The sequence below is a fragment of the Lytechinus pictus genome, unplaced genomic scaffold (genome assembly GCF_037042905.1).
Source record: "Lytechinus pictus isolate F3 Inbred unplaced genomic scaffold, Lp3.0 scaffold_27, whole genome shotgun sequence".
NCBI lineage: Eukaryota > Metazoa > Echinodermata > Echinoidea > Temnopleuroida > Toxopneustidae > Lytechinus > Lytechinus pictus.
The window spans coordinates 785180-1073537 of NW_026974147.1; the positions used below are offsets into that span (position 1 = coordinate 785180).

Consider the following 288358-nt stretch of genomic DNA (forward strand, 5'->3'; position numbering starts at 1 on the left):
TAAGCCTCTGTAAAGCCTCATGATTTCACATCTGGTCAGAATGCACTTTCTGTCAATTTCAAATCAATGGAAGATTTATTAGCATTTAAAATATACATAGCAAAGCAATCTTTATTTGCTCAGAAAAGATACATTTTTTGGTGCTATTAATATTAAGGGTACATCAATTACTCACCAACGGCATAAAATCGTAGAACTGTCAAAACCTGTAGACTGACTGGTAGAGGATTGTTCCTCTCCGTGTTCCTCGTCAAGTCTGCTTCAAGCATGTCGATGATGTAGATGACGCTCTCCTTGGAAAAACGATATCGTATCCGGAATGCTTCTTCATCGTACAATTCAAAAGGGTCCTTCAGGTCCCGGGGACCTCTTTGTGGCCTCCCTTCTGGATTCTGTGTACATATAGGGGACAGTTGCATGTTTTAGCAATATCTTTAAATTTGTTCAAATAATGTAAATATATGAGTTCATAGATCTAGTTTGCCAATGAATTCCAAACTTGGACCAGAATAGATCACTCAGGGTATCGGGAGTCTTAAAGAAAATTACTTGCAGGTGAGACAAAAACAAAATAGTGAGTGAGGGACATCTCGACTGTCTCATGTCACTGAGTTGTGCATATCACTATTTGTGAAAAATAAGCGAAACTTTAAAAGGACATACTGTAGCTTACTTAATCTTATTTTACATCCAATTTTGATGAATTTTAAGCATTATGCTAATTTGATTTTTCTCCATTTATTCAAATCAACATTTTTCTGGGGTGGACTTGACCTTTATTTAATGTTCATTTATAAAAAAATAATAATTGTCTCCACATCTTTTCATTGCAACCAAGGGATGCAATGGTTTGATAGGATCAGGATTGTTAACACTAACTGCCCTTCACATGGTTAAAAAATCGTAATTTGAATTATTCCAGTGAAAAACAAGGCTAATGACGAATATTTAGCACGTGTGAAACCAAACTAGAACATGATTAGAATCATGAACGCTAATAACAATTACAATAGCAATCATTACAATGAATCAAGATTCACATGTGAAAAGGCCCTTGGTAGTACAGAACACAAATCTAATTTGACCAATGAAATAAAACCTCTTTTGACTTGTATATTCATACCTCTCTCAATCTTCGGATACGACGAACGTGATGAAGATAGGCCATATTTACGATGTTTGCAACTCTGTGACACAATAGAAAATTGATACTGTATTAATTCATGCAAGACGATAGGCATAAATAAAAACAATTTATATAAAGCATCTCATCATTCATGCAAAAAACCCGGGGGGGCCAGTTCCATTCACGAGTGGATACCATGCGCGACCATGGGGTCTCGAAAAGCACCCTAAACACGTAATTTCCATATTCTGAAAATGCACCCCTTAACAAGTATTGGCGTGTGAAACCCTACCCTTAACAAGTATTGGAAACAAAACGATACTCTTGGCAAATATTCCCTGAAACGAACCCCTAAACAAGTACAGGAATGTTTTATTGTTACGGGTCTTTCGGTCGTCGGCTTTACCTATTTTGGTTTAGTACGACCCCATCTTCTACATCTCGCGAAAATTGGACTCTAAACACGAAGTGTTGGGGCAAAAAGGACATCCTTTATAAAACATTTTAATTTTGTTTTATCATCCCCGCAAATTCGACCCTAAACACGTAATTGTCCTATAGCGAAATAGATACCCTTTTTTCATTATTTTTGTGTTTTTGACACCCTTATCACGTTACGTACGTAACGTGCCCTATCGTGAAAAGGACATCCTTTTTACGTGTTTTTTTGGTCGCGCATGGTATCCACCCGTCAATGTAAGTGGCCCCCCCGGGCAAAAAAAATAAAAAAAACAAGACAGCTAACATTAATCATTGTCAAGGAAAAATGTAAAATGTATTAAGATCCCAATCCCCATAATAATAGGTTATGATCACAGTGACATAACCCCCCCCCCCCGGGTGACCAGACGTCCCGTCCCGACATACCCTTCCCGGGACGCCTATTTGTCCCGTATTTCAGAATATTGAAAAAAGTATAATTAATACATAGAAATGTGAAGAATATTCATCAAATAACCAACAGATGACAAAGCAGACGTAACATTAAAATTGATAACTGTTAACTTGCAAGTTCTACGGTGATTTTCTTGCTACCCAATACATTGATAACGAACTGGCCTCCTGCCTGTGTGTGGCAGGCTATTAATATAGCTAGGCATGTTGGATCGGAGAAGATTTTTCGTTAAAATGATTGGATTTTTTGTTTGCTTTAAGTTTGAACTTTTTCCTCTTTTTTTTCATTTTTCTTTCTTTTCTATCCTTCCTGCTTGCCTTTTTTCTCAATCTAACTTCATTTCCAATCTTTCCTATTTATGTTCATTTGTCTTTCCTTCTTTCTCTTACTTTCCTTCTTTTTTAAAGTTCCTTGTTTTTATTTCCTTCCTTCTTTCTTTCCTCAAACTTTTCTTTGCTTTCTTCTCCACCTTTCTCCCCTTTTTCTTTTTGTTCTTTCTCTCCTTCCATTATTGTTTTTCTTTCATTTTCTTATCTCTTCATTCTTTCCTCCCTCGCTTTAATTCATCCATCCTTTTTCATTCTTTATTTTATTTTACCCTTCCAATTCTTTTCCCTTTAATTTCTTTCCTCCCCTCCTGATTTTTTCTTTCTTTCAGTTTCTTTCAAAGAATGAAAGAAACATTTTTCTTTCCTTCATTGTTTAATTCGTTCTTCCTCCTTTTTTCCCATACTTTCATTTTGCAAAATGTGCATAAATTAACATATTTAATGAGTAAAAAAATTTGTGTAGAAGTTTAGAATCCCCCACCAGTATCGTTTTGTTTCCAATACTTGTTAAGGGTAGGATTTCACACGCCAATACTTGTTAAGGGGTGCATTTTCAGAATATGGAAATTACGTGTTTAGGGTGCTTTTCGAGACCCCATGGTCGCGCATGGTATCCACTCGTCAATGGAAGTGGCCCCCCCGGGCCCCCACCTAGTGCTATGATATAGCAAACAGAACTGAAATCGGACTTGAAATGACGAAGTCGAAGAAGCTTTTTTTCTTTTTTAATTGTGGACGGATGACAGGATCTCAGGGGGGAGGGAGGGGGGGTGGGTCAAAAGTTTCAATTTCGCCCGTCCTCTATGCTACGGCTACGCACACGATTATCCTACTAACTAGATTTTATTATTATTTAGCCTAAGTTAGTAAGTAATTTGTTAGGACAGTTCGGGCCAGGGGCAGGAGGACCACTCAGTTACGTTAGCCTAGGGCTAGGCTATAAACTTAACTAAGGCTTAACGTTAGAAGAGCTCAGTCAGACTCACCCAAAAAGGCAAAGCCCAAACTAACTTAAGGGTTCATTACATGCCGCCGCGCACAGAAAAATCAACCATTAGTATTAGTAACTTAGTCGTGTTGTGCACACCAGAAGTGAGATCCCAGCACGCGCGACCCACTAGTTAGAAATCCACTGCCAAACGCGGTTCATGGGCATGGTGCGAGGTTACTAACCTCGCAATACGTGTGTGTGAGTAAGGCTCTCTCAGTCTCACTCAGTCTCACTCAGTCAGACTCAGTTGATATAGATTATAGCTCGCTTCAGTACAGCCTCATAACATAAGATAGTCATAAGTCATAATCATATTCAGGATATTCATATCATTCATATCATAGGCTAAAATAATGCCATGGCATGGAATGCAAATCATCATATTCCAAGGTTTCTTTATTTAATTCGTTTGAAATTCGCTTTGTCCACGTTACATTGAGATCTAATCAATGTCCACCCTTGTGCGAGGCGAGATCGCGATGATTGAAGGATCGGGCGAAACTCGTGTATAACTTCCAACACAAAAGTGAACAAATGGGACTAGCATTAAAACACTGCTGCGATAACGTAAAAAACAACAATGTCATGGTCTTTTCGAATGACAATTTATTGATTTAAAATAAATACGAGGTATGCATATAATGTTAATACGAAATTGAATGAAAATAGGCATCGGAAATATAACGATATACTTACGATTTGTGCTTGAACTTGGCCACTATCACACACGATACGGCGGATTTGGACTGAATCGTCTGCAAATTTGTCTTCAAAATTTCGGCGCCAAGATGGACAAGTCGATTTTGCGCACGCGCGTTTAGGAATTAAACCACCCCTATGAGCAGTCTAAATTAAAACCAAATTATGACGTAGTTAAACCCCCCGGCGGTTTAAACTTCTTTTGTGAATAGCAAAATCGAGACCGTGGTCTAAATTTAAACCTTAGAGGGGGTTTAAACCTCGACCATGGTTTAAACTTCTTTTGTGAATTCGGGCCATGGGGCCTAAACTGTTAACAGAAATGAATCGTAGTGATTTAAAAGATGAATTTTGGAACTAGTTGTAACTATTGTTATCCATATTACCCCGTTTATGTAATAATTATGGTTTTTTTAATAAATATTTTGATTGATTTGATTTTGGGATAGTACCTATGGTGAATTGCCAATTCGTCCACTCACGTACCACATGGTCTACCTTCATTATTTGTCTAATGCCATTCCGTCCATCAACATTTCGTCTAACAATAGGTTCAATGACCATTTGGTCCAATCATCACTTCGTCTAATCACCAGTTCGTCTATGACCATTTCGTCTAATATAATAACCAGTTGGTCTATTAGATTCTAATACCCATTTTTTCATTCATTTCGCCCAATTAACACTTTTCCAATGCATTATTAGACCAAATGGTTACTTTATGGACTAAATGGTTATTGGACCAACTGCATGGTATAGCCGAAATGGTGAAGTAAACCTGCGCCACAATGAAAACGCCGAAACACGCCCTTATAAAAATAAACCATGGTTTTACAACCGTAATCATGGTATAACCATGGTTAGGGGCGGTTTTACAATGGATCGATGGTAGTCCATGGTTTTAAATTCATAACCAAGGTAAATGTGTGGCAGAAGTGTGGTAATACCATTGTTAAAATACCATAGTTATAATAACATGATAAAAATGTCATTTTATGACGATTTTAAAACCATGGTTATAAAAACCATCATTATACCACAGTTTTAAGAAAGTTAAAAAACAATAGTTATAAAACCATGACAAAATCATCTTTCTACTTTGGTGAAAAAAACCATAGTAATTTAACCATGGTTGTAACCATGGTTTCACAGTAGTATAAAAACAATGGTTAGGAAACCTTGGTTTAACTCCCGTTCTACTAAGGTTGGAAATCAATGTTATAAAACCATGATTTAAACCATGGTTTTATGATAGCATAAAAACAGTATTTATAATACCATGGTTAAAATTCCGTTTTACCAAGGTTGAAAACGACGGTTATACACCATGATTTTAACCATGGTTTTAAGATAGTTTGAAAATGATGGTTATATAACCATGGTTTTAACCGTGGTTTAATGAAAGTGTAAAAACAGTGGTTACAAAACCATGGTTAAATTTCCGTTTTACCATGGTTGAAAACGACGGTTATACACCATGATTTTAACCATGGTTTTATGATAGTTTGAAAATGATGGTTATATAACCATGGTTTTAACCATGGTTTAATGAAAGTGTAAAAACAGTGGTTACAATACCATGGTTAAATTTCCGTTTTACCATGGTTGAAAACGACGGTTATACACCATGATTTTAACCATGGTTTTATGATAGTTTGAAAATGATGGTTATATAACCATGGTTTTAACCGTGGTTTAATGAAAGTGTAAAAACAGTGGTTACAAAACCATGGTTAAACATTCGTCTTAGCAAGGTTGAAAACGACGGTTATAAACCATGATTTTAACCATGGTTTTAAGATAGTTTGAAAATGATGGTTATATATAACCATGGTTTTAACCATGGTTTAATGAAAGTGTAAAAACAGTGGTTACAATACCATGGTTAAATTTCCGTTTTACCATGGTTGAAAACGACGGTTATACACCATGATTTTAACCATGGTTTTATGATAGTTTGAAAATGATGGTTATATAACCATGGTTTTAACCGTGGTTTAATGAAAGTGTAAAAACAGTGGTTACAAAACCATGGTTAAACATTCGTCTTAGCAAGGTTGAAAACGACGGTTATAACCATGATTTTAACCATGGTTTTAAGATAGTTTGAAAATGATGGTTATATAACCATGGTTTAATGAAAGTGTAAAAACAGTGGTTAAAAGACCATGGTTAAAATGAATTTCCGTTTTACCATGGTTGAAAACGACGGTTATACACCATGATTTTAACCATGGTTTTATGATAGTTTGAAAATGATGGTTATATAACCATGGTTTTAACCGTGGTTTAATGAAAGTGTAAAAACAGTGGTTACAATACCATGGTTAAATTTCTGTTTTACCATGGTTGAAAACGACGGTTATACACCATGATTTTAACCATGGTTTTATGATAGTTTGAAAATGATGGTTATATAACCATGGTTTTAACCGTGGTTTAATGAAAGTGTAAAAACAGTGGTTACAAAACCATGGTTAAACATTCGTCTTAGCAAGGTTGAAAACGACGGTTATAAACCATGATTTTAACCATGGTTTTAAGATAGTTTGAAAATGATGGTTATATAACCATGGTTTTAACCGTGGTTTAATGAAAGTGTAAAAACAGTGGTTACAAGACCATGGTTAAACATTCGTCTTAGCAAGCTTGAAAACGACGGTTATAAACCATGATTTTAACCATGGTTTTAAGATAGTTTGAAAACGATGGTTATATAACCATGATTTTAACCGTGGTTTAATGAAAGTGTAAAAACAGTGGTTACAAAACCATGGTTAAATTTCCGTTTTACCATGGTTGAAAACGACGGTTATACACCATGATTTTAACCATGGTTTTATGATAGTTTGAAAATGATGGTTATATAACCATGGTTTTAACCATGGTTTAATGAAAGTGTAAAAACAGTGGTTACAATACCATGGTTAAATTTCCGTTTTACCAAGGTTGTAAACGACGGTTATACACCATGATTTTAACCATGGTTTTATGATAGTTTGAAAATGATGGTTATATAACCATGGTTTTAACCGTGGTTTAATGAAAGTGTAAAAAAAGTGGTTACAATACCATGGTTAAATTTCCGTTTTACCATGGTTGAAAACGACGGTTATACACCATGATTTTATGATAGTTTGAAAATGATGGTTATATAACCATGGTTTTAACCGTGGTTTAATGAAAGTGTAAAAACAGTGGTTACAAGACCATGGTTAAACATTCGTCTTAGCAAGGTTGAAAACGACAGTTATAAACCATGATTTTAACCATGGTTTTAAGATAGTTTGAAAACGATGGTTATATAACCATGGTTTTAACCGTGGTTTAATGAAAGTGTAAAAACAGTGGTTACAATACCATGGTTAAATTTCCGTTTTACCATGGTTGTAAACGACGGTTATACACCAAGGATTTAACCATGGTTTTATGATAGTTTGAAAATGATGGTTACATAACCATGGTTTTAACCGTGGTTTAATGAAAGTGTTAAAACATTGGTTACAAAACCATGATTAAATTCCCGTTTTACCAAGGTACTAACTTTGTTAGTCTGGGCCTATAAAGCTTGTCACGACTAACTCGGCTGTGGACTAACGAATGTTTTTCATTACTCGTATTTCGTATACTGCATGGGTCCATTGATATTTTGTATTTTTATTAATGACATGTGTAATTTGAAATTGCATGTACATTTTAAAATGTCTCTTTATGCTGATGATACCGCCATTTTTAATCACGGTGAATCAATTAAGGAGGTACAAAAGTATTTGCAAGATGATTTTGATTCAATAAGTAAATGGCTAGACTTAAATAATATGCATTTACACCCGCAAAAAACAAAAGCCATGGTATTTGGTCAAAAGAAAAAGTTGAGGGATGCTCATTTGTCAGTACGTGAAATTCAGGAACAAACAATTAGAAAATGTAAAAAAGATTAAATACTTAGGTGTCATGCTCGATCCGGGCTTGACTTGGTGCGAACATATCGTTTGTAAAATATCTCGGGCAATAGGTTGTGTAAGGCGGATTAAGCACTTACTGTCCTTTGATATCATGAAGAAGCTGTACTTTTCTATGATTTTACCTTACATTGATTACTGTATTACATCTTGGGGAAGCAGTGCAAAAATACATTTAGATAAGATACAAAAACTTCAAAATAAATATGCTAGAATGCTTTTGATAAAAGATTATCACAAATTTCTTTGTTGCAGTCACCGTGAAGTGGCAATCAGTAGATCAGCGTATAAAATATCAGTATTGTGTTCTTGTATATAAAATAATGAATGATTTAGTTCCAAATTATTTAAAACCTTTAGTATGTAAACGGCCCGTGAAATACAGGACACGGTATTCTTTACGATGCCCCCTTCAGCTTCCCAAAGCTAGAATTGAACATAAAAGAAAATCTTTCGCATATATATGTCGGACCCAAATTATTTAATGCACTTCCTTCAAATTTACAAGTTTGTACCTCCTTGTTAGTTTTTAAAAAAATATGCAAAGCCTTTCATACGAATTGATATAGAGCGAAATGATATTCCATTGACAATGCTATGTATGTTTAAATTGTCACTTCCCACTCTATATTTTGGTGTTAATTGTTTCTGATGTTAGATATTTTGTATTTTTGATGTTGTTTGTTGTTGTTGTTGTTGTTCATAGTTATCTTGACATGTATTTTAAACTGCAGTCCGCCTTTGTAAAGCAGTTTTAAGAACTGAACAGGCCTACCCTGCAGTATAAAATAAATAAAACAAAATAAATAAATAAATAAATAAATACTTTATAATTGTGTTCAACACGGATTTCGCGCATTCCCCGCCTGCATGCCCCCCCCCTTCCCGCTCATTTTCGCGCCTTTTTTTTATGCGCATCGATGTACTAGTGTGTAACGTAACGCACAACCCGCACATGATATGCTTAGCGCATATACACACCATAGAAAAATGCACACACAGTACACACGTAGTACGTACGCGCGTACGCCGTGCAGATACAATCAGCTTAAAGGAGAATGAAACCCTTGAAACTAGCTGAATCCATATCAAAGAGAAAAATCAAAGAAACATATTGTTGAAAGTTTGAGGAAGATTGAATGAATAATAAGAAAGTTATGAGCATTTGAATATTGAGATCACTAGTGCCATGTAGATCCTCCCATCGGCAATGCGACCAAGATCTGTGATATCACACACGTACAACTCCCTCATTACTTTAGTACTTATTTCACTTATATTCTCACTTTTATAGAGTCTATCACAAGGTTAGGTGTTTTCTTTATGAGATGACAAGTACAGAGGTTTCACAACATTATATCATTGATGAATCGTTTGTCATATGATTAGAATGAGCAAAAAGAGATGTTTTGGGGTATATTTTCAGTGTCCGAATGGGAGAGTTGTACGTGTGTGACATCACAGATCTTGGTCGCATTGCCAATGGGAGGATCTCCATAGCATTAGTGATCTCGACATTCAAATGCTCATAACTCTTTTATTGCTAGTCCTATTTTACTCAAAGTTTTGTTGATCTTATTATTTGATTTTTCTGCTTTCACAAAAGCTAACTTGCTCCAAGAGTTTCATTCTCCTTTAATGCTTCGAAGGCCAAGGCCAGGGCTAAGCTTCAAGTCCATGAAATTCAGGCAATTAACTGCATTTTGAACTGAAACTATAGGAGAACAGACAAATTATAGAACTGTCAGGAGAACTGTCAGGAGTTAACGGTAAGTAAGCTAATCTAATCAGTAATCTGTTGGGCATTCTCGTGAATTAGTCCACTCCTGGCACCTCCTAGACCTTGCATGACTCGGAAATTGAACACTCAGCGGATTGTGCGTGTACCGTACGGTATGTACCGTACCAAGCCCGAGTAGTACCGTGCGGTACTGCACTCTGCAGCAGGCAGTGTCACTGTCAGTGGATTATTTCAAGAGTTTGCCTTAATCTGTAATGTTGCTGCATTTATTTTGATTAGGAGTGTTGCATGGGTCTAGAAATGTATTCTGACTTCAACTTGAAGTTGAAGCCAGGCATTGGGGCTGGCTACATGTAGGGCCTAAAAGTTATGGCTATAATAGGCTTGAGCTTGCCTTGGACTTTGTCTTTGCCTTGCTTTGGACTAGATCTATTTAGTATTATTATGGTGGAACACGTCGTACTCGTAGCCTAGTCCCGGCCCTAGCCTAGGCGGCCTAACTTAGGCTAGCGCTTGGCCTACCTGAAAAAAAAAACTTGTTGGCTGCCATCGAGTATGAAGAAAAATTTTGTACTAGATCTACTGGCTTAATTAACTTTAGACTATCGACTAGGGTCTAGATCTAGATCTATACTTTAACTTTTTAAAGTTTAAGTTAGAGTACGGTGTCGGTGGTCCTAATTAATGTTATACTTTTGAACGGCAGCAGCATTCAGTCCACTGATCTGTATTTTGTTGTTGTTGATAGGTCTAGACTCTAGGCCTAGGCTACAGACTCTGCTACTGCGGGTTAATTAGTCCTCATTTAATTAGTAATACTTGATCAATGGATCAGCTAGCTGCAAAGTAGTATGTTTTAATAAATCCTTTATTTTTAAGCGGGAGTACAGTTCATATGTCTGTAGGTATATGTTTTTCCATGTGAATTTTTTTTTTCTTTTGGTAAGTTCATACAATTCATACGTCTGTAAATGTTTTTCCATGTGAAAATCTGTTTTTTTTTTTGTAAGTTCAGAGTGTGGTTGTGCGAGCGTGGCTGGCTCCTTGTTTCGACAATTTCTACAGCATGCATGCACATTACGATAGTAGATCTACACGGTTGTACACAAGTCACAACTGAAAGATATGCGCATTTCCCTAGCCATAGCGGCGATGATTGTTACCAAAAGAAAAGTAATGCCAATAAGTGTTTACTTTCGAGTCTCCTTGGTATCTTCATATATAGGCCCTACAACTATTCATGAAAAATCTGAGGCCAAACCACGTAATGTGGAATTTCGTCACAAATGGGTTAAGTTATTAATTTAGGAAGTGTTGTTCCATATGTGTCACTAATAGTGGAATTGTCTGAAATTTGTATGAATTTTAAGTATGGTTGGTCATTATGAAATGAATGAAATTTCATGTGATGAAAAATGGAAATACCATCGCTGGACCGTTGTGTCGTAATAGTACTGTATCTTAATTTCAAATCAAAATTTTTAATAGACTACAATACAATTTTCTTTCCTGGTAGCGGGAAGTTAAAGGGATGGTCCAGGCTGAAAATATTTTTATCTAAAAGTATATAAATGGAGTAAAATTCACAGAGTAAAATGCTGAAAATTTCATCAAAATTGGATATCAAATAACAAAGTTATTGATTTTCAAAGTTTATCAATATTTTTTGGAATATGCACATCATCATGAATATTCATTAGGTGGGCTGATGATGTCACATCTCCAATTTTTCTTATGTTATTACATGACATCGTAAATTTTTCATTTTTTCATACATGTGTAAATGATGTGTCTCCATTATGATGAAATAAGTTGAGGCAATAAATAACTAGTCCACTTAATCAGTTGTCAATCCAATTGTTTTAGTTCTTGGTAGCAATTTTTTTTATTAAACCCAATTTCACATAATAAAACACAAAAGAACAAGTGGGGATATGACATCACCAGCCAACCTAATGAATATTCATAAAGACATGCCTAGAACTGTTTCACCGGAATAATATCATTTGAAATTCAAAAACTTTATTTGTTATTCGATTTTGATTAAATTTGTAGCATCTTGCTCTGTAAATTTTCTTCTATTTATTGAGATATAAATATTTCCAGCCTGGACCATCCCTTCAATTTTACTAATATTCCAAGACAGGAAACTAATACTAGAAAAAAAGATAAATGAATGGAATATGTATCACCAAACCCAGACAAACATTGGAATATGTCTGTTTGCCTCTTGCATCAAGGCAAAAACTGAATATTTGTGTCCATGTACATGCAATATCTTTTGATTACACACATTTATCCTGAAAGCTCTTTGCATACATTATTTGTTCAAAATTCAGGTTTAGTAAGAAAATCTATTACTTTTCATTCCAGGTACAAATTTGTATTGATATATGGCCAAAATCAAAGAAGGGTGTTGGTAACCAACAAGTCAGAGGAGACCTCAAAACGGGAGCTGCTTAGGGTGGTGTGCACAACATTTGGAGTGAAAGAAGAAGATATTTTTCCTGCAGACATGGCAAGACAAATTCAACGATTTTGCAGACATGGAAGAGGACGAACTTGTGACAGGGCCATTGAGAGTAAGAATTACAAACTACCTGTGGTCATAGGTGCACAGCAACTGGTGAATGGTGGAGAGTAAGTATCTGGTACCAAACAGAAACCCCAATTAACTCTTTTTTACCCTAGAATCATGATCTGAATCATGATTCAAATCATGATTCTGCAGAATCACGATTGCGTTTAGTCGAAATGGAATATAATCATGATTAGAATCACAAACATGAAACACGAAAAAAGGGGCGTTTGGAAAGACGTTTCTGCAGAATCACGTACGAAAATGTTCGAATAAACGATATCGTGATTACAATCATGATTCTATGACGTCATTGTGTCGGGCTACTTTAGGTTTGACTCTTGCCAAGCTCAAGACGCGCTATATGCTCCGTGCATTTATACATAATATGATATGCATGCTTTCTGTGTTGGGCATCGCATCGTCCACTTCTTTTCATCCTTTTTTTGGTCATGTCTTCAACTTCAAGTGAACTAGTAAATGAACTAACTGAACAGACAATCATATCAATTGTTGTTGAGTTAACAAGTGTCAATATAAAATTGGATCTACGCTAAAATTTACATCCGAACACAATTTTCGATAAACCGACAAGAAGAATAATAGGTAAACAAATTGTGGTATTATAGACTGAATTCGGAAGGTACAGGATTGATTTTTCGGGAGCCAAAACACGTGCGAAAAAAGTTAACCTAACTTCCTCTGTCAAACTGCGCACTGTGATGCGCACTGGATCGGTCCGAATCCGAGGAAAAACAGCTTTAAAATGAAGGTCGTCTGAACGCTGATTCTGTGGTATTGTGATTCATGTTTGTGTTTTGAATAATGATTCAAATCATGATTCGAATCACGATTCTGGCTTGAGGTCGCATAAACGCAGCCATAGTCTTGCCCAAGTGCATGCCATTTAATTTCTTTGGCAATTGATTCATCCTTCTAGATAAATATATTACTTGATAATGGCCAAACCTAAAGGCATTTCTCTTTTTCACATGACATAGTTATATATGAGACTCAACCAGAAGGATTATTAAAGAGGATTAGAACTTGGCCAGTGAAAACGCTTTAAACGTGTATGGGGCACCTTAAGAGTTGATGAATTAAGTAAATGTGAGTAAATGCATAAAATATGAGAATATTTCTTGCATTATAACTTACTAATGTTTGAGTATCACTATTGATGCAGGAATCTTACAGTGGCTACATTGTTGTGACATTTTGTAATGCATTTCTCTGTTATTAGATTTTACCTAAAGTTTATTTTTTAGTCTAATTCGCATGTACATTGGTTCTGCTATGGTCTTTCACCAAATGTTAACTGGTACAATGTGTTTGTGACAGATAGTCGCAAAGTGTGACCAAGTGGAGCTTTTCTGTTCTTGTCTTTGGCAACAAGACTGGCGTGTCGTTGCATAAAACTTGCTATTATAGTAAAATTTGCTGTAAATATCTATTAAGGACTCGGATGAAAAGTGATTTGACAGAAACTAAATGAATGAGGATTCTAAATCTATTTGTTTTTTCTTTTTTAAGTATAATTTTTTATTCTTTGTTTTTTCTTTTTCAAGTATAATTTTTTATTCTTTCCAAATCTGACACTGTTGCAAGGCACATAGAGTGGATGAGCACTGAAAAAAAGGCAGCCAGACTTCAAGAGAGTTGAGTTCTGCATGCAGAAGACACTGGCAGACAGAAGGGCATGGATCATAAATTCTGTCCCTCGGCCAAGGATCACTGATGACCGACTGAAGTATCATTGGCTCTTTGATGAGGATCAGGTAATCTATGCAGAGTTTTCTCACCAGATTTTGAAATATACTGAATATCCCGAGATTGATTGAATGCTGACGGACGTTGATAGAGTTGCTTACTCAATGTTTCCCTATTACAGTGATTTACAGAATTTATTGGAAACTTCTAACTCCACATGGATTATCCAAACTTGCTCATAAACTTAATTTATTCAAGACTGCGTAAGGTATGAACTTCATATGTGGTCCTTGTATGTAAAATTCAGGTTATTTTCTTGTCAAAGCAATATCACCTAAACAGCTTGAGGTATGGATGTAAAAACTTGGTGTTTAACATGTACCATCATAGGAAGACGATTTGAATGGATTTTGGAATATGTAGGTCAAAGGTCAATTTGTGAAATTTATTTGTTTAAACACATTGTCACCTTAACAGTTTGAAATATAGATGTGAAACTTGGTGCTAACATGTACCACTATAGGAGATGATCTGGATATATTTTGGAATATGTAGCTCGAAAGTAAATTTGTGAAATTCAGGTAATATCTTTGTTAATGCAATGTCACCTTAACAGTATGAAATATGGATGTAAAACCTGCTAGCATGTATCACTGGGAAGAGGATGCATTGAGTAGTGTATGTTTCATTGACTGTTTTTGAAAATTTGACTCAATGTCTCTAATCTTCAAATTAAAGGTCTAGTCCACCCCAGGAAAATGCTGATTTGAATAAATAGAGAAAAATCAAACTAGCATGAAATTTTAAAGTTTCGCTTATTTTCAACAAAACAGTGATATGCACAACTAGGTGAGCCAATGATGTCACTCACTATTTCTTTTGTTTTTTATTGTTTGAATTATACAATATTTCAATTTTTACGAATTTGATGATTAGGACCTCCTTGCCTGAAGCACAAAATGTTAAAATAATGGAATTCCACGTGTTCAGGGACGAATGAAACTTCATTTCACATGACAATGACGAGAAAATCAAAATATTTCATACTTCATATAATAAAATACAAAAGAAATAGTGAGTGAGTGATGTCATCAGTTCCCTCATTTGCATACCGACTGAGGTGTGCATATAACTGTTTTGTGAAATGAAGCAAAACTGTAAAATGTCATAACTTTCTTATTTTACATCCGATTTTGATGAAATTTTCAGTGTTATGGGCAATTCCACAGGTTGGTGGACATGAGCTTAAAAATTCAAATTCAATATTTTCTTGATTTTTTTAATACTTTAAGTCCTTCATACATGATAGTTTTAGGAACAAAAAATAAAAAGTTTATTTTCATATCTATACTTTGGAAAAAATGGTCAAAAGTTGTGTCTTCCATTCTGTACCAAAATACAAGAAAATAGTGAAAAATGAAATATGCTTTATTACCATTTTGTTATTGCAACAACATACCACTTTATATATTTCTGAGTCAAATTACCTAAAATACACAACAGCTTTTCAAGTAAATTTGTAGTACTCATTCAAAAATGAATATTGCAACCTGGTCAGGTGATGTAACGTGAGTAACCAAAAAAACTGACTTTGTTTTCTGAGAGAAAAATTCTTCACAGTTAATTGGTGGGATTTTAAATTCTCTTCCTTCAAACAATCTTTGACACAGTGATGACTATCAAAGTCATTAAAAAGTACAATTTTTTATAAAAATGATGAAGAAAAACTGTAACGTGAGTAACTTTGTAACGTGAGTAACCATTATGTAATGTGAGTAACCAGTAAAAATTATGCAGTTAGGTAATATTTTCTGTGGGATGTCAAGTTTTAAGTCTCATGGTGATTTGTGAAGTTATTTTTGATTAATTAAAAGCAAAATGAGGGTACACCTCTTTGATGTGACTCTTTGTTCATCAAAATATCAGTGGCCATACAATCACACAAAAAATTGAATATTAGTAGAAGTATTCACAATGCGAGAGTGCATTAGTAAGACTTGGTTTCGATTAACCAAACTTTAAAGAGTGTTCGAACAACACATTGAATGTCCTTACCTGTAACCCTATCTAGGCTGGGGTATTTTGGGAGTTAATATGGCCCGGGGGGGGGGGGGGTGGTGGATGGGGCCTCCCAGGCCCCCCTTGAGATCTCGGCCATTGGCTGCACGATCACGCCGAAAATTTGCACGCAGGTTGTCTTGGACATAATCTACAATACTATACAGTAATTTACTTCATGCAAATTGGTATTAAGCAATTATGCTAATTTATGCATAATTAGTAAGCAAAATCATACTTTCCCTCTTACTTTCTAATAAAGCTCCAATTGTTCCAATTTTTTTTGTATAAAATCTCTTTTTGATGTTCCTAGCAATGAATTTTACACACATTGAATTTTTAATGACATTTGTGTTGTTAACTATACATGGACAAAATGTAACGTGAGTAACCGTAACGTGCGTAACCATATTATCTGCACCCCAAGTAAAAACCATGTGTTCTTTATTTTTTTAATTATGTACAAAGTTTGTCTCCCTAATATACTTCTTTGAAATGGATATAATCAACTTTCATAAAAGCCTTGTATGAGGAGACTTTTCACTTATGTCGACTTTTCATTTTATGCATGTCCAAATCATGTAACGTGAGTAACCGACACATTCCAAAGATTTGCCAGGAGCATAATAAAATTTCCCAAGTTTTGTTTTTATACAAAGGATAGTCAGACTGTGTACTTTGTTGTGATAAGGAGATGTTTAGTTCCTATCAATAATAATGGAGTTACAGCTCCAAGTATGAGTCAAAGTGTCTCCAAATGTAACGTGAGTAACCGTGGAATAGCCCTTATGCTTGTTGAATTTTTCTCTTTTTTTTGGGGGGGGGGGTGGACTTGTCCTTTAATCTTGCCATATCTGTGCTACGTCTGTGTGTGAAAAGTACATTAATTTATTTAGTTTATTCAGGGATTTTTTTTTTGTATATACATATAGTCTTTCTACCTTGTCTTCTCAGTCAAACCAAATCTTATAAGATCAACAGCAAAAAAAAAACAGTTTTCAGGAGTATGTGACATCATTCTGCATTCCATACTTAATTAAGCTTGACATATCTGTGCTAACTCTTAATTTATTTAGAATATTTATGATTTTTTATGCCTCCGCCAACGAAGTGGCCGGAGGCATTACGTTTTTGGGTCGTCCGTACGTCCGTCCCGTTTTGTTTTGTCGAAATCTCAAGAACCGTGGAGTGGTTTTACATCAAACTTGGTATGAGGGTATATCCTGGGGGGGATGATACTTTGTTTTGATTTTATGGTCACAGGTGAAAGGTCACAGAGGTCGTTATATACCTTAAAATGTCCTGTTCTTGTGATAACTTAACCATTGGAGCTAATAACTTCAAACTTGGTACAGTCTTTATATACAAAATAGAGGGAGAATGATCTGATTGGATTTTGGGGTCACATGGTCAAAGGTCACAGAGGTCAGTATGCCTTAAAATATTTTGTTCTTGTGTAACTAAAGAACTGTTAGAGGAAGTAACTCCAAACTTGGTACATATATGCTTGATATAGGGGGGGGTAATTTGGGGGGTTGCAGGGCCAAAGTTCAAAGGTCTTAAAGGTCATATACTTACAACTTTTTTTATGAATACTAAAAATTATTTTCATGTATCAAGTTTGATTGTAGGTCAGTGTATGCATGAAATTGTTCTTGTGATAAACCAAAGACTTCGATAGATCAATTTCAAATATGGACAATGCATACATTATGACATTGACTTGAGAAGTTCAAAGGTCTAAGAATTCATGTCTCTTGTCACAATTGCTTGTAGATTCAATATTAATGGTTCTTGGATGCATATGAGAGTGATCAATATGATAATAGAAAATATCAATCAAGGTTTTCCGTTGGGTAGATTTAATTTTATTGAATAATTTTTGCCTTATCCAAATATAAGTGAACACCAAATGTTCAGGCCAGCTATGGTAGGAATCGAACTCACGATCTCCTGGTTACTAGACAGGCGTCATACCACTAGACCACCGGGAATTAAGCCCGATGGCTATTGGCTGCTGTTATGTGATATATCAACACAGTACCTGCTGCTATTATGTGAATCAAACCAGCCACTAGCCATCGGGCTTCTCGGTGGTCAAGTGGTATGATGCCTGTCTAGTACCAAGGAGGTCGTGGGTTCGATTCCTACCCGAGCCGGCCTGTGACATTTTTTTTATAGCTGCTCAAACATGCACTGAACATTCAGTATTTATTTCTGTTGGGATAAGGCATAAATTATTTAATATAAAAAGAATAGAACTATTTTAAAGATTTATGGGAAATTGCCTGTGCAACATGTTTCTGATCTGGCAATGGCGGAGGCATACATTTCGACTGTGTGCAGTCGAGAATCCATCTAGTTATTTTCTTTTGTTTTTTGTATAAAGTCTTTCTAACATGCCTTCTTGGCCAAATCAGTTATATGAAATCAGCAGTAATAAAACAGTTTTCAGGAGTACATGTATACATTCCTTACTTAGTTTAGCTTGCCATATCTGTGCTAACTGTTTGTGTGAAAAGTACAAAATTTATAAAGAATGTATTAAAATTTATGTGGGTTCTTTTATAGATATGTATTCAAACCTGCCATGTATAAAGACTTGCCTCTTTTGTCAGCTAACTTGGGTAATGTTTCCAGAGCTGTACATGTAGTACTGTATTAGATGTGTTTGACTTTATTTTTATTAAAAGTTTTCATTGCGTTGTTCTTAACACTGATTTGCATTTTGTCCCTTTTTAGGTCATTGTGTGATCACTCACTGATTGATACAATAAGTGGCGATGTGTAGTGTGGAATATGACCTCTGTCATATTATCTGTCTGACTTACCTACAATTTCAAATGTAATTTCTTATTATACCATCACCAATGTGGCTCTTTGATGATGTAGCCGAATGTGTACATTGTAACTGTATTTTAATTGACTCTTTTCTTTCGCTGATACACTAGAAATTCAATATACAGAGATCCCCAATATAACAGTCAAATTTGCTGGTCCAAGGTCCTTTTGTTTTTGTGCCCTGGTGAAGTTAGATTCCAGGTATAATAACAAGGTTCATGATCCCAAGGTCCTCCTTATACTGAGTTTCCACTTTATCTCATTTCAGCAGATAATATGATAGAGGTAAAAAGCAGACAGGTTGGATGACGTGTATGCTGTGTATGACCATACGACCATGGTTATACTCTGGTTTGGGTGGTATAGCAGTTGATGGTTATACCAGAGGTCGGTTGTAAAACCATGGCTCTACTGTGGTTTGGTTTGTAGAACCAGGGATTTATCATCGTTTCTGGCTGTGAAACTACAGTTAAACTTTGGTTTGAGCTTGAGAACCACGGTTTTATTGTCTCACTTGCATAGCAGAAGTGAGACATAGGCGCCGCTTTTCCGGCGGCGGCGTCAACACCAAATCTTAACCTTGGTTAAGTTTTCGAAATGGTATAATAACTTTGGAAGAATTTGGTCCTATTTCATGAAACTTGGGTATAAGGGTAACCAAGTATCACTGATCGATCTGCTATACATTTCAGGTCACATGATCAAGGTCAAAGGTCATCTGGGGTTACTGAACTTAGGCCATGTTTAGGTGTCAATATAAAAAACTCAAAGATTTTGAAATATCATAACTTTGATCGTTTTTAAAATCGGTGTTTGATCGATGTCATCGAGCGCCGGTGCAGATTTTGCGAAATCGGTGCATCGAAAAGAAAAAAAAAATATGTCGACCGGCCGATTTGCTTGGTTAACACAATCATCAAAATAAACAGTAATGTCCAACTTGACTACTACTTACTTGATCTACATTGCCCCCAAAATAACACCTATTGTGTAATTATGATGCCTATTCACCACTAATTCGAAGTTTATTTCGATCATAGTTCGAGTCTAAGTCGTCTGCTCGTGCCGAGATAATTTATGCACGATGAATTCATGAATGGAAATGGTAATACTGTTGTAAATCCTTTCAAATTTACCATAGTTAAATCACAGTAACTGTAGTACGATCACGGTTGAAGGATGTCCAAACCATGGGCAGACCAAGGTGCACCATGGTTTAACCATCATCAGATCATCATGCACCATGGTTAAACCATGGTTATGTCGCACAATGGATCCAATATTAACCATGCTTTTACCATGATTTTGAGGATGCAAGACCATGGTAATTCTATGATTGGTTTGTAGTGAAACCATGGTTATACTTTGGATTTCATTGCATAACCATGTTATTATCGCTGTTTCTGTTTTAAAATCATTGTTTCACCTTTTCTTAACCATAGTAAAGACACTTTGAAACGATGGATTTACCACAATAAAAACAAGGTTGTAACCACGGTTAAACCATGGTAGCCATGGTTTATCTACAATGAAACCATCGATTAACTGTGGCACATTATGGTTAAACCGTGGTATACAATGGTTAAACCATGGTTAGACAGTACTTTGACATGGTTTAACCATCATCACACAATATTGCACTTATGGTTAAAAGGTGGTTTTACCATATGATTGATCATGGTTTTACCGTGATTTGGGTTGTAATTATGTGGTTTGGCTGCTGTAAAACAATGGTTTCACCGTTTTCTAACCATGGTTTCACCTTCGCTTTACCATGGTTTTACCTACCCTTTACCATGGTTTTATACTTTCTTAACCATAGTTTCACCTTTTCTTAACCGTGGTTATAGTACGGTAAAAACACAGTTGTGACCATGGTTATGCCATGGTAATGTCATGGTAAGTGCGTTCCAATTTAACACCTTTTAACCATGGTTACCATGGTTTACCCATGCTAAACCTATAGTTTAACCGTGGTACACCATAGTTAAACCATGGCTAGACAGTACTTTGACATGGTTCAACCATCATCATACAATATTGCACTATGGTTAAAAGGTGGGTTTACCATACAATTGATTATGGTTTTACCGTGATTCGGGTTGTAATTATGTGGTTTGGCAGCTGTAAAACAATGGTTTCACCTTTTTCTAACCATGGTTTCACCTTCTCTTTACCATGGTTTTATACTTTCTTAACCATGGTTAAACTATGGTAAAAACATAATTGTGACCATGGTTATGCCATAGTAATGTCATGGTAAGTGCGTTCCAATTTAACACCTTTTAACCATGGTTACCATGGTTTACCCATGCTAAACCTATAGTTTAACCGTGGTAAACCATGGTTAAACCATGGCTAGACAGTACTTTGACATGGTTTAACCATCATCATACAATATTGCACTATGGTCAAAAGGTGGGTCTACCATACAATTGATTATGGTTTTACCGTGATTCGGGTTGTAATTATGTGGTTTGGCAGCTGTAAAACAATGGTTTCACCTTTTTCTAACCATGGTTTCACCTTCTCTTTACCATGGTTTTATACTTTCTTAACCATTGTTAAAATATGGTAAAAACACAGTTGTGACCATGGTTATGCCATAGTAATGTCATGGTAAGTGCGTTCCAATTTAACACCATTTAACCATGGTTACCATGGTTTACCCATGCTAAAGCTATAGTTTAACTATGGTTAAACACTAGTGCACCATGATTTCACCATAATTAAACCATATCTTACTATGGTTAAACTGTGAAATTACTGTACGATGGATCCAATGCAAAACCATGGTTTTACCTTAACATCAAACCATGGTTTTTTTTTACAAGGGCGGTGCCAAGGAAAACGGATGCCAACCAAAGTCATGCCCGGAATAACAACGAGCCTCGGAAGGCGACCCTCGGTCTTCTCTTGTTTAATAGGACCAGTTACCCTGATGTGGCAGGGGTGGATCCAGCTTTCACCAATAGGGGGGGGGGGGGGAAGGCGGCGGCGAAAAACTTTGCACCCATATTTTCCCCGATCGGCCCCTCAAAGTTGATGTTTATTTGAAGGGTTAGTCCAAACAGTCACTTCTTAGCTTTATTTTTATGAATTATAAAAATCTCATAAGCCCTATCTAACTTATTTAATAGTGCGAGCGAGAAGCGCAAGCTATTTTTTTGGAACATTTTATGTATTTTGCCTTGAAAAATTCAGAAATCTGGGCAAAGTTTGTGATCATAAAAAAGATGCGTATGAAACTGAATAATCACTGCAAGCGCGCAGCGCGAGCAAAATTTTCTAATCTACATTCTGGCCTAATCGAAAAGTGACCTGCTAAGCTAGGACTGTATGCAGTTAGCTATGAAGACGATAAATATTTCTAATAATGCGACCGTCAATCGCGAGCTGAATTTTTGGCAATCACGGCCTAAAAAAAAATTACATTCAAAGTACTTTTTTAAATTATGAACAGGATAGGTGGTATAAAAAACAATGCGAGCGCGAAGCGCAAGTGGAAAAAATTGAGATTTATAGACTAAGAAAGTGATACTCTATTCATGTTTTGTAAATCATGAAAATGATGGATATAATTGGTTATCTTTTTACAATATTAATGCAGGAGTGAAGCGCGAGCAGAATTTTTTTTATATTCTGATCTAAAATTCGATAATTTACGCACGTTTTGAATAAAGAACCAGCTGCATGCGTATCTAAAAAAAAACATGCGCGTGTTTTATATTTAGACCTAGTAATATAGGCTTTCTGAATACGTTTTTTCATCATGAAAAATAATAATGCGAGCGTGGGATGAAAATATTTGACATTCCTAACTAAAAAAGGGGTAATTTAGGCAGTATTTTAAGCACCGCGTAGGAATAATAATTATATAGTTAATATGGATCGCAGCTAATAAATGAAGGCGAGCGCGAAACACGAGCTAATATTTTTTTGCCATCATTTTGACCAAGGACCCGAACAATCTAAGGACATTTTGTCGTCATGACTGTCTTCCTATTCCTCTTCCTAAGCGTGAGATGAAACTTGTCCATATTCCATTCTGAAAAAGGGACGATTTATACGGAATTCATGAAAAAATCATTTTATCTATAGCTCTAATAAGCCTAATGAGATCAAGCGCCAAATTTGCTGATATTGAGGTCTAAAAAATGGACATTCTAAGAAATTTGTAATCGTGAATAGGATGCTTGGGTTAATATATTTCTAACAATTAATGCGAGCGCAAATCGCGAGCCGAATGTCATGAAAAGGAGATTTTGAGTACAATTTATAAAATTAATACAGAGGTATACATGTACATATATCTCACCATTTTGAATGTGAGCGCGCAGCCGCTATAGCTGATATGTTTTGACAATCAGACCTGAAAATGGAAAGGCATTTTGGGAACTTTATGGAATACACTTAAAGAATAGCTTCTTGACTAACCAAATAATATGAGCTATAGGGTTAGTTGACAATCAGACTATAACGGACAAAGTAATTTTTAAAATCAATTCATAAATCAAACAGAATAGTGAAAGCTCGATATCCAAGCTGAAATATGTTGTACATTCACTGCAAAAAATAATGAGCCCCATATCAGCCTATTGAGCAACATAATATGTATCTCATCACATTCAATGTGAACGCAAAACCGTGCAAGGAATAATTTTACATATTTTTAAACATTTAATCAATTTTCCAAGGCTTCCACTCACATTATTTATTCACTCGTTTTCCTCCTCTTTTTCGCCTCTTCCTTTCTTTCTCCTCTCTTTTTCATTTATGTTTTTTCGTTCTTTTCCCACAATTTTTGTTGCTCTGCCACACCTGGATATCCGCCTATAATTGCAACCCTGATCTACTATTATGACTGGCGAACCCTTTCTACTATCATGAATAGCGACCCTCATCCACTATTATGACTGGCGAACCCATCTACTATTAGGAATAGCGACCCTCATCTACCATTATGACTGGCGAATGCCTTCTACTATTATGACTAGCGACCCTCATCTACCATTATGACTGGCGAACGCCTTCTACTATATTATGACGGCGACCCTCATCCACTATTATGACTAGCAAACCCCTTCTACTATTATGACTGGCGACCCTCATCGACGATTATTACTGGCGAACCCCTTCTACTATTATGACTAGCGCCCTCATCTACTATTATGACTGGCGAACCCTTTCTTCTATTATGACTAGCGACCCTCATCTACCATTATGACTGGCGAACGCCTTCTACTATTATGACTGGCGACCCTCATCCACTATTATGACTAGCAAACCCCTTCTACTATTATGACTGGCGACCCTCATCGACGATTATTACTGGCGAACCCCTTCTACTATTATGACTAGCGCCCTCATCTACTATTATGACTGGCGAACCCTTTCTTCTATTATGACTGGCGACCCTCATCTTTTATTATGACTTGCGAACCCTTTCTTCTATTATGACTGGCGACCCTCATATATTATTATGACTGGCGAACCCCATCCGGCGACCCTCATCCACTATAATGACTGGCGAACCCTTTCTACTATATTATGACTGGCGAACCCTTTCTACTTTCATGACTGGCAAACCCTTTCTACTATTATGAATAGCGACCCTCATCCACTATTATGACTGGCGAACCCCATCTACTATTATGACTAGCGACCCCCATCTACTATTATGACTGGCGAACCCCTTCTACTACTCATCCACTGGCGACCCTCATCCACTATTATGACTGGCGAACCTACTATTATGACTAGCGACCCTCATCTACTATGACTGGCGAACCCTTTCTACTACTCATCCACTGGCGACCCTCATCCACTATTATGACTGGCGAACCTACTATTATGACTAGCGACCCTCATCTACTATGACTGGCGAACCCTTTTTTCTATTATGACTGGCGAACCCTCATCTTCTATTATGACTGGCGACCCTCATCTATTATAATGACTGGCGACCCTCGTCCACTATTATGACTGTAATGAGATGAGTTGTATCTATTTGTACTGCGCGTATGTACACCCCTTTGCATGCGGGGTAAGGCGCGGCACTGTCCGAAGTAATAAATAAAGGATTAGTCAACTTGTATTATGGAACCTTAACAAATTGCCTTCGAGTCCTTATTTGTAAGGGAATACAAATCACAACATGGTGGCAGCGGTGCAGAACTTTTATCATAGAAATGACTGGATCGATTTGATTCGATATATCTACCCTAAAGATCAGATGAGAAACGTTTTATATTGTGCCGTGTGATTGACGGAATTGACTGAACCGGCCTGGTCGTTTGAGCGAAAGCCCAGTGAGACACCGTGCCGAAGTCTTCCCGTTGTGTGCCGAAGGAATCCACTACGGCGCTTGGGGTGATACGTTATGGTACACACACCCATGAACTTTTCAAGCGCAGGTTGCCATGACATCGACGCGGACTGATATTGATTGGTCAAGCATCGCGACATAAATTATGTTGATGAGGATCGTCGACGTCACAATACGACCGGACGGGACCCTTTTGTGATAACGTCTACATCTAGCTCTTTATTGGGAACGACAAGTAGACCAAGACTTGCTGAACTGGATCCCGGTGAAATTGAGATGTAACAGAGGGCCTGCAGTTCCATCATAAGAGAGACTTTCCATAAGTTTCCACGGGCTGCCTAACTGAGTATCAGAATGTTCAATGATTATGAATCTTAGAAGTTAGATTCCAGTTGAGACAATGAGAGACAAATTGGGTGGTTGACTTAGACTGGATCTGCCAGAAGATAATTTTCACAGATGACAAACTAAGACTAAGTGACCGCGTCAGTGAGTATGTGAAAGGACATGTCAAAATCAGAGCCTATCTATTTCAAATGAGGAACTGAGACTAGGACCTATGAATGTATATTGAGCATTGAGGACACTTTCTATTGAATTTGATGTTCTTACTCTTTCTATTGAAATTGATATTCCTTGATGTGTTAGACTTAAGGCAATTCCCTGAAATTATTTATGTATGAATGATGAATTATTACATGTTTCTCTATTTTGTATGTAGACTATATTTGATGTATAGATTCTAGATTTAGATCTAAGGTGTAACACAAGGTTTTACCAAACAGATCTGTACACAAATCTTCATCTGCACAAAAGAGAAAATTAAGCAAATTTATCACACACAAATAGTGACGAGTTAATAATTTCAAAATGGGGGAAATGACCGGTATTATACCACCTTGTATGGACTGGAAGTCCCAAGATCCTCCGTCATCTTTTCAGAATTTTAGACAATATTGTGAAGTAATTTTCAAAGGTCCATTGTCAAAGAAATCAGATGAAGAGAAATGCAATTATACTCTCCTGTGGCTAGGACAAGAAGGGATACAGGTATATAAGTCCTGGGCTAAGGAATTCAAAACGCCTGATGAGATTTTTGAAGCTTTCTCCAAGCATTTTGAGCCTAAATCAAACTTCCGTGTGAGTAGATTCAACCTCCAGAAGTTCAGACAAGATCAACATGAGACAGTTGATGATTTTGTGGCCAGGTGTAAACTTCAAGCAAGGAAGTGCAAGTTTACAGATGCTGAAATGGAAGAACGTCTCATCGAACAACTCATCATTGGTACCAAGCATGTCAAGGTTCAAGAGAGACTCTTAGGAAAAGACGAGACACTCAAGCTGGATGCAGCACTTGACACGGCCAGGACACATGAAGCAACAGAAAGCCACATGAGCATGATGAAGGCTGTTGGGAACCCCAAGATGAACATGGACGCAGTTCGAAAGAAAACACACACCGAAAGTAAGTGGCAGAAGAAATGCCAAAACTGTGGTAGATCTCATCCGAGTAAGCAGTGCCCAGCATATGGTACCCAATGTCGCGGATGTGGAGGACAGAACCACTGGCAGAAGTGTTGCAGGAAATCTTCCCAAGGAAAGAAAACCACCTCGGGAAAATCATATCAGAAGAAGCAACAGGGTGAGAAGTATGAGATGGGACCAAAGAAATACCAAGGTCGCCATTCATCAAAGCAAGTCCATGAAATGCAAGAGGATGATTATCCAGAGGACGAGATTGAAGTATGCAGATTTGAGACAATTACTATCGATTACATTGAGAAGGATGAAGCTTTTGCAGACATCGATATCATGCTTAAGCCAAATAAACCAGCAGTCCTAAAGGTTAAAGTGGATACAGGAGCCCAAGGAAACCTCCTACCTTTACGTCTGTATAAGCTAATGTACACAGACCGAGTGGGCAAAGATGGCCGACCACTACCTGGGATGCTCAAGAAGTCAAGGACAATTGTTACAGGATATGGCCAGAAGGTTATACCATTGTTCGGAATCCACACAATCACATGCATGCGAGGCAACAAGAAGATTGACGCGAGATTCTATGTGGTGAATGCTGATGGACCAGCCCTAGGAGGATTGCCATTATCGCTGAAGTTGGGTCTTGTGAAAATGAACTGTGAGGTGAAGGAGTCCTCAGACTGCACTATCACAGACAAGGAGCAGTTGAGAAAACTCTACCCTGATCGATTTGAAGGCATAGGACAGTTCAGTGGAGAATATCACATAGTCATTGATAAAGATGTACAGCCTGTCATACACCCTGCAAGGAGATGTCCAATACATATCAAAGATGAGATAAAACAAGAATTGGACGAGATGGAAAAACTAGATGTGATAGAGCCTGTTTTCGATCCAACAGATTGGGTATCAAGTTTGGTTTATGCCCAGAAACCAAATGGACGTTGGCGTGTATGTCTGGATCCCAAAGACCTCAACAAGGCAATCAAGCGAGCGCATACCACAATTCCTAACCTAGAGGAGATAAAACACAAGTTTGCAGGAGCTCAGGTATTTTCAACGCTCGATGCCAAGCACGGATACTGGTCAATAAAGCTGGATGATGAATCAAGTACCCTTACTACCTTTAACAGTCCATTCGGCAGGTACAAATTCAAAAGACTTCCGTTTGGATTGTCTGTATCCCAGGATATATTCCAGCAGAAGATGGACCAGATACTAGAGAAATGTCCGGGGGTAATAGGCCTAGCTGATGACGTCGCCGTCATTGGAGCAAACTCAGAAGAGCACGACCAGAATCTACACCATCTCATGCAAGTAGCAAGGGAACATGGTCTAGTATTCAACATAGAGAAGTGTAGAATCAAGAAGGACCAGATCCGATTCTTTGGATTGATTTTTGACAAGGATGGTGTTCACCCAGACCCTCGGAAGACTGCAGCCATTGATGCCATCAAGGCACCAGCAAGCACGAAGCAGTTACAAGAGTTCCTCGGAATAGTAACCTACATGTCTCCATTTATCCCCAACCTTGCAACACAAACAGCTCCACTTAGAGAGTTGATGAAGAAGGATGCAATCTTTGCATGGACAGCATCGCATCAACAGGCATTCGAGTCCATCAAGAAGCTGATCAGTGATGAAGTTACCCTAGCGTACTTCAATCCTGAGGAAGATGTGGTGATCGAAGTTGACGCTTCATCTAGAGGACTCGGGGCTGCCTTGACACAGAAAGGCAGACCTATAGCCTTTGCATCAAAGTCACTGACTGACACAGAGAGAAGGTACGCCAACATCGAGAGGGAAATGCTCGCTGTGATATTCGCTTGCGAGAAATTCCATACATTCGTGTATGGCAAGCCATTCAAGATTCTTTCTGACCACAAGCCACTTGAGATGATTCATCTAAAGAACCTCGGAGCAGCTCCCCCAAGGTTACAGAGGATGCTTCTACGCCTTCAAGGTTACGATGTAGTCATCAAATACAAGCCTGGACGTGAGATGTTGTTATCAGACGCAATGTCCAGACTCAATCCCCTACCAGGTCCGACTATAGAAACACCAGTGCGCATCAATCATGTCATGTTTTCTGAAGAGAAAATTCAGCAAGTTCGAAATGCAACTGCCCAAGATGATGAGTTATGCGCATTGAGAGATGTCATCCTTCAAGGTTGGCCTGGAGATCGACGTGATGTAGCACAACCACTGAGAAAGTACTGGGCATACCGAGATGAATTGTCCATTGAAGATGGTGTGTTGCTCAAGGGGTCAAGAGTGTTCATTCCAAAAGCCATAACACAAGAGTTTCTAGACAAACTACACGATGCACATCAAGGAGTGATAAAAAGCCAGCTACTAGCCAAAAATTCCATCTACTGGCATGGCATAAATTCACACATTGAAGAAAGAGTGAAGTCATGTCCAATATGCCAGGAATATGGAAAGTCACAAACACCAGAACCACTGCATCCTCATGACATCCCGACAAGACCTTGGCAAGTCATCGCAACCGATCTATTTCACCTGGATGGGAAGGAGTATCTGTTGGTTGCGGACGTCTACTCCAAGTTTCCGATCGTGAAGAAACTCCAGCATACAACAAGTGCCAATATCATCAGTTTGATCAAAGAAATATTTTCAGAACAAGGCACACCTGAAAAGTTATTGAGTGACAATGGCCCACAATACAGTAGCGCACAGTTCAAGACCTTCGCTGAAGAATGGAGGTTCACTCACATAACCTCAAGTCCAAGATACCCCCAGTCCAACGGTTACATTGAACGACAGGTCAAGACCATCAAGACAACAATGATGAAAGCAAAGCAAGCCAAGCAGGACATCAACAAAGCCTTGCAATACTTGCGAGCCACTCCCATTGACCATCACCTACCATCACCAGCAGAAATACTGTTAGGCAGGAAGATACAATCAGATCTTTCAACTAGGATCAGAAACCACGATCCTAACAGAGACGCTATCAAAGAACGCCTCCAAGCAAGACAAGATCAGCAGAAGACCTACTATGACAGGAACACACGTTCCCTTCCACCACTACATCAGGGACAACAGGTTCGAGTGCAGAATCAGGAGAGCGGAAAATGGGAAAAAGGAACAATCCTTAACAAGAGACCTGAACCTAAATCTTATGAAGTACGAACACCTAGTGGTCAAACTCTACGCCGCACCCGTAGGCATATCCGGGAAACCGGAGAAAAACATGAAACCCAACATGAAACAGAACAGGTCATTCCACAGCCTGATCATGACAGTACTGATGCAAGTAGTGATACACTCAAATCACAAAAGTTCAGTGACAAACAAACTCAAGACACACATGTCAGAAAAAATGGCAGACAATCCCAAAACACATATATCACTAGATCAGGTCGTCATGTGCACAGACCTGAACGTTTTGACCCTTAAGTGTATTATATGTAAATATGTTTAGGCACGCAAAGTTAAAAGTGCTAAAAGCTTGTTAAATATTATTAATATGTACGATGATTCAGATAACTAAGAACTGAAAAAAAATTTGCAAACAATTTACGTTAAAATTTATATGTGGATTGATGCACTACAAAGCAAAACAAGTGTGTTTTAAAGAGTTCAAACCTTTAACTGTTCATATTTTATAGTGAAAAATAATTGCCGAAATCATTGGCATTGTCTGGAAATTTTTTTGGTTAACATTGATGAAAAGAGAGATTTTCAATAGTTGAAGGATTGAGCATATGTACAGTTTTTTTTTGGGGGGAGGGATAAGTTTTGTGAAAATGTATGACATATGATATTGCAAATGAATAGGAAATGTGCATGCCTAAAAGCTTTTGCAAGTGAGAAGAAATTAAGTAACCAAAAGAAATCATTCCAAAATGTTATGGAAACTGTTCAAATTGTTTTAAGGATAAACACGATGTTGTTAAAAGAAGGGAGATGTAATGAGATGAGTTGTATCTATTTGTACTGCGCGTATGTACACCCCTTTGCATGCGGGGTAAGGCGTGGCACTGTCCGAAGTAATAAATAAAGGATTAGTCAACTTGTATTATGGAACCTTAACAAATTGCCTTCGAGTCCTTATTTGTAAGGGAATACAAATCACAACAATGACTAGCGACCCTCATCTACCATTATGTCTGGCGAACCCTTTTTTTTTTCAATTCATTTATTTTCTCTTTCAATCTTTTTACATTTACAATGATAGTTCAACATACATATTTACAAAATATAACATTTTAATCATTTTTTATAATACAATAAAACCATGAAATCGAAAGGGAAGGAGACCAACTAAAAAGCAGAGCTTGTAGGGTGAAGGCCCCCTTTTATAAGTAAATTTTATGAATAAAAAAAATAAGATAAAATAAAGAAATTAACAATATATATATATATTTATATAATGAATAACAAAATAAACAAATAAAAATAAATAAATATTAATAAAAATAAATGATTCAGTATACACTGTATACAGAAATCATAAAACGATTAAACTTGTATACAAAGAGAAATTAAAAAACACATTTACATATTAAGTTCTGAATTACATTACTTTGGGAAAAAACGATAACCTAATATGAATTCAGAAGATATTTTTTAAGTTTTCCTTTGAAATTTTGTATTGAATTACATTGTATAATATCCTTTGAAAAAGAATTCCATAATTTTGGACCAGTAAAAACAAATGTCTTCTGTGCAAACGATGTTCTATTCAGAGGTAAATGAAAGGAACTCGCCTGGCGAGTGAAGTGCTTATGAATTGTATCATTTTTTACAAACATAATTATAATTAAAAGGTAACGGTAATTGTTTATTGATAAACTTGTACATTAACTGTCCGAGTTGAAAAGAATATAAATCGTTAACCTTCAAGACTTTATTTCTCAAAAACAGAATATTTGTATGTGCCCTGAATTCTGCATGACTAATAATACGAATCACTCTTTTTTGTAAAATAAAAAGTCTATTAATTTGAGAATTCGCTGCGTTACCCCACGCAACAACTCCGTAATTCAAGTAAGGTAGAATTAACGTTGAATACAATGATAACAAAATATAATGGGGTAAGAAGTAACTTAATTTTCTAATGACACCAATGTTGCGAGCAATGATTTTACAAATATTATCAATATGTGCTTTTTAAGAAAGTGTTTCGTCAATGATCAGTCCCAAAAATTTAATAGATCGCACTCTTTGAATGACAGTATAATTTAAAATACCATCTTTTGGTACAGTCGTAATATTGTTGCTAAATAGCATGTAACTAGTTTTTTCTAGGTTAAGAGAGAGTTTGTATTCAATATTCAATGACGAACTAAAAATGTTTCTTATTGGATAACAATCCAATAAGAAACATTTTTTAGTTCGTCATTGAATATTTGCGCCAATTGCTCTGGGTCGGGGTGCGACAGAAATATATTAGAGTCATCAGCGAAAAGTATAAATTGAAGCAATCTAGATGACATATCAATATCATTTATATAAGTAATGAACAAAAGTGGAACTCCACAAAGGACAGGTTTACGTTCAGAAATATTACAATCAAGTGAAACGAACTGTGAACGCCCGGTTAGATAATTCTTGAACCACTTTAGTGGTTCCCCTCTAATTCCATAATGAGAAAGTTTATAAAGGAGAATGTTATGATCAACTGTATCGAATGCTTTTGAAAAATCTAAAAACAAACCAATCGTATTCGAAGACTTGTCATAAGCTTTGGCAACTGTTTGAACTAAAGAAAGTATTGCGTGGGAAGTGCTACTCTTTTCCCGGAAACCAAATTGAGTATCGGATAGGATGTTGTGCTTTAAAAAAAAAACATATGGTTCGTATGTGAACCAATTTTTCACGAATTTTAGATAAGTTTGTAAGCAATGAAATAGGTCTGTAGTTACTTGCTAAAGAACTATCACCTTTTTTGAAGACTGGTATTATCTTAGAAATTTTCATTGATTTTGGAATATTTCCCGATGATAATGACAAATTGAATATATAAATAAGAGGGTCAATTATATAGTTCATAGTTATCTGTAAAATGTTGTTATCAATGTTATCAAATCCTGCACTTTTATTTGATTTTATAGGCTAGATATAATTTTAATTATCTCCTGCATGTGCGTTCGTAGGAGAGAAAAGCATAGAACTTTGATTTCTATCCCCCAGATATTGATGAAATGAATGGGAGTTTGTTGGTATACTTCTAGAGAGCTTAAATCCAACTTGTGAAAAGTAATTGTTGAAAATATTTGCCATCTGAACTTTATCTTCAATAATAGAATCATTATGCATAAGCTTAGTTATCTTTGAAAACTTTGGTCCATTATTGATGGTAGAATTGATCAATTTCCATGTTTTTTTAAGATCATTCTTGTATTGATTAAATTGATCATGGTAATATGCCTTTTTAGCAGTACGGCTGACCCATGTTAGTATATTCTTATAATTAGTATATTTGCTCCGAGTATTCTCAGTTAATCTTGATATATATTTATAGTATAATCGATTTTTTCTATGTATCGAACGAAGAATTGAATTCGTTATCCAAGGTAGTCTGGGTGATCTTTTATAATATTTGGACTTGGGCCTTGCAAAAGGAATATTTTCATTAACATGACTCATGAAGGTATCAATAAATGTTTCGTAGGACTCGTCAACACATTCTGTACTAAATACATCATCCCAAGATTCTTCTTCTAAACTCTGTTTCAAACGAGATATATTTATATCACTAAAGCTGTGTGCGCTATGAACGCCTAGCTTAGCCGGGTAATATAGGAGCGCCTTGAGCACCTAACAAGGTGGATATGTGCGCAATATAAATACCCTATATTATTATTATTATTATTATACACACGCCTCTTAGATACGTAATCAGGAAGTTTGTTTGGCTGATATTGATTAGAACAATACATGAAAATTGGGAAATGATCAGACATGTCTGAAATAATTATACCAGCTTTAAATTCTGAACGTTTATTGGAGAAAAAATTGTCAATCAGAGTTGCGGAAGTATTAGTGATTCTAGTGGGTCTAGAAATAAGTGGCAAAAAGGAGGCAGAAAGGAATGTCTCTAAAAAGTCATTTGCAAATATATTAGTATCACTCGCTAACAGGTTATAGTTAAAGTCTCCCATTATGATACATCTTTTGATTTGAACATAATGATAATGTAGTAAATTATTTAAAGTGTCTAGAAAATCAGCACTATTGCTGCGAGGAGGCTTATAAACAACTCCCAATACAGTTTTTCTGTTATCACGATCACTAATTTCAATAAATAAAGTTTCTGCAGTTTCATTCATTAAATTCGTGTCTTTAATAATAACATACTCAAATTGACTCGGCACAAAAATTGCAACACCACCACCAATTTTATCAACACGATTATTTGTAAGTATATCATAACCTGGGAGTGCATTTATATTAATATATTTATCTGACAGCCATGTCTCAGTTAATCCTATTACTGTATTTTGGGGAACACCTGAGTTATCTACAAATAAACGAAATTGTTCAAAATTCTTGTTAAGGCTTCTGATATTTAGATGCAAAATAGACAAGCAGGAAGAAGGTAAACCTTTGAAAATGTTTTTGGCTGAAGCCTGAGTGTAGTAGTTTGAGGATATGACACTCGAAGCACCATAATTTGGATCTAAATCAATTTTAAGTTCATCATTATTAGCACCAATATCATTAATAACTTCATTGGAATCATTGGAAATGTTCGTAATCATATCAAAGTCAATCATTATTTACATAAAACACCAGTAATATAAACATATATGCGTAAGAGAGTTTTACTTAATTTTGTTCAGATCCTCTTCTCGATGAATAGCAACCGGTGGAACATTCGGGCTCTTCCTCACCAGAATGGTGCAATTCATTGTCCATAAGAACTTGTATGAACCCTTTCTGCTATTATGACTGGCGAACCCTCATCCACTATTATGACTGGCGATCCCTTTTTACTATTATGAATAGCGACCCTCATCCACTATTATGACTGGCGATTCCTTTTTACTATTATGACTAGCGACCCTCATCCACTATTATGACTGGCGAACCCCTTCTCCTATTATGACTGGCGACCCTCATCTACTTTATGACTGGCGAACCCTTTCTTCTATTATGACTGGCGACCCTCATATATTGTGACTGGCGAACCCCTTCTACTAATATGACTGGTGACCCTCATCCACTATTATGACTGGCGAACCCCTTCTACTATTATGACTAGCAACCCTCATCTATCATTATGACTGGCAACCCTCTTCCTTGATTATGACTAGCGCCCCTCTCGTTTGATTATGAATGGCGACCCCCATCGTTGATTATGACTAGCAACCTCTATGAACAAAGACCTTTATGAATAGCGACCCTTATGGCTATTATGACTAGCGGGTATTATGACCAGTGGTCCTTATGACTGGCCGGTGGACCCCATTTAAAGTAATATCGAAAGCTAATTCATTATCTCAGATTCACGCAAGCACACGCATAAATTATTATAATATATTATTATTATTATATTTTATTATTATATAATATTTTATTATTATATTTTATTATTATTATATATTATTATTGGTTACTGTTGTACGTAGTTAAAAAATTGTATTATGTCCTTTTTCCACGATCATTTCATATTATGTTGGTCAATGTTGTACGTAGTTATAAAATTGTATTAGTCCTTTTTCAAGATCATTTGATATTATGTCAATATGGGTCAATTTTGTACATATTTATAAAATTGTATTATGTCCTTTTTCAAGATCATTTGATATTATGTTGGCAAGCAAATATCACAAGGGCTTCTCTTTTGTAGTCCTGGGCCCCGTCTTACAAAGAGTTACGATTGATCCAATCAATGGCAACTATGGATGGCCAGCAACATCAACATGTATTATGCATGTTTGTTCAAAAGTTTTTCTAACTATACATATATGTATATTCATGCATTCATTGTTTTCTTGAAAATTCAGTATGCTTCTCCTTGTTTACAAAGGACATTGTGCAAATTTCCTGTAGAAATTTTTTTGACAATGATGGTGTAACTCTAACCATAGAGTTACGATTGATTGAATCAATTGTAACTCTTTGTTAGACGGGGCCCTGGTTGGTGTTTCATAAAGACTTTACACATGACTGGAACATTTTCTTAGCTCATAACTCAATTATATAGAGATATGACATAGCACAAGAAAGGATCACCAGTCGTGCGTTAAGCCATTCGTATCTTATGAAACACCCACCAGAACTTTAAAAAAGTAAATACTGATATTTCCGAAGGGTTAAAACGCGCGTGCACGCCTAATGGAATATCAAACCCCCGTGGAATGCTTTGTCAGTGATTGAGATGCTTTGTATTATTTTCGAATGTATTGTGCTCGAGTTTTCTACCCTTCGTAAACCTCCCTAGTTAAAATTGACTACATACACACACAAAATTCTAGATTGTCAGTGATAAAAATAAAGAAACCCTGAGGCGGATTCAGGATTTCATTGACGAGGGAGGGGGTGGTAAAGAAGGTTCGTTGATTTATGAAAAAGGAAAATTAAGAGAAAAAGTTTATCCCAAAAGAAACCCAATGCCTAGCCCCAAAAATCTTGCACACACACACGCACACACACATACATCCCCCACACAAATTAATATTAAAGGTAAGAAGCTGGCTTCAAAACGTCTGCATACAACAGGGGGAAATATCACTTCGACAGAATTATATATTCTACTATTCACACATGAACTCAATATGTATTTATGCAATCTACCACTGTGTAATATTTTATTTCAGATATCAAAAATGAAGAAAGAGAGTTATATAAATATGAAGACATCTCCCACTGGAAAATTCTGGGTATTGATAAAGAAATAAAAAACATAATTGTTTAATATAATTAACACATGCATTCACCTTTAGAACAACAGTATAAATATGAAGCTCCAGCTCCCACTGGAAAATTCTGGGTATTTATTGTTATCGATAATAACATTATATAATCAAAGATATAAAAAGATAATTGTATAATTATAATTAACACATGCATTCACCTTTTGAACAGTCAAATACGGCTCCAGTAGTGTTAACACGTAACTTCCCTAATGTCTTAATTAATCACTTATCATATCGTTCTTCAAATCAGCAACAAATGTTAATTTCAACTATTAGTATAATTAGTTTTTCTTTACTTGTTAACCTTCAACAAAATTTCATAGTTTAGATATAACATGTGCCAAAGTAAATGATACTAACAAAGTTTTAATAAAGAGATGTCAGTTTACAGTCACTTGCTGATTTGGAAACTGTAGTGATAGGCCTTTAACAAAAAGATACTGCACTAGAAAACACATCATTTGTTAAAACACATATCTTTCCAATCATGTGTGATTCCTGGTATTCAGAACAAAGAAATAACTGCAAAAGAGACAGTACTATTTTAAAGACATAATAACCATAGTACTTTACAAAACAATTATTGGATTACTGTGTATGTCATAGGTAATAATACTTCCAAACAGAAATCTACAAATTATGAGTAATATGAAATAGTAATATGCTTTAGTACCTAGCCTAAAATTATAATGAATATGATAGCAAGAAAGACTAGAGATTTCATCAAAAGTCAAAAGTAACATATTGAGGTATGGGAAGTAGAGTTTTTTTGTTATTTCTGTGTAACACATCACACATGTATTCACTTTGAATGTGCAATAAGAGAGGTAATGATTTGGATATCTAGAGCTATTCTTGTGTATTTTGTGATCTAAAATCATTGTCATTTTACATTTGAATACATGTGCTTGTGTACACAAAATATGCCCCTTGTTACAGAATGAATTACAAATATGGGATCCTTAACATAAAAACAGTAAATCAATCATATTTTCATATTCTTTGAGCAGAAATTCCAATTATTGTACAATGAGGAGATGACTCCATTGCACATTCTTCTAAATACATTTATGCCTACGGTTGTTTTACTGAACTATCTTATCTATAGTCATCCAGTTTTAATGGAATTCCAGTATTTTAACCATTCCAGTATTTTAACCATAAAATGTACCCCATTTACTCTTTTTAGGCCAAAGGAGCCCCTAAAATTTGAATTGACTAATAGATTTATGAAAAAGGGATTTCATTCATTTAAGACCATATTATTATCATATAAAGTGGGCATCCATATAAAGTAACAGTGGAAAACGGAAAGTGATAAATTTACAAACCTTGATTAACTCAAATACACTAACATGTAGTACATTATCTCCATTAAAAAAAACCACAACTATATATCATTCATTAATCAATAAAAAGACTCATAGGCCCGAATTCTGAAGTCGGGTTTAACTTAAACTCAGGTTTCAAGTTGTGTTTTAAGTATGGATAGCCAATTGTTATATAAATCACTAACAGTAGAGATATAATGTTTTAGATAATTTGGCTCTCAAATAATTCATAATTGTCTAGGAAGTGTAAATAGATGATTGTCTTCACCATCGATGAATCAGTAAAGAGCACAGTAAACATAAGAAACATACAACTTAATAAAAATTTTGACACTTTTGGCTTCCCATAATTTTAGCACAGAGTTAAACCTGACTTCAGAATACGCGCCATATTGTTTTTTCTTTTTACAAAAATGAATATTTAAAAAAATTGCATAGTACTGAATGTAAAAAAATAGTAAATATTGTGACAGAATGTAGACAAATCTATGTAATGATTAAAAAATGTTCCTTCAAATAGATAAATAGGTAGATAGGTGTTGTACGTTGTATAATATATATGCCATGAAAAAGGGAGAAACAGACATCAGATGTAAAACAAATAGGTTATAAAAAGGAGAAATAAACATTTAAATGAGTCATTATATAAACCAAATGAAAAAAAAGAATGAAAATGATTGATGTTCTTAACTACAATACTCGAAATAAAAAGAACATTATTCTGTAAAACATAGATATATAGCTCTATGTCCAGTTGTCATGTTGGTTCTCTGTTAGAAAGTTAACTTTGCATCAATTAAAAGTAGACAGGATTTCGCTCCACTCCGTTTTCCTGTTATAGAAAAAAAAATTAAATCAAAAAAAGAAAATCAATATCATGTGTTTACTTTTTATGTAAATGATGGAAATATTTTATTCTATACATCATCAATTTATAAAGGATTTAGTTTCTTTTCTGATTACCATTGGTAATTTAATTTCTGCATCATATTATAACCCAATATAACCATTATGATTACTTGGTTTTCCAATGATAACTATCATGTTTCGTTAACATGACAGTTCAACAGCCAATCAGAATCAAGGATTCAATGCAACCATGCTATTGCATTGATTGATTTTATTCGTCAAGAATATCACAGGAGATTACAATAAAATTGAAGAATACCTTGACAGGATAGCCCATGAAAGCCGAAAGGCTTATTTCCAATGGGGTCCTATAGTTAGTATACATGTAAAACATTAATATATATATTGTAACAAAAAGTATAAACTACGACAAGTACTGGAATATGGTATGAAAAAAAATACATATCCATCAGTCAAATGGTAAAATTATCAAGCTTTTATTGAACAGGGCTCTAATAGTCGTAAAGGACCTGATATTTGTATAATAATAAATCTAATCTCTTCCATAAAAAACCTGTGTATTTCCATGGCTAGACGAAACAATGGGTAATACAAACAGCCATTTAAAAAGGCAATTAATGCAATGAGTTTACTGCTAAGAGACATTGTAAAGTGCCCTGGGCATTGCCATTAGTGTAATAAGGTAAATATTTTTGGGAAACACTTTCAGAGGTGGAGTTCAAATATCATAAATAGTAGATATTGTTTACATGTATGTGAAAAAAAACCATAAACTACATTTTGACAATTTTTTTAAAAGTTAATTTTTCCTAATGAGGAATGGCAAGGCGTTCATCATACATATTATAGAAATATTTTTAGAAGAATTATAATGATGATACTACTAAATCTTCTAATACTCACACTAATACCATGGTCTCATCTGCCACATTGGTGATAGATTTATATAGAACATAATTTAATACAATTACCCCAGTCCATCACAGTTCTACACAGAAAATGCACCATCTTCACTCCCTGGGGTACTCCACAGGGAACTCTTTGTTTTATACTTTCTATTTATTAACATTGCCAATGTAATAAAATGGAAGTTTACATCTTACTGGTACTAGAGAGTGACAAATATGAATAAGTTTCTTCCTAACAGACATTAGCACCAGGTGGGATTGAACCCTCAACCTCTGGTTGAGAGTCACATGATTGAATCACTATGCCATGGCAATCAAAGACTCGACAGGTTATAACTGTAAAACCATTATTACTGTAAACATACAATGAATAAACTACATACCGTATCTCTATCGCCGACAACGTATGGCGTCCTGAAATTGCGGCCTTCCTCAGGCTGTTATCAAGAAGAAGAAAGAAAATATATTTGTTAAACATAACACTTGCCATAAACATCATCAACTCAGGGTCGCACAAAACTCACTTTTATGGTAACTTTGCCATCCAATGGTAACAGCCAATCACAATCAGGATTCTATTGAAGTATATATTGGAAACCATAAATACCATAAAAGTTACATTTATGTAATGGGCAGGGGCGGATCCAGGATTTTCAAACAGAGAAAGAGGGGGCACATTTTCCTGTAAAAAAATTTGACAAGCCCCCCCCCCAAAAAAAAAAAATGTTTTCAACCAAAAATTAGATAAGTACATATTGTCCACAGAAATATTTGACAAGCAAAAAAAAAAGTCCTCACTTTCAAAAGGGGGGGGGGGCACAATTGTGTTTTAACGGCATTTTTACATTACAAATTTTAATTGTGCCTCTCAAATTACCATTATCTAGAGAGGGGCACAGTTGATCCCCCCTCTGGATAGTGGTAATGGGGTGCTCCTCTTTTGAGAGGCACAATTAAAATTGATGAGGAGAGCGACGTTGTGCATTAAAAGACGTGGAGGATTAAGGAGGGACTTGAGTTTGGACAGAAAGACTTTCTCAAAATCGAACTGAAACTCTGATAATCATTTTATTTGCCTCAAATGCACTTTCAGATAATTTCATTCCTTTTCCTGTTTAATATCAATATTTGCATATATGTATCATTTATTTATGTTGAAAAATTTATTTATCTGAAATAACAAAAAGAACATTACGCTACATGACAGAGTCATGAAAATGAGAAAAAAACACTTCTATTCATAATGAAAGTGTCTTGTCGTTTTTTTAACCTCCAGTGTCAGAGAGTGCACAAGTCAAGTTTTACACAATCCACAAAAGTTGCTCAGGCTCAGTCATGCATGAAATAATCATACCACTGGTGATACAATCTCATCAAATAGACCTTAAACATTAACAAAAGTGAAAAAATTTGAGTGCCTGCTTTTTTTAAAAATATAAGCACGGTATACAAGATAGCCATTCTTCATGAACAGAGAAAGTGTTTATACCGATCTTCCATTGCCATTATACATTGCTCCATTTCCACGAAGGCGATCCAAAGCTTGACCCACAGCCATACGACGTCCTTCAAAAGAATCATACTCTTCAGAACCATCATAGGAGCCATTCATATTGAAAGATGGATAGTCATAACGTCCATCCCTGAGGGTAAAAGATAAAATGTCACTTAATCTATTCTTCTTGGTCTACACCTTATTCTACTTCATTCCACATGGAGTACACCTTACTCTGCTTGATCTACACCATACACTACTTGGCCTACACCTTATTCCACTTGGTGTATACCTATAATACCATACACTACTTGGTCTACACCTTATTCCACTTGGTGTATACCTATAATACCATACACTACTTGGTCTACACCTTATTCCACTTGGTCTACACCTTACTCCACTTGGTCTACACCTTATTCTACTTTAGTCTGCACCTTATTCTACGTAGTCTACACTTATTCCACTTGGTCTCATTCTGCATGGTTTAACTTTTTCATGAACAATCAGTTTTCCTACTAACCATTTGGCCTTTTCGCACGTTTTTCTTATTACCAGTAAGGCTATACACATTTTAGTTTTTTCAAATATTTACTCAGTTAAATACCATCTAGTCTTTATGAGTATATTCCCTTTGTGAACCAGTATTCATTTGATAAAAGCAAAGACTGACTAGACATGATAAGTCAGATCACATGTTTTTCCTCAACTCTTCTCTAACACCCTTCCACTCCAAATTGCCTTGTCTTGAGATGATTTGCCAGTATGTCAATAGTAATGGGCGTAATAAAACTTTTATTCATCATTCAACTGATATTACAAAAACATCTTGCACTCAGTCAATATAGTCATTGATGTTTTATTCTCTGCTATATACAAGCACATGTGAGCTTACTCATAATGTATGTTATTGCTAATAATCATTATTGACATTACACCTGCCATATAGAATAAGACAAAAATTGAAACTGTAGCCCCCCCTTTTCCAATCAAGTTATTCATATTTGAAGCTCATAACACCATAGGGTTTGTGTGCCCAATCCCTCTCCCACAATTTTTTAGGGGGGGGATAAAGGTTTCCATCTCTTTAACCCCCCATTCTCCAAACTAATTTGGCTGGTATTTTCAAAGGCAGTGGCACATTTTTTCTTGTCCTGATCAGTGCATGTTAATGTGCGCTATGTTTATTGCTATAAAAAGCTAAAAAATGTTCTGTCTAGCCTTAAAAAGACAACAACAAAAGACAGTCACATGCAGAAAGCTTAGACATTATCATAAATAACTCATAAAATGATTATTATTGATATCATTAATAATTTAATCATTTAATGATCATCATTATTACTATTATTATTATTACATAATTGTAAAATATTTTTTGGCACTATGAAATATTTTATTCGTATTATTATCAATATCATCGTGAAGATTATTATTTCTATGTTTATCAGTGTCATCAAGAGAATTAGTATTATTATCATCATAATAATTATTAAATCTGTTTCTAACTAACAATAACTTTCATCACTATTATTAATACTATTATCATTAAAATGTGGAATACTCACGAGAGCATGGCTTTTGTTGCTTGATTTTGTCTGAAGCTTTGGAGGAACATACAGCAGACACAGCCAACTATTATGATAACAAATCCAAATACTCCCAGTGCAATACCAATTATGGCTCCAACAGACAGCCCTGAATTGCCGGTATCTAATATAAAATAGAAAAAAATGATTAATTTATTTCTTTCAACAAAAAGATAAAAGGAAGAAAATTGCCATCCAGCTGTACATTTGATATATATGAAATACCAAAAATTAAACAACATATAAAAATATATCAAATCTCTAATTCCTGTTAGTGGGTATGTGTTTTCCCCCTATTTACTTGAAATAAACCTTTCATGATAATGTGTGGTGCACTATTGGCATACTGCAATTGATGCATTATCTTGCAAATGTGTAGAATTAATTGTACTGTAACATCTGTTTCAATGCTGTGTAAAAGGCAAACTTTGTGAAGCAAATTAAGCAAATATCTGCCTCTGGGGCGCATTTCACAAAGACTTGTTATGATAACACATGCACAGGTTCAATAACAATTTTAAGATCATCCAATAAAATTAAGTGATTTCATTAGCTTATAACTGTTATTATAACAAGTTTTATGAAATATATATTTTCATACTGGTGATCACATATAGGAGCTGGTGATCACATGCTAAGAAAAAAAATTGAAATTGAAGATACCAACATGGACATTTTAAATCATAGAAAATGTGTATCATTTACCGCAATAGTACACCAACATCAATGTTATAAAATTGAAATTTGTATTAAAAATATGAATAATTATAATATATAGTATATTCAATTTTGTTTTTTATATAATTGTTTATCTTTTGGAAAAAAATACATGTTTTTTGTATTTTGTAGTTATTCTGAAAATTAAATCCATATTTTACTCCAAAATGCTAGGTTTCATCTCACATTTTCACTTTTCAAAAATAAAGACAAATCTCCAAATAATGCATCTTATCAGATCATTTCATATTAACAAAATTAATTTTAAGGAATACTTTTTGCCAATGCCCAGCAAAATTTGTACTTGGTGTAGCAAATTTGTCATTACAATGGTCACTCCATAAAAATGTGATCTAAGTTAACCTAGATTAAACCCAGAATGAATCTAGGATTGACCTTGAACTCATTCCTATAAGTTCATAAAACATACCATTTTGGCATAGATCCCCATTGAAACCAGCCAGGCAATCACATGGGTCTCCTGCAGTAATACAAGATCCTCCATTCTGACAATTCGTCTGATCACATTGAACTGCTCAGGTCAAAAATAGAAAACAAATCAATTTATGCCTGTCACAAATCTATCAAATCATTTATTTTCAGAAGATAATGGCTGTAAAATTTCAAATTCTTCTATCATCAACCCTGTTTTGTTTTAACATCTGGTCTAAGGTTGTGGTTTAAGCCGGTCTAGATCTAGATAGCCAAACATGATATCTATATTCTAAAATTGGAGATTTAATTCATCAGCACATAACACACTTAAGCATAATTATCCTTGAATAAGAAATGAATAATACTCAGCATCACTTTTTATCATGCAGGAAAAGAGCAGAGTAAAGATGATAAATGTAAAACATAAGCAAAAATTTCAACAGTTTATGCTATCCCTTACCTTAGCACAGGCACAATGTAGACCATATACATTAACAAGGCAAAATCGATTTTGTGTCTGGCCCACTTATGAAAATAACCAGACATATCGTGATTTGCGAGGGCACGCACCAGAATTGTATCTAAACTTCATTGTGAAATGACTGGGATGGAATAACACTTGTCATAAGAGCCTTGCACGTAAAAATTAATGTTGACCTAAAAATGACCTTTGATCTTATGTGACCTCCAAATGCAGCATCACATGCAGGTCCCCCAAGTCCATCTACCATCCAAGTTTGGTTGAAAAGTGACTTACGGTTGCGGAGTTAGGTGTCATAAGAGAGTCTTGCATGTAAACTTTAACGTTGACCTGCATGTAAACTTTAACGTTGACCTGAAAATGACCTTTGACCTTACCATGTGACCTCTGACTGCAGCATAACATGCAGATCCCCCAAGTCCATCTACCATCCAAGTTTGGTTGAAAAGCGACTTACGGTTGTGGAGTTATGTGTCATTAGGTTTGTGACGGACGGACAACATTTGGATCCCTAAGTCTCGCCTTCACCTCTGGTGGGCGAGACAAAAAATAAGAACACCTCAATATTAAATGATCGAAAATGGAGGTGTATCAAATGCAGGTGGAACAGGAAAAAGATCAATAAGCATAGAGGGTTGAGTTTTGTAGCTAAATCATGTCACTATTTTTTAATGACCTTTTATAAAATGATATAACCTTGAAAAAGATAATCAAAACCACCCCTACACAATCAATGTAAATGATCTACCAAAATCAGAACATCATTCATCTACATTACAGAGGAAATAATTGATCACATTAAGAGTGTATTGTTTATATGCAAGGAAGGACCATCTGCAAGAATCTTCAACCCTGAAGGAGGCAGATGTAACGTGAAGAAGAAGTTGTAATATTTGCACCATCCACAAAGATTTGCTTAATAAAATCCTACTGTATCATATAACTGCAACTTCAGGGTAACACTTTTTATTTTTTTCTAGGGACAATTTGGCAAACATAGCTGTATTACACAGCACCATAAGCATTATTAAGAGGAAGCAAGATACTGACCCCATTCACATACAAAACCATAATATCCATCAAATAGGCACAATATTTTTGTCTATTTTCCCCCATAGCTGGTGTGTGAACAGGTAGTTTTAAAACTGTCTTATGCCGTTTTCATACTGAAGACGAAGTGGAGTTACTCCGGAGTAACTAAGGATTGAGTTGATACACTAATACTGCGGACCAACATTATACACCCCCTTTCAATCTGGCAAGCTCCGTAGTGGTGTATCCGCAGTCGTTTCCGTGGTTTCCAAGCAAGTTCGCGCCATATGTGTGATGCCCGAAATCTCCCCCATGCAGAAACGAAGTTATGCGCGAGATAGCTGATACCGCACTTTCGGTGCGGACTAACTCTGTATGTAAACCTCTTCTCGAAGTGGGCTGAGTACTCCGCTTTGAATCCGAATCGAAATAATCCCAAAATGTTCATACTGCCCTCCAAAGTGGAGTAATTCCTTCTGGACTCTGGAGTAACTTCCACTTCTCTTGTCAGTATGAAAGTGGCTTTATGGACATGTATCAAAAGTGTAATTTCACTGCAATCCACATCAAGGAGTAAAACTATTTTTACTCCATGCTATCACTACAAAATTATCATCATTCAATACGTGTCGTACGGGACATTTTGACAACAATTTCTTCTCTCTTAGCTGAATGCTTGAGCAATAAAATTTTCTTTTTTGTCAATGATAAAGTTATAGTGGGCAGTCATGTGACAAACTACCCAGTAGTTCTTTATTATTACAACAAAAGAAATTAAAATTCCAAGTTCGTTTGGACAGCAGGTTGAAAAATGTTGTGAAAATCACTGATTGTTCAAGCATTGAAACGCCCAAAATGATTAGTATCTGTATTAGGCAGACCTTAAAAGAACAAAAATTTGCAAGTTTTTTACGGAAAATAGCTCATAACAACCACCAATTTCATAACTACCACCAAAAGAATGAGTAACCCAATTAAAAAATATATTTTAAAGAAGGATAAATTCAATAATTATCACTGAAAGGATTTGTATCTCAGTTTGTTACTTTAGAAATTTTGTTACAATTTATATCAATATCATATTTTTTTTCAAAATATGGAAATAAAGAGAAATACAATGATTGTAATTTTTAATTTGAGGAGCAAAATAAAGAGTAAATTTGACCTTGTGAAAGCTGTATGGCTTAAAGAGGACACATCTACACTTACCATTAGCATTAAAGGATCCCACTAGAGTAATACCATTAAATGATGCTTGTAGAGAGTTGGTAGACAGTGTTGTTACTTCCAGCGCAAGATCATCAGCTAAGGTCTGGGTTGCAGCGGCAATTGTAAGGTCAAGGACACCAATAACACTACCCTGGCTGAATCTAACCACTTCACAACTTGGAGGGCCAATTGCCAATGATGCACTTACATAGTTTGTGAACTGACAAATAAACACAATAAAGGAAATAAGCATCTGAGTATGTTTAAAACAAAACAGATAGTTGCATTGTGGAATTATTTTTTTATACTGTAGAAATATTCTTTCAAATCAAAGTCAATTGCCACAATATCATTAAATTATAGATACCGAGTTATATAGATCTAGTACGTCCTGACATCACACATTGTGAAATAATGAAAATGGAATTTGAGTATTCTTAACAATGCTGAGTCAACAGATAATGTGTGTTTATCACTGCTGTGAAGTCAATAATTCATAGTCCCTATTCTAATCTCTAACTTAGTACATGCGCTAAAGCTGTTGTTTGACTATGTATGGTCAGTGCTAAATGTTACAGTAGATGATTTATAGAGCATATTTGACACTCAATCCATTGAAAATGATCTGAAGATGATAGCTGCAATTGTATTCTTCACCCTTGCAGCATAAAAAGCAATGCAGTAGGCATATGAAATACAAATAAGCTTAGAAGAGCAGGGCTTTCATAAATTTAACAAAAACATGGCTTTTTAAAAGATATCAGCCAAAATCTCTAAAAGCTAATTGTGCAGGAGATTAAGTAATATGGCTGCCGAAACACTGTGAAATATGTTGCTCTTCCATGTCATGCAACATTTTACTCTTTATTCTAAAAGCTGATATTTGACAATTGTAGTCAATGTATCAATATTTCAAAAATTTGACAAACTTGAAACAAGTGGAATGTCTCGCGCAGTCTCGCCTGCATTATGCAATTTGATATTGCAGCAGTGCTGACTTTGAAAACTACTATTGAAAAATTATTTTAAAACACACCATTCAAATAATAACACTATATTCATTTTAAAACACTATAGTCATGGTCATCAAGGACCTATGACCTTGATCATATGACCTACGACTTGTGCAAAACAGTAAATGATATTTGATTACCATTATGTCCTTGTTTCATGAACTAGATCATTAAACTTTCGAAGTTATGATGGCAATTCAACAATACCCGCGACATGGCTAAAGTTCACGGACTTAGAATGAACTTTGATCTATGTCATGTGACCTGAAATTCACACATGATATTCAATGACACTTGATTACTCTTATTGTATCAAGTTTTATGAACTAGATCTATAACCTTTCAAGGTTATAATAGCAATTTAACAAATACTCCCAACATTGCCTAAGTTTGTTGACCCTATTTGACATTTGACCTTTGTCATGTGACCTGAAACTCGCACAGGATAGTGATACCTGATAACCATTCATCCTTGTTTCACGAGGTAGATCCATAAACATTCAAAGTGATGGCAATTCAACAAATACCCCAACATCTTTTAATAAATCTTTCAACAATCATCCAAGCTAGCAACAGTAAATCGATTAAAGAATAGTTCACTGATTCGACACTAAACAAACCCTGGTTTACCACTGTATTTCCGAGTGTTAACATCAACCATTATGAACTCTACATGACTTGGTCTTTTACCTTGGAACTTAGATAACTCAGTTTTTTAATGCTACTACATGGCCAAAGTTCGTTGTCCCTTAATGACCTTTGACCTTTATCATGTGACCCAAAATTCAGGCAGGATGTTCAGTGAAGTACCATTACCATGATGTCCAAGTTTAATGAACTAGGTCCACTTCCTTCTTAGTTATGATGTCATTTCAAAAACTTAACCTTTGTTAAGAAAAAAACTACATGTAATCAAATCCAAATTCAATATTCTCAACAAAAATTGTGGAGACTAACAATATGACTTTACAATCATTTAAAATATTAGCAAAATGGCTTGTGAACCACAAGCCTCGTGTGATTTTACAATTAATAAAATATGCAATAATTAAGATCTGTTGACCAATGGATAACCTTTGAACTTATCATCCTCATAAACACACACGTGTTTGTTAAGGCATTCAAATGATCGCAACACTTAATACCTTCGGAACAATCCGAATCTGTTAGGACTGTGCCACAAGTACATGTACATAAAATACCCTCAAATGGTATGTATTATTTACTAGAAATTTGACGTGTCCAAAGGAAACAGATGCCCCCGCTTAACGTGATCAGAAATTCATTCAATATGATTGACCTTAATATCGTACAGAAACCAATATAAGCATATATATAATGAGCTGTGACCTTTGATCTGCGGACTCCTAATTTGAACTAAGCCTGTATTTTGGTGTCAAACTACCTACAAACTCCAATTAAAAAAAAATCTGTTGAACATTTCATATTCATGTGAAAAACAACTCGCTATTCAATGGTATGTATTATATATAAAATACCCTCAATGGTATGTATTATAATAAAATACCCTCAATGGAATGTATTATATATGAAATACCCTTAATTGTATGTATTATTTATAAAATACCCATAATGGTATGTATTATTTATAAAATACCCTCAATGGTACAGTATGTATTATATATGAAATACCCTCAATAGGATGTATTATTCATAAAATACCCTCAATGTACTGTATGTATAATATATAAAACACCCTTACTGGTATGTATTACTTATATACTATGTCTTACTTGTAGATACTTACAATGAAGCAGTAAGAAGTATCATATTCCATGAATAAGGCTGATAATCTATTTGTTAAGTCAGCAGTGAATGTAAGAGGAACACCATTCAGACTTACTCCCGTTAGCCGAATCCTTATTGAACTTGAAGCAAGGGATGATGAGATAGCTAGAGACACAGGAAGGAAGAAAAATATTGATACCAATTTGAGATATTGTTTTAACATATATGGTAGAGCAATATATATATATATTTTGGTTTTCAATTATACTATATATAGCATTAACAAAGGTGTCCCGATCACACAAGCGTTAACACATACCACATAAATACATCAAATTATTTGGCGAAGTATAGTCACCATTTGACTTACTCATGTATTTATCATCATCATCATCAAGTTATCATCTTTAATAAATATATATGAACTCTGCATCTTGCTTTGATTCATCTCATTTAAGTTTGGTTGAAAGTTAAAGTGCAATATCGATCCCAAGACAACATAGTGGGGAACCCATTTTTCAACCGACGACAACACAGCAATATATTGATCCAACAAGTTGACTACCAAATATATATATATATATTTGAGAGGATGCTGTAAATACAGTGAGAATAAGCAATGAGACGTAGCCGGGGTTCAGTCCATCAAGTTTAATCACAAGCTTTCTGCCATAATTGGGCCTTCTTCAGTTATCTGAAGTACAAGAGAAACAAGTGGCCATAATGTAAAAACAAATTTGCGGAATATGTATACGCAGAAGGTGTATACATATTCCGCAAATGTGTTTGTACATTAGGAGGGCCACTTGTTTCTCTTGTACTTCTGATATCTGAAGAAGGCCCAAGTATGGCAGAAAGCTTGTGATTAAACTTGAACTGAACCCCGGTTTGTCTCATTGCTTATTCTCACTGTATTTACAGCATCCTCTCAAATATATACTAGAAAGCACCCGCACAATGTTTAGGTCCCGCTCCTCACAATTATATATATATATATATATATATATATATATACATACATCTAGCATCTAAAACAAAATGAAAATAAGAAATATCAGTGATTTACCATAACATTATCACAAATACTATATAATTACCATCACTGTAAAGCTCAGAGCCTCCACCTTCATTTGGTATAACTCAGATTTGTCATTCATTCATTCATGCATGAGCAAGCTCAAACTATTAATGAGACAGATCTCTTTTATTTCTTCATCATTTTCTGTGATAGAGGTATGTGATTTTATATTTGAAATTCACATACTACCACAAAAAGTGACTTTTTGGTGTCATTCATTCAAATTGTAATTGCTCACTCTTGCAGAATTGGATAATCATCTCAAACCATACAAGAAGTTTTACAATGATTATTATGACTTATGTTTATGATTAATTTACAATTAATCACAGAAAATTCACGATTTCATTTTTTGTGGTACACACTACTATTTTACTCAAAATCAAATAAAAAAAATCTGTAATCAAATAATTTAGAGTTTTTGTATGGGGCTGACTCCCAGTAGACCAATATCTACTTTGTTACAATGAAAGATTTCATGATTTTCAATCCAAATCAATGCAACTTGGCAAATTCTTTGATAGTTCTTTGATTACTCCAGGCATTATTACTTTAATGATATATAAGCATGGTAAACATTATCATTCTCATATATAATATAAAGACATACCCGTGCAAGAATCTGTATTTGTCAATGTAAAACCGCTATTGCATACACATGTGTAGGAGCCAGCAAGATTAACACATCTGCCATTGGTACAGAGACTTGAATCAACACACTCGTCAACATCTGGGGAAAGTCAATGTGTTGAAATATATGTTATGATACTAAAACTTATTATGCTAATAGTATTTTATCATGTACACAGAACAGTAAATGTATAGTAACAATCATAATAAGCTTTTATGAACACTCATAGTATTCATTGGACAGTTATCTTTTCCTTCTTCCCTTTAAGGGCATTTTTTTTCAGAAATAATTTTGTCATATAAAACAACATATATGCATATAATCATGAATACATACATAAAAACATAAACAAAGTATTTTCCATAAATACTCTCTGTTTGAGTCTAATTTAATACAGTGAGTATGACAAATGTATAAATTGTGTATATTTTTGTTTATGGTACTACTACAACGTTAAAGGGGGAAATCATGGGGTCTAATCTTTTCAGGATTAAAAGACAGGGCATGATTTCCCATGTACCAAGGCTGTGATTCTCCAACAAAAAAGGCAATATCACATTGTCCGGTTCTGCATGAGCATATAAGAAATATGCTAGGATTTAATTGACTGGGAAAAAGTTATATAACCCTTGCAAAAAATGACTGTTAAAAAAGCAAAAATTAATGATATACCTTTACCTGTTTGACACGTAATTCCAGTAAATGCAGTAGGACAGGAACATGTGAAGGAATTGAGACCATCAGTACAAGATCCTCCATTTTCACAGGGGTTAGGAGAACAATCATCAATATCTGGGAAACATTTCATAACACAAATCATAAGTAAATTTAACTGAGAGACGGCTGCTACATTGGCGGCGGAAGCCATCAAATTTAGGGGGGACCACCAAAAATTTTTGACAAGCAAAAAAAAAAAGGTTATGAACCAAAATTTTAGGGGGGGGGGACTGTTACACCCACAAATGTAATAATCGCCCACAAATGTAATAACGCCCACAAATGTAATAACACTTTACCCACAAATGTAATAATTTCGCCCACAAATGTAATAATTTTTGATCGCCCACAAATGTAATAATGACTTTACCCACAAATGTAATAAATTTGAAGGGATTTTTGGCGAATCCGTTCTAAACTAAAATCCTGTAGTAATGCGTTCATATAGCGATGGACCTATCGTAATAGGTCCATGATATAGCACAAAAGTCCAAAGTCTTTTTTCCAGACCCGGTTGTTTCAAAAATTATAATATAAGTCCAAAGTCTTTTTTCCAGACCCGGTTGTTTAAAAAATGATGATAAAAGTCCAATGTCTTTTTTCCAGACCTGGTTGTTAAAAAAATTATAATATAAGTCCAAAGTCTTTTTTCCAGACTCGGTTGTTTAAAAAATTATAATATAAGTCCAAAGTCTTTTTTCCAGACCCGGTTGTTTAAAAAATTATGATAAAAGTCCAAAGTATTTTTTCCTGACCCGGTTGTTAAAAAAATTATGATAAAAGTCCAAAGTCTTTTTTCCAGAGCCGGTTGTTTAAAAAATTATAATATAAGTCCAAAGTCTTTTTTCCAGACCCGGTTGTTTAAAAAATTCTAATATTCGTCCAAAGTCTTTTTTCCAGACCTGGTTGTTTCCAAAATTATAATATAAGTCCAAAGTCTTTTTTCCAGACACGGTTGTTTCAAAAATTATAATATAAGTCCAAAGTCTTTTTTCTAGACCCGGTTGTTTCAAAAATTATAATATAAGTCCAAAGTCTTTTTTCCAGACCCAGTTATTTCAAAAATTATAATATAAGTCCAAACTAAGATACGATAATGATATTCCAGTAGAATGGAAATGAGAATAGAGCTCAGTCTTTTCTCCAGACCCAGTTAATCAAAACTGGTGGAATTAATGTCTTTGTTGTTGTTTTAACTTATACAGCGCTTATTGTGAATATATGCGCTAAGAGTAAATTGAGAATCAAGCGTAGTGTTTTCTCCAGACACAGTTACTTAAAACTAAAACCCTTTACCCACAAATGTAATAATTTCACCCCACAAATGTAATAATGCACTTTACCCACATATGGAATAATTTTTGATCGCCCACAAATGTAATAATGACTTTACCCACATATGATACAAAATTTGAGGGGATTTTTGGCAAATCTGTTCTAAAATAAAACCCTATAGTAATGCGTTCATATAGTGCAAAGTCACAGTCTTTTTTCTCTAGACCCGGTTATATAAAACATTTAAACAATCTTCCAAATAAAGATACCAAAATTAATTCTTCTTCTTGTTGAATAACATAGAAGTTTAGTGTAGTCTTTGCTCCAGACCCAAATATTTCAAATAGCAAATAATAAATAGTAATAAAAAAAACAAAGACCCCACGATTTTATTAATGTTGAACAAAATGTAAATATAGCATAGTCTTTCCTCCAGACCCAGTTATAAAAAAAAATCATTCAAAAACAAAAGAACAACAACAACAACCAAAAACAGATCCGCAATATTTTCAACATTGAATAGCGTGTGTGTATTTGAGTTTTGTCAGACGTGTATCAATCAGATATGATTATTTACGTCTGGGACCGACCTTTAACGTCACCATCTGAAACACGTGACCAGGGCTCGAACCTCGAAACTCTGCATCAATTTGTAACTTCCCCACATAGCTTGGATTACAGGCACACGCCACAACGCCCAGTTAGTATCGAAATATGGTGTAGTCTTTGTTCCAGCCCCGGTTATTTCACAATTGCATATCATAAAGAACACTATTAACAAAGACCCCACTATCTCATTGATGTTGAATAACTTGAAAATATAAAGTAGTCTTTTTTCAAGACCCAGTTATTTTAAAATAACAAATCATAGAAAAGATGTATAATAATAATAAAACAAAGGCCCCACAGTCTTACTGATGTTGAATAACATGGAAATATAGCGTAGTCTTTCCTCCAGACCCACTTATTTCAAAATTACAAATCATTTTTTAAAGAGTCAACAAGAAACAAAGACCCCCACTATCTTATTAATATTAAATAACATAGGAATATAGCGTAGTCTTTCATCCAGACCCAGATCTTTCAAATAACAAATGAATAATAATAATAATAAATTAATAATAATAATAAAAAACAACGACCCACGATCCTATTCATGTTGAATAATATGGAAATATAGCGTGGTCTTTTCTCAAGACCCAGTAATAAAAATCATTAAAAAACACAACAACAACAACAAAACAAAGACCCTGCAATCTTATCAACATTGGATAGCATGGAAATATGGTGTAGTCTTTGCTCCAGACCCAGTTATTTCAAAATAGGAAATTATAAGAAACAATAAAAACAAACAAACAGTATCCGTAAAGACCCCACAATATCATTGATGTAAAAAAACATTGTTGTTGTTATCTTGGATTTTAAGGCGCGTATCATATGAATATTTACGCCTATGATTAATTTGTCGTCTTTGTGGTATGCGTTATCACATGATTTTTATAGTTTGGCTTAATTTGTATTTTTAAGAGAACTAGGTGTGGGGTAAAGCCTAGATTTTTTTCAATGATTGTTTATCTTTTAGATAACCGGGTCTAGAAGAAAGACTAATCATAATACTCGGGTTATTCCACAGGAATAAGAATATGACAAAGTTTTATGTTTTTAAGATTGTTTAAATCATTTTTTAAATGACTGTGTCTGGAATAAAGACAACGCTCTAAACATGTGCTTTTTTACATGGTCTTAATTTGGAGGATTGATGGTTCTTAGATTCGTTGTTGGGGGTTGGGTTTTTTATTGCTTTTTTATTCTTGAAATAACTGTGTCTGGAGGAAATTCTACAATCGATCTTCATGTTATTCGACAGTAATTAGATTATTGGGTATTCGTTTTAGAATATTTGTAAAAACTATTTTATTTTTTCAAATAATAACCAAGTCTCGAGAAAAGATAATTGCTTTACCCATGCATTATTACAATGTTTTGTAGGGATCTTAGTATTATTTAAAAAAAATGGATGTGGGGTAAAGACATTTTTTTTCTGGGTGTAATTTTTGAAAATTGGTCTTAGATTTGAAGTATTTTCTAACTTCATTTTTTAAATAACTGGGTCTGGAGGAAAGAGTACGTTTTGAATCTCGTCTTATTCCACAAGAATAAGAATATGATAGGGTCTTACGTTAGAAGATTTTTTTTGGGTAATATTTTCAATGATTAGGTCTGGAATAAAGACAACGTTCTTAACCTCTTTTTAAAACAGGTTTTTAGGTTGAAGGATTGCTTGGTCTTAGATTTGTAGTTTTTTATTATTACTATTTGCAATATTTTGAAAAAAAATAACTGGGTCTGGCTGAAAGACTACTCTATATGTCCATGTTATCCATCATTAACAAGATTATGGAGTCTTTATACTGTTTTTGTTGTTGAATTGTTATTTATAATTTTGGAATAACAGGGTTTAGAGAAAAGACTAAGCTCAATTTTCATTTTTATTCCACTGGAATATCATTATGGTATCTTAGTTTGGACTTATATTATGATTTTTGAAATAACCGGGTCTGGAAAAAAGACTTTGGACTTATAGTATAATTTTTTTGACAACCGGGTCTGGAAAAAAGGCTTTGGACTTATATTATATTTTTTTACTCAAACAGGTCTCGAAAAAAGACTGACTTTTGTGCTATATGAACGCATTACTATAGGGTTTTAGTTTTTAGTTTTAAGTAACCGGGTCTGGAGAAAAGACTACGCTTGGTTCTGAAATTACTCTTAGTGCATATTTATTCCACCAGCTTTAATTAACTGGGTCTGGAGAAAAGACTAAGCACGATTCTCATTTTTATTCCACTGGAATAGCATTATTGTATCTTAGTTTGGACTTATATTATAATTTTTGAAACGACCGGGTCTGGAAAAAAGATTTTGGACCTATTTTATAATTTTTGAATTAACCGGGTCTGCAAAAAAGACTTAACACTTTTGTGCTATATAAACGCATTACTATAGGGTTTAAGTTTTTAATTTTAAGTAACTGGGTCTGGAGAAAAGACTACACTTGATTCTCAATTTACTCTTTGCGCATATTTTCACGATACGCGCTGTATAAGTTAAAACCACAACAAGACATTTATTCCACAAGTTATATTATAATTTTTGAAACAACCGGGTCTGGAAAAAAGACTTTGGACTTATATTATAATTTTTGAAACAACCTGGTCTGGAAAAAGACTGGACTTTTATCATTATTTTTTAAACAACCGGGTCAGGAAAAAAGACTTTGGACTTTTATCATAATTTTTGAAACAACCGGGTCTGGAAAAAAGACTTTGGACTTATATTATAATTTTTGAAACAACCGGGTCTGGAAAAAAGACTTTGGACTTATATTATAATTTTTGAAACAACCGGGTCTGGAAAAAAGACTTTGGACGAATATTATAATTTTTGGAACAACCGGGTCTGGAAAAAAGACTTTGGACTTTTATCATAATTTTTTTAACAACTGGGTCAGGAAAAAAGACTTTGGACTTTTATCATATATAATTTTTGAAACAAGCGGGTCTGGAAAAAAAGACTTTGGACTTATATTATAATTTTTGAAACAACCGGGTCTGGAAAAAAGACTTTGGACTTATATTATAATTTTTGAAATAACCAGGTCTGGAAAAAAATACTTTGGACTTACATTATAATTTTTTAATTAACCGGGTCTGGAAAAAAGACTTTGCACTTTTGTGCTATATCATGGACCTATTACAATAGGTCCATCGCTTTATGAACGCATTACTACAGGATTTTAGTTTAGAACGGATTCGCCAACAATCCATTCAAATTTATTACATTTGTGGGTAAAGTCATTATTACATTTGTGGGCGATCAAAAATTATTACATTTGTGGGTAAAGTGCATTATTACATTTGTGGGTGAAATTATTAAATTTGTGGGTAAAGTGTTATTACATTTGTGGGTAAAGTGTTATTACATTTGTGGGCGTTATTACATTTGTGGGCGTTATTACATTTGTGGGTGCAACAGGGACCGACAATTTTTTTTTTTGGCAACCAAGCAAAAATAAAAAAGAATAAAGGTGATCAGCTAAAAAAATTTGAGGGATCATCCCCCACCTTAAATTTAGGGGGGGGGGGGCAGGTCCCCCCCATTCCCCTGCTTTCGCCGCCTATGGGCTGTTATGAGCTACCAAAATCCTATAACTTCATTGGTTCATAGCAAATTTGTCATTGAAAATCACTGACATAATGCTCCATAAAAAACTCTCCAGTTGGATAGATCTTTGATTAAAAGAATGAATTTCAAAGTAAATACATGGATGGATGAGTTGATAAATGGATGGAAGGAAGAATAAATGAATACATATATGATTAAATGTGCACCAGACAAATTTTCATTCCATCAAATTTTAAGAAAGAAGGCGAGATACCCAAAACTTTTGGTGATTGCCCATATGACTTCTAGATTATGGTGTTATTGGTTTTCCGAATTGTTTAATCACAACTATTTGTAATTCATTGCCCAGATATTGATCGTGAAGCTATGGTCAACATTTGGATTGAGAAGGTTACCCAATCATGACACAAACAAAAAGAAACTCTATGATGTAATGTTTAGGAATGTATCAGTTAATACTGAATTTTAATATCGAATTAATTTCAATTTGTTGTAGTCCAATCAAAGTGTTAATATGATTTCATATTTTGCTTCCCTTTCTTGTTTTAAGAGGGAAAGATAGTTGTACTTACTTATCTCACACATATTACCAGTGTAACCAGTAACACATGAACATTGGCCAGTATTTGCATTTGCACATGTTCCGCCATTCTGACATGCATTGGAACCACATAGCTCTGAAGAGAGACAAAAATATTGATTAATTAGGATGAGAATGCACTAATTAAAAGACATACCAGATTTGAAAGCTAGATACATGCAGATGAAATGAACATCAATAAAAAGCTTTTAAATGATCATAACACCATTTACAATACTGATAAAATGGTTCAATTACTCAAAGTGCCAGGACAGCTTTAAGCCATAAAGACCACAACTTTAATCTTGAGACTAGAGCTCACAGCACAGGAGGGGGTGGGAGAGAGGACTGCATCCCACCTAAGATATTGGCCATTCATTTAACATTAGTAAAGCTTAAAGTCAAAGTAATGCTTTTATTGGTATTCAAGATCTCTGGGGGGGGGGGGGGGTCAACATTGACCAACCTGTTTGACATGTGTCTCCAGTAAAACCAGTAGTACAGTTACATGAGAAGGAATTCACACCATCAACGCAAACCCCATTCAAACATGGATCAGGAGAACAGTCATCAATATCTGTAAAGATTTTATGGGATTCACAAAAATATAAAAAAAGGTGACATATGACACAAAATACAGAACCTGATTTTCAAAAAGCTCCACATAATTCATGATACATTTTGTTGTGCAAAGTATTTCTATTTCTATTTCCTTTCTCTTAACTGCTTAGAGGCACTTTGCGAATTTGCGGTATATAAAATTGTTATTATTATTACTTAAATAGAGAGGGACATACTTCATAACAATTTACTTACTGGACTTTTTTATTTAAGGTTTAATGACAGGAGCAAATTCTAACAATTATTTTAACAAACTTGAAAACACACATATTTTCCTTCATAAATCTGGTTCTTCCTTTATGCATACCTGCATTCTAATTCATGTATGTTGTCTATTGTATTATCCGCGCACCAACAATATACATCATAAAAAAAAGACAACGCTGGATCCGGGTGCTTACAAGTAGATTATAATGGTAAAGCACAGAGCCTAGACCAGGGGTTCTCAATAGGTGGCGCGCGCGCCACTTGTGGCGCACCGAGCCTTGCGGAGTGGCGCTTGGGAACCGGTATAAAAAATAAAGGAAAAATAAGGGAGAAAAAATGTATCTACCAGTAACCTGGCAATAAGGTTTTGGTGATCATTTTAATACAAAGAGAAAACAAAAACTCTTTACTTGACACTTAATTGCTAATTGATTTCCTCAAATTTTGTCAAATTTAGCACTCGATAACCCCTATTATGGAGGATCGATGGTGTTCTCCTTTTTATTTATTCTACGCTGTACAAAGTTTTTGTGCCGCACAAGTGATTTGAAAACCCCGTTTGTAGGATTTCTATTTCAACGGCGAGAAATTTTGCATTTCCAGAGTATACGTTTTGGTTAAGAGTTAAACATCAAATGATATGATATTCAAAGAACATCCTGATCATAAAAGATTATGAATTTGGGACATAACAAGCAGAAACTTTGTTTCTGAAGCCGATTAAAATCCGATGTTGTAAAAGTGAAATAAATGTATGCTAAGATGTATTGTCTGCCGTGATTGCCTGCATGCACTCTTGCTTAACATGAACTGAATGAATGATACTGCACGTGAGTTATAGAGAGAGAGGGGCAGTTGGGGCGTTAGTGCAGTGCAACGCCTAATTTTCAGCCCTTGCAAAATCGGGGAACGTAGCTTCAACCACTGGCGTACAGATGGGGGTGGCGATTGGGGGGCCCAAGTGTTTCATGGCCAAGAAAAAAAAAAGGAGAAAGGGAAAGAAAAGGAAAGGGAAAGAGTGGAATATTGTATTATTTTCTTAATATTATGTCAAAATATAGATATTTGTATTGCAAAGTTCAATATTTTTGCTTCAGCTGCCATATCTAGCCCCCTCATTTTTTTTTTACTCATTACGCCACTTGCTTCAGCCAATATATCTGGGGCAGAACAGTCTGAACTAGTGGTATCATTGGTATGTTGTGAAAAAGTCACTGGTCATTTTTCTTTTAATATTGATATTGTGTAGTTTGTTGGCATTTGTATTTCTTCTGTTGATATTAATTAGAGCCCCTCTGGGCAATTTGAAAGGCCTCATATTCCAAAACGTCTGGGGGCTCTGCCCCCTCGACCCCCACCAGGGGCCTCTGAACCCCCTCCGCTGATACATTGCTGGTTTGCGCAATGGACAGTGGAGCATTACAGATTCTCAACATGAAATGTGGCGCTTCAAAAAAAGTAATTGAGAATGGCTGGCCTAGACACTTATATCAACATGACACAAAAGAACTCTATTCTTAATATCACCATTATCATGATTTTTGCTCATTTGGATAATAATAAAAAATATTGAATGGCAATTCTTTTGGGGAGCATCAAATATATTGCCCTTTAAAGACCCATATTTTCCATGTCTAAAAGCTTGGTCCAATATGATACTTTTGCTCGCAATATATTTAATGTTTGCTTCAAGGCCAGTAAATATCATATACATATTCAAAATGTTGCATAAGTGTAGTGTCCATTAACCCATCTATTGTTTCTTTCTGAAATTATGAACTTTGCATTTCAAAAAAATATGATTGGATCCTTTTTGTCCCTCTAACTCCATAGGTAGAGGGACTTACACATTCAGACCATAAAATATGAACAAAATTTGACGTTTCTAACTTTTCAAAAGTACACTATAAAACTATTTACTCTAATATTTACTCACTAATTTTTTTAAAGACAAGTAATAAAAGGAGAGGGTACTTACTATTCTCACACATAGTACCATTGAAACCAGCAACACAATCACACTGTTCAGGGGTTGTACATGTTCCACCGTTCTGACAACTAATTGTGCCACAGGTCACTGGAAACAAAAAAATAGATAAGAAAATGATCTGTGATTTGGATTAAAAGTATAGAAAACAGTGTCATTGGCAATAACTTAAAAGCATTTAAACATAGGACCACCATTCACCAGGACCTTTCTTTTTATCTGACCTCATCCTATTCACTTTGATGGTCTCTCTGCTATTAAACTATACATTGTTCTGAAATTTGAATTTGAAATTCATACTTAAATCACATTGATTAAATTATTGCAATAAAAAGTACCAGGGATTATTCCATGTCTTTATGTAATTCAATTATCATCATTACAGTAAATATCCTGTTACAATAAATGAAGTGATTCGAGATAGTGGAACACCCTCGCTTCTGTTTACCGATTATATCAACTATGAGCAGCTTACCTAATTCTTAGAAAGACCATGGCAACTAAACCAACTAGGTATATCAATGTAGTCTCATTATATTTGGTCCCAATATCATTTGCTTTAATTTTCAGTGATGTAGTCAATGCCAGCCTTGAGGCCACATTTTGGCTGCTTTGGCCTTGGTGTCATCCTGAGTCGCATGTACCAAATCTATACATGTAGGAGGTTTTCTGAAGCGGCCTTGACGGCATCCATGCTATTAAATTTCAGTTTAATTGCCTAATGGTCTTAACTGAATGAAGATGAACTAGAACTTGGCTTAGACTAATAGTAGGATAAGACAAAGCTGATATAGATCAAGTGGCAATATTCTGATCTTTCTTACCATCTGTACAGTTATCCCCACTGAACCCTGAAGCACAGGAACAAGTGAAACTATTCAATCCATCAGTACAGGTACCTCCATTGGCACAAGGAGTAGTAGAACAATCATCTATGTCTGATATGAGTGAAACAAAGTTTAACAATTTCTAGTAATCCTGACAGAGTGATAACTTTTTTTCTTAATTAAGTAGAGACTCTAAAACTTTGTTTTTCATCATCCTGTGCATATTTTGAGATTTTTTTAAGAGGTTTAACTTTTGTGTAGAGTGATTCACGGATCATTAGCAGTTCCTCTTATCAGAATATAGGGGAAGGGTGTTTAATGGATCATTAGCAGTAAGTACCTCTGATCAGAATATAGGGGAAGGGTGTTTAATGGATCATTAACAGTACCTCTGATCAGAATATAGGAAAGGGTGTTTAATGGAACATTAACAGTACCTCTGATCAGAATATAGGGGAAGGGTGTTTAATGGATCATTAACAGTACCTCTGATCAGAATTAGGGGAAGGGTGCTTAATGGATCATTAGCGTTACCTCTGATCAGAATGAGGGGAAGGGTGTTTAATGGATCATTAACAGTACCTCTGATCAGAATATAGGGGAAGGGTGTTTAATGGATCATTAACAGTACCTCTGATCAGAATATAGGAAAGGGTGCTTAATGGATCATTAGCGGTACCCCTGATCAGAATATAGGGGAAGGGTGTTTAATGGATCATTAACAGTACCTCTGATCAGAATATAGGGGGTGTTTTATGGATCATTAACAGTACCTCTGATCAGAATATAGGGGGTGTTTAATGGATCATTAACAGTACCTCTGATCAGAATAAGGGGAAGGGTGCTTAATGGATCATTAGCGGTACCTCTGATCAGAATGAGGGGAAGGGTGCTTAATGGATCATTAACAGTACCTCTGATCAGAATATAGAGGAAGGGTGTTTAATGGATCATTAACAGTACCTCTGATCAGAATTAGGGGAAGGGTGCTTAATGGATCATTAGCGTTACCTCTGATCAGAATGAGGGGAAGGGTGTTTAATGGATCATTAGCAGTACCTCTGATCAGAATATAGGGGAAGGGTGTTTAATGGGTCATTAACAGTACCTCTGATCAGAATATAGGGGAAGGGTGCTTAATGGATCATTAACAGTACCTCTGATCAGAATATAGGGGAAGGGTGTTTAATGGATCATTAACAGTACCTCTGATCAGAATATAGGGGGTGTTTTATGGATCATTAACAGTACCTCTGATCAGAATATAGGGGAAGGGTGTTTAATGGATCATTAACAGTACCTCTGATCAGAATATAGGGGAAGGGTGTTTAATGGATCATTAACAGTATCTCTGATCAGAATATAGGGGAAGGGTTTTTAATGGATCATTAGCAGTACCTCTGATCAGAATATAGGGGAAGGGTGTTTAATGGATCATTAACAGTACCTCTGATCAGAATATAGGGGAAGGGTGTTTAATGGATCATTAGCAGTACCTCTGATCAGAATATAGGGGAAGGGTGTTTAATGGATCATTAACAGTACCTCTGATCAGAATATAGAGGAAGGGTGTTTAATGGATCACTAACAGTACCTCTGATCAGAATATAGGAAAGGGTGCTTAATGGATCATTAACAGTACCTCTGATCAGAATATAGGGGAAGGGTGTTTAATGGATCATTAGCAGTACCTCTGATCAGAATATAGGGGAAGGGTGTTTAATGGATCATTAGCAGTACCTCTGATCAGAATATAGGGGAAGGGTGTTTAATGGATCATTAACAGTACCTCTGATCAGAATATAGAGGAAGGGTGTTTAATGGATCATTAACAGTACCTCTGATCAGAATATAGGAAAGGGTGCTTAATGGATCATTAACAGTACCTCTGATCAGAATATAGGGGAAGGGTGTTTAATGGATCATTAGCAGTACCTCTGATCAGAATATAGAGGAAGGGTGTTTAATGGATCATTAACAGTACCTCTGATCAGAATATAGGAAAGGGTGCTTAATGGATCATTAACAGTACCTCTGATCAGAATATAGGGGAAGGGTGTTTAATGGATCATTAGCAGTACCTCTGATCAGAATATAGGGGAAGGTGTTTAATGGATCATTAACAGTACCTCTGATCAGAATATAGGGGAAGGGTGTTTAATGGATCATTAACAGTACCTCTGATCAGAATATAGGGGAAGGGTGTTTAATGGATCATTAACAGTACCTCTGATCATAATTAGGGGAAGGGTGCTTAATGGATCATTAACAGTACCTCTGATCAGAATATAGGGGAAGGGTGTTTAATGGATCATTAACAGTACCTCTGATCAGAATATAGGGGAAGGGTGTTTAATGGATCATTAGCAGTACCTCTGATCAGAATATAGAGGAAGGGTGTTTAATGGATCATTAACAGTACCTCTGATCAGAATATAGGGGAAGGGTGTTTAATGGATCATTAGCAGTACCTCTGATCAGAATATAGGGGAAGGGTGTTTAATGGATCATTAGCAGTACCTCTGATCAGAATATAGGGGAAGGGTGTTTAATGGATCATTAACAGTACCTCTGATCAGAATATAGGAAAGGGTGCTTAATGGATCATTAACAGTACCTCTGATCAGAATATAGGGGAAGGGTGTTTAATGGATCATTAACAGTACCTCTGGTCAGAATATAGGGAAGGGTGTTTAATGGATGAATAACAGTATCTCTGATCAGAATATAAAGGACTTAGTATTTCATGGATCATCTTGTTAGTGATTTTCAATAACAAATTTGTGGTGATTTGATCTGATGCATGGATTTCAGTTTCTTATCAAATTCAAATCAATCTTTTAATGAAATGTTACCCGGACTTCTGAAACCATTAAATACATGACACAAACAATTTGAGTACATAAATGTAAGAAATCAAAATCAAGATGAAATGTGACAAAGGCTGCTTTTGTAAGCCTATATACATGTAATCAATCCAAAAAGTGGACCAAAATGCATTGGAAAGTAATGAACATCAATCATATCATTATATCTCATCACAGAGAAATAATCTAAATACAATGTTTGTTGGATTAGATTTTAGAAATCCTTTTTTTTTCAATTTTGACTCAGATTTTCACTATTGAAAAAACCTATTGTTTTACAATATAACTATCATCATTACATAATTCAAGAACAGCAAGGTTCTATTCTCGGCCCACTATTGTTTCTAATTTACATCAATGATCTCATATATTCCTCAAATAAATTTGAATATATTATGTATGCCGATGATACAACTTTAATATACAACCAACCTTATAATCTTAATATACAAAATGATATCAATGTTGAATTAGATAAAGTTACAAAATGGTTCAAATCAAACAGGTTGTTAATAAATCCTAGTAAAACTAATTATATTACTTTTTCCATAGGCAGTCTTGCATTTCTAATTTACTCAATGATTTATTGCTTGAAATATACAAAGTTCCAATTAAAAAGGTAAAAAGTGTTAATTTTCTAGGTGTTTATATAGACTATAATATGCAATGGGATACTCATGTTCAAAAAGTCACCCAAAAAGTATCTAAATGTGTTGGTATCCTATATAGGTTAAAAGACTCCCTTCCAACTTCTGCATTATTACTCTTATACAATTCTTTCATGTTGTCATATCTTAATTATTGTGTTGTTGTTTGGGGCAATTGCAGTCGAACGAAATTAGAAAAATTATTTAAATTGCAGAAAAAAGCCCTTCGTATATGTATGGGATGTCATTATCAAGCCCATTCTGCCCCACTCTTTCGAAAAATAAAGTCTCTTAATATTTATGATATGTATTATTTTTCTATTGCATTAATTGGTTTCTTTTATTTCCAGAATAAACTACCTCTTAATATCCATAAAATGTTTACCCTTAATCACCGGATACATAATCACAATATTCGTTTTAAAGATTCATTCCACCTAGGGCCAGTTAAAACAAATAGCGTAATGAAATGTGTAAGACATCATTTCCCTGTAATTTGGAACTCCTCCCCTAGAGATGTAATTGAAAGTCTGTTAGGTCATTCAAAAAAAGATTGAAGCAGTTACTTTATCTTAAATATGTATAGTTATTTTTGTCTTGTAGATTGACACCTTTTTATGTTTTTTTTCTTGTTTATACGTCATGATTAATTGTTTATTTTATTGTTTCTCTATACCATGTTATGTTATTAATGTTTTGGGAACTGCGCTTACACAAGGCCACTTGGCTTTATTTATGTAGTTCCCCATTTCATTTTCATTTTTACTCTTGCTTGTAAATATATTGTTTCTCATACCTTGCTTTATAATTGTTTTTATCGAGAATGAAATAAATGCATATTGAATTGAATTGAATTGAATTGAATTGAATCAATTTCATTGATCTGGAGTTTCCTTTGACCATGACCAAGTGATATTTTGTTCTTATTCACCTAGTTCTCAACACAAGATCAAGTTGCATAGAATAGGGAAATAAATTTTTAAAAATCATCTTGCAAATTACAAAAACTGAAGACAAATTACTGTAATAAACATTTTCACGGATAAATCATAACTGAAACCAGAGTTAAAACACACAATTACATACCATTGCATGTACTGCCATTAAACACAAAACCACTATCACAGCTACATGTATAGGATCCATTGTTATTAGTACAGCTTCCATTTACACAAGGATTATTTCCGGCACATTCATCAATATCTAGAACAAAAACATGAAAATAGAAATAAGCATTTAATTTTTTTTTTACCCTTATTAAACTGGGGGTCAATCTGACCCCCCTCAACAAATTTCATCACTACGCCGTTGCACAAAGTTTTTTTAATCACGCCGCTCACTGACTTTTTACTGTCAAGTCTTGCGCATCTTTTGAGACCAAAATTGCGATGCCTGGGAACGCAGTTCTGAAATTACGCAACATTTTTAAGTGCATGTCAGACCCGAAATTGCTCAAAAACGTGATTCCGTGTTCAAAGTCAATGCAAATTGTGTTTTTCAACCAAAAATCATAGATGTATGATTATTTTAACTTTTGTTGGTTTAAAAAGATTTATTCTATGCTATTTATAATTGCAGAAGGGTCCCCGACAAAGTTCATTGGAAAAAGCAATAAAAAACATAGGTTTGAAAAAAAAGAAATACATAAGAATTTAAAAAACAATAAAATGCATAAGAGATTAATTATATTTTTGCATTTTTTTTGTAGATATTTGTTAGAAATGTAATAATTGATACACTAATATAAAATTAGCATTCTACTAGCTATATAAATTGAGTTAAAGGCAAAAACATACACAAAAAAAAATTAGGGCAAATTTCATACGCTTATTTGCATAATTAATTAAAAAATATAAAGAATTAATTAAAAAAAAAATTACCATACCATCTTGTAGTTTACATCCGGCTCTACGCACGTGCAAATTTTTGCGGCGATCGCGCCATTAGCAGCCGAGATCTGAGGGGGGTCATATTGACCCCACAAGTATATACTGGTCTGAAATAGCCGAGTTAAGATAGGGTTAAACCCCCAACATATTTCTTGTCACTACATTCAGTAACCCAACGTTGAAATCTATTTTAGGTAGCATTGAAATGGGGAGGGGGTAGATTCAACTAAATATAATTATGGTTTATTAAATAGACATGTCTTGCATTAAATAATGAATTGCACATGTTTTCACAATGTATCAATTTCAATATCCATGGTACAAAATACATTTACAATTAAATCATTCTTACAAAAAATTGTATAGAAAATTTGATAAATACAATCATGAATATAATCATCGGATATATTTAATCACATCAATCATCGGAAAAGTTCATATTTGTTCTTGAAACAATACGTCAAGCAGGGAAAAGAAAACCTGGGAAAACAAAGTTCTGTTTTAGACTAAACTTGTAATTTAATGATTTCCTAAGATCAATTAATTTCACTGGTTGCATGCCATAGTAATGCAATAGTTAATAAGAATTAATGTATAAGTTAGCAGTAAATAACATGACTAGAAGCCAGCTTCTTTATTCAATAAAATAATAAAAATCCTGTTTCTAAGAAAGAGAAAAGTAATAAACGATTGTCTCTGATTGGGATATCATAGTTAACACCAGAGGCCACAAAGACCTACAACCATGGTAACCCTGTCATTATACCATGGTTGGCAGCTATGCAATGTTACCATGGTAATTGTCATAATGGCAAAATTACAATTTATAGCTGTGAGTCTTGTGAAATGGACAGAGACATGGAATTTTGAAGGAATTTGATTACTTCTTTGATTTAAGATACTGTCAGTGAAATAACTTTTTATTGCCTTTCTTCAATTAATTTCACTCCTTTACGTATAAAGTAGGCATCATGAGTTGCACACAAAAATCTGTCTCTAAGCTCTAAGGATAATGTGTCATAAAATATTATATTCATTTTTAAAACAGTAAATTATGTTTAATAATGATGAACTTGACATACATACCATTGCATGTACTGGCGTCAAGGCTCAACTCAAAACCACTGTTACAGCTGCATGTATAGGATCCATTGTTATTACTACATACCCCATTTACACATGGATTATTTACTGCACATTCATCAATGTCTAGAAGAGAGAAACATGGAAATTAAAACAAATTTGAAGTAACCCAATATGTTTGTTATCGCATGTATATTACAAATTTCATTCTTGAGAAATCAATCAGCAAAAATATTTGTTAAACAAATAAGTTTCAGAAAACTGATGCCTGTACTGTAAAGAACTATATTTCACTGACTTCCTGCCATAACAATACATGTAGAAAACAAAGAACTGATTTTAAAAAAAATGAAGTAGCAAAAAAAAAAGGATCCAGTGAAAATGATCTGTTTTATTATTCATCAATTCATCATTATTTCAACAAAACAGAACTCGGTTAATCTACTTTCTTTTATCGACATGTTAATGAAGTTTGAAATGAACAATGATAATGAAGAAGAAAGACTTATGATATGACATTCACAAAGTAGTTTGTGGTAGTATATAAATGATGCACCGATGTGAGTGCATCAGTAGGTTTTGTGAGCATAAGGTAACTATGGAACCATTAAGACTTGTTTCATAGTTACCGCATGCTCCGTAGTCCTACTGTTGCACAAACAAATCTGGATTTTTTTTTTTTACAACCATACGTAAGTAATTACAGACGCATTACCCATGTCTGGTAAATTTGCCAGGCATAAGTAATTACCAGAGCACGCATGACAAATTCATCAGATGCATGAAAATTCTGATGATGACCTTTGGACTACATCAACATATATGCCTAACTTGATAATATGCTAACACATACCAGTACTATACTTAAAATGCCAGATACAGCTTTGCATTGGCTAATGTAGGCAGCGTACTAACAAACCTTGGACCTCCAGTAGCTGTGTGTATGCCCGGGCCAAGCGGGACCAGGGCTTACAGCTGGCTGCCTGGGACTGCAGTGTCTAGCTTGTTAAGACCTTGCACCAGGGCAGTAGATTGTATGGACTCCTCAAAGAGTAGGACAATGATATCGCTGGCATTTAACAAGCAAAAAATATAAATTCCTTTGAAAATTATTTGTAGGCCTACTTGCAGATCCTTTACTTGATTACAGTAGACTGAGGTCTACTTCAAAATTTTTTGTTAACAAGTGCAACATTAACACGGGCAACGAGATCACAACCAACCTGTATGCACGATAGGTTGTTTACAATAGATATGGTTTTAATTATCGGCTTTGTTCACGATAGGTTGTTTACAATAGATATGGTTTTAATTATCGGCTTTGTTCACGATAGGTTGTTTACAATAGATATGGTTTTAATTATCGGCTTTGTTCACGATAGGTTGTTTACAATAGATATGGTTTTAATTATCGGCTTTGTTCATGATAGGTTGTTTACAATAGATATGGTTTTAATTATCGGCTTTGTTCATGATAGGTTGTTTACAATAGATATGGTTTTAATTATCGGCTTTGTTCACGATAGGTTGTTTACAATAGATATGGTTTTAATTATCGGCTTTGTTCATGATAGGTTGTTTACAATAGATATGGTTTTAATTATCGGCTTTGTTCATGATAGGTTGTTTACAATAGATATGGTTTTTATTATCGGCTTTGTTCATGATAGGTTGTTTACAATAGATATGGTTTTAATTATCAGCTTTGTTCATGATAGGTTGTTTACAATAGATATGGTTTTAATTATCGGCTTTGTTCATGATAGGTTGTTTACAATAGATATGGTTTTAATTATCGGCTTTGTTCATGATAGGTTGCTTACAATAGATATGGTTTTAATTATCGGCTTTGTTCATGATAGGTTGTTTACAATAGATATGGTTTTAATTATCGGCTTTGTTCACGATAGGTTGCTTACAATAGATATGGTTTTGATTATCGGTATTGTTCACGATAGGTTGTTTACAATAGATATGGTTTTAATTATCGGCTTTGTTCATGATAGGTTGTTTACAATAGATATGGTTTTGATTATCGGTATTGTTCATGATAGGTTGTTTACAATAGATATGGTTTTAATTATCGGCTTTGTTCACGATAGGTTGTTTACAATAGATATGGTTTTAATTATCGGCTTTGTTCACGATAGGTTGCGTACAATAGATATTGTTTTAATTATCGGCTTTGTTCACGATAGGTTGTTTACAATAGATATGGTTTTAATTATCGGTATTGTTCACGATAGGTTGTTTACAATAGATATGGTTTTAATTATCGGCTTTGTTCACGATAGGTTGTTTACAATAGATATGGTTTTGATTATCGGTATTGTTCACGATAGGTTGCGTACAATAGATATGGTTTTGATTATCGGTATCGTTCATGATAGGTTGCTTACAATGGATATCGTTTTGATTATCGGTATCGTTCATGATAGTTTGTTTACAATGGATATCGTTTTGATTATCGGTATCGGTCACAATAGGTTGTTTCAAATGGATATTGTTTTGATTATCGGTATCGTTCACGATAGCTTGTTTCCAATGGATATCATTTTGATTATCGGTATTGTTCACTATAGGTTGTTTACAATGGATATCGTTTTGATTATCGGTATTGTTCATGCAACCCAGTTGAAATTTGTGCATAACTCTCAACCAATCAGAATGCAGAATGTTCTTCATCCACTCTATAATAATCTATGATAAAAAATAATAATTCTGTTATATGGGATTCACTTTGTATACATACCAATGCATGTGCTGGCATCAAGGCTTAACTCAAAACCATTGTTACAGCTACATGTATAAGATCCAATGCTATTACTACATGATCCATTTCCACAAGGATTAGTTCCAGCACACTCATCAATATCTAAAACAAAAAAAATAATTTTCAATTTGTTATTGCACATAAATCTTTATACACTACAAAAAAAGAATATCCGCCACAAGCCTTTGAGTCTTAAGCTTTCTAAGGTAAAAATAACTTTTTTACTGATTTTTGTATGAATTTATGTTTACAATAGTGTAGAATTTGTGAAATAGAAATAGGAAAAGGGTATAATTTCCTCTTCATTTGAGCTGAATCAGAGAAAAGCTTACTCAATCTTTCAAATAATGCATGAATTTCATTGAATTCCTTTAACAAGAAAATGACTATAACTTATTAAAATACATGTATATATTGTATGCAGACATATTTCTTTCAACTGAAAAATAAGAAATTTAAAATATACATATAAAATCAAAGAAGTTTTTTAAATATTCAACAAGACTAGTTTATTGTTTATCCTGATGGAACGATACACATCCAACTTCATTAAATTCTTTCAATTTATGTATTACATATGTGTGACCAGCAACACCCAAACCAACAATAAATTGCCAGGGAAGGGTTTTTTGTAAAAAGCTTAAACATTTGTAATTAAAAGTAAGAATTACATAAGTAGCTTATCTGAAAGAGCAATTTATTTTCATACTATCAAAATTTGAAGCTGTGAAATCATACAAAGGGTAAAATATTCAAGTTCTTTTTAACACATTTTTCCGGACAACTTGGAAAAGTCAATAAGATTGCATGGTGTGGACATGTTGAGTGAACCCAAACTTCAAACCCTGTTTTCTAAGCTGTCACATAGTTTCTACTGAATCCAATCAAATACTTGAGTGGGTTATTTTTGACATATTCAGACTAGTGGTATATCATTAAATCTTATGATTTACTGTCACCATTTGTATTAATAATGAGCATAGCACAAGCACAGTCGAATTCAATACATTGACGCAATCTCCCTCCTTTGCCACACCTCCTGGCAATTACTACGCAATGCAATTTCATTGTGACGTAACAATAGCTTCATGCGCACAATTATTTATTAACCAATGATAATCTTGTGGGCGGGGCAATATATTCATTTCATCCAATATGGAAAATATTGGATGGTTTTCATAGACATACATTTTTAATATTCTGTCTCTTTGAAGCAACTTCGCAAGATGTCAAAAAATATCTGCGCCTCCCTAGACCCTACATCTCAATAATGATAATAACAATAATAATAATGAAATAAAAAATGAAAATCTGTATCTTATTGTTGAAATAAACATGAAATGATATATTCAGAAAATTTCTTTGTCCAATTGATCATGGGCCCAGTAGCTGCTGTGCAGCGCCAGATCAACGAGGCTCTATCCCTTTAATCATTGAATGCTAAACAGGGTAGCAGCTACTCCCATCTTTCACTTGACAATGAGGAGAAAATTAGAATATTTCATATAATAAAATACAAAATAGTGAGTGGATGACGTCATCAGTCTCCTCATTCGCATACCAACCAGGATGTGCATATAACTGTTTTGTGAAATCAAGCGAAACTTTAAAATGTCATAACTTTCTTATTTTACATCGATTTTGATGAAATTTTCAGCATTATGCTTGTTGGATTTTCTCTTTTTAATCAAATCAATTTTTTGTTGGTGTGGACTTGTCCTTTAATGTCTTTTGGTCTGACGCAGCCAGGGTTTTAATTCCTGACCTTCCAGTTGATCCAACACAACGGTAATAATGATATTATTTTAGTTTTTATAGAGTGCATTTTAGACTTGTAATGACTCTCAATGTGCTTTACAATTGTACAGTTTACTTTTCTTTTAATTATACATTTTAAATTACTAGAACAGAGGAAATTACTTGTAATTACAAATGAAAAAAAATTTACATATGGTTAAAATAAAAGGAATGTATTGTTGGTTTGAGGGTGTCAGGTTAGATATTCATGTTATCATTGATTTTTTTAAGTTTCAGAAATTATACATTTGTTATTCAGGAAGTCTATTCTTTATTTTGAGAATAAGTGGATAATTTATATTTCCCCCAGATTGTCTGAACTTTGGGGGTAATGACAGAATATTAAATAAAGAATTGATCTGCACCAAAATGTCATGTCACACATTAATTATAAATGTGATAAACACAGATAATTATGAATAAAAAATGATATTTTTTGTGGAATGAACCACTAAACATACCGTTGCATGTACTGCCATTAAACATAAAACCAGTGTCACAGCTACATGTATAGGATCCATCATTATTAATACATGTACCATTTACACAAGGATTAGAACCAGTACACTCATCGATATCTAGAAAAAAACATGAAAATAAGAATAACCAATTTAGAATTAAAACATACTGTTCATTCACAAGACCATATTTACAAATTAAATATAAAATTGTTGAAACATTATTTTCTTCTCAATATGAAAACTCAATTATTAAGAATGACCAAGGAAAAATAAAGCCATGTAGACACCTAGGAACAAAGTTATTCATTCTTAAAATAATGCTTACATGATCACAAGTTTTACTGCTTTCCAGCCAAGAGAATATCAAATTTAACAACCCCCAACACTCTATGCATGGCTCATCTTCAACACAACAAAATAGTGAGTTAAAACATTTTTCTTTCAATTCTTTCAAAAATACAGAATTCAATGACATAGATATTTCATTCTGATTGATTTACATATATGTTAAGTGTTATTGAGCAGTTGTTGATACCATGCAGGGACCTGTCTATAAATTATTTTCACTCATCAGACATGAAGTAGATAATATCTCAGTAACATTAAAAACAGGGCATCAAGTCTCACCTGCATGTACTTGTGAAAATATTCACATATCACTGTTGCCACTCAATAGAATGTTATCCACAACCCATTGTGATACATGTATGTACTTTGGAATATACCACCCTATGAAATTTGAAGCTTTAATGACATGCTACTCTCTTGCATGTTTCCCCATTCCCTCCCAATCGAAGGTCATACAAAATTTACATATTTGTTGTTGCACACTAGCCCTTATAATTCTAACAAACAAAATATAAGCTTATCATTTTGAAAAAAAGGTTTGTTTGGCAAATTCAATACTGCATACAACAGTAGCAAAACAAAATATATTGTTCATGTAGACACTTTGAATTGAGTATTCATAAATTTCAAGTTCAAAATGTTACAAGGCATCCATGACATGGTTGCAGGTCACAAATCTTATCATTCACAGCAGTTCTTTCGTTCTGCTTATAACAAGAATTCACAATCTATAATCCTTATTTGTGTGAGAGTAATTTTTCAAGAGACAGTCTTGCAGCTAAAATTTAAGGTTTGAACTGGAATGATCTCCCAGGGGCCTACTTCTATTGATGAGTGGATACCATGCATGACCATGGGGTTTTGAAAAGTTAACAAGTATTTTCCATGTTCTGAAAATGCACGTCTTAACAAGTATTGGTGTGTGAAACACTACACTTAAGAAGTATTGGAAACAAAACAGTACCCATGACAATGAGCATTCCCTAAAAACAAGTATAATGACATCATAATTGTAATGTCACAGACTTCGGCTTTACCATTACTTTCATTTGGATTTAGTACCACTGCACACACCTTGCTCAAATCAGACCCTAAACAAATACTGTTGGGGCAAAAAGTACATATACATCCTTTATAAAGTATTTTAGTCTTTTTATACCCTCACAATTTTGACCAAAAACACATAATTTTCCTAGCGAAATGTATATCCTTTTTTCATTATTTTAGGGTTTTTGACACCCTTATTACGTTACGTACCTAACATGCCCTACCTTGAATAAGATCCACTCATCAATGAAAGTGCCCCCCCCCCCCCGATCTTCAGTCTAACAATGTAACCTCTGAAGTCATCATAACATTAAATACTCCATTTTGCATCTATCCCTCAAGTTTGGTTGCCATTGACACACCATGTGACAAGTTATGTACTACAAGACAGTCATGAGGGTTAACTTTCACAGATGACCACAAATCATATGACCTCTAACAGCACTACAACCTGAATATATTTTCAATGCATATAAATGCAATAACTCTTCCTTTAATAGTTCATTATTTCTTTCATGGGTGTCGATCGGTATTCTTGGTTGGGGGGGATGATTGACACAAAAGTTCTTGTGGATGGGGATCTTTCAACATTACCCCCACTAAAATCACAAGTTAGGACATTTTGGAGTAATTGATATGCATGGTGTTCTGGGAAATTCCGTCATTGTTGTAGTGTACTGTACTTACATAATTTTTTTTTGAAAATTCAATTTGTGTTACAAGTAAGCCTATTCTTAACTCATACGAAAGAAAAAATGACAAAAATTGTCTGGACCATGTACAGAGTGATCTGTTTATTGAGCATGATGTATACACAGGGGCGTCGATCCATTTTTCAGATTGGGGGGGGGGCAAAATAATGAATCAAGGTTCCAAAGGCGCTCGATCATATAAAACAAACAAACTCACCCACACACCCCTACACCCCCACACACATAGGCCTATATTATATATATATATGCATACATATATATATTTATGTATATTGTATATATATATATATATATATATATATATATATATATATATATATTTATTTATATATATGAGAAAGAGACACATCTCTCACCCTCACCAACAATGCGAGCGCGAAGTGCGAGCTGATTTTTTTAGTATGACATGAAAAGAGGAAAAATGTACCTGTTTAGGTTTGTTTGTAGTAACTCATGAGGAGCATAAATACATGTATCTCACTAGAGAGCGAGCTAAAATTTCTTTATATTCTGACGTGAAAGCTTGATATTCCAAGCATTTTCGGTACCAATGATGAAGATGGGTATCTAGAAGAACAATATATGCGAGCGCAAGGCGCCAGCTGAAAATTTTGATATTTCGATCTGGAAAAAAAGACAGTTTAATGGACGCTTTTAATAAAGAACAAGATATATATAAAAAAAAAAAATTATTGCAAATCGAAGCGGGAGTTCTTTTGAGGTATAGAACTGAAAACGGGACATTCTATTCACCTATTTAATCATGAAGAGTATGGGGTTTTGGTACAGAAATGATGCGAGCGCGAAGCGCGAGCTGAAAATTTTTATATTCCAATCTGAAAAGCAGACATTTTGAGCACGATTTTAAATCAAAATCGAGTTGGAATCTCAATCTCGCTTGCTGGTTTCAGTGTAGCATTACAATCTTATTTTATTTTTTAGTTGCACATGCGGAATTATTGGGAGGGGGCAAAACGATATGTTCCCCCCCAAATATTTTCATTGGTGGGGCGATCGCCCCCCCCCCCCGGATCGACGCCTCCGTGTATACAACTTCTCTCTTAAATCTTACCCGACTGGCAATATCTTTTTTCTTAATGCATGATGATAACATGCAGATTCGGACCAATTAAGACTAGCACAAATTACAAACTGTGTGGCTTCTCGTGCGCCATCGGGCTTACCGTCATTCCATAAAGCTATTACTGTAATAGCTGTATGGTCATTCCTTAGAGGATTTATCTTGCCACCCTTTTACTCCCGTTTATTGTCCACCCTTTTGAATTAATTGATGTATTGAAATTAATTTATTCACCACTGGTGGGATGGAACACCCTATCAACAAAAGTTGTTTTTCGTTGGGGTCCTTTTATGTCATGTGTTAAAAAATATCATATACAAAAACATTCACTCTTTTTCATCTTGAACCTCCACCCATCTGTTTAATAGTCCTTAAAAAAGAATGTTTCTATTTAATAACAATATACACAAATTGCGAGGGAAACAAACTAATTGATGGCATAATCATCACTATAATCATCATGATCAAACTTTTCATTTTTTCATCATCATTATAATTTTTCTACCCTAAATTATTGGGGGGGGGATGATAATACAGGCCATCCCCCCCACTTGAAATATTGGGGGGGATATATCCCCCCCATCCCCCCCGTGATCGACACCCATGATTTCTTTGTTAATTTATATACATACCATTGCATGTACTGCCATTGAACATAAAACCAATGTCACAGCTACATGTATAGGATCCATCATTATTACTACATGTACCATTTACACAAGGATTAGATCCAGAGCACTCATCGATATCTAGAAATAAAACATGAAAACAAGAATAACCAAAAGGAACACCTGCTTTATACATTCACAATCTAAAGATTTGATGCCTTAAATATAAACAATTGCATCCTTGTTCTTCATTCTCATATTCCAGTCGCGAAAAAATAGGAACTAGGAAAAACAAGATCTGTTTCTTTCAATAATGCTTGCAGTTTCATCATTTAGTTTATTTCACTATTTGCCTTTGATAACCAAAACATATTCAGGAATTCAGTAAAATGTTTTCATATTCAATAATATAATCAAAGCATTATTTTAAAGAGACTGGATTCTATCATTCCTAATTCATATTACCTGAATGAAGTTTCATCTTAACAAGTAGACACTGAAATTTAAAGTTATTTGTCTCTTTGAAATTCAGAATCTATCAATGAAATTACTTTTTAGTGTTAACTTTCTTTAGATTGTAGCTCACTCAAATATTGTGCACTGCAATCCACAAACTCTGAATGACATTTGGCATTTCTTTTCCTTCATTCTAGTATTGTATGAGTAACAACAGAATGGAGTACACACTCTTAAATGATGTGTTGTATATTACATGTATATCAAACTTTTGGTAAATATTCATAAACTTTCAGATTTTATCTTTGACATAATACATATACATACCGTTGCATGTACTGCCATTGAACATAAAACCAGAGTCACAGCTACATGTATAGGATCCATCATTATTATTACATGCACCATTTACACAAGGATTAGATCCAGTACACTCATTGATATCTAGAAAAAAATGAAAATAAGAATAAACAAGTTAAAATTAAAATATACTGTTTATTCACAAGACTATTTTTACAAACTAAATATCAAATTTTTGAAATATTAGTGAGAGAAGCAGTTCCTTATTTTCTTCCTAATATGAAAACTCAAATATTAAGAATGACCTAGGAAAAAAAAAGCCATAAAATCATACCGAATCATATATTTTCACTGGTTTCCAGCCAGGAGAATATCATATTTAACAACAAAAAACCCCAACACTTTATACATGGCTCATCTTCAACAGAACAAAATAGTGAGTTAAAACATTATTTTTCCAATTATTTCAAAAACACAAAATTCTATGACAAAGATATTTTATTCTGATTGAGTTACATGTATGTTAAGTGTTATTGGGCAGATACCATGCAGTGATCTTTCTACAAATTATTTTCACTTATCAGACATGAAGTAGATAACATATCAGTAACATTAAAAACAGGGTATTGACGAGTTGATACCATGCATGACCATGGGGTCTTGAAAAGCACCCTAAACACAAATATTTTCCATGTTCTGAAAATGTACCCCTTAACAAGGATTGGCGTGTGAAACCCTATCCATAAGAAGTATTGGAACCAAAACGCTACCCTTGACAAGTATTCCCTATTAACTTACCCCCTAAACAAGTACAGTGATATCTTAATTGATATGTCACGGATGTGATCACGGACGTCGGCTTTACCTTTACTTTCATTTGGGTTTAGTACCACCTTGCTCAAATCAGACCCTAAACAAATAGTGTTAGGGCAAAAAGTACATCCTTTATAAAGTATTTTAGTTTTTTACATCCTCGCAAATTGGACCGTAAACACAGTTGTCCTAGGGCTGTTCCATAAAATAGTAAACCTTTTGGTCAAAATTTCAAAATCCTACAAACAGAACAAATTAGGTATCACTTGAAAGCTAAGACACTGAAATGTATGAATCTGAAAGAAATCATTTCAAATAATGTATCGTTTCATTTTGGCAAGGCATTGAAGTTACCATAGCAACAAATTGCAATTTTACTTATTTTAAAAGGTCAAGTTTGCAACATATTTTAAACTTTATATAAGCTTTGAAATAATTAAAGTTGGATGTTGTCCAAGTTGTTATTATGTTAGGTTTCTAAAAAACAAGTTAGGTTTTTTTTTACTTTTCTTATATTTTTTAAATAAAAAATATTAGAAGCAGGCACTTTCAAATGTACGTCCGACCCCTTTTCACATACACTTTTTTTCTTACAAGCAAAGCAAAAGCAAATAAATTTTTCCGAAGTCAGATGCAAAGCAAGTTTGGTTTGTTTAATATATACACCAGAAGGCAGCTCACCACTAGTCACCACTTTCAAGTTAAATGGGGGTCGGACGTACAACTTTTTTGTACGTCCGACCCCCTGTACGTCCGACCCCATTGCAACTTCTTTTATGAAGTTATCTTGCACTGCTTAGATGCAAAGTTTAAATATCATAACATCTTTTACTCATATAAGTCTTTCAATATCATATACAAATTTCAATTTTAACATAGCTTAACAATGACCTTTTGTATTTTTTTTACCCAACAAATACTGGGGGCAAAAATTACCTTCCATCTTTAACATTTTGCATGATATACCTTAACATAGGTGATATTGCTGTGTAGTTTTATCTTTTTTTTTTCTTTGAAGTCTTGCACAAGTTTTGAGACCAATTTCACAAAAAATACCACTCATTTTTGACAATATGTAGATTTTCATATGATATCATATTCAAGAAATGATGATTTATTTGTGTTTTGTGTACACATTCAATGGAAACTGTCTTTTTTCATCTCAAATTATCATTCAATTTAGTGGTAATTATGATTGAACAATAGCCTGCAGGAAATTAAAAAAATCGAAATAAAAACATACAAATACATGAGAAATTTATTAAACAAAGAAGTTCCATACATATAAAATAAGAAATTGCCTATTCCCCTCAATCTCAGATACAGCACTCGCCCCTCTATGGGAAATAGATCTGCCCATTGCTATAATGATACATGGGTGTCAAGACTATTCCACTTTTGCCAACAGGGGTGTAAGTTATGAAAATGTGAAGGGTTATTCATTTAATTCTGACTTATTCTCATTTCTTTATTTCTGCATCAACCATGTTCACACTTGGTACAAATGATCCTTATACCATGTTTGTGTTGATGAGGTCAAAGGTCATCTAGGAGTCAAAAGACAAGAGGCTATTCAGTCATTTTTTGACAGTTTTTGTATAAATCAAATTTCTTTTTTTGTGCATCAATATTGTTCAAACTTGTAACAAATGATATGATAAGTGGTTATGATTGTTTGGTTAGTTGTCTTTCAGATAAGATAGAATTAACAAATGAATCTGATGCTGGTGAAGAGTTATGCTTGATTATAGTTGACATGCATTCAGACAGTGTACGTCCGACCCCCATACTGATTTTCTTACAGTCAATCAAATTGCTCCACATATTACAAATGACTCAGGGGGTTACACTGTTGCTAAAGGTAAAGGTTTTTGTGCATCAATTGTTTTCAAACTTGGATCAAATTATCCATGGGTAAAGAGAATGGAGAGGTCAAAGGTCATCTGGGGCTAAAAATGTCAAATGTTGTATTTCTGCATTAATTTTGCTCAAACTTGGAACAAAACGATCAGTGGGAAAAACCACATATGTTCTTGAGGAAGTTGAGGATGGAAAGATCAAAGGTCATCTAGGGGTCAAAAGGTCATAATGCATACAATTGATTGCAACATCAGGGAAGACTCATTATTCGAAACCCACCTTGTTTAAACAAAGTTTGTAACAGGATAAGTTTTTTAATGTTGAAGAAATTCTTTGTCAGGTCTTTTGCAAACCATTAAAAAAGATACATTTTACTTGAAGTTTAATATTAAAAATATCCTGCATTGTGTGAATAGTTGTGTTGTTTTGTTATTGATGTGGTCTAAAAATGTAGATATCAAAATGGAAACAGTTTAACCCCTCTGACTCATTTATAACAGATATGAGGAGTATTTTGCTTGATTGTAAGAAAATCAGTATTGGGGTCGGACGTACATTGTCTGGATGCATGTCAACTATAATCAAGCAAAACTCTTCACCAGCATCAGATTAATTTGTTAATTCTGTCTTATGTGAAAGACAACTATCCAAGCAGTATGTATAACAAAAAAATTCCAGTTTAGAATTTCTACGTTTTGTGTAACTGATCTTCAAAGGGGGTCGGACGTACAGTGTGCAAATATTTTGCACAATGTACATCCGACCCCTCAAAGTGTACGTCCGACCCCAAATAGATCAGCCTGTAACTAAAACAAGGCAATGTCTATCAATTTCTTCACTTCAGTTCTTTAAAGATTCATCCTTTAGCTAACAGCCAATACTAGAATTTCAGTAACTGCATCACACAAATCACAGAGATTTTGACATGAACTTTAAAAGCATAAAACCTGCTTTTGTCTGATGTACGTCCGACCCCTCACATTTTTGCCCATATTTTCTATTCTTTATATAGCAGCCTGGTCCTGTCATGGTGTAATGATAGCCTAGGTCACATGTTATAATATACTGGAAAAATTAAAACGCTGCTATTAAATCAAAGGAGATTCAGCTCTTAAATGTGTCCGAATGTACGTCCGACCTTTATGGAATGACCCCCTAGTGAAATAATTATACTCTTTTTTCATTATTTTAGGATTTTTGACCCCCTTAATTTGTTAGGTACGTAACATGCCCTATTTTGAAAAAGAGACCTATCTTTGGTCATGCATGGTATCCACTCTTCAATGGAAGTGCCCCCCCCGGATGATCTTCAGTCTAACAATGTAACCTATGAAGGCATCATAACATTAAATACTCTAATTGCATCTATCCCTAAAGTTTGGTTTCCATTCAAGCAACATGTGACAAGTTATGTATTAGAAGACAGTCATGAGGGTAAACTTTCACAAATGACCTCAAATCATATGACCTCTAACAGCACTACAACCTGAATATATTTTCAATACATAAGATAAACGCAAATAACTCTTCCTTTAATAGTTCATTATTTCTTTGTTAATGTATATACATACCATTGCATGTACTGCCATTGAACATAAAACCAGAGTCACAGATACATGTATAGGATCCATCATTATTATTACATGCACCATTTACACAAGGATTAGTTCCGGAGCATTCATCAATATCTAGAAAAAAAAATGACAAGAATAACCAAAGGAACACCTGCTTTATACATTCACAATCTAAAGATTTGATGCCTTAAATATAAACAATTGCATCCTTGTTCTTCATTCTCATATTCCAGTCGTGAAAAAATAGGAACTAGGAAAAACAAGATCTGTTTCTTTCAAATAATGCTTGCAGTTTCATGATTTAGTTTATTTCACTATTTGCCTTTGATAGCCAAAACATATTCAGGAATTCAGTAATCTAATTAAAGCATTATTTTAAAGAGATTGGATTCTATCATTCCTAATTCATATTACCAGAATGAAGTTTCATCTTAACAAGTAGATACTGAAATTTAAAGTTATTTGTCTCTTTGAAATTCAGAATCTATCAATGAAATTACCTTTTAGTGTTAACTTTCTTTAGATTGTAGCTCACTCAAATATTGTGCACTGCAATCCACAAACTCTGAATGACATTTGACAATGTGAGATGTTCTACAAAATTCATCACAATTATGTTTACATCAACATGCCACATCAGATTAAGTTAAGCAGCAGTTCTCGTCCACAACGTTCACAACACACTGGACATCAGCTCAAGTACACCCAGCCTTTTTGTAGAGTGAACTGCTACATGTACAGTATGTTCTCAAGAACCATCCGTATTTGGAATACTCTCCCAAATGCTGCTGTAACTTCGACCTCTATAGCTGGCTTCCGGGGAGCAACATTGCCTATCATTCAGCAAATGTTGCCTCCCCCTCCCCTTAAGATGCTGTAAGAGGGACACACACGCACCACCCTCACACTGCACCTAGCACACTGTATATAGTGCACCAAGAATACCACCACAGGATCACCACATCACCTGAAGCACTGGCAGCACCTGACACAGCACAACCCTCTCCAGGACAGCGTGTACGCTTTTGGGAGAGTACTTCTTCAAGATTCAAGATTCAAGATTCAAGACATTTCTTTTCCTTCATTCTAGTATTGTATGAGTAACAACAGAATGGAGTACACACTCTTAAATGATGTGTTGTATATTACATGTATATCAAACTTTTGGTAAATATTCATAAACTTTCAGATTTTATCTTTGACATAATACATATACATACCATTGCATGTACTGCCATTGAACTTAAAACCAGAGTCACAGCTACATGTATAGGATCCATCATTATTATTACATGTACCATTTACACAAGGATCAGTTCCGGAGCACTCATCAATATCTAGAAAAAAAATAACCAAATGAATAAAAACACATGTATGTTTTGTTATAAAATATCTGAGCAGCTGAATATTGTATATCCATTTTTCCCAGTTGACCTGAGATGGTCTAATTGATTTTGGAATGCATTTATTTAAATCTCTTTTCCTCATTACCAACTCCTTTTTCAGAACTCTATGCAAATCATCTTAAAAACCCCAAAGTGATTCACGAACGAGTCTCACCAGGGGGGCGTTTCATGAAAGGACTTGTCGGACGTTTTATCCGACAAGTCCCATTTTATCCGACAGTTACTATAGCAACAGTACCTCTCAGCCAATCTACATCAGAGAAAGATGTCAGATCTGACAACTTGTCAGATGAAAATGTTGATGAAACACTCCCCTGATATCATGATCAATAAAATATGCAATATGATCCTTTTATCTTATACACATGTGGTATTACCCAATGGTTATTTGTACCATGTATAAACACAATTGATGCAAAAATAAAGATATGAGAGCAATATGAATAAAAACTTGACCTTTGACTCACCCTCATGGACACACATGCGGTATAACACAAGGATGTCAACATAATTGATGTGGAAATAAAGAAATGAGAGCAAGTTGAACAAAAACTAGACCTTTTGATCCATAAATGACCTTTGAACTCATCACCCTCATGGACACATGTGGTATTACCCAAGGATCATATGAACCAAGTGTCAACATAATTGAGAAAAGATAAGAGCAAGTTGAACAAAAACTTTAACATTATCATTTGACCTTCTGACCCCTATGTGACATTGACCCCCATCAACTTCATGAACATACATGTGGTTTTACCCTAGGATCATATGAACCAAGTAAGAACATAAAATGGGAGCAAGTAGAACAAAAAATAATTTTCAAACAGACTAACAGACCAACAGGAAAGGTGACTACTAGGTCTCTACCTAAATTTGTTCAGGTGAGACAAAAACACAATCCTTGCAAACTCCTCAAAAGCACACGAAGTGGACACAATATGAATTGCATAAAAAATGAAGGGACTCTAAGTTTTATAATTATGTGTCATGCGTTATTTGTGGTAAACACCACTAATCATAATGAAAAGAATTGATTCTTTGGTTCCTTTTTTGTGAAATGTGTGGTTATACATACCATTGCATGTACTGCCATTGAACATAAAACCAGAGTCACAGCTACATGTATAGGATCCATCATTATTATTACATGTACCATTTACACAAGGATTAGATCCAGTACACTCATCGATATCTAGAACAAAAACATAACAAGAAGAATAACTAATAACAACTTAGTAATAAGAGCTAATAATGTTAACATGTCATAGCATTACGTTTTAAAAGTAAATTTCTAATTCTTAAAATATTCAAGTGAAAATCCTTGTTTCATTTGATAGCTGAATTTACATAAAAGATCTAATGCACACGTAAAATATCAAAGACAGGTTTCTTTCCAAAAAACAAATGGAAATGCTTCTATTTTAAAGATTTCTTAATAAGCTGATATTAAAAGTACTAGTAAATAAGTATCCATAAATCTGGTATCGAAGCGAAGCAAGTATGACTTTATTCTGTTAATCACAGTCCCCAAATACATTGCAGCGTCTTTTCTAAGCCTGAAAACCAGTAAAAATAACTGGTTTGACACACGACATTAAATCCTCAAGTCACAGTTCCTAAGAAAATTATAAACATGGCTCAAAGAATTGTCAATATTATAATGGTTTATTTGGTGAGTGCATACATCCTATAGAAATGGTCATTGCTATTTTTGTGCAGCGGTTTTTGTTTTCATGAAGGTGAATATGAAGTTCACCACATACAGGTATGTTATTTACTAATTATTACAACCAGAGGGACACATTCATTTACTCTGGTTACCTGACATAGCAAAATCATGGTTATCATAAAACCACAGAGTGGTGAGTAAAATCAATAGGAACACAGTAAAAATGTATTTGTTGAATAAAATAATGTAATCATTATTTCATAGAAATAACCTCCATTATTCTGATTAGGGTATCATATCCCTGAGCAGATGTTCATATATGAGAAGTTTGCTTTTCTATTTGACATAATAACTTGTTGGCCACAATTCTTACTCATGTAGTAGGTATCAATATACTGTAAGCTAGGGTAAGAAGGGACTCTTACCTTTACATCAATCACCTATGAGGTACACACTCTTAGTTACAATTGACATTTATATATCACCATTTATGTGGATATAATCCATGGCATGGCTTTATAATAATAATAATAATAATAATAATAATAATAATAATAATAATAATAATAATAATAATAATAATAATAATAATAATAATAATAATAATAATAATAGGGCGCAAATCCTTACTGAACGGACGTGTTAAAAAGTTGCTCCCGTATTTTGCCATCATTTTACTGTTTATCTTACGACTTGTGGAAGGAAATTTATATCAGCAGATGCAATACAACACCAGGAACCCGATGGAGTACCGTGATTATCATTTGGAGAATAATTAGGACATATATCAGGTAACGCCAACTCTTTTCCCCGAGCCAGGGATACGGCACAATCACTCATGCAAATGATGAATACAAATTTGAATACAAACGTTAACGGCGAAAACGAGAGAACTAGCCTGCATAGTTCGCTCGCGCCCGGTATGGATTCTGTGGAGGCTCAGGCAGGATCCAGCCGTCAATCTACTACTGGACCAAAAACTTCAAAAAGAAGAGAATGGAGCAGAAGAGACAATATGAATGTCATGGAATGTTATTATGAGAGCAGACCTGACCAGGAAAGAGGCTACATCAAGAGAATGTACAAGATCTGGCAAGAGAAGGGTCTTTTCCCAACATCAGAGCAAAGACTTGCAGATCAGGTACGTGTGATCAAAAGGAATGAGTTACTGACTGAAGTTGAGAGGGAAGGGATCAGACGAAATGTGTATGAACCTGTGAGAGATGAGCAGGAGGAAGTACTCAGACCAGGAAGAGAAGAGCAGACAGAAGCAACAGCTCAATTTCAATCAGAATTGGATCCAACCACTAACAGATTGGATGAAGAGCAGGAAGAGATAAAGATGATATTATTGGAGATAAAAGAGGGGTTAACACAAGGAGAGCGCCCCACCCCTCCTAATCTGAAGAGAATACCAAGAGAGAAACTGCTGATAGAAACTCAGAAAGTCAACGATGTTATGAAGTTTATCAGCTCAGACAGTATTGAGGATACCAATGATCTCATATATGCTGGAGCAGTTCTGGTAACAGAGAGGTTAGGTGTAAGAAAACAGGAGAACACAAGGAAGCACTGCCTACCACCATGGAAAAGGAGACTTGATAATCAGATAAAGGGATGGAGGACAGACCTATCAAGAATGACAGAGATAAACCTTGGCAAAGCAGATATCAATGATTTTAAGTACCTTGAGGAGAAGTACAGTATTAGAAGGAAAGGAAGGAAGATCGTCGTGAAGGAACTAAAACAAAGAATAACAAGCACTGCAGCAAAAGTAAAGAGGTACACTGATCGAGTGTCACAGTATAGACAGAATTCCTTGTTTGAGAACAACCAGAAGAGGTTCTACCAAGAAATAAATGGAAAGATGAAAGACGAAGTTCCACCACCAGATCCAGCTGCAGCAATTGCCTTCTGGAGCAACATTTGAAGCCAACCACACAATCACAACCAAGAAGCTATGTGGTTGAAAACAACGAAAGAGGAATGTGCAACTATAGTTGCACAGGATGATCTGACGATCAACAAAAGCAAGCTAGAAAAGATCATTCGAAAAATGACGCCATGGAAAGCTGCCGGTCCAGACGGTGTGCAAGCTTTCTGGGTTAAAAGGTTCACAAATCTTCATGAAAGGCTGAGCATGCAAATGAACGAGATTGTCGTGAATGGTAACCCCCCTGATTGGATGACAAAAGGAAGAACGGTTCTCATCCCAAAGGATCCTACCAAAGGCAACATTCCGTCAAACTACCGTCCAATTACCTGCTTGCCGATTCTCTGGAAGTTACTGACTGGCATAATATCAGAAGAAATATATCAACACCTGGACGATCAAGACATACTACCATGGGAACAGAAGGGATGTAGAAAAGGAAGTAGAGGAACAAAAGAACAACTATGCATCGACAAAGGAATTATGAAAGACAGCAAGAAAAGAAAAACGAACCTCGCAATGGCATGGATTGACTACAAGAAAGCATACGACATGGTTCCGCACTCTTGGATCATCGAGTCTATGGAAATGTTAGGGGTAGCAGACAATATCAGAAGGTTCCTCATTACAAGTATGACGAGATGGAGAACTAAGTTGGAAAGTAATGGTGAAGTGCTTGAAGAAGTTGGTATCAAGAGAGGAATCTTTCAGGGAGATAGTCTATCTCCATTGCTGTTTGTGATGGCAATGACACCATTAACTAAGGTACTCAGAAGATCCAGGCTAGGATATGAGTTCAAGAGCAAGGCAAAAATCAACCATCTATTATACATGGACGATTTGAAGCTGTTTGGTAAGACACAAAGTGACTTGGAGTCTCTCATCAACACTGTGCGGATCTTCAGCGAAGGCATCGGTATGCAGTTTGGGTTAGATAAATGTGCAATGATTACTCTCATGAGAGGTAAGCCAGCCAGTGACAACAACTTCCAGATGCCGAACGGAGAAGAGATCAGATCAATCGAAGACGGTGGTAGCTATAAATATCTCGGAATATTAGAGGCAGATCAGTTGAAACATCAAGAAATGAAGAAGAAGATTGAGGCAGAGTATATCAGGAGAATACGGAAGGTGCTCAAATCCAAACTAAATGCTGGAAACATGGTGAAGGCTGTTAACACTTGGGCAGTAGCCCTAGTGAGATATGCTGCTGGCATAGTCGAATGGAACAAGCTTGAACTCGAAACCCTGGACAGGAAGACAAGGAAGTTGCTAACTATGCATGGGATGTTTCACCCAAAGTCTGATGTAGATAGACTTTATGTGTCAAGAGAGAAGGGAGGACGTGGTCTGGCTGGAATAGAGGAGACTGTAAGATATGAGGAACAAAGCCTATACTGCTATATTGAAGGCCAGATGGATACCATCATGACGGCAGTCAAAGAGTCGATGAGGAAAGGAAAGGATGTGACAGCGAAACAGCTGAAGGCTGATCAAAGGAAAATGAGACTGGGAGGATGGAAAGAGAAGGTGATGCACGGGCAGCATTTAAGACAGACAGAGGAGTTTGCTGGACCAGAGAGTTGGCAGTGGCTGAAACGAGGAAGTTTAAAGAAGGAGACGGAAAGTATGCTAGTTGCTGCTCAGGACCAAGCAATTAGAACAAATTACCGAAGAGCCAAAGTTGAAAAGGAGCATACATCTCCCTCATGTAGAATGTGTCATGACAAAGACGAAACGGTGTCTCATCTGGTGAGTGAATGCAGCAAAATGGCACAGACTGAATACAAAGGAAGGCACGACAGAGTAGCAGCTGCAGTTCATTGGGGTCTGGCCAAGAAGTACCATTTACCCCATGCGGAAAAATGGTACGAACATCGGGCAGAGCCTGTAGTAGAGAACGACGATGTAAAACTTTTATGGGATTTTAATATCCAGACAGACAAGGTCATTGAAGCTAGACGACCAGACATCGTTCTCTTAAAGAAGAAGGATAAGGAATGTCTCATCATAGATATTGCGATTCCGGGAGACTGCAGAGCTTGGCGTAAAGAGGAGGAAAAGATACAGAAGTATAATGATCTGGCATGGGAGCTGAGAAGGATATGGAAGGTGAAGACGAAGGTGGTACCAATAGTCATCGGAGCCCTAGGAACAGTGACAACAAGACACAGAAGCTTTCTGGCTGTTCTAGGAGTCGAGGTGTCCTTTGAAACGATACAGAAGGCAAGCTTGCTTGGAACAGCTCATATCTTACGGAAGGTCTTGAATTAGAAAGAGAAGTAAACAATGAGAAGAGGACCCATTTGATAGAATATAGAACAATAACCCTAGATTTCTGGAAGAAGTTCGGTTGTTGTTTAATATACCAACAGAACATCAAGTTGTGGACAATGGAAATAATAATAATAACAATAATAATAATAATAATAATAATAAGACAGACAGAGGAGTTTGCTGGACCAGAGAGTTGGCAGTGGCTGAAACGAGGAAGTTTAAAGATGGAGACGGAAAGCATGCTAGTTGCTACTCAGGACCAAGCAATTAGAACAAATTACCGAAGAGCCAAAGTTGAAAAGGAGCATACATCTCCCTCATGTAGAATGTGTCATGACAAAGACGAAACAGTGTCTCATCTGGTGAGTGAATGCAGCAAAATGGCACAAACAGAGTACAAAGGAAGGCACGACAGAGTAGCAGCTGCAAGAAGTACCATTTACCCCATGCGGAAAAATGGTACAAACATCGGGCAGAGCCTGTAGTAGAGAACGACGATGTAAAACTTTTATGGGATTTTAATATCCAGACAGACAAGGTCATTGAAGCTAGACGACCAGACATCGTTCTCTTAAAGAAGAAGGAAAAGGAATGTCTCATCATAGATATTGCGATTCCGGGAGACTGCAGAGCTTGGCGTAAAGAGGAGGAAAAGATACAGAAGTATAACGATTTCAAGGGGAGATTGACCCCAGCAGTAACAGAACAGTAAAACAAGGCCAGGCCTGGTAGGGGAAATCTGATCTCAGATGACTTTTGGGGAGGATAATCTTCCTGATTATTAGAATATAAGAATAACCCAAATCTAGGATAGCTCATTTTGAGTAAAAAAAAACAAAAGAAAAAATGAAATGATTCTTGTACATGTATAAGTTCAAAGAGGATTTTGTTCAATTTTCTTTTAATTTGGCACTTAAAGATGGAATTCCATGTTATTAATTATACATACACTGTAAGAGGTATAAGCAACAATATTCCAACTTTACTTAGAGATGGACTTGGTTTAGTTTATAAATACTCAATTGGTTTTACTCATCCACAAATGAAATATCCATCATATGAGTTCACCTTGTATGAAAAAGGAAAGGATTCATTTACAATGATATGTCATACATTATATGCATCTATGGCAAACACAGATAATTAATTTTTGCTTTTTTTTTTTTTCTGGGATGCACTCTTATATCCCTTCAATATGTTCCAATCCAATCCAATAGACAAATGTTATAGAGCCTTTTTTTTCATTAAACAAAGCACTGCACACACTACCACTCCATGTTTGGGCCACAACTACTCAGAATGATCAACTTAAGACCATGTAATCTATTGTCCTCTTTAAAGATGGAATTTAATGACTTTCTTTAACCTAGAGAAGACTGTCTTCACTGCCGCAGGTAGATGATTCCATAAATTTCCAGGGACCACATAGGACATTTCACCAGAACGTTTATTGCATCTACTGCACCATGAGCATCTTCTGGGCAATTCCATGAGATGGGTGCCATGGGGTGAAAAAATAAATTCATATTTTGGAACTTGTCACCCAACTAATTTTGTTCATTATACTTCTTGGCATAAGAAACAGCAATTTTTTTCCAAGAATTCCATCAAGAATTGAGAATATTGAACTTTGAACTCAACTTACAATTTTGTTGAGAAAAACAGTAAAAATTTACCTAAAGATTTCATTTGAATTAAAAAATAATTAAAGAATGGTCAGCTCTTGTTAAGTTGATTTTTAGAATGTATGGAGCATTAGTTTTGAGTTGCCAAATACAAAAAAATGTCTTTCAATCCCATGAGTGGGTAAAGAGCATGCCACCCCATCACTTAAACCAATGTAACGTGAGTAACGAAAAAACTGAAAAAGTTAGATTTTTTAAATATTCCCTTCCATTCAAATGTGCCAATGGAAATTATCTTCATACTCCTTGTACCTGATAAGAAAAATAAAGTAGGAGCTGTATACGTGTCATGGTATTACAATAAATGAGGCCCCAAAAATGTAACGTGAGTAACAATGTAACGTGAGTAACGATGGTGTAACGTGAGTAACGACATAAAATTGTGATATTGATATGATTTTCACAGGCTATGGTACAGTACCCTTTTACTGTATGACTGAGGGGTAAAAACAAAGAGTTTGGTCCATTAATGACCTTTAATGACCCTTTTGAAGTGGTCATTACTGTCATTAAAGAGAAATTTGCCAGATTTGGGATTAATGAGCACAAAATTAGTTCGATCAGAATCAAATGAAATGACCTCCCAGGTGTTTGTATAAAATTTTAAAAAATGTGCCAAATGGCTCTTGAAAAAAATGTGTAATTGCTGAGAAATAAGCAAAATAAATTCTATCAAATATCAGGCATTTTTCCAAGCAATATTGATTCACTGTCCCACATATGCTTTTCTGTGTTAGTGATCAATTGTGTTGTAAGTTTTCAGCTAAGATTTCATGATTTCACAAAGATAAGTTTATGTTATTGTAGCATATCTAGATCTATGATAATAGAATGACAATCAACCTTGAGTTTATAAAGACTTTCTCGTGAAATAATTGTTTGCTGCAACTACATTTACATTCTTTTACCATTAACATAGATAAACCGGATGTAGCTAATAACTGTTGCCCTTTCAAGTTTACTGTTCAGTTTTAAGCCTTTCTCACGACTTTTCATCAATAAAGATGAATAAATTTGTATCTTTGGTTATAAGAGTCTGCATGATTTGCATATTTATAGCCTAATGTTTAAATACCAACACTTAACTTTGGTGCATTGCTTTCATGTACTAGAAATAAGTAAGAAGAATAAATTATTAGCCTGAATAACAAATAAATACACTTCTTCATTTCATTTTAGTGTGTGAAAGGTGGCAATTTCTGTTTTCACATGCAATTTGCATTTTTTTGAAGGGGGAAGTGATATTGATAAATCAATATGATGATTTCTTAACCTTGTAATGCAATAGATAGAAAGTATTGGTCAGAGTTACTCTATTATCTGTTTAACACATAATTCTACTCCCTTAATCTTTAAGCAAGCACATTTACTTTATCAGATATGTTTGCTTGATATTGTTTACAGTACAGTTAATTCATTCATGGGATTTCATGAAAGAGAAACATAGGCCTACACTGTTTAGAGTATATAAGTTCATGTGTTAGGTTGGATCAGATTGCATACAAATGTGGTGTGGAATCTAGGGAAATATTTTTTGAATACTCATGTTGCACTGTATGTTACTTCACGATTATTAAAATCTTCAAACGACTTCAATTCAAGTGTCTCCTGACTCAGTGATTCAGAGAAACTTGAAAGGAATTTCATTTTAAGAGAATAGAATTAAAGAAGAATATTTTTCACTCCACATCACTTACAAAATGCATGTATTATAATTAAAACTGACATCGTACGTGTATGTGAGGTAATTTTGCTTAATTGTTTCTCAAGAATTACTTTATAGCCCATTTTATATGGCCTATAAAGTAATTCTTGAGAAAAGAGGTTAACAAAACTGTTCCATTTCATGCCTAAAATAATTGTAATAGTTAATTACATCTAAATATTCACTTTCAAGCAAATATTCATGGTCAGGAGCATGGCAATAAATAATGTTAAATATGTAACGTGAGTAACGTGTAACGTGAGTAACGCTAATTTTGGTAAATTTGTCAAAGATGTGAAATGTTTCAAAAATTCTGAGCATCTACATTTGTGAACCTCTATGCCAGTTATAAAAATCATAAACCCACTACTTGTTATTCCACCCAGTATGAGGACACTTTTTGAACAAAGTCTTGTTCTTGATTTATGTGGTCCAAAAATGTAACGTGAGTAACGAGAATTTGCTTGCCTATATCTTCTGGATAGAATTGTCAAACTAAATTATGATAATACACCGAGGTGTATTAAGATATCATAAACCTTGTACAGAAAAGAGAGATTGTCAAACCCTACAGTAAGCAAAATATGGCAATTACAATATGCTAAGGTGCCTAAATTGTGTTACGTGAGTAACGTGGAATTGCCCTTCTCATGAAAAATGTTGAAGCATCACAAATTAGTATCATTGTTATCATGATCAATATTACTACATGTATTATAGTTATTATTATCATTATCATCATAATCATCATCATTATACACATACCAATGCATGTACTTTCATCTTGGCTTAGCATAAAACCATTGTAGCAGCTGCATGTATATGATCCATTGGTATTAGTGCAATTGCCCTGGTCACAAGGATTAGTTCCTGAGCATTCATCGATATCTACAAACAAAGAAAAAAATTTATCAAAGTTTGAAAACCTGTAAACAAACATTTGCAATAATGAGTGCATTTTCACGAAGTACATGTACTTTATTTTAGATGTTCAGCAAAGATAGACAAATTAGGAAAAATCACTGTCCAACTATTAATAACTAATAATATCCAAGTCCTTTGGAAGCGCATAGAGACGTTATTCATAATTGTGATATGCGCTATACAAGAACGGTTTATTATTATTATTACACGATGAAGGCAAATTTTCAGAGTTGTTGGACCTGCAAACATGTTTCCCCCTTACTATGTGAAACTCTATACTCCCTTTTTCTACAGTCACATTGGATCAAGTACTCATTATACTGGGTGTAGACTGAAACCCAACTTTCATGATCCAGAGCTGCCAACCTGAACACGAACATCTCAGTATTTTAAATGCTGAAAATCAGTATTTTGGTGAGGAAATCAGTATTTTCAAAGAAATACCATAGCACAACACATAAGACTGAAACTTCAGAAATCAGTATTTTGCACGAAACCATCAGTATTCTTCTCATTTTCAGTACTAAATACTGAAAATCAGTACTGGTTAGCAACTCTGCATTATCAATGTGAGAAATCAATAATCATAAAAGATATATAAGTATGATTAATTAACATTCCAAAGATACTCAAATTAGGTTTCTATGTACAAGCTTTACTAACAAAGTGGTGCAAATTAGCAGGAGATTCACTTTATGTAAAATAGGCTAATTGTAAGCAAATTATCAATTTGCAACATCAACATCACTTCCAAAATGGGTCATATTTAAGTGTTTGAATTGAAATTACTCTATATGACCAAAGCTGCATGTTATCAAACAAACACAAAAACAGATGAGACACAAAGTGTTAAGGTTTTTATATGATATTATTCTTTTAATTTTTCATTGCGTCCTCTGTAGTGAGCATAAAAGTTAACAAAGTTGATTTTTTTTTCACGCTATTTTCCTCAAAATAGTGTTAAGTAAACCATGAATTTTAAAAAGATTTAAAAAGATATGATTTTGGTTGTAACTGATTTCACATTTTTTTTCTCAGGAATTAAATATTAAACATAAAACAATTAACTTATTTACACCCACTAGTTATGAAAAAAAGAAACCCTCCAATTTAAAGTTTATTCCTCCTTACACTTCATTGGGATATTATGATGGAAAAATGTTGAGTAAGCTGATACTTCAAAAAGTCGGAATGATGTTCATCAAACTTTAAATTATCTATAGTTATGAAGTCTACAAATATATAACTGATGTTTAGCTATTACAGCCATGCAAGAGTGAGGAGTAATATCACTTTACATTTTACTCAATGTGAAGTGATAAATATTAATACCACTGACAGATAACTTTGGATTACATACCTTCTTCACACATAGTTCCATTGTAACCATCTGGACAAGTGCAGGTGAAGTAGTTAACCCCGTCCGTGCAATTCCCTCCATTCACACAGGGATCCGGTAAACAATCATCAATATCTAAGTTAAAAAAAAAGAGAACTCACAATAGAGTTTGTATGATGAAATAAAAAAAAAACTATTAAATATATTTTCAAATGCTTGAAGTATAAATTACTAACAAACTTGTACATGTACCTTGGCAAACCCAAAGAAAGGTTAAAAAAAGGTTGAATTAACAAATTTTGGTTGGTGAGGATATCACACAATACTCAATGTAGTGTACATGTCAAATATTTAGATCATAAAAGAAATGGAAGACAATTTTATTTATACAAAGACCTCTTACATGTATCTCTGAACTAAATCATCATGATTATCAAATAATGCATGATGTCTGTGACTTTTGAATGCCCATCAAACTTTCATCCATTCACCTATATTATCATTTAGGCGTCAAAGTAGAAGCTCTAAATATCATGGTTATCTAATTATGAGGAAAAGCAATTTTTTAATAGATTTATATATAAGCACAAATTTCTTTTTATTTTGCTCTATGGTGAACAAAGTTCAAATTCATTTCTATTACATTAATTCTTTTTTTTTTACAAAACACTGAATAAGATTATGCAATTCAAGATGAAAATAAGAGAATGATATAAAATTCACATATGTATAAAAAAAACACTGCAATAGCATTAGGTATAAAACCACATATGTCATGTCAAGACAACTCACATTTTAATATAAGATTTAATATAATGAGAAAAGTGTATAATGAATTCGGTCATTAATATATTTCATTAAAATGAAATGACTAAATAGGCCTATGGATACTCACTGTTTTCACACATAGTTCCATTGAATCCCGCCACACAAGAACAGTTACCGTCTATACATATTCCACCATTCTCACAAACTGAATTACCACACTCAACTAGAATGACAGAAAAGAATAACGTTTTTATCATAAAATATAGATTTTAGATATAGATGACTAATCACATCAACATTGTATAAGGATCCATCACAAATAAAACAAAAATCACAACTCTTGTATACTCTGGGTAGCCACATCAGTTATAGCTGATCTTCAAGTGGACCTATCATTACCCGTCTTCATTCTGATACATTAAGCACCTGATAAGAAGGCACCATAGAATCAGCCAGGTATCAAACCTTCCATTCATGAGGCAGGAGCTCTATCGTTGAGCTATCATGTCCAGCAGGCAATCCTTGAAAAAGACTAATTTGGTTGCATTTACTTTTTTTCAAAAGAAAACAAACGTTAATAATATAATATTTATGATGGCCAAAATAGTCAAATTGACTGGTTGCCAAATAAAAATAAGACCCCCCCCCCCCCGTTGTCCAATCAGTTTGTTAATAGTTGGTGAAGAAATCAGCTTTGGGAAGAAATGAGTACACAAACTTGGGACATGATATCGTTAAAGGAAAATATGAATATTGATAAAATTATATATATATAAAAAGCATGGCATGTATACATATAACAATATACATGTACACATAAAACTTCAATAGAAGAAACACATAAATCCATAATTTATCCATAATTTATTGTTCGAAATAGACATGAAATGAAATACATAAAACTTTAACAGAAGAAACACTCATTTTTCCTTATGTTTTTTGGCTGTGTTTCATTAAGACTTTTTATAACAACAAATGCACAATTCCTATAACAAGAACAATCAAATTGAAGGATTTCCGTTGTTTTAAACTGTTATCACACATTTGTTATTATAATAAGTTTTAAGAAAGGGGCCCCTGCAGTCAGGTAATTCAACTACAAGAGACGTCACACATTAATTTGAAATGCTATTTGGAATGACAAGCTATCATATACAAAAATTGCTATAATCTAAGGTATGTTTTTTTCTTCATATTAGTCAGCTGAGACCGTAATAATTTCATTTTGGAGATATTATCATAATTGGTATAGGATATGAAAAGTAGAGTTATGTAATACATACCATCACATGTACTGTTATCAGAACTTAGCTGAAAGCCAACAGTACAGTTGCAAGTGTAAGATCCATTAGTATTATCACATGTTCCATTGACGCAGGGGTTGTCCCCAAGGCATTCATCAATATCTAAAACAAAAAATAGGAATAAAGCACAAGAGAGAGAGAGAGAGCATTCTACATTGTGTTCATACTGTAAAACACACAGGGATATCACCTTCAAACTGATAAAAATAAGTATGGAAACAGTGTGAATCATATCCCTCAACAAAACCCTCCAACTCTTCCACACCACTTTTTTTTTCCATGTCTTCTTTGCCCGCCCCCTGAATGTGGGTTATTAATTCATAATTATGCAAAGTGTTTTGTGAGGGTTAATGTAGAGCAATTTGAATGAAATATACCACTGGAAAGCTAGGAATTCTCTACTTCAGATGGGCTATTTAAGAGAATAATGAAATTTGGGGAGTTCTGGAAACAGCAGGCTACATATGGAACTTTCAAGAGATAGAATTGCTGTTTGACATTCAGTACCATTAGCAAAATACATTTTGGTCACTTTCTTTATTTTTAAATGATTTTGACATAAAGAGGGCATCAAATTGATTTAATAGATTAAATAAAAGAGAGTTTAAGCATCACACTGATATGTCACATATTCAGTGGTTAGGCATGTAAAGACAATATCCCTGTAGAGTGAGCACTATATATACATACCAATGCATGTACTTCCATCAGGACTTAGCATATATCCGTTGTAACAGTTGCATGTATATGATCCCATGTTATTCATGCAATTTCCATTTACACAAGGATTACTTGCTTGACACTCGTCAATATCTAGATGAAAAATAATTAAAATAATTCATTCTTGAAAAACAAAAACAATGGTTATGTCATTTCATGTTTACTGTCACGAACCATTTCAATTGAAACATTTTATTCAGCAAAGACAGAATGAGAATGAAATTCTAAAAACAATTGGGAGTGAAAATCAAAATACAGATTTAGGGCTTGCAAAACTTGTTTTCTCTCTCTTTCTCTGTTCAAAAATATACATTGAATCAAAATCAAATTTTTTATATGTAATATCATAAAAGTATAAAGCTTGTGATCAACTTTCCAAACTCCATAAAAAATCCATACCACTTCAGCCAACTTATTAATGACACTAAATGCACTCTGCAGAGTGCCCAAGGTGCAACAAAAAGAAGGAAGAGAGAGAGAAAAAAATCTGTCATGATAAAAAAATGAAGAATAGGAAGCATTGAAAAGATGTGTTAATTACATGTTTATTCCTCCCAGTTTTACATATTATATACAATCATATATCCTAAGAATTAATGTTCCTCTGTTATTATATTTCTTAAAATAAAGCAACTATGTAAGTAGAGAAGGAGTTTAAAGTATATGGAATGTAAAGAATTAAATATGTATATCAGTAAATAAGGAAATGCATTGTTATGAAAAGTAAATGAAGGTTGTGGAACAAGAATACATCCTGCTGTTGCTCAAAAAAGTTGTCAGATCCATCAACTTAAGTCATATTTTGATATTACAAAAGATGCAATCACATATTTCAGTTCTTACATCAAAGTTGCTAACCTGTACAGGAACATTTCAGTATTTAAAAGCATAAAAACAATGTCTGATTTAAAAATCAGTATATTCAAAGAAATAACACAGGAAAGTACACAAAGCTGAAAATTCAGAAATCAGTATTTTGCATGAAACCATCAATATATTTCTCATTTTTCAGTAGGTAATACTGAAAATCAGTACTAGTTGGCAGCTCTGTTCAATGAAGATATTTAGATTTTAAAACTCTTAAAGAGCAAAGAGCATTACACCTTTTAATCTTTCTCTCTATGAAGCAAAACATACATATCTAGTTTTATTGATTTCTCCACATTTTTTGCCACATGTCAATCAAATACAAAACTTATTATAAAGAAGTAAAATAATGACAATTAAATGAAACACAAAATACAAAATATAAGTTAAAGGAACTTAAAGTAAGGCATATTGATTGCAGTAAATAGGCTCTAAACAAATAAGTGACACAAAATAGATAGGCATGTAATAAGGAGACATTCTGTAAAGGAAATATCTGACCCCTTATATGTGGGATCTCTGATTGTATGATTTGTCTCTCTTTCTTATTCATATTTCAATAAATGTAGTTTTCTAACAGTTCAAAAAGTGAAGTAAACCTGGAGAAAATGAACAAATTGATTGTTTAATGGAATTGCATATCAGTGGAAGAAAAACTTAGCTTGGGAAATTATAAAAACTGAAAAGTGACCAGAAGAAAGAGCGTTACAAAAATAAATAGGTTGCCAAAGATGACAAGGTAAAATAAAAGGGCACAGAAGACCTCATAGTAATTAGTATTCTAATTCCCCAATAGTTGAGTTTGACAAAAATATAACTGTTTACTTTATAATGGATCATTGAATTATAAATATAAGATAGAAATTCATTGCACACTGAAATACAGATTATTGACCTGACTGATATATAACTCTGGATTAAATACCTGTTTCACACATAGTTCCATTGTAACCATCTGGACAAGTACAGTTGAAGTAGTCAACCCCATCCGTGCAATTCCCTCCATTCATGCAAGGATCTGACAGGCATTCATTGATATCTGTGTAATATCAATTCAAACAACAAAATATTGTACAGAAATTACAAGTTATTTTTGTATCCTGAAAACGATGCATACAGATTCTTATTGACTCAACCTCTTTCCATACCTGAACTTTCTGTAAAGAAATTCACATTCGTGTTGAATTCACAAAACTACCCGCAGTGATCTTTGAGGTATTTGTACATTAAATCTCAAATATCAATATGAAAATCTGGAGAGACAAATAAAAATACAGTCTTACAATAAGCCGCAATTGATCCGATCAATCGCGACTACGGAAAGCCAGCAAAGTCAACATATGAAATGTATGTTTGTTCAATTTTTTTTCTAGATATGAATGTATATCCATTAAGTCATTGATTTCTTGACAATTTTGTGTTTTCCTTTGTTTAAAAAGCACATTTTGCAAATTTCCTGCAGAAAAAATTATGACATTGATGGATTTCCATAGAGTTACGATTGATTGGATCAATCATAAGTCTTTGAAAGACGGGGCCCAGATATGCTTATTGGCAGAAAGGTAAACTTGCTAAACCATTATTCTTAATTTTCATGAGAAACCACAATGTAGCAATATGCTTAAGAAGTACAGGGGAAAAGAGGACCTAATAAGAACCCAGGTCTTGCGTAACACTAGTTCCTCATAGGATTAAATACATGTACATCTTGTAATTTTTCAACAAAAGTAAAACAGACTGATATAGCAATTAACTTCTAAAAAAATATAAGAAGGCAAAGTGAATAAAACAGCAAGGAAGATAATGAACATAGTAAACCTACATCCCAAAACCTGGATGGATAAAAGGACATTTCATCTTTTTGAGGGGGCACATCTGATTGTGCAGACATTGATTCTAATCAAGAACTGCTTTGAGTGTTATATAGATTGGGACCAACAAGAGAACCAAGTAACGGTGATTTAATCAAACAAATATGAATAAACAAATGAGGGTCGTTTATTTGAATCCCCACCACGGCCTAGCATCCTTTGTCAAGGCATCAATCCACACTTCACCTACGTGTTAAATGGGTACCCGGTAGAATGCAAAAGCCTATGAAGTATGATTAGCAATTGATTCTCGGTACTCTTGTTGGAATGCTCCCCAGGGAGTGGAGAAAGTGCATACATGTGTACAGGCATGTCAGGATGCGATGACTGTAGTAATAATAATTACAATGTAAAGTGCTTAGAAACAAAGAGTAATAAGCGCTATATAAATGTAACTATTATCATTAAAACATTGTACTAGTTGTTAGGTGAATAAAAGTAATGAACAAAAGTAGTAATAGATACATCAATTAATTCACAATATATCAATAAACACATAAACATGAACCATTAATTCTAACCATGGCTAATACAAAAAGACAAACAAAAATAATTAATAGACAAATAAATCAACAAACAAACAAATAATGCACATTAAATATCAATAAAAAAACATACCATTTTGGCATAGATCCCCATTGAAACCAGCCAGGCAATCACATGGGTCTCCTGAAGTAGTACAAGATCCTCCATTCTGACAATTCGTCTGATCACATTGAACTATTCATGTCAAAAATAGAAAAGATTCCCTGTACTTAAATCATTCAGCCGATATTAAACTTGACTCCCAGAGTCCTACTTTTACCCAGGAATGATAAGGGTCTGGGAAAATCTATCAAGCACTACCGTACTTTATGAATAATGCCCCTTTACCTGCCATTAGAGTGATACAGACTTCTGTTGTCTCCCACATGATTTTAAGAAGTGTAAACTAACAATAAGCTAGTTTAATAGAAAATATGAAAAATCAGAGCAAAATACAGATAACTTTTAGATGACAATCTGTCAAATAGCAGAGTTATGAAGTCTTAAAGTTTTGATTCTGTAATGTCACAGATGTGCAGCTCCCCCGTACCTCGTGTGATATGATTTCCCCTAGATAACCTTTGACCTAACCACCTTCATCACCACTAATGTGGTATTACCCAAGGATCATTTGTACGAAATACGAACGCAATTGATGCAGAAATTTAAAAAAATGAGAGCAAGTCAAAAAAAAAAACTTGGAACATTTTTGTAACAGACCAACAGACGTGAAGGAAAACTGATTACTAGGTCTCTGCCGAATTTGGATCAGGCATGACAAAATATTACATGAAAGGGAAATTTCATAAACTGATCAACCTTTTTGCACGTGCTACCTCCATATTTCTCTATTCTTATTTCACTTCATAATCTGCTGTATATAGTCATAACTTGAGAGAAATACCTCATTTAATTTGAACTAGAAAAAAGAGACAACAAATAATTCATGAAGTTCCACTTATATGGGTCACACATAGATAGGACTATTACATGTATATGGAATTGTGCCAATTAAGCAAATGATAAATCACTAGAGACATCTCTTTTCTTAAATTATATTAATTTTGGCAGAAATTATTATCAAATTGTTCTGGATTAGCTGTGTTTGATCTTACCATTTATTGCTATATTTGCATCAAGGGTTTGTCCATCAGCTGATAAAGATCCACTAAAGTTGTTGGCCATTTCAGTTAAAGTTAGTGCAAGTCCGTCTGCAGTATCTTGGGTGCCAGCACCCAGTTCCATTTCTATATCAGCAACCACACTGCCTTGGCTAAATGCTATCACAATGCAATTAGACGCTTCCAGCTGTTGACCCAAGAGGTTCCTCACATATTCCCTAAACTGATGTGAGAGATGAGAGAGCATATACAAAATGTTATCTCCTGTATACCTGGACCCATCTCCTGAAATCCAGTTAAACTTTAATCCCCCCCCCCTAGACGGAACAGTTTGAGTTAAAATCTCTCTATCATTTTTTCAAGTAATTGTGGGAAATTTTGTTTAGACAGAGAAAGGAACTATTCATTCCCCCTTTATTCTGTTTTTAATTCCAGGAAGGCTTTAAAGCAATCATGAATGACATGAGTTACCAAAGATTTTTTTTCAATCATTTGTATTGGTGAAATGAAGAAATAAATTTTAAATACTTACCACAAAACAGACTTTAATTTCTAATTCCACGAATATGGCCGATGACCTATTAGTCAAGTCTGTAGTGTATACTAATGGTTCTCCATTTAGTGTAGTTCCTGTAATATTCACCCTCACTTTACTCGTTGCAAGGTCATTTGTGATAGCTAGATAAACAAAAAAAAGTAGTTGAAAAAACATCTTGCATTCTTTACTTAACTAAAAAACAAAATAAATGATTTAAATTCTTTAACTTGTCGGCAAAACCCCCTTAGATAAGCAGATAAACAAAGAAAACTGACTGGCAATTTACTGATACAAAACAGCATTTTATATTCTTTAAAAGTATTTCAGTCATGAAAAGGAAAGCAAAGGAAATAATCATTGTTTTTTGTTAAATTTGCATCAATATTACTTGGAGGAGCTGGATAATCAAAGACAAATAATGGATGAAATAATGAAAAGGGCCAACATTCTTTATTCAAATCCACTCATATTCATTCATTTTAAATGATACTTAATTCGTCAACTTGTTAGCAGGATTGTTTGGGACAAACATATAATAATAACTGGAAAACACGTATACAATTCTAAAATCTTTTTAATCCATTTTCTAAACAACACAAAGGGAATAATCGTCAATTCATTCACTTGTCAGAGATCATGTTTCGAATAACTGGATAGACAAATAAAAATAATTGAGTAAATACTGATACAAAGGCAGTATCATTTTTTTATTCCATTTATTCATCCATTATGAAACAACAAGTACATCACATTACCTCTACGATGTGTGCTCTGCAACCAAATTGGTGACAATATAATTCTGATCTATTAACCCTAATAAGACTGGGGGGCTTGACGTTTTTCGCAATAAATCTGCCGCACAATTTTTTTTACTGCGTTGCTCCCCGACTTTTTACTTTCAGGTCTCGCAAAACTTTGGAGACCAAAATTGCGACCCCCGGGTACATGGTTCAGAAATTGCGCAAGATTCAGTAAGTGTATGCAGTCCCAGAATTGCTCAAAAACATGAATTTGTGTATGAATCCAATGCAAATAGTGTTATTAGCAATATATGTATCATTATTTCTCCTTTACTCATTAAACTCAATTAATTTCATCTCATTAATGGTAAAAATAAAGTTCCAAACAATTTCCATTGAAAATCCAATAAAAAACAAAATGTCTATACTAATCAAAGAAATAAATAAACAATTTAGAGAACAATTGATTGTAATATTGAAATTTTTTAAAAGTACATTTGATCAGAATCTTATAGAGTCTGTAAACAAAACAATAGCATTTTAGGGGCCTTATATAGTTGATTAGAACACACTAGATTTTACACATAAATTAGCATAATTAATGAGATTTTACGAAGAATTTGATTTCACAGTTTTGTAGATTATGCCATGGGAAACGCATGTGCAAATTTTCAGCCTCCCCCCAGTCTTTTTAAGTGTTGAAATAGCCCAGTCTTTTTACGGTTAAGCTTCCCTCTCTTTATGGTCATGGCCATGCCATATACAGGAATGCTTTTTTGCAAAAATCAAAACATTAAATCATTCCACGCCATCCCTTCATACTGCTCGTAACTGTTCTATTTATTATGAAAGAGGTGATATATGATTTAGATTTACCAGTGCAGGCACTTCCATTCGTCAATGTGAAATTAGCGTTGCATATGCAGGTGAAAGTTCCATTGAGATTGAAACATCTTCCATTGGTACAAAGAGTTGAATCCTCAGTACATTCATCAATATCTAGAGAGAATCAGGGACACAATCATACTTTGAAGGGATTGCATCATTTTATTGAGGCTTGAATGAACAGTTTGATACATTAATGTCATGCAATGTTGGATTGGATAAATCAAAAATATTTAAATGGAACAAGGGTGCCGTAGTGTTTCACTGTTTGAAAGTTGCACACAAATTTATAATATCATATTACATTATAATCAGATCAAGTAGAAATCTGGAATTCTCTTCAGTACCTTTGACAACCCACCATATGTGACCTAGCACCACAAAACCCACAAAAAGGTTGCAATTAATGTATGATTTTCAATTGGAGGCAATTAGGAGTATTTTTGGTCAGAATATTCAAATTTCAGATTTTGGTGCTTTCTGAAAGAGTATACTATCCCCTATTACTGTAAAAATTTGTTTGTACCAATTGAACCTAAAGTGTAATTTTTAAGTGTTTTTTATTAGACCTATTTTTGTCTTTTTGAGTTAATTGTAATCATGATTTGATTTTAAGAAAACCTGAAGATTCATCTCTCTTTGAACTCCTATGATATGAAAACAGGATAGCTTCTAACATAGATACTTGTTCAAACTATTAAGGATGTACGTAATTAAAAAGTGAATTTTGAGGGAAAGCTGATAACTCTTTCTATTGAAATTCTATTGATTTTTAATCTTCCTTTTGTCCACAATACACAATAGTGGAAGAGTATAAAGTGCTCTTCAATAGACTAGTAATTTTTAATCCCCCTTTTCTCAAAAGGAGTGTTCTGTGGTAATGAACATTATCCTCTTACTTAAGTGGGCTAGGATCAATCATTGTTCATGAGTTACATATAAAGCTTAGAATCTCCTCTTTTAGAAGAGCTATCTAACTAAAATTTCGTTTCTAGCAAATTTTTGTGGGTTTTGTGGTGCCTGGTCACATATTGTTTTCTTTATATTAAAACATCAGTATTGGTTAAGAAAGGACAGTGTTTGGCATTCCTGAAGAAAGACATAGCTCATGCTATAAAAGTAAATACATAAACAAAACGATAGACGTTCAACCACGATAAATATGTTCACAACCCACATCACATGGCAAGACTGTCTTATCTGTTTGACATAAGTTTCTAGTATAACCAGACACGCACGACTTACCTGTTTGAGATAAGGTTTCCAGTATAACCAGACACGCACGACTTACCCGTTTGACATAGGTTTCTAGTATAACCAGACACGCACAACTTACCTGTTTGACATAGGTTTCCAGTATAACCAGACACGCACGACTTACCTGTTTGACATAGGTGTCCAGTATAATCAGACACGCACGACTTACCCGTTTGACATAGGTTTCTAGTATAACCAGAAACGCACGACTTACCTGTTTGACATAGGTGTCCAGTATAATCAGACACGCACGACTTACCCGTTTGACATAGGTTTCCAGTATAACCAGACACGCACGACTTACCTGTTTGACATAAGTTTCCAGTATAACCAGACACGCACGACTTACCTGTTTGACATAGGTTTCCAGTATAACCAGACACGCACGACTTACCTGTTTGACATATGTTTCTAGTATAACCAGACACGCACGACTTACCTGTTTGACATAGGTGTCCAGTATAACCAGACACGCATGACTTACCTGTTTGACACAGGTGTCCAGTATAATCAGACACGCACGACTTACCTGTTTGACATAGGTTTCCAGTATAACCAGACACGCACGACTTACCTGTTTAACACAGGTGTCTAGTATAACCGGACATGCAGGACTTATCCGTTTGACATAGGTTTCCAGCATAACCAGACACTCACAACTTATCTGTTTGACATAGGTTTCCAGTATAACCAGACACGCACGACTTACCTGTTTGACATAGGTGTCCAGTATAATCAGACACGCAAGACTTACCTGTTTGACATAGGTATCCAGTATAACCAGACACGCACGATTTACCCGTTTGACATAGGTTTCCAGTATAACCAGACATGCACGACTTACCTGTTTGACACAGGTGTCCAGTATAATCAGACACGCACGACTTACCTGTTTGACATAGGTTTCTGGTATAACCAGTCACACACGACTTACCTGTTTGACATAGGTTTCCAGTATAACCAGACACACAGGAACAGTTGAAACTGTCAACACCATCAATACAAGTTGCTCCATTCATGCAAGGATCAGGGGAACATAGGTTTCCAGTATAACCAGACATGCACGACTTACCTGTTTGACACAGGTGTCCAGTATAATCAGACACGCACGACTTACCTGTTTGACATAGGTTTCTGGTATAACCAGTCACACACGACTTACCTGTTTGACATAGGTTTCCAGTATAACCAGACACACAGGAACAGTTGAAACTGTCAACACCATCAATACAAGTTGCTCCATTCATGCAAGGATCAGGGGAACAATCATCTATATCTGATGGTTTAATAAAAATTACATAAAATAGGCATGTCGTATTAGTACTGAAAAACAAATGAACAAGAAATGAAAATAGGTATTTATATATATATAAGATAAATACAATATTATCATGAATGATGTTTTATTTGATTCTATGTTTTATTATGATATGTATTAGTTTCTATTGGAAAGTGCATAGAGAAACATCAGTTTATTATATGCTACATGTAAATACAAAATTTAAAACCATTATACAATTCTTTTATTTTCTCTGCATTCAGAATTCTGATCTTAAATATCTAATGCTGTTCATACAATAGGTTTACTGATTCAGTATCACAAAAAAAACTCATCATCTTTGATTAGATCACATATTTATTACCAGTTCAATTTAGATTCAATTTCAAAGAAGTTTATAAAAAAATTGATACCCTAGTAATTGATAGTAGAGATAGTGTTAGATTAAATGCCAGTAACTTTGGAATTTCTAATTTATAAAATATGTGCAGCAAAAAATATTTAAATACCTATAAAAAAAAACTTTTGGTTCAAAAGTAGAGCATATAAAATATTTATTTGTAGTTATTATCAAGATATTGATCTTGAGTTTTAACCTTTTTTCTCATCTTTTTTTTTTGAGAGGACCATATACTTACTATTCTCACACACAGACCCATTGAATCCAGTAATACAGGAACATACATTGGGACCTGTGCATGTCCCACCATTTTGACACACAGAAGAACCACATGAAACTAAAACAAAACGAAAATCAAATAGTACAAAATTTAATCATTAAAGGTCAAGTACACCCTAGAAAAATTGTTTATTTGAATTAATAGAGGAATTCAAGCAAGCACAAGACTGAAAATTTCATCAAATTCGAATGTAAAATAAGAAATTTATGATATTTTAAAGTTTTGCTTACTTTTCACAAAACAGTGATATGCACAACTCAGTGACATGCAGATGATGTCCCTCACTTACTACTCCTTTTGTATTTCATTGTTTGCATTATACAATATTTAATTTTTTACAGATTTGGCTATAATGACCAACTTGACTGAATCACATAATGTTAAAACAATGTTCAGGGAGGAATACATTTTTTCTTCACATGACAATGAGGAAGAAATTGAAGTATTTAATATAATGAAATACAAAAGAAAAAGTGAGTGGGTGACGTCATTGGTTACCTCAATTGCATACTGACTAGGATGTGCATACATTGTTGTAATTGTAAAATTAAGGAAATCTTTCTTATTCTACATCCAATTTTGATGAAATTTTCAGTGTATATGCTTATTGGATTTTTATCCTTTTAGTCAAGCCATTTTTTTTAATATAGTAAATATATATGAAATTATAACCTTTGTATACTGTGCATTAGAATTATCAAATTTTCTATATTTCTTATTTTCCTAAACTTCTAATCTTTTACAAGTTTCAGGTTTCAAATAATGGGAGACATGACTTTGCCCATGCAGGGTCAACCCTGCGGAATTCTCTTCCACAAGGGATGAAAACCCAGACATCAATGACCACCTTTAGGGGCAACCTGAATATGTACCTGTATAATGATGCATTTTGACAGACAACTCTCTATGTAATAAAGGCTATCCTCGTATAGTTCAAACTTGCAATGTATTTTTTTTCCGCTATCTGTAATTTCCTCTGAAGAGCCTTTTGAATCTAATTAAGATGGAAAGTGTGCTTTAGAACCCTATGTATTCTTTTCATTGTCGTTAATACAGAAATTCACAACAGGCTTTATACATATGTTATAAAGTGCAGTTCAGAAAAGGAAAAGATAGAAGTATGAGTAGAACAGACATTTTGGGAATATATAGCAAACAACAAAGGATATGAATGTCAAAACATCATTACTACAACTAAATAATATAGATAAAGATATTTACAAAGATATTTTGATACAGTTAATTTTCATGTTCATGTGTTCAAACGTACAGATGGGGAGCGAATCGACCAATATTGTGCATTGCCCTCTCATTGATTTAATAGCTAGTCTTAATATGATTATATTTCTATAGAGAAACTTATTATAGATATATCAAATAGTGAATTAGTGTTATCATTCAAGTGGGTCTTTATTAAAAGACTACATATATAGGTTAGGAACCTGACCAGATTTGAGTAGTTTAGGGTTTATGGTGGTCTTATACTTGGCTGTTGGTTCATATTTGTTACAAAATAATGGTTCCTTATCAATGAGTACCCCCACATGTACTGCTATCATTACTCAAAGTAAATCCAATAATGGTGCCTTATCAATACGTACCCCCACATGTACTGCTATCATTACTCAAAGTAAATCCAATAATGGTTCCTTATCAATGAGTACCCCCACATGTACTGCTATCATTACTCAAAGTAAATACAATAATGGTTCCTTATCAATGAGTACCCCCACATGTACTGCTATCATTACTCAAAGTAAATACAATAATGGTTCCTTATCAATGAGTACCCCCACATGTACTGCTATCATTACTCAAAGTAAATACAATAATGGTTCCTTATCAATGAGTACCCCCACATGTACTGCTATCATTACTCAAAGTAAATACAATAATGGTTCCTTATCAATGAGTACCCCCACATGTACTGCTATCATTACTCAAAGTAAATACAATAATGGTTCCTTATCAATGAGTACCCCCACATGTACTGCTATCATTACTCAAAGTAAATACAATAATGGTTCCTTATCAATGAGTACCCCCACATGTACTGCTATCATTACTCAAAGTAAATACAATAATGGTTCCTTATCAATGAGTACCCCCACATGTACTGCTATCATTACTCAAAGTAAATACAATAATGGTGCCTTATCAATACGTACCCCCACATGTACTGCTATCATTACTCAAAGTAAATCCAGTGCTGCAGTTGCATGTATATGATCCGATGGTATTGGTACAGGTTCCATTGAAACAGGGATTAACATTTCCAGCACATTCATCAATATCTAAAACATATAAATTTACATAGAAACATTACACTTATAACACATGTAACATATAAAAATACTTAAAAACATATTAAATGTTATATATAACAAAGATATATATATAAATAAATATAAAGATATACATAAGAACGTAACCATACATCGATGCTAGAATCCATTTTTGAATGAAATTGATAGTCATATCTATACATTAACTAACACACAGGGGGGGGGGGGGCTTGGGAGTATACATTAAAACATATTAAAATGTTATATATAACAAAGATGACTATATAAATATATACATCAAAACATAACCATACATCAATGTTAGAATCCATTTTTGAATGAAATTGATAGTCATATCTATACATAATAATAATAATAATAATAATAGGCATTTATATAGCGCCATCTATCTAGAAATATTATATTCCGAGGCGCACAAGAAACGAAAGAAAGAAAGTTTGGATGAGTGTCAAAGTGCCAATAACTAATACTGTTAGAAAAGATAAGACTTCAGTTTAGATTTGAAGGTCTCCAGTGATGGTATCATTCTTAAATATAACGACAAATTATTCCAGAGAGAAGGTGCTGAGGCAGAGAAAGCTCGCACACCATATGCTACACGTGTCTTGGGAGTCTTAAGAAGTTGCTGATGTGATGATCTTAGGCTACGAGCTGGTGTATAAGGCATGACAAGGTCTCGTAGATATGTTGGTGCCAAACCATTTAACACTTTCCAAGTGAGAAGAAGTATTTTAAATTCTATACGCTTCCGGATTGGCAACCAATGTAACTTTTGGAGAATTGGTGAAATGTGTTCATATTTTGATGTACCGGTTAAAACCCTGGCAGCTGTATTCTGAGCATACTGATGTTATTGACATTGAGGTTATGTTAAATTACATCAACTAACACACAGGTTGGGGGGGGGGGCTGGGAGCATACCCCTACAGGCGTTTTTAAACAAATATCTTGTCAGGGGTGAACTTCCCCTTAATAGTGCTGAGCACCCAGGTGAAGGTGAAAAACATATAATACACCTTTCATAAAATAAAACATAATTTCACCGTTGTAAGGTTAATACCTGAACATGTACTGCCATTAATACTCAATTCAAAACCTTCAATACAGGCACATGTGTAAGATCCATTGTTATTGGTGCAGGTCCCATTACCGCAAGGGCTTTCCAGACACTCGTCTATGTCTAGTAGAAAAAAAGGAAAATATAAATATTACAAGGGCTTCCCACACACTTATCTATGTCCTGAACAAAGAAAGGAAAATTATAAACAAGGGCTTTCCATACACTCATATATGTCTAGAACAAAGAAAGGAAAAATACAAATATTACAAAAGATTTCTCTTTCTGTGCATGCATCTATGTGAGAAAAAGAAAAAAATATAAGAATAGCACTCACAAAAAGCCTTGTAGATTCAATAGCCCTACCAAAATGTAAATCTGTACGGTAAATTGAACTGTATGGTAAATTGAATGGTATGCTTATAGTATTGTTTACAATATTATTATTTCTCATAACAGTTTAATAAACATGTAATTATGAATTACAAATTATAATAATGATATAACTCTAATAAAGTGGATAGAGGACCATACTAGATCTGAAGTGTATTTCATGAAACAAAGTGTAATTTTTCACCGAAAATTGTTATAACCTATTAAATTCCTTGTATCTGAGCTGTTTAGAACAAATCAGTGAAAATCACTGTTCCATGCAATACTCCATTGTGCACATACGACTAAAAAGAAGAAAAAAAATCAGTTATGGAATAGGAATATAGACTGTATTAAAAGGAATAGCTGTGACTGAAATTATCTGAGTTTCGCAATCAATAATAATAATAATCAAATTGTATGTTACTCAAGCTTGCACAAATTGATTTATTTTATACTAAAACGAATGTGAATTGGACGATGGTTGTTAATACCCGAGGTAACACGCTCAGTTCAATAATGCTTTGCAGGCAATTACTCTTAGTTTGAAAGACTGATTGCAAACTTTGTTTGATTTTATGGGCCATGTCTGCAGATGTTACTAAAATATTATGAAGGTCTTATTATAAATACAAATCTGGAACTTGATTTGTGTTATATGGATTAAACAACACACAAAAATTAAATTTATGCAGACACCTTCAAGATATTTGTGACTGGAAAATCTTCATTAAATTCATCTTCCATAGAGATTAATTGCAAAACATCATAGTAAAGGGCAAATGCCTTTAATATATGAAAGCATTTAACTGACTACATAAAAACCAATCTAAGCATAACTTACCATCACAAGCTCGTCCATTGCTAGATTCTACAAATCCTTCATTACACATGCAGATATATGATGACTGTGTATTGACACATATTCCATTAGCACAGAGTGAAGGATCATTAGAACACTCATTAATATCTAAACAAATAAAAAGTACATAAAATATTGTTCAAGATATTGTATTTTTAGTGGGAGATGGAACAGTTTTAACATTTAAGTACTTTCTTATGCTACTAGATTACTCTTATGTCCACGTTTTATGAACTAGATCAATATACTTTCAAAGTTATGATGGTAATTCAACAAATACCCCCAATTTGGCCAAAGTTCATTGACCCTAAATGACCTTTGACCTTGGTCATGTGACGTGAAACTCAAGCAGGATGTTCAGTAATACTTGATTACCTTTATGTCTAAGTTTCATGAACTAGGTCCATATATTTTCTAAGTTATGCTGTCATTTCAAAAACTGAACCTTCGGTTAAGATTTGGTGTTGACGCCGCTGCCGCCGTCGGAAAAGCGGCGCCTATAGTCTCACTCTGCTATGCAGGTGAGACAAAAACAGGGCATTGGGAATTTTGAGTCTCACCTGCATGTACTTGTGAAAATATTCACATATCACTGTTCCCACTCAATAGAATGTTATCCACAACCCATTGCGATATATGCGCTTTGGAATATACCACCCTATGAAATTTGAAGCTTTTAATGACATGCTACTCTCTTGCATGTTTTCACATTCCCTCCCAATTTTATATAAGTGAAGGTCATACAAAATTTACATCTTTGTAGTTGCAGACTAGTCTGTATAAATCTAACAAAAAAAAAGAAGGTTTGTTTGGCAGATTCAATACTGCATACAACAGTAGCAAAACATAAAATATATTGTTCGTGTAGACACTTTGTATTGAGTATTCATGTATTTCAAGTTCAAAATGTTGCAAGGCATCCATGACATGGTTGCAGGTCACAAATCTTATCATTCACAGCAGTTCTTTCTTCCTGTTTAAAACAAGACTTCACAATCCTTATTTGTGTGAAAGTAATTTTTCAAAAGACAGTCTTGTAGCTAAAACTTAAGATTTGACCTGGAATGATCTCCAAGGGGCCACTTCCATTCGCGAGTGGATACCATGCGTGACCATGGGGTTTCGAAAAGCACCCTAAACACAAGTATTTTCCATTTTCTGACAATGCACCCCTTAACAAGTATTGGCGTGTGAAACCCTACCCTTAAGAAGTATTGGAAACAAAACGGTACCCTTGACAAGTATTCCCTATAAATTGACCCCCTAAACAAGTACACTGATATCTTAATTGTAATGTCAGTCACGGACGACGGCTTTACCTTTACTTTCATTTGGGTTTAGTACCACTGTACTGCACACACCTCACTCAAATCGGACCCTAAACACGTAGTGTTAGGGCAAAAAGTACATCCTTTATAAAGTATTTTAATCTTTTTATACCCTCGCAAATTTGACCGTGAATACATAATTTTCCTAGCGAAATGTAACCCTTTTAAAATTATTTTAGTGTTTTTGACACCCTTATTACGTTAGGTACGTATAAACGCGCCCTATCATGAAAAAGAGATCCTTTTTACATTATTTTTGGTCATGCATGGTATCCACTTGTCAATGGAAGTGCCCCCCCCCCCCCCCGGGGAATGATCTTCAGTCTAACAATGTAACCTCTGAAGACATCATAACATTAAATACTCTATTTGCATCTATCTCTCAAGTTTGGTTGCTATTCAAGCAACATGTGACAAGTTAAGTACTAGAATACAGTCATGAGGGTAAACTTTCGCAGATGACCTCAAATCATATGACCTCTAACAGCACTACAACCTGAATATATTTTCAATGCATAAGATAAATGCAAATAACTCTCCCTTTAATAGTTCATTATTTCTTTGTTAATGTATATACATACCATTGCATGTACTGCCATTAAACATAAAACCAGAGTCACAGCTACATGTATAGGATCCATCATTATTAATACATGTACCATTTACACAAGGATTAGATCCAGAACACTCATCAATATCTAGAAAAAAAAATAATCACAAGAATAACCAAAGGAAAACCTGCTTTATACATTCATATTATAAAAATTTGATGCCTTAAATATAAACAATTGCATCCTTGTTCTTCATTCTCATATTCCAGTCACGAAAAAATAGGAACTAGGATCTGTTTCTCTCAAATAATGCTTGCAGTTTAATGATTTAGTTTATTTCACTATTTGCCCTTAATAGCCAAAAAACATTCAATAATCTAATCAAAGCATTATTTCAAAGAAATTGGATTCTATCATTCTTAATTCATATTACCTGAATGAAGTTTCATTTTAACAAGTAGACACTGGAATTTAGAGTTATTTGTCTCTTTGAAATTCAGAATCTATCAATGAAATTACCTTTTAGTGTTAACTTTGTTTAATTGTAGCTCACTCAAATATCTGAATGACATTTGGCATTACTTTTCCTTATATTCATTCGAGTATTGTATGAGTAACATAGAAACAAAAGACTTGAGTACACACTCTTAAATGGTGTGTTGTATATTACATGTATATCAAATTTGTGGTAATTATTCATAAACTTTCAGATTTTTTCTTTGACATAATACATATACATACCATTGCATGTACTGCCATTAAACATAAAACCAATGTTACAGCTACATGTATAGGATCCATCATTATTACTACAGCTTCCATTTCCACAAGGATTAGATCCAGTACACTCATCAATATCTAGAACAAAAATAACCAAATAAAAAAATATGTATTTGTTATGAAATATCGGAGCAGCTGAATATTTTACATCAATTTTTCACAGTTGACCTGAGATGGTCTGATTGATTTTGGAATGCATTAATTTAAATCTCTTTTCCTCATTACCAACTCCATGTCCTTCTTCAAAACACTATGCCAATCATTTATTAAAAAAACAAGGTGGTTCATGAACCACGAGTCTCACCTGATATTGCGATCAATATAATATGCAATATGATATTTTTATCTTATACACATGTGGTATTACCCAATGGTTATTTGTACTATGTATAAACACAATTGATGCAAAATTAAAGAAATGAGAGCAATATGAACAAAAACTTGTTCTTTGAACCCATCACTCTCATGGACACACATGTGGTATTACACAAGGATCATATGTACCAAGTGTCAACATAATTGATGCAGAAATAAAGAAATGAGAGCAAGTTGAACAAAAACTTGACCTTTTTGACCCATAGATGACATTTGAACTCGTCACCCTCATGAACACATGAGGTATTACCCAAGGATCATATGAACCAAGTGTCAACATAATTGAAAAAAGATAAGAGCAAGTTGAAAAAAAACTTTAATGTTATCACGTGACCTTCTTACCCCTATATGACCTTTGACCCCATCATCTTCATGAACATGTGGTTTTACCCTAGGATCATATGTACCAAGTAAAAACTTAAAATGGGAGCAAGTAGAACAAAAACATTTTCAAACAGACTTACAGACCAACAGAAAAAGTGACTACTAGGTCTCTACCAAACTTTGTTCAGGTGAGACAAAAACACAATCCTTGCAAACTCCTCAAAAGCACATGAAGTGGACACAATATGAATTGCATAAAAAATGAAGGGACTCTAAGTTTTATAATTATGTGTCATGCGTTATTTGTGGTAAACACCACTAATCATAATGAAAAGAATTGATTCTTTGGTTCCTTTTTTGTGAAATGTGTGGTTATACATACCATTGCATGTACTGCCATTGAACATAAAACCAGAGTCACAGCTACATGTATAGGATCCATCATTATTATTACATGTACCATTTACACAAGGATTAGAACCAGTACACTCATCCATATCTAGAAAAAAAACATTACAAGAATAACTAATAATAACTTAGTAATAAGAGCTAAACATGTTAACATGTCTTAGCATTATGTATTAAAAGTAAAATTCTAATTCTTAAAATATTCAAGTGAAAATCCTTGTTTCGTATGATAGCTGAATTACATAAAAGATCTAATGTACACATAAGAATATCAAAGACAGGTTTCTTTCCAAAAAACAAACAGAAATGCTTCTATTTTAAAAATTCCTTAATAAGCTGATATCAGAAGTACTAGTAAATAAGTATCCATAAATTTGGTATCTAAGTGAAGCAAGTGTGACTTTATTCTGTTAATAACACATTAATCTTCTAATGTCCCAAAATACATTGCAGCGTCTTTTCTGAGCCTGAAAACCAGAAAAAATAACTAGTTTGACACACGACATTACGTCTTCAAGTCAAAATTCCTAAGAAAATGATATACATGGCTCAAAGAATTGTCAATGTTATAATGGTTTATTTGGTGAGTGCATACATCCTATAGAAATGGTCATTGCTATTTTTGTGCAGCGGTTTTTGTTTTCATGAAGGTGAATATGAAGTTCACCACATACATCTATGTTATTTACTAATTATTACAACCAGAGGGACACATTCATTTACTCTGGTTACCTGACATAGCAAAATCATGGTTATCATAAAACCACAGAGTGGTGAGTAAAAGCTATAGGAACCCAGTAAAATTGTATTTGTTGAATAAAATAATGTAATCATTATTTCACAGAAATAACCTCCATTATTCTGATTGGGGTATCACATCCAAGAGCACAGTATGTTAACATGTTTGAGAAGCTTGTTTTTCAAGTTGACATAATAACTTGTTGGCCACATTTCCTTAATATTAATTCTTACTCATGTAGTAGGTATCAATATACTGTAAGCTAGGGTAAGAAGGGACTCTTACCTTTACATCAATCACCTATGAGGTACACACTGTTAGTTACAGCAGTAAATAAAAACAATTGACAATTATGTGGATATAATCCATGGCATTGCTTTATAATAATAACAATATAGGATTTGTTTAGCGCACGTATCCGCCTTGCTAGGTGCTCAAGGCACTCCTATATTACCTTGGCTAAGCTAGTCTACCGATTCTGGTGCACACAGCTTTTTGAGGAATTACCCGGTACTTCCTGCCGATACCCATTTACCTCACCTGGGTTGAGTGCAGCACAATGTGGGTAAATTTATTGCTGAAGGAAAACACACCATGGCTTGGAATCGAACCCACATCATTCAGATTGAAAGATGATAGTCTTAACCACTAGACCATGACAGCCCGTGGTCATTTAGTTGCCATTCCAACTCCTCAATGAATTTAAGGAAACAATCCTACCGGGTTCTTCACCTGGTTTCATGACAGTACACTCTGCATATTTTTTTCAGAAAGAAAAAAAGCCATGGCTGGGATTCAATCCCACAACCCTCTGATTAAAAAAACAATAGTCAGAACCACTAGACCATGATGTTTCAAAATTATTATTCATTTTTATTTTATTCATTTATTTATCTTTATTTTTAAATCCTTTTCTATTATGTATAATATATATGTATACATACCATTGCATGTACTGGCATCAATGCTTAACTCATAACCATTATCACAGCTACATGTATAAGATCCATTGTTATTACTACATGTACCATTTCCACAAGGATTAGTTTCCAAGCACTCATCAATATCTAGAACAAAAACAAGAATGAAAAGATTGAGGTACAAAGCAAAGATCACATGTGGAATCTAATAGAAAGTTAATTGTATTCTGAAAAAAAGAAAGAAATTGTTCACCTATTTTCAGATTGTTCTGTTGCATGAAAACATAAATGGATTTTCTACTGCCCGATATAAATTTCATCTATATCACACAATTATATTGTAAAGTTTTCTACAAATTAAAAATCTAATGTGATGCCTTCATGAAACAAGCTCATTCACGTATTAGATCTAAAAGCTATTTTGACAATGAACCATGACCTGTCTGATATTGAACTACATGTCATAGTCTGGAGACAATAGCAGAGTGGGGATTTGGACTAACAACTTGCGATTATGATTCCATTGCTCTAACCACTGGACCACACAACCTATAATGATGCAAGACATTTGACCCTTGCACCATGTGACCATGAAAACTAATCAAAACATTCTCACTCCCATATATATATATATATACTCCAAACCATGGATGCAGTTCCCCAAACATTTCTTTTGTTATCGTGTAAACAAGATATTTTTAGGCCTATAATGACCTTGTTCCCCCCAAAATTCTCAGATTATGAGCACCATCTATGATGTGAGAATCATACAAAGAGACTCCAAATTTACAAGGATGTGTCATGCATTGATTACAGGTAAACAACAATAATCATAATAAACACCAATAATAATGTATTTTTATTCACATACCAATGCATGTACTGTTATCAATACTTAACATGAATCCATCATCACAGGTGCAAGTATAATATCCAGATTCATTGTCGCATGTGCCATTTATACACAGATTATTTCCTGCACACTCGTCAATATCTGGAAAAAAAATAATAGTGATAACCAATTTGTAAAACCCCTATACAAGATGTTTTTTTAGCACATGTGTATTTTCAAAAACTACAAATCTAGTCCTTTATATACATGCATCAATTGGAGAAAAAAAAATAGAAATGAAAATGAAGGTCTATTTCTTTCAGCTTTTTTTCCCTTTTAATATTTTCTGGCTGCCTGCTATAGGAATAGATGATAGAAAGCAAATTAAAGACTTTAGGTATGGCTGATTGTCAACTGAATATTTCCCCCCATTGAAATATAATATTTCAGACTTGGAACTTGTATCAAATAGGATAGATTTTTAACGGGGGGGGGGGGGGGGGGTTAGAATTAACACCCTCCCAACTTTTTTCACAACTATTCTGCTGCACAAATCTTTGGGCTGTTTAACTTTGAGTCTTACACATCTTTTGAATTTTTATGCCTGAGTATGCGATTTCCAAGTTAATATGACATTTTGTAAGAGCATGTCAGACCCAAAATTACTAAAAAATGTGATTCTGACATCAATGCAAAAGAAGTTTTTTTATCAAATTCATTAAGATAAATGATTATTTTTAAATTTATCAGCTTAAATTCATTGATATTTTAGCATAATTACATGTATGCTTCTAAATGGTTTTGCACAGATCTGGTAAAAACAAAATAATGAAAAACACAGAAATACATTGGAAATTCACAAACAATAAAGGACATAAGCAATTGATTTCCATAACATTTTTTAACACAATATTTTTACAAAAAATAGAATATTAGGAGTTTATTGAGTTATTTAGAGCAAATAGTATAATTTATGCATAAATTAGCATCCATACAAATCAAAATGGTATTATTTTGGGAAAAATCACCCATACAGTCTAGTAGATTATCATCATCTAAATTTTTGCGGAACTTAAACAAGTGGCAACAAAGATTTCAAGGGGAAATTGATTCAACCCCAGCAGTCACAGAACAGTAAAAAAGGTCAGGCCTGGTAGGGGAAATCTTCAGATAATCTCAGAAGACTTTTTGGGGAGGATAATCTTTCTTTGAAGTGATTATAATATTATAAGAATATAAGAATGACCCAAATCTAGGATAGCTCATTTTGAGTAAAAAAATAAAAAATAAAAATAAATAAATGATTCTTGTACATGTATATGTTCAATGTATAAGCAACAATATCCCATGTGTAATTCAACTTTGCTAAGAGATGGACTTGGGTTAGTTTATATATACTGATTATATTATATTACATATTGATTTTACTCATCCACACATGACATATCCATCATATGAGTTCACTTTGTATAAAAAAGGAAGGGATTCATTTACAATGATATGTCATACATTATATGTATCTATGGTAAACACAGATAATTACACTGATAATTCTTGGTTTCATTTTTTCTTGGATGCACGTTTATATCCCTTTAATATGTTACAATCCAATAGACAAATGATATAGAGCCTTTTCTTTTTATTAACCAAAGCACTGCACACACAACCACTCCATGTTTGGGCCGCTAAAACAACACCTCAGCTTAGACCATGTAATCCACTGTCCTCTTTAAAGATGGAATTTAATGACTTTCTTTAACCCTCTCAGTACTAGACCTTCTAAACTCCATTGACTTATTACACATCTACATGCCTATGGTCATGAGAGGGTTACCTGGTCAACAGAGAAGACTGTCTTCACTGCAGCAGGTAGATGATTCCATAAATTTCCAGTGACCACATACATGTAGGACATTTCACCAGAATGTTAATTGTATTTACTGCACCATGCGCATCGTCTCATGTAAAATGTTGAACAATCCCAAATTAGTATCATTGTTATCATTATCAATATTACTATAATAGTTATTATCATTATCGTCATAATCATTATAGACATACCAATGCATGTACTGTCATCTGGGCTTAGCATAAAACCACTGTAGCAACTGCATGTATATGATCCATTGGTATTAGTGCAATTGCCCTGGTCACAAGGATTAGTTCCTGAGCACTCATCGATATCTACAAACAAAGAAAAAAAAATATCAAAGTTTGAAAACGTGTAAACAAATATTTGCTATCATGAGTGCATTTTCACGAAGTACATGTACTTTATTTTAGATGTTCAGCAAAGATAGACAAATTAGGAAAAATTATTATCAAACTATTACAAGATGAAGGCAAAATTTCAGAGTTGTTGGGCCTGCAAACATGTTTTCCCCTTACTCTGTGAAACTCTATACCCCCTTTCTCTACAGTCACATTGGATCAAGTCAGTGTACTGATTATACTGGGTGTATCAATAAGACTGAAACCCAACTTTCATGATCAATGTGAGGAATTGATAATCATAAAAGATATATAAGTATGACTAATTAACATTCCAAAGATGCTCAAGTTAGGTTTCTATGTACAAGCTTTACTGATGACCAAACAAAGTAAACTAGCTAGTGATTCACTTCCACTTCATGTAAAATAGGCTAATTGTAAGGAAATTATCAATTTGCAACGTCAACATCACTTCCAAAAAGGGTTATATTTAAGTGTTTGAATTGAAATTACTCTATATGACCAAAGCTGCATGTTATTAAACAAACACAAAAACAGATGAGACACAAAGAAGTGTTAAAGTTTTTATTTATTATTATTCTTTTTTGATTTTTCATCGTGTCCTCTGTACTGAGCATAAAAGTTAACAAGGTTGATTTTTCTTCACATTATTTTCCTCAAAATAGTGTTAAGTGAACCATGTATTTTGAAAAGATTTAAAAAGATATGATTTTGGTTGTAACTGATTTTACAATTGTTTTCTTAGGAATAAAATATTAAACAGAAAACAATTAACTTATTTACACCCTCCAATTTAAAGTTTATTCCTCCTTACACTTCATTGGGATATTATGATGGAAACATTTATGTTGGGTAAGCTGATACTTCAAACAGTCGGAATGATGTTCACCAAACTTTAAATTATCTATAGTTATTAAGTTTACAAATACATAACTGATTTTTAGCTATTACAGCCGTGCAAGAGTGAGGAGTAATATTCCTTTACATCTTACTCAATGTGAAGGAATAAATATTGATACCACTGACAGATAACTTTGGATTAAATACCTGTTTCACACATAGTTCCATTGTAACCATCTGGACAAGTGCAGGTGAAGTAGTCAACCCCATCCGTGCAATTCCCTCCATTCACACAGGGATCCGGTAAACAATCATCAATATCTGAGTAAGTTAATAAAAAAGAGAACTTACAATAGAGTTTGTATGATGAAATAAATAAAAACAACCTATTACATATTTTTCAAATGCTTGAAGTAAAAATTACTAACAAACTTGTACCTTGGCAAACCAAAGGAAGGTACAAAAAAATCAGGTTGCATAAAAAAAATGTTATTGGTGAAGATATCACACAATACTCAGTGAAGATATACATGTCAAATATTTAGATCATAAAAGAAAGGGAAGACACAATTTTATTTTTACAATGACCTCTTACATGTATCTCTGAACTAAATCATCACAATGATCAAATGTCTGTGACTTCTGAATGGCCATCATATCTAATCAAACTTTCATCCATTCACCCATTTCATCATTTAGGCATCAATGTAGAAGCCCTAAATATCATGGTTATCTAATTATGAGAAGCAATTTTCAGATTTATAAGCACAAATTCCTTTTGAATTTTTATTTTGCTCTATGGTGAACAAAGTTCAAATTCATTTCTATTACATTAATTCTTTTTTTTAACAAAACATTGAATAAGATTATGCAAGTCAAGATGAAAATAAAAGAATGATATAAAATTCACATATGTATAAAATAACATTGCAATAGCATTAGGTATAAAACCACAGATGTCATGTCAAGACAACTCCCATTTTAATATAAGATTTAATTTAATGAGAAAAGTGTATAATGAATTTGGTCATTAATATATTTTATTAAAATGAAATGACTAAATAGGCCTATCGATACTCACTGTTTTCACACATAGTTCCATTGAATCCCGCCACACAAGAACAGTTACCGTCTATACATGATCCACCATTCTCACAAACTAAATTACCACACTCAACTAGAATGACAGAAAAGAATAACGTTTTTATCATAAAATATAGATGATGTAAAATTATCACTAATCACATCAACTTTGTATAAGGATCCATCACAAATAAAACAAAAATTACAACTCTTGTGTACTGTGGGTAGCCACTTCAGCTATAGCTGATCTTCAAGTGGGCCTTGAACTATCATTACCCTTCTTCATTCTGATACATTAAGCACCTGATAAGAAGACAGAAGGTACCATAGTTTGGTATGAATCAGCCAGGTATCAAAACTTCCGTTCATGAGGCAGGAGCTCTATCATTGAGCCACAATAACTACTTTGTAAATATTGGTCCGAATCTAGCAGATACTTTGCCAAATGAAAATGTGTCACATAGACGTTACTTAGGGGCAAGAGTTAACAATTCTTTATTTTGGAAACCTGTGACTGAGGATGAGGTTTTTAATCATCTTGTAACTCTAGATGAAAAGAAAGCTTGTGGTCATGATAATTTACCAGCACGATTGTTAAGAGATAGTGCTGTTTACATTTCAGGTGTCCTGGCATATATCTTTAATTTATCTTTAGAATGTGGGAGGGTACCAGATGAAATGAAAATAGCAAAAGTTACGCCTATCCACAAAAAGGGACCAAAAGATGAACCTGGAAACTATAGACCAATATCTGTTTTGCCAGTGCTCGGAAAGGTTTTCGAAAAAGTAGCAAACGGGCGATTAGTACAGTTTTTAGAAACAAACAATGCTTTTTACCACCACCAGTATGGTTTTCGTAAGACGTACAGTACTAAGTTGTCATTAATAAATTTGTCCAACACTCTCTTAAAAGCAATTGATGAGAGTAAAGCTACACTTGGGATATTCATTGACTTCAAAAAAGCATTTGATACGATCAATCATAATGTCTTAATCAACAAACTCTCTCACTATGGAATACGCGGTCTCCCGCTTAAATGGTTTGAAGACTATCTTAGAGGAAGATATCAGTTTGTTCAATATGAAGAGACAGTCTCTAAGAAAATGGAAATCACATGCGGTGTTCCTCAAGGTTCGGTTCTAGGACCAACATTATTTTTACTGTATATAAACGATCTACCATCTGTTTCTAATTATTTCAATTTCAGATTATTTGCAGACGATTCTAATCTATTTCATACCTTCCCAGCTGGACAAGATGAAATTGATGTAAATGAAGTCAATATTAACATAAATAAAATACAAGAATGGTGTGTTGCAAACAAGCTTACTATCAACTCTATGAAAACGAAATTCATGTTGATTGGTAGCAGAAGGAAAAATATTAGACTAGCTGGTAAATTGGAAATAGCCGGAGAGGAGATTGAAGAGGTTAATGAAGCAACTTTTGTAGGTATAACAATAGATAAACATCTAACTTGGAAGAACCATATTAGAATAGTTAATTCATGTATACTTAAAAGAGTAGGAATTATATTTCGGTTGCGACATTTTGTACCAAAATATACATTAGTATTATTATACAAGGCATTCATAGAGCCACACATAACTTATGGAATCGAGGTGTGGGGGAGTACTTACAAGAGTAGCTTAAATTGTATATTTTACACCCAAAAAATGGCAGTACGTGCCATCACATTCAGTGAGTGGCGAGCTCATACACGTGTATTATTTCAGAATTTAAAGATCCTAAATGTATTTGAAATGCACAATTTATCTATATGTACCTTCATGTATGACCTGGGTAATAATAACTTACCTCACTCTTTAGTAGATTATTGCGATGTAATAGAGCATAGATACCCAACAAGACAAAAAGAAGGTCGACAAGTACATTTATCAAAATTACGGACTACTCAAGGACAATTCTCTCTATCTTTCTTAGGAAGTGATTACTGGAATAATGTACCATTAGCCATCAAACTAAAAGTATCCAAAAACGATTTCAGGAATTCATTACAAAATCATTTATTAAATCAATAACTTATCATATTGCTCTGTATATAACATAAAATGTTACACTCATAATTTTATTTTGTTTTTTTGTAGTTGTGTTTTAAAAAAAAACATACTTTAAAGTTCAATATTCGCCTATATTACTAATATGTGTAGGGGCCAGGCTCGACTAGCACTTGTGCTATTTTCTGGTCCCTTTTATCAGCTCTTAACATATACATGTATGTTTCATTTCTGTAATATTTATATGCATGACATAATAATGTAATATGTAAACATCTGTAAATATGTTGTTATCGTTGGTGAATAAAATAAAATCAAATCAAATCAAATCAAACCATGTCCAGCAGGCAATCCTTGAAAAATGCTAATTCGGTTGTAATTGTTGTCCAATCAGAGTTTGTTTATAGTTGGTGCAAATCAGCTTTGGGAAGAAATGAGTACACAAACTTGGGACATGAAAATATGAATATTGATAAATTTATATATATATATATATATATACAAGTGGAACGCCTCTGGCAGTCTCGCCTGCATTACGCAATTTAATATAGCAGCAGTGCTAACTTTGAACTACTATAAAATAATCATTCACAAAAATATCATTCATATAATGACATAATACCACGTTCATTGACCATAAATGACATTTGAACGGAGACTTAAGACAGTCAACTACACCCATGTCCACATTTCATTCACTCTATCCATAAACTTTCAAAGTTATGATGGTAATTCAACAAATACCCCCAACTTGGCCAAAGTTTATTGACCTTAACTGACCTTTGACTTGGTTTTGTGACCTGAAACTCAAGCAGGATGTTCACTTATACTTGATTAACTTTATGCCCAAGTTTCATGAACTAGGTCCATATACTTTCTAAGTTATGATGTCATTTCAAAAACTTAACCTTCAGTTAAGATTTTGAAAATAATTTTCCCAACATGGTCTAAGTTCATTGACCCTAAATGACCTTTGACCTTGGTCATGTGACCTGAAACTCATGCAGGACGTTCAGTAATACTTGATTAACCTTATGTCCAAGTTTTATGAACTAGGTCCATATACTTTCTAAGTTACGATGTCATTTCAAAAACTTAACCTTAGGTTAAGATTTGATGTTGACGCCGCCGCCGCCGTCGGAAAAGCGGCGCCTATAGTCTCGCTCTGCTATGCAGGCGAGACAAAAAGCATGACACGCATACAAATAACAATATACATTGTATGTTCATATACTTGAACACTGTCTAAAGGAACTTCGTAGATGGATGTTGAGCAGTAAGTTGAAACTCAATGATAGCAAAACTGAGTTTCTTATCATTGGAACACCTAGACAAGTGTCTAAACTAAATAAAGATTGCATAACAGTTGGAAATACTGTAGTCAAGCAGACCATGGTTGCAAAAAACCTTGGTGTCTGGTTTGACTCGCAGCTAAACATGGAAACCCACATATCCAAAACATGCAAAACTGCCTTCTATCATCTCTACAACTTACGTCATATCCAAAAATATTTAAGCAGCACATGTACTAATACACTGGTCCATGCATTTGTAACAAGCAAATTGGATTATTGTAATGGACTACCTTTTGGCTTACCAGATTCTCAGATCACAAAATAACCCTGGACTTTTCAAATCACAACTTAAAACATTTCTTTTTAATGAAGCATTCAACTAGGCCTTTCCAAATACTTATGTCATACATGTATGTAACTGATTAATGTTGCTGTTGCCAATTGTTATTCTAAGTAATTCATTATATTGTATAATTTTTATTTTTGTAAAGTGCATTGAGAGTCCTTTCAGGTCTGAAATGCGCTATATAAGAACCACATTATTATTATTATTATTATAAACAAATTACAGTGTGTTCAAAATGCATGTGCCAGACTCATTTGTAATTCCCCTAAATTTTCCCATGTAAGGCCCCTACTCCACGATCTACATTGGCTTCCAGTACGTCAGCGAATCAAATTCAAAACAATGCTCCTAACATAAAAGATACTACATGACATGCAGTCAGGTAATTCAACTACAAGAGACGTCACACATTAATTTGAAATGCTATTTGGAATGACAAGCTATCCTATACAAACATTGCTATAATCTAAGGTATGTTTTTTTTCATATTAATCAGCTGAGACCGTAACAATTTCATTTTGGAGATATTATCATAATTGGTATAGGATATAAAAAGTAGAGTTATGTAATACATACCATCACATGTACTGTTATTAGAACTTAGCTGAAAGCCAACAGTACAGTTGCAAGTGTAAGATCCATTAGTATTATCACATGTTCCATTGACGCAGGGGTTGTCCCCAAGGCATTCATCAATATCTAAAACAAAAAATAGGAATAAAGCACAAGAGAGAGAGAGAGAGAGAGCATTCTACATTGTGTTCATACTGTAAAACACACAGGGATATCACCTTCAAACTGATAAAAATAAGTATGGAAACAGTGTGAATCATATCCCTCAACAAAACCCTCCAACTCTTCCACACCACTTTTTTTTTTCCATGTCTTCTTTGCCCGCCACCTGAATGTGGGTTATTAATTCATAATTATGCAAAGTGTTTTGTGAGGGTTAATGTAGAGCAATTTGAATGAATTATACCACTGGAAAGCTAGGAATTCTCTACTTCAGATGGGCTATTTAAGAGAATAATGAAATTTGGGGAGTTCTGGAAACAGCAGGCTACATATGGAACTTTCAAGAGATAGAATTGCTGTTTGACATTCAGTACCATTAGCAAAATACATTTTGGTCACTTTCTTTATTTTTAAATGATTTTGACATAAAGAGGGCATCAAATTGATTTAATAGATTAAATAAAAGAGAGTTTAAGCATCACACTGATATGTCACATATTCAGTGGTTAGGCATGTAAAGACAATATCCCTGTAGAGTGAGCACTATATATACATACCAATGCATGTACTTCCATCAGGACTTAGCATATATCCGTTGTAACAGTTGCATGTATATGATCCCATGTTATTCATGCAATTTCCATTTACACAAGGATTACTTGCTTGACACTCGTCAATATCTAGATGAAAAATAATTAAAATAATTCATTCTTGAAAAACAAAAACAATGGTTATGTCATTTCATGTTTACTGTCACGAACCATTTCAATTGAAACATTTTATTCAGCAAAGACAGAATGAGAATGAAATTCTAAAAACAATTGGGAGTGAAAATCAAAATACAGATTTAGGGCTTGCAAAACTTGTTTTCTCTCTCTTTCTCTGTTCAAAAATATACATTGAATCAAAATCAAATTTTTGATATGTAATATTATAAAAGTATAAAGCTTGTGATCAACTTTCCAAACTCCATAAAAAATCCATACCACTTCAGCCAACTTATTAATGACACTAAATGCACTCTGCAGAGTGCCCAAGGTGCAAAAAAAGAAGAGAGAGAGACAAAAAAAAAATCTGTCATGATAAAAAAATGAAGAATAGGAAGCATTGAAAAGATGTGTTAATTACATGTTCATTCCTCCCAGTTTTACATATTATATACAATCATATATCCTAAGAATTAATGTTCCTCTGTTATTATATTTCTTAAAATAAAGCAACTATGTAAGTAAAGAATGAGTTTAAAGTATATGGAATATAAAGAATAAAATATGTATATCAGTAAATAAGGAAATGCATTGTTATGAAAAGTAGATGAAGGTTGTTGTGGAACAAGAATACATCCTGTTGGTGCTCAAAAAAGTTGTCAGATCAATCAACTTAAGTCATATTTTGATATTACAAAAGATGCAATCACATATTTCAGTTCTTACATCAAAGTTGCTAACCTGTACAGGAACATTTCAGTATTTAAAAGCATAAAAACAATGTCTGGTTTAAAAATCAGTATATTCAAAGAAATAACACAGGAAAGTACACAAAGCTGAAAATTCAGAAATCAGTATTTTGCATGAAACCATCAGTATATTTCTCATTTTTCAGTAGGTAATACTAAAAATCAGTACTAGTTGGCAGCTCTGTTCAATGAAGATATTTAGATTTTAAAACTCTTAAAGAGCAAAGAGCATTACACCTTTTCATCTTTCTCTCTATGAAGCAAAACATACATATCTAGTTTTATTGATTTGTCCATATTTTTTGCCACATGTCAATCAAATACAAAACTTATTATAAAGAAGTAAAATAATGACAATTAAATGAAACACAAAATACAAAATATAAGTTAAAGGAACTTAAAGTAAGGCATATTGATTGCAGTAAATAGGCTCTAAACAAATAAGTGACACAAAATAGATAGGCAGGTAATAAGGAGACATTCTGTAAAGGAAATATCTGACCCCTTATATGTGGGATCTCTGATTGTATGATTTGTCTCTCTTTCTTATTCATATTTCAATAAATGTAGTTTTCTAACAGTTCAAAAAGTGAAGTAAACCTGGAGAAAATGAACAAATTGATTGTTTAATGGAATTGCATATCAGTGGAAGAAAAACTTAGCTTGGGAAATTATAAAAACTGAAAAGTGACCAGAAGAAAGAGCATTACAAAAATAAATAGGTTGCCAAAGATGACAAGGTAAAATAAAAGGGCACAGAAGACCTCATAGTAATTAGTATTCTAATTCCCCAATAGTTGAGTTTGACAAAAATATAACTGTTTACTTTATAATGGATCATTGAATTATAAATATAAGATAGAAATTCATTGCACACTGAAATACAGATTATTGACCTGACTGATATATAACTCTGGATTAAATACCTGTTTCACACATAGTTCCATTGTAACCATCTGGACAAGTACAGTTGAAGTAGTCAACCCCATCCGTGCAATTCCCTCCATTCATGCAAGGATCTGACAGGCATTCATTGATATCTGTGTAATATCAATTCAAACAACAAAATATTGTACAGAAATTACAAGTTATTTTTGTATCCTGAAAACGATGCATACAGATTCTTATTGACTCAACCTCTTTCCATACCTGAACTTTCTGTAAAGAAATTCACATTCGTGTTGAATTCACAAAACTACCCGCAGTGATCTTTGAGGTATTTGTACATTAAATCTCAAATATCAATATGAAAATCTGGAGAGACAAATAAAAATACAGTCTTACAATAAGCCGCAATTGATCCGATCAATCGCGACTACGGAAAGCCAGCAAAGTCAACATATGAAATGTATGTTTGTTCAAATTTTTTTCTAGATATGAATGTATATCCATTAAGTCATTGATTTCTTGACAATTTTGTGTTTTCCTTTGTTTAAAAAGCACATTTTGCAAATTTCCTGCAGAAAAAAATTATGACATTGATGGATTTCCATAGAGTTACGATTGATTGGATCAATCATAAGTCTTTGAAAGACGGGGCCCAGATATGCTTATTGGCAGAAAGGTAAACTTGCTAAACCATTATTCTTAATTTTCATGAGAAACCACAATGTAGCAATATGCTTAAGAAGTACAGGGGAAAAGAGGACCTAATAAGAACCCAGGTCTTGCGTAACACTAGTTCCTCATAGGATTAAATACATGTACATCTTGTAATTTTTCAACAAAAGTAAAACAGACTGATATAGCAATTAACTTCTAAAAAAATATAAGAAGGCAAAGTGAATAAAACAGCAAGGAAGATAATGAACATAGTAAACCTACATCCCAAAACCTGGATGGATAAAAGGACATTTCATCTTTTTGAGGGGGCACATCTGATTGTGCAGACATTGATTCTAATCAAGAACTGCTTTGAGTGTTATATAGATTGGGACCAACAAGAGAACCAAGTAACGGTGATTTAATCAAACAAATATGAATAAACAAATGAGGGTCGTTTATTTGAATCCCCACCACGGCCTAGCATCCTTTGTCAAGGCATCAATCCACACTTCACCTATGTGTTAAATGGGTACCCGGTAGAATGCAAAAGCCTATGAAGTATGATTAGCAATTGATTCTCGGTACTCTTGTTGGAATGCTCCCCAGGGAGTGGAGAAAGTGCATACATTGTGTACAGGCATGTCAGGATGCGATGACTGTAGTAATAATAATTACAATGTAAAGTGCTTAGAAACAAAGAGTAATAAGCGCTATATAAATGTAACTATTATCATTAAAACATTGTACTAGTTGTTAGGTGAATAAAAGTAATGAACAAAAGTAGTAATAGATACATCAATTAATTCACAATATATCAATAAACACATAAACATGAACCATTAATTCTAACCATGGCTAATACAAAAAGACAAACAAAAATAATTAATAGACAAATAAATCAACAAACAAACAAATAATGCACATTAAATATCAATAAAAAAAACATACCATTTTGGCATAGATCCCCATTGAAACCAGCCAGGCAATCACATGGGTCTCCTGAAGTAGTACAAGATCCTCCATTCTGACAATTCGTCTGATCACATTGAACTATTCATGTCAAAAATAGAAAAGATTCCCTGTACTTAAATCATTCAGCCGATATTAAACTTGACTCCCAGAGTCCTACTTTTACCCAGGAATGATAAGGGTCTGGGAAAATCTATCAAGCACTACCGTACTTTATGAATAATGCCCCTTTACCTGCCATTAGAGTGATACAGACTTCTGTTGTCTCCCACTTGATTTTAAGAAGTGTAAACTAACAATAAGCTAGTTTAATAGAAAATATGAAAAATCAGAGCAAAATACAGATAACTTTTAGATGACAATCTGTCAAATAGCAGAGTTATGAAGTCTTAAAGTTTTGATTCTGTAATGTCACAGATGTGCAGCTCCCCCGTACCTCGTGTGATATGATTTCCCCTAGATAACCTTTGACCTAACCACCTTCATCACCACTAATGTGGTATTACCCAAGGATCATTTGTACCAAATACGAACGCAATTGATGCAGAAATTTAAAAAAATGAGAGCAAGTCAAAAAAAAAACTTGGAACATTTTTGTAACAGACCAACAGACGTGAAGGAAAACTGATTACTAGGTCTCTGCCGAATTTGGATCAGGCATGACAAAATATTACATGAAAGGGAAATTTCATAAACTGATCAACCTTTTTGCACGTGCTACCTCCATATTTCTCTATTCTTATTTCACTTCATAATCTGCTGTATATAGTCATAACTTGAGAGAAATACCTCATTTAATTTGAACTAGAAAAAAGAGACAACAAATAATTCATGAAGTTCCACTTATATGGGTCACACATAGATAGGACTATTACATGTATATGGAATTGTGCCAATTAAGCAAATGATAAATCACTAGAGACATCTCTTTTCTTAAATTATATTAATTTTGGCAGAAATTATTATCAAATTGTTCTGGATTAGCTGTGTTTGATCTTACCATTTATTGCTATATTTGCATCAAGGGTTTGTCCATCAGCTGATAAAGATCCACTAAAGTTGTTGGCCATTTCAGTTAAAGTTAGTGCAAGTCCGTCTGCAGTATCTTGGGTGCCAGCACCCAGTTCCATTTCTATATCAGCAACCACACTGCCTTGGCTAAATGCTATCACAATGCAATTAGACGCTTCCAGCTGTTGACCCAAGAGGTTCCTCACATATTCCCTAAACTGATGTGAGAGATGAGAGAGCATATACAAAATGTTATCTCCTGTATACCTGGACCCATCTCCTGAAATCCAGTTAAACTTTAATCCCCCCCCCCCTAGACGGAACAGTTTGAGTTAAAATCTCTCTATCATTTTTTCAAGTAATTGTGGGAAATTTTGTTTAGACAGAGAAAGGAACTATTCATTCCCCCTTTATTCTGTTTTTAATTCCAGGAAGGCTTTAAAGCAATCATGAATGACATGAGTTACCAAAGATTTTTTTTCAATCATTTGTATTGGTGAAATGAAGAAATAAATTTTAAATACTTACCACAAAACAGAATTTAATTTCTAATTCCACGAATATGGCCGATGACCTATTAGTCAAGTCTGTAGTGTATACTAATGGTTCTCCATTTAGTGTAGTTCCTGTAATATTCACCCTCACTTTACTCGTTGCAAGGTCATTTGTGATAGCTAGATAAACAAAAAAAAGTAGTTGAAAAAACATCTTGCATTCTTTACTTAACTAAAAAACAAAATAAATGATTTAAATTCTTTAACTTGTCGGCAAAACCCCCTTAGATAAGCAGATAAACAAAGAAAACTGACTGGCAATTTACTGATACAAAACAGCATTTTATATTCTTTAAAAGTATTTCAGTCATGAAAAGGAAAGCAAAGGAAATAATCATTGTTTTTTGTTAAATTTGCATCAATATTACTTGGAGGAGCTGGATAATCAAAGACAAATAATGGATGAAATAATGAAAAGGGCCAACATTCTTTATTAAAATCCACTCATATTCATTCATTTTAAATGATACTTAATTCGTCAACTTGTTAGCAGGATTGTTTGGGACAAACATATAATAATAACTGGAAAACACGTATACAATTCTAAAATCTTTTTAATCCATTTTCTAAACAACACAAAGGGAATAATCGTCAATTCATTCACTTGTCAGAGATCATGTTTCGAATAACTGGATAGACAAATAAAAATAATTGAGTAAATACTGATACAAAGGCAGTATCATTTTTTTATTCCATTTATTCATCCATTATGAAACAACAAGTACATCACATTACCTCTACGATGTGTGCTCTGCAACCAAATTGGTGACAATATAATTCTGATCTATTAACCCTAATAAGACTGGGGGGCTTGACGTTTTTCGCAATAAATCTGCCGCACAATTTTTTTTACTGCGTTGCTCCCCGACTTTTTACTTTCAGGTCTCGCAAAACTTTGGAGACCAAAATTGCGACCCCCGGGTACATGGTTCAGAAATTGCGCAAGATTCAGTAAGTGTATGCAGTCCCAGAATTGCTCAAAAACATGAATTTGTGTATGAATCCAATGCAAATAGTGTTATTAGCAATATATGTATCATTATTTCTCCTTTACTCATTAAACTCAATTAATTTCATCTCATTAATGGTAAAAATAAAGTTCCAAACAATTTCCATTGAAAATCCAATAAAAAACAAAATGTCTATACTAATCAAAGAAATAAATAAACAATTTAGAGAACAATTGATTGTAATATTGAAATTTTTTAAAAGTACATTTGATCAGAATCTTATAGAGTCTGTAAACAAAACAATAGCATTTTAGGGGCCTTATATAGTTGATTAGAACACACTAGATTTTACACATAAATTAGCATAATTAATGAGATTTTACGAAGAATTTGATTTCACAGTTTTGTAGATTATGCCATGGGAAACGCATGTGCAAATTTTCAGCCTCCCCCCAGTCTTTTTAAGTGTTGAAATAGCCCAGTCTTTTTACGGTTAAGCTTCCCTCTCTTTATGGTCATGGCCATGCCATATACAGGAATGCTTTTTTGCAAAAATCAAAACATTAAATCATTCCACGCCATCCCTTCATACTGCTCGTAACTGTTCTATTTATTATGAAAGAGGTGATATATGATTTAGATTTACCAGTGCAGGCACTTCCATTCGTCAATGTGAAATTAGCGTTGCATATGCAGGTGAAAGTTCCATTGAGATTGAAACATCTTCCATTGGTACAAAGAGTTGAATCCTCAGTACATTCATCAATATCTAGAGAGAATCAGGGACACAATCATACTTTGAAGGGATTGCATCATTTTATTGAGGCTTGAATGAACAGTTTGATACATTAATGTCATGCAATGTTGGATTGGATAAATCAAAAATATTTAAATGGAACAAGGGTGCCGTAGTGTTTCACTGTTTGAAAGTTGCACACAAATTTATAATATCATATTACATTATAATCAGATCAAGTAGAAATCTGGAATTCTCTTCAGTACCTTTGACAACCCACCATATGTGACCTAGCACCACAAAACCCACAAAAAGGTTGCAATTAATGTATGATTTTCAATTGGAGGCAATTAGGAGTATTTTTGGTCAGAATATTCAAATTTCAGATTTTGGTGCTTTCTGAAAGAGTATACTATCCCCTATTACTGTAAAAATTTGTTTGTACCAATTGAACCTAAAGTGTAATTTTTAAGTGTTTTTTATTAGACCTATTTTTGTCTTTTTGAGTTAATTGTAATCATGATTTGATTTTAAGAAAACCTGAAGATTCATCTCTCTTTGAACTCCTATGATATTAAAACAGGATAGCTTCTAACATAGATACTTGTTCAAACTATTAAGGATGTACGTAATTAAAAAGTGAATTTTGAGGGAAAGCTGATAACTCTTTCTATTGAAATTCTATTGATTTTTAATCTTCCTTTTGTCCACAATACACAATAGTGGAAGAGTATAAAGTGCTCTTCAATAGACTAGTAATTTTTAATCCCCCTTTTCTCAAAAGGAGTGTTCTGTGGTAATGAACATTATCCTCTTACTTAAGTGGGCTAGGATCAATCATTGTTCATGAGTTACATATAAAGCTTAGAATCTCCTCTTTTAGAAGAGCTATCTAACTAAAATTTCGTTTCTAGCAAATTTTTGTGGGTTTTGTGGTGCCTGGTCACATATTGTTTTCTTTATATTAAAACATCAGTATTGGTTAAGAAAGGACAGTGTTTGGCATTCCTGAAGAAAGACATAGCTCATGCTATAAAAGTAAATACATAAACAAAACGATAGACGTTCAACCACATAACAAACGATAAATATGTTCACAACCCACATCACATGGCAAGACTGTCTTATCTGTTTGACATAAGTTTCTAGTATAACCAGACACGCACGACTTACCTGTTTGAGATAAGGTTTCCAGTATAACCAGACACGCACGACTTACCCGTTTGACATAGGTTTCTAGTATAACCAGACACGCACAACTTACCTGTTTGACATAGGTTTCCAGTATAACCAGACACGCACGACTTACCTGTTTGACATAGGTGTCCAGTATAATCAGACACGCACGACTTACCCGTTTGACATAGGTTTCTAGTATAACCAGACACGCACGACTTACCTGTTTGACATAGGTGTCCAGTATAATCAGACACGCACGACTTACCCGTTTGACATAGGTTTCCAGTATAACCAGACACGCACGACTTACCCGTTTGACATAGGTTTCTAGTATAACCAGACACGCACGACTTACCTGTTTGACATATGTTTCTAGTATAACCAGACACGCATGACTTACCTGTTTGACACAGGTGTCCAGTATAATCAGACACGCACGATCGACTTACCTGTTTGACATAGGTTTCCAGTATAACCAGACACGCACGACTTACCTGTTTAACACAGGTGTCTAGTATAACCGGACATGCAGGACTTATCCGTTTGACATAGGTTTCCAGCATAACCAGACACTCACAACTTATCTGTTTGACATAGGTTTCCAGTATAACCAGACACGCACGACTTACCTGTTTGACATAGGTGTCCAGTATAATCAGACACGCAAGACTTACCTGTTTGACATAGGTATCCAGTATAACCAGACACGCACGACTTACCCGTTTGACATAGGTTTCCAGTATAACCAGACACGCACGACTTACCTGTTTGACACAGGTGTCCAGTATAATCAGACACGCACGACTTACCCGTTTGACATAGGTTTCTGGTATAACCAGTCACACACGACTTACCTGTTTGACATAGGTTTCCAGTATAACCAGACACACAGGAACAGTTGAAACTGTCAACACCATCAATACAAGTTGCTCCATTCATGCAAGGATCAGGGGAACAATCATCTATATCTGATGGTTTAATAAAAATTACATAAAATAGGCATGTCGTATTAGTACTGAAAAACAAAATGAACAAGAAATGAAAATAGGTATTTATATATATATATATAAGATAAATACAATATTATCATGAATGATGTTTTATTTGATTCTATGTTTTATTATGATATGTATTAGTTTCTATTGGAAAGTGCATAGAGAAACATCAGTTTATTATATGCTACATGTAAATACAAAATTTAAAACCATTATACAATTCTTTTATTTTCTCTGCATTCAGAATTCTGATCTTAAATATCTAATGCTGTTCATACAATAGGTTTACTGATTCAGTATCACAAAAAAAACTCATCATCTTTTATTAGATCACATATTTATTACCAGTTCAATTTAGATTCAATTTCAAAGAAGTTTATAAAAAAATTGATACCCTAGTAATTGATAGTAGAGATAGTGTTAGATTAAATGCCAGTAACTCTGGAATTTCTAATTTATAAAATATGTGCAGCAAAAAATATTTAAATACCTATAAAAAAAAACTTTTGGTTCAAAAGTAGAGCATATAAAATATTTATTTGTAGTTATTATCAAGATATTGATCTTGAGTTTTAACCTTTTTTCTCATCTTTTTTTTTTTGAGAGGACCATATACTTACTATTCTCACACACAGACCCATTGAATCCAGTAATACAGGAACATACATTGGGACCTGTGCATGTCCCACCATTTTGACACACAGAAGAACCACATGAAACTAAAACAAAACGAAAATCAAATAGTACAAAATTTAATCATTAAAGGTCAAGTACACCCTAGAAAAATTGTTTATTTGAATTAATAGAGGAATTCAAGCAAGCACAAGACTGAAAATTTCATCAAATTCGGATGTAAAATAAGAAATTTATGATATTTTAAAGTTTCGCTTACTTTTCACAAAACAGTGATATGCACAACTCAGTGACATGCAAATGAGACAGACGATGATGTCCCTCACTTACTACTCCTTTTGTATTTCATTGTTTGCATTATACAATATTTAATTTTTTACAGATTTGGCAATAATGACCAACTTGACTGAATCACATAATGTTAAAACAATGTTCAGGGAGGAATAAATTTTTTCTTCACATGACAATGAGGAAGAAATTGAAGTATTTAATATAATGAAATACAAAAGAAAAAGTGAGTGGGTGACGTCATTGGTTACCTCAATTGCATACTGACTAGGATGTGCATACATTGTTGTAATTGTAAAATTAAGGAAATCTTTCTTATTCTACATCCAATTTTGATGAAATTTTCAGTGTATATGCTTATTGGATTTTTATCCTTTTAGTCAAGCCATTTTTTTTAATATAGTAAATATATATGAAATTATAACCTTTGTATACTGTGCATTAGAATTATCAAATTTTCTATATTTCTTATTTTCCTAAACTTCTAATCTTTTACAAGTTTCAGGTTTCAAATAATGGGAGACATGACTTTGCCCATGCAGGGTCAACCCTGCGGAATTCTCTTCCACAAGGGATGAAAACCCAGACATCAGTGACCACCTTTAGGGGCAACCTGAATATGTACCTGTATAATGATGCATTTTGACAGACAACTCTCTATGTAATAAAGGCTATCCTCGTATAGTTCAAACTTGCAATGTATTTTTTTTCCGCTATCTGTAATTTCCTCTGAAGAGCCTTTTGAATCTAATTAAGATGGAAAGTGTGCTTTAGAACCCTATGTATTCTTTTCATTGTCGTTAATACAGAAATTCACAACAGGCTTTATACATATGTTATAAAGTGCAGTTCAGAAAAGGAAAAGATAGAAGTATGAGTAGAACAGACATTTTGGGAATATATAGCAAACAACAAAAGATATGAATGTCAAAACATCATTACTACAACTAAATAATATAGATAATGATATTTACAAAGATATTTTGATACAGTTAATTTTCATGTTCATGTGTTCAAACGTACAGATGGGGAGCGAATCGACCAATATTGTGCATTGCCCTCTCATTGATTTAATAGCTAGTCTTAATATGATTATATTTCTATAGAGAAACTTATTATAGATATATCAAATAGTGAATTAGTGTTATCATTCAAGTTGGTCTTTATTAAAAGACTACATATATAGGTTAGGAACCTGACCAGATTTGAGTATTTTAGGGTTTATGGTGGTCTTATACTTGGCTGCCGGTTCATATTTGTTACAAAATAATGGTTCCTTATCAATGAGTACCCCCACATGTACTGCTATCATTACTCAAAGTAAATAAAATAATGGTGCCTTATCAATGAGTACCCCCACATGTACTGCTATCATTACTCAAAGTAAATACAATAATGGTTCCTTATCAATGAGTACCCCCACATGTACTGCTATCATTACTCAAAGTAAATACAATAATGGTTCCTTATCAATGAGTACCCCCACATGTACTGCTATCATTACTCAAAGTAAATACAATAATGGTTCCTTATCAATGAGTACCCCCACATGTACTGCTATCATTACTCAAAGTAAATAAAATAATGGTGCCTTATCAATGAGTACCCCCACATGTACTGCTATCATTACTCAAAGTAAATACAATAATGGTTCCTTATCAATGAGTACCCCCACATGTACTGCTATCATTACTCAAAGTAAATCCAATAATGGTTCCTTATCAATGAGTACCCCCACATGTACTGCTATCATTACTCAAAGTAAATCCAATAATGGTTCCTTATCAATACGTACCCCCACATGTACTGCTATCATTACTCAAAGTAAATACAATAATGGTTCCTTATCAATGAGTACACCCACATGTACTGCTATCATTACTCAAAGTAAATACAATAATGGTTCCTTATCAATGAGTACCCCCACATGTACTGCTATCATTACTCAAAGTAAATACAATAATGGTGCCTTATCAATACGTACCCCCACATGTACTGCTATCATTACTCAAAGTAAATCCAGTGCTGCAGTTGCATGTATATGATCCGATGGTATTGGTACAGGTTCCATTGAAACAGGGATTAACATTTCCAGCACATTCATCAATATCTAAAACATATAAATTTACATAGAAACATTACACTTATAACACATGTAACATATAAAAATACATAAAAACATATTAAATGTTATATATAACAAAGATATATATATATATAAATATAAAGATATACATAAGAACGTAACCATACATCAATGCTAGAATCCATTTTTGAATGAAATTGATAGTCATATCTATACATTAACTAACACACAGGGGGGGGGGGGGGCTTGGGAGTATACATTAAAACATATTAAAATGTTATATATAACAAAGATGTATATATAAATACATACATCAAAACATAACCATACATCAATGTTAGAATCCATTTTTGAATGAAATTGATAGTCATATCTATACATAATAATAATAATAGGCATTTATATAGCGCCATCTATTTAGAAATATTATATTCCGAGGCGCACAAGAAACGAAAGAAAGAAAGTTTGGATGAGTGTCAAAGTGCCAATAACTAATACTGTTAGAAAAGATAAGACTTCAGTTTAGATTTGAAGGTCTCCAGTGATGGTATCATTCTTAAATATAACGGCAAATTATTCCAGAGAGAAGGTGCTGAGGCAGAGAAAGCTCGCGAACCATATGCTACACGTGTCTTGGGAGTCTTAAGAAGTTGCTGATGTGATGATCTTAGGCTACGAGCTGGTGTATAAGGCATGACAAGGTCTCGTAGATATGTTGGTGCCAAACCATTTAACACTTTCCAAGTGAGAAGAAGTATTTTAAATTCTATACGCTTCCGGATTGGCAACCAATGTAACTTTTGGAGAATTGGTGAAATGTGTTCATATTTTGATGTACCGGTTAAAACCCTGGCAGCTGTATTCTGAGCATACTGATGTTTATTGACATTGAGGTTATGTTAAATTACATCAACTAACACACAGGTTGGGGGGGGGGGGCTGGGAGCATACCCCTAAAGGCGTTTTTAAACAAATATCTTGTCAGGGGTGAACTTCCCCTTAATAGTGCTGAGCACCCAGGTGAAGGTGAAAAACATATAATACACCTTTCATAAAATAAAACATAATTTCACCGTTGTAAGGTTAATACCTGAACATGTACTGCCATTAATACTCAATTCAAAACCTTCATTACAGGCACATGTGTAAGATCCATTGTTATTGGTGCAGGTCCCATTACCGCAAGGGCTTTCCAGACACTCGTCTATGTCTAGTAGAAAAAAAGGAAAATATAAATATTACAAGGGCTTCCCATACACTTATCTATGTCCTGAACAAAGAAAGGAAAATTATAAACAAGGGCTTTCCATACACTCATATATGTCTAGAACAAAGAAAGGAAAAATACAAATATTACAAAAGATTTCTCTTTCTGTGCATGCATCTATGTGAGAAAAAGAAAAAAATATAAGAATAGCACTCACAAATAGCCTTGTAGATTCAATAGCCCTACCAAAAAGTAAATCTGTATGGTAAATTGAACTGTATGGTAAATTGAATGGTATGCTTATAGTATTGTTTACAATATTATTATTTCTCATAACAGTTTAATAAACATGTAATTATGAATTACAAATTATAATAATGATATAACTCTAATAAAGTGGATACAGGACCATACTAGATCTGAAGTGTATTTCATGAAACAAAGTGTAATTTTTCACTGAAAATTGTTATAACCTATTAAATTCCTTGCATCTGAGCTGTTTAGAACAAATCAGTGAAAATCACTGTTCCATGCAATACTCCATTGTGCACATACGACTAAAAAGAAGAAAAAAATCAGTTATGGAATAGGAATATAGACTGTATTAAAAGGTATAGCTGTGACTGAAATTATCTGAGTTTTGCAATCAATAATAATAATAATCAAATTGTATGTTACTCAAGCTTGCACAAATTGATTTATTTTATACTAAAACGAATGTGAATTGGATGATGGTTGTTTATACCCGAGGTAACACGCTCAGTTCAATAATGCTTTGCAGGCAATTACTCTTAGTTTGAAAGACTGATTGTAAACTTTGTTTGATTTTATGGGCCATGTCTGCAGATGTTACTAAAATATTATGAAGGTCTTATTATAAATACAAATCTGGAACTTGATTTGTGTTATATGGATTAAACAACACACAAAAATTAAATTTATGCAGACACCTTCAAGATATTTGTGACTGGAAAATCTTCATTAAATTCATCTTCCATAGAGATTAATTGCAAAACATCATAGTAAAGGGCAAATGCCTTTAATATATGAAAGCATTTAACTGACTACATACAAACCAAACTAAGCATAACTTACCATCACAAGCTCGTCCATTGCTAGACTCTACAAATCCTTCATTACACATGCAGATATATGATGACTGTGTATTGACACATATTCCATTAGCACAGAGTGAAGGATCATTAGAACACTCATTAATATCTAAACAAATAAAAAGTACATAAAATATTGTTCAAGATATTGTATTTTTAGTGGGAGATGGAACAGTTTTAACATTTAAGTACTTTCTTATGCTCAAATGAAAATCAGTTCATTAATGTTAGATTATAAAGTACAAACATATGTAACATTTGTTTGAGCATGTAAGAAATAAAGATTTGTTAAAACTTTCTTTCAGAAGAGATCTTTCAAGCATCATTAATCAAACTTTTCATCATGTACAAAAACAATTTCGGAAGCAGCTGTAAAAGTACCAGTCTTTTGTTGAGGTTAAATAATTTTTCTACATCCTCGATTCAAGGGTGAAAATGACTATTTTACTTTTTTTTTAAGAACTCATCAGAACTAATTCTAATTTGATCAAAAGCTTCATTACTATTGAAACTAGATAATTTGATTTTTTTAATGCTAACAGCCAGGGTCAAATGATAGCTTATTAAAAAACATGCCTCCTTTTTGGTCAAGACTCAACATTTCCATGAATATTTGTTTATCTTCAACAGGAAAACAGAAGACAAGGGGCTTTTAATCTCATAAAATATTAAAGAGCCCTCTAGCGATTTTTCACAATTGCCAATCGAAATAACCGGACGGTTAAACACAAACAGGAAATAATCTGAGAGGCACCTTTTAACCCCTAGGGGCTGATTCACCCCCCTAGGATCACTCGCGGACTTTTTACTTTTAAGTCTCGCACAACTTTTGAGACCAAAATTGCAACCCCCGATGACACGGTTCTGAAATTAGGCAACATTTTGTAAGTGCATGCAGACCCAAAATTGCTCAAAAATTTGAATTCGTGTACAAATCCAATGCAAATAGTGTTTTTAGCCAAAATTCATAGATGTATCATTATTTTTCCTTTTACTGATTAAAATTAATTAATTTCATCTTGTTTATGATCAAAATAAAGTCCCCGACAATATCCATTGAAAGACAAAAAAAGTCGAAAAACAAAAAAATACATTAGAAATTTAGAAAACAATAAAATACATGAGAATATAAATGTGATGTTGAATTTTTTTAAAAGTACATTTGATCAGATTCCTATTTAAGAGTTTGTGAACCAGGAGGCTGCACTCTACAAGCTCCGCTTTTTAGCAGCCTCTTCCATTTCCAACCTGATATGTAATAATCTTGAATATAATTTTTGTACACGGATACTTCAAATACATGTATGTTTTGTTTTTTGTACTTCAAAATGTACAAAGCAAACTGTAATTGTTGGAAATGGAAATAAACAAAATGAAACCAAAAATTAGCATTTTAGGGGCATAATTTAGTTATAATTAGGGCAAACTTTTGATTTCATGCACAAATTAGCAATGGGATTTTTCACAGAATTTTACCTTATAGTTCTGTAGATTATACTATTGGTAACGCGCATGCCTATTTTTGTTGCGATCAACGGCCGAGATCTCAGCCCCCCCCCAAATCTTCTTAGGCATCAAAATGATTGTCAATGATTTTCACTGACTAATATTCTCTCATTAAATGATATAGTTTCTAATAGCTTTCTTTGTGAAAATCACTGACAAAAATCTTCATATAATGCCCCAAAGGAGCAGAAAAACTAACCTTCACAAGAAGTCATACTTGGGCTGGGTTGATATCCTGGAATACAAGTACATGTGTATGATCCTTCGGTGTTCATGCATATTCCAGTCCCGGTGCATTCATTATCACCATTGCACTCATTGATATCTACAGGGATAGAGAAAATGATTGCAGAATAAGCTTTTGAACCATATTACCCAGCATATTCAATGCTTAAGAGTAAATTCTCTTGATGAAAAATTCAAATTTCCATGTTTTCAAACAAATAAGAATTAAAAAATCTTCTTCCCAAGACCTACAGGGAAAGTCAGTACTTTCCTTTGGTTTTTCGTTCAGTTTGAAGTCCAAATAACTCCCAAATACAGTTAGATTCCCAAAGTACTTGATCCTTTTTTGACTGAGTTATTGATATCATGCAGATTATTAATTGTAGTAAGGTTAAAATGTCCATGTATGTAATAATACTTACAATATATATGGTAATATAATAATAATTCTTAATTACCTGGGGTTCAGCTCTAATGAACTCTTCTCCCAGCTGGCCCTGATAGTATGTTATCATCACCCTCCTTCATTCTCATAATCAGTGCCTTACAAGTAGACATATGTTCCCATTTAAAAAAAATCTTTGAATCAATATTTAGGATGAAACCAACAACCTGTCATTCAAAAGGCAAGCACTTTACCACTGAACCACCATATCAGACCTTTAAACAATGATTTAACCTCATTTCTAATATATCATTTTTAATAGACACCTGTAAAAAACATGACACGATATCTATATTTCTTAAACTATTTAATAGATGTAGACCAAATACATATTACAGCTGATTATTTCATTACACTACATTGTCTTACAATTTCCTTACTTTGTAATTTTGTTGTAAATTTAAAGTGAAATAAATCAAAGAGTGACATACCTTGGCACTGATCACCTGAATCATTGATTTCAAATCCTTCATTACAAATGCAAGAAAATGAACCATTGTTGTTTTCACACTCGCCATTCGTACACAGGCTTGAATCATCACATTCATTAATGTCTGGAAATGGGATGGTCATGAAAAACATGTTCATGCATTAATGTTAAAGAACAATTATTACAAACTATAACAGAGGCTTATTCAAATAAAGTTCAACAAAGTGCAGCTAACAATATAGTGCACACAATCAAAGGTATATCAGATGTAATAAAATGTTGCAGGGGAAAAGGGTCATCTTTTGTCGCAATGCAACAAAATAATGTGTACATTATTTTTTTCTTTCTTTCTTTCTTTCACTGTGCATTGGGCACTCTGCCGAGTGGATATGGAACATTACAAATCCCATAGATTATTACTATTATTATTACAAAATACATTCTTTTACACTTAAAACTAGTGCAAAATTATATTCCAGATTTGCATGGGCAAACACATGACATCTTCAAACATGACTTCGGATTTCACTTAGGTCCTTGTATCACAAGTCATGTAAACAAGAAGAAATCATTATCACAACTTTGGATTATTTATTAAGACTCAAAGTTAATAAAGAATGTCTATTAGTGTAAGTGCAATTTATCTCAATATAGTTATCTGAACAATATGAAAATATGTTTCATACTTGTGTCACATCATATTTAGCTCAAGACAACAATTTGCATTGATTTTACAGACTTGCTAGCTTTTTCTAAGGTTTATGTTTGACTTAAAATTGCATTTTCTAATGTAAAAACTTATATCCAGTGGTACCCTGGAATATTGAAGCACAATCTTTTTACAGTTTCTTAGCTGTCATTTGTTAAGTGCAGATCCAAAACAACCAATCCTTCATTCCTCCACTTTGAAATTAAAGATTTTGATTATTCTGCTGGAATTAATGTTCATCAGTTCAGTTCAACTTTCAGTTCAACTTTATTCAATTCCAATATTAAAAACATTTTACAACACATTGGATAAAAACATGCAATTCAAGATAGTATGTACACTGTACATACATATTGGTATAGATAGAGTATTGAAATTAGGTAGGCCTATAGCTGTAAAAAAACATGAAGGTCTTGTTAAGACAGCTCTCTTAATAACATAAGATTTGATCAATAAATAAAAGTGGATAACAAATTCAGTAAATAAAAATGAATTGCATCTTGCACAAAGACATGATTAAGCAACAACAAAACAAATGAGTTTATCGCCAATATTTTGATTAAATTGATATGTGGAAAATGAAAAAATTACATTAAATTAAAACATACCTAAACAAGCAGTGCCTGCATCATCTTCCATATATCCTTCATTGCATGTGCAGAAGAAAGATCCAATAGTGTTTGTACAAGTTCCATTGCTGCAAAGCTCAGTATCATCCATACATTCATCAACATCTGCAACAGAAATAGTCATTATAATAGTAATAATAATAGAAGTAGTAATAACAATAAGGGTACTTATAAAGTACAAAATATTCATAATCTCTGTGTGCTTCACAGATGAAGGAATTAATAAAGAATTATTCATTTTAATTTCATTAGACTACAATATAACTTACATTATACTACGGTAGAATAGATTAAAGTTACATTGCATTACAATACATCATACATGTATGCATAAAATCACACAGTTCAATGATTGTGCTGTCACATATTTAAATCATCTGATATAGTTATGACATTAGCAATAACATTGCTGATTGAAGGATTTTGTTCATCATTTTATTAGAAGAATTTAATAGCAAGCAACAGACAATTCAATAATGTTTGTAAAAATTTAAGTATTTTACTTTCTCATCTTTATGCCTTGGTAATTATTGAGGGTGGTACATCAAGGTATTCATTCCTCTTGATTGAGCAACACCCCCGTACCGGCCCCCATCCCTTTTTTACTTTTTGTTTGTTTGTCCATAGAACATAAATCAGAATACTTGTATATCATTTTATGAATGATTTTAGCTACAAAGTGTTTTGATACCAAGTTTGAAATATATACAGATTTGAAGTTATACTTACTTGTATGTCAAATCAATAAAAGTTTTGACATTCTGATAACTTTTCTTGACAGCCTGGCTAAGGCTTTAATGAAGATTCAATGACGTGAATTATACTAAACTATCAAAACCATCTAACATACTAAAACATAAAAAAAAATCAGATTTAGGAGTCATTATGATCTTATTCCTTGCCTTGTCAAAATTAGGACTCACTAGGTAAGGAGGTCTAGTTTTGTTCTTGTTTTCCAAGAAAGCATTATAATGAGCAGTATACAAGCTGATCTATTCAAATACAATATACTACACAGTGTGTCCGAGATAGAGGAAACATTGATTCTCATTTAGTTTTTCCAAAACTAGCAATCAATTTATGGTATTCATTTGCAACATCAAAAAATTCAGACTTGTGCTGATCTAACATGAAAGGCTCACACATAGATGAGCAAGAAGACACTGAAATTTGAATGTAAAAAAATTGTGCGGAAAAATGGGTCATTTATTTTCTATCGTTCTTTAAGTTTCTTTATCTAATCTTGAAATGAGAGTAGATTTGGATTCACATATAAGTTTCTGCACAAATTGTTTCTTTGACATGCCTCAGTGTTTATTGTTTGTTTTCTCCCATGCGTAGACGACAATAAGCTTAGTCTCAAACTCAAATAAGAGATTTATCTCTCACTATCAGTGACAAGTTTGTTATTAATTCGTGTTCAGTGATCCACTGAAATAAGGTTATCTTTTCTGGTATGTGAGGTATCATAGAAAACAAGGCCCTATAATTACTGTATATTTAATTCCAGCATTGTTTATTTTTCTAAAGGTGAAGTAATACTCACCCTCTTGACTAACCACATTTTGTTGGGCAAGAGATCCAAACCGCTGGTTATCCGGAAGAGAATTGAAAAACACTGATTCTAACTCCATGTTATTCATACTCAACGTTGTGTTGACATCAACCCTGAAGTCTACATATGCATACTGACCGGTCACATTCACATTTAGTACTGTTACAGCAAGGCTGTTTAATCCAAGTTCTGAAGTACTTTGAAGGAATGAGAGCATCTGAGGAGTAAGGAAATACATTTAATGACCATGTGTGTGTATGATTTCACAGGGTGCAACTTCCCATTTTGAAACATTTTTTCTTTCTCTATACCGGTGTGTTGGCTCAGTTGGTAGAGCATCCGTCTCACAACCGGTAGGTCTGGAGTTCAAGCCTCAGCCGCATCACACCAAAAGACATTAACGCAAAATAAAACCTTTGGAACAAGATAGCTTGTGTGAAAACAGAAAAATCAAAGAAACAGATCAACGAAAGTTTGAAAAAAAGTTAGGAGCATTTGAATATTTTGATTACTAATGCTTTGGAGATCCTCCCATTGGCAACGCGACAAAGATGTGTGATGTCACTTGTGAACAACTCTCCCAGTACTTTTGTCACTTAAACTGCCTCTTTTATCACATCTATCAGTAGATCATGTATTCTTTCTATAGGAATGCATGTAATACACATTTTCAAAGAATACATCATTGATACAGAGTTTGTATCACCATAAGAAAGGGCAAAAAGAGACATTTTGGGAGTATTTTATAGTCCACCAAAGGGAAAGTTGTTCATGTGTGACATCACACATCTTTGTAGCATTGCCAATAGGAGGATCTCAATAGCATTAGTGATCACAATATTGAAATGCTCATAACTTTCTCATTATTTGTCTGATTTTTCTCAAATATTCTGTGTTCCTATTCTTTGATTTTTCTGTTTCCACACAATTCCACATGTTCCAAAGGTTTCATTCCCCTTTAAAAGATGAGAGTTGCTGATATCCTGTTTGAAGTTCTATAATTTAGGGGATAGAGCTACGTCTATCTGGCACTGCACAGTGGCTGCCGGGCCCTTGATCAATTGGGCAAAATGAATTTTCAGAGTATATCTATTTCAGATTCTATTTTGAAGAATAAAATATGGATTTTCTTTTTGTTTTCTTTCCATAATAGTCATTTTGGAATTTTTTTATAGTCAATTTGGTACAGAAGACAAGAAAACAGTGATTTCTATATAATTCCTCCATTATGTACAAGAAACAACTATAAAATGACTACAAAATATTGTTGTTCATTACGCACAGCTTAGTTTATTGTTTACATATATTTGAATAGCAGAGTAGTATGTTTCAATTCAAATGAGAGCACAAGAAATTTAGGAAGAGAATGAGCCAACATATGTCTGATGGAGAGAAATAGAAGGATGCTGCAATGAGCTATGGCATCAATGGATAACCAAGCAGATAGCCAAAACAAATCATGTTTTTCATCTACTAATTCCCTCATACGTGTAAGCAAAAACTTATTGAGATGAAGATTAATTTGCTATTACCAAAATAAAGTAAGGTTTGATATTCCAAAGGTTTGTTAATTGGAAAACAATATAAGGTTTATTATTCAAATGTTTTTTTTTATACAAAACAAAATATGAATTGAAGTTTCGGAATAAATGCAACAAAGGTTTATATTAAAAAACCCTTTCTCATTTTTTCAGACGAATGGACATCTTGGTTTGTGCAATTCACCACTTTCGGAATAATGAGCGTTTACCAAAGTGTAAATGGTTTTTAGAATTAGGAACATGCATAAAAAATCTACATTCACAGGATTTCATTCATACATTAGTAAGGAGTTTTAAAACTATTTCAAGAGTTAAGTTCATTCATATGCATTTATTTCGTTCGTATATTAAAAATAACATTTCCAAAACATATTGGAATATACAAGAAATAAAAATAATTTATGAAACGAGGAAACAGCTTAGAAGGCAGAGAAGCCTTATTGGTGCTGGCACCAATAAAACAAAATACAAATTATACACACAAAAAAAAGAAAAAAAAACAACTTACAATCAATATACAACACCTAAAAAAACTAAATACGTAACGTAAACAAAGTGAATATGGAACATATGATCGCCGGAAAGTACAAATTGATTCAATTGCTAACTTACATCTGCTTCAAATTGATTAAGATTTGCAGAAGAATCAAGAACAGTTGGGCTGGCTGGAACAACAAGTCCCAGGATAGCTTCAAATCTCACTCTCAATTCCAAAGATAATGAAGCTAAAAAAAAATTTAATCATAATGACAATTATAGTACTGATAATGATGATAATAATAATGATAATAAGCTACATGTAATAATAATAATTAGATAAATTAAGAGAATGATATGAATAATGATATATTATTGGTATATAATGTATTATTTCCATTTCATACCCACTTAGTCACTCCACATTTTGTTGTTCTAGAAAATAGAGTTTTGTTCATTTGAATATCTACATTATTCAAGTCTTGTATGCATGAATCATGTGAATTGCTCTGCATATAAATTTAATATAAACATTCCAATAGACCAGTTCGTAGTTACTCATGGACAATTTTGGTCACATGACCTTTCATTTCTTTCATTATGATAGGCAGATTTCAAAGCAAGATATTACGTTAGCTGGCCTTACATAGCAGGGTGAAGAAATTGAATAGACCAGGTGACTAGAATAGCACACCAATGAACACTTTATGAAGGTATTTGTTGCATTCCTACTTTGAATGCATATCATAGCATGTTGCACAATGTACTTGGCAAACTGTGAAATACCAGTCGTTCGTCATGTTCGTGGACGCATTGTTGTTTTTTGTGGATGTAAATGAAAACCACAATTCAAAAGAATACATGAATAATCAAGACATCAAAGTTGGTGCTTATCTCATTAGTTTTTAAACCACCATGTCACTTTAGTACAAATGACCTTCCTCTGATCATGCATAGAAACTTTTGATCATGCACAGAAAGGAACTACGAACTGGCATATAGGCACGTTGTGGACTAGTGGTTATGACTCTCGTCTTTCAATCTGAGGGACATGGGTTCAATTCCAAGCCATGTCATGTTTTCCTTCAGCAAGAAATTTACTCACAAAGTGCTGCACTCAACCCAGGTGAGGTGATTTGGTACCCTGTAGGAAGAAATTCCTTGAATGCTTGAGCGCCTATATGGCAGCCAAGCTAAAGTTGGGGTAATAACAGTAACAGGGCCCGCTAGGAGAAGAGGAACTGAAGTGGGGTAATAACAGTAACAGGGCCCGCTAGGAGAAGAGGAACTGAAGTGGCCACCCTGGGTAAATATGCCATTATTATTATCATTATTATTATCATACCCTAGATCGTACACATCCGAAATGGTGTACTCATACCATGTCTTCTCCAAACACAACGACTGCTGAAACTAAACTTGATTAGACGAAGTAGTGGTGAATAATTTTAAAAGAAAGATTTTCTTGATATCAAGGATTTATTGCTGTCTTATTATCATTATCATTAATCTAGTTCCAATCTAAAGCACATGTTTATAAAAGCAAGCTGAATGCCCTGAAGTGAGCTATTTTGGAAAAGCTGAAAACTTCCCAATCATACAGAATGTTTGTGGATTTTATTATCAATAATACATAAAATGATTGTAGCAGCTGGAAATTTTTAGCACTTTTATGAAAGAGGATACAAAGAGCAAATTTAATTACCCCTGCTATTGCTCTATATATCACCTTTATCACTATTACTCAGTGCATTCAATCCTACCAAGTATCCATTCACTACACCAGGGTTAAGGGCAACACACTGTTAATAAATTCCATGGCTGGGATTGGAACTCAGAATAGATAAGATTGTAAGAAGTTATGGCTATTGTAAATTAATGGAATATGTATTTATTTTGTTTGGCTGGAAATAGGCTAAATCTTGTCGAGATTGGTTTATACTGTACATCAGAAGCGAGAGATTTTCATTTGTAATTTTGTTATTGTCATGAGAGGGAGTTCTAATTTTTGGACAGCATATGAAAGATGTTGACATGCCTTTGCATCAGGTCATTTATGATTTCATTTGTTTAATTAAATTGAAGGTTGAACCTTGCCACTTGTCAGAATTTAACAATGCATGGTCTCGCAAGCGGGCTAATTTGTGTGTCATTGTGGTCTGTGGAATGTTATTACGTCACTTACAGCTACTTACATGCTCGTATGAGCAATCAAGCATTTCTGACCAAATCATTTGGAACATAATTTTAATCCACAAAGTGCAAAATAAATTACCTTCACAGCTTCCATCAATTTCAGTGAAGTTTTCGCTGCAAATACACCTAAAACCTCCAACAACATTGATACAATCTTCACTGACTGTACAGTTGTTTGTACCATCGTCACACTCATTTATGTCTAAAAGAAGAAAGATAATTTAGGAATTCAACTCAATTCAATTCAATTGCAATCAATTCACTTATATCACAAAATCTTCACAAAATAGCCAAAATTGCCGATTAGAATAAGTTCATATTTAAGGAAGAGGAAAATGAAGGAATTTATAAAAGAAAGAACAAGGCAAACGCCAAGCGTTGTCTTGCCTGCATATTGCAGTCATGAAGAGACTGCATGTCAAAACTACATGTATGCTATATGACTTAGATGGACCTCTGTTACGAGTTTGGCGATCCCACCTCGAAGCTATAGAAAGTTATTGTGTGTACAACACAGCACAGTGCCAGTCATGGAAAGTTCATTGACCTTTCAACTTAATCAAATTCAACTCACATTCGAACTTGACCTGCACCTTCAAGAGATGGACCTCTTGTATGAATTTGGCAATCCTACCTCGAAGATATAAAAAGTTATTATGTGTACAACACAGCACAGTGCCAGTCATGGAAAGTTCATTGACCTTTGACCTTAATCAAATTCAACTCACATTCGAACTTGACCTGCACCTTCAAGAGATGGACCTCTTGTATGAATTTGGCAATCCTACCTCGAAGATATAAAAAGTTATTATGTATACAACACAGCACAGTGCCAGTCATGGGAAGTTCATTGACCTTAATCAAATTCAACTCACATTTGAACTTGACCTGCACCTTCAAGAGATGGACCTCTTGTATGAATTTGGCAATCCTACCTCGAAGATATAGAAAGTTATTGTGTGTAGAGCACAGCACAGTGCCAGTCATGGAAAGTTCATTGACCTTTGACCTTATTCAAATTCGGCTCACATTTGAACTTGACCTGCACCTTCAAGAGATGGACCTCTGTTATGAATTTGGCGATCTCACCTCGAAGCTATAGAAAGTAATTGTGTGTACAACACAGCACAGTGCCAGTCATGGAAAGTTCATTGACCTTTGACCTTATTCAAATTTGACTCATATTCAAACTTGACCTGTGCCTTCAGGAGATGGACCTCTGGTATGAATTTGGTGATCCCACCTCGAAGCTATAGAAAGTTATTGGGTGTACAACACAATTGTTGACGACGACGACGCAGACGACGCCGGAAATAGTGATACCTGTGTCTCGCTCCGCTACGCAGGCGAGACAAAAACAAGGATGGATCCATCAAATCATCACTATTTTCACAAGTGTCCTCAGAACTACAAATCTACCAAAATTATTTCAAATGCTTTTATCTAAACTTAGATGTTATACGTCTCACAAACTTTCTGAGCCTACAATGGTCTCATCCGATTTAGGTATATTGTACTCTTAAATATATTCAATCATATACTTGTATAAAGCCCTGTAAAATAGATGAAAGAATACATGTTAAAGGCCTATTTATCTTCAATGTGCCCTGACCCTGTTTGGATGATTTGTAAAAACAATACAACAATGAGCAAATAATCATATCACTACAGGCATTTCCCTTACAAATAGGGCATACAAACAGGTACTCAACAGCAGAAATAGCTATAAAATCAAATGCAGTCACCGAAAGTAGTTTATGCATTGGCACTATAGACTGTGGAGAAAGTTGATGAAAGGAAATGATACATTTTGATGAGATTTATCAAATTGTAAGAGTATTAGAAAGGAGAGATAATTGATTAATTAGTTGGAATATGATTAAAAAATGATTTACCAATGCAAGATTTGGGTGTGTCATTATCATACCCTACGTCACATGTACAGTTGAAATCACCATCTATGTTAGTGCATGTAGAGACATCAGGGGGACAGGTGTTTTGAACGGTGTCACATTCATTAAAATCTGTAAGAAAAAACGATTTCATTCATTTCATTATTTCACTCATTCGTTCATGCATTCATTCATGTAATCCTGTACTTAACATATCTGCAATTATATCAATAATAAGATTTAAACAGCTCTTAGTACAAATGTTTCTTAGTACTGCTGCTACCCCTTCCCCACTTTAGCTTTGGTGCGAAAAGGGCCTGTTTTTCATCTTTGATTTAGCTCATTCATCAATTCATTCAATCATTTATTCATTTACTTATTCATTTATTCCTAAATATCAATTAATTGAATTGCTCAATTAATTACTCAATTAGGTATTTATTAAATGAACCATCAATTGATTATATGCATATACAAATTCATTTATCCATTTTATCATTAAAACAGTAATTTTGGCTCAAACCTAAAATCCTTAGTGCAACAAAACATGAAACAAAATTAAAGAAATTAGGAAGAATACTGACATCATGGAATTTCACTCATAACACTATTTACAGGCCATAATAATTCAACTACAAAAAATATGACAAAGTGTACAAAGCAAAGCAAAATTCTGAAGAGCTAAATTGTGCAATGTTCATCGTGTGTTTCCTAGCTTTATCTCCATGGATATTTATGATTTTTCTTATATTTTCATGATTTACAAATGCTTCATCACATGTTTTGTACATTTCACCAAAGAAAACGGAATGTGACGTTCAGAAAATTGAAGAACATGGAAATGGTTATTAAGCTAAAGCCGGGGTAATAATAATAATAGCAGGGCCCGCTGGTAGAGCAGTTTTCGAAACTGAAGTGTCTACCCTGGGTAAATATACCTATATTATCATTATTATTATTATTAAGAAAGCAGAAAAGTAGGATCTCTAATCAAACAAAAGAAAAATTCATGAAAATCCATATTGTACTGTTTGAAATAGAAATCTGAAACAGAAATACTCCCAAAAATCTTTTTGCCCAATTGATTGTGAGCTGGCAGCAACTGTGCAGTGCCAAATCAACATTGCTCTATCCCTTAAGTTGATGCACGCCAAATGTGAGGCATTATTAAGATGTCATCTTACCAGTACAATTACTGTCCACAGACTCTTTCAAGAAACCTTCAAGGCACATACATTCATAGGATCCGTCAGAGTTTACACAGGTGCTAGAAGGTCCACAAAACTCAAGGATGTCATCACATTCATTACGATCTACATGAACATGCATAAGATAGAAAAGAAAAACATAAATCTAAATATCATTTATATGAATTTATTGAAAGCTAAATGAGTATAGAGTAACTGAGCATTCATAATCACCACTGCCATTAGCAATTTAACAAAGGTAGATTAATCTTCAGTAGTTTGGGGCATATATAGTTCATTTCAATTCAATTTCATTTATCTCCACAATTCAATAAGAAAAATTATGGCACAAATAAAAAAATCAAGGAAACAATAAATAGACATACTTACATATCTATATACAATAGCAATGGGTAACCCAAGTAAAGAACATTTACAAATATTAAAAAGTGGAGGACAAACAAAAGCCCAGTGCTTAAATGGGAAGTTCACCCTGACAAATAGTTTATTTTAAGAATAACAGAAAAAATAATAAAAAATATTGCCAAAGGTTTGAGAAAAAATCCATCAAAAAAATTAAAAAGTTATTAGAATTTAAACCATTTGATTTATTACATCATACATGTATGCGAGCAGCATTCCTACATAGCGAATGGTAAAAAAAATCAACAAAATGTTATTGTCTCAAAAAATTTAAATGGTTTTTACTGTACCTTTTGTATATTAATAAACAATAAATCATTTCAGACCCGTTCATAAATAGAAAACAAAAATAAGTCATAAGAAACCATTAAAAAAATGAAATTCATGCATTTTATATTACATAACATATGGGGCAGCTGCTTGTTTATGACGTCACAAATCCAAAAATTAAAATTCTAATAACTTTATTAAACTTTAACGGATTATCCTCAAACCTTATTCATCAATATTTTTTATTATTTTTTCTGCTACTTTTACAAAAAACATTTCTTCAGGGTAAACTTCCCCTTTAACAAGGGTTTGTCCCAATCAATATAAATATTACATTTGATATTCAAGATCATAAACAGACAACAAAGCAAAAAGCCATTCAAAAATTTAACATACAATTAGGGAATACATTCTTTACAGAATAAACAAAAGTGTGCCTTCCCTGATTAAGAATATCAGCAATAAGTTGCATTCATGTGTTATGTGCACCTATGTGATACTAAGTGCAAAAGTCACGTCTTCATAACCACAGTAGGCACTAATTGGAGAGAAGCATATTTAAAGTCCAATAGAAGATAAAGAAATATTCTGTTGTGTGAACCAAATGCTGTGAATGGAATCTACTCAGATCCTCAGCTGAAAATCATAAACCAAGAAAATACACTTGGGCAGGTTTATTAGAATTGCTTGAAAAAGACTAGTCTACCCAACAGAATGCCATGTTGTTTTTGTTTATTACTCTGAAATTACTCATCTATCTATATTTTGACACATTGATAATTTTAATTTTTAATAGATTTACAATCATCTTTAATAATCTTTATGGTGGATTCTGTTTAAATTCATTTTACGATTTTTACCAAATCTGGATATGCTGATAATAATGCCCTTATTTCTTGAAATACAAGGAATTCCACTCATGGCCAATCTAGCAATCATCTACAATTCATGCAATATTGGCCCAAGCTCAAGGATTATCACTGGTATCCCATTCTGAGCAATTATATACAATCTAAATTTACATTCATACTATAAAATAACAGATGCATACCTGAGCAATCATTAGTCCCATCACCCTCGTAGCCCTCATCACATTCACACGTGAAGTTACCAGGAGTGTTTACACAAGATGCGAGTGCATGACATGAGAACAATGCTGGGTTCTGGCACTCATTGATGTCGATGCAACTCATATAAGGATCTCCTTGGTATCCTAATTGACAGGAGCATGTGAACGAACCATCATCGTCTGTACAGTCAGCATTTTCTCCACAAGGCATTGAGTCACATTCGTCAATATCTAAATCAAATATAAACACAGAGTCAATTATAATATTTTGTTATTAATATCACTACTCTTACCTACTTTATATATTGTGCTCATCCACAAAGGAGCAATATTGTTCACTTTTTACACGCAATAGGCCTACTTCTTAATCTCAGATAGTCTAACACTAAAGGAACTAAACCCACTTGTTGTAAGTTGGTCTAAATGCTGTTTGATCTTCACTAACACTATCTTAATCTTCATCCATATTCTGAAAATGGGTTTAATCTAAACTCTGGTCAAAATTTGTGGTTTTACTAAGCAAAGCCTCATCAAAATCTGTCTTTAACATCACATTGGCAAGATAAGCATGGACATGGAGAGTAACAGATCAATAACCTGATTTCTGTCATACAAGGACTTGTGACTGACCCTCTCAACATAATCCATCATTTTTCCTACAGGAAATTTGCACAATGTACTATTGTAAACAAAGAGGAACCACACTGAATTGTCTAGACAATGATGCATTTATAGATAAAAACATGTATTTAGACGTTGGTATTGCTGGCTTTCCATAGTTACAGTTGATTGGATCAACCATAACTATTTGTAAGAAGAGAATCCTTCCAGACAAAACCTTACCCTAGCAATGAATTTCAGGACTGATATCTATGATAAGCTGCACTGATCTATAAGTTGAACTTATCACAAACATGAACTCATCAATTGATATGTTTTGTTTCATAAGGCCCAGAAAAGATAATGCCTTTATATGGCAAGATGCTTGTGAAATTGTTCAATTCATACTACTTATTTTCACAAACTTCAAGATTTCTTTGCACAATTTAACCTCATAAAACTAATCAAAAACTCTTTGGTCACAATAAAATACATTGAAAGATACCAAACATTCAATTGGTTCAGAAAGAGACCATTTTCTCTCAGATTTTACTTCTACATGTACATTATTTAAAAAATAATAGGCCAATAATTATCTTGATTCAAGTGTTAGTAACATCCAACCATGTCACCCATACCATATTATTATGCTCAACCAGCATAGTTGGACATGCATACATTTTTACAGGGTCAGCACTGGCTAACATCTAAAATTGTAACCATTTTTTTAGAACAGGTAATGATATACAATGGGCCATTTCAAGTTTGGTGTTAACCTTCTGGGTGCTGGGGTTTGGTGCTGGTTTCTAACCCTTTTATTACACCAGGAGCCCATATCATAATGACTTAAATACATGCCAACTTGCAAATATGGTTATCACCATAACAGGGCTTTTATTAACGTTTCCATGGTATTTACAATAATTGTATATCGTTATGAAATAGGATTGGACTTTAAATTGAAAATGGTACTTTGAAGTGAAAATCACACTCTTTGTTAAGCTATCTATCACATGATTGAGATCAATTATTTTTTAATAGAGATAGAAAAGGCAGTTGCATTTTTCAACACCAACCTCAGCACAAACACCAAACATGGAATAACACATAGCATTAATAGGATAAAATGGTAATTAAGATCACATTACTTTCACATGTAAGTCCATCTCCTGAAAAGCCAGGATCACAAAGACAATAGAAGCTTCCATTATTGTTGATACAGTCAGCATTCATATGACAGTTATTGCTTCCAAGTTCACATTCATCGATATCTATTAAAGAAATTAAAAAGAAAGATATAAATAAGCCCTTTTCACAAATTTTTTTTCTCAGATTTCACCTCTTAGTTTACAATACATTTAGGCCTACATCATTAGCAAGAGCCTTTTAGCAGTGCATTTAATAAACATATTTTTTTGGTAGGCTTCATTTGCCAGTGCAATAAAAGGGCACATTACACAATGTGCCTTAATCTGATAAATTCATAGCCTATGCATAATTAGCCCTTTCCACACGTACTTCGCACCAATGCACACTTGGTGCCATGTGAACTTCGCATTTCACACTCAACAAACAATGCATTGTTTCCCTCCCTGAAAATAATTCAGTACAGATGGGTTCATGGTCCAGCGCACAAAGAGTTAACTTGCTGCATAATATTGTGTCATACTGAACGGTGGATAATGATCATTAAAACTTATGCTAATATATTTTATGGCTTTTTTCCTGGGATACAATAAATATCATACTCATTATCACTAATCTTGCACCTTCTCTATATTTCAATGATATTTTATTGATACTTTCGATAAAACATTCAAATATAAATCAGTAAGGATACATTCATAGATTTTGTGTTTGCACATATACAACAAAATAAGTACAGGTACTTTGCATATTACATAAGAAATGGTTAGTATAGAAAGTTGGAGTATAATAGATAATAAATCACAATCATTTTCAGCAGTGACAAGAAGTAAATATTGGCATAACACATTTTCTTTGGTGGAGATGTAGTTTTCCTTTCCTTTTTAACAATGTGCAATTCTTCTGTGTACAAGAAACTAACATTCATTTGAAAGTCAATGCTAGGCTTATTATAATTATTTATAAATAATGATAATGATAATAATATACAGTTCTTGTAGAGCGCATATTACATTATGATTATAACGTCTCTGTGTGCTTCCAAAGGACTTGGATATTATTTCTCCCGGCTGTAGTTTGGCAGCAGTAATTACTCAGATTACAGCGCAGACGTATTTCAAGGAAAATCTCTAGTTTTTGTATACAATACATGTTACATTTATATAGCGCATTATATTGACATTTCAATGCACTTTATCATTATATTTCTAACTTTATATAATTCAGAAACCCTTAAACATGTATTTACCCTTTAATTGAAAAGAATTGAGATAGTTCCCTCTTCATTTTAAATAAATATTCATAAAAGTGTTTGCTATGTATAGACTTGACTTATCTCAGAAAGTATTCGACATTACTATATCGTCTTTTAGAAAATTAATTTCGTCTACATGAAATTGAATAAAATTTTTATCCTTATTCTTTTTTTATAGAATAGTAAACTCCTTTCATAAATAATAATTTCCACTTATTTCAAATTGATCTTTAAGCAAGTCAGAGTCTTTTTAGAGAGCCATCTGATGACATAATGTGATGCCGGGTTATTACCCCATTATCAAAGAAAAAAATAATTCTTTTGTTGAGCTGAATCTCAGAATTGTTCTAAATCCCTTACTTGTTGAATATATTAGAAAGAGTAACTTTTAAATTAAAACATCTCTGTTAAGTGTCTGTGTACTTCAATCAAATAAATCTGTGAATCTTCATACCAACACAATTGAATCCATCTCCAGTGTATCCAGAATGACATGTGCAGGTGAATGAGCCTGTTATATCTGTACAATTTGCATTCATGGAGCATGGAGTTTGAGACATGCACTCATCCACATCTGTAGGAAGAAGTCATATTAAAGAAAAGTATGATATTAAAGTAAGCCCCAGCAACAATTAAGAGGATGTGTTGGAAACAAATTTGAAATTTCCTCACATCTTCCATACCAGGGTTCCATCTTACAAACAGATACGATTGATCCACTCAACGATATGAATATCCATTATTATCATAATTATTGGTAATGAAAATTTGCACAATATCCTTTTTAAACAAACAAGAATGCATGAGCTTACATCATATCTAGAAAACATTTTTAACAAACTTGCATTTCAGATGTTGGTGTTGTTGGCTTTCCATAGTTGTAGTTGAAAGGATCAATTGAAATTCTTATCAAGATGGGACCTAAAACTATTAAAAACAAAGTCCACCCCAACAAAATGGTGATTCCAATAGAAAGAGAAAAATCATAAAAGCTTTGCATTGGAAATCAAAACAAAATCAGATGTATAATATCAAATTTATGACATTGGAAAGTTTGCTTCATTTCACAAAACAGTTATATCACATCCTGGTTGGCATGCAAACGAGGTTACCAATTACGTCACCCATTATTTCAATACTAATTATAAGAAATATGAATTCATAAAATTATAAATACTATAATTTCCTACTGATTATTATGTAAACATACATGTACATAATAGTTTGATTCTAGCTCCTTGACCTTTTGCAATTACAATTGTTGTAATGTATTGTGATTTCATGAAGAGTCTCTTTATTGTCAAATCTGAAAAAAACTGAAATACTGCATAATTCACCTAATAAAATACAAAGGAAATAGTGCATGACATCGACTCTCATACTTTGCACTATGTTGCGCATAAAAATGTTCTGTGAAAAAAGGCAATATTTTACCATTTCATAAGTTAATTATTTTACATCAGATATTTCAAGATTTTCAGCGTTGTGCTTGTTTACTTTTTAAATTTCTAATACAAATAAACTTTACGTTGGGGTGGACTTGACCTACATACCCAGCGATACCAATAAATATGAAAACTTCACATTTTATATATTTGCAAATACTTTCAGACAATATTTAAAAAAACATTTTACATACAGTACATTACACAAAATCTTCTAAATATAGTATGATCAGTTTAGTGATCATCTTCTTTAGTCATTTCTAGGTTTATCTTCATTTAAAATATACAGATTAGCATTTACATTACACTGTACCTATAAATCTTCAACACATTTGAATGATAACAAACAAGAAGAAAAAAGTCTTTGATCACTGAACATCAATTCCCTTCAAAGATCAAGCCTCAACCTCTCGTAATATCAAATCATGAGTAAATTTGTTCCTAACAGGCCTGGGTAACAAACTCTACTTCATGATCATTCTCTTCTAAAGCTAAAACGTATTGCAAACTGTTATATTTTTTACATTGCATTTCCTTAACCCCATACTATCCTTAACCCCGGACTATCCTTAACCCCATACTATCTTTTATTGGATTCACACTGTCTTTCTTAAAGGACAAATCCACCCCAACAAAAAGTTGATTTGAATAAAAAGAGAAAAATCCAACAAGCATAACACTGAAAATTTCATCAAAATCGGATGTAAAATAAGAAAGTTATGACATTTTAAAGTTTCGCTTAATTACACAAAACAGTTATATGCACATCCTGGCTGGTATGCAAATGAGGAGACTATGACGTCATCCACTCACTATTTCTTTTGTATTTTATTATAATGAAATATGAAATATTCTAATTTTCTCCTCATTGTCAAGTGATGCAACGATTAATTCCTCCCTGAACATGTGGAATTAGCATTGTTTAATACTATATGGTTCAGACAAGTTGGTCCTTATTGTCAAATCTATAAAAAATGAAATATTGTATAATTCAAACAATAAAAAACAAAAGAAATAGTGAGTGATGGACATCATCGACTGACTCACCTACATTGTAGTTGTGCATATCACTGTTTTGTGAAAAATAAGCGAAACTTTAAAATGTCATAACTTTCTTATTTTACATCCGATTTTGATGAAATTTTCAGCACTATGCTAGTTTGATTTTCTCTATTAATTCAAGCCAGCATTTTCCTGGGGTGGACTTGACCTTTAACCCCATACTATCTGCTTAGCCGGGGTTAACGCCTTAACCCCGGACTATCCCACAGCTCATGAATATTGATGATTTTACCATTCAGAGCATGATTAACGTGCAATTTTGACTTCTGTGATTGGCTATTGCTTAGCCCCACTTTTCCTTAGCCCAGTTTCGTTTCACACTGCATCTCTTAGCACTCTTAGCACCGCAATTGTGGTGCTAGCACAACAATAAGCCGGCTTACCCTGCTTTTTTGCAGGGCCAAATATTACCATACTATTTACAGTGCTAGCCCACTTTGCTACAACGTAGTGTAAAACCAAAGTGGGTTAAGGAAAAAAAGTACAGTGTGAAAAGCATATGTGTGTACCTTTACTAATGCGTATTGCAAACTGTGTGTTCCTTTACTCAATTTCTTGGTGTAAAGGAAAAAAAGTACAGTGTGAAAAGCATATGTGTGTTCCTTTACTAATGCTTATTGCAAACTGTGTGTTCCTTTACTAAAACTTTTTGCAAACTGTGTGTTCCTTTACAAAAACGTATTGCAAACTGTGTGTTCCTTTACAAAAACGTATTGCAAACTGTGTGTTCCTTTACTAAAACGTATTGCAAACTGTGTGTTCCTTTACTAAAACGTACTGCAAACTGTGTGTTCCTTTACTAAAATGTATTGCAAACTGTGTGTTCCTTCACTACAACTTATTGCAAAAATGTGTTCCTTTACTAAAACGTATTTCAAACTGTGTGTTCCTTTACAAAAACGTATTGCAAACTGTGTGTTCCTTTACTAAAACGTATTGCAAACTGTGTGTTCCTTCACTACAACGTATTGCAAATTGTGTGTTCCTTTACTAAAACTTTTTGCAAACTTTGTGTTCCTTTACTAAAACGTATTGCAAACTGTGTGTTCCTTTACTAAAACGTATTGCAAACTGTGTGTTCCTTTACTAAAACGTATTGCAAACTGTGTGTTCCTTTACTAAAACTTTTTGCAAACTGTGTGTTCCTTTACAAAAACGTATTGCAAACTGTGTGTTCCTTTACAAAAACGTATTGCAAACTGTGTGTTCCTTTACTAAAACGTATTGCAAACTGTGTGTTCCTTCACTACAACGTATTGCAAATTGTGTGTTCCTTTACTAAAACGTATTGCAAACTGTGTGTTCCTTTACTAAATTTTTTTGCAAACTGTGTGTTCCTTTACAAAAACGTATTGCAAACTGTGTGTTCCTTTACTAAAACGTATTGCAAACTGTGTATTCCTTTACTACAACGTATTGCAAACTGTGTATTCCTTTATTAAAACGTATTGCAAACTGTGTATTCCTTTACTAAAACGTATTGCAAACTGTGTGTTCCTTTACTAAAACTTTTTGCAAACTGTGTGTTCCTTTACAAAAACGTATTGCAAACTGTGTGTTCCTTTACAAAAACGTATTGCAAACTGTGTGTTCCTTTACTAAAACGTATTGCAAACTGTGTGTTCCTTCACTACAACGTATTGCAAATTGTGTGTTCCTTTACTAAAACGTATTGCAAACTGTGTGTTCCTTTACTAAATTTTTTTGCAAACTGTGTGTTCCTTTACAAAAACGTATTGCAAACTGTGTGTTCCTTTACTAAAACGTATTGCAAACTGTGTATTCCTTTACTACAACGTATTGCAAACTGTGTATTCCTTTATTAAAACGTATTGCAAACTGTGTATTCCTTTACTAAAACGTATTGCAAACTGTGTGTTCCTTTACTAAAACTTTTTGCAAACTGTGTGTTCCTTTACAAAAACGTATTGCAAACTGTGTGTTCCTTTACTAAAACTTTTTGCAAACTGTGTGTTCCTTTACTAAAACCTATTGCAAACTGTGTGTTTCTTTACTAAAACATATTGCAAATTGTGTATTCCTTTACTACAACGTATTGCAAACTGTGTATTCCTTTATTAAAACGTATTGCAAACTGTGTATTCCTTTACTAAAACGTATTGCAAACTGTGTGTTCCTTTACTTAAACTTTTTGCATGCTGTGTGTTCCTTTACAAAAACGTATTGCAAACTGTGTGTTCCTTTACTAAAACTTTTTGCAAACTGTGTGTTCCTTTACTAAAACCTATTGCAAACTGTGTGTTTCTTTACTAAAACATATTGCAAATTGTGTATTCCTTTACTACAACGTATTGCAAACTGTGTATTCCTTTATTAAAACGTATTGCAAACTGTGTATTCCTTTACTAAAACGTATTGCAAACTGTGTGTTCCTTTACTTAAACTTTTTGCAAACTGTGTGTTCCTTTACAAAAACGTATTGCAAACTGTGTGTTCCTTTACTGAACTAAAACTTTTTGCAAACTGTGTGTTCCTTTACTAAAACCTATTGCAAACTGTGTGTTTCTTTACTAAACATATTGCAAATTGTGTGTTAATACATGCTGTATATACTCAGGGATATTTAAAACTAAAAATGGGCAATTCCATAAAATGATCAACCTTTTTGTACGTCCGACCCCCATTTTTCTCAAGTCTTACTTCACTGCATATTAAATTGACCAAGTCATGGTCATTTGAGAGCATTACAGACTGTCAAAATTAGAACCAGAATTCAAATCTGAAAATTTCATGAAGGTCCCACGTATAGGGGGTTGGACGTACATATTTTATGGAATTGCCCTAATGCAATCATCTTATTACTCATTTCAAAAATAATTATAAAAGAGAGATTCGACTTAGGTCTCAAATAGTGTTATATCTATAATCTTGTCTTTGAGTATATTCCTTTGTTAATTTTCAATCACAATTAGTATCTTCAAGCACTCAGCAGATCTCCAAAATTAATTATAATCATTATATTAACTTTTTTTTTCTAAATAAATATGGTGGCAGTGGTAATATGGAGATTTGACAAATAAACAGATATTTAGAGAAAATATTGAAAAAAGAAGAATCTTGTTGCATTACCAATACATGTATTTCCATCTCCCATGAAGCCAGAATTACAAGAACAAGTGTAGTTTCCTTCAGAGTTTATACATGTAGCATTCATATCACAGCTATGAGAACCTAGTTGACATTCATCAATATCTATCAAAAAATTGAGAAATAAACAGAAAGATGTCAATAATTAAATTTCATGATAAATGTGCACAGTTTGTACCCTACATGCAATGCTAGTCCTTCATGTTTATCCTGACAGATTGGTGCACGATAGTGAACTCAAACACTTGCATTAATCATAGTATTTACAAACCTCATTTAAACCCTACACATTTCCTGCGATCACTTGTAGTTCTACTGATTAATCCTGCAAATTGTATTCTTGTAAAATTGAATATTTCTTTGACTTTGAAATTATTACATATGGCCCAAGCTATCTTGTATATAGGAAAAAGTGCTTGACCCACAAGCCTCTCAAGATATTGTTATGTATTATGTAGTTTCACTTCCTGTTATCCTACGTCATTCACCTTCACTTCAAGGAACAAAAGTTCTAAGAAGTATGACTCATAACCCTGATAAAAGGCATGGTGGCTTAGTGGTAGAGCACTGGCCTCATGAACAAGAGGTCATGGATTCAATACTCAGCAAAGACTTCCAAAACAAGGAACCTTCTGCCTTTCTTGCTCTTGACAGGGGTAATATTATGCAGGGCCTGTTAATAAATAGCTTTCATAACTGAAGTATTTACCCTGCATAAATAAAAAACAATATTACAATTTTTCACTACTATCAACAATCAAATTTATCTATATCAAAATTTACCTGAGCATGTTCTTCCATTTGCATCAAGTTCATATCCAGAATTGCAGGTACAATTATATCCTCCATCAAAGTTCTCACACAGATTATCTGACTCACATGTATTGTTCCCACTGCATTCATCAATATCTAAAAGAAGAGGATGAGATATTAATTCAGTCTAGACGTTATCAATACCTAGCAATGACAGCTTTCAAGCTATAACACTGTGCTAAAGTCATACCCAGTGTCTGAAAAAAACATTGTACACACTAAAAAGTGAAATGTTACATCAGCAATGGAAATGGAATTTCCAAATGTTTATGTTTTATAGTATGCTTTAATAGTATGCTTTAACAAAGTATTTGGAGATCATTTGGAGCAACTGGTAAGATTGTCAAAGTTCCTATGCACTTTTACTTAGACAAGGTCATTTCAGATTGAGATGTTTGTTATTTACATTTTGACCTATGAGAGTACTGCGGATTGGCTTCATCAGGTAAACCAATAAGGTTAACAGTGTTTTTCAACTAAAGAAACTAGCCATAAATAAATCTTTCAAATAACAAACATAAAACATGGAAAAAGGGGCGTTTGGAAAGACATTTCTGTAGAATGACGAACGAAAAAGGTCGTATAAAACGTAATCATGATTTGAATCATGATTCTATGACGTCACTGTGTCAGGCTACTTCTGGCTTGGCCCTTACAAAGCTCAAGGCACAACGCTATGCTCACGGTGTATGTATATAACTATGTGCTATGTATGCATTTCTTGTCACATGCATTTATTGAAGTTCTGTGTTGGTCATTGCATCGTTCGCTGCTTTTCATTTTGTTTTTTTGTCATGGCTCCAACTTCAAATTCTAGTAAGTGAACTCAGTAGTTGTTGAGTTAACAGTGCTAATATGAAAATGGAATTATGGTGAAATTCACTTCTGAATATCATTTTTGATAAACCGACAAGATGAATAGAAGTAAACAAAATGAGGTATAACACACTGAATTCTGAAAGCAAAAAAGATTGATTTTTCGATAGCCGAAACACTCGCGAAAAGTTAACCTATACTTCCTGTGATGCGCACTGGATCAGCCCGAATCCGAGGAGAAACAGCAGTGGAATGCAAGTCGTTTAACTCTTTGTTCGCCAAGTTCGCCGATTGGCACACTTGCTGCTTCGCCAAGTACGCCGATCGGCACAAATCTCACGACAATCCAATTACATTGATTTAAACAATGCTATCAATCACAAAAGCTAAGCTCCCTAAGCTGCACTTCCTGCCTTGCCATTGAAAAAAAAATAGCCTAGGCTTAGAGTATTGGGCCTGTACAATTATTCTTTGACAAAGGGGTTATAAGTAGCTTATTCTCATATTTTGTAAAAATCTGGGAATGAATAGCCTGTACACTTATAGTTTGCCAAACTTGAAGGTTTCCATTGATCAGAGATATATCTTCTTAACATGAGTAAATATTTATGAAAATATACATCAATAGAAAGCTAATTTTCATACTCTACAACTTTACTGTAAGAACATTTTTTCTGTAGGAAAAAGCATAAAAAGTTACAGCCATGTAAACTACGCATGCAAATTCAGAGCTTCCATTTCTGGTGTCCATAGAATTAATCCGGCAATAGGGGATTCCGTGCATGGCGGACAAAGAGTTAAACCCTGATTCTGTGGTATTGTGATTCATGTTTGTGTTTTGAATCATGATTCTGGCCTGAGGTTGCATAAACGCTGCATTACTGTTTTGTTTTAGGGACATGACAAATGATCCAACATCTTTTATTTTTGTTATATTATCAGTGTAATGTTCCTTGAGGCAAATAATATGCAATGCTGTAATAACATATTAGTTTGTTTTGTTTGTAAAACTTGAAATAAATCAATTGGATTAGATACCTTCACATATTTGAAGAAGTGAATACATGAAATAAATTAGTTATCTTCACATATTTGAGGATCTGTATAAAATCAAATATATTAGATACCTTAATAATATCTATTTGAAGAAGTGAATACACCAAATGAATTAGACACCTTCACATATCTGAAGATCTGTATGAAACAAATATATTAGATACCTTCATTTTATAAATATGAAGAGGTGAATAATCAAAATATATTAGATACCATCACATATTTGAAGTGGTGAATACATCAAATAAATTATATACCTTCACACATTTGAAGAGTTGTATTGAACTGAAATCCTGCCTCACACACACAACTGGGTTCTCCTGATTGCACAATACAAGCAACCATTCCACAAACTGATTGCATTGTTAAGTTACACATGGCAGAAGAAGACACTGTATAAACAAATCAATGAAATAAAAAAAAAAAAAATAGAAAATCACAAGTTGTTGGGTTACATTTTAACGAAAAATGTCGCTATTAATATCACGTATTATCAACAAAGTATGCAGTTCTAAGTGTAAAGACTAAAGTAAGTGTACATGTATGCAACAAACTTAGAATTCTCTTAATTAACCTAGTCTTCGAACAAGGAATTTGAATGAATAACCTTTGACAAACTGTCCTAAAAATCAATCAAAATATATTATAAAGATCAGATTCTACACATATTGTGACCATTTTCATCGCACCAGAATCTATAGTTCAATGAAAAAAAAAAATCTGAATAAAGGTATTCAATAACATACTTAAATTGATGACCTGAAACATGAAACTCACCTTTTCCAATTGACACACTTAGAAACAGTTACTATTTTTACTATATGCCTCCACCACTGCCAGACCAAGAATACTCAACATACCTTATTCTAATATCTCAATTAACAAACTGTGACACTTGACCTTATGAATCCATAAGTCACTCATATAAACCTTACATGTTGTGCATGATGTGCGTATTAAGCTGGATTGAAGATTATTTATCGATGGTTATTTAGTTACCATGAGAATAAGGTATTTCAATCCATATATAATAACCTCTATGACCTTTGACCTTATGAACCACCCAAAACAAAAACATTCTAATCAATCATTCTAGCTCCCACATGAGCCTAATTTGAAGTTAAACACTCAAATGGTTTATTGATTGTGAGAATAATATATTATCAGGTATTCAACTACTGATCTAATGACTCCCAAATATATTCAGATCATTGCTGCTCTCATACAGATACATGAATCAAGTTTGAGGCTGAACCCTCAAACAGTTATTTAGTAATAGCGAGAACAAGAAACTTTGGGGTATAATGCCCCCTGTGGCCTTTGACCTTTTTCACCTCATGGCCCTGAAATCTATCAGATCGCCACTCCTATAGTTTGAATATGAACCCTCAAACGGTACTGAACCTATTTGCAAGAACAAAATATTTTAGGGTATATACAGTAATTACCTCTGTAATCTCTGACCTCATGAACTCATAACCTCAATTTTAATCTCAATCTCAAATTCATTTCAGACAATCATCACTACCATATGGTACATGAGCTGGGTTTGAGGTTAAACCTTCAAACTGTTCCTCATTTACTGCAAGAACAAGATACTTTGGGGTATAAAAAGATCTGTGACCTCTGACCTTGAGACCCCATTATCTACTCTATTGCCACTCCCACAGCCAAGACTTGGAATGCCATCCCTCTTCCAATAAGAAATGCTTCTAGTATTCTTGGTTTCAAATCTTCCCTTAAGATATACCTTTTTCCTTAATAATTAATTTCCCTTTTTATCTGGAATGACTGATTGTGGTTATCATAGCAAAATTTAAATTATTATTCATACATTGTACATGTATGCTATGGTACTTTTTGTTTTAGCACCGCTAAATATCCATTATTATTATTATCATTATTATTATTATTATCAGCTAAGTTATATGAAGGTATACCCTAAAACTGCAGCATCGGATACTTTCAGGTATATGGCCTCGTTGACCTTTGATTTTTTACAATGACACCAAAAAAGGAACAAGATCATTGTCACACCTTTATATACATACTTGGACTCAGTTTGAAGGAACAAGATCATTGTCACACCTTTATATACATACTTGGACTCAAGATCATTGTCACACCTTTATATACATACTTGGACTCAGTTTGAAGGAACAAGATCATTGTCACACCTTTATATACATACTTGGACTCAAGATCATTGTCACACCTTTATATACATACTTGGACTCAAGATCATTGTCACACCTTTATATACATACTTGGACTCAAGATCATTGTCACACCTTTATATACATACTTGGACTCAAGATCATTGTCACACCTTTATATACATACTTGGACTCAGTTTGAAGGAACAAGATCATTGTCACACCTTTATATACATACTTGGACTCAAGATCATTGTCACACCTTTATATACATACTTGGACTCAAGATCATTGTCACACCTTTATATACATACTTGGACTCAAGATCATTGTCACACCTTTATATACATACTTGGACTCAGTTTGAAGGAACAAGATCATTGTCACACCTTTATATACATACTTGGACTCAGTTTGAAGGAACAAGATCATTGTCACACCTTTATATACATACTTGGACTCAAGATCATTGTCACACCTTTATATACATACTTGGACTCAAGATCATTGTCACACCTTTATATACATACTTGGACTCAAGATCATTGTCACACCTTTATATACATACTTGGACTCAAGATCATTGTCACACCTTTATATACATACTTGGACTCAAGATCATTGTCACACCTTTATATACATACTTGGACTCAGTTTAAAGTTGTTTTGTCAAACAGGTAAAGGAATCAAAATCAACACGTTGGAGTTTTCCACAGGCATTTCATATATCCAGTTCCAAGACTTTAGACATTTCTTATTTTAAGCACTATAACTAAGGAGAATTTCATGAAACAAATATCCTGTGATTTTGTTCTGAGCCATTCAGATGGAAGGATTTCAGGAGCTAATAACATTTTTCACTAAATGTTTGTTTGATGAAATGCTATCCCTGATCAAGATAATTCATATTATGATTACCCTCAATAGGATATGATAAATTCACTTACCATTACATGTACCATCATTCTCTAACTGGAACCCTTCAAAACAGGTGCAATTAAATCCAGGAATATCATTAACACACATCTGCTGACATTCATGAGTACCAAGATCACATTCATTTATATCTGTAGACATAAAAATAACCAAAATATAACATATTAGCTTCATTGAAAAAGATATCATCCTGTGTTCTTTGCTTTGAACTATGGAATGAATGTGGCATGAATATTTATGTAAGATTAGAGGTTCAGCACATTGACATGGTTCCATGTCATTTGCTCCTGCAACAATTGCTCCGATGGAACATTGGCAAGTTAAGCCAAACATAATAAGTAACCTCTACAAATAAATAAATCTTAACCCTTAACTTGACATCCGTCTGAACCCAAAATTCTATTACAAACCTGACTGTAACCCTATGCCCTCTGAGATATTAAGACCAGAGTAAAGTTTCATATATACAGGCACTCAGTCTATGATGATGTTTTTGTTTATCACTGAAACATGAGTAACTAAAGTTGGGACATTTTGGTGTTATACAACCTGGGTGCAGACATGGACCCAATCCAAATTTAAACAAGAATTTAGAGTATGAATCCTTTATAGAAAAAAATACTTTGGCTGACTCATTTGAAGTTTTTGCGTTGGTAGTACACATACTCTATTCCACTGTACTTGACATATTCTCCATTTATAGACCCTCTGTTCATTCACCTGATAAAACCAACCAAGGTTGGTGAAACATCGCGACGCAGAAATTTCTACTTAGGAATTTTTCATCACTTCCCAGTAGATGAATTATACCGGTAACTGATATTTTCAAGTTTGCTGAATGAATCATAATACTCATAGATTTATTTATACTGTACATTTGAGCATATAGAAACTGACTCTAAATTCTCTACCGAGCTTTGTTAGAAGCTAGTTTATGTATTTTTTTGGATTAAAAATGAAATAAATCAATTGAAATCAACGAACCTTGACAGAACGTTCCATTTCCTTCATATCCATTGTCACATGAACAAATAAATGAGCCATTTGTATTCATGCATGATGCATCGGGATCACAGCCAGGAACACCCTCACATTCATTGATATCTGTAAATAAGAATAAAATATGAACAATAAAACTTTTAATTAAGACTTCAAGGGGAAACAAATTGATACAATAAGAGTTGGTAAGTCAGTTAGTAGTCCAAAGTTTAAAGATCTTAGTTTGGGGGTATTTTTAGTTTTGGTAGATCAGCCCCACCCAGTCAAAAAGAGTGAATGTTGCTTTTTTGATTCACTAATTACATGAATGTGTATACCCTTATGGGGCGTTGCAAGAAAGTTACGTTGCAATTGATTGCAAATCGACTGCAACTTTGCAGCCGATTCCGATCGACTGCAAATAGCAATCAATCGCCAATTTGCGTTGCAAGAAAAAGGCTTGCGATTGAACGCAAGTTGCAGCTGATCTGCAGACGATTTGCAGCTGTAAACAGGGTCTGCAGCACAAGACTAGCCGAAAAAGCAAAATAATGGCTTGCAACAATCCTGTTTGTGGAAGAGAGTAAGTAGAAAATATTCATTTTTCAGACAATTCTTTCTCCATTATGTATGTTTTTAGAGAATTTATATATTTTAGACCTATGCCAGGGAAAAAAAATATTTTGAAAAAAGTGAAACTGTATCTTTATCGCCGGTCGAAATTTCACCTTCAACAAATTTTCTACCGTACAGTTTCAATCCCAGTCCCACACCTGACTTTTTGTGTCGGTAATGCACGGTTGTATCAACAACACGGCAGGTCATTGCCGGTGCAGTGCTGTTAAAAATCACCAAGAAGCAAGTAAATGTGTAGGCTCTAATTATGTATGAAACATCGAAAATGACCTTCAAATATTATTTTTGTTCCTATTTGAAATGATTTTTTAAGTTATATCGGTTTCAACGGAGAATAGCCATCCAGTAAATAGAAATTAAAGACTTCCATTACACTTACAGTCTAGACATTTCCAAAAAAAAAGATTCCTCTCCATTTGTCTCTCTTTTTTTAAGAGTCTGTCTAACGTTACCTCGAGCGAAGTTCGTGCAGGCCCTACTCCACTTCACTACCGCTACACTACGCTCCACCTACCCGAACTTCGAGACTGAACTCTAGTCTAGGCTATCTGATATTCCGAGTGACAAAGGTGGGATTTTATGGGGGGAAAATATAAAATTCATGCAACATCACAATCTTTAAAAACAATTAAAACTAATATTCTTACTTTACACCAAGTTTCACTTTTTCATGCTTCTATCAGTCTCAAAATTGGTGATTTAGAGCCAACATGAAGTTCCTCACACAAATAAATAATTTGCTGCCGTATCGCGCGTGCATGCAATGTTTTGAAATCGGCAGTGAATTATTTATACGTGTGAGGAACTTCATGTTGGCTCTAAATCACCCATTTTAGACTGATAGAAGCATGGAAAAGAAGTGAAACTTGGTGTAAAGTAAGAATATTAAATTTAATTGTTTTTAAAGATCGTGATGTTGCATGAATTTTATATTTTCCCCCCATAAAATCCCACCCGTCACTCGGAGTATCAGATAGAGTTCACGGTCTCGAAGTTCGGGTAGGTGGAGCGTAGTGTAGCGGTAGTGAAGTGGAGTGGAGCCTGCACGAACTTCGCTCGAGGTAGTCTACCGTTAACCTCCCTTTTTATGACTTTCCTTGGCCTGGCCTGGGATAAAGTGAAAATTTTGCTGTTTCGACTTTGGTCTTTGGAGGATTAAAAAAAATATATATTTAGGCCTATTATTATTATTTTTTTTTTATTTGGGGGGGGGGGGAGTTCTCCACACTCCATACATCTCGCCAGACAAGAAAAAAAAGCAAAGGTATAGGGGGTCTACATGTGTTGGGCTACTTTTCAGAATCTATTGGCCACATCTGCCACATTCTTGGGAAAGTTTTAACATTGAATAGGATGTTGCCTGCCCAGGGCCCTTTTAAATTTCTTACGGGCAGATTGCACAAGAGGTTCTTTGCAAGGACAGTCTATTTGTGTCGTTGATTTGTAATGATGTGCCGTCACATTTTTAATATCCATCTCATATAAATATAAAAAGATATACATGTAAATACATTTTATTTTTTAGATTCAATATGTAGATCTACTATGCCGGGGGGGAGGTACTTAGATTTGGTTTGGACAAAGGTGTGTGGCTGAAAGTTTGAAACCCATACCCATATTTACAGGTCATTTTGGCTAAAAAGGTACCCATTATTAGGGATTCATTACAGGGGCGGATCCAGGATTTCCAAAGGGGGGGGGGGCACATTTTCGCCTGGAAAAACTTGACAAGCAAAAAAAAAGAAAAAAAAGGTAATCACCCAAAATGTAAGGTCATTTTGTATTTGCACATAAGACATTGGAGTAGAATATGGACCCATGTTTAAGGACATTATCTAAAAATTGGGCCATGCTTAGGGATTTTCCAGCATAAAACCATACGCCATGTTTAGGGATTTCTTCAAAAAAGGCGACCCATTCCTGTGGCATATCCCCATATGCCTTATCTCGTGAGTACCCCCCCCCCCCCCCGGGCTACTATGTAGCTGACTCTTGATTTTTATGCAAGCACATGAGGTGCTAAATAGATGACAGACTTTTTTTTCACTTTAAATTGTTTAATGGATGATTACAATGCTTTTCCAGGTGCTTTCAGTTAAAGGGTGTCTCATATGGTGCATCAGTATTAATATTGAATGCATAATCATGATTTTTTTTTTACATCCTTTTACATCAAGCACAATACTCGGGGGGGGGGGGGCATATGGTCCCCCTTGACATTTTTCAGAATAAATCTGCCACTCAAAATTTTATTACCGCACCGCTGACTGACGTTTTACTTTCAAGTCTCACACAACTTTTGGTACTAAATTTGCCATTCCCAGGTACAGGGTCAGGAAATTTTGCAACATTATGTTTGTTTAAGTACATGTCAGACAAAAACATGATTACATGTAAAAAGTCAATATTCATAACTGGGTAATTTGTTTTTTATTGACAATAGTAATTTAATGTCACTGATGAACTTTGTCTTGAAAATAACAATTAAAAAAAAAAATTAAGAAGTTAAGAAAAAATATTAAAAAAAAAACATGAATTGAAAGGAATTTATTTTGATACCAGATTTTTTAAAGTAAAGTTGTTAGCATTGCTCTAGAAAGGAATATGTACACCAAAGTTTGGCATTCTATTACGAGCTTTTTTTAGTAAATTAAAGCAAAAGGTATGATTTCATAATTTTTTTAATTGCGCCGCCCATGGCTGAGGAACCATAGTGCCCCTCCCCAGGCCAGAAGTGACTTTAATCAAAACACCCTTGGACTACTATAATGATTAACACACTGGCAACTGAGCTTAACTTGTATATTAATTTCATGAATATGTTTTATCTCTTTGCTTTTTGCTTTTAATTGCTTACTACAGTTATGACAAAGAAGTCTGGAACCTCAGAACCACCATAACTGTGTCTGCTACAATGTGTGTTCTTGCTACCAGCTGATTGATTCATTTTATCAACTCTTGAATGGTAGGTTACATGTAAACTGTATTATTATTAATAATTCACCATGATGCGGATGGGGGTGAAATCTGTACACATTGACCCAAGGATAATGCAAAATGAAAAAGGCTAACACAAATCTCTATCTTGACTGGACTTCTCAGCAATGAAGACATCCCATTGATGGGGGGGGGGGAGGGGAGGGGGTGGTTGTGCTCATCCAAGGTGTACTGTATGAAAGTGTGTATTTTGCTTTCATTGATTTAACTTATTGCATATTTTAATTTCCATGATTCTTTTATTTGGGGAAAAACAATCAGTTCACACTTTTTTAGATTACATCATGGCAAATTGCCAATTACTAAGGTCTCAGGAGTAAGCCACTATCCCTCTATCATATCATCATTTGGGTGCAAACAACGCCCTTACCAGCAGGCATAGGGGCATTTCTGCACCGATGGGTGCACAAAAATGGTTTGCTAAGGGCGTTCTTGCACTGAAAGGACAAAATTTGGACTAACGCAAGCTATGTATAGTTATGGGCTTGCATTATTTCCCATATTATTTCTTTATGAACAGGTTGATTATCAGAACTGAATTCAGAGCTGCTCCTGTCTGTAGTAACATCATTATAAGAGTGGACTACAGAATGAGGGCGTTGCTTGTTTAAAAACTTCACTCCATGGAGCTCTCCAAATTCATCGCAAATTAGACTGCTTCTGGAAACCAGATTTGTTCCTTCAAGCAGAGATGCTTGTGGCTTTCCTGACTGGACTTCTATGGATTCTTCATGCCAACCCTAAGAACTGTGGTCTTCTGCATGATACACATCAATTTCAAACAAGACATTCTGTGGTGAAACACTTGATGCAGATGAAATGAAATTTTATTACTGAATCTCAGAAGTGATTCCTTGGGAGCAAGAAATAATGAAAAATAAAAATAAAAGGTCCATCAATAATGAATGTCTTGAGCAGTGTTCTTTTTTGTGCACAGATCAATGGATCTTTTCAAGTCCAAGCAGGGATGTAGTCAATGCTGACCTCGAGGCAACATTTTGCTGGCCTTGGTCCGAGTCACTGTACAGAATCTGTGGGAAGTTCTCTCAAGCTGCCTCATGACTCGGAAGAATCAGCCTCGACCTCATCCCTGTATGCAAGTGTGATATATATCTACGATGCAATCTCATGATTAAAGAGAGAGAAACACGAGAGCTTCAGATTTTGAAGTGTAGCAATCTCCTGAAATGTATGTTTTATTTGCAAAACTTAATTGGGCATGTTATTCATTATGATATGTATGAATGAAAGCATTTAAGCAATTTAGTGCTCTTGCAAAACATATTCTGAGTTGTATTTACTGCAAACGCTCAGAAATATTGATAAGCATTTGCCAGTGCATGAAGTGTTTTAATAAAGAGTGGCTTTGTGCCTATGGAGAGTTATTATTTCTTCAACATTTCTTCATACAAATTATTTCAGAAATCACAATTTGAATATTCCATGACCTCTGATAACAAGAGCAGAATATTTTTGGTGATTGACACACTTTAAAATGATATTAGGAGAGAATGTACTGAAATTGTGTGAAAATAATGGCATAATTGCTGAAGAGGCCTATAAAGATTGAAAATAACATTATTTCAAGTTTTTCTTGAAAAAAACCCATGGAAAATTGAAAATGGCATAATTTACACAAGTTTTCAAAACAAAATACAAAAAAAAAATTTTTTGCAGATTTTTTAGTACACAAGCCTATGGACAATCAATTGAACGTAAATCGAACGCAAATTTTGCGCATCCTCCAAAATCTTACATAAGTTACGTTCGATTTGCAATCAATTGCAAAGCTTGCGCTTGATCTACGTTCAATTGATCAAACGCAACTTCTTCTTGCAACAGGATTGAACGTAACTTGCGTTCAATTGCAGATTTGCGTTTAATCGGAGGACTTACGCTCAATTTTGGGAGTTGCGTTCGATTTGCGTTCAATCGCAAGTTTCTTGCAACACCCCATTAGACTGTTATATTACAGATTTGAAATGAAACTGTGTGTTATTGGATAAATCAAGCTATTTTGCATGGAAATTTATTTTAATTGGGTGTAAATTCTGTACAATTATTAAAAAAACAAGAGAGTAGAATTATTCATCATTATGTTATATTTGAAAGCGTTTAAAGCATGTTTACATGAAGTTAAATCAAATGTATGCAAGGCAAGCTGGATGGGTAGGCTGCGACCATTGATGCCTTAAAACACCACACGAACAAGCAAGAACAGTATTCTTGTTGCAACTGTCTGAGATTTTTTTGCAAAAAGGAAGCAGAAAAAGAGGACATTCATGACCTCATTGTCAAATTATCCAGTGAAGTACAATGTATTGAATGTACCTCCAACCAAAGGAGACATCAACAGAAGCCATCGTGAGTCATTCAAGAAGAGAGAGCGAACGCCCCTACCCCACCCCATCACAGAAAAATTGTATCTTATCACACTCTCAAACTTGCGGTGAAGAGCCACAGAAAGTTAGCCAGATCACAAAAATGAATACAAGTGAATATGACTACAGCCAATGTACAGCTTCTAAAAGAAACAAGAAACTGTCCTAAAGTAAAAAACTCCTGGACCAGCGATGGACGTATCATTGCTCTGATCAAGACTGACAGAGGAACTGAAAAGTAGAACATTTTGAGTGTTTATGATTTTCAAAGACTGGACAGTTAAGTGAACCATTCATCTGTGGAACAGTATCTTTAATAATTTTCTTAATCTTCCAGACTGCATCCAATTTCAACTTTGGTGAATATTCCCATACCGTATGTTGTTTTTATAATACATGCATTTTTCTTTTACTGCAATATAACATTCTTCATTGTTATTGTCACTCTGTAACTTGTTTCTTCAAATTGCAGTGTAATTTTAGAAAACACTTGCAGCAGTATATTCACTATTATCTTGCCATCCTTTGCTATGATGATGTCAAATAGATTATATTTTGAATCTCCCTATGTAGCCCCCAATTAATTAAATACTAGTAAACATTTAAACAAGGAAAATCTCTCAATGATTCACATGAACTGTCTGAGAAGTAAGAACAATTTTGATTCGCTAAATATGTATCTTGACTTGCATTTTCCGTGTCTTCTTTGATTGCCCCTCCGCTTCAAACAAAAAAGCTCTTCTCAAAACATGCACATCATCCCTCCTTAGCAAATGTCCATACCATCTTGACCCCATTTGAACTAAGTGCCTTTATGTGGTAATGATTACAAAGTAAAAAAATGTTAACCAAATCACTCTGAAATAGTTTCAGCTATCCCACCACAACCCGTCTTTATTTTACAGTTTATTGGAACATTTGATACTATTGGTATGATCTATTATCTGTAAAAGCTTATGTTTATTACCAAGAATTGAACAAGATATATGACCAGCTGAGAGTATCTTATGCCAATTGAAATTCCTTTGCCTTTATATGGTTAAGCATTATGTCACTTTTCATGGTCTGATAGTTGGCCTAGGCAGCGCAGGGTATTAAAGTGGAAGAATTTCTCACATCAAGAGTGCTTTCCCCCTTGAAGAAGTCTCTATTGCATGTATTTCCAGAGCTATTTTGCAGGGTATTAATAATAGCCAACTCCCCAAGAAAGCTGTAGAAGGAATTTATTTTCTTACCTTCACACTCTATTCCTTGTACATCAAAGCCATATCCATCTAAGCACTCACAAACAAACGATCCATTTGTGTTGAGACATTGAGCCAATGTGGTGCAGTTATCTTGTTCAGTAGCACACTCATCGATGTCTATCAATAAAAAAGGAGTGAGTTAAAATACTTCTACAGAAGGAGAATGCAGAGATCAAACAGGTGTAAACATTAGAAGTGTTAGGACTTGTTTAGAGATAAACAAAGCATGTTGAAAATACAAAAATAGAGGATCATTAATTTATTAATGATAATAAAGGAATTCATGGGCGGTTTGAAAATGTAGTGCACACAGTGATTGGTGTCAGAGCCACACTCCTTCACAAACACACATATATAAAAGGACTATAGTATAATGGCTAGACTTGATATCTTTTACAAAATATTTATGTAATATTCATACATATGAAGTTATGAGTCCAATAAATTGACCATGCAAGTGTTTGTAATGTATGTATATAACATACATGTCAAGTGATTCTGGAAGATAAGTAATTGCTGAGAAATTGATATAATACTAATAGTAACCAGGTGTCTTATTTCCAAGGAATAATACATTACAATAAATTATCTCTTTTTCTGTGTTAATTACATTTCAGATTGATTATATTTCCACCTACGATTGCAGTATTTAACAGAGTAAGGTTTAGGTATATGAACTGGATCTAGAATAACAGTGATATGGAGACAACTGACCATGATTTTAAAGACTTCTTCATGAAGCTATATCATTAACTTACCGAAGCATTCCCTTCCGTTCCCGATATACCCATCATTACAGATGCAAACATAGCTGCCATTGTTGTCCATACACGCTGCATCATTGCTACAATCATCCATGCTATTAGAGCACTCATCAATATTATCACAGAAGGTTCCATTCCCAGACCATCCATCATCACATGTACATGAAAAGCCTCCTACTTCATTAGTACAGCTCGCTTCTATGGCACAGTCATTTGCAAGTGGGTCCAGACACTCATTTACATCTTAAAATTATACATAAAATAAACAAGTCAGAAAGTCCTTTGGAAGCGCATAGGAACATTACGACATAATGTAATATGCGCTTTACAAGAACTGCGTTATTATTATTGTCAGATGATGTTAAGATAATAGAAATGCATAAAAATCAATCCTTTTGTGTATGTAGATTTGGTATATAATTCTGAGGTAAACCTATATCATGAAATGTCTGACCTGCAGGCCTAACAACCTGTAAACATACAAAATAGGAGTGATTCATTAAAACAAGTGGAATGCCTCTGGCTGTCTCACCTGCATCACGCGATTCAATAAAGCAGCAGTGCTGACTTTGAAAACTACTATAAAATAATTATTCACAAAAAACACTATTCATATAATGATACAATACTACGTTCATTGACATTTGACCTTGATCATGTGACCTAAAACTTGTCAGTGATACTTGATTACCCCTATATCCACATTTTATACACTATAAAACGTTAAAAGTTATGACAGCCATCTAATTATTACCTCTAAAATGGCCAAAGTTCAATGACCTTAAATGACCTTTGACTTTGGTCATGTGACCTGAAATGTGCACAAGATGTTCAGTAATACTTGGTTACTCTTATGTCCACGTTTTATGAACTAGACCAATATACTTACAGAGATGTGATGGTAATTTAACAAATACCTCCAACATGGCCAAAGTTTATTGACCTTAAATGACATTTGACCTTGGTCATGTGACCTGAAACTTGGACAGGATGTTCAAAGATACTTGATTACTCTTATGGCCAAGTTTCATGAATCAGATCCATAAACTTTCAAAGTTATGATGGTAATTCAACAGATACCCATTATGGCCAAAGTTCGTTGACCTTTGATGTTGGTCATGTGACCTGAAATTCGCACATGATGTTCAGTGATACTTGATTACTCTTATGTCCAAGTTTTATGAACAAGACCAAAAAACTTTCAAAGTTATGATGGTAATTCAATATATACCCCCCCATTTGGCCAAAGTTCATTGACCCTAAATGACCTTTGACCTTGGTCATGTGACGTGAAACTCAAGCAGGATGTTCAGTGATACCTGATTAAGCTTATGTCCAAGTTTCATGACCTAGGTCCATTAAGTTATGATGACATTTCAAAAACTTAACCTTAGATTAAGATTTTGATGTTGATTCCCCCAACATGGTCAAAGTTCATTGACCCGAAATGACCTTTGACCTCGGTCATGTGACCTGGAACTCAGGTAGGATGTTTAGTAATACTTGATTAACCTTATGGCCAAGTTTCATGAACTAGGTCTATACACTTTTTAAGTTATGCTGTCATTTCAAAAACTTAACCTTAGGTTAAGATTTGGTGTTGACGCCGCCGTCGTCGCCAATAGTCTCACTCTGCTATGCAGGTGAGACAAAAATTGGAGTCATAGAATACATGTATTTCCCATAGATGACTGCACATAATATCTGGACAAAAAAAGGAGTTTTCTTTCCATATATGATATCGTGTATATCAATCATCTCCAAAAAAGGAGCAACTCTTTTTAAATAGGAGTAGTTGGCATGCCTGCTACTGTCACAATTGGCTTAAAATTCATAAGTGTAGTTACTGTATTAATGATGAGCCCACTATTTATGTTGAAAATAATTTACATGATCAGTATGGTAATTTGTTAGAAAATCAGAGCCGAGTCTTTATTTGGCGGAATCTTCACATTTCATCATCTACAAATTAATGTGGAATGGAGGGAAAGCTGCAATAAAGAGATCCAGAGTAACATTATACCTGGATTCCTGTCAATAGAAGCAGCACACTTTCAACAATGCCTGAAGTCTATACAGACATGCACGTGTAAATAAATTTTGAATTTTTTCGTAAGATAAGATCGAATACTCAGAAGTTAAGAGTGACTTTAAGAACGACTGGTGATCCTTTCTTCTTGTTAATGATATTCACAATTAAATGTTCATTGGTAATAGAAAGGTTCACCAGTCGTTCTTAATTTATGAACAGCTTTATGAAACAACTACCTGGATGAATAAAATAGGACAACTTTTGTGAACATTCGCACTGAAATTTGTTTCACAAACAAATCACCTATGATAGGCATATATTCTTGTCTTGCTGGCAAAATGTTTTGCTGTTCATGAGTCAACTTTTTAATTTCTCCTCATATATATTCAATATGTGATTACTATTAACCAGAATAGAAAGCTATTGAAAAATTATCTTATAAAGCTGGCATGTAGTCTGAAAGGGAATTAATCTAATAAAGTTGTAGTTTAGCTTTGGATAGTCAATTGTAATTCAGCATACTTGGCGCTCATTTCATTTATAAATGTCTAGGAATGAAATGTGAAAAGAACACCGTAAGCTTAAGTAACAAATAATAATAGTAAACAGTTATTTTTGTCAGAGTTTTAGCAGAGTTAGACCATGGTCTAAGTTGAACTGGGCTTCAGAATCAATGGTGAAATGGCTATTATACTGTACCTGAACATGTCGTTCCATTTCCAAAGTAACCTTCATTACATGTGCATAAGAAAGAGCCAATATTGTTTGTGCATGTTGCCTGCGGATCACATGAACTCATGTCACTGCACTCATCAATATCTGTAAAAAGCCATAATCATATTCTAGTAATAAAGCAAGTATGAAGAGTAGATATTTGTTTGTGTTCAGGCTTAGACCCTGATAGAAATGTTAATAAACAAGCGGGTCTGAATACGAGTCTAGCAGAAACATATTTTTTCCTTCAAAATATTAAGTGAAAGAAGCCCGCAAGAGACAAGTTGAATTATGGTTTTTATGCTTCAAATTCAAAGCACTTATCTCAATCAAAAGGTTTGGCAAATACAATCTGAATATTGCTGGCTGAAAAATCAACTCATTAAACAAAGGTTTGGATTCATACATGTATGCATCATAGCATACACTAATTTCTCCATTGCTGGAGCTCATAAATCATAGCAAAATTAAGAAAATACTTTTGCAGGTACATATACATTCATTCCTAATTTGTTGTGGAATATAGCTCTCTCGACTGGCAAGACTTAATTTCTAATTTCTAATCTTTTAATTTATTCATCCACTCTTCCTTTTATTCATTCAATCATTTATTCACTCATTCAAACATTGATCAATCCTTTCATTCATTAATTCATCCATTTATTCATTAATTTATTCACTCTTTCATCTGTTCTGTAATCATTCATTCGCTCATCAATTCATCATCCATCATTCATTTATTCACTACTTCATTAATTCTTTAATCATTCATTCATATGTTCATTCGTTATTTCTCACAATCATTTATTCATCACTTCACTCATTCACTTACCATAAAAACAGCATAAGATAGAACTCAGTACATGTAATAATAATAATAATAATCCGCTTTTATATAGCGCTTAATCCATCAGCACGACGTGTCTAAGCGCTTTACAGATATATTATACCCCGGTCATCGGATTCAATCAGTCATTCCCTCACACAATGTGTGCACATCCTCCACTCCCTGGGGAGTATTCCAGTCAGTCGCCTGTGAGGCGCACACAGTACTGGACAAGCTACAATGACTTTCACATCCTACCGGGTACCCATTTAGCACCTGGGTCGAGAGTGGCAAAGTGTGGATTAACGCCTTGCCAAAGGACGCCAGACCGCGGTGGGATTCGAACACACGACCCTCTGTTTACAAGGCGAGAGTCAGAACCACTACACCACGGCTCCTACATGTAAACAATATGGGTATAAAATACACACAATTTACAGATTACATGGCCTATTATGATTTTGATCATACTTACCTTCGCAGTTTGTATTATCATTTGTAATTGGTGAGAATCCATCTTCACAATAGCATTCAAATGAACCCATAATATTGTTACAACGACTGTTGTTTCTGCATGCATGTGTAGTTACATTTCTACATTCATCAATATCTGAAGATAAACGACAAAAGGAATAAAGGGGGTATTTTATGAAGCAACTTCCCTGTGATTTTTCAATGACAAACTTGCTCTTAGGCAATTAGATGCAAGGTTTTAAGTAACTAACAGTTACCAGTGAAAATCACTATTTGCTTCATGAGTCTGAATAAATGAAGTTATTAATGAAATAAAATAATCAATACTGAATGTAATGCATTTTTAATATGATTAAAAAATACTGAAATCAACATCAGATTTCGTATACAATCACTTTACACTACAAAAGGTATTGAAAGTAAAGTATTGACATTCTATATTGATTTAATATAAGTCTACAATCTAGCTGTTTTACTAGGTGTTGAAGAAATGTAATCAAATCAATTACATTTATCAATTACACTAATACACTCTATAATTATGCAAAAAAAATCAAATCTGTTCTCTTATTACAATTCTCAAAAGTGAGATGGTGGACCAATGCTTATTGAGTGATATTTGAATCTTTTGATAGTGGATTTTACCTCTTCTTGGAGTGAAAGGTCTCCATAAAATGCACAGTTCACTCCAAAAGGGCGTGGGTTCCTAGTAACATTCCAGATTTGATTAGGGACTAAATTAGGGGAGTGTTTCATCAACATTTATGTCCGACAAGTTGTCAGATCTGACAACTTTCCCCGATTCTGATTGGCTGAGAGGTACTGTTGCTATGGTAATTGTCGGATAAAACAGGACTTGTCGGATAAAATCCTTTCATGAAACGCTCCCTTGGTCTCTTTTTTTAATTTGATGAATAGATACTCACCAATGCAGCCCCGTTGATCAGGATGTAGTATATAGCCATCATTACATGAACAATCATACCCATCAAGTTTATCAGTACACATCTGATCACATTCATTTAGTGTGTTGTTTGCACATTCATCAATATCTAGGAAAATGAAGAAATATTTCATACAGGTTCATGTAAAGATAAATGAAATTCACTTTACTGAAGAATATTGATGATAGAGACCTGTTTTCTGAACTCAAGACAAGTTTAAGATGCTGCTTTGAATATGATTTAGAGGTCTCATTCCTCAGAGCATAGTTTGTTACACCATGTATTAAATATCAACATGATGAGGTAATAGCAATAAAATACATACACTTAAAAGTATGTATTTTGTTGCTATTACCTGTAACACAATGGTTAGCTATAACCTGTAACACAATGCTTAGTACTTGATCTTAGGAGTTATTTCAAAATTAATTACATTGATCATTATGTGCAATAATAATAATAATAAGAGGGTATTTGTATAGTGCAAATATACACCTTGTTGGGGGCTCAAGGCGCTCCTACATGTATATTATCTCAGCTAAGTTAGTCTACCGATTCCGGTGTGCACAGCTTTTTGAGGATTTCTTTCCTGCCGGTATCCGTTTACCTTACCTGGGTTGAGTGTGGCACATAATGGATCTATTCCTTGCTGAAGGAAATAATGCCATGGCAGGGATTCAAACACACGTCCCTCGGTTTCAAAGTCAGAAGACTAATCCACTGGACCACAGTGCTCCAATTATCAATCAAGCATACAAATTAACCATGATATCAATCACTAAAACTCAAAGTAATAAAAAAAAAAATGATTTTTTTTTCATTATCCTATCATTTTGATTCAATTGTGCATTGATAGAGAAAATGACAATATGTCTACTATTTCTTCTAGTGATAGTAATAATAGTTGTAGGCCTATTATCAATTTGTAAAAATTTAGCAACTGCATGGCTTGTTTCTATTACAGTTGTTATCAGTGGCGGACCGTGACCCGGAGGAGACAAAGCATTGGAGGGGCACAGCATTGTTCACAAACAATACAGTGCCCCTCCAATCATTGTCTCCTCCGGGTCACGGTCCGTCACTGGTTGTTATATATACATGTACATCAATAAACAAATGTATATTTGGTTGAAAATTTATGATGTTGAGGATTGCTTAGTTTTACAGGGGGAAGTCATTCCAAAGTCTGTAGGCTGCAAAATAAAATATTATTTCTGAAACCAATGAAAGTGTATGCATTCTGTGCGACTTATAAAAAGATAAAGACGTTTTTAACTTTACATCTCCAACTGAAAGAGATAAGAAATACTTTCAAAGGTAAATACATACTAACAATATTTGCCATGAAAATGTGGATCTTCATTATCGCTTTTACTGTATCATTATTTAGAACAAAATGTAATGTGATAATGTGTAGTACGTACTGGTGCATTGTCGACCATCTCCTGTAAGATGTGACGGGCATGGTCCACATATGGCATCCAATGCTGGTGGTAAATTGTCAGTGCAGAGAACTTGATCGTAACAATAACCATCACATGGATTAAAGTCTATATCACAATGATCACCTGTCCAGCCGGCTGTACATTCACAAATAACAACCTGTTTATTGGGAAAAGAGTTTCAATATAGAGACATTCACAAGTAACAACCTATTTATTGGGAAAAGAGTTTCAATATTAGAGACATTCACAAGTAACAACATGTTTATGGGGAAAATCATAATTTTATTTTAATGCTGGTGTTTCTAATTATAATAAATGTTTTATATATGATGGCATGTCATTGTTGTGAAGCACTAAGTAATGATTTTGTGTTTTCCATTTTGAAACACATCACAGACACAAGTCAAAAATTGGACCTTACAGGTAAGATTTAACAATCAATGTTAAACATTTCATTTAATTTTCAGCTATATCAGATATGCAAGCTGCCTAATGATGTAATTTATGTTATCAAAACATTTTGATTGGTCCAAGAAATGTTTGTTAAATAAAGTTTTAATAAAGTCTCAATGAATCATTTTTCTTAATGTATGATACTGCAAAATAACTTTATCGTGCATAATATAATTACAAAAATTGTCAATGGTCTGATATGAAGACTTTAGTGAACAGCTTTCTGACATAATTTAACGGAATGCATTTACAAAGCACTGTCTATCTAGACATAATCACTTCAGAGTGTTCCAACTATTGTTGCCCCAGCTTCAGGTGTGTAAATATATTTTGGTTTATTTATTCACGCATGTTCACAATATGAATACAATATAATGAGAATATATGGATAACATGTGAGAGTATAATGAAAAGTACATAATGAACATACAGAGGTGGGACAACATAAGCCTAGAGCTTGATTGGTTGAACCACCTTTAAAACTTTTAAGTATCACTTAAAATAAAGAACAAAATACAATGAGAACAAAAACCATCAAGAAAAAAAAAATTAAAAAGGGGGGAAAGACTGAAAAGAAACAAGGAAGAGAGGAAATATATAGAAGAAAAGAAAATGTGGAAGACTGCCTTAATATTGAACAGCTAAGTGTCAAGTTGTTATGATAATATGGTAATAGTAAATTGAACAAAATTCAATCTTTAATTCTTCAGTTACAAAGAAAAGGAAGAAAAAAAACTCATGTCTTATGTGCATATTACTGATTCTGCAATTTAGCAAGGAGAGTGCACTTTACAGCCAATTTAGAAGTACGGTTCTCAAATTTTGAATATCATATGGACAAGAATTCCAAACATCCAAGCTGCGATGCCTGATTGATTCATGCGCTAATGTGGTGCGGGGATTAATCAAATGTATGTTTGAATATGACTGAACACGGATGTTAGGCTGAAACAAAAGAAAATGAGTCAGGCAGCATATTGGCATTAACACGATACATAAATAATGTTGTTTGCAAAAAACTGATATCTTCTACTTTCAAGCACTTTAGTTTTACAAATAAGGGATTTGTATGGTCTCTGTAACCAGACCCAGTACATATGCAAAGTGCTTTCTTTTGCAGGAGAAATATATTGGTAGTTGACACCTTGGATGTAGCCCAAAGAATATTGCAATATGAAATGTGTGGGAGTACAAGAGTATTGTATATCATCAATAATATCCCATCATTGACAAACATTTTTAGGCCTACTCTGTATAATACAACTATATTTCTAGAAATTCTGGTGTGAATGACATGGTCGCTCCAGTCATTATTTATTTTGATAATTACTTTGAGCAACTAAATTTGAGATCCACTACTCACAGCAAATCCATTGTTGTTGAGGTCTTGATTTGTTGCTTCTGTGTTGAACTGACATGTTCCCTCATTGAAACACTCACAAATCTTAACTTTATAGATTAGCAATGCATTCGCTCCAGTAGAATCTCCGGCTACAATTACAATCCTCTGTGAAGTATCTTCTATGCTTTGAGGAGTCCATTCAAATACACCAGTTTCTATCAAAGTTAAGAAATAATTTCAGTAATTTAAATGATAATTCATATATGAGGTATAGGGCATCATTGTAATTAACTTTGTTGAATGAGCTACACTGGTGAATAAATGAATAAATTAAATATAAATGAATAAATAAATAAAAGTATTGATTTATTTATTGTCCACCAGGACAACTCATTCTGAGTGGTACATGTCACTATATATAGGTAAAATCTGAGCATAGATAATACATTATTCAAAAAATGGGTAAGCTGTATCATAACATTTTGGCATATATATACAGTGCATCCCAGAAAAAACAAAACCGAGATTTATCGATGATTTATCATAACTTAATCACAAATACAATAGTCAAATGACCTACCATTGTAAAGCTTAGAATCTCCTCTTTCATCTGAAATTACTTAGATTATTTTTCATTCATGCATGAGTGAGCAAAAACAATTTGAAGAGGAGATACAAAAAAGTCATTTGGTGGGCTGTTTCTGGGTTTCAAAAAGAAAACCACATTTTTAGAAAGTTCAATATCTGCTCTTTAATTTGATACCTCAATTACAGACAATGGTCAAGAAATAACAAAGTTCTGGTTATTTGAAATAAGGCTTGAATTTCAATAATTTCATAAAATGAAGAGGTTTTACAGGCTAATGTTCAAACTCACTCGACACTCCGTATTGTTGACGATCAGCCATGCATTAAGTCTTTTGTTAACCATGCGATAGCTTCTGTGGGAAACCGGTAAAAACACGTTTATTTAATGAAATTATAGAAATACAAGTATTGTTTCGAGGGAACATATCTTTTTTACTTCTTGACCATTTTTTGTGATTAACGTATCAAATAAAAGAGCAGATATTGAACTTTTTAGGCATGTGATTTTCTTTTTGAAATTCAGATACCCCCCGCCAAATGAGTTTTTGGTATCCTTTCTTCAAATTGTTTTTGCTCACTCATGCGTGAATGAGGAATAATCTAAGTAATATCAGATGAAAGAGGGGATTCTAAGCTTTACATTGGTATGTCATTTGTCTATTGTATTTGTGATTTAGTTATGATAAATCGTCGCTTAATCTCGGTTTCGTTTTTTCTGGGACGCACTGTATATATATATATATATATATATATATACCCTGATATAAATCAGTCATAATCTACTTACATTACATACTTAGTAGATTATGAATGATTAACTGCAATGGCTAAAAATGCTCAACTGAATCTTATTCAGCACTTTGTTCATAATCAGTAACTCATTTATGAAACAGTCAAAATCACTTGTATTTGATTAGTGTAGATTATATAAGACTTGATTAGAATCTGACTAGGAAAGCCTACATACCATTATCTATAGTTGCATTTGGAACAGAATGTTCCAATGAAAACTGTATAACATCTCCCTCGTTAGGATCCGATGCAGTAATTTGTAAAGAAACTAATTGTCCAACAGTAACATGTAGTACACCGATATCACTCTCTGCTAAGGCTTCAGTTAAAGTGTTCTCAACAACTGATGTGATGTTTGGTGGAAAGTTGTCTATCAATATTATAAAAAATGAAATTACAATAAAATCACAATATTAAATATAATGAATAATAATATTGCCAATGCCAAAATAGACATGTTACTATAATTGTACACATAAATGTGAGTACATGCATTTAAAATAATTATTGTGGTACTGATAATGAAGATAAATTATGATATAATTAATAATGAGTTTGCCACTATAGACCTTTTACAATAAATCTATATGAAGGTTCATTTACCTTCCACATAAAATGATCACAGAGAAATCTCCCACAGAAAAATAGTACATTATCGTTAATGATAATAAATATTCTTTTTTGTTTAGTTTTATGAGGCAATCTGGTAAAGCAGATTAACAAAATTATGCTGTTTTTAACGGTGAATAATTCCCTTAAGGAGAGAAGAAGGAAAACAGCAAAAGAGAGAAATGTTATTAAAAGAGAGAAATAGATACTGCAAACATTTATTCCAGTATAATGATGATCATTCTTGCATAAAAGCTCTTTAAACTAAACTAATCATTACACACTTTAAATTGGTAATGTACACAAAACTGGAAGCAAACTGGAAGCATTTGAATAAAATTTTACTTTTTTTTTCAATTGGACTAATGTAATATTTATATTGTTGTCAATTGATTTCATGAAAGGAGTGTACTTACCTAAGTCATGCAACACAGCTTCAAAAGAATTTTCTGAATTTAATGTATGAAGACCAAGCAAGGCATCTACTGCCAAGGTATCAAATATGCATGCTGTATTATTGCCACATGTTGCTCGAGCTTGTTCTGCTAATACTGGATCAGCGGCTTCTAGGCTTGAAAAGAACTGAGGTACAAAGCTGGGATCATTATAATAAGCCCAATCGCGATCATAGTATTCAAAAATAGATTCAGCTGCTGTAGTCATCCCTGCGGAAGGAAATTCATGACAATGTTTAAAAAGTATTATTGTTATTGTAGAGCTGTAGTGTGAACAGGGTTTTAAGAATACATGTAGTTAATGTTATTTATAGATGTGTTCTTCATTATTCTTTTTTTTTTTCTTTTTTGAATCTTTATTGCTTCAATAAAACAAAATATATGTACAATATTCATCGTGTACAACAAGATACATCAAGATACATCAATATTCATCGTAATGAAGATAAAGTGTAAAATACATAACAAATACAAGCAAGTCTCAACTTGGTTCAAAATTAGTAAAAGGTCTCCATTTGTTATAATGTAGCATCTCCTTGCCCTTTTTGAAAGCAATAAACTTTTCAACATTTTCAACAAATTTCAACTCATTTATGAATATAGCTAACGAAAGTTGTCCTTCTTGACATTTTGTTCTGAAAATGAAGTATTTTGCAAATAAAATTATTGTGTTTGAGAGATGTTGAAACTTACTTGGAACACCAAAACATATGTCAATATTTGAAAATTTGTGATAACTTATATTGTGGAAATTCAACCAAGTATTTACCTCCGTCCAAAACTTAGAAACAATAGGGCATAAACAGAATAAGTGTATCAACGTTTGTGGTTCAGTTTTACAAAAATTACACAATGGTGAATTCTTCACACCTATCTTAAATAAATACTCATTAGTTGATATACGACGGTGAATAAACTTATACTGGAACATTCTGATTTTTGAATCCAAAGTAACCCAGTAAGTAGTCAAAAATCTATTTTGCCATTGGATCAGAAGACTTAGATCTACATTTAAATCATTCGACCATTTTTCACACTGGTTGGTATCTGATATATCTAAACAATGTTTTTTTATAAGCGTTAAATAGCAGGATTTAGTTACCTTCTTATAACTTATAAATCTCTTTAAACTATTTACATCGTCGGATTCATCATTTGTAACACTTGATCTTAAAGTATTTTTCCATTCTTTTCTAAAACAAGAAATCAATGAAAAATATTCAAAATAACATCTTTTAGGCAGATTGAAGTCGTCTTGAAGTTCATGAAAAGTTTTAAATAGTCCATTGTTCTTTATAATATCTTTTACATATAAAATACCTGCTTCAAACCATTGTTAAAAAATATCGTTTTACCGTCTATTTTAATATAAGAATTATTCCACAATGATTGATTAAAAATATCTTTATATTTAACTGGGTTGAAGTATCTGTAATGAGACCATGAAGTTAAAACATCTTTCCAAAAATTATTCAAGCGTTTATCCAAATCTTTACCTGTAAAGTTACATTGTAAAATATAATCACCGCCTATCTTATTCATATTTATATAAAATAACATCTTCCAGTTACCTTCGTTTTCTTTGTCTAAAATTCTTTTGACCCAAGCTATTTTCAGTGCCTGACAAAAAGTTTCTGTATGAATCATTTTCAAACCACCATCACCTATATCGTTATACAATATTTTTCTTTTTATACGATCTTTCTTATTACTCCAAATAAATCGAAAAAGTTTACTTTGGAGAGAATCAAAAAAATGTTTTGGTGGATTTCGAATAATGCTAAATAAATATACAAATTTTGGAATTATTAGAGATTTGATGACAGTTATCTTCCCAGCTAATGATAACGTTCTCATATTCCATACTTTCAGTAGATTGTCAGCCTGTTGTATTTTATCATCAAAATTTAAATGGTATATGTCCAATTCATCAGAAACAGGTATTTTTATTCCTAAGTAAGAGAATGCGTCTTTTACCCATTTAACTTTACTTTCTTTGAAATTATTATTTTTAGCACTATCTAGCCGTATTACGTTACTCTTTTCTATGTTTATGTTTAAACCTGATATATTTCCAAAATGAGTTAGGATAGAACAACAATTTTCAAGATTCTTCTCCGTAGCTGATAAGTATATGATTGTATCATCTGCGTATTGGCTTAATCGTATTTCTTTATGTCCAACCTGAATCCCTTGTATCTCTTTAGATTGTCTTATCAATGCCCCTAAAATTTCGGCCCCTATTAGAAAAAGATATGGGGAGAGTGGGCACCCCTGCCTTACCCCTCTCTCTATATAAAAAACCGGGGAAGAATATCCATTATTAAGAACACAGCTTTCAATATTATTACATAAGGTTCGAATCCATCTTACACAGTCTTGTTTAAACCCAAATTTTTCGAGGCATTTAAATAAAAAGTTCCATTCGATGGAGTCAAAGGCTTTTTCAAAATCAATTGAAAAAGCTAATCCAGGTCGTTTATTTTCCTTACAATATTCCAACATATCTAATAATAAACGAATATTTTCTCCTATATATCTCCCTTTCATAAATCCTGTTTGGTCTGCTGAAATTATCGAGGGTAATACTTTTTTTAGTCTGTTTGCTATTATTTTTGCTAAAATTTTGTAGTCAGTATTTAAAAGAGAAAGGGGTCGCCAATTTTTTAATTGTGTTGTGTCCTTCCCAGACTTAGGGATCAAAGTTATAATGCCTCGTCTCATAGAAGAGCAAAGTTCACCATCGCTATAGCATTTGTTAAACAGTTTACATAAAATACCCTTAAGCTCATTCCAATAGCATTTGTAAAAGTTAGCAGAAAGTCCATCTGACCCAGGGGTCTTATCGTTTGGCGTTGACATCAGAGCTTCAAAGCATTCAATTTCTGTAATAGCGCCTTCACAAACCATAGCTAAGTCTTCTTCTAAAATAGGCAAGTTCAGTTCTTTGTCCCAAAATTCATTGTTACTTAAAGCAGTGTCATTTGACTTGTATAAATTTTCATAGAATTTTTTTTCTTCCTCAAGGATATCTTTTTGCTCCGTTATCAGGTTTCCATCAACAAAAAGTTTTGTTATAAGTTTTTTGTTAAAGTTTCTTTTTTCTAAGTTAAAAAAATATTTAGTATTCTTTTCACCTTCCGCAACCCATAATGCTCTGGTGCGGACCATTACTCCTTTAATGTAACTTTCATGAAGATTTATCAAATCAGCTTCCTCACATTTCATACGTTCTTTTAGTTCTTCATTATTTGGATCTTGCTGTAATAATCGTCTAAAAAAATCAATGTTTTTTGTCTTTTTTTCTATTTTCTGTTTTCTTTCATTTTTGTCATATTTGGAAATTGTGATTACTTTTTGTTTAATATGATATTTAAAAAATTCCCATGTTTTTGTAACATCAGATATGTCATTTTCCTCTAAAAATGTTGTTATTGTTGTTCTTATGTCGTCTTTTATACTTTCATTCATAAGCAGTGAGTTATTTAATTTCCAAAATCCAGGCCCTCTCCTTGGAACCAATCTATTTATTTTGATACTGATTGCCGAATGATCGCTCCGATAACCATATTTCATATCACATTCATCAATAAAGTCTCTCAATGAGCTGGATATTAGAAAAAAATCTATTCTGCTTTGAGAAAAATTAGACTGCCATGTGTACTGAATCTTACACGGATTCATGTCTCGCCATATATCAATTAGATCGTAATCACGTTTTAAAGTTTCGATGCAATCAAATGATTTAGGGTGATATTGTTTTGAGGTTGGATTTCTATCTAAATGTGGGTTTTGAACTAGATTCCAATCACCTCCAATAATCAAAGGTTCAAATGCATAATCTCTTACCATTTCATGTAAAGTAATAAAAATATTGTTATTATCATTATTTGGACCGTATATATTCACAACTGAAAAAGTAGTTTTACCATATGTAATATTCAAAAGAAGGATCCGTCCTGCGTCATCTTTTTGTATTGAACAAACTTTAAAATCAGCATTTGGTTTAAATAGAGCACAGACACCTGCACTGGACGATTTTCCATGTGAAAAATAACATTTGGATCCCCACTCACTTGACCAATATCTTTCAACTTCGGCGGTACTATGAGTTTCTTGTAAAATAAATATATCATATTGTGTATTTCTTAACCAATCAAACATGCATCTTCTTTTTACTTTGTCTCTGAGACCTCTAACATTCAAAGAATATAGCTTTATATCAAGACTTGTCTCTTCCATCATCATAATATATAAGTCTCATTGTATCTTCAATTGTACACATTGTATATTTTAGAACTTGATGAAGCAGTATATTAAGCATGTATAGGTATAAAAAGAAATAAAAGCTAAAATAAGATATTAACATATGTACATTACTCAAAAATATTAAGAAAAAAATTTTGAAAAGAGGATTCGGCAAATCCTTCCTGATTGATCTGTCCATCATCAAAACGGAGTGTAAAAGGAGCATTCTTTGTAACGCATAGTATAGGCCTAATATTACCACGCTTACCATGAGAATGTAAACAGTGAAAAAAGAGGATTCTCTTTTTGCATTATTATTTTTGTTTAACTTCAAATAAAGATTATTTGTAAACAAAAAGAAAACAAGTGGAATGCCTCTGGCCGTCTCACCTGCATCACGCGATTCAATATAGCAGCAGTGCTGATTTTGAAAACTACTATAACTCGCACAAGATGTTCAGTGATACTTGGTTACTCGTATTTCCACGTTTTATGAACTAGACCAATACACTTATAGAGATATGATGGCAATTCAACAAATACCCCCAACGTGGCCAAAGTTCTTTGACCTTACATGACCTTTGACCTTGATCATGTGACCTGAAACTCGCACAGGATGTTCAGTGATACTTGATTACTCTTATGTCCAAGTTTTATGAACTAGACCAACACACTTTCAAATTTATGGCTGTAATTCAACAAATACCCCAATTTGGCCAAAGTTCATTGACCCTAAATGACCTTTGACCTTGATCATGTGACCTGAAACTTGCACAGGATGTTCAGTAATACTTGATTACTATTATGTCCAAGTTTCATGAATCAGATCCATAAACTTTCAAAGTTATGATGGTAATTCAACAGATACCCCCAATTCGGCCAAAGTTCATTGACCCTAAATGACCTTTGACCTTGGTCATGTGACGTGAAACTCATGCAGGATGTTCAGTGATACTTGATTAACCTTATGTATAAGTTTCATGAACTAGGTCCATATATTTTCTAAGTTATGATGACATTTCAAAAACTTAACCTTAGGTTAAGATTTTGATGTTGATTCCCCCAACATGGTCTAAGTTCATTGACCCTAAATGACCTTTGACCTTGGTCATGTGACATGAAACTCAGGCAGGATGTTCAGTAATACTTGATTAACCTTATGGCCAAGTTTCATGAACTAGGTCCATATACTTTCTAAGTTATGCTGTCATTTCAAAAACTTAACCTCAGGTTAAGATTTGGTGTTGACGCCGCCGTCGCCGCCGCCGCCGCCGCCGCCGCCGTCGCCGTCGGAAAAGCGGCGCCTATAGTCTCACTCTGCTATGCAGGTGAGACAAAAATTAGTTTACGTCCGCCGGATCATATCATTTTTGGTTAAAATGTATAATAACATTTATGAAGTAAACTTAATGCTGTCAGATTTGTCTCCAAGGTCTCAATATTTTGTTAATTTAGCCAGTTAGAATACTTCATCATCTTTGGCGTTCTTGAGATCTGAGAGTCGGATTGTTTTGAGTGGTCCGGGTGCATCTTTAGGTCCTTCTTTGTATTTTATTACTCTCGGGACCGAGTTAGGGAAGAACGCGAACTTATTTCCATTCCGTAGTTCTTTGACCTTTGCCATCAGTCGTTGGTGATCCTTCCTCGTGTCTGGATGAACATCGTCGCTTATTCCGATTCTTGCGCCATGAATACGAACATCTTTAAGCGCTGGGCTCTTCTTCAAGATTGCCTCGCGATCAGTGAAGCGTAGTAGTTTAACATGAATGGGCCTTGGTCGAGGATTGCGCTGGTCGCTTGACTGAGGACGGGATATGCGTGGTGTACGGTGGGCGCGTTCTACTTCGACATTTTCCATATGCAAATGAGATGCAAAAAAATGACGGGCGTATTTTGCACAGTCCTGTGACGTGGAATTCTCCTCACCCTCTGGTATGCCATGAAGGATTACATTGTTTTGTTTACTTCTATTCACCAAATCAACAACGCTTTTTCTCATCTCATTTACATAGCCGTAATCTGCTTTAATTGTGTTGATTCTATCAATTTCTATCTTAATTTCTTCAACTTCAGACTCTAGAAATCCGGTACCGTTCTCTAAATCAGAAACCCTTGTATCTAAGGATTGCAGCTTCAATTCAATATTAGTGATTTTGTCATTTATCATATCGACTTTCTTGCTCACATTTTCAAGCACAGAGACTTTGTTTAGAATATCATGTAGCATCGATTCAATGTTATCTGAACGTACCTCTGAACGAGTCTCAGCTTTTCCTTGTATGTTGGGAGGGGCTTCGTCGAGAGATATGTCTATTTCAGTGTTATCCTCCGAATTAGCCGATCTCAGCCGCTTAAATCCAAACATGGTGTAATCCAACAGTGGTAGTAGAATTCAAAGTCCAAAAATGGTAATTTAGACCAATTTAAAACAATATTTATTGCAGCTCCTTACACTATACGTCCTACGCTTCCATTTATCAGGGCGCCCTCCTTCATTATTCTTGATCATCCTCTCTCCTCTGTTAGTCATCAAAATTCCATCTTTTCTTCCATCACCTTCTTTGCATTCCTTTCAACATGCCAGATTCACTCTTCCATCCCTTTCTTTTGTTCATGCTCATGTTCACTCATACTTGACTCTTGCTAAGTTCTTATTCTCTGATTGGTTCTCTCCCTCTGACTTCAGTTCATTAATATTCAATAGCAGCTATTCACATGCCACGTATATTCATGTATTTCTTTCATTTGCTACCTTTGCTATTTGAATATTCATTATTTATCTTTGTTATATATAAATCAAGCATGTAAATATTTTATGCTAAATAAAGGTTCAAAGTTGTTCAGCACAGGGCAGTTCATCACAGGCAATCGAGTAAGGTTGTCCACTTCATGTCTCTGTAAGTTAGAACCACGCCCTTTGCCTACCGCTCTGGTCACTCTACATTATCTATACAGAATGTTTCAGTGATGCATCAAAAAGCATATTTTGGTCTGCATCAATTGGCTCTTCAGTACAAGAGCAAGAGTGTAAACTCTCTCCTGCCTTTTTTTAATGATGTATCACTTTTGTCATCATCATGCACTTTTGCTCACTCTTTTGGATGGTCACATTTTACTGATGCATTAGTTTACAATTTTTCACCCAAAATAAATTTTTCAGAACTTGAAATAGCCCTATGGGTGAAAAATTCATAAAAATAATTGTCCACAGATTATTAATGTAATTCTTTGCTTGAATATTCTCTCAAAATCTCAGCACAGATTGTTTGACTTTGTTCATATATATACATGTATATACAATTTTATGCAGAAGTGATTATCAATTAATCATACACCCAAGGTTAAATCACTTTACTAGCAATGCATAATCCGCTGAATATAACTTTAGCAGTGTTATATCACGACCTTTAACCTTTAAGGTTTGCTCCACGAAAAAAATTGAGTGAGGCATGATTGGAACAATCCTGGGGGAATATAGTAATATCAAGAAATCTAAAGAAACTTACAACTTTGTCCAAATTCAAAGATTTGTTCTTCTGTTAAATTTCCCTCAATTGTGTCCATTAGAATGGTTTCATTCTGGAACTGGAAATCATCAGTTGCATCTCCATTAATCAAGCCTTCAAATAAATAATAACACAAATATATATGGTAATAATAATATGGAAATATATAAGCAATGTCCATAGAAACTTCAGACAAAGTTAACTTCATGAGCAGGTAGTCTGTCATACATGTATCAATCATTCAAGGAAATCCATATTCCAGTCTTAATAGAGAAGCAGTCCTATCATGGTAGTCTAGGACAGTAATAAAACTGTGAAAATAATATTACTACTGGTAAAACTGTTTCTGAAACAGGCCCCAGAGACATATTTTTAAATGATTTTTTCCAATTGGTTTGACTTTTGAGCTAATTTTCAACTCAGTGCTAGAAAATAAACTTCAGTTGTATTAAAGTAATTTGCAAAACAAATCTGTTTTAAGGCTGCACCCACCTAATAGGCCATTTGCTGTTCCACTAGTGGCATACTCTCGAGCAATAAAAACTTGTGATGACAACAATCCATTTGTAAAACGTGCATAAATTCCAGAGCTTGGGTAGTCTGGCACATTGAAGATTGCAATGATCCTAAGGTCATCTACAGTCGAAACTTCTTCATCATCAATGCGAATTGTGAAGGTTGGGTCAGACGAAACATAACCATCTGAAATAAAATGCAATATCATTTTCACCAGTCACTAAAGAGTTGTGGCCTATGTCATAAAGCTGTCCTAAAGTTACAAAGGCATTATGCATGACTGATGACCCTTTCTTGTGTTCATGATATATCCCTATGTAGCTTAATAAGTACCTAAAAACATGTTCCAGTCTTGCTTACAGATGTGTATTACTACACAAACAGCTGTCTCAATCACCATCATGGGTCCATTTCATCAAGCTGTTTGTAACATATTTTTAGGCATGATTTTATGACTGATGAGAACATCTTCTCGGATACTCAGGAATTGTCAATGATTTCAATTCCCATTATCTCTTTGCCTACTTTCTTTGACTAGATTCACATACAGTAGACTGCAAAGTTTGACTCCAGTCACATTCTATTCACAATACACACAGAGTTCATTAAGTCTATTGTTCATACACAATAGTGATGTGTGCATTGCATTGTACTTTTCTTTACAGTAAACCAATCAAAAGCTATTGTGAGTTGAATTATCATAGTCCATGCCAAACATCTCTTAAAGTAGAACCATGAAATCAATGTGGTGCAGGATTGATTCTGCCCGTAGCAGGCAAAGAGTTAAGTAAGGTTTCGTACATTGAATTCATGTACGATAAAAGGTATATTGGAAGAATTTGATTAGTTTTATATGAAGTTCAAATGACTGGACACATGCATATCAAGCAGATTGTGTCTGAATAACAATTATAGTCTCTGCATGCAGATTTTGTATGTATTTACCAATGAAACACTAACTGAGTGAAGAGTCTTCTCAAATGAATTCAAATTCCTCCAATAAATATTGCATACTTTGTGAGAATAACCCCTATTAAATTCATATTGACATTGTAAAATTTGATGAGATACGTGATGACAGATAGCGTTTGATGGCAGAGACCATGGAGTTTACCTGTGAGTAAAGTACTAATATTAACTGCAGTCCCATTGATAGATAAAAGCACGGCTGTTCTTTCATCATTCAAAATAAGTGACATCTGAAAAGAAAACAAAATATTTATATCAATTGTTATTTTCATTTATCTGAGCAAAGGCATTAATGTATGTGCCACATCGTTTACTTGGAAATTTATTACAAAGGCACTTTGCATCTTTCACTGTAGCTTATCCACATTCACCATTGTTCTATCTATGCTGGAAAGTGAGAAGAGGCAATGAAAGAAATGGGATTCTTTCATGAGAGACACCATAGTTACAATGAACCTATATTACTACAGTATGGACCCTGAGATGCGAGATGGGAAAAGTTAAATGTTTCAGTAATAAAGCAGAACGAGCTCAAGAATGTGTTGAAATATTTAATAGAGGTTCAAATCTTGTTTGTAGAACAGCTATGGTTATACCATAGTGTCATTTGGCAGGGGAAGTTTGTATCGCAAAAGGTATTGTGAAGAATGTAACATTTGAAAATTCAAATAGTTAGGATTGTGCATGGTTTTGGAGAAATATGAATAAGACAACCATGTTTGCATTAAAATAGTTAACGTCTTGTTTATGGACACTAGTCAATATCCTGGGATTTTAACCTTACACCCATATAAAACTAGGTTTTAATCAAAAATAAAAGGTGGGCACACTTTTGAAAATAAGATCTGTTGATATTTGTATCTTAACAAAACTCTGGTATTGAACAATTCTTGAATAACAGATTATAATAAAATACATAACATCAAACTTTGACAGAAGGAAGCATAAAAGTTTCTACCTCAATACACCAAACTTCTTAATTTTCATTTCAAATCCCAATTAACTAATTTAGCTTAACATACAGAACCTTGGTGAATGATGTATCTACATGTAGGGAGGAATATCAAGGTGATCATAATCATATCAAATTAAAAAATGAGAAGTGAAACCTCTGTGCGGCCTTGTGTTGCAGCAACTCCAGTGAACACTGTCCCAGAATTAATGGGTACTCCATTCTTGAATGCTCTACCTGTCCGCATCTGAACAGTAAATGGATTGCCATCAGTGTATCGAAGTATTTTGTACTCCCCTAATCCATTGAAAGTGTATTTCTTCCCATCAATTGTTTGAAAATGTGGGTCACCTTCTCCCTGACCTACAGTTTTAAATGACAAAATATGTATTCTTCATAATGACATATATGTTCATTTGAAAATAATAGTAATAAAATATATATTTCTTCTTGATTTTAAAGTGGTCATCCCTGATAATCATGATCTATTGTAGATTATTAAAGTAGTCATTATTGATGATTGTCTATTGAACATATTGAAATATTCTTCCTTTACGCTCATTTACTATTGGACATTTCAAAGAAGTCATCCTTGCAATGAATATCTACTGAATATAATTAGGCAATCATTAGTGGTATAATTATCTACTGAGTGTATTATTAAATTGGTTATCCATGCAATCACTATAATTAAATTATCTATTGACAATATTAAAGTAGTCATCATTGTAATAATTATCTTTGGACGACATTACAGTAGTCATCCTTGAAATTATTATCTTTGGAATATATCAAAGTAGTCATCATCATCATTATACAAGTACAATGATACACCAACCTGGTGGACTGTACGTTAACGGATGATGATGATCATTGCAATAATAATCTTTTGAAGATATTAAAGTAGTCATCCTTGCAATCATTATCTTCGTAAGATATTAAAGTAGTCATCCTTGGAATATTTTTTTTTATTTTCTTTCTATTTAATTGTATGTGAATGTGCCATTTTTAAATGTGTGAATAAAGATGATATATTATCCTGAAGATAATTAATTACTAATCCATGCAATCATATTCTGACAATATTATGGTAGTCATCTTGAAATTATTCTTCAGTGAAGATATTGGTATAGTTCTCACTGCAATCATTATCTTATGATGGTGGACTGTACTTTCATGGATGATCATTGCAATAATAATCCTTGCAATCATTATCTTTGGAAGATATTAAAGAAGTCATCCTTGCAATCGTTATCTTCGTAAGATATTAAAGTAGTCATCCTTGCAATCGTTATCTTTGGAAGATATTAAAGTAGTCATCCTTGCAATCATTATCTACGGAAGATATTAAAGTAGTCATCCTTGCAATCGTTATCTTTGGAAGATATTAAAGTAGTCATCCTTGCAATCATTATCTTCGGAAGATATTAAAGTAGTCATCCTTGCAATCGTTATCTTTGGAAGATATTAAAGAAGTCATCCTTGCAATCGTTATCTTCGTAAGATATTAAAGTAGTCATCCTTGCAATCGTTATCTTTGGAGGATATTAAAGTAGTCATCCTTGCAATCATTATCTTCGTAAGATATTAAAGTAGTCATCCTTGCAATCGTTATCTTTGGAAGATATTAAAGTAGTCATCCTTGCAATCACTATCTTCGGAAGATATTAAAGTAGTCATCCTTGCAATCATTACCTTTGGAGGATATTAAAGTAGTCATCCTTGCAATCATTATCTTCGTAAGATATTAAAGTAGTCATCCTTGCAATCATTATCTACGGAAGATATTAAAGTAGTCGTCCTTGCAATCGTTATCTTTGGAAGATATTAAAGAAGTCATCCTTGCAATCATTATCTTCGTAAGATATTAAAGTAGTCATCCTTGCAATCGTTATCTTTGGAAGATATTAAAGTAGTCATCCTTGCAATCATTATCTACGGAAGATATTAAAGTAGTCATCCTTGCAATCGTTATCTTTGGAAGATATTAAAGTAGTCATCCTTGCAATCATTATCTTCGGAAGATATTAAAGTAGTCATCCTTGCAATCGTTATCTTTGGAAGATATTAAAGTAGTCATCCTTGCAATCACTATCTTCGGAAGATATTAAAGTAGTCATCCTTGCAATCGTTATCTTTGGAAGATATTAAAGTAGTCATCCTTGCAATCACTATCTTCGGAAGATATTAAAGTAGTCATCCTTGCAATCATTACCTTTGGAGGATATTAAAGTAGTCATCCTTGCAATCATTATCTTCGGAAGATATTAAAGTAGTCATCCTTGCAATCATTATCTTCAGAAGATATTAAAGTAGTCATCCTTGCAATCATTATCTTCAGAACATATTAAAGTAGTCATCCTTGGAATATTTTTTTTAATTTTCTTTCTATTTAATTGTATGTGAATGTGCCATTTTTAAATGTGTGAATAAAGATGATATATTATCCTGAAGATAATTAATTACTAATCCATGCAATCATATTCTGACAATATTATGGTAGTCATCTTGAAATTATTCTTCAGTGAAGATATTGGTATAGTTCTCACTGCAATCATTATCTTATGATGGTGGACTGTACTTTCATGGATGATCATTGCAATAATAATCCTTGCAATCATTATCTTTGGAAGATATTAAAGAAGTCATCCTTGCAATCGTTATCTTCGTAAGATATTAAAGTAGTCATCCTTGCAATCGTTATCTTTGGAAGATATTAAAGTAGTCATCCTTGCAATCATTATCTACGGAAGATATTAAAGTAGTCATCCTTGCAATCGTTATCTTTGGAAGATATTAAAGTAGTCATCCTTGCAATCATTATCTTCGGAAGATATTAAAGTAGTCATCCTTGCAATCGTTATCTTTGGAAGATATTAAAGAAGTCATCCTTGCAATCGTTATCTTCGTAAGATATTAAAGTAGTCATCCTTGCAATCGTTATCTTTGGAGGATATTAAAGTAGTCATCCTTGCAATCATTATCTTCGTAAGATATTAAAGTAGTCATCCTTGCAATCGTTATCTTTGGAAGATATTAAAGTAGTCATCCTTGCAATCACTATCTTCGGAAGATATTAAAGTAGTCATCCTTGCAATCATTACCTTTGGAGGATATTAAAGTAGTCATCCTTGCAATCATTATCTTCGTAAGATATTAAAGTAGTCATCCTTGCAATCATTATCTACGGAAGATATTAAAGTAGTCGTCCTTGCAATCGTTATCTTTGGAAGATATTAAAGAAGTCATCCTTGCAATCATTATCTTCGTAAGATATTAAAGTAGTCATCCTTGCAATCGTTATCTTTGGAAGATATTAAAGTAGTCATCCTTGCAATCATTATCTACGGAAGATATTAAAGTAGTCATCCTTGCAATCGTTATCTTTGGAAGATATTAAAGTAGTCATCCTTGCAATCATTATCTTCGGAAGATATTAAAGTAGTCATCCTTGCAATCGTTATCTTTGGAAGATATTAAAGTAGTCATCCTTGCAATCACTATCTTCGGAAGATATTAAAGTAGTCATCCTTGCAATCGTTATCTTTGGAAGATATTAAAGTAGTCATCCTTGCAATCACTATCTTCGGAAGATATTAAAGTAGTCATCCTTGCAATCATTACCTTTGGAGGATATTAAAGTAGTCATCCTTGCAATCATTATCTTCGGAAGATATTAAAGTAGTCATCCTTGCAATCATTATCTTCAGAAGATATTAAAGTAGTCATCCTTGCAATCATTATCTTCAGAACATATTAAAGTAGTCATCCTTGGAATATTTTTTTTTAATTTTCTTTCTATTTAATTGTATGTGAATGTGCCATTTTTAAATGTGTGAATAAAGATGATATATTATCCTGAAGATAATTAATTACTAATCCATGCAATCATATTCTGACAATATTATGGTAGTCATCTTGAAATTATTCTTCAGTGAAGATATTGGTATAGTTCTCACTGCAATCATTATCTTATGATGACATAAAATAGTAATCTATCATCTACTGAAGATGTTAGGATAGTCTTAGAATGCAGTAATCATCTACTGAAGATGTTAGGATAGTCTTAGAATGCAATAATCATCTACTCAAGATGTTAGTATAGTCTTAGAATGCAATAATCGTCTACTCAAGATGTTAGGATAGTCTTAGAATGCAATAAAAAAAATCATCTACTCAAGATGTTAGGATAGTCTTGGAATGCAATAATCATCTACTCAAGATGTTAGGATAGTCTCAGAATGCAATAATCATCTACTGAAGATGTTAGGATAGTCTCAGAATGCAATAATTATCTACTGAAGAATTTAGGATAGTCTTAGAATGCAATAATCATCTACTGAAGATGTTAGGATAGTCTTAATGAGATTTCAATCTAAAATTCCTATGCAAACTCACTTTGATTCCATACATTTGCCAATATAGTCTACCTACAATCAGATTATTTTTTATGAAAATATCTTATCCAAATCACCCCAAAAACTTTAGACAAGATAATTTTACCAGTAAATCAGGGCACAGCGCAACCATTTTATCACTTTCTCTTTTTTTTTCGGGAAAAAAAACAGCACATGTCTGGCGCACTCAAGCTTCATCTTGCATTATGGACAGCGCCATCTATCATGTTTGAGCAGACAGTCAATATAACAATGGCTGACTCTGCGAAGCTGCGATGCCCAGTGTAATCATTTTTCAAAGTCAGTTTCATCGAGTCATTCTCGTTCTTTCGAGGTATGCTCGATGTATTTCTCAATCATTTCAGCAGGTAAATTATCCAAGAGTTTTGGAAAACTCCTTGAAGCGCCATGAGCACCGAAATGGTGGACCTGTGCGCTCTATAAGTAGCCACCATTATTATTATTATTTTCATTTTCATTTCATTTTCGTAAAAAAACGCCAATGATTTGCAATGACAGCAGTGAAATACTGTCTGTGTGCGCCCACTACAATAGATTACTTGTATAGGTACTGTTGGGGATAGACAGCTGCCTGCATTTAAAGGACAAGTCCACTCCAACAAATAGTTGATTTGAATAAAAAGAGAAAAATCCAACAAGAACAACACTGAAAATTTCATCAAAATCGGATGTAAAATAAGAAAGTTATGACATTTTAAAGTTTCGCTTAATTTCACAAAACAGTATATGCACATCCTAGTCAGTATGCAAATGACGAGACTGATGACGTCATCCACTCACTATTTCTTTTGTATTTTATTATAAGAAATAAGAAATATTCTAATTTTCTCCTCGTTGTCAAGTGAAACAATGATTAATTTCTCCCTGAACATGTGGAATAAGCATTGTGTGATACTATATGGTTCAGTCAAGTTGGTCCTTATCGTCAAATATGTAAAAAATGAAATATTGTATAATTCAAACAATAAAAAACAAAAGAAATAGTGAGTGAAGGAGATCATTGATGTTCTTATTTGCATGTCACTGAATTGTACATATCACTGTTTTGTGAAAAATATGTGAAACTTCAAAATGTCATAACTTTCTTATTTTACATCCAATTTTGATGAACTTTTTAGCGTTATGCTAGTTTGATTTTTCTCTATTTACTCAAATCAACATATTTTTGGGGTGGACTTGTCCTTTAATATGGGGTCTCCCAGATCCGGATAAATCTGTTATCCGAATTGGTGCTGGTCCCAAACGTGTCTGGATAAGAGAGGTCAGACTGTATTCATACACCTTGTGTATTTTTCACATTCATTTTATTCATAGCAAAAAGAAATAATTGTTACATCATTTTTTTAAATTCACTTTACTATTTTTACCTTTTATAAGAGATATAGTACATGTTCAGTTGTAGTCTCAAATTATCTAATTAAAATAACTAAAATTATATAAAATTATCTAAAATTATTAATTAAATTTGAATTTGTAGACAAGTTTCTTAAATGAAATGATCTTACATTTTAGATGAAAGATTCCAAAAGATGAAGAAGAAAAAAGAAGAAAAGGGGGAAAATATATCAAATACAAAGGCAAAAGAAAGAGAACAAGTCTGAAAAGCATGATGATTATCAATAAACTATCTGTCTGGCATTTGGCAAGACCCATACATGCATACTTGCTAAGAAAATTCTTTCTTGTTATTTGTTACTGATAATTCAAATCTGGACAATTTGTATTTGTATAAACTTACCAGCAGTAGGAGGGTTGTAGCCATCACAACTTGTAATCTGTGGACGACGTTCTTGATAAAGATTACAATAGTATTCACCTTGTAGACCAGATGTCATCATACAACACATCTCTCTAGGAAATACATCTTCACCTGGATGTATTCAAAGATAAATGTGATTTGTAGCAATAATCTTAAAATTGGTTTCACTAGGATCAAGTCAAATCAATACCCAAGTTTTTATACGTATAAATAAAAAAAGTTCCATATTATTCTTGTAGAACATCAGTAATTGAGAGAAAATGGACAAAGAATGACAATATAATTTTGGCCATGCACATGTGGACATTGGATAAATTGCTTCATATTTGCACATAACTATGCAGAATACAGCAGTAAAAAAGAGATGAAGATTTTGAGTACACTTTGAATGCATCAGTAGCTTTTATTCAAGGATTTAAACAATAGTAAAAATAATCACTACATTAAAAAAATCACAGGGTCATGAAATCCTTAAAACCAGTGCTTTTCACATGAATGTTCATTGAATTTAATACTCTAATCTCTATTTTTTTTAAATATATAAGAAACAATCACACCCTAATTTGTGATCAAATAAAGCAAAAACAATTCATTACCTGGTAAGGGTTAATACTTCCCATGTAAAAGTCACTGTTTATTTTTAATACTCTTATCATTATGAATCAATCACTCTTACAGCTATAATTCTACATTGTAATTAAAGAACAAAATCTTGTTTAATTCACAAAAGAAACTTACGTTTCCAATCATCATACAATGGGTTTCTGTTGTTTGGAATCAAAACTGCAACAAAATTACTGGACTCCCACAAGCTCTGGTACTCTGTGACAAGGGCTTTACTGATATACGTACATCGGTATCCCTCATCTATATCTGTGGAAGACTGGTAACACTGTACTGAACCTAAGCAAAAGAAAGGATAGGGTTATAGAGACAAGGAAACTCAGGATAACACATAGGAAATTATTAGGCAAGGTTCTCTCATATAATAATAGAAAAACTAATATATAAAAAAGAGAAAAATCATATAGAATTCTTTAAAACTTACCATAGCTGGAACTACTGAAGTCTGTATCTCTGCCCCTTGGAAACACACACTTTCTGAAGTTAATATCCCTAGCAGCCTGGGGTCTTGTACAGGGACACACAGAAGCAGTGGAATAGTTGTATGTATTAGCCAGGTCCTCCTCATACCAAGTTAAACATCCAACGCAAGGATTGATATAATCAGCTGTGTTTGTATCCAGACGGTAGATATAGCTACCCTATGGACAAACAAGAATAATCACAATAGTTGTAGTATTCATGTTATATTATCTAGCATTATATACTCTCCATAAATGTACTGGCCTAAATTCACAAATGAGGCTTACAATACCCTGGTCTACACTGTATCAAGAATAAATGCACGTTTTGGCAGAGGATGTTTCAATCAGTCTCATATGGAGCATGAACATATGATAAATCTGTAAAGAGTTTGTACCCCTTCTTGGCTTTAAAAAAATGGAATTTCACACATATCAGAATAGACATTCTACAACATCTCCCCCATAAATACTAATAATAGTAATACTTATTACTTATACAGCGCTAATTTTCCCAAAAGGCCAAAAGTGCTTACAATGAAAATAAAAAAAAAAGAAATTATATGCTAAAACTATCAAAATTAACAATTACGAACGAGAAAAATGCATTCATACAGAATTACTAGATTCTTGATTAATTTGACATGACTGTGAGATGTCCTATAGTCCAACAATCTTTTTTCCATGTCAAGCTATCCTGACAAAATACATTTTCCATTTTGTTTACTCCATCTGTTCACAGAGTGCATACACGGGACTTATCAAATATATATTTGTTACACTCTGTGTGTACATTCAAAATCCATATATTGATTTACTTGCAGGATAAAACTGTGGTTTGTGGCATGATTAGAAGTTATCATTTAGTGTTTGCATTTACAAACACAACATTTTTTCAACAGGCTCCAAATAAAACAAATGATATTTAAATGAAATAATCAATGTCATTTTCATATTGGCAATGTGATGAAATTTTAGGAATCACTGCTCTCAAGGCAAATTTATCACCATTAAAGCCATATTCCTTATCGATCTTTTTTTTTTTGGGGGGGGTTCTGATACATAAAATTTAATGAGAAAAATATAGCATTGAAAAAATATTATCAATTTAAAGACTTATGGGGTGTTACAAGAAACTTGCGATCAATTGCTAGTCAATTCTTGGTCCCTAAATCAATCATAAGTCTTGCAGTTCATTGCCAATTAGTGATTGATTGCTAATCTGCTCCTTGAAACAAGAAGTTTAATCTGATTTGCTACAGCTAAAGTGGAACTATCAGTTGTAAAATTGCAACAGAATATTTTCAATTGATCGCAAATATTTTCTTTAAACACCCCCTTAGACCTGATCAAACAATGCACTTTACCATCTGACCAGTGTTTCCAATGCGTGTGTCCCGGCTATAACTAAGATCTCTTGTTCCTTCATCATTGCTCTCATATAGATTTGATACACTTTCAATGATGTTGTATCCAACTCGAGCTGAAATTTCTTTTGTAGTTGATTGCCATTGAAGATCACCTTCACGATAGTTCATCAGTATTCCTGTCCTGACACCATCACTGAATACAATAGCTTGAAATCTATTTGTCTGTCAAACAACAAACAATTATGTTCTTTTGTAATTTTGATTTAAGATGTGATTTACATTAACTGGATGGGATTTGATCTGGTTTGAATAAACATTACTTCATTTGATGTAATTTGATTTTGATGTTATGTGATCATCCATTAGCAAACATGAAAAAATACACACTCCATTTCATTAATACATCTGAATTGACATAGTTTGGGGAAAACACTATCATGAGTGCTTTACAGATCAAATATAATAGTTTACAAATAACATACAATATCATAGAGGGCAACATTAAAACATACAAGTATCTGTAGATATACTATTGCACAATATGACGATTTCCTACAGATTTGGCTATGCGCTGGACATGCTTGTTATCTGCAGGCATTCTACATGTATGTGCATTATACGAATGAAAAGCTGGTAAGGAATGGTGTTGATATTGCCAACAATTTGTTTAGCTGGTGAGTTCTGCAGATGTGGAATGAGCAAATTGCATGGATGTTGAGGGTGAGTTACTGTCTTTCTATTGGTTACTTGCGGGTTGGCTGCGGCCAAGACAATGGCATTCGTTGAGGACCTCTGACATATCACCAAGGTTCGCAACTCACACACAGGTAACACACAGTTGTGACGCAGGTTCCTTGCAACACCCATATGTCGTATGTTACAATATGTAACACGGATAGTTTCCAAGCCCTCACGCACAACCCACGCAGGCCACACTCCATGAACACAAGTAAACAATAAGTTGCAAGTGTCCAGCTGGTAAGAAACATGTAAAACTTCTGACAATCCTTGTTTACCAGCAGAGATTTTATGCTAGAAAATTGCAGCATGCAACTCGCCCTCAAGGCTTGCATGGAATGATGCGACAGGGCCTTTATATTGCAGTTAAAGAATAATATCAACGACAAAACTCTTTTACTCTTCAAAATGCATTTTTCATACTTCTGATTAAATTGCCGATTGTGTTTTTATGATTACCTCGTCTCCTAATGATCCTGGTGGCTGAATCCCAACCCATGTGATCTTAAGTGCTACTATTGGATTGGTGTCATTCAGTTCAGAATCTATCATGCTTAATCTGCTCATCAAGTCAGAAATAAATGATCCTCCACTGCTACTGTCAAAGTTATCTTGAAACTATGCAAAAAATACAAAAATTCTTGCATTATTGGTTTCAATAACCAACAACAAATTAATGAATTGTTGCCAGTTTCAGTTCATCTGTTTCTTTTTTTATATTCTTAACTGACCCGGATTGAGGCGAAGGGGTGTGGGAAGGAAGGCCTGTGGGCCATGGTAATTTGGTTAACCTTTTCCAAACCCAGGCAGCCCCTTCATCTCTTTTCCAGGTCCTTTGTACTATGTCACCTATGTCCTATTGTTTGTGTGATTTGTATTGTACTATAATTTATGTATTTTTAATTGACGAATAAATAATAATAATAATAACAAAATTCTCAATTACTTTTTAAGCAGGGCCTTATACATGTAGTATGCACAGTACATGATCACAAAATAAAATTTAATGCATATAATAATCTACTTTTTATTATCTTTCATATTAAAAAAAAGTTAAATCTTTAGAAATCACTTTAAAGTGGCAATGCAATGACATTTCAAAACCACTTCTCAAATAAATGATAAATTTGAGTTTTATGAAATCTACATAATATTCTATATTATACTAAATATTTTGCCATTAGATTTTACATTGCCTTCCTTAATATCACAGAAAATTACTTTACAAAACTTATCATTACATGATATCTTATTATTTAATTAAACTAATTCATGCTACAACATGAAAAAATATAAGATTTGATAGATGTCTTGCTACTGAGGGGAATCAGGTAGTTTGAGAGGTAGAGAGTTCCACAAGTGTGATGCAAGGATGATAAAGGCATGTCGTACATAGTACTTGGTGTTGACTCTGGGAGCTAAGAAAAGGTTTAGTTTGGCAGAATGGTGCTTTATCTTCATCAAAAGGTTTAACTTTAATCTTATATCATACCTGATAAAATATTTTTGGATCACCAATGCTGAGGTCGACTGGAGCTCCCAGAACTGCAATGGCTGCGTCATCAGTGGTCATGAAGAGCGAAGGATTTGTGTATTGAATCATTGATCTATTTTGTGAGCATGCTTGGTTGGAGAACTCAATCATACCCGTCGATGTGAACTGTACATTCAAGCAATACAAAAAGCATCGATTCCTCGTTTGAATATATTGCTAATTCGCCACTTGGTCTAAATCCATTTGGTTTCATTTACATTTTTGGTCTCGTCTCTCAATCTTACTTTATCTACAACTAGTTTATATACTAGTCATTTTGTCTAGTTGGGTCTAGATCATGAGGTACTAGACTATCTGAAAAGTAGACTGTTTGTTGAGAAAGTGGATATTAGGGTAATAATACATGAAAAAATAACAAACTGACATTTACTTCTAATTCCAATCTCATGTCAACTAATTCTGAAATTATCCATCTGAGAAAAAAAAACAAGAACATTTTCAAAATTGTGCTACACGTGCATGTAACACATGTCATTTAGAGAATGTGTATTGTATAAATTGTATCAAAGTGTTTTATAGAAATTTAGATTACCAATAATACCATTTAACAACCTACCCGTATTGCTGTGTACAAATGTCCATTACCAATAGAAATACAGGATACCACATCAACACATCCCCAGGCCAAGGAATTAGATTGAAAAATAACCTCATCATCAATATCTGATCCAAAATCCAGATAGACGTTTTCTATAGAAAAGAAAATCATAAGAATATAGATTTCATTCAAAATTGATTGCCAAACTTATAAAGATTTAAAAAGTCATGGTAAAGATTGAAATAATAATGGTGAGCTATCAAGTCCTTTCCATCATATTTACCAACTGACTTCTAGAACCAGATAGTGAATAACAGAATTCAGTAGTCAATCCATTAACCCATTGACTACTGGAACCAGGTAATCCCTGTATAAATCCTGTGTAAATGACAGAATTCAGTAGTCAATGGGTTCAGGATGAATATCATCATCTGACTAGTAACAAGTATTTGTCAGAAATAAAAGGCATTAAAAGACATTTTTCACTATTGTGATATTGTGCTCTAAATTTTCATTTATCAGATTTAAAAAAAAAATCAAATTATTGTTCATGGAGGACTGAACACTGAATGTTCCTTTTGTTATTTGGTCGAGAAAGGCTTGTGTCAAATTTAAAAATAATGGCATGACACCATTAAATGATTGTACGACAATCACAATAACATCATGGTCTAATACTTGCATTATTACCTCTCTCAGAGCTGGCCTGATAAGGGCTAATGATATTGATCATTGACCTAAATGTTGATATCCATATAACCCTACCCGACACAGGAGACAGTAATCCACAATAGCATGAGACATGATTGCACTGAAAATCAGCAAGCATGTCCCACATCAGGTTATCATAAAATATTAAAGATAACATTTTATTGATATAATTTAAGTATAGGCAATTAAGAGCAAGCCTGAAATGTATTTTTATGATTACACATTCCCAAGAAGTCGTTAACAGTTCAAACTTTTAAAGGTTAAAGATTTTAATAAAAAATATGAGCATTTTGGTTTCCCAACAAGATTGAAAAATAATAAAATCTTACCAATACATGTAGAAGGTGGTGGTGGAGATAGAATACCATTAGAACATGTGAGCTCTATAAATGATTGAAATTCAATGGAGTAACCCTGGTCACAGGTAACAATAACACTCTCATCATGGCTGACTATAAGATTAGTAGACTGATTGGAAAATCTTATCACACCAAGTTCACAAATTCCTGTATAAAAAGAAACAAAATGTTGAAATTTAGGCGACAATTTTTTGCAGACAAGGCTAGGTGATAAGTGCTTATGTTAGGTCATGGGAGATGTTCCTACTCCAAGTAAATCAAATGTTCCTGTTTATGGTAACTCCCGTAGAAACTCGGATAGTGTTTTGTTAGTAAATGCCAAGCTGGTATATAACCAATTACCTAGGAAAATTTGACGTCTAGGTTGATCAGTCATAGTGGCTGACTTTATAGAAGACAAATATTACTCTCATGGCTTTTTTTATCAATGACAATGACATTTATTCCCATGTCACCCATAGAGTGGGTACAGAAGAAACAATCATACACAATCATCAATTCTATTTCATCAAGTAAGTTACAAATCATTTAGAGTACATAAGTTTGACACAAGTTAGAATACATAAGTTTTCACCCACTTGTGAAAGTAACCAGAAACATCGTGATTTGCGAGGGCACGTAACAGAATTGTATTAAAAGTTCATTTTAAAATAATTGGGATTGAATAACATTTGTCATAAGAGTCTTACTTCAATGTTGACCTCAAATGACCTTTGACCTTACTATATGACCACTGAACACAATGGCCTGTATTCTGAAATCAGGTTTAACTTAAACTCAAGTTTAAAGTTGTAGTTTAAGTATGGGAAGCCAAAAGTATCAACATTTTTATTAAGTTGTACGTCTCTTGTGTTTACTAAGCCCTTTCCTGATTCATCGATGGTGAAGACAATCATCTATATATACTTCCTAGACAATCATGAATGACTTGAGAGCCAAGTGAGCTGAAGTATGATATCTCTACTTTTAGTGATTATGTAACAATTGGCTCTCCATACTTAATCCATAACTTGAGTTTAAGTTAAACCTGCCATCAGAATACGGGCCCTTAACACGAAGGTTTTCTGAGTACTGACTTACTGTTACAGAGTTATGTCATAACAATGACCTAAAAATGACCTTTGACCTTACCATGTGACCTCTCACTGCGCTATGATATGCAGGTCTCCTAAGTACATCTACAAACCAAGTTTGGGTGAAAAGTGACTTATGGTTTCAGAGTTATGTGCCATAAGAGTCTTACATGTAAACTTAACGATGACCTGAAAATGATCTTTGACCCTACCATGTGACCTGTGCCTGCAGCATAACATGCAGGTCGATTCCCCTATATGTACCATTCAAGTTTGGTTGAAAAATGACTTAAGGTTGTGGTGTTATGTGTCATAAGTGAGTCTTGCACTTAAACTTATCAACCTGAAAATGACCTTTGACCTTATGTGACCTCCGACTTATGCATAGCATGACATGCAGGTCTCTTAAGTACATCTATCATCCCAGTTTGGTTGAATAGTGACTTACAGTTGCAGAGTTGTGTCATAAGAGAGTCTTGCATGCAAACTTAAACGTTGACCTGAAAATGACCTTTGACCTTACCATGTGACCTCCGACTGCAGCATTACATAGAGGTCCCCCAAGTCCATCTACCATCCAAATTTGGTTGAAAAGTGACTGTGAACTTTTTGCTGAGTTATGTGTCATACTGTTTGAGTGACAGATGACATTTGGATCCCTAAGTCTCGCCTTCACCTCTGGTAGGCAAGACAAGAAGGACAAACAAATAGACAGTGAAATTCATCACCAATTGATTAAAGGTTGCAAAGCCTCAATTCTTTGACGGTTCTCACATCTTCCTGAGACAAAAGGAAGTCAATGATTTCCACAACGGAATCTACAAAAAGTGATTCTATCTTCTTTATTCATATTGATGAGGTAACTTTTTAGACAAAGATTTTCTTTGAATATTCTGTAGTTAAAGATAAATGAAAGTAGTTGCAGTAAAAACTGATTTCACAAGAAAGTCTGTCAAACCAGGCTTAATTGTCACTATATCATCAAGGATCTAGATCTGGTACAGTTACATAAACTGAACTTTGTGAAATCTTGAAATCTACACTGAAAAATGTTCACACTGAAGATCACAAACACAGATAAGTGCATGTGGGACAGTGTATTATTATTGCTTTGAATGTTGGCCCGACGCTTGACCCTAATCCCATGCTAATTTGCTAATTTCTCACCAATTACACAATTTCTTCCAGAATCCTTTGGCACATATTTTTTTATTTATACAGACAGACACTTTGGTGGACATTTTATTGGATTCTGTATGAACTCATTTTGAAATCGTTACCACAACTGGCATATATCTTTAACACACAGAGAGTTTTCGTTTATGAACCTAAACCAATTTTGCTCGAGGGATCAGAAATGTCAAATGAATTTGTCATGCCCAATCTATTGAGAGTTGCTTTATCTTCAATAGCTAACTTGGCTGATATATACCTTTATCAGAAAGTATCTTTACAATCTTGTATATCATACCAGAATTTTTGTTCTACTATAGTGAAGTAATCCATACCAGAAGTTTATCATTCTATACTGCATTGCTTGTTGATTTCTAATTTTGAAGTCTTGTGTATGTTTTAAGAAAAATTTGCAAAAATCGGAAACACCATTTCACCATAGAATAACTATTTTTTATATGCACGAAAACCCAAAATTGCTCAAAAACATGTTTTCTAATAAAATTCTGTTTACAAACAAAACTCGCATACGTAATTATTTTTATTTCACAGGTTAAAAGGCATTTATTCTTTGCTCTTTATGATCATTAAAGGGTCCAGTCAAAGCTCATTAAAAATCACAAAATTGCCTAAAATATGAAATACATAAGAAATTGTAAAAACAATATGATACATAGGAAATCTAATTGATTCTGCATATATCTAGTTCACAATTGTTAGGAATATCAAAATGAATGTTTGTACGAAACATTATCATTCTACTAGCTATTGCAAGTTAGTTACAGATAAAACATATCATACACTTAGTTCCATAATTGATTACTTTAAAGTATTCTTGAAAATATTTTTTTAAACAAATCCACTCAGACATCTGGCCTTATCCACAGGCAAATTTAAGCAGCAATCAAATTGACAAACCCCCTCCCCCACCCGCCCCCTCCCCCAAAAAGGGGAAAAACATAAATAAATGAAATAAAAACAATATAAAAATTCAAATTTTAAAAATAAAACCTGGTTTCAGATACCACAGTGTAAATATAATAAAAATAAACATTTATGATTATGACACAATACCCTATACAGTTTGGTCATCATTGTGCAATCAATCAGAAAAAAAATTCTCAGTTCATATATCAGCTAACAGAATCAGGACCCATGACGACAAAGTGGCACATCCTAAAAAGCAAAATTAGTTTGCAGATTGTCATTTTCCAAACAACTCTTGTTCTTTTGATTAAGAAACTTTATTCAAGATAGCAAGGAGCTTACCATAACAGACAGGATTGTTATCAAAATCAGAACCCACAAAGTGGCACATCCTACAAAAACAAATAGTTTCCAGATTGATATTTTCTAAAAAAATCTCTTGTTCTTTGATTTGGAAACTTTATTCAAGATTGTAAGAAACTTACCATAACAGACAGGAGGAGATGTAGAAAGGGTCCCATTACTACACATGAGCTCTGTTAGAATGCCCATACCGGTAGAGTAGCCCATGTTACAGGCTACAGTGATGCTTGCATCATGGTCCAACATATCACTCATTGTGTGATTTGAGAAAGGAACGGCATTTAGGTTACAGTTTTCTGTACGAAGGGATACATGGGTAACAATATCACCAACAATGTTAACAAACTCAAATATTATCTTGTCAATTAGGGCTAAAAATCTTTGATGTGCAATACATGTAGTTAACTAAAGAAACCATTGTAACAACATGCAAGATTTATAAGAATGAAATACCCTTTAAAAAGCAAGAATCTTTAAAAATTAATCATTAAGTACAGAAAAAAAACAATTACTTAATTCTCTAGTTAGCTAACAAAATCAGAATCTACAAAGTGGCACATCCTAAAAAGACAAATAGTTTGGAGATTTATATTTTCAAAAAAAAAATTGTTCTTTTGATTTGGAAACTTTATTCAAGATTGTAAGAAGCTTACCATAACAGATAGGAGGAGGTGTAGAAAGGGTCCCATTACTACACATGAGCTCTGTTAGAATGCCCATACCGGTAGAGTATCCCATGTTACAGGCTACAGTGATGCTTGCATCATGGTCCAACATATCATTCATTGTGTGATTTGAGAAAGGAACGGCATTTAGGTTACAGTTTTCTGTATGGAGGGAAAAAAGGGATACATATGGGTAACAATATCACCAAAAATTTTAACAAACTCATCTATTTTTTAGTCAATTAGGGCCAAAAATCTTCGATGTGCAATACATGTAGTTAACTAAAGAAACCATTGTAGCAACATGCAAGACTTATAAGAATGAAACACCCCTTAAAAAGAACAAGCAGCTTAATCATTAAAGTACAAAAAAACTGCTTAGTTTTCTACTTAGGCACCAAAATCAAAACCAACAAAGTGGCACATCCTACAAAAACAAATAGTTTGCAGATTGATATTTTCCAAAAAAATAACTTGTTCTTTGATTTGGAAACTCTATTCAAGGTTGCAAGGATCTTACCATAACAGATAGGAGGAGGTGTAGAAAGGGTCCCATTACTACACATGAGCTCTGTTAGAATGCCCATACCGGTAGAGTAGCCCATGTTACAGGCTACAGTGATGCTTGCATCATGGTCCAACATATCATTCATTGTGTGATTTGAGAAAGGAACGGCATTTAGGTTACAGTTTTCTGTATGAAGGGGAAAAAGGGATACATGGCTAACAATATCACCAACAATGTTAACAAACTCATATATTTTTTTAGTCAAGTAGGGCCAAAAATCTTCAATGTGCAATACATGTAGTTAACTAAAGAAACCATTATCACCACATATAAGAGTATTAAGAATGAAATACTCCTTAAAAAGCAAGAATCTTTCAAAATAAATCATTAAGTAAGGAAAACAAGGCAAACGCCAAGCATTGTCTTGCCTGCATCTTGCAGTCATGAAGAGACTGCATGTCAAATCTGAAGGGTAACATTTAAGAAACTTTGACAGCTTATCTATTGTACCATTGGCAAATTTGTGTGAATATTATAAATGGTGCCAAGAACTATAGCTCATTAAATAAATAACAACAGTTTTTAAAGAATAAACAAGTAAAATACAAAATCTGGTTCAGGTATAGAGAGTACTGAGTTCTGAAGTATAATGTTAGTGTTAAAAAGTATAAAATTATAAAGTTCATGTCACTAGAGGAACAAAGTAGTGTGAAAGTTCATTGACCTTTGACCTTAATCAAATTCAACTCACATTCGAACCTGACCTGCACCTTCAAGAGATGGACCTCTGTTACAAGTTTGGCGATCCCACCTCGAAGCTATAGAAAGTTATTGTGTGTACAAAATAGCACAGTGCCAGACATGGAAAGTTCATTGACCTTTGACCTTATTCAAATTCAGCTCAAATTTGAACTTGACCTGCAACTTCAAGAGATGGACCTCTGTTATGAATTTGGCGATCTCACCTGGAAGCTATAGAAAGTTATTATGTGTACAACATAGCACAGTGCCAGTCATGGAAAATTCATTGACATTTGACCTTATTCACTTTTCGACTCATATTCGAACTTGACCTTTGCCTTCAGGAGATGGACCTCTGGTATGAATTTGGTGATCCCACCTCAAAGCTATAGAAAGTTATTGGGTGTACAACCTAGCACAGTGCCAGTCATGGAAAGTTCATTGACCTTTGACCTTTAACTTTATTCACATTTCGACTCATATTCGAACTTGACCTGTGCATTCCCGAGATGGACCGCTGGTATGAATTTGGTGATCCCACCTCGAAGCTATAGAAAGTTATCAGGTGTACAACACAATTGTTGACGACGACGCCGACGCCGGAAATAGTGATACCTACATGTATGTCTCGCTCCGCTACGCAGGCGAGACAAAAAAAAACAACTACTACTTAATTCTCTTGTTAGCTAACAAAATCAGAACCCACAAAGTGGCACATCCTACAAAGACAAATAGTTTGCAGATTGATATTTTCCAAAAAAATATCTTGTTCTTTGATTTGGAAACTTTATTCAAGATTGTAAGAAACTTACCATAACAGATAGGAGGAGGTGTAGAAAGGGTCCCATTACTACACATGAGCTCTGTTAGAATGCCCATACCGGTAGAGTAGCCCATGTTACAGGCTACAGTGATGCTTGCATCATGGTCCAACATATCATTCATTGTGTGATTTGAGAAAGGAACGGCATTTAGGTTACAGTTTTCTGTATGAAAGGAAGAAAGGGATACATGGCTAACAATATCACCAACAATGTAAACAAACTCAAATGTTATCTTGTCAATTAGGGCAAAAAAAATTGATGTGCAATATATGTAGTTAACTAAAGAAACCATTATCACCACATTCAAGATTTTTAAGAATGAAATACCCCTTAAAAAGAGCAAGAATCTTTCAAAATAAATCATTAAGCACGGAAAAAACAACAACTACTCAATTCTCTAGTTAGCTATCAAAATCAGAACCCACAAAGTGGCACTTCCTACAAAACCAATACCGTAAGTAACGGTCTATTAACCGCACCTTTTTCTCGGCGGGATATAAGCAAAAGTCGGGGGTGCGGTTTATCCACGGTGACGGGTCTAAGCCTGCCCGCGTAACCCCTCCCGAACATGTAAGACATCTGCCAGTTCATAACACATCGAGTGGCCAGGCATAGCCGTCAAGGGCAATGTCGCTTAGAGGGGTATGAGCCGCGGGCAATGGAAAGCGATTATTTCGATCTTAATCAAATACTGTCCATAACAAACGCACCCACCTTCATGACACTGATTTCAACTTTATTCTCGATTCAAAGCAGCGAAGTTCCCTGGCTAAGTTCAAAGAGACGCCAAGCATTCTCGGTAATAATTAGTCACAGCTGAGCAAGAGCTTGCGTTGTATTGTGGTTATAGTGCGACCTAAGCTGGCGCTATTCATTTTAACCCCTCTCAAAGTCCTGTTTTGCGCCAGCTTATTTTTTCTTTCCCATTTGCTTTTTATAAGATACCATGTACACAGTGCACCACGCACGAGAGAGACGGCACGAAGCCGTAAAACAACTGGTTTCTTGTACCTTCCTGTAATCCCGTATCCAAAATTCATGCTAAGACATCGAATACTAGACAAATTCTGAAAGTGATTGTGAGGTTGTGATGCAAGAAATGTGAACTTTCTTCCTCTTACGCCGGGAAAGACACAGATCACAATTCAATAAGATGTACTGGTAGTGGTACCGTATCGTAGTTTGCAATGTACAATAATGGCAGTGCTGTGTGTATGTACACTGTGACTGTGTGGTGAGTGAGTGTGTAAGTGGCCAATATTGTCGGGACCTTTCTTTCTTGCTAACATTTGTAGATGAATCGATCAAGAACAGCAGATTTCCGCATACTGGTAATCTCTTTGAATACTTTAAAAACTTTAACTTAGTTTTTGTTTCTTCGTATCTCAAATATGCATGTACATGTGGGGATTTTTTTTTTTAGTCCAAAGTTGGGGGTGTGGTTAATCCAAGGGTGCAGTTTATAGTCTGTTACTTACGGTAGCTTGCAGATTGATATTTTTCAAAAAAAAATATCTTGTTCTTTGATTTGGAAACTTTATTCAAGATTGTAAGAAGCTTACCATAACAGATAGGAGGAGGTGTAGAAAGGGTCCCATTACTACACATGAGCTCTGTTAGAATGCCCATACCGGTAGAGTAGCCCATGTTACAGGCTACAGTGATGCTTGCATCATGGTCCAACATATCATTCATTGTGTGATTTGAGAAAGGAACGGCATTTAGGTTACAGTTTTCTGTATGAAGGGAAAAAAGGGATACATATGGGTAACAATATCACCAACAATGTTAACAAACTCAAATATTATCGAGTCAAGTAGGGCCAAGAATCTTCAATGTGCAATACATGTAGTTAACTAAAGAAACCATTATCACCACATGCAAGATTTATAAGAATGAAATACCCCTTAAAAAGCAAGAATCTTTCAAAATAAATCATTAAGTAAGGAGAAAAAACAAGAACTGCTTAGTTTTCTAGATAGCCAACAAAATCAGAACCCACAAAGTGGCACATCCCACGAAAACAAACAGTTTGCAGCTTGTTATTTTCAAAAAATATCTTGTTCTTTGATTTGGAAACTTTATTCAAGATTGTAAGAAGCTTACCATAACAGATAGGAGGAGGTGTAGAAAGGGTCCCATTACTACACATGAGCTCTGTTAGAATGCCCATACCGGTAGAGTAGCCCATGTTACAGGCTACAGTGATGCTTGCATCATGGTCCAACATATCATTCATTGTGTGATTTGAGAAAGGAACGGCATTTAGGTTACAGTTTTCTGTATGAAGGGAACAAAGGGATACATATGGGTAATAATATCACCAACAATGTTAACAAACTCAAATATCATCTTGTCAAGTAGAGCCAAAAATCTTTGATGTGCAATACATGTAGTTAACTAAAGAAACCATTATCACCACATTCAAGAATTATAAGAATGAAAACATCCTTAAAAAGCAAGAATCTTTCAAAATAAATCATTAAGTAAGGAAAAAAAACAACGACTACTTAATTCTCTTGTTAGCTAACAGATACCATGTACACAGTGCACCACGCACGAGAGAGACGGCACGAAGCCGTAAAACAACTGGTCTCTTGAACCATCCTGTAATCCCGTATCCAAAATTCATGCTAAGACATCGAATACTAGACAAATTCTGAAAGTGATTGTGAGGTTGTGATGCAAGAAATGTGAACTTTCTTCCTCTTACGCCGGGAAAGACACAGATCACAATTCGATAAGATGTGCTGGTAGTGGTACCGTATCGTAGTTTGCAATGTACAAGAATGGCAGTGCTGTGTGTATGTACACTGTGACTGTGTGGTGAGTGAGTGTGTAAGTGGCCAATATTGTCAGGACCTTTCTTTCTTGCTAACATTTGTAGATGAATTGATCAAGAACAGCAGATTTCCGCATACCGGTAATCTCTTTGAATACTATGAAATCTTTAACTTAGTTTTTCTTTCTTCGTATCTCAAATATGCATGTAAATGTGGGGATTTTTTTTTTTTTTTTAGTCCAAAGTTGGGGGTGCGGTTAATCCACGGGTGCGGTATATAGTTCGTTACTTACGGTAGCTTGCAGATTGATATTTTCAACAACAAAAAATATCTTGTTCTTTGATTTGGAAACTTTATTCAAGATTGTAAGAAGCTTACCATAACAGATAGGAGGAGGTGTAGAAAGGGTCCCATTACTACACATGAGCTCTGTTAGAATGCCCATACCGGTAGAGTAGCCCATGTTACAGGCTACAGTGATGCTTGCATCATGGTCCAACATATCATTCATTGTGTGATTTGAGAAAGGAACGGCATTTAGGTTACAGTTTTCTGTATGAAAGGAAGAAAGGGATACATGGCTAACAATATCACCAGCAATGTTAACAAACTCAAATATTATCTTGTCAATTAGGGCCAAAAAAACTTTGATGTGCAATACATGTAGTTAACTAAAGAAACCATTGTAGCAACATGCAAGATTTATAAGAATGAAATACCCCTTAAAAAGAGCAAGCAGCTTAATCATTAAAGTACGAAGAAACAAGAAATGCTTAGTTTTCTAGTTAGCTAACAAAATCAGAACCCACAAAGTGGCACATCCTACAAAGACAAATAGTTTGGAGACTGATATTTTCCAAAAAAACATCTTGTTCTTTTGATTTGGAAACTTTATTCAAGATTGCAAGGAGCTTACCATAACAGATAGGAGGAGGTGAAGAAAGGGTCCCATTACTACACATGAGCTCTGTTAGAATGCCCATACCGGTAGAGTAGCCCATGTTACAGGATACAGTGATGCTTGCATCATGGTCCAACATATCATTCATTGTGTGATTTGAGAAAGGAACGGCATTTAGGTTACAGTTTTCTGTATGAAAGGAAGAAAGGGATACATGGCTAACAATATCACCAGCAATGTTAACAAACTCAAATATTATCTTGTCAATTAGGGCCAAAAAACTTTGATGTGCAATACATGTAGTTAACTAAAGAAACCATTGTAGCAACATGCAAGATTTATAAGAATGAAATACCCCTTAAAAAGAGCAAGCAGCTTAATCATTAAAGTACGAAGAAACAAGAAATGCTTAGTTTTCTAGTTAGCTAACAAAATCAGAACCCACAAAGTGGCACATCCTACAAAGACAAATAGTTTGGAGACTGATATTTTCCAAAAAAACATCTTGTTCTTTTGATTTGAAAACTTTATTCAAGATTGCAAGGAGCTTACCATAACAGATAGGAGGAGGTGTAGAAAGGGTCCCATTACTACACATGAGCTCTGTTAGAATGCCCATACCGGTAGAGTAGCCCATGTTACAGGCTACAGTGATGCTTGCATCATGGTCCAACATATCATTCATTGTGTGATTTGAGAAAGGAACGGCATTTAGGTTACAGTTTTCTGTATGAAGGGAAAAAAGGGATACATATGGGTAACAATATCACCAACAATGTTAACAAACTCAAATATTATCTAGTCAAGTAGGGCCAAGAATCTTCAATGTGCAATACATGTAGTTAACTAAAGAAACCATTATCACCACATGCAAGATTTATAAGAATGAAATACCCCTTAAAAAGCAAGAATCTTTCAAAATAAATCATTAAGTAAGGAGAAAAAACAAGAACTGCTTAGTTTTCTAGATAGCCAACAAAATCAGAACCCACAAAGTGGCACATCCCACGAAAACAAACAGTTTGCAGCTTGTTATTTTCAAAAAATATCTTGTTCTTTGATTTGGAAACTTTATTCAAGATTGTAAGAAGCTTACCATAACAGATAGGAGGAGGTGTAGAAAGGGTCCCATTACTACACATGAGCTCTGTTAGAATGCCCATACCGGTAGAGTAGCCCATGTTACAGGCTACAGTGATGCTTGCATCATGGTCCAACATATCATTCATTGTGTGATTTGAGAAAGGAACGGCATTTAGGTTACAGTTTTCTGTATGAAGGGAACAAAGGGATACATATGGGTAACAATATCACCAACAATGTTAACAAACTCAAATATCATCTTGTCAAGTAGAGCCAAAAATCTTTGATGTGCAATACATGTAGTTAACTAAAGAAACCATTATCACCACATTCAAGAATTATAAGAATGAAATACTCCTTAAAAAGCAAGAATCTTTCAAAATAAATCATTAAGTAAGGAAAAAAAACAACGACTACTTAATTCTCTTGTTAGCTAACAGATACCATGTACACAGTGCACCACGCACGAGAGAGACGGCACGAAGCCGTAAAATAACTGGTCTCTTGAACCTTCCTGTAATCCCGTATCCAAAATTCATGCTAAGACATCGAATACTAGACAAATTCTGAAAGTGATTGTGAGGTTGTGATGCAAGAAATGTGAACTTTCTTCCTCTTACGCCGGGAAAGACACAGATCACAATTCGATAAGATGTGCTGGTAGTGGTACCGTATCGTAGTTTGCAATGTACAAGAATGGCAGTGCTGTGTGTATGTACACTGTGACTGTGTGGTGAGTGAGTGTGTAAGTGGCCAATATTGTCAGGACCTTTCTTTCTCGCTAACATTTGTAGATGAATTGATCAAGAACAGCAGATTTCCGCATACCGGTAATCTCTTTGAATACTATGAAATCTTTAACTTAGTTTTTCTTTCTTCGTATCTTAAATATGCATGTACATGTGGGGATTTTTTTTTTTTTTTTAGTCCAAAGTTGGGGGTGCGGTTAATCCACGGGTGCGGTATATAGTTCGTTACTTACGGTAGCTTGCAGATTGATATTTTCAACAACAAAAAATATCTTGTTCTTTGATTTGGAAACTTTATTCAAGATTGTAAGAAGCTTACCATAACAGATAGGAGGAGGTGTAGAAAGGGTCCCATTACTACACATGAGCTCTGTTAGAATGCCCATACCGGTAGAGTAGCCCATGTTACAGGCTACAGTGATGCTTGCATCATGGTCCAACATATCATTCATTGTGTGATTTGAGAAAGGAACGGCATTTAGGTTACAGTTTTCTGTATGAAAGGAAGAAAGGGATACATGGCTAACAATATCACCAGCAATGTTAACAAACTCAAATATTATCTTGTCAATTAGGGCCAAAAAAACTTTGATGTGCAATACATGTAGTTAACTAAAGAAACCATTGTAGCAACATGCAAGATTTATAAGAATGAAATACCCCTTAAAAAGAGCAAGCAGCTTAATCATTAAAGTACGAAGAAACAAGAAATGCTTAGTTTTCTAGTTAGCTAACAAAATCAGAACCCACAAAGTGGCACATCCTACAAAGACAAATAGTTTGGAGACTGATATTTTCCAAAAAAACATCTTGTTCTTTTGATTTGGAAACTTTATTCAAGATTGCAAGGAGCTTACCATAACAGATAGGAGGAGGTGTAGAAAGGGTCCCATTACTACACATGAGCTCTGTTAGAATGCCCATACCGGTAGAGTAGCCCATGTTACAGGATACAGTGATGCTTGCATCATGGTCCAACATATCATTCATTGTGTGATTTGAGAAAGGAACGGCATTTAGGTTACAGTTTTCTGTATGAAGGGAAAAAAGGGATACATATGGGTAACAATATCACCAACAATGTTAACAAACTCAAATATTATCTAGTCAAGTAGGGCCAAGAATCTTCAATGTGCAATACATGTAGTTAACTAAAGAAACCATTATCACCACATGCAAGATTTATAAGAATGAAATACCCCTTAAAAAGCAAGAATCTTTCAAAATAAATCATTAAGTAAGGAGAAAAAACAAGAACTGCTTAGTTTTCTAGATAGCCAACAAAATCAGAACCCACAAAGTGGCACATCCCACGAAAACAAACAGTTTGCAGCTTGTTATTTTCAAAAAATATCTTGTTCTTTGATTTGGAAACTTTATTCAAGATTGTAAGAAGCTTACCATAACAGATAGGAGGAGGTGTAGAAAGGGTCCCATTACTACACATGAGCTCTGTTAGAATGCCCATACCAGTAGAGTAGCCCATGTTACAGGCTACAGTGATGCTTGCATCATGGTCCAACATATCATTCATTGTGTGATTTGAGAAAGGAACGGCATTTAGGTTACAGTTTTCTGTATGAAGGGAAAAAAGGGATACATATGGGTAACAATATCACCAACAATGTTAACAAACTCAAATATCATCTTGTCAAGTAGAGTAAAAAATCTTTGATGTGCAATACATGTAGTTAACTAAAGAAACCATTATCACCACATTCAAGAATTATAAGAATGAAATACTCCTTAAAAAGCAAGAATCTTTCAAAATAAATCATTAAGTAAGGAAAAAAAACAACGACTACTTAATTCTCTTGTTAGCTAACAGATACCATGTACACAGTGCACCACGCACGAGAGAGACGGCACGAAGCCGTAAAACAACTGGTCTCTTGAACCTTCCTGTAATCCCGTATCCAAAATTCATGCTAAGACATCGAATACTAGACAAATTCTGAAAGTGATTGTGAGGTTGTGATGCAAGAAATGTGAACTTTCTTCCTCTTACGCTGGGAAAGACACATATCACAATTCGATAAGATGTGCTGGTAGTGGTACCGTATCGTAGTTTGCAATGTACAAGAATGGCAGTGCTGTGTGTATGTACACTGTGACTGTGTGTGTAAGTGGCCAATATTGTCAGGACCTTTCTTTCTCGCTAACATTTGTAGATGAATTGATCAAGAACAGCAGATTTCCGCATACCGGTAATCTCTTTGAATACTATGAAATCTTTAACTTAGTTTTTCTTTCTTCGTATCTCAAATATGCATGTAAATGTGGGGATTTTTTTTTTTTTTTTAGTCCAAAGTTGGGGGTGCGGTTAATCCACGGGTGCGGTATATAGTCCGTTACTTACGGTAGCTTGCAGATTGATATTTTGAACCAAAAAAAATATCTTGTTCTTTGATTTGGAAACTTTATTCAAGATTGTAAGAAGCTTACCATAACAGATAGGAGGAGGTGTAGAAAGGGTCCCATTACTACACATGAGCTCTGTTAGAATGCCCATACCGGTAGAGTAGCCCATGTTACAGGCTACAGTGATGCTTGCATCATGGTCCAACATATCATTCATTGTGTGATTTGAGAAAGGAACGGCATTTAGGTTACAGTTTTCTGTATGAAAGGAAGAAAGGGATACATGGCTAACAATATCACCAGCAATGTTAACAAACTCAAATATTATCTTGTCAATTAGGGCCAAAAAAACTTTGATGTGCAATACATGTAGTTAACTAAAGAAACCATTGTAGCAACATGCAAGATTTATAAGAATGAAATACCCCTTAAAAAGAGCAAGCAGCTTAATCATTAAAGTACGAAGAAACAAGAAATGCTTAGTTTTCTAGTTAGCTAACAAAATCAGAACCCACAAAGTGGCACATCCTACAAAGACAAATAGTTTGGAGACTGATATTTTCCAAAAAAACATCTTGTTCTTTTGATTTGGAAACTTTATTCAAGATTGCAAGGAGCTTACCATAACAGATAGGAGGAGGTGTAGAAAGGGTCCCATTACTACACATGAGCTCTGTTAGAATGCCCATACCGGTAGAGTAGCCCATGTTACAGGCTACAGTGATGCTTGCATCATGGTCCAACATATCATTCATTGTGTGATTTGAAAAAGGAACGGCATTTAGGTTACAGTTTTCTGTATGAAGGGAAAAAAGGGATACATATGGGTAACAATATCACCAACAATGTTAACAAACTCAAATATCATCTTGTCAAGTAGAGTAAAAAATCTTTGATGTGCAATACATGTAGTTAACTAAAGAAACCATTATCACCACATTCAAGAATTATAAGAATGAAATACCCCTTAAAAAGCAAGAATCTTTCAAAATAAAACATTAAGTAAGGAAAAAAAACAACGACTACTTAATTCTTTTGTTAGCTAACAGATACCATGTACACAGTGCACCACGCACGAGAGAGACGGCACGAAGCCGTAAAACAACTGGTCTCTTGAACCTTCCTGTAATCCCGCATCCAAAATTCATGCTAAGACATCGAGTACTTGACAAATTCTGAAAGTGATTGTGAGGTTGTGATGCAAGAAATGTGAACTTTCTTCCTCTTACACCGGGAAAGACACAGATCACAATTCGATAAGATGTACTGGTAGTGGTACCGTATCGTAGTTTACAATGTACAAGAATGGCAGTGCTGTGTGTATGTACACTGTGACTGTGTGGTGAGTGAGTGTGTAAGTGGCCAATATTGTCAGGACCTTTCTTTCTTGCTAACATTTGTAGATGAATTGATCAAGAACAGCAGATTTCCGCATACCGGTAATCTCTTTGAATACTATGAAATCTTTAACTTAGTTTTTCTTTCTTCGTATCTCAAATATGCATGTAAATGTGGGGATTTTTTTTTTTTTTTAGTCCAAAGTTGGGGGTGCGGTTAATCCATGGGTGCGGTATATAGTCCGTTACTTACTGTAGCTTGCAGATTGATATTTTCAAAAAAAAAAAAACATCTTGTTCTTTGATTTGGAAACTTTATTCAAGATTGTAAGAAGCTTACCATAACAGATAGGAGGAGGTGTAGAAAGGGTCCCATTACTACACATGAGCTCTGTTAGAATGCCCATACCGGTAGAGTATCCCATGTTACAGGCTACAGTGATGCTTGCATCATGGTCCAACATATCATTCATTGTGTGATTTGAGAAAGGAACGGCATTTAGGTTACAGTTTTCTGTATGAAGGGAAAAAAGGGATGCATATGGGTAACAATATCACCAACAATGTTAACAAACTCAAATATCATCTTGTCAAGTAGAGCAAAAAATCTTTGATGTGCAATACATGTAGTTAACTAAAGAAACCATTGTAACAACATGCAAGATTTATAAGAATGAAATACCCCTTAAAAAGAGCAAGAGGCTTAATCATTAAAGTACGAAGAAACAAGAAATGCTTAGTTTTCTAGTTAGCTAACAAAATCAGAACCCACAAAGTGGCACATCCTACAAAGACAAATAGTTTGGAGACTGATATTTTCCAAAAAAACATCTTGTTCTTTTGATTTGGAAACTTTATTCAAGATTGCAAGGAGCTTACCATAACAGATAGGAGGAGGTGTAGAAAGGGTCCCATTACTACACATGAGCTCTGTTAGAATGCCCATACCGGTAGAGTAGCCCATGTTACAGGATACAGTGATGCTTGCATCATGGTCCAACATATCATTCATTGTGTGATTTGAGAAAGGAACGGCATTTAGGTTACAGTTTTCTGTATGAAGGGAAAAAAGGGATACATATGGGTAACAATATCACCAACAATGTTAACAAACTCAAATATCATCTTGTCAAGAAGAGCAAAAAATCTTTGATGTGCAATATATGTAGTTAACTAAAGAAACCATTATCACCACATTCAAGAATTATAAGAATGAAATACTCCTTAAAAAGCAAGAATCTTTCAAAATAAAACATTAAGTAAGGAAAAAAAACAACGACTACTTAATTCTTTTGTTAGCTAACAAATACCATGTACACAGTGCACCACGCACGAGAGAGACGGCACGAAGCCGTAAAACAACTGGTCTCTTGAACCTTCCTGTAATCCCGTATCCAAAATTCATGCTAAGACATCGAGTACTTGACAAATTCTGAAAGTGATTGTGAGGTTGTGATGCAAGAAATGTGAACTTTCTTCCTCTTACGCCGGGAAAGACACAGATCACAATTCGATAAGATGTACTGGTAGTGGTACCGTATCGTAGTTTGCAATGTACAAGAATGGCAGTGCTGTGTGTATGTACACTGTGACTGTGTGGTGAGTGAGTGTGTAAGTGGCCAATATTGTCAGGACCTTTCTTTCTTGCTAACATTTGTAGATGAATTGATCAAGAACAGCAGACTTCCGCACACCGGTAATCTCTTTGAATACTATGAAATCTTTAACTTAGTTTTTCTTTCTTCGTATCTCAAATATGCATGTAAATGTGGGGATTTTTTTTTTTTAGTCCAAAGTTGGGGGTGCGGTTAATCCACGGGTGCGGTATTAAGTCCGTTACTTACGGTAGCTTGCAGATTGATATTTTCAAAAAAAAAAAAACATCTTGTTCTTTGATTTGGAAACTTTATTCAAGATTGTAAGAAGCTTACCATAACAGATAGGAGGAGGTGTAGAAAGGGTCCCATTACTACACATGAGCTCTGTTAGAATGCCCATACCGGTAGAGTAGCCCATGTTACAGGCTACAGTGATGCTTGCATCATGGTCCAACATATCATTCATTGTGTGATTTGAGAAAGGAACGGCATTTAGGTTACAGTTTTCTGTATGAAAGGAAGAAAGGGATACATGGCTAACAATATCACCAGCAATGTTAACAAACTCAAATATTATCTTGTCAATTAGGGCCAAAAAAACTTTGATGTGCAATACATGTAGTTAACTAAAGAAACCATTGTAGCAACATGCAAGATTTATAAGAATGAAATACCCCTTAAAAAGAGCAAGCGGCTTAATCATTAAAGTACGAAGAAACAAGAAATGCTTAGTTTTCTAGTTAGCTAACAAAATCAGAACCCACAAAGTGGCACATCCTACAAAGACAAATAGTTTGGAGACTGATATTTTCCAAAAAAACATCTTGTTCTTTTGATTTGGAAACTTTATTCAAGATTGCAAGGAGCTTACCATAACAGATAGGAGGAGGTGTAGAAAGGGTCCCATTACTACACATGAGCTCTGTTAGAATGCCCATACCGGTAGAGTAGCCCATGTTACAGGCTACAGTGATGCTTGCATCATGGTCCAACATATCATTCATTGTGTGATTTGAAAAAGGAACGGCATTTAGGTTACAGTTTTCTGTATGAAGGGAAAAAAGGGATACATATGGGTAACAATATCACCAACAATGTTAACAAACTCAAATATCATCTTGTCAAGTAGAGTAAAAAATCTTTGATGTGCAATACATGTAGTTAACTAAAGAAACCATTATCACCACATTCAAGAATTATAAGAATGAAATACCCCTTAAAAAGCAAGAATCTTTCAAAATAAAACATTAAGTAAGGAAAAAAAACAACGACTACTTAATTCTTTTGTTAGCTAACAGATACCATGTACACAGTGCACCACGCACGAGAGAGACGGCACGAAGCCGTAAAACAACTGGTCTCTTGAACCTTCCTGTAATCCCGCATCCAAAATTCATGCTAAGACATCGAGTACTTGACAAATTCTGAAAGTGATTGTGAGGTTGTGATGCAAGAAATGTGAACTTTCTTCCTCTTACACCGGGAAAGACACAGATCACAATTCGATAAGATGTACTGGTAGTGGTACCGTATCGTAGTTTACAATGTACAAGAATGGCAGTGCTGTGTGTATGTACACTGTGACTGTGTGGTGAGTGAGTGTGTAAGTGGCCAATATTGTCAGGACCTTTCTTTCTTGCTAACATTTGTAGATGAATTGATCAAGAACAGCAGATTTCCGCATACCGGTAATCTCTTTGAATACTATGAAATCTTTAACTTAGTTTTTCTTTCTTCGTATCTCAAATATGCATGTAAATGTGGGGATTTTTTTTTTTTTTTAGTCCAAAGTTGGGGGTGCGGTTAATCCATGGGTGCGGTATATAGTCCGTTACTTACGGTAGCTTGCAGATTGATATTTTCAAAAAAAAAAAAACATCTTGTTCTTTGATTTGGAAACTTTATTCAAGATTGTAAGAAGCTTACCATAACAGATAGGAGGAGGTGTAGAAAGGGTCCCATTACTACACATGAGCTCTGTTAGAATGCCCATACCGTTAGAGTAGCCCATGTTACAGGCTACAGTGATGCTTGCATCATGGTCCAACATATCATTCATTGTGTGATTTGAGAAAGGAACGGCATTTAGGTTACAGTTTTCTGTATGAAGGGAAAAAAGGGATACATATGGGTAACAATATCACCAACAATATTAACAAACTCAAATATCATCTTGTCAAGTAGAGCAAAAAATCTTTGATGTGCAATACATGTAGTTAACTAAAGAAACCATTATCACCACATTCAAGAATTATAAGAATGAAATACCCCTTAAAAAGAGCAAGAGGCTTAATCATTAAAGTACGAAGAAACAAGAAATGCTTAGTTTTCTAGTTAGCTAACAAAATCAGAACCCACAAAGTGGCACATCCTACAAAGACAAATAGTTTGGAGACTGATATTTTCCAAAAAAACATCTTGTTCTTTTGATTTGGAAACTTTATTCAAGATTGCAAGGAGCTTACCATAACAGATAGGAGGAGGTGTAGAAAGGGTCCCATTACTACACATGAGCTCTGTTAGAATGCCCATACCGGTAGAGTAGCCCATGTTACAGGCTACAGTGATGCTTGCATCATGGTCCAACATATCATTCATTGTGTGATTTGAGAAAGGAACGGCATTTAGGTTACAGTTTTCTGTATGAAGGGAAAAAAGGGATACATGGCTAACAATATCACCAACAATGTTAACAAACTCAAATATCATCTTGTCAAGTAGAGCAAAAAATCTTTGATGTGCAATACATGTAGTTAACTAAAGAAACCATTATCACCACATTCAAGAATTATAAGAATGAAATACCCCTTAAAAAGCAAGAATCTTTCAAAATAAATCATTAAGAAAGGAAAAAAAACAAGAACTGCTTAGTTTTCTAGATAGCCAACAAAATCAGAACCCACAAAGTGGCACATCCCACGAAAACAAACAGTTTGCAGCTTGTTATTTTCAAAAAAATATCTTGTTCTTTGATTTGGAAACTTTATTCAAGATTGTAAGAAGCTTACCATAACAGATAGGAGGAGGTGTAGAAAGGGTCCCATTACTACACATGAGCTCTGTTAGAATGCCCATACCGGTAGAGTAGCCCATGTTACAGGCTACAGTGATGCTTGCATCATGGTCCAACATATCATTCATTGTGTGATTTGAGAAAGGAACGGCATTTAGGTTACAGTTTTCTGTATGAAGGGAACAAAGGGATACATATGGGTAACAATATCACCAACAATGTTAACAAACTCAAATATCATCTTGTCAAGTAGAGCCAAAAATCTTTGATGTGCAATATATGTAGTTAACTAAAGAAACCATTATCACCACATTCAAGAATTATAAGAATGAAATACTCCTTAAAAAGCAAGAATCTTTCAAAATAAAACATTAAGTAAGGAAAAAAAACAACGACTACTTAATTCTTTTGTTAGCTAACAGATACCATGTACACAGTGCACCACGCACGAGAGAGACGGCACGAAGCCGTAAAACAACTGGTCTCTTGAACCATCCTGTAATCCCGTATCCAAAATTCATGCTAAGACATCGAGTACTTGACAAATTCTGAAAGTGATTGTGAGGTTGTGATGCAAGAAATGTGAACTTTCTTCCTCTTACGCCGGGAAAGACACAGATCACAATTCGATAAGATGTACTGGTAGTGGTACCGTATCGTAGTTTGCAATGTACAAGAATGGCAGTGCTGTGTGTATGTACACTGTGACTGTGTGGTGAGTGAGTGTGTAAGTGGCCAATATTGTCAGGACCTTTCTTTCTTGCTAACATTTGTAGATGAATTGATCAAGAACAGCAGACTTCCGCACACCGGTAATCTCTTTGAATACTATGAAATCTTTAACTTAGTTTTTCTTTCTTCGTATCTCAAATATGCATGTAAATGTGGGGATTTTTTTTTTTTAGTCCAAAGTTGGGGGTGCGGTTAATCCACGGGTGCGGTATTAAGTCCGTTACTTACGGTAGCTTGCAGATTGATATTTTCAACCAAAAAAAATATCTTGTTCTTTGATTTGGAAACTTTATTCAAGATTGTAAGAAGCTTACCATAACAGATAGGAGGAGGTGTAGAAAGGGTCCCATTACTACACATGAGCTCTGTTAGAATGCCCATACCGGTAGAGTAGCCCATGTTACAGGCTACAGTGATGCTTGCATCATGGTCCAACATATCATTCATTGTGTGATTTGAGAAAGGAACGGCATTTAGGTTACAGTTTTCTGTATGAAGGGAAAAAAGGGATACATATGGGTAACAATATCACCAACAATGTTAACAAACTGAAATATTATCTTGTCAATTAGGGCCAAAAAAACTTTGATGTGCAATACATGTAGTTAACTAAAGAAACCATTGTAACAACATGCAAGATTTATAAGAATGAAATACCCCTTGAAAAGAGCAAGCAGCTTAATCATTAAAGTACGAAGAAACAAGAAATGCTTAGTTTTCTAGTTAGCTAACAAAATCAGAACCCACAAAGTGGCACATCCTACAAAGACAAATAGTTTGGAGACTGATATTTTCCAAAAAAACATCTTGTTCTTTTGATTTGAAAACTTTATTCAAGATTGCAAGGAGCTTACCATAACAGATAGGAGGAGGTGTAGAAAGGGTCCCATTACTACACATGAGCTCTGTTAGAATGCCCATACCGGTAGAGTAGCCCATGTTACAGGCTACAGTGATGCTTGCATCATGGTCCAACATATCATTCATTGTGTGATTTGAGAAAGGAACGGCATTTAGGTTACAGTTTTCTGTATGAAGGGAAAAAAGGGATACATATGGGTAACAATATCACCAACAATGTTAACAAACTCAAATATCATCTTGTCAAGTAGAGCAAAAAATCTTTGATGTGCAATACATGTAGTTAACTAAAGAAACCATTATCACCACATTCAAGAATTATAAGAATGAAATACCCCTTAAAAAGCAAGAATCTTTCAAAATAAAACATTAAGTAAGGAAAAAAAACAACGACTACTTAATTCTCTTGTTAGCTAACAGATACCATGTACACAGTGCACCACGCACGAGAGAGACGGCACGAAGCCGTAAAACAACTGGTCTCTTGAACCTTCCTGTAATCCCGTATCCAAAATTCATGCTAAGATATCGCATACTACACAAATTCTGAAAGTGATTGTGAGGTTGTGATGCAAGAAATGTGAACTTTCTTCCTCTTACGCCGGGAAAGACACAGATCACAATTCGATAAGATGTACTGGTAGTGGTACCGTATCGTAGTTTGCAATGTACAAGAATGGCAGTGCTGTGTGTATGTACACTGTGACTGTGTGGTGAGTGAGTGTGTAAGTGGCCAATATTGTCAGGACCTTTCTTTCTTGCTAACATTTGTAGATGAATTGATCAAGAACAGCAGACTTCCGCACACCGGTAATCTCTTTGAATACTATGAAATCTTTAACTTAGTTTTTCTTTCTTCGTATCTCAAATATGCATGTAAATGTGGGGATTTTTTTTTTTTAGTCCAAAGTTGGGGGTGCGGTTAATCCACGGGTGCGGTATTAAGTCCGTTACTTACGGTAGCTTGCAGATTGATATTTTCAACCAAAAAAAATATCTTGTTCTTTGATTTGGAAACTTTATTCAAGATTGTAAGAAGCTTACCATAACAGATAGGAGGAGGTGTAGAAAGGGTCCCATTACTACACATGAGCTCTGTTAGAATGCCCATACCGGTAGAGTAGCCCATGTTACAGGCTACAGTGATGCTTGCATCATGGTCCAACATATCATTCATTGTGTGATTTGAGAAAGGAACGGCATTTAGGTTACAGTTTTCTGTATGAAAGGAAGAAAGGGATACATGGCTAACAATATCACCAGCAATGTTAACAAACTCAAATATTATCTTGTCAATTAGGGCCAAAAAAACTTTGATGTGCAATACATGTAGTTAACTAAAGAAACCATTGTAGCAACATGCAAGATTTATAAGAATGAAATACCCCTTAAAAAGAGCAAGCGGCTTAATCATTAAAGTACGAAGAAACAAGAAATGCTTAGTTTTCTAGTTAGCTAACAAAATCAGAACCCACAAAGTGGCACATCCTACAAAGACAAATAGTTTGGAGACTGATATTTTCCAAAAAAACATCTTGTTCTTTTGATTTGGAAACTTTATTCAAGATTGCAAGGAGCTTACCATAACAGATAGGAGGAGGTGTAGAAAGGGTCCCATTACTACACATGAGCTCTGTTAGAATGCCCATACCGGTAGAGTAGCCCATGTTACAGGCTACAGTGATGCTTGCATCATGGTCCAACATATCATTCATTGTGTGATTTGAAAAAGGAACGGCATTTAGGTTACAGTTTTCTGTATGAAGGGAAAAAAGGGATACATATGGGTAACAATATCACCAACAATGTTAACAAACTCAAATATCATCTTGTCAAGTAGAGTAAAAAATCTTTGATGTGCAATACATGTAGTTAACTAAAGAAACCATTATCACCACATTCAAGAATTATAAGAATGAAATACCCCTTAAAAAGCAAGAATCTTTCAAAATAAAACATTAAGTAAGGAAAAAAAACAACGACTACTTAATTCTTTTGTTAGCTAACAGATACCATGTACACAGTGCACCACGCACGAGAGAGACGGCACGAAGCCGTAAAACAACTGGTCTCTTGAACCTTCCTGTAATCCCGCATCCAAAATTCATGCTAAGACATCGAGTACTTGACAAATTCTGAAAGTGATTGTGAGGTTGTGATGCAAGAAATGTGAACTTTCTTCCTCTTACACCGGGAAAGACACAGATCACAATTCGATAAGATGTACTGGTAGTGGTACCGTATCGTAGTTTACAATGTACAAGAATGGCAGTGCTGTGTGTATGTACACTGTGACTGTGTGGTGAGTGAGTGTGTAAGTGGCCAATATTGTCAGGACCTTTCTTTCTTGCTAACATTTGTAGATGAATTGATCAAGAACAGCAGATTTCCGCATACCGGTAATCTCTTTGAATACTATGAAATCTTTAACTTAGTTTTTCTTTCTTCGTATCTCAAATATGCATGTAAATGTGGGGATTTTTTTTTTTTTTTAGTCCAAAGTTGGGGGTGCGGTTAATCCATGGGTGCGGTATATAGTCCGTTACTTACGGTAGCTTGCAGATTGATATTTTCAAAAAAAAAAAAACATCTTGTTCTTTGATTTGGAAACTTTATTCAAGATTGTAAGAAGCTTACCATAACAGATAGGAGGAGGTGTAGAAAGGGTCCCATTACTACACATGAGCTCTGTTAGAATGCCCATACCGTTAGAGTAGCCCATGTTACAGGCTACAGTGATGCTTGCATCATGGTCCAACATATCATTCATTGTGTGATTTGAGAAAGGAACGGCATTTAGGTTACAGTTTTCTGTATGAAGGGAAAAAAGGGATACATATGGGTAACAATATCACCAACAATATTAACAAACTCAAATATCATCTTGTCAAGTAGAGCAAAAAATCTTTGATGTGCAATACATGTAGTTAACTAAAGAAACCATTATCACCACATTCAAGAATTATAAGAATGAAATACCCCTTAAAAAGAGCAAGAGGCTTAATCATTAAAGTACGAAGAAACAAGAAATGCTTAGTTTTCTAGTTAGCTAACAAAATCAGAACCCACAAAGTGGCACATCCTACAAAGACAAATAGTTTGGAGACTGATATTTTCCAAAAAAACATCTTGTTCTTTTGATTTGGAAACTTTATTCAAGATTGCAAGGAGCTTACCATAACAGATAGGAGGAGGTGTAGAAAGGGTCCCATTACTACACATGAGCTCTGTTAGAATGCCCATACCGGTAGAGTAGCCCATGTTACAGGCTACAGTGATGCTTGCATCATGGTCCAACATATCATTCATTGTGTGATTTGAGAAAGGAACGGCATTTAGGTTACAGTTTTCTGTATGAAGGGAAAAAAGGGATACATGGCTAACAATATCACCAACAATGTTAACAAACTCAAATATCATCTTGTCAAGTAGAGCAAAAAATCTTTGATGTGCAATACATGTAGTTAACTAAAGAAACCATTATCACCACATTCAAGAATTATAAGAATGAAATACCCCTTAAAAAGCAAGAATCTTTCAAAATAAATCATTAAGAAAGGAAAAAAAACAAGAACTGCTTAGTTTTCTAGATAGCCAACAAAATCAGAACCCACAAAGTGGCACATCCCACGAAAACAAACAGTTTGCAGCTTGTTATTTTCAAAAAAATATCTTGTTCTTTGATTTGGAAACTTTATTCAAGATTGTAAGAAGCTTACCATAACAGATAGGAGGAGGTGTAGAAAGGGTCCCATTACTACACATGAGCTCTGTTAGAATGCCCATACCGGTAGAGTAGCCCATGTTACAGGCTACAGTGATGCTTGCATCATGGTCCAACATATCATTCATTGTGTGATTTGAGAAAGGAACGGCATTTAGGTTACAGTTTTCTGTATGAAGGGAACAAAGGGATACATATGGGTAACAATATCACCAACAATGTTAACAAACTCAAATATCATCTTGTCAAGTAGAGCCAAAAATCTTTGATGTGCAATATATGTAGTTAACTAAAGAAACCATTATCACCACATTCAAGAATTATAAGAATGAAATACTCCTTAAAAAGCAAGAATCTTTCAAAATAAAACATTAAGTAAGGAAAAAAAACAACGACTACTTAATTCTTTTGTTAGCTAACAGATACCATGTACACAGTGCACCACGCACGAGAGAGACGGCACGAAGCCGTAAAACAACTGGTCTCTTGAACCTTCCTGTAATCCCGTATCCAAAATTCATGCTAAGACATCGAGTACTTGACAAATTCTGAAAGTGATTGTGAGGTTGTGATGCAAGAAATGTGAACTTTCTTCCTCTTACGCCGGGAAAGACACAGATCACAATTCGATAAGATGTACTGGTAGTGGTACCGTATCGTAGTTTGCAATGTACAAGAATGGCAGTGCTGTGTGTATGTACACTGTGACTGTGTGGTGAGTGAGTGTGTAAGTGGCCAATATTGTCAGGACCTTTCTTTCTTGCTAACATTTGTAGATGAATTGATCAAGAACAGCAGACTTCCGCACACCGGTAATCTCTTTGAATACTATGAAATCTTTAACTTAGTTTTTCTTTCTTCGTATCTCAAATATGCATGTAAATGTGGGGATTTTTTTTTTTTAGTCCAAAGTTGGGGGTGCGGTTAATCCACGGGTGCGGTATTAAGTCCGTTACTTACGGTAGCTTGCAGATTGATATTTTCAACCAAAAAAAATATCTTGTTCTTTGATTTGGAAACTTTATTCAAGATTGTAAGAAGCTTACCATAACAGATAGGAGGAGGTGTAGAAAGGGTCCCATTACTACACATGAGCTCTGTTAGAATGCCCATACCGGTAGAGTAGCCCATGTTACAGGCTACAGTGATGCTTGCATCATGGTCCAACATATCATTCATTGTGTGATTTGAGAAAGGAACGGCATTTAGGTTACAGTTTTCTGTATGAAGGGAAAAAAGGGATACATATGGGTAACAATATCACCAACAATGTTAACAAACTGAAATATTATCTTGTCAATTAGGGCCAAAAAAACTTTGATGTGCAATACATGTAGTTAACTAAAGAAACCATTGTAACAACATGCAAGATTTATAAGAATGAAATACCCCTTGAAAAGAGCAAGCAGCTTAATCATTAAAGTACGAAGAAACAAGAAATGCTTAGTTTTCTAGTTAGCTAACAAAATCAGAACCCACAAAGTGGCACATCCTACAAAGACAAATAGTTTGGAGACTGATATTTTCCAAAAAAACATCTTGTTCTTTTGATTTGAAAACTTTATTCAAGATTGCAAGGAGCTTACCATAACAGATAGGAGGAGGTGTAGAAAGGGTCCCATTACTACACATGAGCTCTGTTAGAATGCCCATACCGGTAGAGTAGCCCATGTTACAGGCTACAGTGATGCTTGCATCATGGTCCAACATATCATTCATTGTGTGATTTGAGAAAGGAACGGCATTTAGGTTACAGTTTTCTGTATGAAGGGAAAAAAGGGATACATATGGGTAACAATATCACCAACAATGTTAACAAACTCAAATATCATCTTGTCAAGTAGAGCAAAAAATCTTTGATGTGCAATACATGTAGTTAACTAAAGAAACCATTATCACCACATTCAAGAATTATAAGAATGAAATACCCCTTAAAAAGCAAGAATCTTTCAAAATAAAACATTAAGTAAGGAAAAAAAACAACGACTACTTAATTCTCTTGTTAGCTAACAGATACCATGTACACAGTGCACCACGCACGAGAGAGACGGCACGAAGCCGTAAAACAACTGGTCTCTTGAACCTTCCTGTAATCCCGTATCCAAAATTCATGCTAAGATATCGCATACTACACAAATTCTGAAAGTGATTGTGAGGTTGTGATGCAAGAAATTTGAACTTTCTTCCTCTTACGCCGGGAAAGACACAGATCACAATTCGATAAGATGTACTGGTAGTGGTACCGTATCATAGTTTGCAATGTACAAGAATGGCAGTGCTGTGTGTATGTACACTGTGACTGTGTGGTGAGTAAGTGTGTAAGTGGCCAATATTGTCAGGACCTTTCTTTCTTGCTAACATTTGTAGATGAATTGATCAAGAACAGCAGATTTCCGCATACCGGTAATCTCTTTGAATACTATGAAATCTTTAACTTAGTTTTTCTTTCTTCGTATCTCAAATATGCATGTAAATGTGGGGATTTTTTTTTTTTTTTAGTCCAAAGTTGGGGGTGCGGTTAATCCATGGGTGCGGTATATAGTCCGTTACTTACGGTAGCTTGCAGATTGATATTTTCAACAAAAAAAAAACATCTTGTTCTTTGATTTGGAAACTTTATTCAAGATTGTAAGAAGCTTACCATAACAGATAGGAGGAGGTGTAGAAAGGGTCCCATTACTACACATGAGCTCTGTTAGAATGCCCATACCGTTAGAGTAGCCCATGTTACAGGCTACAGTGATGCTTGCATCATGGTCCAACATATCATTCATTGTGTGATTTGAGAAAGGAACGGCATTTAGGTTACAGTTTTCTGTATGAAGGGAAAAAAGGGATGCATATGGGTAACAATATCACCAACAATGTTAACAAACTCAAATATCATCTTGTCAAGTAGAGCAAAAAATCTTTGATGTGCAATACATGTAGTTAACTAAAGAAACCATTGTAACAACATGCAAGATTTATAAGAATGAAATACCCCTTAAAAAGAGCAAGAGGCTTAATCATTAAAGTACGAAGAAACAAGAAATGCTTAGTTTTCTAGTTAGCTAACAAAATCAGAACCCACAAAGTGGCACATCCTACAAAGACAAATAGTTTGGAGACTGATATTTTCCAAAAAAACATCTTGTTCTTTTGATTTGGAAACTTTATTCAAGATTGCAAGGAGCTTACCATAACAGATAGGAGGAGGTGTAGAAAGGGTCCCATTACTACACATGAGCTCTGTTAGAATGCCCATACCGGTAGAGTAGCCCATGTTACAGGATACAGTGATGCTTGCATCATGGTCCAACATATCATTCATTGTGTGATTTGAGAAAGGAACGGCATTTAGGTTACAGTTTTCTGTATGAAGGGAAAAAAGGAATACATATGGGTAACAATATCACCAACAATGTTAACAAACTCAAATATCATCTTGTCAAGAAGAGCAAAAAATCTTTGATGTGCAATATATGTAGTTAACTAAAGAAACCATTATCACCACATTCAAGAATTATAAGAATGAAATACTCCTTAAAAAGCAAGAATCTTTCAAAATAAAACATTAAGTAAGGAAAAAAAACAACGACTACTTAATTCTTTTGTTAGCTAACAGATACCATGTACACAGTGCACCACGCACGAGAGAGACGGCACGAAGCCGTAAAACAACTGGTCTCTTGAACCTTCCTGTAATCCCGTATCCAAAATTCATGCTAAGACATCGAGTACTTGACAAATTCTGAAAGTGATTGTGAGGTTGTGATGCAAGAAATGTGAACTTTCTTCCTCTTACGCCGGGAAAGACACAGATCACAATTCGATAAGATGTACTGGTAGTGGTACCGTATCGTAGTTTGCAATGTACAAGAATGGCAGTGCTGTGTGTATGTACACTGTGACTGTGTGTGTAAGTGGCCAATATTGTCAGGACCTTTCTTTCTCGCTAACATTTGTAGATGAATTGATCAAGAACAGCAGATTTCCGCATACCGGTAATCTCTTTGAATACTATGAAATCTTTAACTTAGTTTTTCTTTCTTCGTATCTCAAATATGCATGTAAATGTGGGGATTTTTTTTTTTTTTTAGTCCAAAGTTGGGGGTGCGGTTAATCCACGGGTGCGGTATATAGTCCGTTACTTACGGTAGCTTGCAGATTGATATTTTGAACCAAAAAAAATATCTTGTTCTTTGATTTGGAAACTTTATTCAAGATTGTAAGAAGCTTACCATAACAGATAGGAGGAGGTGTAGAAAGGGTCCCATTACTACACATGAGCTCTGTTAGAATGCCCATACCGGTAGAGTAGCCCATGTTACAGGCTACAGTGATGCTTGCATCATGGTCCAACATATCATTCATTGTGTGATTTGAGAAAGGAACGGCATTTAGGTTACAGTTTTCTGTATGAAAGGAAGAAAGGGATACATGGCTAACAATATCACCAGCAATGTTAACAAACTCAAATATTATCTTGTCAATTAGGGCCAAAAAAACTTTGATGTGCAATACATGTAGTTAACTAAAGAAACCATTGTAGCAACATGCAAGATTTATAAGAATGAAATACCCCTTAAAAAGAGCAAGCAGCTTAATCATTAAAGTACGAAGAAACAAGAAATGCTTAGTTTTCTAGTTAGCTAACAAAATCAGAACCCACAAAGTGGCACATCCTACAAAGACAAATAGTTTGGAGACTGATATTTTCCAAAAAAACATCTTGTTCTTTTGATTTGGAAACTTTATTCAAGATTGCAAGGAGCTTACCATAACAGATAGGAGGAGGTGTAGAAAGGGTCCCATTACTACACATGAGCTCTGTTAGAATGCCCATACCGGTAGAGTAGCCCATGTTACAGGCTACAGTGATGCTTGCATCATGGTCCAACATATCATTCATTGTGTGATTTGAAAAAGGAACGGCATTTAGGTTACAGTTTTCTGTATGAAGGGAAAAAAGGGATACATATGGGTAACAATATCACCAACAATGTTAACAAACTCAAATATCATCTTGTCAAGTAGAGTAAAAAATCTTTGATGTGCAATACATGTAGTTAACTAAAGAAACCATTATCACCACATTCAAGAATTATAAGAATGAAATACCCCTTAAAAAGCAAGAATCTTTCAAAATAAAACATTAAGTAAGGAAAAAAAACAACGACTACTTAATTCTTTTGTTAGCTAACAGATACCATGTACACAGTGCACCACGCACGAGAGAGACGGCACGAAGCCGTAAAACAACTGGTCTCTTGAACCTTCCTGTAATCCCGCATCCAAAATTCATGCTAAGACATCGAGTACTTGACAAATTCTGAAAGTGATTGTGAGGTTGTGATGCAAGAAATGTGAACTTTCTTCCTCTTACACCGGGAAAGACACAGATCACAATTCGATAAGATGTACTGGTAGTGGTACCGTATCGTAGTTTACAATGTACAAGAATGGCAGTGCTGTGTGTATGTACACTGTGACTGTGTGGTGAGTGAGTGTGTAAGTGGCCAATATTGTCAGGACCTTTCTTTCTTGCTAACATTTGTAGATGAATTGATCAAGAACAGCAGATTTCCGCATACCGGTAATCTCTTTGAATACTATGAAATCTTTAACTTAGTTTTTCTTTCTTCGTATCTCAAATATGCATGTAAATGTGGGGATTTTTTTTTTTTTTTAGTCCAAAGTTGGGGGTGCGGTTAATCCATGGGTGCGGTATATAGTCCGTTACTTACGGTAGCTTGCAGATTGATATTTTCAACAAAAAAAAAACATCTTGTTCTTTGATTTGGAAACTTTATTCAAGATTGTAAGAAGCTTACCATAACAGATAGGAGGAGGTGTAGAAAGGGTCCCATTACTACACATGAGCTCTGTTAGAATGCCCATACCGTTAGAGTAGCCCATGTTACAGGCTACAGTGATGCTTGCATCATGGTCCAACATATCATTCATTGTGTGATTTGAGAAAGGAACGGCATTTAGGTTACAGTTTTCTGTATGAAGGGAAAAAAGGGATGCATATGGGTAACAATATCACCAACAATGTTAACAAACTCAAATATCATCTTGTCAAGTAGAGCAAAAAATCTTTGATGTGCAATACATGTAGTTAACTAAAGAAACCATTGTAACAACATGCAAGATTTATAAGAATGAAATACCCCTTAAAAAGAGCAAGAGGCTTAATCATTAAAGTACGAAGAAACAAGAAATGCTTAGTTTTCTAGTTAGCTAACAAAATCAGAACCCACAAAGTGGCACATCCTACAAAGACAAATAGTTTGGAGACTGATATTTTCCAAAAAAACATCTTGTTCTTTTGATTTGGAAACTTTATTCAAGATTGCAAGGAGCTTACCATAACAGATAGGAGGAGGTGTAGAAAGGGTCCCATTACTACACATGAGCTCTGTTAGAATGCCCATACCGGTAGAGTAGCCCATGTTACAGGATACAGTGATGCTTGCATCATGGTCCAACATATCATTCATTGTGTGATTTGAGAAAGGAACGGCATTTAGGTTACAGTTTTCTGTATGAAGGGAAAAAAGGAATACATATGGGTAACAATATCACCAACAATGTTAACAAACTCAAATATCATCTTGTCAAGAAGAGCAAAAAATCTTTGATGTGCAATATATGTAGTTAACTAAAGAAACCATTATCACCACATTCAAGAATTATAAGAATGAAATACTCCTTAAAAAGCAAGAATCTTTCAAAATAAAACATTAAGTAAGGAAAAAAAACAACGACTACTTAATTCTTTTGTTAGCTAACAGATACCATGTACACAGTGCACCACGCACGAGAGAGACGGCACGAAGCCGTAAAACAACTGGTCTCTTGAACCTTCCTGTAATCCCGTATCCAAAATTCATGCTAAGACATCGAGTACTTGACAAATTCTGAAAGTGATTGTGAGGTTGTGATGCAAGAAATGTGAACTTTCTTCCTCTTACGCCGGGAAAGACACAGATCACAATTCGATAAGATGTACTGGTAGTGGTACCGTATCGTAGTTTGCAATGTACAAGAATGGCAGTGCTGTGTGTATGTACACTGTGACTGTGTGGTGAGTGAGTGTGTAAGTGGCCAATATTGTCAGGACCTTTCTTTCTTGCTAACATTTGTAGATGAATTGATCAAGAACAGCAGATTTCCGCACACCGGTAATCTCTTTGAATACTATGAAATCTTTAACTTAGTTTTTCTTTCTTCGTATCTCAAATATGCATGTAAATGTGGGGATTTTTTTTTTTTTGTCCAAAGTTGGGGGTGCGGTTAATCCACGGGTGCGGTATTTAGTCCGTTACTTACGGTAGCTTGCAGATTGATATTTTCAACCAAAAAAAATATCTTGTTCTTTGATTTGGAAACTTTATTCAAGATTGTAAGAAGCTTACCATAACAGATAGGAGGAGGTGTAGAAAGGGTCCCATTACTACACATGAGCTCTGTTAGAATGCCCATACCGGTAGAGTAGCCCATGTTACAGGCTACAGTGATGCTTGCATCATGGTCCAACATATCATTCATTGTGTGATTTGAGAAAGGAACGGCATTTAGGTTACAGTTTTCTGTATGAAGGGAAAAAAGGGATACATATGGGTAACAATATCACCAACAATATTAACAAACTCAAATATCATCTTGTCAAGTAGAGCAAAAAATCTTTGATGTGCAATACATGTAGTTAACTAAAGAAACCATTATCACCACATTCAAGAATTATAAGAATGAAATACCCCTTAAAAAGAGCAAGAGGCTTAATCATTAAAGTACGAAGAAACAAGAAATGCTTAGTTTTCTAGTTAGCTAACAAAATCAGAACCCACAAAGTGGCACATCCTACAAAGACAAATAGTTTGGAGACTGATATTTTCCAAAAAAACATCTTGTTCTTTTGATTTGGAAACTTTATTCAAGATTGCAAGGAGCTTACCATAACAGATAGGAGGAGGTGTAGAAAGGGTCCCATTACTACACATGAGCTCTGTTAGAATGCCCATACCGGTAGAGTAGCCCATGTTACAGGCTACAGTGATGCTTGCATCATGGTCCAACATATCATTCATTGTGTGATTTGAGAAAGGAACGGCATTTAGGTTACAGTTTTCTGTATGAAGGGAAAAAAGGGATACATGGCTAACAATATCACCAACAATGTTAACAAACTCAAATATCATCTTGTCAAGTAGAGCAAAAAATCTTTGATGTGCAATACATGTAGTTAACTAAAGAAACCATTATCACCACATTCAAGAATTATAAGAATGAAATACCCCTTAAAAAGCAAGAATCTTTCAAAATAAATCATTAAGAAAGGAAAAAAAACAAGAACTGCTTAGTTTTCTAGATAGCCAACAAAATCAGAACCCACAAAGTGGCACATCCCACGAAAACAAACAGTTTGCAGCTTGTTATTTTCAAAAAAATATCTTGTTCTTTGATTTGGAAACTTTATTCAAGATTGTAAGAAGCTTACCATAACAGATAGGAGGAGGTGTAGAAAGGGTCCCATTACTACACATGAGCTCTGTTAGAATGCCCATACCGGTAGAGTAGCCCATGTTACAGGCTACAGTGATGCTTGCATCATGGTCCAACATATCATTCATTGTGTGATTTGAGAAAGGAACGGCATTTAGGTTACAGTTTTCTGTATGAAGGGAACAAAGGGATACATATGGGTAACAATATCACCAACAATGTTAACAAACTCAAATATCATCTTGTCAAGTAGAGCCAAAAATCTTTGATGTGCAATATATGTAGTTAACTAAAGAAACCATTATCACCACATTCAAGAATTATAAGAATGAAATACTCCTTAAAAAGCAAGAATCTTTCAAAATAAAACATTAAGTAAGGAAAAAAAACAACGACTACTTAATTCTTTTGTTAGCTAACAGATACCATGTACACAGTGCACCACGCACGAGAGAGACGGCACGAAGCCGTAAAACAACTGGTCTCTTGAACCTTCCTGTAATCCCGTATCCAAAATTCATGCTAAGACATCGAGTACTTGACAAATTCTGAAAGTGATTGTGAGGTTGTGATGCAAGAAATGTGAACTTTCTTCCTCTTACGCCGGGAAAGACACAGATCACAATTCGATAAGATGTACTGGTAGTGGTACCGTATCGTAGTTTGCAATGTACAAGAATGGCAGTGCTGTGTGTATGTACACTGTGACTGTGTGGTGAGTGAGTGTGTAAGTGGCCAATATTGTCAGGACCTTTCTTTCTTGCTAACATTTGTAGATGAATTGATCAAGAACAGCAGATTTCCGCACACCGGTAATCTCTTTGAATACTATGAAATCTTTAACTTAGTTTTTCTTTCTTCGTATCTCAAATATGCATGTAAATGTGGGGATTTTTTTTTTTTAGTCCAAAGTTGGGGGTGCGGTTAATCCACGGGTGCGGTATTAAGTCCGTTACTTACGGTAGCTTGCAGATTGATATTTTCAACCAAAAAAAATATCTTGTTCTTTGATTTGGAAACTTTATTCAAGATTGTAAGAAGCTTACCATAACAGATAGGAGGAGGTGTAGAAAGGGTCCCATTACTACACATGAGCTCTGTTAGAATGCCCATACCGGTAGAGTAGCCCATGTTACAGGCTACAGTGATGCTTGCATCATGGTCCAACATATCATTCATTGAGTGATTTGAGAAAGGAACGGCATTTAGGTTACAGTTTTCTGTATGAAGGGAAAAAAGGGATACATATGGCTAACAATATCACCAACAATGTTAACAAACTCAAATATCATCTTGTCAAGTAGAGCCAAAAATCTTTGATGTGCAATACTGTACATGTAGTTAACTAAAGAAACCATTATCACCACATTCAAGAATTATAAGAATGAAATACCCCTTAAAAAGCAAGAATCTTTCAAAATAAAACATTAAGTAAGGAAAAAAAACAACGACTACTTAATTCTCTTGTTAGCTAAGAGATACCATGTACACAGTGCACCACGCACGAGAGAGATGGCACGAAGCCGTAAAATAACTGGTCTCTTGAACCTTCCTGTAATCCCGTATCCAAAATTCATGCTAAGACATCGAATACTTGACAAATTCTGAAAGTGATTGTGAGGTTGTGATGCAAGAAATGTGAACTTTTTTCCTCTTATGCCGGGAAAGACACAGATCACAATTTGATAAGATGTCCTGGTAGTGGTACCGTATCGTAGTTTGCAATGTACAAGAATGGCAGTGCTGTGTGTATGTACACTGTGACTGTGTGGTGAGTGAGTGTGTAAGTGGCCAATATTGTCAGGACCTTTCTTTCTTGCTAACATTTGTAGATGAATTGATCAAGAACAGCAGATTTCTGGATACCGGCAATCTCTTTGAATACTTTGAAATCTTTTACTTAGTTTTTCTTTTTTTGTATCTCAAATATGCATGTAAATGTGCGACATTAAGTAAGGAAGGAGATGGGAAACCAGTTACAGTAATAACACTTTTACTAACCCAACTTAGGGGCAAACCTCATTTACAGTGCGCGGCCATCGTAAGGGCCGATAAGACGTCATCCCTCGCAGAGGGCGACTTAACACAAAACACATCAAACACAATAACATACTGGCGCAACCACTTTTTCCTCCTATCTTTTCATTTGAATTATGTCGATCAAAAACCACTTGGCTGAGATAACAATTGCTTTCAAAACAAACATCAAATTACTCAGTAACAAAAGTAAAACAAAACTACATCTGTGGCTATCTCGCCAAACCGTGGATTCTGGAGGAAAATTACCAAAGCACATACTAGTAGGCCTGCGAGGATGGTATCACACATAAATCAAATGGAGTTAAGAGCTAAATCAGCATCGATACAAATAGTAGGCCATTACCATGGTTACAACAAATCTAAGTGAAAAGTACAATGTATCTTTGAATTTTAGGCAATAAACATAAATGAATAAAACACCAACATCTCATCTACCCTTCGATCTGTAGTAAAAACCACACCAAATGATCTATCAACAGGACCTTTAATAAGCTAATGTAAAGATGGGGAAAAAATATAGACAACCCTTGATACATTCCTATATGCTAAAAAGGCTAAACTCTGTAAAACAGTAACACATATGTAGCATGATTTAGTATGACATGACAAAGGATGAATACAAAACTGGCATTGCTATACCAAAGACATCCATACACACAATCATTGTGAACACCATAGATAATATGAAAGCGATAAAGGCATTACTATACAAAATACATATATAAGCACAATTATTGCAAACACATCAAATGCTATAAGCCTACGCAACAATAAATACATTAAATACCAATACTAAAAAATGTCACATGCATTATACAATTGTTAAATGTAAAATATAATGCAAAAGAGTAAAAACACTGTCTGGCATACAAAAGACAAATAATCCTAGCATAGTTAGCACATAAACAATCTAATACTGTCATTACTGTGATTTCCTAAATTTGAGGACGTGCAAGAATATGGAGGCTCACAAAACCTGCCAAACAAGAGGTAGCCTTGACACATAATAACAAACACTATTCATAATCCAAACAAATAGATAAACAGCTAGAGGGCCAGTAAGATCAAATAAAACTGAAAGAAAAATGGTCAAGTATAAAACACGAACATGTACAAATTTTTCCATTAGTAGAAAGGATAGGTAAAAATACAATGGGAAACCAGCCAGCCTCCATAGTACAGTTATGGAACATACAATGTCTAAAGGTAAACCTAAGTGCCACGAAAACAAAAAAAATGAATAGCAGATTACTGGACTACAATAACTATGGAGAGTGAAAGATGTACTGATGAATCGTCGATAAATTACTAACATAAAATAGCTGATAGAAAAAGGGGCATTAAGGCTCCCACTATATTACACCCTCATACTAATATCCCAACATTAAATAAAAACCAGTATGACATTAAAGCATGTAAATGAAAGATGAAAAGTAATTATAAATTTCGGGCTACCAACTCATCACTGAGATGGAAATTAGCAAAATAACCAATAACTTTATCCATAGCTATGTGAAATAAAACAACAATCTAACACCTTAATAAATGTATGGTGCACAAGGATACAATTTATTGAACAATAATCAAAACAATGATATACATGGTCCATTAGTACATTACATGTATATAGGTATAAGCAAAGACTGAAAACATACAACTAAAACAACAGTGTAAAGATCAAATACATATAAAAATCACATCACACAAAGATGGCAAAAAAAAAAAAAAACAAGAGTGGGACAGGGGAAGAAGAAAACAGAAGAATTGCAGTCTATACTGTCCATATCAGCATGATGCTAAAAACATAACATAAAACATCAGGATTGAGTCCTCTGTTAAAGCTCATGTATTCGTGTCACAGAAAGAATGTGAAGAAACGTTGAAGCAAAGTCCATGTCCACCATTTCCAACAAGGTCATATCTCAGTCGGCAATCTAGCAATGGGTCCTGCACAATTTAAAGTCAATATCCGGAGGACGTCCTGGGGGGAGTCCAATATGTTCTCCAACAGGGTGACATGGCCGACTCTGTGAAGCCATCATGAGGGCAGACGTGAAGGACACAATGGTGTCTGACCACCTGAACTGAGGATCCAACATCTCGAAGCACCAGGGATCACTGGTAGGACCTGAAGCATCATCAGGGACATCACCAGGAGAATCCGGGGGCCGACCAGGAGGGTCATCAATCCATAGGGTACAAGGTTGAGGAGCCATATGATGATGCTCGGCGACGGTGACATTGTGCATGGGAGGAACACGAGAACCCTTGACCACAGGAGTCGAAAGAGGAAGGGCATTCAGGTGGCACCAACTGTTATCACACAATGTAAGGTCAAATGACTGACTACGATCAGGTTGAGATACAGCAACAATATCAGATGAGTCATGGACTGCACAGTTACTATGGTATAAAGATGCATGATCAGGAGCCGATGGCTGTTGAGGTGTTTTAAGTTCACTGATGGGCTCCGCGGCTATAGGATGTCTGTCTGACTCAACAACGGGTTCGATGTCTCCAAGGATTTCACTTGTAGATGACCGGTCTGCAACAGCAGGATGGGCTCGTTCACAATTACAGGATTCCGGAGTTGAAACACGATAAGATTGGTCAACGCCATCGGACGTAGAGTCAGGTAAGCCGGCAGCAAGTGCATCGGATAGAGGGATGGCCGAAGGACCGTACGGATACGATGGTCCATCACCGAATGATACTGCGCGCTTAGCCGGGCGGATAAACACGTCATGCAATTCCATGAATGGAATTCCAGCCTGTACAGCAACATCCAAAGACTCTACCACTAATCCTTTGAAGAGAAACTGTCTGTTGTCCCTTGTGAATGTGAGACCGGTCTCACCTACAATCGTAAGAGGGGAGGAATTGTCAGTAGGTTGAACTGATCGGGAAGTGGCGGTTATCACAGCCCCAAGATCTTGAACCGTAGAATGTGAAATCAAATTCTCCGTAGACCCACTGACAATGCTGACACGGACACACTGATCACCATGGAAAAGTTCCACAAAGGGAGTCACGGGGGCCTGATTAGGCACAACGATTGAACTAGCCACAGACCTATGTGGCATAATGTGAGGAACTTGGACCTCATCTGACTCTGATGAAAGTCCATTGCACCAGTGAGGGTCTCCCTGAAAGGCTGACTCTGACTTCGAGTCATCAAAGCAACCAAGATGTAAATTAGGATCTACAGAGGAACGATCCACGGCATACGATGAACAGTCAACATCTTCAGCAGGAATACAGCCTGGAACATGATCATAACCAGGGTCATGATCGACAATCAACTCATCGCAGGTATCACTACAAGTATGGAAATTGGTGTAGCCGAGAATGCTAGCGGCCTTGCGAGCTCGAGTAATCATGCGCCTTTCATGGTCGGGCAAGAATGGACAGTCACCAATATGGTGGCGGTAACAATGCCGACTAGCATTAAGACAAAGTGGGCACACAACTTGGTTAACGTAAGGCCTATGATGAACTAAGGCGGGCCTAGGACTAGTCTGAATCGATGTAGGTGTCATGCTATAACTATCGGTAGCCTGGATATGTTCAGGACTCGACGTATACCGACAGCAAGGTACAACACACCGGGCATCACACTTGTGGTCATAATTAGTGTCATAATAGGCAGATCTATCATACATCTCTTTACTAGACCTAATACCGATATCATTGTCTCTCGACTCATGATCATCGGACACGGCTCGATGATCGGTAAGCTTATGGCTAGTTAAGTGTACGTGTAAAACTCTAATCTGATTCTGAGGATATGATTGGCAATGTAGATCTAGGCATGACTTTCGTCTGGAATCATCCAACTTATAGCTAACTTGACCACAATGAAAACTGTCATAATCTTCTGGTTCATTCTCATCAACATAACCATCTTCTTGGTCATTCTCATAATCATCTTCTGGTTCATTATCAACCTCATAATCATTCTTCTCATATCCATCTTGTTCTTGTTCATTCTCATCACCATACTCATGATAATCATCTTCTGGATCATTCTCATAATCATCTTCTGATTCATTCTCAACCTCATAATCAACTTCCGATTCTGGTTCATTCTCATCACCATAATCATCTTCTAGTTCATTCTCCACTTCATAATCACCGTCTGGTTTATTCTCATTACCACAATCACGGCCATTATGACCGGACCTGTCACCGACAGGTTCAACATCTTCCACACAATTAAATCTACTAATTGTACGTGTACTAATGTGTCTGATTTCTTGATTTACTGTGTAATTTCTTGATTTACTAATTGTGTAATTACTTGATTTACTAGTTGCATGACTAGAAAAGTTAGAAAAGTCTGACAGAGAAGTACAAGAACCAACTTGACTGGGTCTGGGGCGGCCTCGCTCTCGGGCCTGGGGGCGAGGTCTTGACCTCGGTGAGGGAACAGCCATACAGAGGACTGTGTGTGGGACTACGGCACTGAGGTAGTAAAAAATCGTTACACCTATCACGACACATTTTTGCCGACCAACTGGTTGCTCGGGATAGCATGAATCCCATCGGTGAGCGGAGCAGGCAAGGTTCAAATCCCAGCTGTCACCACGACATTAAGTAAGGAAGGAGATGGGAAACCAGTTACAGTAATAACACTTTTACTAACCCAACTTAGGGGCAAACCTCATTTACAGTGCGCGGCCATCGTAAGGGCCGATAAGACGTCATCCCTCGCAGAGGGCGACTTAACACAAAACACATCAAACACAATAACATACTGGCGGTGGGGATTTTTTTTGGCCAAAGTTGGGGGTGCGGTTAATCCATGGGTGCAGTATATAGTCCGTTACTTACGGTAGCTTGCAGATTAATATTTTCAAAAAAAATATATCTTGTTCTTTGATTTGGAAACTTTATTCAAGATTGTAAGAAGCTTACCATAACAGATAGGAGGAGGTGTAGAAAGGGTCCCATTACTACACATGAGCTCTGTTAGAATGCCCATACCGGTAGAGTAGCCCATGTTACAGGCTACAGTGATGCTTGCATCATGGTCCAACATATCATTCATTGTGTGATTTGAGAAAGGAACAGCATTTAGGTTACAGTTTTCTGTATGAAGGGAAAAAAGGGATACATGGCTAACAATATCACCAACAATGATAAACTAGCACATCAATGATGTGGAGCTCCTCCGGCATCTCGCAACGAAATTTAACACAATTTTAATTTCAGCCCAGTTGACACTGTGGTGAATTCTATTGGTGAAATAAATTGAGGATATAGAATAGATTGATGAAGAAATGACAGAAGCATTTTTTGCGATCTATGAATAAATTTCATATAAATTGAGTATAAATAATTTTCTTGTCAAAATTTCTTAACTTTGTGTAGAACCTTGGTGAACCTCATGTAGCTCTTAGATGGAACAAAAATAATCAAAATCAATCAACAAATAAATAAGTAATTCTTGTGAGTTTTGGAAATATATGAATAAATTAGCATATGTGATGAGTTTCAAAATTTTGTGTCAAAATTTTGTATCACCACCTCAAGCTATCATATAAAGTGAACAAAATTGAAGTTGATTAACTAATGAAGAAGATTTTTTTTGTGTGATTTATGAATAAATTTTGCATAAATTAGCATGAATAATTTTCTAGACAAAATTTCAAAATTGTGTGTACAACTTTGGTGAAACTCATGCAGCTCTACCAGATGGAAGAAAAAAAAATCAAAATCTGTCAACAAATAAAGAAGAGGCATTTTCTGTGATTTCTGAATAAATTTTGCATAAATTAGCATAACTAAATATCTACTGAAAATGTCAAAATTCTGTATAGAAGTTTGGTGAACCTCATAAAGTTCTACCAGATGGAAGAAAAAAATATCAAAATCAGTCAACAATTAAAGAAGAAAAAGCATTTTATGTGACTTTTTAAAAATACGCATGAATTAATTTTGCATAAATAAGTATAAAACTTGTTCAAGTCAAAATTTCAAAATTCTGTGTAAGAGTTTGGTGAACCTAATGAAGCTCAACCAGATGGAAGCAAAAAAATCAAAACCAGTCAACAAATAAAGAAGAAGAAGTATTTTTTGTGAATTTTGAAAAATGCACATAAATTAGCATATTTAATGAATTTCAAAATTCTGTGCAGAAGTTTTGAATCCCCTACCTAGTGCTATTTATAAAGCAAACATAATTGAAATCGGACTTGAAATGGCGAAGAAGAATCCTTTTGAAATTGTTGACGGACGACAGACGACAGACGCCACGCCACGGCATAAGCTCATTTGGCCCTTTGGGCCGGATGAGCTAAAAACTCAAATATTATCAGTCAATTAGGGCAAAAAATCTTCGATGTGCAAAACATGTAGATAACTAAAGACACCATTATCACCAAATGCAAGGTTTATAAAAATGAAATACCACTTAAAAAGGGCAAGAAACTTTAGAAATTAATCATTAAGTACAGAAAAAAAAAGAACTACTTCATTCTCTAGTTAGCTAACAAAATCAGAACCCACAAAGTGGCACATCCTACAAAAACAAATAGTTTGGAAATGGATATTTTCAAAATAACATCTTGTTCTTTTGATTTGGAAACTTTATTCAAGATTGTAAGAAGCTTACCATAACAGATAGGAGGAGGTGTAGAAAGGGTCCCATTACTACACATGAGCTCTGTTAGAATGCCCATACCGGTAGAGTAGCCCATGTTACAGGCTACAGTGATGCTTGCATCATGGTCCAACATATCATTCATTGTGTGATTTGAGAAAGGAACGGCATTTAGGTTACAGTTTTCTGTATGAAGGGAAAAAGGGATACATATGGGTAACAATATCACCAACAATGTTAACAAACTCAAATATCATCTTGTCAAGTAGAGCCAAAAATCTTTGATGTGCAATACATGTAGTTAACTAAAGAAACCATTATCACCACATTCAAGAATTATAAGAATGAAATACCCCTTAAAAAGCAAGAATCTTTCAAAATAAAACATTAAGTAAGAAAAAAAAACAACGACTACTTAATTCTCTTGTTAGCTAACAGATACCATGTACACAGTGCACCACGCACGAGAGAGACGGCACGAAGCCGTAAAACAACTGGTCTCTTGAACCTTCCTGTAATCCCGTATCCAAAATTCATGCTAAGACATCGCATACTACACAAATTCTGAAAGTGATTGTGAGGTTGTGATGCAAGAAATGTGAACTTTCTTCCTCTTACGCCGGGAAAGACACAGATCACAATTCGATAAGATGTACTGGTAGTGGTACCGTATCATAGTTTGCAATGTACAAGAATGGCAGTGCTGTGTGTATGTAAACTGTGACTGTGTGGTGAGTGAGTGTGTAAGTGGCCAATATTGTCAGGACCTTTCTTTCTTGCTAACATTTGTAGATGAATTGATCAAGAACAGCAGACTTCCGCATACCGGTAATCTCTTTGAATACTATGAAATCTTTAACTTAGTTTTTCTTTCTTCGTATCTCAAATATGCAAGTAAATGTGGGGATTTTTTTTTTTTCTAGTCCAAAGTTTGGGGTGCGGTTAATCCACGGGTGCGGTATACAGTCCGTTACTTACGGTAGCTTGCAGATTGATATTTTCAACCAAAAAAAACATCTTGTTCTTTGATTTGGAAACTTTATTCAAGATTGTAAGAAGCTTACCATAACAGATAGGAGGAGGTGTAGAAAGGGTCCCATTACTACACATGAGCTCTGTTAGAATGCCCATACCGGTAGAGTAGCCCATGTTACAGGCTACAGTGATGCTTGCATCATGGTCCAACATATCATTCATTGTGTGATTTGAGAAAGGAACGGCATTTAGGTTACAGTTTTCTGTATGAAGGGAAAAAAGGGATACATATGGGTAACAATATCACCAACAATGTTAACAAACTCAAATATTATCTAGTCAAGTAGGGCCAAGAATCTTCAATGTGCAATACATGTAGTTAACTAAAGAAACCATTATCACCACATGCAAGATTTATAAGAATGAAATACCCCTTAAAAAGCAAGAATCTTTCAAAATAAATCATTAAGTAAGGAAAAAAAAACAAGAACTGCTTAGTTTTCTAGATAGCCAGCAAAATCAGAACCCACAAAGTGGCACATCCCACGAAAACAAACAGTTTGCAGCTTGTTATTTTCAAAAAAATATCTTGTTCTTTTGATTTGGAAACTTTATTCAAGATTGCAAGGATCTTACCATAACAGATAGGAGGAGGTGTAGAAAGGGTCCCATTACTACACATGAGCTCTGTTAGAATGCCCATACCGGTAGAGTAGCCCATGTTACAGGCTACAGTGATGCTTGCATCATGGTCCAACATATCATTCATTGTGTGATTTGAGAAAGGAACAGCATTTAGGTTACAGTTTTCTGTATGAAGGGAAAAAAGGGATACATGGCTAACAATATCACCAACAATGATAAACTAGCACATCAATGATGTGGAGCTCCTCCGGCATCTCGCAACGAAATTTAACACAATTTTAATTTCAGCCCAGTTGACACTGTGGTGAATTCTATTGGTGAAATAAATTGAGGATATAGAATAGATTGATGAAGAAATGACAGAAGCATTTTTTGCGATCTATGAATAAATTTCATATAAATTGAGTATAAATAATTTTCTTGTCAAAATTTCTTAACTTTGTGTAGAACCTTGGTGAACCTCATGTAGCTCTTAGATGGAACAAAAATAATCAAAATCAATCAACAAATAAATAAGTAATTCTTGTGAGTTTTGGAAATATATGAATAAATTAGCATATGTGATGAGTTTCAAAATTTTGTGTCAAAATTTTGTATCACCACCTCAAGCTATCATATAAAGTGAACAAAATTGAAGTTGATTAACTAATGAAGAAGATTTTTTTTGTGTGATTTATGAATAAATTTTGCATAAATTAGCATGAATAATTTTCTAGACAAAATTTCAAAATTGTGTGTACAACTTTGGTGAAACTCATGCAGCTCTACCAGATGGAAGAAAAAAAAATCAAAATCTGTCAACAAATAAAGAAGAGGCATTTTCTGTGATTTCTGAATAAATTTTGCATAAATTAGCATAACTAAATATCTACTGAAAATGTCAAAATTCTGTATAGAAGTTTGGTGAACCTCATAAAGTTCTACCAGATGGAAGAAAAAAATATCAAAATCAGTCAACAATTAAAGAAGAAAAAGCATTTTATGTGACTTTTTAAAAATACGCATGAATTAATTTTGCATAAATAAGTATAAAACTTGTTCAAGTCAAAATTTCAAAATTCTGTGTAAGAGTTTGGTGAACCTAATGAAGCTCAACCAGATGGAAGCAAAAAAATCAAAACCAGTCAACAAATAAAGAAGAAGAAGTATTTTTTGTGAATTTTGAAAAATGCACATAAATTAGCATATTTAATGAATTTCAAAATTCTGTGCAGAAGTTTTGAATCCCCTACCTAGTGCTATTTATAAAGCAAACATAATTGAAATCGGACTTGAAATGGCGAAGAAGAATCCTTTTGAAATTGTTGACGGACGACAGACGACAGACGCCACGCCACGGCATAAGCTCATTTGGCCCTTTGGGCCGGATGAGCTAAAAACTCAAATATTATCAGTCAATTAGGGCAAAAAATCTTCGATGTGCAAAACATGTAGATAACTAAAGACACCATTATCACCAAATGCAAGGTTTATAAAAATGAAATACCAATTAAAAAGGGCAAGAAACTTTAGAAATTAATCATTAAGTACAGAAAAAAAAAGAACTACTTCATTCTCTAGTTAGCTAACAAAATCAGAACCCACAAAGTGGCACATCCTACAAAAACAAATAGTTTGGAAATGGATATTTTCAAAATAACATCTTGTTCTTTTGATTTGGAAACTTTATTCAAGATTGTAAGAAGCTTACCATAACAGATAGGAGGAGGTGTAGAAAGGGTCCCATTACTACACATGAGCTCTGTTAGAATGCCCATACCGGTAGAGTAGCCCATGTTACAGGCTACAGTGATGCTTGCATCATGGTCCAACATATCATTCATTGTGTGATTTGAGAAAGGAACGGCATTTAGGTTACAGTTTTCTGTATGAAGGGAAAAAAGGGATACATATGGGTAACAATATCACCAACAATGTTAACAAACTCAAATATCATCTTGTCAAGTAGAGCCAAAAATCTTTGATGTGCAATACATGTAGTTAACTAAAGAAACCATTATCACCACATTCAAGAATTATAAGAATGAAATACCCCTTAAAAAGCAAGAATCTTTCAAAATAAAACATTAAGTAAGGAAAAAAAACAACGACTACTTAATTCTCTTGTTAGCTAAGAGATACCATGTACACAGTGCACCACGCACGAGAGAGATGGCACGAAGCCGTAAAATAACTGGTCTCTTGAACCTTCCTGTAATCCCGTATCCAAAATTCATGCTAAGACATCGAATACTTGACAAATTCTGAAAGTGATTGTGAGGTTGTGATGCAAGAAATGTGAACTTTCTTCCTCTTACGCCGGGAAAGACACAGATCACAATTCGATAAGATGTCCTGGTAGTGGTACCGTATCATAGTTTGCAATGTACAAGAATGGCAGTGCTGTGTGTATGTAAACTGTGACTGTGTGGTGAGTGAGTGTGTAAGTGGCCAATATTGTCAGGACCTTTCTTTCTTGCTAACATTTGTAGATGAATTGATCAAGAACAGCAGACTTCCGCATACCGGTAATCTCTTTGAATACTATGAAATCTTTAACTTCGTTTTTCTTTCTTCGTATCTCAAATATGCAAGTAAATGTGGGGATTTTTTTTTTTTCTAGTCCGGGGGTGCGGTTAATCCATGGGTGCAGTATATAGTCAAAAAAAAATATATCTTGTTCTTTGATTTGGAAACTTTATTCAAGATTGTAAGAAGCTTACCATAACAGATAGGAGGAGGTGTAGAAAGGGTCCCATTACTACACATGAGCTCTGTTAGAATGCCCATACCGGTAGAGTATCCCATGTTACAGGCTACAGTGATGCTTGCATCATGGTCCAACATATCATTCATTGTGTGATTTGAGAAAGGAACAGCATTTAGGTTACAGTTTTCTGTATGAAGGGAAAAAAGGGATACATGGCTAACAATATCACCAACAATGATAAACTAGCACATCAATGATGTGGAGCTCCTCCGGCATCTCGCAACGAAATTTAACACAATTTTAATTTCAGCCCAGTTGACACTGTGGTGAATTCTATTGGTGAAATAAATTGAGGATATAGAATAGATTGATGAAGAAATGACAGAAGCATTTTTTGCGATCTATGAATAAATTTCATATAAATTGAGTATAAATAATTTTCTTGTCAAAATTTCTTAACTTTGTGTAGAACCTTGGTGAACCTCATGTAACTCTTAGATGGAACAAAAATAATCAAAATCAATCAACAAATAAATAAGTAATTCTTGTGAGTTTTGGAAATATATGAATAAATTAGCATATGTGATGAGTTTCAAAATTTTGTGTCAAAATTTTGTATCACCACCTCAAGCTATCATATAAAGTGAACAAAATTGAAGTTGATTAACTAATGAAGAAGATTTTTTTTGTGTGATTTATGAATAAATTTTGCATAAATTAGCATGAATAATTTTCTAGACAAAATTTCAAAATTGTGTGTACAACTTTGGTGAAACTCATGCAGCTCTACCAGATGGAAGAAAAAAAAATCAAAATCTGTCAACAAATAAAGAAGAGGCATTTTCTGTGATTTCTGAATAAATTTTGCATAAATTAGCATAACTAAATATCTACTGAAAATGTCAAAATTCTGTATAGAAGTTTGGTGAACCTCATAAAGTTCTACCAGATGGAAGAAAAAAATATCAAAATCAGTCAACAATTAAAGAAGAAAAAGCATTTTATGTGACTTTTTAAAAATACGCATGAATTAATTTTGCATAAATAAGTATAAAACTTGTTCAAGTCAAAATTTCAAAATTCTGTGTAAGAGTTTGGTGAACCTAATGAAGCTCAACCAGATGGAAGCAAAAAAATCAAAACCAGTCAACAAATAAAGAAGAAGAAGTATTTTTTGTGAATTTTGAAAAATGCACATAAATTAGCATATTTAATGAATTTCAAAATTCTGTGCAGAAGTTTTGAATCCCCTACCTAGTGCTATTTATAAAGCAAACATAATTGAAATCGGACTTGAAATGGCGAAGAAGAATCCTTTTGAAATTGTTGACGGACGACAGACGACAGACGCCACGCCACGGCATAAGCTCATTTGGCCCTTTGGGCCGGATGAGCTAAAAACTCAAATATTATCAGTCAATTAGGGCAAAAAATCTTCGATGTGCAAAACATGTAGATAACTAAAGACACCATTATCACCAAATGCAAGGTTTATAAAAATGAAATACCACTTAAAAAGGGCAAGAAACTTTAGAAATTAATCATTAAGTACAGAAAAAAAAAGAACTACTTCATTCTCTAGTTAGCTAACAAAATCAGAACCCACAAAGTGGCACATCCTACAAAAACAAATAGTTTGGAAATGGATATTTTCAAAATAACATCTTGTTCTTTTGATTTGGAAACTTTATTCAAGATTGTAAGAAGCTTACCATAACAGATAGGAGGAGGTGTAGAAAGGGTCCCATTACTACACATGAGCTCTGTTAGAATGCCCATACCGGTAGAGTAGCCCATGTTACAGGCTACAGTGATGCTTGCATCATGGTCCAACATATCATTCATTGTGTGATTTGAGAAAGGAACGGCATTTAGGTTACAGTTTTCTGTATGAAGGGAAAAAAGGGATACATATGGGTAACAATATCACCAACAATGTTAACAAACTCAAATATCATCTTGTCAAGTAGAGCCAAAAATCTTTGATGTGCAATACATGTAGTTAACTAAAGAAACCATTATCACCACATTCAAGAATTATAAGAATGAAATACCCCTTAAAAAGCAAGAATCTTTCAAAATAAAACATTAAGTAAGGAAAAAAAACAACGACTACTTAATTCTCTTGTTAGCTAACAGATACCATGTACACAGTGCACCACGCACGAGAGAGACGGCACGAAGCCGTAAAACAACTGGTCTCTTGAACCTTCCTGTAATCCCGTATCCAAAATTCATGCTAAGACATCGCATACTACACAAATTCTGAAAGTGATTGTGAGGTTGTGATGCAAGAAATGTGAACTTTCTTCCTCTTACGCCGGGAAAGACACAGATCACAATTCGATAAGATGTACTGGTAGTGGTACCGTATCATAGTTTGCAATGTACAAGAATGGCAGTGCTGTGTGTATGTAAACTGTGACTGTGTGGTGAGTGAGTGTGTAAGTGGCCAATATTGTCAGGACCTTTCTTTCTTGCTAACATTTGTAGATGAATTGATCAAGAACAGCAGACTTCCGCATACCGGTAATCTCTTTGAATACTATGAAATCTTTAACTTAGTTTTTCTTTCTTCGTATCTCAAATATGCAAGTAAATGTGGGGATTTTTTTTTTTTCTAGTCCAAAGTTTGGGGTGCGGTTAATCCACGGGTGCGGTATACAGTCCGTTACTTACGGTAGCTTGCAGATTGATATTTTCAACCAAAAAAAACATCTTGTTCTTTGATTTGGAAACTTTATTCAAGATTGTAAGAAGCTTACCATAACAGATAGGAGGAGGTGTAGAAAGGGTCCCATTACTACACATGAGCTCTGTTAGAATGCCCATACCGGTAGAGTAGCCCATGTTACAGGCTACAGTGATGCTTGCATCATGGTCCAACATATCATTCATTGTGTGATTTGAGAAAGGAACGGCATTTAGGTTACAGTTTTCTGTATGAAGGGAAAAAAGGGATACATATGGGTAACAATATCACCAACAATGTTAACAAACTCAAATATTATCTAGTCAAGTAGGGCCAAGAATCTTCAATGTGCAATACATGTAGTTAACTAAAGAAACCATTATCACCACATGCAAGATTTATAAGAATGAAATACCCCTTAAAAAGCAAGAATCTTTCAAAATAAATCATTAAGTAAGGAAAAAAAAACAAGAACTGCTTAGTTTTCTAGATAGCCAGCAAAATCAGAACCCACAAAGTGGCACATCCCACGAAAACAAACAGTTTGCAGCTTGTTATTTTCAAAAAAATATCTTGTTCTTTTGATTTGGAAACTTTATTCAAGATTGCAAGGATCTTACCATAACAGAAAGGAGGAGGTGTAGAAAGGGTCCCATTACTACACATGAGCTCTGTTAGAATGCCCATACCGGTAGAGTAGCCCATGTTACAGGATACAGTGATGCTTGCATCATGGTCCAACATATCATTCATTGTGTGATTTGAGAAAGGAACGGCATTTAGGTTACAGTTTTCTGTATGAAGGGAAAAAAGGGATACATATGGGTAACAATATCACCAACAATGTTAACAAACTCAAATATCATCTTGTCAAGTAGAGCCAAAAATCGTTGATGTGCAATACTGTACATGTAGTTAACTAAAGAAACCATTATCACCACATTCAAGAATTATAAGAATGAAATACCCCTTAAAAAGCAAGAATCTTTCAAAATAAAACATTAAGTAAGGAAAAAAAACAACGACTACTTAATTCTCTTGTTAGCTAAGAGATACCATGTACACAGTGCACCACGCACGAGAGAGACGGCACGAAGCCGTAAAATAACTGGTCTCTTGAACCTTCCTGTAATCCCGTATCCAAAATCCATGCTAAGACATCGAATACTTGACAAATTCTGAAAGTGGTTGTGAGGTTGTGATGCAAGAAATGTGAACTTTTTTCCTCTTATGCCGGGAAAGACACAGATCACAATTTGATAAGATGTCCTGGTAGTGGTACCGTATCGTAGTTTGCAATGTACAAGAATGGCAGTGCTGTGTGTATGTACACTGTGACTGTGTGGTGAGTGAGTGTGTAAGTGGCCAATATTGTCAGGACCTTTCTTTCTTGCTAACATTTGTAGATGAATTGATCAAGAACAGCAGATTTCTGGATACCGGCAATCTCTTTGAATACTTTGAAATCTTTTACTTCGTTTTTCTTTTTTTGTATCTCAAATATGCATGTAAATGTGGGGATTTTTTTTGGCCAAAGTTGGGGGTGCGGTTAATCCATGGGTGCAGTATATAGTCCGTTACTTACGGTAGCTTGCAGATTAATATTTTCAAAAAAAATATATCTTGTTCTTTGATTTGGAAACTTTATTCAAGATTGTAAGAAGCTTACCATAACAGATAGGAGGAGGTGTAGAAAGGGTCCCATTACTACACATGAGCTCTGTTAGAATGCCCATACCGGTAGAGTATCCCATGTTACAGGCTACAGTGATGCTTGCATCATGGTCCAACATATCATTCATTGTGTGATTTGAGAAAGGAACAGCATTTAGGTTACAGTTTTCTGTATGAAGGGAAAAAAGGGATACATGGCTAACAATATCACCAACAATGATAAACTAGCACATCAATGATGTGGAGCTCCTCCGGCATCTCGCAACGAAATTTAACACAATTTTAATTTCAGCCCAGTTGACACTGTGGTGAATTCTATTGGTGAAATAAATTGAGGATATAGAATAGATTGATGAAGAAATGACAGAAGCATTTTTTGCGATCTATGAATAAATTTCATATAAATTGAGTATAAATAATTTTCTTGTCAAAATTTCTTAACTTTGTGTAGAACCTTGGTGAACCTCATGTAACTCTTAGATGGAACAAAAATAATCAAAATCAATCAACAAATAAATAAGTAATTCTTGTGAGTTTTGGAAATATATGAATAAATTAGCATATGTGATGAGTTTCAAAATTTTGTGTCAAAATTTTGTATCACCACCTCGAGCTATCATATAAAGTGAACAAAATTGAAGTTGATTAACTAATGAAGAAGATTTTTTTGTGCGATTTATGAATAAATTTTGCATAAATTAGCATGAATAATTTTCTAGACAAAATTTCAAAATTGTGTGTACAACTTTGGTGAAACTCATGCAGCTCTACCAGATGGAAGAAAAAAAAATCAAAATCTGTCAACAAATAAAGAAGAGGCATTTTCTGTGATTTCTGAATAAATTTTGCATAAATTAGCATAACTAAATATCTACTGAAAATGTCAAAATTCTGTATAGAAGTTTGGTGAACCTCATAAAGTTCTACCAGATGGAAGAAAAAAATATCAAAATCAGTCAACAATTAAAGAAGAAAAAGCATTTTATGTGACTTTTTAAAAATACGCATGAATTAATTTTGCATAAATAAGTATAAAACTTGTTCAAGTCAAAATTTCAAAATTCTGTGTAAGAGTTTGGTGAACCTAATGAAGCTCAACCAGATGGAAGCAAAAAAATCAAAACCAGTCAACAAATAAAGAAGAAGAAGAATTTTTTGTGAATTTTTAAAAATGCACATAAATTAGCATATTTAATGAATTTCAAAATTCTGTGCAGAAGTTTTGAATCCCCTACCTAGTGCTATTTATAAAGCAAACATAATTGAAATCGGACTTGAAATGGCGAAGAAGAATCCTTTTGAAATTGTTGACGGACGACAGACGACAGACGCCACGCCACGGCATAAGCTCATTTGGCCCTTTGGGCCGGATGAGCTAAAAACTCAAATATTATCAGTCAATTAGGGCAAAAAATCTTCGATGTGCAAAACATGTAGATAACTAAAGACACCATTATCACCAAATGCAAGGTTTATAAAAATGAAATACCACTTAAAAAGGGCAAGAAACTTTAGAAATTAATCATTAAGTACAGAAAAAAAAAGAACTACTTCATTCTCTAGTTAGCTAACAAAATCAGAACCCACAAAGTGGCACATCCTACAAAGACAAATAGTTTGGAGATTGATATTTTCAAAAAAACATCTTGTTCTTTTGATTTGGAAACTTTATTCAAGATTGCAAGGATCTTACCATAACAGATAGGAGGAGGTGTAGAAAGGGTCCCATTACTACACATGAGCTCTGTTAGAATGCCCATACCGGTAGAGTAGCCCATGTTACAGGATACAGTGATGCTTGCATCATGGTCCAACATATCATTCATTGTGTGATTTGAGAAAGGAACGGCATTTAGGTTACAGTTTTCTGTATGAAGGGAAAAAAGGGATACATATGGGTAACAATATCACCAACAATGTTAACAAACTCAAATATCATCTTGTCAAGTAGAGCCAAAAATCTTTGATGTGCAATACTGTACATGTAGTTAACTAAAGAAACCATTATCACCACATTCAAGAATTATAAGAATGAAATACCCCTTAAAAAGCAAGAATCTTTCAAAATAAAACATTAAGTAAGGAAAAAAAACAACGACTACTTAATTCTCTTGTTAGCTAAGAGATACCATGTACACAGTGCACCACGCACGAGAGAGACGGCACGAAGCCGTAAAATAACTGGTCTCTTGAACCTTCCTGTAATCCCGTATCCAAAATTCATGCTAAGACATCGAATACTTGACAAATTCTGAAAGTGATTGTGAGGTTGTGATGCAAGAAATGTGAACTTTTTTCCTCTTATGCCGGGAAAGACACAGATCACAATTTGATAAGATGTCCTGGTAGTGGTACCGTATCGTAGTTTGCAATGTACAAGAATGGCAGTGCTGTGTGTATGTACACTGTGACTGTGTGGTGAGTGAGTGTGTAAGTGGCCAATATTGTCAGGACCTTTCTTTCTTGCTAACATTTGTAGATGAATTGATCAAGAACAGCAGATTTCTGGATACCGGCAATCTCTTTGAATACTTTGAAATCTTTTACTTCGTTTTTCTTTTTTTGTATCTCAAATATGCATGTAAATGTGGGGATTTTTTTTGGCCAAAGTTGGGGGTGCGGTTAATCCATGGGTGCAGTATATAGTCCGTTACTTACGGTAGCTTGCAGATTAATATTTTCAAAAAAAATATATCTTGTTCTTTGATTTGGAAACTTTATTCAAGATTGTAAGAAGCTTACCATAACAGATAGGAGGAGGTGTAGAAAGGGTCCCATTACTACACATGAGCTCTGTTAGAATGCCCATACCGGTAGAGTATCCCATGTTACAGGCTACAGTGATGCTTGCATCATGGTCCAACATATCATTCATTGTGTGATTTGAGAAAGGAACAGCATTTAGGTTACAGTTTTCTGTATGAAGGGAAAAAAGGGATACATGGCTAACAATATCACCAACAATGATAAACTAGCACATCAATGATGTGGAGCTCCTCCGGCATCTCGCAACGAAATTTAACACAATTTTAATTTCAGCCCAGTTGACACTGTGGTGAATTCTATTGGTGAAATAAATTGAGGATATAGAATAGATTGATGAAGAAATGACAGAAGCATTTTTTGCGATCTATGAATAAATTTCATATAAATTGAGTATAAATAATTTTCTTGTCAAAATTTCTTAACTTTGTGTAGAACCTTGGTGAACCTCATGTAACTCTTAGATGGAACAAAAATAATCAAAATCAATCAACAAATAAATAAGTAATTCTTGTGAGTTTTGGAAATATATGAATAAATTAGCATATGTGATGAGTTTCAAAATTTTGTGTCAAAATTTTGTATCACCACCTCGAGCTATCATATAAAGTGAACAAAATTGAAGTTGATTAACTAATGAAGAAGATTTTTTTGTGCGATTTATGAATAAATTTTGCATAAATTAGCATGAATAATTTTCTAGACAAAATTTCAAAATTGTGTGTACAACTTTGGTGAAACTCATGCAGCTCTACCAGATGGAAGAAAAAAAAATCAAAATCTGTCAACAAATAAAGAAGAGGCATTTTCTGTGATTTCTGAATAAATTTTGCATAAATTAGCATAACTAAATATCTACTGAAAATGTCAAAATTCTGTATAGAAGTTTGGTGAACCTCATAAAGTTCTACCAGATGGAAGAAAAAAATATCAAAATCAGTCAACAATTAAAGAAGAAAAAGCATTTTATGTGACTTTTTAAAAATACGCATGAATTAATTTTGCATAAATAAGTATAAAACTTGTTCAAGTCAAAATTTCAAAATTCTGTGTAAGAGTTTGGTGAACCTAATGAAGCTCAACCAGATGGAAGCAAAAAAATCAAAACCAGTCAACAAATAAAGAAGAAGAAGAATTTTTTGTGAATTTTTAAAAATGCACATAAATTAGCATATTTAATGAATTTCAAAATTCTGTGCAGAAGTTTTGAATCCCCTACCTAGTGCTATTTATAAAGCAAACATAATTGAAATCGGACTTGAAATGGCGAAGAAGAATCCTTTTGAAATTGTTGACGGACGACAGACGACAGACGCCACGCCACGGCATAAGCTCATTTGGCCCTTTGGGCCGGATGAGCTAAAAACTCAAATATTATCAGTCAATTAGGGCAAAAAATCTTCGATGTGCAAAACATGTAGATAACTAAAGACACCATTATCACCAAATGCAAGGTTTATAAAAATGAAATACCACTTAAAAAGGGCAAGAAACTTTAGAAATTAATCATTAAGTACAGAAAAAAAAAGAACTACTTCATTCTCTAGTTAGCTAACAAAATCAGAACCCACAAAGTGGCACATCCTACAAAGACAAATAGTTTGGAGATTGATATTTTCAAAAAAACATCTTGTTCTTTTGATTTGGAAACTTTATTCAAGATTGCAAGGATCTTACCATAACAGATAGGAGGAGGTGTAGAAAGGGTCCCATTACTACACATGAGCTCTGTTAGAATGCCCATACCGGTAGAGTAGCCCATGTTACAGGATACAGTGATGCTTGCATCATGGTCCAACATATCATTCATTGTGTGATTTGAGAAAGGAACGGCATTTAGGTTACAGTTTTCTGTATGAAGGGAAAAAAGGGATACATATGGGTAACAATATCACCAACAATGTTAACAAACTCAAATATCATCTTGTCAAGTAGAGCCAAAAATCTTTGATGTGCAATACTGTACATGTAGTTAACTAAAGAAACCATTATCACCACATTCAAGAATTATAAGAATGAAATACCCCTTAAAAAGCAAGAATCTTTCAAAATAAAACATTAAGTAAGGAAAAAAAACAACGACTACTTAATTCTCTTGTTAGCTAAGAGATACCATGTACACAGTGCACCACGCACGAGAGAGACGGCACGAAGCCGTAAAATAACTGGTCTCTTGAACCTTCCTGTAATCCCGTATCCAAAATTCATGCTAAGACATCGAATACTTGACAAATTCTGAAAGTGATTGTGAGGTTGTGATGCAAGAAATGTGAACTTTTTTCCTCTTATGCCGGGAAAGACACAGATCACAATTTGATAAGATGTCCTGGTAGTGGTACCGTATCGTAGTTTGCAATGTACAAGAATGGCAGTGCTGTGTGTATGTACACTGTGACTGTGTGGTGAGTGAGTGTGTAAGTGGCCAATATTGTCAGGACCTTTCTTTCTTGCTAACATTTGTAGATGAATTGATCAAGAACAGCAGATTTCTGGATACCGGCAATCTCTTTGAATACTTTGAAATCTTTTACTTCGTTTTTCTTTTTTTGTATCTCAAATATGCATGTAAATGTGGGGATTTTTTTTGGCCAAAGTTGGGGGTGCGGTTAATCCATGGGTGCAGTATATAGTCCGTTACTTACGGTAGCTTGCAGATTAATATTTTCAAAAAAAATATATCTTGTTCTTTGATTTGGAAACTTTATTCAAGATTGTAAGAAGCTTACCATAACAGATAGGAGGAGGTGTAGAAAGGGTCCCATTACTACACATGAGCTCTGTTAGAATGCCCATACCGGTAGAGTATCCCATGTTACAGGCTACAGTGATGCTTGCATCATGGTCCAACATATCATTCATTGTGTGATTTGAGAAAGGAACAGCATTTAGGTTACAGTTTTCTGTATGAAGGGAAAAAAGGGATACATGGCTAACAATATCACCAACAATGATAAACTAGCACATCAATGATGTGGAGCTCCTCCGGCATCTCGCAACGAAATTTAACACAATTTTAATTTCAGCCCAGTTGACACTGTGGTGAATTCTATTGGTGAAATAAATTGAGGATATAGAATAGATTGATGAAGAAATGACAGAAGCATTTTTTGCGATCTATGAATAAATGTCATATAAATTGAGTATAAATAATTTTCTTGTCAAAATTTCTTAACTTTGTGTAGAACCTTGGTGAACCTCATGTAACTCTTAGATGGAACAAAAATAATCAAAATCAATCAACAAATAAATAAGTAATTCTTGTGAGTTTTGGAAATATATGAATAAATTAGCATATGTGATGAGTTTCAAAATTTTGTGTCAAAATTTTGTATCACCACCTCGAGCTATCATATAAAGTGAACAAAATTGAAGTTGATTAACTAATGAAGAAGATTTTTTTGTGCGATTTATGAATAAATTTTGCATAAATTAGCATGAATAATTTTCTAGACAAAATTTCAAAATTGTGTGTACAACTTTGGTGAAACTCATGCAGCTCTACCAGATGGAAGAAAAAAAAATCAAAATCTGTCAACAAATAAAGAAGAGGCATTTTCTGTGATTTCTGAATAAATTTTGCATAAATTAGCATAACTAAATATCTACTGAAAATGTCAAAATTCTGTATAGAAGTTTGGTGAACCTCATAAAGTTCTACCAGATGGAAGAAAAAAATATCAAAATCAGTCAACAATTAAAGAAGAAAAAGCATTTTATGTGACTTTTTAAAAATACGCATGAATTAATTTTGCATAAATAAGTATAAAACTTGTTCAAGTCAAAATTTCAAAATTCTGTGTAAGAGTTTGGTGAACCTAATGAAGCTCAACCAGATGGAAGCAAAAAAATCAAAACCAGTCAACAAATAAAGAAGAAGAAGAATTTTTTGTGAATTTTGAAAAATGCACATAAATTAGCATATTTAATGAATTTCAAAATTCTGTGCAGAAGTTTTGAATCCCCTACCTAGTGCTATTTATAAAGCAAACATAATTGAAATCGGACTTGAAATGGCGAAGAAGAATCCTTTTGAAATTGTTGACGGACGACAGACGACAGACGCCACGCCACGGCATAAGCTCATTTGGCCCTTTGGGCCGGATGAGCTAAAAACTCAAATATTATCAGTCAATTAGGGCAAAAAATCTTCGATGTGCAAAACATGTAGATAACTAAAGACACCATTATCACCAAATGCAAGGTTTATAAAAATGAAATACCACTTAAAAAGGGCAAGAAACTTTAGAAATTAATCATTAAGTACAGAAAAAAAACGAACTACTTCATTCTCTAGTTAGCTAACAAAATCAGAACCCACAAAGTGGCACATCCTACAAAAACAAATAGTTTGGAAATGGATATTTTCAAAAAAACATCTTGTTCTTTTGATTTGGAAACTTTATTCAAGATTGCAAGGATCTTACCATAACAGATAGGAGGAGGTGTAGAAAGGGTCCCATTACTACACATGAGCTCTGTTAGAATGCCCATACCGGTAGAGTAGCCCATGTTACAGGATACAGTGATGCTTGCATCATGGTCCAACATATCATTCATTGTGTGATTTGAGAAAGGAACGGCATTTAGGTTACAGTTTTCTGTATGAAGGGAAAAAAGGGATACATATGGGTAACAATATCACCAACAATGTTAACAAACTCAAATATCATCTTGTCAAGTAGAGCCAAAAATCTTTGATGTGCAATACTGTACATGTAGTTAACTAAAGAAACCATTATCACCACATTCAAGAATTATAAGAATGAAATACCCCTTAAAAAGCAAGAATCTTTCAAAATAAAACATTAAGTAAGGAAAAAAAACAACGACTACTTAATTCTCTTGTTAGCTAAGAGATACCATGTACACAGTGCACCACGCACGAGAGAGACGGCACGAAGCCGTAAAATAACTGGTCTCTTGAACCTTCCTGTAATCCCGTATCCAAAATTCATGCTAAGACATCGAATACTTGACAAATTCTGAAAGTGATTGTGAGGTTGTGATGCAAGAAATGTGAACTTTTTTCCTCTTATGCCGGGAAAGACACAGATCACAATTTGATAAGATGTCCTGGTAGTGGTACCGTATCGTAGTTTGCAATGTACAAGAATGGCAGTGCTGTGTGTATGTACACTGTGACTGTGTGGTGAGTGAGTGTGTAAGTGGCCAATATTGTCAGGACCTTTCTTTCTTGCTAACATTTGTAGATGAATTGATCAAGAACAGCAGATTTCTGGATACCGGCAATCTCTTTGAATACTTTGAAATCTTTTACTTAGTTTTTCTTTTTTTGTATCTCAAATATGCATGTAAATGTGGGGATTTTTTTTGGCCAAAGTTGGGGGTGCGGTTAATCCATGGGTGCAGTATATAGTCCGTTACTTACGGTAGCTTGCAGATTAATATTTTCAAAAAAAATATATCTTGTTCTTTGATTTGGAAACTTTATTCAAGATTGTAAGAAGCTTACCATAACAGATAGGAGGAGGTGTAGAAAGGGTCCCATTACTACACATGAGCTCTGTTAGAATGCCCATACCGGTAGAGTAGCCCATGTTACAGGCTACAGTGATGCTTGCATCATGGTCCAACATATCATTCATTGTGTGATTTGAGAAAGGAACGGCATTTAGGTTACAGTTTTCTGTATGAAGGGAAAAAAGGGATACATATGGGTAACAATATCACCAACAATGTTAACAAACTCAAATATCATCTTGTCAAGTAGAGCCAAAAATCTTTGATGTGCAATACATGTAGTTAACTAAAGAAACCATTATCACCACATTCAAGAATTATAAGAATGAAATACCCCTTAAAAAGCAAGAATCTTTCAAAATAAAACATTAAGTAAGGAAAAAAAACAACGACTACTTAATTCTCTTGTTAGCTAACAGATACCATGTACACAGTGCACCACGCACGAGAGAGACGGCACGAAGCCGTAAAACAACTGGTCTCTTGAACCTTCCTGTAATCCCGTATCCAAAATTCATGCTAAGACATCGCATACTACACAAATTCTGAAAGTGATTGTGAGGTTGTGATGCAAGAAATGTGAACTTTCTTCCTCTTACGCCGGGAAAGACACAGATCACAATTCGATAAGATGTACTGGTAGTGGTACCGTATCATAGTTTGCAATGTACAAGAATGGCAGTGCTGTGTGTATGTACACTGTGACTGTGTGGTGAGTGAGTGTGTAAGTGGCCAATATTGTCAGGACCTTTCTTTCTTGCTAACATTTGTAGATGAATTGATCAAGAACAGCAGACTTCCGCATACCGGTAATCTCTTTGAATACTATGAAATCTTTAACTTAGTTTTTCTTTCTTCGTATCTCAAATATGCAAGTAAATGTGGGGATTTTTTTTTTTTCTAGTCCAAAGTTTGGGGTGCGGTTAATCCACGGGTGCGGTATACAGTCCGTTACTTACGGTAGCTTGCAGATTGATATTTTCAACAAAAAAAAACATCTTGTTCTTTGATTTGGAAACTTTATTCAAGATTGTAAGAAGCTTACCATAACAGATAGGAGGAGGTGTAGAAAGGGTCCCATTACTACACATGAGCTCTGTTAGAATGCCCATACCGGTAGAGTAGCCCATGTTACAGGCTACAGTGATGCTTGCATCATGGTCCAACATATCATTCATTGTGTGATTTGAGAAAGGAACGGCATTTAGGTTACAGTTTTCTGTATGAAGGGAAAAAAGGGATACATATGGGTAACAATATGGAGCGTTGTGGCCCAGTGGAGCAGTCTCCGGACTTTGAAACAGAGGGTCGTGGGTTCGAATCCCAGCCATGGCGTAATTTCCTTTAGCAAGAAACTGATCCACAATGTGCTGCACTCAACCCAGGTGAGGTAAATGGGTACCGGTAGGAAGTAATTCCTTAAAAAGCTGTGTGCGCTATGAACGCCTAGCTTAGCCGGGTAATATAGGAGCGCCTTGAGCACCTAACAAGGTGGATATGTGCGCAATATAAATACCCTATATTATTATTATTAATATCACCAACAATGTTAACAAACTCAAATATTATCTAGTCAAGTAGGGCCAAGAATCTTCAATGTGCAATACATGTAGTTAACTAAAGAAACCATTATCACCACATGCAAGATTTATAAGAATGAAATACCCCTTAAAAAGCAAGAATCTTTCAAAATAAATCATTAAGTAAGGAAAAAAAAACAAGAACTGCTTAGTTTTCTAGATAGCCAGCAAAATCAGAACCCACAAAGTGGCACATCCCACGAAAACAAACAGTTTGCAGCTTGTTATTTTCAAAAAAATATCTTGTTCTTTTGATTTGGAAACTTTATTCAAGATTGCAAGGATCTTACCATAACAGATAGGAGGAGGTGTAGAAAGGGTCCCATTACTACACATGAGCTCTGTTAGAATGCCCATACCGGTAGAGTAGCCCATGTTACAGGATACAGTGATGCTTGCATCATGGTCCAACATATCATTCATTGTGTGATTTGAGAAAGGAACGGCATTTAGGTTACAGTTTTCTGTATGAAGGGAAAAAAGGGATACATATGGGTAACAATATCACCAACAATGTTAACAAACTCAAATATCATCTTGTCAAGTAGAGCCAAAAATCTTTGATGTGCAATACTGTACATGTAGTTAACTAAAGAAACCATTATCACCACATTCAAGAATTATAAGAATGAAATACCCCTTAAAAAGCAAGAATCTTTCAAAATAAAACATTAAGTAAGGAAAAAAAACAACGACTACTTAATTCTCTTGTTAGCTAAGAGATACCATGTACACAGTGCACCACGCACGAGAGAGACGGCACGAAGCCGTAAAATAACTGGTCTCTTGAACCTTCCTGTAATCCCGTATCCAAAATTCATGCTAAGACATCGAATACTTGACAAATTCTGAAAGTGGTTGTGAGGTTGTGATGCAAGAAATGTGAACTTTTTTCCTCTTATGCCGGGAAAGACACAGATCACAATTTGATAAGATGTCCTGGTAGTGGTACCGTATCGTAGTTTGCAATGTACAAGAATGGCAGTGCTGTGTGTATGTACACTGTGACTGTGTGGTGAGTGAGTGTGTAAGTGGCCAATATTGTCAGGACCTTTCTTTCTTGCTAACATTTGTAGATGAATTGATCAAGAACAGCAGATTTCTGGATACCGGCAATCTCTTTGAATATTTTGAAATCTTTTACTTCGTTTTTCTTTTTTTGTATCTCAAATATGCATGTAAATGTGGGGATTTTTTTTGGCCAAAGTTGGGGGTGCGGATAATCCATGGGTGCAGTATATAGTCCGTTACTTACGGTAGCTTGCAGATTAATATTTTCAAAAAAAATATATCTTGTTCTTTGATTTGGAAACTTTATTCAAGATTGTAAGAAGCTTACCATAACAGATAGGAGGAGGTGTAGAAAGGGTCCCATTACTACACATGAGCTCTGTTAGAATGCCCATACCGGTAGAGTAGCCCATGTTACAGGCTACAGTGATGCTTGCATCATGGTCCAACATATCATTCATTGTGTGATTTGAGAAAGGAACAGCATTTAGGTTACAGTTTTCTGTATGAAGGGAAAAAAGGGATACATGGCTAACAATATCACCAACAATGATAAACTAGCACATCAATGATGTGGAGCTCCTCCGGCATCTCGCAACGAAATTTAACACAATTTTAATTTCAGCCCAGTTGACACTGTGGTGAATTCTATTGGTGAAATAAATTGAGGATATAGAATAGATTGATGAAGAAATGACAGAAGCATTTTTTGCGATCTATGAATAAATTTCATATAAATTGAGTATAAATAATTTTCTTGTCAAAATTTCTTAACTTTGTGTAGAACCTTGGTGAACCTCATGTAACTCTTAGATGGAACAAAAATAATCAAAATCAATCAACAAATAAATAAGTAATTCTTGTGAGTTTTGGAAATATATGAATAAATTAGCATATGTGATGAGTGTCAAAATTTTGTATCACCACCTCGAGCTATCATATAAAGTGAACAAAATTGAAGTTGATTAACTAATGAAGAAGACTTTTTTGTGTGATTTATGAATAAATTTTGCATAAATTAGCATGAATAATTTTCTAGACAAAATTTCAAAATTGTGTGTACAACTTTGGTGAAACTCATGCAGCTCTACCAGATGGAAGAAAAAAAAATCAAAATCTGTCAACAAATAAAGAAGAGGCATTTTCTGTGATTTCTGAATAAATTTTGCATAAATTAGCATAACTAAATATCTACTGAAAATGTCAAAATTCTGTATAGAAGTTTGGTGAACCTCATAAAGTTCTACCAGATGGAAGAAAAAAATATCAAAATCAGTCAACAATTAAAGAAGAAAAAGCATTTTATGTTACTTTTTAAAAATACGCATGAATTAATTTTGCATAAATAAGTATAAAACTTGTTCAAGTCAAAATTTCAAAATTCTGTGTAAGAGTTTGGTGAACCTAATGAAGCTCAACCAGATGGAAGCAAAAAAATCAAAACCAGTCAACAAATAAAGAAGAAGAAGAATTTTTTGTGAATTTTGAAAAATGCACATAAATTAGCATATTTAATGAATTTCAAAATTCTGTGCAGAAGTTTTGAATCCCCTACCTAGTGCTATTTATAAAGCAAACATAATTGAAATCGGACTTGAAATGGCGAAGAAGAATCCTTTTGAAATTGTTGACGGACGACAGACGACAGACGCCACGCCACGGCATAAGCTCATTTGGCCCTTTGGGCCGGATGAGCTAAAACTCAAATATTATCAGTCAATTAGGGCAAAAAATCTTCGATGTGCAAAACATGTAGATAACTAAAGACACCATTATCACCAAATGCAAGGTTTATAAAAATGAAATACCACTTAAAAAGGGCAAGAAACTTTAGAAATTAATCATTAAGTACAGAAAAAAAAAGAACTACTTCATTCTCTAGTTAGCTAACAAAATCAGAACCCACAAAGTGGCACATCCTACAAAAACAAATAGTTTGGAAATGGATATTTTCAAAATAACATCTTGTTCTTTTGATTTGGAAACTTTATTCAAGATTGTAAGAAGCTTACCATAACAGATAGGAGGAGGTGTAGAAAGGGTCCCATTACTACACATGAGCTCTGTTAGAATGCCCATACCGGTAGAGTAGCCCATGTTACAGGCTACAGTGATGCTTGCATCATGGTCCAACATATCATTCATTGTGTGATTTGAGAAAGGAACGGCATTTAGGTTACAGTTTTCTGTATGAAGGGAAAAAAGGGATACATATGGGTAACAATATCACCAACAATGTTAACAAACTCAAATATCATCTTGTCAAGTAGAGCCAAAAATGTTTGATGTGCAATACATGTAGTTAACTAAAGAAACCATTATCACCACATTCAAGAACTATAAGAATGAAATACCCCTTAAAAAGCAAGAATCTTTCAAAATAAAACATTAAGTAAGGAAAAAAAACAACGACTACTTAATTCTCTTGTTAGCTAACAGATACCATGTACACAGTGCACCACGCACGAGAGAGACGGCACGAAGCCGTAAAACAACTGGTCTCTTGAACCTTCCTGTAATCCCGTATCCAAAATTCATGCTAAGACATCGCATACTACACAAATTCTGAAAGTGATTGTGAGGTTGTGATGCAAGAAATGTGAACTTTCTTCCTCTTACGCCGGGAAAGACACAGATCACAATTCGATAAGATGTACTGGTAGTGGTACCGTATCATAGTTTGCAATGTACAAGAATGGCAGTGCTGTGTGTATGTAAACTGTGACTGTGTGGTGAGTGAGTGTGTAAGTGGCCAATATTGTCAGGACCTTTCTTTCTTGCTAACATTTGTAGATGAATTGATCAAGAACAGCAGATTTCTGGATACCGGCAATCTCTTTGAATACTTTGAAATCTTTTACTTCGTTTTTCTTTTTTTGTATCTCAAATATGCATGTAAATGTGGGGATTTTTTTTGGCCAAAGTTGGGGGTGCGGTTAATCCATGGGTGCAGTATATAGTCCGTTACTTACGGTAGCTTGCAGATTAATATTTTCAAAAAAAATATATCTTGTTCTTTGATTTGGAAACTTTATTCAAGATTGTAAGAAGCTTACCATAACAGATAGGAGGAGGTGTAGAAAGGGTCCCATTACTACACATGAGCTCTGTTAGAATGCCCATACCGGTAGAGTATCCCATGTTACAGGCTACAGTGATGCTTGCATCATGGTCCAACATATCATTCATTGTGTGATTTGAGAAAGGAACAGCATTTAGGTTACAGTTTTCTGTATGAAGGGAAAAAAGGGATACATGGCTAACAATATCACCAACAATGATAAACTAGCACATCAATGATGTGGAGCTCCTCCGGCATCTCGCAACGAAATTTAACACAATTTTAATTTCAGCCCAGTTGACACTGTGGTGAATTCTATTGGTGAAATAAATTGAGGATATAGAATAGATTGATGAAGAAATGACAGAAGCATTTTTTGCGATCTATGAATAAATTTCATATAAATTGAGTATAAATAATTTTCTTGTCAAAATTTCTTAACTTTGTGTAGAACCTTGGTGAACCTCATGTAACTCTTAGATGGAACAAAAATAATCAAAATCAATCAACAAATAAATAAGTAATTCTTGTGAGTTTTGGAAATATATGAATAAATTAGCATATGTGATGAGTTTCAAAATTTTGTGTCAAAATTTTGTATCACCACCTCGAGCTATCATATAAAGTGAACAAAATTGAAGTTGATTAACTAATGAAGAAGATTTTTTTGTGCGATTTATGAATAAATTTTGCATAAATTAGCATGAATAATTTTCTAGACAAAATTTCAAAATTGTGTGTACAACTTTGGTGAAACTCATGCAGCTCTACCAGATGGAAGAAAAAAAAATCAAAATCTGTCAACAAATAAAGAAGAGGCATTTTCTGTGATTTCTGAATAAATTTTGCATAAATTAGCATAACTAAATATCTACTGAAAATGTCAAAATTCTGTATAGAAGTTTGGTGAACCTCATAAAGTTCTACCAGATGGAAGAAAAAAATATCAAAATCAGTCAACAATTAAAGAAGAAAAAGCATTTTATGTGACTTTTTAAAAATACGCATGAATTAATTTTGCATAAATAAGTATAAAACTTGTTCAAGTCAAAATTTCAAAATTCTGTGTAAGAGTTTGGTGAACCTAATGAAGCTCAACCAGATGGAAGCAAAAAAATCAAAACCAGTCAACAAATAAAGAAGAAGAAGAATTTTTTGTGAATTTTGAAAAATGCACATAAATTAGCATATTTAATGAATTTCAAAATTCTGTGCAGAAGTTTTGAATCCCCTACCTAGTGCTATTTATAAAGCAAACATAATTGAAATCGGACTTGAAATGGCGAAGAAGAATCCTTTTGAAATTGTTGACGGACGACAGACGACAGACGCCACGCCACGGCATAAGCTCATTTGGCCCTTTGGGCCGGATGAGCTAAAAACTCAAATATTATCAGTCAATTAGGGCAAAAAATCTTCGATGTGCAAAACATGTAGATAACTAAAGACACCATTATCACCAAATGCAAGGTTTATAAAAATGAAATACCACTTAAAAAGGGCAAGAAACTTTAGAAATTAATCATTAAGTACAGAAAAAAAAAGAACTACTTCATTCTCTAGTTAGCTAACAAAATCAGAACCCACAAAGTGGCACATCCTACAAAGACAAATAGTTTGGAGACTGATATTTTCAAAAAAACATCTTGTTCTTTTGATTTGGAAACTTTATTCAAGATTGCAAGGATCTTACCATAACAGATAGGAGGAGGTGTAGAAAGGGTCCCATTACTACACATGAGCTCTGTTAGAATGCCCATACCGGTAGAGTAGCCCATGTTACAGGATACAGTGATGCTTGCATCATGGTCCAACATATCATTCATTGTGTGATTTGAGAAAGGAACGGCATTTAGGTTACAGTTTTCTGTATGAAGGGAAAAAAGGGATACATATGGGTAACAATATCACCAACAATGTTAACAAACTCAAATATCATCTTGTCAAGTAGAGCCAAAAATCTTTGATGTGCAATACTGTACATGTAGTTAACTAAAGAAACCATTATCACCACATTCAAGAATTATAAGAATGAAATACCCCTTAAAAAGCAAGAATCTTTCAAAATAAAACATTAAGTAAGGAAAAAAAACAACGACTACTTAATTCTCTTGTTAGCTAAGAGATACCATGTACACAGTGCACCACGCACGAGAGAGACGGCACGAAGCCGTAAAATAACTGGTCTCTTGAACCTTCCTGTAATCCCGTATCCAAAATTCATGCTAAGACATCGAATACTTGACAAATTCTGAAAGTGATTGTGAGGTTGTGATGCAAGAAATGTGAACTTTTTTCCTCTTATGCCGGGAAAGACACAGATCACAATTTGATAAGATGTCCTGGTAGTGGTACCGTATCGTAGTTTGCAATGTACAAGAATGGCAGTGCTGTGTGTATGTACACTGTGACTGTGTGGTGAGTGAGTGTGTAAGTGGCCAATATTGTCAGGACCTTTCTTTCTTGCTAACATTTGTAGATGAATTGATCAAGAACAGCAGATTTCTGGATACCGGCAATCTCTTTGAATACTTTGAAATCTTTTACTTCGTTTTTCTTTTTTTGTATCTCAAATATGCATGTAAATGTGGGGATTTTTTTTGGCCAAAGTTGGGGGTGCGGTTAATCCATGGGTGCAGTATATAGTCCGTTACTTACGGTAGCTTGCAGATTAATATTTTCAAAAAAAATATATCTTGTTCTTTGATTTGGAAACTTTATTCAAGATTGTAAGAAGCTTACCATAACAGATAGGAGGAGGTGTAGAAAGGGTCCCATTACTACACATGAGCTCTGTTAGAATGCCCATACCGGTAGAGTATCCCATGTTACAGGCTACAGTGATGCTTGCATCATGGTCCAACATATCATTCATTGTGTGATTTGAGAAAGGAACAGCATTTAGGTTACAGTTTTCTGTATGAAGGGAAAAAAGGGATACATGGCTAACAATATCACCAACAATGATAAACTAGCACATCAATGATGTGGAGCTCCTCCGGCATCTCGCAACGAAATTTAACACAATTTTAATTTCAGCCCAGTTGACACTGTGGTGAATTCTATTGGTGAAATAAATTGAGGATATAGAATAGATTGATGAAGAAATGACAGAAGCATTTTTTGCGATCTATGAATAAATTTCATATAAATTGAGTATAAATAATTTTCTTGTCAAAATTTCTTAACTTTGTGTAGAACCTTGGTGAACCTCATGTAACTCTTAGATGGAACAAAAATAATCAAAATCAATCAACAAATAAATAAGTAATTCTTGTGAGTTTTGGAAATATATGAATAAATTAGCATATGTGATGAGTGTCAAAATTTTGTATCACCACCTCGAGCTATCATATAAAGTGAACAAAATTGAAGTTGATTAACTAATGAAGAAGATTTTTTTGTGCGATTTATGAATAAATTTTGCATAAATTAGCATGAATAATTTTCTAGACAAAATTTCAAAATTGTGTGTACAACTTTGGTGAAACTCATGCAGCTCTACCAGATGGAAGAAAAAAAAATCAAAATCTGTCAACAAATAAAGAAGAGGCATTTTCTGTGATTTCTGAATAAATTTTGCATAAATTAGCATAACTAAATATCTACTGAAAATGTCAAAATTCTGTATAGAAGTTTGGTGAACCTCATAAAGTTCTACCAGATGGAAGAAAAAAATATCAAAATCAGTCAACAATTAAAGAAGAAAAAGCATTTTATGTGACTTTTTAAAAATACGCATGAATTAATTTTGCATAAATAAGTATAAAACTTGTTCAAGTCAAAATTTCAAAATTCTGTGTAAGAGTTTGGTGAACCTAATGAAGCTCAACCAGATGGAAGCAAAAAAATCAAAACCAGTCAACAAATAAAGAAGAAGAAGAATTTTTTGTGAATTTTGAAAAATGCACATAAATTAGCATATTTAATGAATTTCAAAATTCTGTGCAGAAGTTTTGAATCCCCTACCTAGTGCTATTTATAAAGCAAACATAATTGAAATCGGACTTGAAATGGCGAAGAAGAATCCTTTTGAAATTGTTGACGGACGACAGACGACAGACGCCACGCCACGGCATAAGCTCATTTGGCCCTTTGGGCCGGATGAGCTAAAAACTCAAATATTATCAGTCAATTAGGGCAAAAAATCTTCGATGTGCAAAACATGTAGATAACTAAAGACACCATTATCACCAAATGCAAGGTTTATAAAAATGAAATACCACTTAAAAAGGGCAAGAAACTTTAGAAATTAATCATTAAGTACAGAAAAAAAACGAACTACTTCATTCTCTAGTTAGCTAACAAAATCAGAACCCACAAAGTGGCACATCCTACAAAAACAAATAGTTTGGAAATGGATATTTTCAAAAAAACATCTTGTTCTTTTGATTTGGAAACTTTATTCAAGATTGCAAGGATCTTACCATAACAGATAGGAGGAGGTGTAGAAAGGGTCCCATTACTACACATGAGCTCTGTTAGAATGCCCATACCGGTAGAGTAGCCCATGTTACAGGATACAGTGATGCTTGCATCATGGTCCAACATATCATTCATTGTGTGATTTGAGAAAGGAACGGCATTTAGGTTACAGTTTTCTGTATGAAGGGAAAAAAGGGATACATATGGGTAACAATATCACCAACAATGTTAACAAACTCAAATATCATCTTGTCAAGTAGAGCCAAAAATCTTTGATGTGCAATACTGTACATGTAGTTAACTAAAGAAACCATTATCACCACATTCAAGAATTATAAGAATGAAATACCCCTTAAAAAGCAAGAATCTTTCAAAATAAAACATTAAGTAAGGAAAAAAAACAACGACTACTTAATTCTCTTGTTAGCTAAGAGATACCATGTACACAGTGCACCACGCACGAGAGAGACGGCACGAAGCCGTAAAACAACTGGTCTCTTGAACCTTCCTGTAATCCCGTATCCAAAATTCATGCTAAGACATCGAATACTTGACAAATTCTGAAAGTGATTGTGAGGTTGTGATGCAAGAAATGTGAACTTTCTTCCTCTTACGCCGGGAAAGACACAGATCACAATTCGATAAGATGTACTGGTAGTGGTACCGTATCATAGTTTGCAATGTACAAGAATGGCAGTGCTGTGTGTATGTACACTGTGACTGTGTGGTGAGTGAGTGTGTAAGTGGCCAATATTGTCAGGACCTTTCTTTCTTGCTAACATTTGTAGATGAATTGATCAAGAACAGCAGACTTCCGCATACCGGTAATCTCTTTGAATACTATGAAATCTTTAACTTAGTTTTTCTTTCTTCGTATCTCAAATATGCAAGTAAATGTGGGGATTTTTTTTTTTTCTAGTCCAAAGTTTGGGGTGCGGTTAATCCACGGGTGCGGTATACAGTCCGTTACTTACGGTAGCTTGCAGATTGATATTTTCAACAAAAAAAAAAATCTTGTTCTTTGATTTGGAAACTTTATTCAAGATTGTAAGAAGCTTACCATAACAGATAGGAGGAGGTGTAGAAAGGGTCCCATTACTACACATGAGCTCTGTTAGAATGCCCATACCGGTAGAGTAGCCCATGTTACAGGCTACAGTGATGCTTGCATCATGGTCCAACATATCATTCATTGTGTGATTTGAGAAAGGAACGGCATTTAGGTTACAGTTTTCTGTATGAAGGGAAAAAAGGGATACATATGGGTAACAATATGGAGCGTTGTGGCCCAGTGGAGCAGTCTCCGGACTTTGAAACAGAGGGTCGTGGGTTCGAATCCCAGCCATGGCGTAATTTCCTTTAGCAAGAAACTGATCCACAATGTGCTGCACTCAACCCAGGTGAGGTAAATGGGTACCGGTAGGAAGTAATTCCTTAAAAAGCTGTGTGCGCTATGAACGCCTAGCTTAGCCGGGTAATATAGGAGCGCCTTGAGCACCTAACAAGGTGGATATGTGCGCAATATAAATACCCTATATTATTATTATTAATATCACCAACAATGTTAACAAACTCAAATATTATCTAGTCAAGTAGGGCCAAGAATCTTCAATGTGCAATACATGTAGTTAACTAAAGAAACCATTATCACCACATGCAAGATTTATAAGAATGAAATACCCCTTAAAAAGCAAGAATCTTTCAAAATGAATCATTAAGTAAGGAAAAAAAAACAAGAACTGCTTAGTTTTCTAGATAGCCAGCAAAATCAGAACCCACAAAGTGGCACATCCCACGAAAACAAACAGTTTGCAGCTTGTTATTTTCAAAAAAATATCTTGTTCTTTTGATTTGGAAACTTTATTCAAGATTGCAAGGATCTTACCATAACAGATAGGAGGAGGTGTAGAAAGGGTCCCATTACTACACATGAGCTCTGTTAGAATGCCCATACCGGTAGAGTATCCCATGTTACAGGCTACAGTGATGCTTGCATCATGGTCCAACATATCATTCATTGTGTGATTTGAGAAAGGAACGGCATTTAGGTTACAGTTTTCTGTATGAAGGGAAAAAAGGGATACATATGGGTAACAATATCACCAACAATGTTAACAAACTCAAATATCATCTTGTCAAGTAGAGCCAAAAATCTTTGATGTGCAATACTGTACATGTAGTTAACTAAAGAAACCATTATCACCACATTCAAGAATTATAAGAATGAAATACCCCTTAAAAAGCAAGAATCTTTCAAAATAAAACATTAAGTAAGGAAAAAAAACAACGACTACTTAATTCTCTTGTTAGCTAAGAGATACCATGTACACAGTGCACCACGCACGAGAGAGACGGCACGAAGCCGTAAAATAACTGGTCTCTTGAACCTTCCTGTAATCCCGTATCCAAAATTCATGCTAAGACATCGAATACTTGACAAATTCTGAAAGTGGTTGTGAGGTTGTGATGCAAGAAATGTGAACTTTTTTCCTCTTATGCCGGGAAAGACACAGATCACAATTTGATAAGATGTCCTGGTAGTGGTACCGTATCGTAGTTTGCAATGTACAAGAATGGCAGTGCTGTGTGTATGTACACTGTGACTGTGTGGTGAGTGAGTGTGTAAGTGGCCAATATTGTCAGGACCTTTCTTTCTTGCTAACATTTGTAGATGAATTGATCAAGAACAGCAGATTTCTGGATACCGGCAATCTCTTTGAATATTTTGAAATCTTTTACTTCGTTTTTCTTTTTTTGTATCTCAAATATGCATGTAAATGTGGGGATTTTTTTTGGCCAAAGTTGGGGGTGCGGTTAATCCATGGGTGCAGTATATAGTCCGTTACTTACGGTAGCTTGCAGATTAATATTTTCAAAAAAAATATATCTTGTTCTTTGATTTGGAAACTTTATTCAAGATTGTAAGAAGCTTACCATAACAGATAGGAGGAGGTGTAGAAAGGGTCCCATTACTACACATGAGCTCTGTTAGAATGCCCATACCGGTAGAGTAGCCCATGTTACAGGCTACAGTGATGCTTGCATCATGGTCCAACATATCATTCATTGTGTGATTTGAGAAAGGAACAGCATTTAGGTTACAGTTTTCTGTATGAAGGGAAAAAAGGGATACATGGCTAACAATATCACCAACAATGATAAACTAGCACATCAATGATGTGGAGCTCCTCCGGCATCTCGCAACGAAATTTAACACAATTTTAATTTCAGCCCAGTTGACACTGTGGTGAATTCTATTGGTGAAATAAATTGAGGATATAGAATAGATTGATGAAGAAATGACAGAAGCATTTTTTGCGATCTATGAATAAATTTCATATAAATTGAGTATAAATAATTTTCTTGTCAAAATTTCTTAACTTTGTGTAGAACCTTGGTGAACCTCATGTAACTCTTAGATGGAACAAAAATAATCAAAATCAATCAACAAATAAATAAGTAATTCTTGTGAGTTTTGGAAATATATGAATAAATTAGCATATGTGATGAGTGTCAAAATTTTGTATCACCACCTCGAGCTATCATATAAAGTGAACAAAATTGAAGTTGATTAACTAATGAAGAAGACTTTTTTGTGTGATTTATGAATAAATTTTGCATAAATTAGCATGAATAATTTTCTAGACAAAATTTCAAAATTGTGTGTACAACTTTGGTGAAACTCATGCAGCTCTACCAGATGGAAGAAAAAAAAATCAAAATCTGTCAACAAATAAAGAAGAGGCATTTTCTGTGATTTCTGAATAAATTTTGCATAAATTAGCATAACTAAATATCTACTGAAAATGTCAAAATTCTGTATAGAAGTTTGGTGAACCTCATAAAGTTCTACCAGATGGAAGAAAAAAATATCAAAATCAGTCAACAATTAAAGAAGAAAAAGCATTTTATGTTACTTTTTAAAAATACGCATGAATTAATTTTGCATAAATAAGTATAAAACTTGTTCAAGTCAAAATTTCAAAATTCTGTGTAAGAGTTTGGTGAACCTAATGAAGCTCAACCAGATGGAAGCAAAAAAATCAAAACCAGTCAACAAATAAAGAAGAAGAAGAATTTTTTGTGAATTTTGAAAAATGCACATAAATTAGCATATTTAATGAATTTCAAAATTCTGTGCAGAAGTTTTGAATCCCCTACCTAGTGCTATTTATAAAGCAAACATAATTGAAATCGGACTTGAAATGGCGAAGAAGAATCCTTTTGAAATTGTTGACGGACGACAGACGACAGACGCCACGCCACGGCATAAGCTCATTTGGCCCTTTGGGCCGGATGAGCTAAAACTCAAATATTATCAGTCAATTAGGGCAAAAAATCTTCGATGTGCAAAACATGTAGATAACTAAAGACACCATTATCACCAAATGCAAGGTTTATAAAAATGAAATACCACTTAAAAAGGGCAAGAAACTTTAGAAATTAATCATTAAGTACAGAAAAAAAAAGAACTACTTCATTCTCTAGTTAGCTAACAAAATCAGAACCCACAAAGTGGCACATCCTACAAAAACAAATAGTTTGGAAATGGATATTTTCAAAATAACATCTTGTTCTTTTGATTTGGAAACTTTATTCAAGATTGTAAGAAGCTTACCATAACAGATAGGAGGAGGTGTAGAAAGGGTCCCATTACTACACATGAGCTCTGTTAGAATGCCCATACCGGTAGAGTAGCCCATGTTACAGGCTACAGTGATGCTTGCATCATGGTCCAACATATCATTCATTGTGTGATTTGAGAAAGGAACGGCATTTAGGTTACAGTTTTCTGTATGAAGGGAAAAAAGGGATACATATGGGTAACAATATCACCAACAATGTTAACAAACTCAAATATCATCTTGTCAAGTAGAGCCAAAAATGTTTGATGTGCAATACATGTAGTTAACTAAAGAAACCATTATCACCACATTCAAGAACTATAAGAATGAAATACCCCTTAAAAAGCAAGAATCTTTCAAAATAAAACATTAAGTAAGGAAAAAAAACAACGACTACTTAATTCTCTTGTTAGCTAACAGATACCATGTACACAGTGCACCACGCACGAGAGAGACGGCACGAAGCCGTAAAACAACTGGTCTCTTGAACCTTCCTGTAATCCCGTATCCAAAATTCATGCTAAGACATCGCATACTACACAAATTCTGAAAGTGATTGTGAGGTTGTGATGCAAGAAATGTGAACTTTCTTCCTCTTACGCCGGGAAAGACACAGATCACAATTCGATAAGATGTACTGGTAGTGGTACCGTATCATAGTTTGCAATGTACAAGAATGGCAGTGCTGTGTGTATGTAAACTGTGACTGTGTGGTGAGTGAGTGTGTAAGTGGCCAATATTGTCAGGACCTTTCTTTCTTGCTAACATTTGTAGATGAATTGATCAAGAACAGCAGATTTCTGGATACCGGCAATCTCTTTGAATACTTTGAAATCTTTTACTTCGTTTTTCTTTTTTTGTATCTCAAATATGCATGTAAATGTGGGGATTTTTTTTGGCCAAAGTTGGGGGTGCGGTTAATCCATGGGTGCAGTATATAGTCCGTTACTTACGGTAGCTTGCAGATTAATATTTTCAAAAAAAATATATCTTGTTCTTTGATTTGGAAACTTTATTCAAGATTGTAAGAAGCTTACCATAACAGATAGGAGGAGGTGTAGAAAGGGTCCCATTACTACACATGAGCTCTGTTAGAATGCCCATACCGGTAGAGTATCCCATGTTACAGGCTACAGTGATGCTTGCATCATGGTCCAACATATCATTCATTGTGTGATTTGAGAAAGGAACAGCATTTAGGTTACAGTTTTCTGTATGAAGGGAAAAAAGGGATACATGGCTAACAATATCACCAACAATGATAAACTAGCACATCAATGATGTGGAGCTCCTCCGGCATCTCGCAACGAAATTTAACACAATTTTAATTT

At 34.4% G+C, this 288358-nt stretch overlaps 4 protein-coding genes and 1 long non-coding RNA gene across 9 annotated transcripts in view; 1 reads left to right on the top strand and 4 right to left on the bottom strand.

Annotated features, from left to right (window-relative positions):
• The window catches only part of LOC135158061 (putative nuclease HARBI1), an 8042-nt gene extending 3913 nt beyond the window's left edge, over positions 1-4129 (bottom strand). Inside the window, exons 1-3 of the mRNA XM_064115345.1 lie at positions 4038-4129; positions 1124-1187; positions 176-392 (exon numbers count right to left, since the gene is read on the bottom strand). Coding sequence (XP_063971415.1) covers positions 176-392; positions 1124-1168 — 262 coding nt within the window. The 5' untranslated portion in view covers positions 1169-1187; positions 4038-4129. The remainder of the gene's footprint in view (positions 1-175; positions 393-1123; positions 1188-4037) is intronic.
• A 32542-nt stretch (positions 4130-36671) lies between these two features.
• Positions 36672-217206, bottom strand: LOC129268042 (fibrillin-2-like). 5 transcript variants are annotated; one of them, XM_064115326.1, is made up of 95 exons: positions 217043-217206; positions 212824-213000; positions 211802-211935; positions 211183-211350; positions 210150-210308; positions 208950-209174; positions 207546-207762; positions 207236-207400; positions 206477-206608; positions 200478-200683; positions 199514-199598; positions 198376-198585; positions 197884-197997; positions 190091-190339; positions 189241-189435; positions 187707-187900; positions 185870-186047; positions 184428-184553; positions 183503-183637; positions 182187-182306; positions 179450-179698; positions 178680-178808; positions 171437-171556; positions 170464-170583; positions 167618-167752; positions 165459-165584; positions 164658-164780; positions 159515-159634; positions 157808-157930; positions 156042-156290; positions 154295-154423; positions 153114-153242; positions 151298-151420; positions 149158-149270; positions 146996-147221; positions 145429-145554; positions 144113-144235; positions 143211-143336; positions 141489-141614; positions 140277-140396; positions 139085-139210; positions 136800-136898; positions 136039-136152; positions 133916-134038; positions 132294-132439; positions 131755-131983; positions 130734-130835; positions 129167-129280; positions 127342-127464; positions 126626-126748; positions 122388-122483; positions 121514-121627; positions 120296-120418; positions 118274-118396; positions 117427-117549; positions 115718-115834; positions 114598-114714; positions 113887-114003; positions 111960-112085; positions 110747-110866; positions 109549-109674; positions 107339-107437; positions 106356-106697; positions 104156-104278; positions 102534-102679; positions 101996-102224; positions 100974-101075; positions 99410-99523; positions 97588-97710; positions 96877-96999; positions 95721-95816; positions 94847-94960; positions 93328-93450; positions 84369-84485; positions 83105-83221; positions 81882-81998; positions 77665-77781; positions 76906-77022; positions 73085-73201; positions 70806-70928; positions 68057-68179; positions 66168-66284; positions 61565-61678; positions 60732-60830; positions 58392-58502; positions 57918-58022; positions 51847-51960; positions 51148-51267; positions 49479-49624; positions 46698-46917; positions 43971-44072; positions 42803-42947; positions 41229-41382; positions 40123-40176; positions 36672-38793 (listed from the first exon to the last, which is right to left on the bottom strand). In XM_064115326.1, exons 1-95 carry the CDS (start codon positions 217173-217175, stop codon positions 38758-38760), a joined length of 13077 nt encoding a protein of 4358 aa, XP_063971396.1. In that variant the 5' UTR covers positions 217176-217206; the 3' UTR covers positions 36672-38757. The 5 variants fall into 5 exon arrangements, with proteins under 5 accessions (XP_063971396.1, XP_063971400.1, XP_063971395.1 ...); XM_064115330.1 differs by lacking the exon at positions 217043-217206 and adding an exon at positions 216512-216680 and having other exon boundaries at positions 159515-159580; positions 164760-164780; XM_064115325.1 differs by lacking the exon at positions 217043-217206 and adding an exon at positions 216512-216680.
• LOC135158056 (uncharacterized) lies at positions 171861-175965 on the top strand. Its single transcript, XR_010296871.1, has 3 exons — positions 171861-172013; positions 174929-175031; positions 175584-175965. It is a non-coding gene; the product is annotated as an uncharacterized LOC135158056 (long non-coding RNA).
• Positions 194720-196850, bottom strand: LOC129260146 (uncharacterized). Its single transcript, XM_064115331.1, has one exon. It carries the CDS (start codon positions 196740-196742, stop codon positions 195837-195839), a length of 906 nt encoding a protein of 301 aa, XP_063971401.1. The 5' UTR covers positions 196743-196850; the 3' UTR covers positions 194720-195836.
• A 36373-nt stretch (positions 217207-253579) lies between the features above and the next one.
• LOC135158057 (uncharacterized) lies at positions 253580-257551 on the bottom strand. The gene is made up of 3 exons (XM_064115332.1): positions 257018-257551; positions 256471-256644; positions 253580-255592 (listed from the first exon to the last, which is right to left on the bottom strand). Exons 1-3 carry the CDS (start codon positions 257148-257150, stop codon positions 255285-255287), a joined length of 615 nt encoding a protein of 204 aa, XP_063971402.1. The 5' UTR covers positions 257151-257551; the 3' UTR covers positions 253580-255284.
• Between the last annotated feature and the right edge of the window lie 30807 nt (positions 257552-288358).

Coding starts and splice junctions, on each gene's coding strand:
- LOC129260146 (XM_064115331.1), bottom strand. CDS start 196,742: ATGTTTGGATTTAAGCGGCTGAGATCGGCTAATTCGGAGGATAACACT.
- LOC129268042 (XM_064115326.1), bottom strand. CDS start 217,175: ATGAATGATATGTTGGACCATGATGCAAGCATCACTGTAGCCTGTAAC. Junction 187,901..189,240: donor AAATGCAACTATAGATAATG/GTATGTAGGCTT, acceptor TAACTTTGATAG/AAACTGGTGTATTTGAATGG. Junction 77,023..77,664: donor CAATGGCAGTACATGCAACG/GTATGTATATGT, acceptor TTTTATTTCTAG/ATATCGATGAGTGCTCTGGA.
- LOC135158057 (XM_064115332.1), bottom strand. CDS start 257,150: ATGAATGATATGTTGGACCATGATGCAAGCATCACTGTAGCCTGTAAC. Junction 256,645..257,017: donor ACCTCCTCCTATCTGTTATG/GTAAGATCCTTG, acceptor CCCTTCATACAG/AAAACTGTAACCTAAATGCC. Junction 255,593..256,470: donor ACCTCCTCCTATCTGTTATG/GTAAGCTTCTTA, acceptor CCCTTCATACAG/AAAACTGTAACCTAAATGCC.